At 38.6% G+C, this 202240-nt stretch overlaps 5 protein-coding genes and 1 long non-coding RNA gene across 16 annotated transcripts; 4 read left to right on the top strand and 2 right to left on the bottom strand.

The window, feature by feature from the left end:
* The first annotated feature begins 14998 nt into the window (after nt 1-14998).
* Nucleotides 14999-32760, top strand: PLK4 (polo like kinase 4). Its single transcript, XM_065837867.2, has 16 exons — nt 14999-15179; nt 16114-16209; nt 16983-17078; nt 17176-17290; nt 19965-20988; nt 21977-22077; nt 23413-23789; nt 24682-24786; nt 25172-25274; nt 26059-26208; nt 27173-27303; nt 28185-28276; nt 28648-28789; nt 30389-30529; nt 31443-31549; nt 32148-32760. The coding sequence occupies exons 1-16, from the start codon at nt 15150-15152 to the stop codon at nt 32245-32247; spliced, it is 2910 nt and encodes a 969-aa protein (XP_065693939.1). The 5' UTR covers nt 14999-15149; the 3' UTR covers nt 32248-32760.
* Nucleotides 32761-34593: 1833 nt separating this feature from the next.
* On the bottom strand, nt 34594-46958 carry MFSD8 (major facilitator superfamily domain containing 8). Its single transcript, XM_065837771.2, has 12 exons — nt 46766-46958; nt 45151-45236; nt 44093-44136; nt 42727-42967; nt 42280-42393; nt 40684-40828; nt 40014-40072; nt 38834-38942; nt 37755-37889; nt 37279-37382; nt 36925-37181; nt 34594-36180 (listed from the first exon to the last, which is right to left on the bottom strand). The coding sequence occupies exons 1-12, from the start codon at nt 46852-46854 to the stop codon at nt 35965-35967; spliced, it is 1599 nt and encodes a 532-aa protein (XP_065693843.2). The 5' UTR covers nt 46855-46958; the 3' UTR covers nt 34594-35964.
* A 27-nt stretch (nt 46959-46985) lies between these two features.
* Nucleotides 46986-71475, top strand: ABHD18 (abhydrolase domain containing 18). Of its 5 annotated transcripts, none has more exons than XM_065836446.2 (14): nt 46986-47108; nt 50763-50878; nt 51686-51794; nt 54985-55069; nt 56175-56275; nt 58069-58147; nt 58441-58527; nt 59332-59357; nt 61622-61760; nt 63778-63867; nt 64467-64568; nt 65833-66211; nt 67560-67722; nt 68704-71475. In XM_065836446.2, exons 3-14 carry the CDS (start codon nt 51703-51705, stop codon nt 68753-68755), a joined length of 1395 nt encoding a protein of 464 aa, XP_065692518.1. In that variant the 5' UTR covers nt 46986-47108; nt 50763-50878; nt 51686-51702; the 3' UTR covers nt 68756-71475. The 5 variants fall into 5 exon arrangements, with proteins under 5 accessions (XP_065692518.1, XP_071664168.1, XP_065692520.1 ...); XM_065836448.2 differs by lacking the exon at nt 46986-47108 and adding an exon at nt 47151-47169; XM_065836447.2 differs by lacking the exon at nt 46986-47108 and adding an exon at nt 47269-47506.
* A 4544-nt stretch (nt 71476-76019) lies between these two features.
* On the top strand, nt 76020-109343 carry LARP1B (La ribonucleoprotein 1B). Of its 7 annotated transcripts, none has more exons than XM_065836728.2 (19): nt 76020-76631; nt 84705-84766; nt 85853-85912; nt 88971-89139; nt 90508-90651; nt 93111-93266; nt 93495-93663; nt 97395-97539; nt 97806-97980; nt 99371-99519; nt 100032-100397; nt 102131-102245; nt 103120-103331; nt 103727-103833; nt 104332-104492; nt 104800-104944; nt 106160-106269; nt 106507-106634; nt 107334-109343. In XM_065836728.2, exons 1-19 carry the CDS (start codon nt 76349-76351, stop codon nt 107565-107567), a joined length of 3090 nt encoding a protein of 1029 aa, XP_065692800.2. In that variant the 5' UTR covers nt 76020-76348; the 3' UTR covers nt 107568-109343. The 7 variants fall into 7 exon arrangements, with proteins under 7 accessions (XP_065692800.2, XP_071664166.1, XP_065692799.2 ...); XM_065836727.2 differs by having other exon boundaries at nt 76021-76631; nt 102131-102254; nt 104335-104492; XM_065836725.2 differs by having other exon boundaries at nt 76021-76631; nt 102131-102254.
* A 4823-nt stretch (nt 109344-114166) lies between these two features.
* Nucleotides 114167-126549, bottom strand: PGRMC2 (progesterone receptor membrane component 2). The gene is made up of 3 exons (XM_065837352.2): nt 126172-126549; nt 116137-116292; nt 114167-115385 (listed from the first exon to the last, which is right to left on the bottom strand). The coding sequence occupies exons 1-3, from the start codon at nt 126536-126538 to the stop codon at nt 115288-115290; spliced, it is 621 nt and encodes a 206-aa protein (XP_065693424.2). The 5' UTR covers nt 126539-126549; the 3' UTR covers nt 114167-115287.
* Nucleotides 126550-126785: 236 nt separating this feature from the next.
* On the top strand, nt 126786-165249 carry LOC139827836 (uncharacterized). The gene is made up of 6 exons (XR_011738889.1): nt 126786-127948; nt 133871-134086; nt 138338-138438; nt 142105-142280; nt 151997-152154; nt 165121-165249. It is a non-coding gene; the product is annotated as an uncharacterized lncRNA (long non-coding RNA).
* Nucleotides 165250-202240: the final 36991 nt, after the last annotated feature.

The following is a 202240-nucleotide window of genomic DNA, read 5'->3' as shown; positions in this document are numbered from 1 at the left end:
CCTTTCTCACAGAATTTAACTTGCAAGTTTCCTCTATTAGGAACTATCACTGAACGATCACAAGTGCTGTACAATCAAATGAATGACAGAAAGTGTGTCTGGAAGTAAATTTTAGAGGTTATTTAGTGCACCTAAGTGCATCAAGACAAAAATAAAAATGGTATACTTGTCCTAAAAAATGTCTGTTCTGCTTTTCTTGAAAATGACAGACTTCATCATCTCAAGGTACACTTTGTTACAGTGAGAATATATTTGCTGGTTCACAGAGAATACACCGGAAAAAAAATAAAACAACCAAAAGCTTTTAAAGATGTTTTCTTGCTAAATGGATTTTACAGCTATTGTAAGGGATGGAGCATTAGCTATTGCTGTCAACAGTCAGAAGGAGCTATACAGCCCCCAGCTCTGCTATGATTTCCAGTCTATGAACAAGTGTTCTTTTTGGCAAGCCTATGTAGTCCAAGTTCTACAGGGAAAAATACTTGGTATGTATATGCAAAACACTGAGTACTGTTGGATCTTGCTCTGTTCTTTACTGTTGTACAGTTAAAGAACAGAAATGTTTCATTTTCAAAAGATAGGCATAGAAGGCACGTGATTGCCATTGAGAAGTTCAGTGTTAGGAAAGAACAGGGTAGCACAACTATACTGTAAATCACAACTAATAATTGCTTTTGCAATTGTCTTTGCTCTCTAGCAATGACACAAAGATCCTTCCATAGTCATTCCATCTATCACCTACTGGTATCCACTGATGTACAGAGTTATAAAGAAGTTATAAACAAATGTAGTCAAGAGTAGGGAAGTCCCACATGCAACTCCCAAATGCAGAAGACTAACACATAGAGAGGCTGACTGAGAACACACACTGAACTTGCAGAGAAGACAATAAAAAAACCTCTTTTCACAGTGATTCATGTCCTGCTCAAGAACACAGCACAATCTGGTACCATGTTCCAAACAGCAACAAATACAGCAGACACAACCAAGGCAGTGGTTAAATTAGCAAAACATCCCAATGACCTAATTGTTTCCATAACAATATAGGCATGATGTCAGCCTGGCTCTAGTGGCAAATCCGTGATTAATCACATGCTTGGTATCTACAGAGACGGGACTCAACTGTATCACACAGTCACAAATACAGAAACACCATTAAGATGTACAAAAGGTATGAGAGGAAAAAAGTTTATGCTGGCATAAACAGTGAAATTCCAGAGAGTAATCTCACTGGACTACCAGAGGCTGGCATTGTAGTCCAACACAATTAGAAAAACCAGAATATCCACCTGGCTTTGACAGTATTTATATAAGCAATATACTATTCCTGTAACACAGACTTAAGGACATTGCTACAGGGCCACCCTCAATAGGAGGGTTCAAAGTTGGAATATCCATAAAAAATGTATTAGTCATTGACACAAAGCCTTACGACATACCAAGGATTTTACTCAAATCAGAGTATATTTAATTGCTAGTATTTCAGAAACAATTGTTCTTTGTGCAAACTATTTTTTTCTTTCACTTACATTACAAATAACTCCACCCACATTCCTCAGTTAAGGATGAAACATGCTGTCAGTTTTACGGATGAGCAAATTGAATCACATGGCTGACAAGTTGGACTTGTTTCTTAATGATATGGATTTAAATTTTAAAAATCCTTCTCTGAAATGAATGGATTTTCATCAGCAGAAAAGTACGGTAGGTGAGAGAATGAATAACCTTTTAATTGTATTTTTTTTGTTGATCAACATGGCAGTGGCAGGGTAGTTACAGGATGAAGTTTCAAGTTTTTCTTCTGTCTGAAACAGCCATTCCCTCTGCAGAACTCATCATCAGACAGACAAACGAGAATCACAGCCTTTTCCTGTGAGACGTAAAGTGTCACAAATTACACGGGTCGCAAGATCTTTGTTCAACTCCCAGTCTCTCACAACGCATACATTCTGACCTCTAAATTCACATATTTCCTTTGAGCATGAACACTTTAGAGAGAAATGTCATTCTCCTGAGCAGCTGCACGCAGGATCTGAAGTGGAAAAAGGTTTTTTGTTGTGTTGTTGGTTTTGGGGGTTTGTTTTTTTGTTGTGTTGGTTTGGTTTTTTTGTGTTTTTTGGGGTGGGTTTTGTTTGTTTTTTTAAAAAAAAGCTTGGGCCATTGACAGGAAAACCAGATTGTACTGCGCTGCAGCAACACTATTGTTTTGTCAGCCTTAAGCAATAAAGTATCATGGGTATAAACATGCCATGGAAAGTTCTCAAGGAAAACCAGTCTGGTATCTTAATGGTAGCAAAGAATATCAGGGAGGAGAACTAAGAGCTCAATAATTAAAGCCGAGCATAGGCTTTTGTTTAAGAAAGGAGTTTCAAAGGTAAGTCTACATACTGCTTCTTGTACCTTCCAACTTCAGTCACATTGTAAGGATATCCCTGTCAGTTTTAAACTGCCTTGTTCAAGTACTAGTTCAGCCACATGAGCACAAAGCTCAACACAGGCTTATTAGTCCTGAAACACAGGCCCAACCTCAGGCTTTACTAAAAACTAGGCACCTGTTGTTGTCAGAGAAGTGGCACACAGGCAAAGCCATTCGGTCAAAGTATTCTTGAGACAGAACACACAGGAAATAAACCAACCTGACAGTATGTGACTTTTACTGAGGAAAAAATATTTTTCTTATTTTCCCTTCTATTCATTATAAGTAAGGCTGTTTACTGTTGAGCTGGAAATGTCACAGAAGAAATGCAACTTCACAGTTTTTGAAAATTTTAAACCGCAACCTGGGAATCAAATGGAACCTTTGTACAAAGCTATTCAACTTCTCTAACTGCAGTAGAACTATAGCTGTTTATGTTCAGAGTTGAATATAGTTGACTACAGTTTCTGCCCTCAGAAAGCACTGTCCTGTGTTTGCTTCAGAGGAGTTGCATAGTCTACGTAGGCACTTCCAATATATTTTCAGTCAAGATGGTGGAAAATAACCACATGCATTTAGTTAGTGATCAGTTGTATTGCTAGAACTGACAGTAATCTTACTCTCTTTTTTTGCTAAGCCACTCTTATTTTAGAGAAAGCTGAGGATGTTACAGCTGGGCAAGCCTCTGCAGTTACATGAATGTCAGAGGTTCTTTAAAATACAGTGATGGTCACTTCAGATCATTTGTTCACTCAGAGAACTTCTATGCTTCATGTCCAAGAAGGTAATACTTGATGGTTCAGTGGATGATCATGGAAGTTCATAGTACAAATAAATACACCTAATAATGCTATGCTGCATCTGACAGGCACATATGTTTCCTCCTACAATTTAATTAACTTTACTGCCAGCATGAAGGATAAAGACCGGTAAATCCATTTGTTCTCTTTTGACAAATGAGCAAAATAAATAGTACATCCTACAAAGGCATATTCACTTTTTTTACCCATTATATCTACACTCATAAGATAAGGGTTTTTAAATTTTAAAAGACTGCTCAGCTATAAACACTCCATTTTTTATCAAAAGCATTGCTTACTCTGATCCTGTCTTCTTGTCTGAAGGCATTAAAGTGCAGTTTGAAATCCATTGTTTTCTATTCGGTGATCTTTTTGCATTCTATGGAACAGGTGCAAACTTCATCTGCTTACAGTAAGCTCAGTGTACAGGTAAGTGCAAAGATCTGAGTTCTGAAAACATATAAGGAAAAACGCTAATTAGAAAAAGTATTAAAATACGATATAAGACAGTAGTTGCTCTCTTGACTGCTCCATAATTCCATATGGCTTGGAAACATCATTATCAAAGGAATTGTACGTAAGGGAACAGTCTACCTTTGCAAATAAAACTAGCTGTCAACTCTGGCAGTTACACCCCCTGCTGGCAATGGAATATTCAACAGGGAAGACCAAAGAAACCTCTAGAGAACATCTAAATAAATGAATGTGTTAGGCAGTGTATCTGGAGGGGGGGAGAAATGGTATTGCATTGGGCAAAGATAAAAACAGACCAGTGAATCCTCAGATACCACACCACAGCGAGCGTATGCTTCAGCTAACATGTATCTGTGGAGTTGAATCTCCAGTGTACGGAATCACTCAGCTGCCAGAGAACATGGAAAGAAACACAAGATTAAAAGGTTTACAGAGCTGAAGACAAACAGCTAAAATTCCACCTGTGTATGAACTGGACACTAGTGTCACCTTTGGATACTGTGAGGCTCAAGATAGAAAGAAATAGTAGACTGAGCCCCTTATATGAATAAAATGCATTTGCAATAAATTGATACTACAGGATTACTCTCAACGCATTTTGGCAGGCTGAATTAAGCATAGATAAAGTCTGAGGTGGAATGCCCCTTTTGTAAGCCAAAATTTAAGAGATTTTTGGTTTGATTAGGTTTTTTTTTTTCAAAATGATCTTCTGAGTAATAGGAGAACACTAAATTTTTCGGAGAGTTTGTAACTTACAAAACAAAATAAATTTACAAACACTGAAGGCGTGGATAACAACCATAAGGAATAGGTCATATGCTCCTAATCCAGCACAGTCAGAGCCAAAGTTTCTAATGAGATTTGCTCCAAATGTCAGCATAATCAAGATACAGAGGTTTTGTTCTCACAAGTTTTGGCATGGTGTCTTTTAAGATAAAGCATGTAAGTAGCAAGAGATTTTTATGCTCATGTGTAAGATTCATTTATTGCAATTAAGAAGCACAATGTGAAGACTGCAGACCACTGTAAACAGCAAACATCCAGCAAGCATGTTTCAAAATTAATGATCAAACTGTTGAAATGCCAGAGTGAAACAAGCAACCAGTAATGAATTGTTACTGACAGAAACATTGCCTTTCCCCACTCAAATTTTCATCAGACAGATGATTCTAAATACCAAGAGCAAGGTTTCTCATCTCTGAAAGCAAAGCTCTTATTGAAAGGTTAACTCTGAAAGCATTTGTGTGGGTGGGCAGCAAAACAGAAGAAAATTTTCATTTGATAAAGTTCTATATTCCTTGTGGAAAGAAAGAGAGATATCGAAGCCTCCAGGATCACGTACTTTCCCTTGAAAAAAATAAATGAATAAAATGTACACTACAAAAAACATTGCAAACATAATGAGTCCTCCCCTGCGCAATTTTTCTAGCAGTACCATCCAGAATAAAGAATATAAGAAAAAACTGCCTGTGTGGTGTGATTTAGAAAGTAACTGGAAGTGGCTCTTCCACCACAGAACAGTCATGATAAATATGAAAATACGCATTTCAGCAGTACTAGGCCAGGAAACACCCTGTTAAGGTTTTGTGACTGTGTAATTACAAACATCTTTTTTTAAAAAGAAGTTCTCCTTCTTAACAGCTATTGGACTTGGTTTCCAGTGAAGAAGTCTAGCAGAATTGCATTCACTTTCTCGTGTTGCTGATGCACACCGGCAGACTTGCAGGACAAGCCCTGGTGCGTGGATTGCTTTGCTGGCCCTTCTTTGCTTCAACAGCTTGCAGTGCTGCTGAAATACGCTCCCTGCACAAGCTCGTTGCTGATGAGCTCACTCCCTGGCAGGTCACAGCAATCTCTTGCGCATATGCCTGTGATGCTAAGGCATAATTTATTTTAACATTTAGAATATAAAGCTAACACATCAAAACAGAACTGGATGGGGATCCTTTCAACACTTTCCTGTGCCACACCTTAATTGTCTTAAGAAAGTGAATGATGCATTATGTGCTTTATTTCCATTGCTTTCTCCCTTCACCTGAGCTGAACATGTTCCTTCTAGCATTCTTGCATATTCAAGCAGTCATAAGTGAGATAAGTTATGCAAATGTAAAAAAAATAAAACTGAAGTAATGAAGAACTCCTCAAACTTTGCCATGTCATCTCAATGAGCTTTCTTCAAAAGCACAGCCATCCTCCCAGGTCTGCAGGGGAGGATGGAGGATGTCAAGTGAGTCATTCTCCAAATCATTTGTGCCTTCTTGGGCAACAGAATAATACTTGGTAGAATACTGTTAAAAGCCAGCAAACATTCAGTAAATGCAAGGCATCAGTTTGACTGCCTCTGTATTACACCAGAAAAACTACAGACTTCTAAAGTAATCATTCTACAACATTTGGCACTAAATAAATAAATACATACAGCAACAGGAAGAGTTTCAACAGAGTACCACTCACTATTGTAGAGTGCATTCTCTGAAAAAAAGAGATCTATAGTTTCTATCATTCTACTGATATGCTCTTCTTGATCTGGGAAGTTAAGACATCATGAAACAAAATCAACCTGCATATATCCATGTAAAACTGGACAGTTTTTACGTTAACTCAAATCATAATCCAGATTTTAAAAAATGTGCTAACTACAAATTGTGAGCAGTGTATTTGTCTTGCTGGGAAGTATCTGTCCAGAGGACTTCATGGTTTATTATTAAAATGAAACTCAGCATCTGGTTTGATTCTAGACTTAAAGTGGAGCAAAATAAAGAACAAAGACTGGCACTTTTCTGAAACAATAAAATTGGGAGGGAGGTATGTGGAATCAGAGGTTATTATCTAAATAACTCCACCTCTCCATTCTTTCAAATACAGATATTATTGAAGGAGTTATCCAAGCTGCTTAAACTTGGGGAAGCTTCAGATAACTACTAAAAAATTCATATTGTAATAATATTTTTAAAGGCTAGTGGAATGACCTGACATATGGATGGATTAATCTGACATCAGTGCAGACCAAAGCAGGAGATGTAAGAGACATAAAAAGTATTAGCACAACAAATACCAGTCACACAATGTCACAGAAATGGCACCAAACACAGCAGGTGTACTTGGTTCAGTCAGAAGTCCTATTACAAATGAAATACATCATATCCTTAGACTTTTGAAAGGCATTGGACTTGACATTTTTGTTAAAACAGGATGCCAGTTGTGATTTTTATTTTAGCGGATAAGAAACACAAAACTAAATGGCTTGAAGTGAAGTTTAGGTATAGTAAGTCTAAAATAAATGAATACATTTGAAGTGGGGGTAATTAACCACTGAGACAACCTAGCTAAAGGCAAGACAGAGTCATTGTCATGTAACATGTTCCACCCTGGAGGTGGAACTGCAGAACTGTGGGCCTCTCAGGCTAACACACTAGTAGTGGTCTTCCTTCTCTTCTGTGTAGGAACAACGTAGTTTGTCTACTCATGGCAGCTGCAGCGGAGTAATACGGAGAGATTTCTTTCTTTCTCTCTTGGTTTGAGCACTTTACAGCAACGTATGTCTGGCAAAAGGCTGGTTATAAACTTTGGATTCCAAAAGACAAATATCATTTAATAATTAATGCAGAAATCCTAACCTAATTAATTTTGTTGTTGAGTCTGTACAACATGTTGGTGGTGTGAGAGACCAAATAAATAAGAAATACTAGAGATAAAATAGGGTCAAATCTATTAGGAGATTCCAAACTGAGATTCAGATACTCCACTGGGGTATGGTAAACGTTCACAAGACAGAGAATCAGATTTAGATAAGGCTAAAGTGTTCTTGTACAATTAGGAGAAATATTACAGAGCATACTGTCAGCATGAGAAAATGATTCAACAGATCAAAGCAAAATGAAGGTCAATCAGAGTCCTTGCCATTTATACACTGAGACAGAGAGGGATGACACTGCTTAAAATTTGGACTGGTAACCAGCAAAACTACCAAAAAAAACTGTTTATTGGAAATAATCACAGAACCATTGCTCACGTCTCATTTCAGCAAAAATACAATTCTTTGATATGAAGATTTTGGAACCTATGTATGGAGAAAGGTTAGAATTGTTTTTCATCAAAGGTATAAAATACTGAAAATTGAAAAGACCATCTATGTTCCTGTTATAAAAACAAAAAGAATGCAAGAACAAGCTTTATTCATAACATAGAATTAGAAGCCATCATAAAAACAGAGGGCTGGGTATCATAGATGATGAACCAGGTGACACTCAGAATGATGAAATCCAGTAATACACAGGGAATGGTCATGCATTTGTGGATTAATAAAAAAATGCTATTAGAAGATGTTTTAAATCTGAAGAGTGACAATGAAGAAAGGATATGAATCCACTAGCTTATCTTGTAAAGACTATAAACTGTCATTATAACAGGACTGAAAAAGTAAAATGTTATCTTCTCAAGTATCAGGAAAAGTATTTCTAGTAAAAGAAAAATATTAGTTTTACTAAGTGTTAATTTAATACCAGCAACAATTTGAACAACTCATGTTGAGAAAAAGGTGCATTCACTATATAGTAAGTGCAGAGAAAAGCTATAGATGGACCCCGGCAACAGAGAACATATCACATGATAGGAGAGTAGAAAAGCTTGGCTTGTTTATAGTAACAAAATAGTGAGGACATAAATGTTGTTTCTATGTATGCAGTTGGAGAAATAGACGTTAGTGCCACGTCCACTAGCAAACTACAGTTTCAAAGCATCAGCTTGACCATTGCCCTGCTGCTCAACTACCTGAGCAGTGAAAGCAGTTAATAAAAATCAGTGAATGGGAAGCCCCGTTTGCATTTAAGAGCTTGCATGATACTCAGATTACAAAGGCATATGTGAAGCAGCCAAATACTAGTCTTGGCAACAGTATTGCCAGGGTGGTGACAAGAATGTTTGGGGGGAGCAATATATCTATGAAGCCATTGGTTGCCTTATTCAAACTTCTCCTTCTCCCCCTAGTGCAAAACGACACCTTGGAAATATCACTATTTACTTAACTTTTTAGAAACTTTCCAACTACTCCTTGCTTTTGGTTTCTTTGACAAAAACAACCCATTGTGATTAGGGTTTAGTGGGATACGATTTGCTGAAGCAATTTGCTGTACAAAACAATGAGCCAAATTCAACTTGGAAATAACACTGGGGATGAATGTCCATCACAAAAGAAAAAATTTCAGTAATAATTGATGTTTCATGATACTTGAGTGTAATTGGAGGAGAAAAGCATAAAAGGTGGGTTTTTTATTTAGTCTTAATTGCCAAATAAAAGCCACAGCTGACAGATCATTACATGCTCACAACTCATCATTTACCTAAGATACATCAACAATGTTTTTGAAGACTCAGCTTGTGTTGTCTAGATAAGCACTACACTACCAGATACATCTGAGAACGCTTCCCCCTGCATCTGTCAAAGGTAGCAATAAGAAATAAATGTGTTATGTACATGAAACTACTAGTGTCATGAACCTTGTTGCCAAGATGCAAGCAAAGCTGCAAAACAACCAACGAGATTATAATTTGTGCACTGTAACTTTATGCCCTGTGGTCAAGAAGTCTCTCGAGTGTTCACAGTATCAGTGTGTAAGCATCTTTATTTTGCAAAGATACATTCTTGCCTATATGAACCCCAAAGGTGTATCTCTATATATCCTTTAGTACAGCTTTACAAACACACTGGCTGCTTCCAAGCTTTGCAAGTACTTCTTTCTTACTTAAATGATTTGTTAAAATTCAGAGTTACAACCAGAAATCCAAGGGGATTTTGGTGTTATGGTTTTTGTTGTTGTCGTTGTATTTTTAATTGAGATAATTAAAGTGTAAAAGGCCTGCTAAAATAAAAAGGTTTTTCTTGGTCTGACCCAGCAAAACCTTCTACATTTTTAATGTCAGAAATAAAAATAAAAACAGGGTCAATTTTTTAATCTTCATATTTTGACTGTGAAATACTTAACCAGAAGTTGTCTAATTACTGGCTGCTTACAATCTCAACTAACACATGGAAAGATGACTGTATCACATACATAGGATTAGTTATACATGAGGACTGGAGCCAGTGGTCAGAGAAACATAATTAGCCCAGAACAAAGCAACCTTAGATCATACTGTTTGGATGACGAGATGTTTTTTGCAGATACCCAATCCCATATCAGTGTAAACCAGATCAGTTCAAAGCCACATCTCTTCTTTTCATGACAATGACATAGCACAGAATAATCCACCTAGAGACCACATGCAGAGAACTTTTACCTGCAAGTTACAAGACTGCACTATGAATAACTGCTGCTCAGCCTACAGAAAAACTGACAGCAACCACACACAGCCCAAATGCATTGCAGCCTCTCCTAACAATACATGCATGGAATTAATAAGGAATATTAATTAAGGCAAGGCGTGCCAAGTGGCTTCTGTTACCCAAGTTCTCTTCTAACTTTCCTGACTCAGTGAGAATGTAAATTGAGGTAAATTCTGCGTTTTTTAATGAGAATAAATGAGATATCAGGAGATGTTCTGAACAAGCAAGCTAATGAAAGACCTGAGTTCTACCTGCACAGACCTTTCTGCAGCCTACTGACACTGCACCTCTGCCATTTTATTCACAGACAAAGTTGATTTGCATAATTTGTGACACATATAGATTAATTTCAATTGCAAAGACAATTATCCATTAAAATAGCTAGTGCAGGCAGGAGACCTTGGATTTACAATAATAATTTTTACCACCTAATACTTTATCTAAGATACAATGCACCCCCTTTTTTTGCAGTGCTCTGAACATGGGCTAAACCATCACCACTGCTGCAAAGCTTCACCACTCTTGGCACTTATGATTCACTTTCTACTCAAGAATTTGCTGTCACTCCCTCACTCTCCAGGGGAAGGCTGGAAGAGCTCCACCAGCTTTAGTAGGTTACAGTGACAGCTGAATGAAGCTGAATGGCAGGGAAGGAGGATGACTCCTCCTCTTTCTCCCAATTTTTGTGTTCTGAGTACTCTAGCTTTGCTTTTCATCATCCTTCTTACTCAGTTCCTTTTTACTCTTGTTACTAATCAGAATTCTCCACTGAAAGACCCTCTAAATCTTCACATTTTGTTTGTGCAATAAAGTTGAAAGAAGGCCTGCATGCTCTGTTTAAAGGGAGTTCTCTTACTGTGTTAAAACTATCTTAAGAAGACTTTAAGGTAGTATTTCTTTCAACACTTAAGCATGGAGAACAAGATTAGGTAAGTATTCACTCTCTAATAAAAAGAGTTAGGAAGGGGCTTATTACATTGCTAGTTAGTCTTGCAAGCTCTGCTTACAGCAGATGCTGACCCTTGTAGTCATAAATTCAACCCAGCAACAGAATAGTGACTCAAGTTCTGTTTTGTTGTTCAATTAGACAGGGAAAGGATAAGTTCACTGGCATGTTGCTGGCTTCACAATTAATGGCAGAGCAGTTACACAGTTGCTGAAAGTCTCAAGACTCTTTGCCTCCCCTTTTAATGGAGTCTATGTGACACAGAAGAGAAAGAAGCCAAACTAAATAATGACACCTACCTCCCAATCTTAGGAAAGAAACATGATCATCTTCAGAAGACTTCCTATTTATAACCTCCTAACTACCGCGCAGCCCAAATATGCTATACAGGATTTCAGAAAAACCAGTGCTTGTGCCCTAAAGCATGTACACTTTTCAACTGCAGTGGCTAATATATAAAGGTATTACCTTTACCTACAAATTTTGTCTTTTATATAGTCATGCAGCATATATTGTATGCTGTTAGCTGTGTAGTTTGCTCCCAACATCAGTATGTATCAGTCACACTTCCGACACGTTAATTTACTCACACAACTTTTCTAATCACTTGTTCAGGTTAAAAATCTAGCCTTGAAAATGAAAGTGTTATTTTTGCTAATCTTCTGTGCTAACTATTCACTTCCACCCTAACTATTCCAACCAGTCATGGCTATTAATGTTGGACAACTCCACAAACCACATCTGTTTAGTCAGTCACACAGCTTCTGTTTCACATGTAAAGATTCTCAACAGTTGACACATACACATGCATAATTAATGGGGATCCATTTTACAACCATTAAGGAAGGGATGACTGCATGCAACTTTCACACTTCTCTGATGTAGAAAACGCAGTTTGATTACAAGCCACCTCCATATTTTATTCCAACAATGAAAAGTGTCAGGCAGTGGCAGAACTATTTAAGTTTATATTTATATTCTCTCTGGTAGAGAAGTAGCCTGCAAGTTGTTAATGAGGTGGAGTGTTTCAGAGGGCAGACTAATCTACAAAAACAATCCCCTGATCTGGTTCTTGTGTAGCCACATGAACAGTCCTGCCACACAACAGAAGAGACAGAGGCTGGAAACAAATATTCATACCTGCTTCAGCCAGTTCAAACAATACTGCATCTGACCATCAAGCAATAAATAAACAACTGAACTACCAGCTGAGAAATAATACATGGGAAAGCAAGTATCTTCTCCAAAATTGTGGAAAACCTATTCTGTGGAAGGGACCTGCACTGGTTCACCTATACTGGTTGAGTCTAAATATTGTTTGAGGGCATACTTGCCCAAAGACGAATTTTGGTTTTCATAGAGTAGCTAGGAATAGAAAAGCACATGAGAATGTAAACCAGCTGCTCAGGTAACAGCACCTGAAGATGTTCCCTCACACTTTAAATTCACCTTAACTATAGAAAGAACGTTCACCAATGATACCTGGCATCACATGAAGGCAGCTAGCCCATAAAAACAACTGTTGTGTTTCACATTAGACATGAAGTGCTGCTGACCAGGTCTAATTGCTACTTTGACATAACAAACAAAAGCTACATGAAGGAGCTGAAGGACACAGTCAAGGTGGGAATATGTCTCTCTACATAGCTAGAGGATTTTATTTGATCATATATTCTACACAAAACTCAATACAAAAAGGTCCCTCTGTAGTTTTGAGGCCACATGCAGAAACAGCAGACTTACCAGTCAACTCTACAAGGAAAAAAGGAAGTAACATAGAATGCTCTTCCCCCACTTAGCTTTGCCTCACTGTTTTCTACCTAAGGGTGGAATTCCACACCACCATCAGCCCATCCAAGAGAGAGCTGCTGCTGTCCCAACCCTCCTCTTGCTCCCATTTTTGTCATAAAAGCAAAGGCCAGAAAAACAATAAGGTCTTTGGAGGGATGGTACTACAGATAATTAAAGGAAAGGGATATGGCTCTTAAAGGACATCACAAAAAGCTTACAAAGCCTGCTACTTTAAGGGAAGCTGTCACTTATTAATGACAATGAAGATCAATACAAGTAGGATATAGTTGACCTGGTCCCTTAATAGAGAAGATTGTCTCAGAAAGTTCTAACTGCTAAATGTTTCACTATGCAAGATCATTACAGCACCAAGTACCGTTTTTCCACTCCTAGATTGTGAGAAAAGAACACTCCATTAACTCTTGTTAAGAGCAAAAAGGAGTTCTCTTCTCCTTGAAAAATGTACACGGCTGTCCCAGAGCCCCTTATTTGCCTGGTGTGTTGACAGCACCCCCTTCTGTTCCAGGAACCATCGTTTCCATTAGTAAGAAATTAGTATGTCTGCTAAGAAAGAACAATCTATACTATATCCCATGCCCCTTAATACATGCAAGTCAAAATACCATGCCCACATTTTATAAGATAAGTACAACCTGATGATGAACATGACAAACCATAATCCATTCCCAGAAGCACTATTCCTTTCCTTAAAAGCACTTTCAGTTACAGAACTTTAGTAGTGTTTCAATTCAAAAAATACTTCACAAAATCACAGAATGTCAGGGATTGGAAGGGACCTCGAAAGATCATCTAGTCCAATCCCCCTGCCGGAGCAGGAACACCTAGATGAGGTTGCACAGGAATGTCTCCAGAGAAGGAGACTCCACAACCTTCCTGGGCAGCCTGTTCCAGTGTTCTGTCACCCCCACCATGAAGAAGTTTCTTCTCCTGTGTTCCAGTTTATAACCATTGCCCCTTGTCTTATAATCAGTTGTCACAGGGAAGAGCCTGGCTCCATCCTCATGACACTCACTTCCTCTTTGTTCTAATTAATGTTCACATTTAAGTTTGCATTCAAAATCTTCTATATTTCACCTGAAACAGCATAGAAAGAATCCAAGGAGGAGACACACAGAATCACCACTTTGAGCTCAGCACTCCACAGTGCATGTCTTGATAAAATTGGTTACCAGCTCACAGTCTTTATGTGGAAGCTATACTGCTATCCCAGTACTGTACATTATTCAACACTACAGCCCCCCAAACAGAGGACCCTCCAACAGGTTCCTCAGGCAGAAAAATGAAATAAATCCAGGCTGTGCAGTTGCTCAGCTAATGCTCCAATAGTCTACTACACATAATGCCATTGTGACACGTGACAGCTGACAAAACCTCCCTGCTCTCAGCTTTTTCAGCTATTTGGAGAGAAAATACAGCAATGTACCCTGGGTACACGTCCTGCACAACCACGGGTTCTTCAGGGGACAGGTGGAGGCAGCTGCCGCTGCCCATGGGTTGCTTATCAAAGAAGGCTGGGCACGCAGCCCAAAGCCACACTGGCAGTCTTGCACCTAAGCCCTTTGCTATTTATAGCCCACACACCCAAGACAAACACCCTGTCTCTCCAGAGAAAGTAAGCTGGAAGAACTGTACTTTGTGCGTAATATGTAAGGCAGTAGGCTGAAGGGAAGCCCTTAAACTTTGTGCATGTTCACCCCAAAATTTATCCCATCTGTTTAAAATTAATAACCAATAGCAAAACGCCTCCGTTGAGTATGAGGGAGGTACCCACGTGAGGTCAAGCACTGTTCCTTTTATTAGGGGAGTTCACGTTCACTCAAGAATCAACCAGGAGCTGCCAGCCCGGCTGGGCCGATGTTCCAGGCATGGGGGCTTCCACCAAGTCGCACAGCTACATCAGGGAGCCCGGGGCCGCAGGCCACAGCCAGTGAGGAGGCTGTCCCTCCTCTGCGGAGAGATCCTTGGAGCTGCACACGGCTGCCAGTCGCGGTTATCTGTCACTGCCGCGCCGAGGTGACACACGGGCCACTGAGAGGCCCCCGCCCGCCAGTGCCACAACCCCCACAGCGCACGCGCCATAACGGCTGCCAGTAGGCACGCGACGCCCCGCGCATGCGCGCTACCTGCCGCCCGACCGCGGCCCCGCGGGCGCCGCTGCGTGACGCGATTGCGTCAGACGCAGCCTCGACCTGGGGGCGGGGCGGGGAGTGTAACGGCGCGATTTTTCAAAATGGAGGCGGCGGGGGAGGGGAGCGGCCGCCGGGCCCAGGAACGAACAGGCCTGGGCCGGGGCGGGCGGCGGAGGGCGCCGTGATGGGGACCCGCGGCCGAGATCCTGAGGAGAGCCCATAGTGAGATCCGGGGAGAGCGGCCGGCGCCATGGCGACCTGCATCGGCGAGAAAATAGAGGTGCGGAGCCCAGCCCCTTACTGCTACCCGCGGACCCGGCCGGGGCCGCCCCACTAGTTTGTTGGGGACCGGGGCCGGCAGCGAGGAGAGGCCGGGAAAGGATTCGTTCCTCTCCCTGGTGGCTTGTTTGTGGGAGTTGACCGGCGTGGCGCCGAGCGCGGCTCCTCCCAGGCCCGCCCGCACCTCCACCTCTTCCCCGTGCCGGGGCTGCCCCCGGTCACCGCCCGGCGGGCTGTGGCGGGGTGGGCCCGCCGCGCCCCGTGCTCCTGCCTGATGGGGTCGCTGGCGGAGCGAGCGTAGGGGCTCGGTTGTAAATGTCGGCCCGGCAGCCTCGCCCGCCACCTGCCCCCAGGCCGAGCGGTGAAGCCGCGTTTCCCCACCCGGGCGGAGCGCCCCGGGCGATGAACCCGGGCGGCAGACCGGCAGCTCCGCCGGTGCGCACCTTGCGCGGAGCGCTCCGCCCCGCGGCCCCCTGTGTCCCTGCGCTCCCGTGCGAGCGGCAGCTGGTCCGTCTGAGGCCGCGGGAGCTGCCGCGCAGCCGGGCTGTGTAAAGCCCCAGGCGCTGTGTGTTTGTGGGGCGGGCGGCGGTCGCTCTCCAGCCGCTGCCATAGCAGCGGGAGCCAGGGGCGGGTGTCCTCGTCCCGCGGGAGCGGCGGCGGGAAGGCGGCCGCGCTTGGCGACCCGGGCAGCACCAATGCCAGTAGGAGCTGGCCGCCGTGCGGGGAGGACGATGCCGCAGGGGTTGCTGCGCGGCTCTGCCGCGGACCGGCGCGGTGTCCCGGAGACCGCTGTCCAGGTACCACCCGGGCACCTCTGACGGTTTGCTCTGGCATCGAGGTTGTGGGGCATCCATCTCTTGAGGGGTGCTCTGCATAGGAAGGGAGGCTCTAAAGCTTGGGCTGGGGCTGACAGTGGTTATTTGTTTGTATTGCAGGATTTCAAGGTGGGGAACCTCCTGGGGAAGGGCTCCTTCGCAGGGGTCTACAGAGCAGTATCCCTGAAAACCGGTCTGGAAGTGGCCATCAAAATGGTAAGGCAGCCAGCCAAGGAAGTCTGTGTCTCCCAAGAGACTGAACAAGGGCAAGTTGCAACAGGTTGTGGTTATGACATTGGGCATTTATGCCTGGATTTATTGATCGTATATAACCGATATTTAGGTTAGGAATTGATCCTGAATCATCCAGTACAACCAAAAAGACTGTGTTGATAATTAATAGAAACGCTTACATTGCTATTTAAAAAACTTAAGCTCAAATAATCACTATAGGGTGGACAATCAGCCCTATAATTCTAATTCAGAAATTTGTGGCCAGAAACACTACAGATTCCATGTGGCTGGAGAGGTCCTGGAAAATGTGCCTTCAAAAATTTCCCTCACTGCCAGGACAAACTCTGTGAAGGGAACTCACACCTCACAGGTGTGTTGCCAGATGTACTTGCAATCTAGAGTACTTTTACTTAGCCAGCTTTTTAATATTAACCATATTTAACGTATCTGCCTAGTAAAATCAGAATTAGGTTTCTCTGTGTATTTCAGAAAACTTTGTTATTAGTGTTAGTATGGAAAATGTTAACAGTTGTCTACTTTCAGACAGTTGTGTTTTCCTCTGTTTATTTGTGGAGGTATCTAAAATACTTGTTCATTCAAAGCATATAGTAGGCTAAACTACATGAAAGGTTGTTCATGTTTAGAAGTTTTCAGGCAAACATGCATTGAAAAATCTAACACTTCTAGTTCACTTGAAACTAACGTGTGTAATCAGTGTTGCAGTGCTCGAAAAATATTCTGTGATCTGTTTTCAGATAGACAAAAAAGCCATGCACAAAGTTGGGATGGTACAGAGGGTTCAAAATGAGGTGAAAATACATTGTCAGCTAAAGCATCCATCTATAATTGAGGTAAGAATCGTGTTTTAGTAGAGAGGACTGTATATATGACTTACTGTGTAGTCTACAAAATGTATTTTAATTTTTTTTCACTTGTTTTATGTTCTAGCTCTATAACTATTTTGAGGATAGCAACTATGTCTACTTGATACTTGAGATGTGTCACAATGGTGAAATGAGCAGATACATAAAGAACAGAAAGAAACCCTTTTCAGAAGAAGAAGGTGAGATTTATTTTTATCCCCCTGTGGAGCTCTCTTTGCATTAATGTTTTGGATTATTCAATACCTATTTAATTCTAGTGAAAGGATATTTAAAACTGCCATTACTTTGAACCTGTGTAGCTTAAATTCTTCTTATAAGGGATACACTAGAGATAAATTGCTATCAGAATGGTTGGGGTTGGAAGGGACCTCTGGAGATCATCCAGTCCAACCCACCCACTAAACCAGGTCCACCAGAGCAGATCACTCAGGAATGTGTCCAGGTGGGTCTTGAATGTCTCCACAGAAGGAGACTCCACAACCTCTCTGGGCAGCCTGTTCCAGGGCTCTGGCACCCTCAAAAGAAAGAAGTTTCTCCTCATATTCAGATGGAACCTCCTGTGCTTCAGTCTGTGCCCATTGCCCCTCATCCTATCATTGGGCACCACTGAAGGGTCTGGTCCCATCCTCCTGACATCTACCCTTGAGATATTTATAAACATTGATGAGATCCCCTCTCAGCTTTCTCTTCTCCAGGCTGAGCAGACCCAGCTCTCTGTCTTTCTTCATAAAAAAGATGCTCCAGACCCCTAATCCTCTTTGTAGCCTCTGCTGGACCTCCCTCCACTAATTCCCTGTCCTTAAACTGGGGAGCCCAGAACTGGACACAGTACTCCAGATGCAACCTCACCAGGGCAGGGTAGAGGGGGAGGAGAACCTCCCTCTATTACACACATTCACTTGAATTTCTGTATACTTTTGTTTCTGTTCATGCCATTTTACAGCAATTTGTGCTGTTTGGGGTTTAAAAAAAACCAGACAGTGTTCTTAGAAGGCAGAGGTATATAGAAGGTAAAGCTTACCTTTGTACATAAAATTATGTTGAAGGATAGGTCAAGACTGAGAAGTTTCACAGAGGAAAACTGGCAACTTCACATTCACAGATTTGCCTTCTTTGTGTTGTACCTCTTCACCTCAGTGCTCCTGTATTACATGTCACCAGTTAGAAAGTCTTCCAGGTTACAGTTGGCCTTATGTGGTACCATTGGACGTATTTACTCTGTATCAAGCTGTGTGTAGAAATGAAAATGATGCAGGTAACTGTGTTACTTAGGGGCTGAGTTAGCAAGGAAATGTCCAGTTTGACAATCCAGCAAGCATTTTTGAAGGACTGGCAACTAAGGAGAAATTCTGCTATGGTTTTTGCTCCATTTCTTATGGAAAACACTGGAAAACCTGTCTTTCCTTGAAAGCTCATTGTAAGAGTAACTCTAAACCATAAAATTTGCTATATTACTCTTTTGAATAGTAGTTTGAGAAAATAACTTTGAAAAAAAAAAAAAATCACTTCTGAATCTACTAATGTTTCTTACAGTTGAGAGTGAGGGGATTTCAGTTAGAACATTGAAAGCCTATCCAGAACAGTGCAATTAAAAAGAAGACAGCGGAGCAAGCTGCTGTGTATGATGTTTGAGGGCACAGCCAAACAAGCTGTTCTGGTTTCAGCTGATCTGGATTCAGTGGTTATTGCCCCTACTGCTTCCAGAATTACCATGCTGGTCATCTCTCGCACAGTTCTTCCAGTTGAATTGCTTCTCTGTCCGTTTCCAATCTGTGAAACTACTATATACGTGGATTTTTTTTTTTTGGAGCCCAGATCACAGGACTAGACTGAAGGGGTACCGCTTTACAGGCATTGTCTGTTTAATTCAGCTCTGCTCCAGCAAAAATAGTTTGTCTGATGGTACCTTGGTTCTAAAAGCTGATAAATCACTGACCTGGATAAAGAAGTCTCTTCCTTTGAGGAGTGGTTTCTACTGATGTTTGTTACTCATCAGTCTTTGCCATCTGCTAAAAGAAAAAGTAACATTGTAAATTGTTTGCTCTGAAAATAATAATTCTTAAAATTTCTGTAATTGCAACATCGTAATAAATGGTACTTTTTTCAGTCTGGATGAGGCTTTGTCAATCCTGCTATAAGCTAGAACTCTTGAATATTCCCTGAATATCAAATGTAATAGACTATCCCAGTATCATGATTTTAGAAGTTTGAGAAATTGAAATACTGTTAGCCTTCCCAGTTTGCTAATGATAAAACAAATATAATCCAAATTGTTTCCTGTATTCTATAATCTGCATATAGTGGTAAAGCTGGTTGATTTTGTGTATTTGCTGTTTCTTAAAGTGTGGAGCAGCTTAACTTTTAAAATTCTTAAGAACTTTATTTAAAATATTTTAGGCCAACTGAAAATATCTCTAGTCCTGTTTACATTGTTTTGGTAGTAAATAAACAAATCTGATTACTGTATTACACTTTTTTATCAACTATCTTAGAAAAGTCACAACATATTGCCTAAAGCAGGGGTGTCAAACTCATTTCTGCTGGGTGCCACATTAGCCTCGTGGTTGCCTTCAAAGGGCCAAATGTAATTTTAGGACTGTCTAAATGTAGGAGTAGTTATTACTCCTGATGTGGCCCCGGTGAAAATGAGTTTGACACCCCTGGCTTAAAGCAAAAAGCAGAAAGTTGGTTTCAGTGTCAGTAGCATGATACTTAAACATCCTTATCCTCATTATTTTAAAAAAAAAAAAAAAATTAAAACGCAAAGACCCATTAAAGACTTCAAAAACCTGTTATTTTGACACCTATGATTTCAATTATATGACTAAAACATCTGGTTTTGTGTTTTGACAGCCCGACACTTCTTGCATCAAATTATCACGGGTATGCTGTATCTTCATTCTCATGGAATACTGCACCGGGACCTCACCCTTTCTAATATCTTACTCACCAGCGATATGAATGTCAAGATTGCAGATTTTGGACTAGCAACTCAGCTGAAAATGCCTCATGAAAAACATTACACCATGTGTGGAACTCCAAATTACATTTCTCCAGAGATAGCCACAAGGAGTCCACATGGACTTGAATCTGATGTGTGGTCTTTGGGCTGTATGTTTTACACTCTTCTTATTGGAAAGCCACCTTTTGACACAGACACGGTCAAGAACACATTGAATAAAGTCGTGTTAGCAGATTATGAAATGCCAACCTTTTTATCAAGAGAGGCGCAAGACCTTATACATAGGTTACTTCGCAAAAATCCAGCAGATCGTTTGAGTCTTTCATCAGTGTTGGATCATCCTTTTATGTCCAGATGTAGCTCTGCACGGAGCAAAGATTTGGGAACTTCAGAAGATTCCATGGACAGTGGAAATGCTACCATCTCGACAACCTTCACGGGATCTTCCAGCATCAGTACCAGTGGCTGTTTGAAGGAAAAGAAGAAGCTATTAGTTGGACAACCACTTCCAAATAAAATAACTTTTTTTCCTAAAAACAAAAGTTCCAGTAATACTTCATCTGTAGATGAAAGTGGTTCTTTTCATCAGTGGGGAATTCAAGGAAAAGAAATCGGCAGGGGAAGAACCGTGCAACTTGCTGAAGAGAGACCACATTCACGCTACCTCCGAAGAGCCCACTCTTCAGATAGGTCTGGCACATCTCATAGTCAGGCTCAAGGCATAGCGAATATTGTTGAGAGATGTCACTCTATGGAACTGCTTTCTAAGCCTAGAGTAGGAACAAGGGAAAATACAGAATGCTTTTCACCTGCAAACAGCTATACTGATATAGGAGAAATATTTAAGGAGAAGACTTCAAGTAGCTCTGGTTCGTTTGAAGGGCAAATATCTCCACCTGTAAAAGATCAACCACAGTAAGAATCAGTTTTTGTTAAGATAAAATTTAGAGCTGCCTTTTATGTTGAATGCATGCCTTTTCCTGTAACTAAGCTGTGGTAAGTCACTCTCTTATCTCTTAAAGTACTTTTTTAAAATGCTCAATTATAGGAGAGCCTCTTACAACTATAGTTAGCCTGCACAGCAATCTTAAATGCAAGGTTCTAAGACCTAAATTAGGTGCTTATATTCTGTGGTGTGGTTTTGTTTGTTTTTGTTTTTTGTTTTGTTATAACTGAATCCTTGCCAATGCCAAAGTAGTAGTGATCCTCATAAAAAGCAAGTACAGACAGGTGCAGGCTCCAGCGATGGATAACCTCGCAGTAGCTCAGTGTGAATTTACAACAGAGCAGTGATTCTGCAGTAACTGTTGGGTGTATTCTTTAGTCCTGAATATGGGGATTATAGAACAGCTTGAGTTCACCTGTGACTACATGTATGTCGTTGTCTAAAAAGCTGGTGAAACCTAGTTTTGGGGATTTACCATATTTTATGTAAGCTCAAATTATTTTAGGTGATAAGATTGCCTAAATATTTCAGCTGCATATTTGTTATGCCGAGTGAGATCCACTGAGGTCACAGTTGTTGTCTCTGTGTCTTCTCTGTGAATTAAGAACTAGATGTAAGAACAGCCACTGCCAGCAGCATTATCAGTGGCTTTTTGTTCCTCTACGTTACTTTCAAGAGTCTACTAGTGAGTGTGAACAGGCTTAAATTTGTACTAAAAATTGCTAATAACTTTTAATTCCATTTGGAAACAGTGGTTTGGATTTTTTTATGCTTCACCCAGTGAACATTCCCCACGAAAGAAGCAGCATGTTCTATGCTTTCTCAAGCTGCAAATGCCACCTGAGTTTCTTAAATGTTCTAAAAGTATTATGGTGTCTGCAGCTGCAACACTATAACTTTTGTTGTGCAAGTGTCTTTGATGTCATCTTGATTAAATGTGTAACTTCTATTTTGCAGCTCAAATTATCTTTGCCCAGTGAAGCCTCAGGTTGGTTTGTTTGAGCAGAAGTCCCAGGCTGAAACAATGCAGCAGTGGCTTGGAAGCATGCAAACAAATGGTGTGTTACTAATCAGCTGTGGATATTTTTGCACTCAAGTTGGAGTAGTGGCTTTTAACTGTTTCTGTGTTTGTTCTATCTTTTATTTATTTAAACTTGTGACAGAAGAGATATCTGGATGGCCAAGTAACTGTGATACCAGAGTATAGTGCTGGCATCCTAAATAGCACCAATTGGATGTTAACAGAGGCTACTGCAGACAGACTCTTTTTCTGAATGAAAAGCATGGTAGACCCTAAACTGACTTGTTGCTGCAAAAAATGGACACGGATATTGAAAGAGGCAGAATGATTTCCAGCATCAATAACCTGTAGAATCATTCTTATGCAAGAAATAGCCCATCGAAAACATTTTGTTCTCTCTCTAAGCTGTAACATTTTTTGTTTCCTGAGGCAGGAATTAATTTCAGAAGATTTTGCAGTTAGTGTTACTCTTGAGTTGTTGGGTTGGTATAACGAGCTGTATGTAACTGCCTTCATAAGAGTGAAGAAACTAAATACTTAAAATGAGGTCATTCTCTTCTTTTAGTATATAAAAAAAGGGGGGGGGAGGGGAGGAGAGGAAAACAATTCTAGAACCTGGCATTAGTTATGCAGTTGAGACCTGAAATGTGTAAGTATAAATATATGACAGAAGATTGGCAGCTGACTCAAAAACTCATTAACTAACTGTTAATTTAGTTGTGCAAGTACACCTGAAGAGAAAATGAGACCTCAGTGAATGAGAAAGATAATAAGGCTGCAGAAGGAGGGGTGGAGGAAAGGACAAAAGACACAGAATGTAAGGAGGTGTTCTTTGTCGTGCATCATATTACATCATTTATGAATAATGTAATTCAATCACAAAACTAAATCACAAATCCATTCTGGCCTTTTTCATTTTGATATTACTGGACTCCTTCCTGTCTACAGGGAATTGGAATCATATGACATATGGTCTGAATAATCCTATTTAATTTTTGGTCCCTTCTCAACTGTTCTACAACATGGCAGGAGGAGTGTATTACTTGTCTGGGTGAGGTGAAAGTTGATCAAGGGCTTAAATATCAAAACTAGGGAAGCAGTTATAGGAAGTTTTAATATAAAAATAGGGGTTTTTTCATCTTTTAACAAGTGACTGGAAATCAAACAAGGGTTTTGGAGTGCGCATTTGACACTTAGAGTACTAAGACCTCTGATGTTAAAAAAATAGTTAGCTAACCTGAAACTTAAGTGAACCTATAATAGGTACTGGTGGCTATCTGAATGTCAAGTAAACTGTTTTTCAACTAATTCTTGTTTAAGTATTTGTTTGAACAATCTTTGAATCTACAATGTACCTTTATGATGCTTTCAGTTCAGCTGAGACCACCTGCAGACCTAACTGGCAACAGTAATGCACATGGAGGTTTTCGGTATCATCTGGATGTGCAGCAAGATGCATCAAGAAATGCGTGGAACACCTTAAAAGATATAAGGAATCATGATACATCTGTTGACTGTCCACATTCTTTAAACCAGAGAAACCCGAAGAAATATGTCCCTGGAGTTCTCTGCAAATCTGAGAAAATTCAACCATCTTCTTCAACATGTGGCTTTTGGTCACCTTCAGAACAAAACCAAACATGGGGCAAAGAACCACCAGTACAACAGAAGCCTACACTGCGAAGTACAGTATCGCCTCTCAACGCTCAAAGGCTAAAACCGCTTAGGCAAAAAACAAAAAATGCGGTGGTATGTAGCGGTTCTTAAAACAGAAACAATTTAAGTATTAAATGTAGTGTGAATATCTCTTAAAACTCACTTGGTAAACCAGAACCATTTGTTTTTATAAAACTTAATCTATAATAATTTGATTTAAAGTTTTATTAGTAAGATGCACCTTAGTTTCTGTATATGGAATACTGCAACCTCGTGGTCACTTCCTGCACATAGTGACATAGTATTGCTTTTTAGTTTACAAGCAAAGAAACTGTAGAGAGACCTAACAAATGGTAAATGTATATATGCTTCCTGCAGTTAAAAACATCTCTACTGCTTAGCTGTACAAGTTACATTTATGCTTTCAACATTAGGATTTTAACTGTGTCAAACATGTGAAACACTTTTACAGATTAGATAAATAACTGGATTTGAAATGAAAATAGTCTTACTCTCACGTAAAAACTTGAATGTTGTTCCTGTGTTGCTGCTTTTTCCCTGTCTTGTGGTGGGAAAGCGAAACAAATTCCATTAATCCTTGCTGATAATACAAATTTTTTGGTTGTTTTGTTCCTGGTATCACCCTTTTGCCTTTTGTTCCATTTCTCGCTCATCCTGTCATGTTTCCTCCCACCCCCTAATCTGGTTTTTGGAAAAGAAAATTTAAAATAGAGCTGACCTGTCTTCATTTGATTTGTCAGTTAGGAAGCCACACCCTCGCTGACCAGGCTTATAGCCTTCAGTTATGTTGAAGTGTTTTATTTTCATAGCGCTAATAACAAAACTTACTGCAAGAAGCACTCATAAGTTTGCAGCACATTTGAGAAAGAAGGAAACTTTTTTTTAAGCATTTATGAAAAGCCGCTATCTTATTTTGCCAGAAAGCAAAGGTCTTTTTGTCTAACCTGTATTTAATATATTTTAGGTGAGCATTCTAGATACTGGAGAAGTGTGTATGGAGTTTCTAAAAGAACACCATTCACAAGAGCTTGTGAAAGAAGTTCTCAGAATATCTTCTGATGGAAATGTGGTATGTTTTCAGTTTCTTTGTTGTTGTGTAGAGGGCTTAAGTGTATTTTGTTCTTTCAGAGTGGGGTTTTTAAAATTTTCATTGAAGTGATTATTTGTTTGTTTGCAATATTTACATACGCACAAGCGTAGACTCCTTCTCCCTCCCTGTAGTACAGCTACACAAATAGAAAGCAGTTACTTCAGAGCAAAATTGGACTTGGCTATTGGAATAGGTGAGGAATTGTTGAAAAACTACTGCTGTTAAATAATTACTTAAGAATAGAGCATTCATGGTAAATTATGGTAAACAATTAAGCTGTGACTTATTTCCATACCTGTTAAATGTAGGGAGTGCTGTAGTGAATTACAACCGTAAATGCTTTCCCCTACCCCCCTTTTTGTAGATTGCAGTTTATCATCCAAATGAAGGAAGAGGTTTCCTTCTTGATGACAGACCTCCTGCTCCTCCTGAAGACATCTGTGTGTATAACTTTGACAACTTGCCAGGTAATCTGGAGTTCAATTTAAAATTATGACTATTAATGTGATTTTTAAGTGAATCTTGTTTGAGACTTTTTAGCTTTTAGCCACTACTTTTTGGGTAACTGTGAAGACAAAACTCATTTGGGAATAAGATTCAAGCTACAGTTTAACTGGAAACTGGACTTTGAAACTTCACATGAAAGTGTAAATCCACAGGTTTTAATTATTATAAGGAGTCATCCCTTTTCAGTGTAGTGTGCTAAAATTAAAGCTTTCATCTTCTTCTCATCCCTATGTTTAAATATGAATGGAAGAAACATTATCAAGTCATTTTTAAAACAGCAACTTTACTTTGTGCTTCTTAATACTCATAACTTGAGGGAGAAGGCAAAAACTACGTATTTGAAAGCATTGACACAGTATTTAATGTAGACAACTGAAGAAGAGATATAAGCTAACTACAAGTTCTTAGGAGACAAGCCGACTGATCTACTAGAGATTAAAGACAGGTTTGCATAAAGACGGCAAGCCAGAGAGACTGTCATATCTAGTTAAATGATATATGCAGCACTATGTTGTTGAGGTTCTTAATTATGTTAATTGAACCTCTTGAAGATGTGCACTTTTATAAAAGTTGGTGGAAAGACAAGTCACCTTCTTTGAATATATTTCTTTAAAGCACTTAAATATATTACTCGCAACCTTCAGTTATCAAGCACATATTTTAAATTACTTCTCTCCAAGGTGGTGTGCAGTGTTTAATCTGATGATCAAAGTTGTTGAACTTTTTATTTCTTTATTTATTTAGAGAAGTACTGGAAAAAATACCAGTATGCAGCCAAGTTTGTGCAGTTGGTAAGAACAAAAACCCCCAAAGTTACATTCTACACAAGATATGCCAAGTGCATGTTGATGGAAAATTCACCCACTGCAGATGTTGAAATTTGTTTTTATGATGGTATGTATTCATTTATCTATTTGTTTATGTATGTATTATGTATGGTATGTATTTATTTGATTATGCAAGTAATTGTATCATGTTATTAAAGCCGCACTAAAATATTGCTGCACACTAAACAATGAACACTTCAGGTTGAAGAAAATATTAGCATTCTGTCTTTATTCTACCCCACTCTGTCTTTATTCTAGCACTTGCAGATGAGTTTTATTCATTAGTTATTTACTGATATCTTCTGTGCGGAGTACATGTTACAAAAGTGTTCTTAAACTACACCTTGTTTTAATTTGTGAGCTTTTCTTTGTGTTTGATAGTTAATCTGCTTAGTGAGAGGAGTGTCCGTATTGCAAGCTTTCTATTGTTAAGTGAAGTAATAGTATTACCAAGACTGCTCACTGGAGAAGGGAATTGGCTGGCTTCTTGCCCTTCAAAAACTAAACTGCACTGATGATTGTTCTCTTACTGTAGACTACTGTCAAATAGTTTTATCTGCCACATGCATAGATACACCCCAATAGAATTTATGACAGAAAAAAGACTTAACTAACAGTTCTGTGATTCAGCATGGAACTGCTATTGAAAGAATGGGCATCTTTTTAGAAACCATATTCAAACTCTTATAGAGGCTACTTAACCAACTTTTTTGCAGTACTGTTAGAGATGTTTATTTTGTCTCAGATTAAGGTTTAGAATGGTAGTTCTTAAAATATGTAAGAAATGCATTATTCAACCCATTTAAGTAGTGATCTTTGCCCACAGAGGGCATTCAGTTAACATCGCAGTCCCAATTTAAGTGGCTTTCTATTTCTGCCAGACATAGAGCTGATATAGGAGCTGTTTTGTTCTTACAGTAATCCTTAAGTCTGTGAGATACACTTGAGAGTAGATGTAGTGGCAGAAATCTGTATTTCATAGATGTTGGTGTTTTATATAGATCAGACTAGACATTTTTACATTTTTACAGGAGCAAAGATACACAAGACAGCTGGTATAACTCGGGTGATTGAAAAATCAGGGAAATCGTTCACGTTGAAAGAAGAAAGCGAAGCAGGTTTGAAGAAGGAAATACAAGTATATATGGATCATGCAAATGAAGTAAGCTGTATTATATATACCTTTTCCAGTGCAAAGCAACCTGCTGAAATTTCAGTTTCTCTTTCACAGATGTGATTCTGATGTTCCTTTTCATATTTTTCATTACACTAATAAAAAGGCATGATAAAGGCTTTTTTGAAAGAGCAAATATTGATGTTGAGGTAACATTAATTCCTCATAATGAAGACTGTCAGAAGAAATTCTTAATAGTGTGTAAAGCAGGTTTGCCTGTCTGGTGAAGGGATTAAACAGAACAGATGAAGCTGCTTTATACAAGTTAAGAAAACCAAAAATAAAAAATAAAAGTAACAATAATAAAATACCCCACAAAACACACAACAAAACGTGCCTCCCCAACAAACAAACCAAACCATGCATACACCACAACCCCAAACGAGGAAACAAAAACAACAAAAACCACCTGACAGGTGTTTAATTTGCCTGCCTGCTGTGCTTTCCTTCTCTTGCTTCATGTCAAACAGTTAGCAGTCACAAGTAATTTTTTTGTCTGTGAACTTAGGAAACAGTAAAAAATATCGTACAAATTTCCTATTCAGTCTTCCTTCTGTTCTGTTGTTTTCTGTTAATAGAATTCAGGGGTCTTTTAGTCCCTATCTAGTACTAAGAAAGGGTGGGAGATGTGATTATTAAGAGCATAATTCCAGGTGTGCTGAAGTTATGATGCAATATGTAGCTGTAATATGTAGCTTTTTGAATCGCCTCCATGGCACGTGAGTGCAATTATTGATATTCAGTGCTACTGAAAAAGCATTTCCTTGTGTAGGCTCACCTGCCACACTAAACTTGTATGAAATAGTTATACTGTTCTCTATTAAAAACTTCTATACTTTTCTTCTATTAAAAACTCCTTCTCATTTCAGGGACATCGTATATGCCTTGCACTGGAATCTGCTGTTTTGGAAGAAGAAAAAAGGAATGAAAACATTCCATTTTTTCCAATAATTGTTGGAAGGTAATATTTCACTTGAGAATACTTAAGCATTTGAATACTCTCACTAAGCAGACTTATGCAGAAATGTTTGCGGAAGCCAGGGTTGCTTAACAGAAGCTCATTGTCATTAGCAAGACAAACTTGATAGCATGTATGAACACCTTACTTTGGACCTGCAAAGCCTCCTTTGATACAAAGACAAAATACACATGTGGATTTAGACTAAACCAGGTAAACAATTAGCCTGTGTAAAAACAAATCTGTAGAGGACTAGTGCCATTAAGTGCTTTGTACAGTCCATGGTAAACTGAAGAAAAAGCAACTTTTTCTCTATTCTTTCTTTAGTCCCTTTTGGAAAGATCTTTTCCCATTTTTTCTCCTTATTTTTCCAGAAAACCTGGCAATACTGAATCGCCACAAGCTCTAGCACCTCCACCGCTGGACAACACAAACTCTTCAAAAGTTATGGCACTGGATAGTAATATGGTAGCTGCCAGTTCTACTCCAGTCCAATCTCCAAACTGTACTCCTCCTGTAAGTACACAAGAACACAGAGTGGAAACTGCGCTCCAGTAGGAATTAAAATATTGCTGGTTTATTTCAACTGATTGAACTATATTTGTATGGATGTATGCTTTTATTAACTGTTTATGAGCATACTGACTAGAAATGTGAACTTTCATTTCAACTAACTTTTGTACCTGGATTTAAGATCATCTGAAAAGTTAAAATCCTCCAAAACTTTCCCAGGAATGGCTCCTGGGAATATAGTTTGAAAATTGTTTACTCATGTTACACAGCACAGTCTTCAGTTTGTTTTGGAGAGCTCTGATGTGCCCTCAGGCCTGTGTATTGAATGATAGTCACAAAGAGCATTAGCGCTTGAGACTGCTGTTCTGAAATAACCGAATGTTAGAGACCCACCAAGATTCAACCCTGGTACAACTTCCCCAGCTGACTGAATTATGTTGAGGTCTTGCATACTGAGTTTGTATCATCTTAACTTTGTTGAATTTATGTGGGTCTGCACCTCTAGTCTTTCATTGTGTAGCGTGTGTCCTTAGTGCAGAATGTGCCAGTTTTTTGCTAGACTGAAGTGAACAACAAGAATTCCTTCGGGCTTCAGTACTGGCATTGATTTCTATGCTGACTTAAGATTATGGGTCACCAAGTTCTAACTTGAGGGTTCAGGGTTCAATCTCGTTCTTTTGTTTACCATATAGCAAACACTTTGGTCTTTGTAAGACTTTCACTGTTTGCTTTCTCTTCTGAAGTACTTATTTCTAAGCAAAATAACACAATTGCTGGTTGCCTTTCCATGTTACTCTTGTCTGGTTTTGTCAATTTCTTTATACTTGAACTAGATCTGTGTATCCTGAGGTGCAGCTTGTTTCTTCTTTCAGTTTCCTGTAATTATCTGGATCCTGATCTCTTTCCTGACCAAGCTCTCCCATGTCAGAGACACCCCCCGACTTGCATCTTTTCAGTGAACCCTGAATCTTAAACACTGCTAAGCACACCACCTCATCTCTGTCATCTCTGTGACTATGGGAGGAGGTATCTGAGTAGAAGCAGACATTTCCTCCTAGACAGTAGTGGTAGCATTGTCCTAAAGGCCTTCAGTGTTTGATCCTCTGTTATTCTTTGTTCTTCACTTTTCACTTTTTGTCTCCTTATAGCTATACAGAATCTGTATGTGCTATAGAACTATTACAGTTTAATATTCTAGTTTCCAATTAATAGCAGTGTTCATATTTCTGTAAAATATTGGCCAGGTGGTCATCTAAAAGGGGGCTGTTTTATAATCTAACATATGCTGAATGTTTTTCCTGAAAATGGACAGGGCTTTCTGATGGTCAAATAAGGAAAAATGGGGTTTAAAATATTAAAAGTCTGCTTAGGGAAGGGAATTCCTTTGTGAGTACTGGGAAGCAGTAGAAAAACCGTCATGATACTGAGAGTCAAAATCCTGTGGGGTTTTTATAACACGATGCTGTTAAATGAAGCATACTGGCTAAATCTGTCTGTGTATATGAAAGGATTTTAAAAAGGTGGTAACTGACCACTATAGCTGGTACGTAATCAGTTGGATTAATAGTAAGGCTGCTAATACTGTGCATTTCTGTGTTTTAGGTGGTATCATACGAAAAGTCTACATTTGTGACTAACGCTGCGGAAACTACGTGCTCCTCTGTTCATCAAACAGAATGCAGCCCAAATTCAGCACAACTTCTAAAGTCTGTCTTTGTGAAAAATGTTGGTTGGGCTTCTCAGGTGAGAAATGAATACTAATAACAGAGGAAGGTCTGTTCTTTTTCATATTAAATTCAACATCTATATTTTTAAGTCATTACCTTTAACTTCATTTGTGAGGAATACATTCAGTTGTGCTTTGCTAATTTGAATCTGAAAATCAGTATGTGGAAGGATCCTTCCAAATAAGCATCTTTGATAAATACCATGGTGAATTATATGAATAGAAGAAACCAAAATAACAGTTCAGTATTTTGGTTCCACTTATCACAATTTTCCTGTGGTTCTTATTGCCTCTGGATGTTTTCTGTCATTTAAATTTGACTCTAGTAAAAAATGAAGCTGTTAAGCTTGTGTATTTTCACTGATGTAAAAGCATCATGACAAAGTGTTTTTACCATAAATGTATCAGATCTGTATGAGACAAATTAATCTGCCTATACAGTAGGAAAAGCTGGTTTCTTACAGTGAAATTTTCCTCTGCTTTTGGTGGGATCAGCTTTAGATTTAGAAAGTGCTTCTCTGCAACCCGGATAAAGTAAGCTTCCTGTCCCAACAGAAAAAGTGTGCTTTGTACATAAAAGCTTTAAAATGTATATAGCTATGAACTCTCACAAATGGGCCTTCTATTTCATGTTTGGTCCTATTTAAAACTTCTCTAGGAGTGGTTAAGTCAAAGGTACTTTAAGTCTCGTGGAAAAAACTAAAGGTGAGTATCTGAAACCTTAGGAAGTCTGATTGTTGAGACTGCATGACACTACTTACTCCAAAGTACTATACTTGCAACCTTTATCTTTGAACAACTGACCTAGATCCCCAAATCACTTCAGCAATTCTGGAACACTATCAGCTTGAATTATTAGAAAAAGTTCTAGGTATGTAACCTTGTATTTTTGTCCTCAAACCATAACCATAACACAACTTCTCTCATTAGCTGACCAGTGGAGCAGTATGGGTTCAGTTTAATGATGGATCCCAACTGGTAGCCCAAGCAGGTGTTTCTTCTATCACTTACACGTCTCCAGATGGCCAGACAACTAGGTGAGCTATTACTGCTATAAAAATAAGTTTTCTGTCAAGTGCAAGACTGTTATATATAAGGTAAACTTCATAGCTGCTATTCATTTTGTTTTGTAAATAATAAAACTTAGCTTTCCATTAACTTCTCAGTTGATTAGCCTAATAAATAAACACAGAGAAACACCTGTAGCTTTGATTGAACTCTGGATAACTAATTAAAAAAAAAAAATAGCTGGGAATGCATATATACTTCTTGGTCTCCAGAGTACCGCCACTATTCATGTATAGTATTTAAAAGAGGGAGGGGGAGAAAAGTAAGGCTTTAATACTTGTTTTTTTTAATAATGCTGGACTAGAGAGATAGCATATCAACATTGATGCATAGACCTCAAGTGCTCTGATATTTTCCTAATCTGGAACACATTTTTTTGGTTAAATATGTATAGGAAAGAGGGGCCTGGCTTTAAGCCATCAAGCTCCAATTAATGTGTCTAGTTATACTTAACATCTATTAGATTTAGTGGTTTGCCTATTTATGGACAAGTTCTAAAATTATTATACCATTTAGAAATAAATCATTTTAAGCATCTGAATTTTGTGTGCTTGTTTACCTTTCTAGGTATGGAGAAAATGATAAGTTGCCAGAATACATCAAGGAGAAGCTGCACTGTCTGTCGTCTATTCTTGTGATGTTTACCAATCCACCGGGTCCCCACTGATTAAAGCAAAGCAGGTGTCAGGACACGAGAGCTAAATAAACTCACTCAATGACTTTCAAGTAAAGCGACTCATGTTACTCAGCTTATGCCGAAACTCTTTCAAAAGCTGGTAAAAAATGAGGAAGGGAAGGGCTGCTCTGTTTACGTGTAGCAATATGCTTAAGTGTCTCACAAAACATGTTTTTCCTTAAAGTGATGGACAAACTTGCTCAAGCAAAACTTTGAGCAACTTAGTGCTAGATAACATGAAGTTTTTGAAATAATCTGAGTTTGTTGTATTTTTGTCTTCCCCCACTGCTTACTCAGTGCCAACAATCAAGGAAAATGCATCTGTGCTGTCAAAGTGTTTGTATTGTAAATAACTTATATTTTTACATCTTATGAGTAATATATGTAAATATGTATATGTTTTATAACTTTTTTATTTTTTTGTAGCAGCAGCTTTTAACTTCCCTGCACAAGCATTTTATAAAAAAAAAAAAAAATAAATGCAGTGGTAATTGTCCAGATCTATTTATTTGTTTCATGTTCAAGTGATGGTTTGCTAAGGGCCATTACCTCTAAGTCTCAAGCTCAGTTTATAAAAGGAAGAGTTCGGGAGAAACAGTATAAAATCATTGCACAAAGTTACTTCTAACTTGATGAACTGAAAAATTGCACTGTTTTCAGTATTTAATATTTTGCCTCTGGGCTACAGCTGACTAAAACAAGGAGTGTAGTAGAGAGGAAAGCAGACTACATGTGACTGCAGTAACTGACTCAGTTTGTTACCTTGTAGGAATTTTATTAACTTTAGATATTTTGATCTTGTCTTACACATTATCAATCACACTTAATGCTACTTCAGTTTAACAGTAGGTTTTTTTGGAGCATTTTGCTTCAAGTGTGCTAACACTCCCAATGGTGCTTACACTTGTACTCAACTTAGGCCTTCTTCATACCTTATAAGGAGGTCTGAGTAAGTGAACAGTGGGAGCCAAAATGGTATCAGGGAATGGGGCTGGAGAGTGTCAGAGAAGCTTACACACTGGCTTGCACAGGCAGTATAGGCACTGTAAAAGGAGGTGTAAAACCTTGAGGAAAGAGGTGTTTCAATACAACTTTTTCAAATCTGCAGGTTCAACTTAGAGCTGAATTAGCTTTGACTTAGTCAATCCTCCTTATTTGTCTACTCTCCAATAGAGACAATTTTGATTATTTTTGTCATGTCCAAATCAAGGACAGAGTTTGCAAATAAAGATTTTTTTGCACTAGGAACATCAAGAAAGATGTGCAAGTAGCATCTTTATATTAAAAAAAAAAAGCCTTAAATAATTCCCCCTGTTTTTAACTGTTCTTTCAATTAAGTAAACCTCCTTGTGTGTGATCTTACTACTCACAGGTGAAATGACATGGTTAAATGACTTGGCCATTACAAGTCTTTGATAAACCAAGTAGTATGTACAACTCTTATACAGACTCTAAGGCTTTTTTTGAATACAACTGTAGATATAAACACTTGCACATACACACAAATATAGTTGTTTTACTACTTTTAAATCAACTGACTTTTCAAGTAGCACATCAAGCTTGGTAAGGTGTTAAAAACTTGCATTATGAGCCATTTTGGACATAATCTAGTTTGATGTGAAAGCTCAAGGGACAGACAGTTGAAGAAAACCTAAGAGGTCAATATCAGAGGCTGGAAAGGCATAAATGCTTAGAAAAAAGAATTGGCTAGTTTGTAAGGAACAGTGTGACTTAAGTGCTGTTTCACTACATTGTTAACCAGAAGAAAAAAACAAAAAAAACCCAGAAGCCCTACCTTAGAATAACAGAACATGTTTTGTAAGAATGAGAGGATGATTATCCATAACAAGCAAGCCATAGCTTAAAACACAGCAGACCTTGGAAAATAAAAACAACCCTCATGACCAAAGAATTTCAAACCTTGCTTTCTTATTTTAATCATTATGTATACTATTAATGTGTATAGGCTACCCCTTCTTTCCATGGGTATTCTGTATTCCATAGGTATTACCTGAAGAAGAGCCTTGAATCTAGTTTTATCCTTAACCCTTTAAATAAGTTACCACTACAATAATCCCTCCAAGTACCCAAACATTTTCTCACTCCTAAGTTAGAAGCTAGCTAGCCTAACGAATAGCAGTGATAAACCCCCTAAAACATACATACTTTGTCCAGACATTGAACACAAACTGGGTTGTAACCATGTTGTAACCATTTTGAAGACTTCCATTTCTCATTTTCTAAGTAACACCAGTTTCTCATAACCGAAGTAACTTTCCCTTGCTGTAGCTCTGGGCACTTCATTTTGCAGTCTGTTTTCACCACCAAAACACAGTATTTCTGGTACTATTTATTACAAATTAGCATATAAAATAAATGCTTATAAAAGCAAAGTTCTTTCTCATAACATCTTGCGATTCTGCAGCAGAAAACACAAGGGAGAATACAACTTCTATATTCCCCTCAGCCAGTATAGAAAAAAATAATCTTTTAACTCAATAGTCTTTTAGTGTTTGAACAATCACATAGGAATATTTAACTACATTTAATAAATTCAGTAAGCATCAAACATTAGACACATTAAAGAGCAGCTACAACTCTCAGACTGGAGTTATTCCAGATATTTTTTTCCTCAGTAGTATTGATACAGATCAACCCATACAGATGATCTTAGGCCCCATTATGAAGGAAAATTATTATTTCACGTTTTAAAATAAACACTGAATTATTCAAACATTGTAAATTCCTGTTTCTTGTACCATATTATCAGAAAAAAATAAGTCTACACATAACAGTCAACACCAGGAGCCAGTTTCCTCCTTTTTAACTTCATCAACCCTGGCCACTCAGCACAGTCGGTTCCTTCTCACAAATGACAAACAAAAGTGTAAACTATCTTGCTTAGTGTTTCCTTCTGGGAACTGTATGTAATTCAGCTCTGCGCAGGTTCTCTTTCTTGTTACAAAAAGGCACTCGGCAAAACAGTAGAAGAAAAATTGCACATATTATTTCCTGTAGTTCAAGTAACAACCATTGAGGCTGTGATTTTCAATGTCTCTTAAACAACTTAAAAACCCAAATTCCAAATAAATTGCTTGTGAAGTAGGCACACACCTTCTTCTAACATTCTGTCACATTTCATTTTAAATCCTGGAGGAGATTTGTTATTGATATGTAAGTTTCCAAAATGAGACATTTTGTACTAACCAGTGCTTACAAGCTAGCAAACAACATCAGGAGGTTCACTTAAGAAATGATGTTTTCATACAAAGTGCATGCAGCTCAACTAATCTTGTAGTTACAGAAGAGTTACTAACCCTGATTCACAGAATCAAGATAATATTTGTTTTCATTCTTTCTGAAAAGGACGCACTTAACCTGTGACCTTCACAGCTGCATTCAGTACACAGGCACATCATTTGAACTATACACACTTCAAATGTGCCATTGTATTGACCTAACTTGTTCACATCCCTTCTGCTGCTGCTAGGAAAGCAGAACAGAAAAGCTCTACTGCAGCAGCAGGTGTAAACATAGGTTAAGATATGACCAAGTTACATGTTCTGTCAGTGTGTAAGTACAGGTCTACAGTTCTTAGCATACAGCCAACAAGGTCATTGGTTAGGTACTCCTTGTTAAAAAGTAGTAATAAACTAAGTATTATTTCTGTTTGCGTTTACTTTTGTTGTTGCTTTTTTAAATACTTATTTAACAATTCTCTTCTTGCATCCTTCCATATCTGACAGAAAATGCAATAAGTCTCTTGTATACTATCTCCAAGAGTAAGAGGGAGACTACAACTACTCCACAGATTAAGCTAAATGCCCAGCGTGGTCCCAGGTGAGTGTATATTTGGCTAACAAAGACAGGCCCGAGTATTCGTGCTCCACTTCCAGAGGCAGTTAACCATCCCATGTAGACACCCTACAGAAGATCAAAAGCTTGTGTTAGTGACACAGGAATTATTTGGCTAGCCAATAATTCCCACCAATTATCCTCATTAGAAAATTTAGAAGTGTTTAAGTGATCTTTTGTAAAGCATTCAGATACTTAGTTGCCAAGAGCACTGCTCAGCTTCTCCAAGCATTAATTCAAAGGCTTCACTGAGCTATATACTTCACAGCTTTCTAATGAGAAGGCATTATGGCTCAAAGCTTTTAGGCTCTTACAGCAAAGTATAATGTGGAAAAAATAAGGTAAGTGGTGAAAAAAGACGACTTTTTTTTTAAGCAGTAACATGAGCTTGCTATGTGTTTCACCACTGTAAAATGTCAATAACTTAGAGGTATCACAGCATTTATAGTCTTTAATATACTTAGTAAGTGGAACTTCTTCCATACTGATATTCTAAATATATAATTGGTTGTTACAAAAATTACTCCTCCAGCACACTTGCGAAAGCCACAAGCTTTGGGCTTAGTTGTTCTGAAACCTTCACACGGTTAAGTTTTGCCATAAATTGTAGTACAATCTTTGCTTTCTCATCCCTCTAGGGAACTTGCCTTGGATTTTAAATAATATTAGAGTTCCTGGAAACTTCTGCCCCAATTGAAATGTACTATTATTTCGGTAATGACTAAAGGAATTATAGCCAGATCCCTTATTCTAATAAAGAGGGTGCAAGTCTTGGAGAGCAAATGAAATAAACTGTTCAGATATCACGCTTACCTGAGGCTTTGGTCCTAGAATTTTTGAGTATAAAGTGTAGGACATGACATTACAAACTGGATAGCCCAATCCTATTAGGATGTCAGAGCTGATATACTGGGCCAGATAGATCATAGGAGTGTTCAGGCACCAGGACTGTGTGACGGGGCAGCCTACGGGTTCCACTGTGTGGTTGGATGGAGGCTCCATCACTTCCAAACTCCAGAAAGGCATTAACATGTCAATGGATGTTCTGGGAATTGAGTTATTCTTTATTTCTGTAAAGATAAGTTACGCGTAGCATTAAGAAAAAAATACAGTAGAAAACTTTCAATAAAACATTATGACAATAGTTTAGCATGACTTGAATTATACCTTGCCACTGGATATTTGGCAGCTTTTTCCCCCAAGGCAGTAAGATAAAGAATCCAACCAAGACAATCAGTAAGCCTCCATGGAGTATGGCACGCTCACCAGTCCTATCAAACAATGAAATCACAATTAACTATATAATTTAAGTAAAATCTATGAAGGTGCTAATGACACAGCCCATTGGTTTGCTGAAAAGGTACATGACCAAAATACCTGCAACAAAAATCGCAAAATCACAGTAACTTAAAACCTGCTTTTCTTGTGATTCAAGGACAGACAAGCAAGGTGGTTACATTAACAGAATAAAGAACAGCAAGCATCATGGCTGTGTCAAAATTGGATCTACTTCTTTGTCATAGTAAGCCCAAATTCATTAGCAAGTAAAGGATTTAAGTAATGCGGATTTGGCCTTGCCATATAGCTTTTCAGATTTAGCTAATAACATAAGGAAAAAAATACCAATAAACTCCAAAACTTACTTTTTAGATAGTGCTTTAACTGCCATGAAAACAATAACTGACTCAATGCCAACCGCACTAAGGATTATTCCATTATAAAAAACGGCTTGTTTCCTGGTCCACGAATACATATCCATTGTCAACGGAGTTGCTATACTAAATTCATGGAAAAAAATGACATTAATTAACAAAAAGGCTTCTTCTATACAGCCATTTCCATACATATATTGTCCCAACCAGCAAGCACAGGGCTACAGAAGCCTTTTCTTTTGATGGACATATCAGAAAGCACAAGATAGTTATAAACTAATTCTGTCATGCGTCATTTATTAAAAATAAATCCACTAGACAAAATCTGCAACTGCATTACACCAGCCATACACTGAAGCATGCTTAATCTACTTCCGATAGTTCACAAAAAGATGATGAAGTTAAAGCAAAGCAAGAGTAATAGAAAGAAAAAGGAAAATCAGATCCAGTTAGTATAAAATTAATAAATATTTAGACTGTTTCAGTTTTAGCAACAGTCTCTAGAAACTCAGTTTTCTAAAAATAATGCAATTAAGACAGACACATACTGTTAAAAGAAATTTTAGCTACATTACATTTAAGAAAACTTACAAAATAAATCTTATATCCTCAAAGTATTTTATAAATCAAAAAATACTTCAGTCCAAGGTAATGTTGTTATATTTTACTTATTTTCTTTACAGAAAATTTGGAAGTGAATAACACATCTCTTTAGGTAAAAAAATAAGTCATGTAGAATAGTGTATTTAAAGATACAATTACATTAACTATATCAAATTATTGTTTTAATAATTGCTGAAATAAGAGCTTCACTGTAGCTTTTGGAGCTATTTAGAATCATATTTAGAAATCACCCAAAATTAGAATAAAAAGCATAGAACGAGGTACTCAATTGAAGACAGTTTCTCCGACGATTTTAGGTAGCCCAAGTTAAGCTACTTCTGGTTTGCACTTCTATTAATGAAGAGTACAGTTAAGAAAATGAGTGCAACAGAAAAGCTTTTACATGCATGTCCAGTCTAACTACATTATATGTCTAAGTATTCTGAGAGAAAAATCGACAAACTTACGTTTCAAAGACAGCAAACACAAACAAGATGACAAAGAAAAGAAAATTGATTGCTACCACAGCAACATGGTCAACATTTCCTTCTACGTCCTGATCCACACCACCACTTCCTGCAATAAAACAAAATAATCATCTACACTGTAAACTGAGCTTTTTTTACACCACCACCAATTACAACTCTGTTAAATATTAAACATGCAGTTTGGCGGGCAGCTAAGCAGCTATGTTTTGACAATCTACGTATAACATTCTTACATCAAAATGGAATTGTTGAAACTTCAATTTCTCTGACAACAAGGGAAAATTATTTCCAAGTTGGTTATACCATCCTTTGTCCTGCTGTAATGCTGGGACTGACAAATCCTGAGTCACAGCAAAATAGGCAAACCTCTTTAAATGTCTTTAAAATGGAAACAGAAACGCTTTCTGTTCCTCTCTCAAGGTCAAAAGTGTACAACTTTGTTCCTCTAACTAGGGCATAGCATTTCCATACACAGAACACCCATGCGTGGCGTGCACATATAGCTCCCTTTTTAAACAGAAAACAAATACAATACTGAAACTGGAGACTTCCATAGATTTTAAAAGAGGTTTAAGATAATCTTTCATATACTTTTTATTCTTCAAGTAAAAGGAGTACTCACAACATTTAAAAAATTTGAACTGTGTATAAAAAGGGTACATATTGGTATATAAAAGGGCACAAAAAGGGTATATATTGAAGATAAGCTGTTTCACTGTATGTGGCCATTACTATACTTTACTGTCAGCAAACAAATTTACTTATACAACATACGCCTTTTAATAAGATGCTGTAGGGGAAAGCTGATACGCAGTAACAAAATTACTCAGCATGATACAGAGCGGAAGTATGGCTAGAGAGCAGAAGTTAAGGGATATTTTTTGATGTCCATATTCACTTAATCCTGTCTCTTGGAAGAGACAGTGCCAGGGTGAAAATCGAGAAGGATCCATACAGGTTTTACTTCTTTGCTGCCAGAAAGGACTAGGGACACATATGGACACAAAGCAATTTCTGGACCAGTTAGAAAGAGACACAGTCTATTTTCCGATTGGAGTTCCCGATCCATCAGACTTTAGAATACTTCTAACTGCTTGCATGTAATAAGAGAGCACTTCAAAACTATCATCACAGGATAAGTTTTCAAGAAAACAGATACCTTCTCCTTCAGAATTGATACTTTTGCATTGACGTCCCATGTCATCCACACGATGCTCTCTAGAAATGTAGAACTGTTTGATTAATACACATATTTATTTGATCTACTATTGACTGAAGTTTCTACTAAAATATTTCTAAATGGCATAATCTTAGATTCTACTTATTCCCAGCTCCTTTAAACATCATCCGTGTAGTCTACATCTGACTGCAGTGAACACCATCATATTCAAGAAAGGAAATATTTTAGCAGGCAAATATCACATATCTGTGTGAATCTCTCCCCTCTCCTCACTGCCACCAATGACATAATGCATAAAAATTCCTCCTCGGGATTCTTAAGAGAAAGACACAGATAGAGAGAACCCTACAAACAAGCTAACCTTATTTCTCTTCAGATAAAAACACGGGCAGATACCATCAACATTAAAAATAAACAAAGGCTAAGCTAATAATCTAAAAGCTCAAACTTTTTTCATCAGTTTACATTCTAGCTGTTACATCACTTAATTTATCAGCATAATGAAAAAGACTTGTATTAGAGCAGGTAGAAACCCTAAAAAGGAAATAGCAGCTTATAGTTTAAGTGCTCCTCCTTCTGAGCAGCATATTATTCATTACAAGTCAGCCACTAAAACAGGTAGAGTATTTCTCTTTTTTGACTTAATTACCTGAATATGGCAAAGATGAGAATAATATTAATTACTCCTAAGAGAGCTCCAAATAAAACTGGTGCTGTATACATGTTCAGCTGAAGACGAACTAATTTCCATGTTATTCCTTCCTCTCCAATAAGTGTAAAACATGTCTGAAAAACTTAAAAACATAATTGTATTAAGAACATCTTGAGAATCATTAATATAAGAACACATCAAATAAACACATAAAACTGGATAAGCAAAGTTGTTCTAATTGCTAAGTAAAATTTAAACGTTATACTTGTCATTTTACATTTTGAGAATCCTACTCTAAATAACCTGAGAGATACCAGTGGGATCTCAACTACGCAGAACACTACTTGGCTAGACAGAAATATGCTGCATAAGCAACAGCACAACACTGAAAGAACAGGAACTGAATTCTGAGTGTACCAACGGTTAAATTTCTGGACCATGTGCAGATGGCTGATTCACTCTTTTTATTCTTCCCCCTACATGGAAAACCTTGGTCCTGGGATTGGACTATCCCTCCTGCTAAGGGCAAGCTAGAGAGAAAAGAAGTTTGGGTTGTTTTTGTTTCATTGGTTGGTTTTGTGGGTTTTGTTGTTGTTGTTTTTTGATGTTTGCTTTTTTTTTTTTTAATCAATGTTTAAATCAGTGCAGAGCAAAAGACGACAAGATCAGGTCATCTGCTTACTATTAGTTAGGAAACAGACTGATATCCTGTATCAAATTAGGAAAGTGAATTAGTTGAATTTATACTCTATGTCAATCACACAAAAAGTGCAGACTGTTGCTGTAGACACTTCAATGCTCTATTAACAGCACTAGTAATAATCAGCTGGAGAAAAATCTTTCAGCCCTAAACATTCACCTCATCATATATACAGAGCATTTCTGCTCTACTAATCGGATAATCTTAATCTCCAGCTATAGGAGACAAGTAATCAGTAGAGGCTGTTTAGGACAACACTGCTGGTTCCTTTCTATAACACAAGGCAAATCTAACACATTTATCCCTTGAAGCAGATAGAGCATCTCAGAAGACACAGGTACCCCTGATCTAACCAAGACCCCGTGAGCTCTTTGTTCCCTTAGCTTTCTGTAACATCTGTGCTATGTCTTAACATTTTTGCCAATATGAAGATTATGTGATTGATACTACAAGATCAGAAAGACCTGTTGGATGTTATTTTCTACAAAATGTGAGACACAGTGAAATTTTCAGTCACTTCGGAAAGGTGGAAATGTTTGTGCGAGTACACTAATGTTAAATTCCTTTCTCTGTGAATAAAAAGCAATTGTTCGTAGACTCTTTAGTGCTTACCAGTTACAAGAAAGTATCTAGGAACTTGTTCCTACAGCCAGCAGTCCAAACCAGCTAGTTTTTAACTACAAACAGTTAGAATTTCTTTAGACTGAATATTCCATTTATGTGGGCATACACAAGTATATATGAGCGGCTCCCATTTATTTGGTTTTGATACTACTAACAAGCCTTAAAATGCCTTAAAATCCTCAACATACAGCTGCTGAGGTTTCCTACTTCCAATGCCTAATTTCATCCTAAAAAGTATTAGAGAAGTGAGGAAAGAAGATATGCTTTACCTGGTCCTAATATGAAGCCAACTGCTTGGCAGGCACTGGTATTGGCCATGGCACTTGTTCTTTCTGTAAGAGAAGTGGCACCCGCAATATACGATCGAACTACAGCCACATTCCCTTAAAAAAAAAAAAAAAACAAGGAAGTGTACACATAAATACTAAGTTATGTCCTTAAATTATCCAGGTACATATATTTTAGGGGTTTTTTTTCATACTTTACAAGAAAATAAAAGCCAGCACTCCCTCTAGTATTCATACACAACTGCACAATTACAAAAATTTATTAATATCAATTTTATTATAATCTAGAATTGGCCAAGTCTATGCTTCGTTAAGTAATACATTTTCAGTCACATAATGGTAAATCTTATACTAAACTATCACGTTAACTATCTCACAGAAGATGCAGAAATAATTAATTTTCAGAAACATACGTTCTGCTGGGGTTACCTGCTCCAAATCCCACAAGAGCACGGGCAGTCAGCATGTAGTATTTGTTATGCGAATGAGGTACATGGACGTAGGCATAAAGACAATTAGCAGCTACAGAAATGGCAGTTGAAACAACAAGAGGTTCTCTCCTTGGCCTGTAATTGGACCAGAAGCCAAAGAGGGGAGAGGCAACCATTTGGCCAATGCTATATGAAGCTATAATCCAGCCCAAGAAACTCGCATCTGCTGTTGGATCAATCTGCAGAAACAAATTAATCAACTATATGGGTAAAAAATTTTAATATCTTATAATATCATCAAAACCATTTTAGAATCAGTACCTGAAATACCTAAGTCTCTACAATGTGATTAATTCTGAGGGTTAATGGCACTATGCATCGCAGTGTCAAACCTAAGCTATCGCTACACGTTAGTGTGTCTGCATGGCATTGCATGGTGTTACAGAAACACACCACTTATGCTCTCTGAAGCAGTTGTTTTCATATAGCACTTTGTCTGGGACAACACAACTTGGCTAATTGTCTCCAGCAATGTACCAAACCAACAAAAATGCTTTGCTTGTGAGACTGGAAATGCGTCACAGCAAATTCAAACAGTTCTCATACCCTACTGCTGATGTTATAGACTATAGACATAATTTAAGCAGTACGGTAGGCAGTTTACAGGCCAGGAACAAGGAATCACTTAAATCATCTCTGCGCACGTCTGAGTCTGTCCAGATTTACAAGGCTGATGATGCATTTTCTCTTCTCCAAGAATTCAGCACCAGCCTCAATTTTAACAGTATCTCTAGGACCCTGCCCAGGATAAGTTCTTTCGCATTTGCATCTGGAACTGCCTCTACAATTCCAGGAGTAGTAAAATCCTAGAGCAGATTAAAGTTTTAGAGACCACTTATGTCACTTTGAACAATAAAAGTACTATCCAGGAACACAGGCAATTTCTTATTAAGAATATCAAGAAGGTCTACATGCAACAATCTGACATTTTCAGAGCAACTTCTACCATCAGCTCCTTTTTTTTTGTTCCAAAATGCAGACAAGTCTTGTATATTATGTTTGAACACTACAAATGCATAGTTTTTTATCGATTCATTGCCCAAGAAAACAGTGAAACAATATTGGAAAACCAAACATGTTTGGATTATGATGTGCCTTTATCAATTCAGTAGATCAACTGACTGATTTTAGATCAAATAATGAAAGATAAGCGGATGGCAAAAATAAAACTCTCATATAACCACACACTTTCCCTTACTGTTTCTCTTTCCTAAATGAAATGCCAAGTTTTGTACTACATACTTTCTGAGCAGGAGTTTTGTGTTCTTATTAATTTTTAAATAAAACAACACATATTTACAAACCTTTTGGAGATATGGCCACACAGACATAATTACAATTGAGAAACCTGTAATGCAGTAAAAACACAACTGAAGTTACTTTATTTGCCATGTTTATGAGTAATTTGCTTTACTGAAACAGTTGCTACAGGTTCATTCTTCTGCTCTTAAGCGTATTATAGTCTAAAACTGCACATCAGTCTATCACCTCAAAAAACTAGGTATTATGTGCTTGTTTAAGCAGTGGTAATTCCTCCTAACAGGAAGAACTATTTTTAAAAGGACATTTTATAGGTCTGTACACACTAAACAAAAAAACTCTTATGAAAAGCATACTGATGTGCCAAGCAAACTACATGGGATTTTTCTTCTCAATGGAAAGACAACAAGGTTCCCAGAGCAAAAAGAACTTCTTGATATACTGACATACTTGTATTAATTTAGCAAAGATATTTTAATTCAGCAAGTTAAAAAAAAAAAATCACTGAAGTATCCTATGATTTTCAAGGTCATTTCTAGGCCCACAGAAAATCATCAGAAGTCAAAAATCAACAGAATTCTCATTTCCAGGGGCAATTATTTAGGAAAGAAACACTAGCTTGTTTTGCATTGGAGATGTAAAATCTCACAGGAGAAAACAAGCTCTCACACCCATTTGAAATAGATAACATACATTTCTACAAAGATCATACCTTTTAAGAACTCAACATTATTTCTATTTTCATTCTCTAGTAGTTTCACTCTGGGTGATAAAAGTGTGACGTTTGTTTTGCTTGGTTCTGAGCAATAACCTTATTCTGCCATTATCTTTTACCCCAAACTATTACAAAGCCATACAACAAAGATTTAGGTAATAGTCATTTAATCTCAAACCAGAGTATTATTTATCTTATTAAACATAACTTTCTGTTTGATTTACTCGTGATATCTTTTAAAGAATCAGAAAATGCAGCTTTTTAAGGTTATAAAAGAAAAGTAGCATTACAGGAGCTATATGGTTTTCTGGATTGCAACTACATAATTTTCATACCAAAATGTATTCATTAAGCAAATAACATTGAAATCCACCTGTGTTTACTCACCTACACTACTGAGGAACATAGTAAGATACATAATCCAGATGGACCGCCACCTGCTCTTATAGTGCTCTTGTGTTTCCACAACATCCCTGGTTTCAACCAAAAGCCAAGAGAGAAACAAATCATTATCAGACTCTCTTCTAGTTGTTCCCACAGAACATTGAAAACATTTTTCACAAACTTCTCAGCACAACTGTGTAAATTGTTTTGCAGGAATGGACTTCTACACAATAATGAATACAAAGAAATTATTTTAGAAGCAAACTTATTTTTCACTGAAAAATACTAGATTGACAAATAAAAAAACTAATACAGATGCTATCACATACCATTGCATTCAAGTGTTACACAAACAGCTCTTTATCTAGAGATCTTCAATTCTGCAAACTCTTCACAGACACTTTGAAGCATCACAGATCTCAGGTAAAGGCTTTAAGAAGTGTGTATTAAACCATAAACCCCTACATATCTTCTCTGAACTGTGACTGTAGAGCAAAAAAATCAAACTCTGAACAACTACTGATGAGACTAAAAAGGTATGGCCAGTCTGTTCTTACCATGAGGAAATAACTAAAAAGTGTAAAAATGTCTGTAAAAAATATTGCTAAAGATTGTAAAAGCTGCAAAAAATTTTACAATAGAAGTTAAAAACTTGATGAGCATTAATACATTTTTCTAAAATTCATAAGCACCTTCTGAAACCCACGTACTTTTTCAGACGCAAGAACATTTCAGGGTTTCTCACTTGTTTTGATTTTTGAAGTATTCTAAACAAAATCATCTCTGTCCAAAAGATGCAGACCTAGGTTATACATGCCTGAACACAGTTTATAAACATTGTTTACCTAGGCTTTAGGCATATACACAATTCTAAAGCTAATATATAGCTATTGCACAGCATGATTTGTACATTTGTTTCTTCAGAAATGTTTAGACCCTTGAAGTGTCCTGGTTCAATGAAACTCTAACCATATAAACAATGCTTCTAAATGTAATCTTAATGCCTGTCATGCATAGGAAGAAGTCTGTCAAGCTCTTGTATATGCTATGCGCATGCTATGTTAGGTTATTTTCAATATTTTAGTTAAATCAAGCAGCACACTTCAAGTATGAGAACACTTCAGCAAAGACCACAGCAGCTGCTATCCCAGCACATTCAAGATGCTGTTTTCTTGACAGAAGGGAAGAAAAAAAAAAACACAAGCTATCGACTGCTGCCCCCACAAGATGAGTGCTATTAAATAATAGATTACAACAACACAATAATCGATTTTTATGTTTTTTTTTCAGAAACTTCCCAAGCGAGCGCGTTTTTTTGTTTGTTTGTTTGTTTGTTTTTTACAGACAGAACCAGCCCGGCCGGCAGCTTCCCCCAGGCTTGGCCTTTCCCTGCGGGGTAAAGCGCCCACGCAGGGGCCAGAGGGACTCGTCACCCACGGATGGTTCCTCTCAAGACCCGTTGGGGTGTTGCTCCAAGCCCCCACACGGAGAGGGAGGCACGGTCGCCGTCATTCGCGGAGTCGCAGGCGCCGTCATCCCGGAACGGGACGGACAGCAGGCGCCTGGTGGCGCAGCGAGTCGCCTCAGCGCGGAGAGACGTGGGAAGGAAGGAACCCACCTGCTCGCCTCCTCCTCCGCCCCTCCGGGACCCAGCAAAGGCTCCTGCCCTTCAGCAGCCACCTCCGGACTGGAAACGACAGCCGCCATACCGACCTGCGGCTTCTCCCGAGCCCCGTAGTGCCGGGATCCTCCCGCCCGCCGCCGCCGCTGGCACCGCCAGAGGGCGGGTGAGGGCCGTCAGCGCGAGGGGAGCGGCCGTCCGCGTGACTGCCGGGCGCATGCGCACATATGCCCACCCACCGTGAGCCCGGCCCGCTCTTCTGCCTCCGCCTCCTCCTCCTCCCCTCCGCGCCAGCTCATGTGGTGCCCGAGCACGGGCGGGCGCAGCGCTGGATCGCTGGGTGAGTGACCTTCGTGGGGCGGCCGGGAGGAGAAGGGGCAAGACTGTTTCTGCCTGCCCAGGTAGAGGCAGTTGGTCTCCGCGCGGCTCTTAGCTGAGGAGCAGCTGCACCCTACTGGGGCTTTACCCCCACGGCTGTGCCCGGTCTGGGGGCGGTGCGGACGCGTCCGTGCTGCCAGCCCCAGGGTGGTCTGCTGAGCGCTGTCCTGGCTCGAGGGACGGACTCGGTGCCTGGTGAGCTCTCGGAGGCTGAGAGGGCGCGGGCGGCCGTGTCCCCGCCGGGCTTGGGGCGTTAACGGGCCGCTGGGTGGCTCGCCCCTCGCCCCCCACTTCCCGCCGCGGCTGCGGGAGCGCCGGGGACCCGCTCGGGGCGACCTGAGTGGCTGTCCCCGAGTCCCGGTGAGTTTGCGGGGGCTGCCTGTAGGTCACCGCCTGTGGAGCCCGGCACTTTGGACCCGTAGGTGTTGGGGTTGGGCTCCCCAGCCGCTGGTAGCCGGATAAAGAGAGTGCAGGGAACGGCTCGGCGTAGTGCTGCCGGCTTAGGCCCCTTTGTTTATCCGCGGGCTCCACTGTATCCCAGCGAGTGAAATTGTTGTGGGGCTTGTTTTTCACTCGTTGTCATGACTGCTCAGTGACTCTTGTTTCCTTTTTTTTCCAAGCCTTCTCTCTTCTGCTAGAGGGAAAGATAAAAAGCGTGACCTGATATTAATTGGAAGAGAGTTTTCGTTCTTGTTGTTTTAGTGTTTTTTAGTAATGGAACAGGGAAAAGTTAAGACTCTCAGTAAGCCTTTTAAAATAAATATGTATTCCTGGCTCTATCAGGTTCATTTCTTGGTTGGAGCTGTTTCATATTAGTGTGTAGAAGCAGTAGTCTGTGTATATAATAAAGTCTTTATGTACTTTCTGGGGGGTGCACTGGATAAAAGGAATAACTGACTTTTATGTATTGGATTTTGGATGATTTCTTGTGTTTGTTTCTATGAAATAAGTGTACACACAAAAAATATATAGTTAGTATTAAGTATGAGGGTTCTGGAAGCAAAGAACACTCTTCCTAGAGCAAGAGCCTGGTTTGTAATTTATCTCTAGGTTTCCTTGTGTTCTGTGGAAAATACTGTTTTCAAATATAGAGGGTTTTTTAGTGGATCACTTCTCAATGTGCCTTTGTATCTGTCACAATTTTTTTTCACAACTTAGAACATGTAAAGCTTACCATGTTAGCAATGTACTCATTGAATATTTGTTACACAGCTAGTGTTTCTTGGCCCACACAACTATGCAGCATCTTTGTCAGGTCATTGCTTCCAACTGACCTGTCTTACAAAGGGATCATGATGTGACATGTGCTACCAGGTGGTAGAAGTCCAGTCTAGTTCTGAAACAAGCTCTCAAGTTGAAACTGTCACTGCTAAAATAACCTTTTACTTCTACTGTGAAGTTATACATCTTCAGCCTCCAGCAGCTGGATTTTTTTCTGACAATAAAAGTACTTGTAATTGCCTTTCCTTGTAGACACTGATGGGCAGTGACTGAAACATTTCCAACCTTTTTGTTACTAAGATGATAAACAAAATGGGAGAATGACCCTTAATTTGTCTCGGTTATATTTCTGAGAAGTTCTATACAACAGACATCACATACTGTCACCGTTTACTGCAGGGCTACAGTAAACCGAGACAGATGCTCTCCATTAACCCCCTGCTCTCCCCGCTAAGGAAAGGGAATAGGAGGAAAATGGAAAGAGACTTGCAGGTTGAAAAAGTTTTAAATGCTTTACTAGTGCTAGTAATAAATAGAGAAAATAATACAAAATATACAAAGCCAATCTTGACTTTCCCATGGCAGTGTTGCCCTCAGGGCCAGCACTGCTTCAGCAGCTGCAGGGCAGGCACCCACAAGTCCTGGGCTGGACTCCACAGCAAATTGGAACTGGACTGAGGGATGCAGGATCTGGAACCAGGCCTGGCATTGCAGGGCTGACAGGCAGGATCCTCTTCAGATGCCGGCCATTGTGAAAGAGAGCAAGACCCTTATGATTTCCCACTTTTATAGGGTGTATGATGTGGATGGGATACTCCGTTGGTCAATTTTAGTTATCTGTTCTGTTTGCCCCTCCTTGCAAATACACCCCTCCCACTTATAGGACGTGCAAATATTTCCAGTAACTTTGACTACTATAGCAAGAAATCTAAACCTGGGGCTCTTCTGTATACCGTTGCTCACCTTATCAGCTCCGGAGTGAACAATGTCTCTAAAAACATGCAGCTAAATAGAAGTTACATGGAAGAACTTAGCTGAAAGGAAAATTTACTGAAAGAGAACTGGTCTTGTTTTTAACAAAACCAGGACACATACTTGGAATATTGTTTTTCAGTGTTTTCTGTACTCTTTCCAGTAGTGCTTTAATCTTGAACTTGATTAATTGAAATATCCTGAATTGCTTTGAAGTCTTTATTCAATCAATGCAATAAAATACAGCATAAGCCAGCCCTTTCACCTCAATCAATATTGCCTTTAAATATAATTTACTTTTCTAGGAACTTGTTTTGGCATTCCCTTGGTGCAACAGCTCATCACGCCAGCCTTAGAACTCATAGCAAAGTCAATATCTTGTTTTTTCTCTTATTTGGCTTTTATTTTGGAGAGGATTTAAAAACCAAACAAATACCAAAGAACCCCACAAACCAACAAAACCAACCAGACAAAAAACCCCAAACAAACCAAAACATGCAAGGCTGCTTCTCTAGACATCAAAATATTTGTTAAAATTTCTTTTCATGATGACTGGTATTCAGTATACCAATAGAACTGCAAATCTAATTTTAGTATATTTTTTGACTGTATAGGCTGTCCTGTGCGCATTCACTCTGAACTGTCTTTCCAGCCCATAGAGTGCACTCTCTATTGCTGTCCCTCTCTCTACCACCCAGTTCCCTTTTAGCACCAGGAAAAGATCAAGCTGTTTCCCTGCTCCAAAAAGCAGAGGAGGGACCTTGCAGAGGCTGACAAACATTTCCCATCTGACACCCCAACAGCATGTGAGGTCAATGAGTATCTCCAGAGTGGACGAGGAAAGAAATTGTATTGAGGTTGTGATTCTATTTGACCAAGAAGATATGCATCGGAATAGTAAGATTATGCAATCAGCTGTTTGGGACTGGTGGAGTAAAAACTACAGTGTTAAAATAGAAGGTTCCCACTTTGACTCTCTGGTGATTTCAGGTATTTATTTCTGTCCTGTAATGACTGAACACAGAGCTGTTGCGGTTTTCTAGGATGCTTGTTCTAGTATTCAAGTACCTTAAGTTGTCTATAATTTCTGCTTTGATTGTAATTTACTCTAGGGTTTGGGTTTTTTTCTGTGTATCGATTCTTAAGTATTGCATTTTTAGAGGTGCAAAGGAGTGTGTTTATTAATCTGACACAATTCTGTCGTGTTGTATTCAGACAAGTTTATTTTAAGAATGACCATATTAAAGTGAGGCAAAAAAAATGAACTTCGGATTAAAATGGGGGGAAAAAAAGAAAACTTCATAACACTCCAAAATAGTATAATTTATTTAAACCACTTAGTACGGAGTGACCTGGAAATACGAGAAAAAAGTTGAAGTAACTTACTAACCAAGTCTGATTATTAAATCTGTTTTTTTCCTAGGTGTACAGAGATCCTGGACTTTGGTTTTCTTTACTTTTTTTTAACAAGAAACGAGATTACAGTTTTCTTTCCCTTCCTCATTGGAAGAGCACAGTAGTGGCTCCCTGTTCACTTCAGTAAGTACTACTTTGAAAATAATACTGAGCTTGTCTAAAATCTTGTTGGCTTTAGCTGTATTTGAGCTAGTGTATTTGCTGAAAGATAAATGGTACTGTTAAGGATTTTTCTTCTGTGAAGGGAGTGGGAGCTGTGTTTTCAAAACTGTAAGAGGTGGGTCAGTAAAAATTGGAAAGAAAGGGATAAAATAGGGATTAGGATGTGTGCTTAAGACATCAATGAAGACAAGCTTACAAAAATCAGCTTTCTTTTTATCAATGACTAGAAAGACTTTTTTTAATATAAATGAATAATTACATAGCTAGAGATGTAGTCTTCTAGTAGTTTAAAACCAAATATTGTCTCAAGCTTCCATTCAGAGATGTATTTACAAAAGCCCATTTTGACTGAAAAGTTTTTGCCATCATAGCTGTGTTGACAGGACAGAAGTCAATGCCAGTCTTTTTTTTGTCCGTTCAAGCAAAATAGAATTAGGACTGTTTGGAGATGTAGTTCTTTGACCTTGTGTGCCTCTTTAGTAGGCTTGTCATCGATTTATGTAATAAATTTCTGGTTATGTTAGGCATGTTAAATTTCTACTTTTAAATTCCATTTTCCTAAATAAGCTTGAGTTTGTATTAGATGCATTTGCATTTTGTTTAAAATGAATTTACCTGGATGTCAAGGTTAACTTCTTGGACTAAAATGATATGGCTTTTCATTAATACAGATACCAGAATAAGAAGCTACTTTGTGTTACAATCAATGAACTTGCTACTCAGGTTAACCCCTTTAACTGTCCTGTTCTTATCTGTTCTTTTTTCTAGATGTCAGTTTGCTGCTAATGGGTGTAAGTAAATTAGATGTCTTGTACAGAAGGCTTCTCCTTACTAAGCTTTTCATCAGAGGATGGGGAAAGCCAGAGGATCTGAAAAGGTGACTTGTTAAAAAATAACAGTATGAACAGTACTTGATATTAAAAAAAATACCTTAAAGTACCAACAATTGTTACTATCCTGTATTTAAAAAAAAACTAAAGATTGTTCTGTTCAGGAAATCATTTGCTACCATACCAAGAGATGAACTGGATTTAAAACAAGTCTTAAGGGGATTTGCCAAATCTTCTGTGTCTAAAGAGGCTCTTCTTGAGAGAATGTCTATGTGTCCAATTGCATTTTTCGCTTAGGCATATCTGATAACATATTTCAAGCAGTATGTCTGAAGAGTGGTGTCAAAGAACAAAACTTGCTGAATTTTTGCAGAGGAATTGCTCTATGTAGCACTGAAGAGGATCTTACTACCTATCTGTAACTTATTTATGATAATGAGCTTTAAAAATGTAAGATATAATCAGAAATTTCTCTCATAGCTCCAAGTAGTAAACCTATTTTCTTTCTTGTTTTCAGACTATCTCTTGCATTTTTAATTTGCTGATTTTTTTTTATTAGTAGTTATTAAGAGTAAGACCTGGAAGCTGAGCACTTGCATTTCTTAAGTTTGAAAATGAAGTGACTTAATATGTTCTGCATTTAATAACCTAATTCTTATGTATTTGAAAATCAATAAAGAAAATTTCAAACAAAAGAATACTGAAAGAAAATGTTGTTCACTGTGAATAGCAATGGAGTAATGTGATATTTTTTTAAGTCCAAGTGAAGCATTTGTTAGGTTCACAGCATGTCATCTTGAAATAGCATTTAGATTACTTTATATGTCTGTCTTCAGTTGATCTTTCTTTTAAGTAGCAAGCTTCCCTGCAAAATGAGTGTTAGATTTTGAAAATGTTTAGTTTACTTTTGTTGGATTAAGCAAAAGATGTGGTTTTTGTTTTGATTGCAGCATTTCTGTATTCTATTATGTATCTGAAATTAGACATTTTAATATTATCAAAACCCTGTTGTAACTTGTAAGTTCTTGGTGAGATATCATGAAGTTTCACTCGCCCATCCTCAGCACAAATGCTTTATAGTTCTACTATTAGCTGTTGCAATACTAGGCAAGGCTTTTCTCACACTAATGTCAAACAGCAATAAAGAAGCATTGCTGGTAGTAAGAATGATATTGGCTCCAGCTCTTTCTTTTTGAAAGGGGGTGGGGGAAAGTTTCATATGAGATCAAAAGCTTTTGAGGGAACAAGGCAGATTTGCTGGCCTACTGATCTCAAAAGCAGAAGAACAACTTGGTCTATATATTTCCCATGAATGGGAAGAAGACGAGCTGTTCCCCAGTAGCCTGGGTTCACCAGGATGAAGAGGGAAGAGTTCCACCTCCTCCTGACTCCTCACACTGGCTGTTGCAAGGAGGGAGTACCACTCCCTAGTATGCATATGCCCTGTCATACCAGAAGCAGTGACAGTGCTGTCTTTTTTTCTTTTTTTTTTCTTTAAACTGGTCTCTGTCAAGATCCAATAGAAGGAATGACTAAATCTCTTCAAGCATGGAGTTTGACTCATTGCAGACTACGCTGTGTAGATGTAATCTGAAGTGTGATGTGCACGCCCTTGATGTGATGGCTTGATATCCTATTGCTTTATCCTCAACTCATTAGCAAGTGTTGAAATTCCTCAACACATAGAAGATATAGCCTTCAGTATCCTAACTACAGAGGACATACATAAATATACTGCTTTTAGAGGATTTAGTGTCAAGTAAAACATCTCTTCATTTAGCCTACCTCCATACTCACATCTTGTACATTTATCCTTGTTTTCTCAGAAATACTTAATGTGCTTGCTGTTCTTTGTAAGAAAAGCAAAGGCTATAGAGTAGGGTGGTGGTGTTTTAATGTGGTAATAAACTGAATTTTCTTTCCTTCTCTTTGTTTTGGTTTTCTTTGTTGTTGCGAAGGTGGACAGATCACTCCTGTTATACTATTGTTTTGTACTTTACACTCAAATCTGCTGGTTTAGTTCGTCAGGTAGCATCTTTGGATGTATTTACAACCATAAGAATGTGCGAGTTAGTCTTAGCATAGAGTATTTAAGATTGAGAGGACCAACTTGAGGACATCTAGTCCAAACCCCTGCTTGAAACAAAGCTAACTTTGTAGCTGATTCAAGTCACTTGACACCTAATCCATTTGGGTTTTGAAAGTACCTTGAGCATGGAGATCATTCATAGTTTCCCTGGGCAGACTTTTCCAGTGCTTAACCACTACCATTGTGCAAAAAAGAAAAATCTTTCACTGTGTTCCAGTAGGAACTTACGTTGCAACACGGAGCTGTTGCCTCTTGTCCTCTCAATGTATACCTCTGAGAAGAGTCATGTCACATCCTCTCTATACAGCTCTGCAGCCTATTTAAGCAGCAGAAGAAAGCAACTACGTTTTCCCCCTTAGCCTTCTGTTCCCCAGCCAATGCAAATCCTTGACCTACTGACTGCCCTCTTGCTAAATGCAGAGGATGTGCCATTGATTTTTCTTAGCTACAAGGATGTGCTGCTAATTTGTTGAGTTTCCTGTCAACCAGAAACCTGTGGCTTTTCCCACAGAGGTGCTACCTGCGTGGGAAGTTTCGAGCCTATGTTGTTGCATGGAGTTATTCTGTCCTAGGTGCAAGACTTTACAGTTCTATTGTTGAGCTTTAGGATGTTTGTTGACCTGTTCCTCCAGCTTATCCAGCTTGCGCTGAACTGTAGCCCTACTTTCTGGCTATTAACCTCACCCTCCAGTTTGTGTCATTCAGGAGCTTCACTAAATGCTACTAGTAAACTTGTTCCCGGCTAGACTTCAGATCATTGCTAACTACACTTAGATGCTGGCAGTCCAGGCCTGCTTTTCACCTGTTCCTTCTCTATCGCCTCAATGTGCCTACAAGAATGTGTAAGTGTAGGAGAATTCTATGTCTTAATTTGGCCCTGAAAAATGTTTTCAAAATATCAGGTGTAAATACTATTTAAAAGCTGGGCAATGTACCTAAGCCTTTTTTTTTCTTTTTTTTTTTTTTTTTTTTTAAACTTAAAAATGTTCGTATGTACCTGGTTTATGGTAGGCTAATTAATCTGTAAATGCAAAGCTGACTTCATAACTTTTATTTTCTTTGTGGCTTACTTTAGCTCCTGAAATTATGTATATGTATATTATATATGTATTAAAAGTTTAACTTCTCTACTTGTTTCCTTTCAACAGAATATTTGAATTCAGAAAGATTATTGGAAACAGGGAAAAATGCCAGACACTGGTTTCAAAAGATTACCCAGTGTTCATTGACAAGGTACTTAAAAGCAAGAGATGATGTAGTTTCACTAAATTTATTTTCCTGATGGTATATAAAGGTACAATCGAAGTAGTACTTACTAGGCTTCTTTTATAGGATAGAGTTTAATCTTGATGCTATGTGAATCTATGTTTTTGTGGCATTTGATGTTATCACAGCATGACTTGCTGCTGGGATTGACAACTGGGCACTTGGGTTAGGGAGTACACAGAGGTGGTGTGGTGAATGTACCTCTAACAATATTCAGTTAGCTTTTGCCGATCACTGGTTTTCTAACAGGTGACATTAACTGACTTCACAGGTGTTACTAGCCCTATATCAAGAAAAGGATATTAGAATTTTTCTGAGAGGCAAGAAGTGGTGAGGCTGTAGAGGCAAAAAAAAAAACAACAAACAATATAGTGTGAGTTTTTAAATACTCTTGGTTGGGGAGACGAGACCTTGTGCTCCCAGGTGAGATATTGCCCTGAAGACTTTTCAATCTAGGAGTATGAATAGAGAGTCAGAAATGGTCAAATAAATGCACTGGTGGGCAGTGCAGTGGCAAACTAAAGGCTTTAACGGTTTTCTGGGGTTGTTTTTGGTTTTGTTTTTGTTTTTTTTAATTAAGCTAATGTGGATAGAATTAGGAGACAATGGCAAAAATGTGAAATGGGGTGGAAAGGGATGGGAAAACAGTCATGTTGGTTGCTAGCAGAGGATGGAAGGAAACGGAAGGAATAAGGCAGTGACTGTACAGATACTGTTTGGTTTGTGGTTTGTTTGTTTGTTTTTCCCATCAATATAGTAGATGGGAGTGGTATGTCAGATCTTAAAGCTCAAAATTTACTATGTGTTGTTGAAGTTATTTTAAATGGGACAGCATTACATTTCTTTAAGGTCATTTAATGAAAGAAAAGTTTGAAACAGATGTTTTGATTGTGTTGATATGTGTATAGGAACATCCTGTATTTGAAGTAGACCTTAGCTTTGTTTTTTTAAGTACATTTTCATCTTGTAACAAATTCTTCTACTTTAAGAGATGTTTGGTGTTTGGTATTTGGCTTTCAAAGCAAGTTAAACACTGATATGAAATGTACTGCTGTCATCCTGTTCTCTATAGGTTGAGGAGCAATCTGACTGTAAAATCCTTGAGGGGCATTTCATTTCCCCGTTAGCTCATTATGTCCCAGGTATCCTGCCAGTTGAATCTCTTGTAGCAAGGTAAGAAAAAACAAGTGATATTTCCTTTCTGAAACTACTGCAGTGAAACAAGAATGGTCTATAAGTAGTTTCATTGTGAAACTGATTTATTGTAAAACAAATGTCTGTGAGATATTTCAAACTGGTTTCTTTACTAACATGTTGAAATATATTTTGATCTCGAAAGTGAAAATCTTATTCATGTGATAGTTTAACCTGTGTGTAAATTTTAAAAAAAGTTCTCTGGCAAAGTATATACTTGGTGAGGGGATTTTTTTTTTTTTGAGTGTAGAAATCATATTGCACAAAGCTATGGAATACCCTGGGGTGTTTTTGTAATTTCTTTGGGAGGTGTGCGTGGTTGGTTTGTTTTTCCCAAATGAGCAAGGTGCCAGAAATGAAGGATACTATGTATAGCCAGGACAGTAGTTTGTGTTATACGTAGCAGGAAAGCTGTGTAAGCATACAAAGCTGTTTATATGACTGAAGCATGTTATATTGTATTTGAAGGAACTATTTCAGCCTTTCATTTGCATTGAATACAAAAATAGTGCATATATACTGAAGTAGTAAGTTCATTTAATTGTGGGAAGATGATCTGGTGTTCTTCTGACTTGGCAAGCCAAAAAAAAAAAAAAAGCATTCTCACAGAAAGCAGGATGATCCCTGATAGTCAGAAGTTACCTAGGGGCTTTTTTGTTGGTTTCACACTAACACTGCTTTGCAGTTGAGAAATGGATTTGGAAAGGCAGCGTAATTTCTGTTTGCTTTTAGTTTTGAGCTAAACTTCCATGATGGACTTTTTTTTTTTTTTTGTCAAGCTGTGTTTAATAACTTAAAATGACACACTTTTCTGTTTATTTTTTAAGTTGATACTAGCATTGTCAATTTTATCAATATTACTGATTGGTGTTTTTATGTGTACTTAAACATGTAACACTAAGAAATGTCAGAACAAGTCTGATAGTCAAAATATCAGTTCTCTTCCACCTCTCTGTTGGTTAGAGAAAGAAACTGTCTCTTAACATTGGACTAAGTAGTACCATACTGGAAAATACAGTATACTGATTATTTCCTTATCAGTGTTTTCTTACAGTGTGTAATCAAGTTATACTAGTTGTTAGATTGGACAGCATTGTTACAGTTTTCAAATGCTTTACAGATTTCCCCTAAGAACTTTGTGCCGTGTGTGAATATTTTTTTCTGAAGTGTATCACTGTTGTAGGTAACAGTGCTCCATCTTGTGGGGAAAATACTAGTGGCCTAGTGGCTCAGAAGTGTTTTGTTTTTTTTAGTCAGTAGTCAGACTATAAATAACTTCAGTAGCAGCAGAAGGCACTAAGTGGTTGATGTTGGTGTATGAAATAGTTTTGTAATTTGTTTGTTGGGTTTTTGATTTTTTAAAATTTAAGTATATTTCTCATCTTAATATTCAATTTCAGCTGTTGTACCCTCAGGAGAAAAATAGCAATGCTGCCTAGGAGAGCTAGTCATACGTGTTTAGGCTGTTCTTCATCTGAAGTTCCATTTCTCCACTCTGCAAAATTTACATTGTGATGATGAGGTAGTGGTCTTTTTTAGGAACATGATCTTTCAGCTTGGCTTCTTTTTTTGTTTGACATTTGTTCTGTCCTGCTTTCAGATTCCTTTCTTTGCTAGACGTGTTTATGGAAAATGATATTGCTGAATTGCTGGCAGTGTGCCTGTATGGGTTAAGAGAATACTTTATTCTGGCTTTTTAAAAATTAATTTCCCTGACACAGCTTGTAAATATGTGTACTCACTTTGCTAAAATAGGTGTTTGTTTCTCATAGATTTCAGTTCATCATACCCAGAAGATGGAATAGCAAGCACAGACCTGTGTGCATTCATTTAGCAGGCACTGGAGATCATGTGAGTATGTAAGATGTAAAATAGATTGTTATCAAGAAATTAATAATCAAATTTCTTCACCATGAGGGTGACAAGGCACTGGGACAGGCTGCCCAGAGAAGCTGTGGATGCCCCATTCCTGGGAGTGTTCAAGGCCAGGTTGGGTGGGCTCTGAGCAACCTGATCCAGTGGAAGGTATCCCTGCCCGTGGCAGTGGGGTTAGAACTAAATCATCTTAGAGGTCCCTTCCAACACAAACCATTCTATGATTCTTTGATTTTATCTTAATATATGTTTGTACGTCTTTTCTTTAGCACTTCTGGAGGAGACGCACGTTAATGGCACGCCCGATGATTAAAGAAGCCTGTATGGCTTCCCTACTGCTAGAAAACCCTTATTATATCCTTTTGTGGAAAGCAAGACACTTATTCTCAATGTTCTCTCCAGAAGGCAGAAGACTTATCGCACTGGCATTATATCTATAATGCTTTGTGGATCAATTTCCAGTGGACTTTTCAGTGGACAGAAACAAAGTATGACCATTGCATGAAACACAATGTAGAACACAGTTAATGTAAAGCGCTATTTTTACACCAAGTATTTATTTTCTGAATTTTTTTAATGTCTTCTACAGCTTCTTATTGTAGTCATTAGAGTAAAAGTTCTGATATGAGTCAAAGTACTGATCAAAATACTGATATGATTCCTTTAGCCATGACAGAGTGAAAACTAATGCATTCATTCTGCATCATACTGTGTGACTTCTGAGTGTATTGAAGACAGAAGAGAAAGTTGCCTTTCCTGCCTTCTCAAATGCAACCTTTTGGTACCTCAGATACTTTTGAGAAACTTACGGCTACCATTTAAGATTTTTTTTTTTTTTAAAGTTAAATTTGGTCCTGTGATCAACTCAGCAGTAACTTCTGTAATACTGTTACCTTGTTTTATTAAATAGGATCTCTGGTTACACTTTTTTTCTTACCCATATACCTAACAAAATTTAAATCTTCTGTTGCAAATTGTATCATCAAATTACATTTAACTGGATTTTGTTCCAGTTAAACATTTGAAATTTAAATTCCACATTTTAATTATTTGGTGTACTATTTATGTGTATTATTTATTTTATTTTACTTTATTTTTTATTTTGATTGCCAGTTACTATATTGGCATGTTTTACTTTCTTTAACTTGAGTCTTCTACATGGCTGTAGAAAACCTAAGGATCAATTGTAAGTATTCCCGTTACATTCATGGATACTGTCTTTTCAAAATACCACTTTTTTTTTTTCCTCAAGAAACTCAAAGTAGTGTAAACTTTGCTAGCTTAATAAGAAAATAAATATCCCAAGCATGGACCAATGGACCATGTGTAACTTGCTAATGTGAAATTGTGTACCCTTTGCTAAGCCGCTTTGTCATTTTTTTGTGTTAAGAGATCACAATGACCGGGGAAGTCTGCACAAGATGAATTGCAGTATGACGTGAGATGCAAACAAGTTATGTGAATGCAAGCAGGTGTCAGTTTATTTTCCTGATTTACAACCGTGCATGTACAAATGCTGCAATTATATTTCAGTCAAGTGTGGATAATCTTTGTTCAGATAGTATATTTTCCTGTTATAATTCCTAAGATTTTGTTTTTCCAAGGTATTTTAGAAATTTACAATCAGAAATGTAAATAAATCTGGTATTTCTTGCATATTAGTCAGTGGAAATTCAGTATTTTTCAGGACTTGGCTCCCTCAGTCAGTTTTTAAACATGAATTTAGGAACCTGATTAGGAAGTCCTGTTTTATGCTTTTCACTTTTTCTGAACTGCTGGAGTATAAACAGAATTCAACAGGATATGTGTCTGAGGCAAAGCTGGTTTTTAATGTACCAATATTTATTAAAGTCTGAGTATGAGTTGGTGTTTTAATCCTTTTTAATCTGAACTTGGACATTTAACGTGAGTAGAAGACTCATAGAAGGTGATTTATTTTGAGACTGAAATTCTTAAACCTGTCCATTTTATTAGGACTTCTCTAGGAGCACAATCTCACACAGCAGCATTTTAGATTTCCTAGGTTTTATTTGGATGTCTTAAATCCAAAAGCTTAAAAAAATTGCCTTTAAGGAGGAAATTTTAATTTTAAAATATTTCCTAGGTTTTATTTTTTTTTCAAACCAGATGCTGAATTTTATTTATTTTGACATAAGAATCACTTTTTAAAATATTTAATTAGATTTGCCAACCAAGATGAGTGTAAAATTGGGTTTTTTAATAGGAAAGCTGCTTAAAAATATATTTATTACTGCATTTAGAAGTGGGAGATTATAGGGAAGTGACAGGAGGGAGTGTGTGCTGGAATACATGCATTGTTTTTTTTCTAGTTAGTAAGGAACTGATGCAGAAGAATAATTTGGTGAGGATATTTCTGACTCTCTTCTCAGTTGTCTAGCTTGACAGCTTAGTATATGTATGATGTAAAGAGGGCTTCTAGTTCTCCAGCTAGTAATTGTCCGTCTTCGATACAAAGTTGCAAAGCAGCAGCAGTGGTTTCGGTTAATATGCTAGTAACAGTGTTTAAAGCAGCTGGAGAGGGCTGAGGAATCTCATAACAAAGCTGTAGGAAAGAATGACAGCAGCCTGTAAATACTGGTCTGCAGCAGGGATGTTCATTTCTCCTGTGACTTGCACAGTGAGCTTTGTCCTTGGGCTTCAGAGTGTCTCAAATGTCATCAAATGCTGGCAGAAGTGGCCAGTAGCCTTTTGTAACCTCACTGTGTGATACTGAAAATACACAGCCCTCCTCCCAAAATTAGAGGTGTATTAATTGCTCTGTAAAATACTTTTTTTTTTTCCCCACACTTTTTGAGAGTCACGCTAGTGGTTCAGCTGAAGAGATTTCTACTTTTTTATTTCTTGTGTTTTAATGCTTTGCAGTTCACTACATGAATTTCTCAGTACAGTTACACACTTTGGACTTTACAATTTCGGTCTTACAGTGACACTGAGTGCTTCCAAAGCTGACATACTGATTGCTCTTCAAATGTTGTGTGCAATTTTTCAATAATGTAAAACGAGTAAACACTAAAACAAAACAAAACAAAAATAGATCGTTTCTGCAAATGGGATAGTGTATGTCTAGGACTGTATCACTTTGATTCTATTTCTAAGAGATCCGTTATAACTTTACAAGACAGCAGATTACTACTAATGAGATTCCAGTGTTGGTAATATCTGTTTCTATAAGTCTAGGCTGTCAGTGATATTCAGGAAGATATTAGAAGCTTAGCAGGTGTCTATTTCTAGTCCTCATTTAGATGAAAAGGTGCAAGTGGTAAAGAATCTAGACTAGTTTTTTCACCTGTTGAATCAACAGGAGTTCAGCTTCTAAATACTGTGGAAGTGTGATCAGGCTTTGTATGAAAGTATGCATAGAATGATGAGCACTGTCAAAATCTAATCTTAGAAAATAAATCCTATATTTTCCTTTTCTGGGGAGAAAAGACGGTCATGTTTAAAAAATGTCTCGGACCTGTTTGTGATGGGAGGAGCTCTTGTTCTAGAATCGGCAGCTCTTTTGCACTGGCTAGAGAGAGAAGGCTATGGACCGCTAGGGATGACTGGAATATCCATGGGAGGACATGTAAGCTTTTTATATTTCCTGTTCAGTAATTTTTGTTGTAACTTCTCATTTGATCATTTAGCATATGGAAATAATTTGTTTTATAGTGATCCTCTCAGAAGTACTTTAAAATAAACATTTAGAGTCATGAGAAACAAATTGTTGGCAATTTTCGTGTTCTGTGGTGCTGAGTTAGTATAATCCTCAATAAGCACTGACAAATCACAGACCTTTGTCAGCCATCTCCTGACAGGCTTATTACTAATATAAGCAGCTCACACAATTATGTTTTTTTTCCACAAGAAAGGGGGAGAGCATTGTTTTCTGAAAGAAGGTCTCTACTATCAGTTGCTCGTTTGCCTTCTTTTACTCCTTTGTTCTTGCTTAAACTTTTGTGCTTGAATGCATTGTATTAAATGCTTCCTCTTTGTAGGTGCATTGTAATTGACATGCTTTTTGGTCTCAGTTCTGTTCTCAACTTATCTTGTTTCCTTGATCATTGGTATTGATTAGAGAAAATTTCTGTGATGAGGTGGATAACATTTTGTGTATGACACTGTGCATAGTCAGACTAAAACAGGAGTGTATTATTAAGATGCTTGAAAGATTAATAGACATTTAAAGTATTACTGCCTGTGTCTCTACAGATAATCATTGCTCTGTGAGGCATATTAACAGACATTACTACAAAGCTTATTAAAACAAGATAGCTTCATTTTACTTATCCTTGTTTGTTTGTTGTTAGGATCTAAGTAAATAGTGTTGGAAAGGAAATTTGTTTTACCCCAAAGCACAGTTTTATAACTCTAAACATTGTAAATGTGCAAAGCACCTTTGATTTACATGAATATTGAAACAACAACTTTTGTGTTAAAAGTGTCTTCCTTGTCTTATTTGTGAGTTGGATTGGAATTATCAAACTGGTATATGCACCACTAACCGTGCAGGACAACTCAAATGCTGTGCAAATGCTATAGGAGTAACAGAGTACTGTACCCATACCAATTGTCACATATAGCATGGGTATAGAAGGAGGCAAGATCTGAGAGAGTGAGTTTAGAAAATCTTTTGAATTTTTGGGGATTTTTTTTTTTTTTAGTCCAGGAAAATACATTTTTGGCTAGTCCTGCCTTGTAGGAGTTCCCATACAATTTAAAACAAGGGAAACAAATAACATTTGATGTTGATCATCTTTAGATTGTGTTTTACAACAGGATGTAGGTAGCATTAATTCAATTCTACTGATGGGGAGAGCTGGAACTAAGAAGAAAAAAAACCCAGATTTTCTGGCTATCAGAACATAGATATCTGGTGCTCATATCACTTTTTATTTAAAAAAAAATAGAATTATAGTTCAGTTGTATAAATCCATTTATTAGAACAATTGGCACAGACATGGGATATTTTGTATTGGGGGTTTACACTTGTTCAGTTTAGAAGAACATACCATGTAGGGAAGTTCTGTATGTTGAATTTCTTTGCTCTTTTTTTTTTCTGAGGTAAACAAAATATTCATAGAAATGTGTTCTGATAGCTGATATAAAAATAATAATGTAAACTTTAAAGGACAGAAAATTAGTCCGCCTAACATACTGAATTATTTCTCCATACTTTGTTTCTAGTGTACAAATTTAAAAAAGTATAGAATTTGAAATACTCCTTCTCATAGATTGCCTTCACTTTGCTTTGAAATAAGTTTGCAAGAGTTTAATTAAAAGGCTTAATGTATGTTTTTCATGGTTTTAAACAACTAAAAGGTCAGAATAAATATTCCATTAGGAATTTTCATAGTTCTAACAAAAACCCATTCAGTCTTGAAATTAGTCCAGAGCAATATATATTGATAGACAAATCACTGAAGAATAGGCTCTGTCTTCTTAATAGGTGAAAGTATATCCAGTTGCCACCGTCCTTAACTGCTTTGGCACTGTGTATTTGATTGATACTGTATAAACAAATAAATTGAAGGTGAGAAAGTTTTTTATTACCATATTGTGAATTCAATATTAAAATATGTAATAAGTGCATTTGATTCCAGATGGCTTCACTGGCAGTGACAAACTGGCCTAAACCATTGCCATTGATTCCGTGTCTTTCCTGGTCAACAGCTTCTGCGGTCTTTACTACGGTAATTAACGTATATTTTTATTAATATGCTTGAGTGTGATTAGATATGTAAGTTAAAAGGTTTGGCGTGGCCACGTTCACCTGTTCAGTTAGGGCATTTCATCACCCTTTGGCCTCTGTTAGTGACTAGTGGCAAACCCCGCCCTTCCTGCCTCAGGATGTCCGATACACGATAAGGTAGGTAGCGTTGAGCTACTGCAGTGGGTTATGTACTAAATGAGAGACTCACACTGGTTTGTAGTTCAGCAATCGGGGTCCTGGTCTGAATGTGGGAAGGTGAGGAAGCAGGCTGTGTAAACATGGGTTTTTTTCTGCTCAAAGCCTGGCTTTAATAGTTGCGTGATAATGCTGCTACTACCGTGAGGGGGACTTGTTTTCAGTGCTGCTGCTGGGGTGGGTGAATGAGTAGACTGGCTTGGACACCATGAATGCTTATGCTTTGACTCCAATAATTCTAAGGGTTATCTGGAAACTTGGACAGAAGTCTGCTGGAAAAATCAAGTCACAGAGAGAAACACATTGATTTTCTCTGTATATTGTTATTTTAGAATGATGTCTGGGTTTTACTTGTGTACGGGACACTTGTGTTTATAATCTTAGGGTGTGTTGAGCAAGGCAGTGAACTGGAGAGAGTTGGAAAAACAGTATTATACACAAACTGTTTACGAAGAAGAAATCATTCAAATGCTTGAATACTGTGGAGTAAGTATAGTTTATTTTCCCTACTTGCTAATATTTACATGTGCAAATCTAACAAATAATGTAAATTCTTTTTACTTCTAGTGAAACTAACCAATTTTTAGCCAGAATATGTTAGCTGGGTTTTTTTCCCCTTACGCTTTTGATAAATTTAAACTTCGAAGGAAAACCTGAAAACCAGAAGCTAGTACCTTGGTTATGTAATGTGTGTTAAGTATAGCCCTTGTTACAAGTTTTTGTCATCACCATGCTTAATGTAATCTGCAACATAAAATAAATTCAATCAAAACATTGAGACTCTAGATAATATATCCCTGTAACCAGCTTTGTAGTCTGGAAAGCCAGTAGCCTGACATGTAAATATAAAACTGTGATTTATTGCTCTTCAAAGCATTTTTTTCAAATATTCAATACTGTAGAATATTTTTCATATGTAGCAAAATTAAATTACTTTTCTAGGTTGTTTAGAGTACTAAGTCTCTCTGTTTCTTTTTCTATGTGTGATGGTAGTCCTCCCTCAGCTTTAGACTTGCATTGCACAGGCAGATGAGATAAACAGTCCTTTTTCAAATATCGTATGACAGGAGAAGACAGGCTGGGACAGAGACAGTGACTTAGACACTTGCCATTCTTAGGTAAAATACACACCATGAAGACTGATGGAACAGACAAAATGAAAAGAAGAAACATTTCAAAATATTCAGCTTGTGTCTTCCTAGTATAACATTTAGAGGCGGTAGATTTTTCAGTTCTAAACCTAACGTTAGACTTAGTCACGTATGTTTATTGCTATTGCCTGTCTTTCTTCGTGTCTATTAAAAATTGCTGTAAGTGTTAATTTTTTAATACTTTGCCAAAAAGACATTACTCCTCTTCTGAGAGTGGAAAAGAATATCTGAGAAGTGCACAGCTTTTATGAGTTGTTTGCCCAGAAATGTAAGCTTAAGTGATTGAAATTAGAAATTCAGAGTTTAATATAGAGTTTAAACCAGAAAAACTCGTCTCATAAGCTACCGTGTATAATTACTTGCTGTATATTTTAAGCTGACAGAAATGTAGAATTAAATTATCAAGAGGTTATGATGATCAGGATTTAATTAATTGAGTGATATGCAAGCTGAAAATAACAAGTACTATGAGCAGTGCTGTTGGTTTGGGGATTTTTTTGGTTTATTTTGGTAATAACATTGAGTTGAACTTAAAAATAAGTTTAGCCAACTGGTTTAAAGGAGAAACGCTTAATTAATGACCTGTTGTCGTTGTTTAGACAGATTCTTTCAAGATGGGACAAGACTTTGTTAAAAACTTCCCTGACGGTGTGGACAATCTGGAGGATGTGGATGTGACTTCCAGAATGTTTGACCTTGATTCCTCAAACAGGATTGTATCTAAAGAAGTTGTTCACAGCTTTGCCACAAATAAAAGTACTCTAAGTGCCTCATCAGAAAGACTCTTAGTACAAGATGGTCCTAAAATGCAGTTCATAAATCAAACATTTTCAACCAGTAGTAATAGCAATAAAAACTTATCAAGCAAACAAGGACACAAGATAAATAAAATAAGAAAGAGTGACACTTTACAGAGAGAATCCTTAAGGTTCATGAAAGGAGTAATGGATGAATGTACCCATGTAGCTAACTTCTCAGGTATGTATTTCTTTGTTTTAATGTGTAGTTTGGAAAACTGAATAAATACTAGGGGAGGAAAGTCTTTGTTCTCCATTTTGTAAACCTACTGGCATCCTAGCTGAAATATTAAAATATCTTGAGGTTTATTCAGTAGTATATATTTACCAGCCCATTGCCTAATTGTTTTTCTGTTTTTTCTTAGTGACCAACTTGTGATAAAGTGAATTACAAATTTTCCCTTCAGTATCCTTGCTTATTTTTTCTCTGCCTTGCTCTGGCTACTTTCAGATACAAGCTAGTGCAAATTTGTGTTATTTAAAAGAACAAAACTTCTGTGTGATTTAATATCTAGATCAAATTAAGCTGCTAATAAGGTTTTTCAAGCAGCTTCAAGTAAATTCCCTAAAGCAGAGATCTGATACTGACTTCAGATAGAAAATAGCCCATGTAGCTGAGAATCGAGCTTGAATGATACTTTTAGAAAAGTGTGACCAGTAAAATGCACAGAGGTCATTCTGGAATGATGCAGTCTGGTGAACAGAATGTTTCCCAAGACTGACATAGCATATAGAGGGAGCTGTAGCTCACTGAGCCTAAGATCTGATGAACCTGGGTTTCTTGGTGTCCTGGAAAAATCCCTTTCAATGGCCCACTTACAGACAGAGCAAATATGTGGTTTATCCCTAGAGCTGATTGAAGGTGTTTTGCTGGAGTGAGAGCTTGGAATTGCTTTTGTGGCAGTCCGTTCAGACGAAATGGTTCGACTGTGCACTCTCAACATGTTTTAGAAAAATGCTTTGACTTCAGACAGGTTTCTGACAGAGTTGTCTATGAATGTCAAAACATTCTGGATACTGAGATCCTGTGCCACCTCATTTTTGAAAATTCTGGCATTCAGTACTCACTGATAAATTTTAAAAAACCCGAAGATTTCTACACTAGCATAGGTTTATTGACTTGGAAAATGACCCTGATCACTGCTAGCCAGGGATGTTTTGTGACAAATACCAGTTAAGTGCTATACCAGTTAAAGCTATACAAGTTTTTTTTCTGTAGACAGAAAAAACCCTGTAAACTTCTGTTGATAAGAGGAAGGACAATTCTCCTGCCATTTCCCAAAACTTACGAAATGTTCTGTTTTAAGGGAGGGAAGGGGATCGATTAGTTTGTTTTTCTACTGCTGGCATCACTACTGTAATATTAAAAATCTGATACGTTCTGCTGGACTCTTCAGACAGTATAATTTTGTTAAAGCTTAGGGTTGGTTTTTTTTTTTTAGCAATAGAGGGCATCTTTACAGCAGAAATTTCAGCTGAATTGTTTCTATTTCTTACCTTAAATTACATTTTGATTTGTTTTTCTTTAGTTCCAGTTGACCCAAGTTTAATCATAGTTGTACAAGCGAAGGAGGATGCGTATATTCCTCGAACTGGGGTGCGCAGTCTTCAGGAAATCTGGCCGGGATGTGAAATCAGATATCTGGATGGAGGTCATGTCAGTGCCTACCTCTTCAAACAGGGACTCTTTAGGTAAGTTTAAAAATAATAGAGAGCTTAAAACCATAATTTTGAGACATATATTTCTTCTTCTAAAATCAAGTCTATAATTACTTCAAAACAATAAATACCAAATACTGCTTTGAAGAACAAGTTATTGGATCTCAAATAATTTTAAAAGAATGTCAGTGTTTCCATTTTATGGGCAAAGATGAGGTGAAATGTGGCTCAAATTGTTCAGTGACCTGATAGCAAGAGAATAACCCTTCTCATTCTTGTTTTTCTATAAGAGCTTTTCATTAGTTTGTTCACTGGACACTAGAAAATATTTTTTAGGCAGTGATCACTTGTGTTGTACTGTGCAGCTGCTCTCCTTTTGCAATTGGTGTCTTTAAAAAAACCCACACAACTGAATATAAGAATTAAAAGCTTCACTGTGTATCGGTAGTACTTGCATGAATCTTCGTCTTAGCAACACTAGGTATTGACTTTCTGAAGACAGTTATATAAATGCAGCTCCTTAGTTTTAAAAAGTTAAATAATTGCACTGTTATTTTAAAATAAAAGGAATTATTAAGAGTGTGCATCCCATTTAGGAAGTCTAAGCAACAATGAAAAAGAATAGCAAGTTACCGGGTTAAGGTATGCTAGCCACTAACATATTGCTATTTAAAACTACAGCCTTATGTTATGTCACTTACTCATAATTATAACTTATGCATGTCTTTGACTCATCTCCTGACATGTTTGAGTAGAAAGCTCCTAATCCATTAACATCGGCACTCATAATAAAGTTGGTAAACGGTCCCACTCATTCCTGAAACATAAAGAAATTACTGGATTGAAGTGAGAGATCCCAGAAGTAAGTGAAAGAGAAAAGAATACCTAATATCCCATTTTTAATGAATACTGTTTTGAGATAGTGATGATAGCTTTGTAAATTTGGACATACACGACTTATATCTGCCTTTCCTAAATTATACAAATAATCTTCTTTTTTTTTTTTTGTTTTAGACAAGCAATTTATGATGCATTTGACCGCTTTCTTCAGAAATACGCAGTTTAAAAACCTTCATAATGTATTCACACTGATCTCATTTGTACTTCTGCTTACTGGAACTCCTATTTGGAAAACAAGCCTCTTGCAATGTTGAGTAGATGGTCACTGATTTGACTATTGTAGGTAACAATTATCAAAAATGGTAAAGTACCAGTGTTACTTTTATTTCAATCAAATGCTATTCTGACACGCTTCAGCTTTACTTGTGGAAAAAAAGCAATGGCAGCATTTGTTAATGTATGAATGGTTCATGTACTTCATGTTTAATCACATTGTGTATTCCTTTAATTCTGAATAAATTCTGAATTGTGTATAAGTTGAAAACAGAGCAATCTAAGTATTGAAAGAATGTAAAATTTGCTGTAGGGCTAAGATGCTGTCCTGCATTCAGTGTATTTCCAGTTTGTTCCGGGTACCTTGGTTTTCCTCTTGCTTCCTTGTCCCCTTGCTATTCTTATTGTATTGTACTGTGGTTTTGCCAGCACTCAACCTCTTGTGTTTGTCACCAATTTTCTCTATTATTAATTGAAAATGAGCTCTAATAGAAGGGGCAGCATCCAATCTTGCAAAAAGAGACTTTCAAAATTCAATGAAGGGTGAGAGACATCTTCATTCAATATTTTTCTGCCACTGAACTAAACCGTGCCATTCCAGAATCATGTAGCCATTCATGGATCAGTTTCAGAGACTAGAATAAGTGAAAATGGGAGTATCTAGTAATTAATTTTTACATGCATGCAACTGGATAACATATACATCTAGATTTTTTTTTTTTAGAATGCTAGAGGAAATAAAAATGTAGTAATTTTTATTTAGAAACAGTCACACAAAGAGTCTGATTCTGAAAAGTTCAATCAACAACAGATTATATGGTGCTATGAAGACCTGTTGGAAATATTTCAACAGGGTTCCTTTTTAAAGTGCACTCAGTGCTGATATGCAAAATACAGTTTCTTTGTCTAATATTAAAAATGTGTATGAGACTGAGAATTATCAAAACAGTTAAATTAGCTCCTTGTTTTTCAACACTATTTTTTTAATTGGATGGAAAATTAAAAAAAAAAAAAAGTATTATGAGTGTCTTCTAAGAAAATTCAAAGTCTGTTTCATCTTTTGGGGTCAAAAATGCCAACATATTACAGTAGAATGAAAAGGTCATCATGTGTCAGCTGTGTATGTTGTCTGTCCACATCTTATTTTGTGGTAATCTCCTGTAACATTATTTTAAAGCTAGTTTGCAGATAAATTGAATCTGAAACATTTCTATATTAATTTTAGTACAGTAATGACCAGGGTTACACAGAAACAAACAGAAAAATCCAGCCATTTCTTGAGATATGTGACTTCTGTACCTTTCAAATCAAACACTTCATTGATCTCTGAGGCCAGCACCATGGCTTTTAATAGGCAGAGTACGAAGCAAACAAAGCTCAGTTCATATATTCTCTTGAATTTTAGTCTGTTGGACAGGACTAGGAACTAGGAAGAAATCATGGTTCACTTGAAAATCAGAGAAGTTCAGGTGAAACTGAAGTGCAACAGTTTGTAATAACCAAAATTATTTAACACACGGATTTACTGAAAATGTGAAAGGAGTTCTATTCTGTTGGAAGTTAAACCGCTTGTTTCAAGCAGGTTTTAGTAATTTCTTCAGACAGTGTTGGTTTTATATATATAGGGAGCACGTGTGAGGTGACTAGCACATTTAAATTTAAGAAAAGCATTGCATGTTGGGAGATTGGAAATCAAATATAAGTAAACTTATAATTTTAAAATTAAAGGCTTGAATACTATACTAAAAGATTTATGGTGCTTACCTTTTACAAGCTCATTCATCAACTAAGGGTGTTTTACAAGAACATTGTCTGCTGTTCACTAATTTTTTTGATCTCGCATTTTAAATGTATTTCTGTGCGTTACGTCCCTATTTCTGTTGCAGCCATGAGAAAGGGAGATAACTGATGGCAAGGGAAAGGGCTTGAATACATGGAAGAGGAAAAAGATAGATTTTTATAAGGAGGGAAATAAGCACAAAAAAAATCAACTTCTCTACTCTGCAAAGTATAACATGCCAAAGCAAATATTTTCAAAGCGCACAATATTAGGAATTACACAACCGATGGGAACTTGGCATCCTGAGGTTAGTGTTCTGGTGATATTACTAACAAGGTTTAACTTGCCAAACGGGCATACTGTTCAAAGAAGCAGATTTATGCTACTGAAACTCCTGTTCGTGAGAGTGTCTTCAGTATAAACAGTGGAAGACAAGAATGAGAAATCATACTTTGCTATGTAACTGAAGTAGTGTTGCCAAATATGAAAGCCCAGTAAGAAGCATTTAAGAAATTTCTCAGGTTAGAATAACAAAAAGGAAAAGTGAGCTATGTAGTCTATTTCTACCAGCTATCAGACCCAGGAAGCTATTAGGTGGTCTGTGAAGGGAGAAAATCTTGCTGTGTAAATGTTTTTAACCTTTGAAAATTGACTTTTTAACCCAGATTTTAAGGTTAAAACCTTGGAAAGTATTATTAATAATCCATTTTAATGTTAAATGAGAATGTGATTTTTTAAAATCCAGAAATTGCATGAGAAAAATATTGGAATAAGGTTCCTGCACTAAATCGAAATAGCAGGTAGGCCATGCTGTATGTCTTAAATTTATTGTAAAACTGGCCTTGATCATTTTTTGTTTTAATGTTTTTCAATAAAAGTAAAAAAAACCACAACCAGTTAGGTGTGAGGTTTTTTCTTTCTTGTTAACAGCAGTTCAGAATGCATCTCGCTGTTATCCTGGAATCCTTTGTATTCATACTAGTACTGTAGCACAAGATGAGTAGGTAATCTATGGTACAAGATAAAAGCGTCACCTAACAAAAAATGATACTACTTTCATGTTTTTCTACATGTGGTACGTACTAAAGACAATAAGCTTGTATCATCTAATTAAGATGCTGTTGTGATTCCCATTTTAAACTATTCTTTTCAGTGGCTTCATCATGCTAGAATTTCCCAGACTTACTTAAAATCCCTTCTACTTTTAAAAGGGTCCAAAATGTGTACAACTTCTTCCTGCTTGCTGCTGTGTTCCTAACAAGAATGTGTTGTACCGTAATAAACTCAGAACACATTGTGGGACTGTCCATCAGTAACTGAAAAAATCACTCTTGCTGTTGATGGTTGCTCTTGCAAGGTGAGAAGGAGATGTAGAGGTTTGGGTGTTGCTCCTGGGAGAAGAGGAGGGTATTTAATTGTCTGAAGCAGTCTGTCCTGTGAATGGGAATATCACACGCTAGCTGAAAGGCTGCTTTGAACAGGTAGCTGTAAATGTTTCTGACGCGTCCGTCTTTGAGTCATGGTGGTGTTTGTATTCAAAACAAGAAAAAAAGCCTTGGAAAATTGTTGTGGCTTACTAGGTGGAACTGGAGCAGTCACTCTGACTGAAGCCTGCCAGTTGTACCCAGCAACCAAGAGGCAATCAATTTTATTTTGGTGCTCAATGATGCTGTCTGAAAAGTGAAGACTGGTGTAGCACCTCTGCACAGTAGTAGTAAAACTGACAAAATATGGGTAGCACTACTGGGGTGGGTGGCTACTCTTGTCTCCATTTGAAAGGAAAGGCCCAGGACAGACTGGTTGTGGTGTGTTATCTGTGAGTAACTCAAGTAATTTTTTTTTTTTTTTTTTTAGTGTTTTGTTTGCAAGTTTTGCTCCTGGTACCTCTGTGCTGGTCACTGTCTGGAAAAAAAATACATCTAATTATTGTCACATGGAGCTTTTTCCAATTATTTTCTCCAAGTCTGAAAAACACCCCTCTCAAAAGTGGCCGCTCGTTTTTTTGGGGTTTTTTTTTTGGTTTTTTTTGGTTTTTTTTTAGCGAGGGTAGATCATTTCTGTTTCATTAATCTAGAAAATGAATTGCACTTTTAAACTGAAAAAAGGTACCATTGTATTAAAGGAGTCTTACTGTTTTTTCTTACAAGAATATCATATGCGTATGTGTAGATACTCTTCAAATAGTAAATTAGAAAGTCCTCACATTCTCAAATGCTGGTTTTGCTTGGTAGGCACTAACATTTTGAGGCAGTTAATATTTTTTAATTTATCTTTTAAATTGTTTCTGTCTTGTGTCACTATTTTTTTTTTTTTAATGTTGATCTTAATTACGGTTGTTTGGGCAGGGAAATTTCTTTATCTCAAAGTGTCAGGTTCTCTGTCAGCTTGGCTCCAATGATAAGTTATAGAGTATTGAAGGGAGGTTCATATAGTCTGTAGGCATGTAATTCCTCATGCAAAACTATTACATGAGTAAAATGCTGCTATATTATGCAATCCTGTAATTTGCAGTGTTCCCTGGCGTGCTTGGATGCTTCTAACACAAGATAGTACAAAAGCTTTAAAATGTAAATTAGCTTGTAAGGATTGTTCTTCTCTTGGTTTCCTGTAGTGTAAAGCAGCCTCTTTCAAATGTATTTTAAATACTGTGCTCTTAAAGGGAAAAGTATTGTGAGTTTTGGCAAGGAAGTCTGACTTGCCCTGCTAGAAAGTAACAAGAGGGATGATACAAAGTGGAAAAAGAATTAAAAATGAGTCTTAATGCAACTGTAAAAGTTTTTTATATGGTACTCAAGCCCAATAAAGTATACACTAAACCATCTGTTACCACAAAGTTAGCTAAACAAGTGTCTATAAAAGCTTCTCAAGCTGCCGTGTTACTGGTCACCTTTACTGGTTTTGTTTTGGTTTGTTTTTTCCCCTGCATAGTTAACTCTTAATAGGTTTCCGGTGTTTTTCCTGGTCTGTTCGGATTCCAGCACTGCAGTATTGTGGTGTTCCTGAAGTCCCAGCTGGCATACACATCTGCTTCCTTATCTTCTAGCACTTGTACAAGAAAAAGAGGAAACAGGAGGTTAATCCCCTTCTTACCAGTGACTTAGGTAGGGCCTCTGTACTTTCGTATCACTCTGACCTCTGCTTGACTTCTGAGTTTAAGGAACCAAATAAAAGATGTGAAAATGGTTTTGATCAGGAAGCATGACTGATACTTCTTCAAGAATGTAGATGTAAATTTACACAGATATTGTGGTTTTTCCCCATTCAAAATTATTCACTAAGAATGCTTTCCTCCGTTTCAAATGAATTTGTCACTGCAGTATGCAACAGGCATGTCCTTTACTTGTAAATTTATTGCATCTGAAAAAAATGAGTTCTTAGTTGCAAAGAAGATACATCTAAGAGTTTGAAGATTTGCTTTAATTGTAATAATGTTACCTTCTTTTCTCTTTCTTGGTATAAATTTAAGATGAAATAATATATGTGTAACTTCTTGTACAAAAAGTGCTTAGAAGAAATAGCTGTCAGGGTTTTTTTCTATTTATGAGAAGAGAAGCTCCTTTATTACCAACGTTTGGAGCTTAACTCTGCAGTTACACAAATGTACATTAAAGTATCTATGTGGTTTGCTTATAATAGCCTAACAATTGTGGTAGATGCTTTAATTTCAAGCCTTTCCCACAAAAGGTCATTACTTTCCAAATCTTGAACAAAGCAGCAAGTGCCAAAGGGGTTTCTTCTTTGAGGTGGACCTGAGCCTCTCCCGGGTGATCTCATCTCATCTCATTCCATCCCATCACACCTGATGCAGTGGCAGTCTGCTGGGGAGGGACGCTGCTTCTGCTGGTTGGGAGAGCCCAAGTCCTTGGTGTTATAGATGGCCTGCGCATTTACAGTTCTAGAATAATCCTAGAAATGCTGTGGTGCCTGAAGAAGTGTGGGCTATGGTGGAGGTTTTTCGGGGGGTTGTGGGTTTTTTCCTGGTGAAAGGGTAAAAACTCCACACAAATCACGTTAAAGCAGAGAATAATGTTACCCCAAACAAAATATATTTTGCTGCTGCAAAACACTGGAAATTCAGTTAATTGTAGCGCTACTTTAAAAATATTTGACTAGCTTTACAAAAGTCCATTAAAGAATTTGTTTGGTCTGTCAAGAAGATGTTGGCATTTTTTGTGGAAAACCTCTTAGAGGGAGTGAAACAGGGCCAAGAAACTGGACATAAGAAATGGGAGAGGAAAGGGTGCCTTAAGGTGTACTTAAGGAGAATTATAGGAGCACTAGGAGTCTGCAAAGAGGGAAAGGCCTGATTAATTTTGTGCTATAGTGGCTTTCCTGGTTCTGTGACCATGGCGTTTGTGGGATAATGCAGTGGCAGAAATGTGGGTATAACCTCCTAATGAATCCAGCAGGTGTGGTACAAGTGCTCATGTGCTATTGCAACATTATTTCTGGGAGATTTCTGACAGAAAGTAGAAAGGTAGATGAGATGTAGCATGAAAGCAAAAGACAGCTGTTGATGTGCTTAAATTGTACGTGATTCCCTTGATAGTTGGGCCCAAGTGTGTTCTTAGGTGCTGGCTGAACAGGTTCTGGAGGCTGTGCTGTTGGAAGCAATGAACCAGAGATGTCTACTCTGCTTCAACAACACCTGGTCATCCGTCTGCTGTATTTTGAGACCTTCATCATATTGTGCAAATATGGGAAAGACCTATAAAAATGAAATGTCCACTGAGCATTACTTGAGAGCTTAAACCATCTTTAATTGGGTGTGTCAGTAAGGCAAAGTAGGAAGACATCAGCTGCTGCATTTTGTGCTTTCGTGTTCTACACTGCCTGCTGTCTTCACCTGTTTTGTTTCGGCCAGTTTCAAAGTAGGGTTGATATTAAAAAAAAGAAAATCACAGATTTTACTGTAGTTTTTGAAACTGAGCCATGCCCTCGGTTTAAATTAAAGCAACTGTTGGCTGATTTATTGTTACTTCTCGCAGAAGAGGCGAGCGCTGAGTTGCAGAGTCGGTGTGTTTGTGTTTGCGGTGGTGGGTGTGCCGTGAGCTCGGTGCGGGGCGCCTGGAGCTGAATGGCCGCTTGGCACCGGCTCCCGCTTGGGTACCTAAGTGGACTTTTGTCTTTTAATTAGTGCAAGCTCATTAATGCAAAGTCAGAACGGGGTATGTTACTAACAAAGGTGCCTAAACAACAAACAAATTACAAGGTTTTTTCGCAGGGTCCCCCTGCTGCCCGGGGGCGCACTCGGTACGTTATTTAAACAGGTGCTTTCCGCGGGGGGACGCGGAGCCGCCGCGGGCGCGGGGGGGGCTGGCGGCGCCGCTGTGAGGTCATAACGCACAGGAGTGTCCCGAGGCCCCGCCCCTCCCCTTCGCCTCGCTGCTACGGCGGCCGCCACCCGCGCACCCCCCTCCAGGCGGGCAGGGCCGCGCCGGGGCGGGCGAGGCGCAGCGGGGCCGGCAGCGCCTCCGTCCTCCCGGCCCTCCGGAGGCGGCGGGTGGCGCCGCGCGGCTCGTTCTCCTCCCGCGCCGCAGCTTGGGGAAGGGGTTGCGCTGCGGGAGGCGCTCGCTGAATGAGCGGTTGAGGTGAAGGAGGAAGCGAGCGGCGCTGCGGCCCGGCCGGGGCAGCTGACAGGGGATCCCCCGGAGCCCCGGCCGGCGGGGCGGGGCGGCAGCGAGGGGAGGAGGCGCCCCCTCCCCCCCGCCTTGGCTTCCCCGCGGCCGTCCCGCCTGGCGGCCCCTCGCGGCGGGCGGCAGGGGCATGTCCGCGGCGCAGGTGTCGGCGGCACCCGCCGAGCGGCGGGGCTGGGGCGCTGAGAGCGGCGGCGGCGGCCCGGCGGTCAGCCGGCCCCGGGAGCCGGAGGAGCCCCGGCGGCCGGAGCTTGGCTCACCCTGCGGGGAGGAGGCCGCGGAGGAGGGCGGCCGGCGGTGGAAGGCGGTGGAAGCCCCGCCGCCCAAGGAGAACCCGTGGACGAGGCGCAGACCCGCGTGGGACAGCCCCTCTCCGCCCGCGGCGGACGGGCAGCTCGTCCCGCAGGACCCAGGTGCGGCGGCCGGGCCGGGACCCTGCGGGGAACGGCGGGCCGGGTGCTGGCTGCCGTGTGGTGGGGGGTTGGTTTGGTTTGTTCGGGGTTGATTGGTTTTGTGTTTGGGTGGGTCGGTTGGTTGGTTTGTTTCGGTTTTTTTAGAAACGAAACGCGCGTGTGTCTCGTCGCTCCCCGGGCAGGCAGCGTGCTGCGGAGCAGGGCCCGTGCGGGGCGGCCGGCGGTGCCGCTCCGCGGGAGCCCGACCGGGTGCTCTCGCTTTTGACATACATGGGCAGAGGAGGGAAGCGAGCGAGGGGAGGTGGGGTCCGGCCGCCGCCTTCGCCCGGCTGGGGGGCGGGAGGGAACGGACGGGGCGACTCGGCGAGGGGAGCGCCCGGGGACACGGTGGAGGGTGAGAGAGCTGCTGGCTGCAGGCTCCCGGGGCTTGCAAATGGTCACCCCGGCCCGGAGCGACCTCCAGCGAGCCTCGCATTGCTCTGGGCTCTGGTACGGGCAGAACAGGACTGGTAAGCTGCTTGTTTCACTTTGCTTTTCTTGAGAAATATTGCTAAATCCCGTGTGTTTTACCACAGATCTTTTTTTTCCCACCTAATTATATAGTAAGGCCCTCCATATGATCCGTTACTCGGTTTTGCTTTCCAGAAGATATGGATTGCGGAGGCTTTAAACGTTAACAGAAGTAGCTGGTTTGCTTGCTCTCAGGATTCAAACTGTTTATGTGGAAAAAGATGAAGCGAGAGTAGCCACAGTACAATTTTCTGGTCTTTAATCCCTACACATAAGATAAAGCTACTTTATAGGATCCTTACTGACTAAATAGGCAGATGGCTTTACAGAATTGGTCACCAAAGACCTGAGTTGAAATTGTCAGGCTTTGTGCTTAGGCTAGCAGAGTTCCTAGAAGTTAGCAGCTTCTTGGAGTACTTTTCTTGGCTGGAAGCAAACTGCTGACCTCAAAATACATATTTCAACCCACATTTCCTGAGAATGTCAATCTCAGCACTTGCTCCTGAAGGCACTTGACAAACCTTTTTGTGATCCGACAGTGACTTTCATCCTTGAATTAAACATGTACTTCCTTCACAAAGAGAAGTGTCTAATTTATAGTTTCACGTATACAGGTCATGCAAACAAAGAGTTTTCCAGACCACAACATTGCTGCTTACCTGAAGATGAAACCTTTTGGCAACATATATACTAATCTTTATCATCTCCACTGTTTTGTTTGTGTGTACTGACGCACTCGTAAATACCTACTTAAGCATGGCTTCTACAGTCTGGCTTGCTGGGCAGCAGCTTGTGGTCTTGCCCATACATGAAAGAGAACTTGTCACTCGTTGCTTGATGTGGCAGTAATAATAATGGTACATCAGAAGCACTGGGAGAACTTCTTTTGTTGCATTAGCACCTCATGGTCCCAGTCAAGCCTCATCTGAAAATGCCTAACCTCCTGTAAAGTTTACTTTTCCACTTAGATAAAACACACAAATAGCTGTTGAAGGAAGAAGAGAGAAAGGAAGCAGTAAGTTCATATACTATGCACATTTTGTGCTTAATTTGATTATTTCAGAGAACTTTATTTTTTTCTATATAAAAGTTATGCTCACCATTTATCAAATTATTATGAAATTGAGCAGTTGCACTAGAATATCTATTTTAGTGGTGAGTGTATAATGTAGCAAATATAGGAGTCACTGTTGCTGGTAATGGCGTTGGTGAAGAACATACGCCAAGGTGCTTGTTTTGGTTTGGCCATCACTGAAAGCACCTTGAAGGAGCCACCACTCTTTCCCTTGTAAAAGATGAAGCAGCTGATCTTTCCTGGCTGGTTGGAGGAAGGAATTGCCATGTGTCTCCATCTGCAATGAGAGTTGAATTTTGGAGTAACTAATTGCATGTTGGCCAAGCAACATCAGTCACACTAGGCCCCTATGAAGGTAGTAGTATGGAAATTAGTCATGCAAAATAATAAGTAGATGAGCAGAAATACTACTGAGTTGGAATGTAAAATTATCTGTAAAGAGGACAGTAAAATGTAAAAGAATCTCACATCAAAGTAGTGACTGAATCCTGTTTGACTTGTTGATCCTGGCTTAATTTGTTGAAAGTTTCCTGAGACGTGTATGTATGGTATGTTCAGCGATAGTTAACACACTGGAGAAGATTGACCCCAGTCATCTTTTGACTTTCAATCTAGTGCCGTATTCCTTTGTGACAGAGGCAAGCTTGACTGTTGCTACTGAAACTGCTAATGTGACCTGACAGTAGAAAGGAAAAAGTAATCTAAAAGAAAATTCTTGGCAAAAGAATTTGGTCAAAGCGTTGTTAATGTGACCTATTTTTTTTTTTTTTTTGGTCTCAGATATGTTAGTAGGTTTTAATCATGTTCTAGTAAACCAAACACCTAATGTAATCATATTTGAATTTTTCATGCTATGTTACCGCAATTCAGTGTTCCTGACTAAGCCTGTTATTAAGCTTCTCTTTTAAGCATAATAATTTCAGAATTATACAGCTACTTTTGCTTCCTAATCTGCATTTAATTCAAGGAGAAAGACTTGTAGCAGTACGGAATTGCGAGTGAAATTAGGCTTCTGCGTACTCACGGCGATCCTGAATGCAGGGAGTCAGCTTTAGCGTAGTCTGTCAGATGGCAACAGGTACTTCTGGGCTGTGTCTTCCTCCCCTTGTAGCACTCAGGTGATATATCACATTAAGTCTTCAGTTCTTCAAGTTGAAGCTCTATGAGTAAGAGGAGAGGAGCAGCTGTGAGGAAGAAGTCCTCTATAATCTTGTAGATAATTTTTTACAAGGTTACAAGATAAGTTTTTTTTAAATTGAGCCAACAAGATGTGTCCATATGGAAGCTGTGGAACAGCCTCGCATTACTCGTGCGTTCCCCGTCTTTCCTTTGAGTCAGCTATACCTCAGAGCTGAGCTCTCATGGAAGGGGCTAGTTACCCTTCCTTCGTATAAATCATTTGTGCAGTATAGAGTTGTTGAAATTGTTTTATTATGAAAGTTCTCCCACCTCTTTGATGAACCCTGAAGTGCTCCCCTTTATGTAAGCTTGCAAAGGGAATCTGAAGGACAAGTTCTCTAGTCTTTGTGTGATTTGTTATAGCTGATGTGGGTCTCTGATGATTCTTTAGATAATTATCTAAATTTTTTTTCATTAAATTTATTAAAGTACTCAAGCAAAATACCTGTGCTGTGTAAGTGGTTGAAGTGGGTTTGCTTCCTAGTGTGCTTGAATGATGTAGTTAATTAAAATAACTGCACATTTCAGCCTTTTGTGTTGTGCTTATTTTGTCTTTCTTCATTGCATTTATTTCTGGGCATCAAAGAACACCTTTTATCTGATTTATATTTTGGAAGCAGAACTAGTGCATTGTAGTGCTCTTGTATAAATTAATTTGCTTTAGTTTGTTAGCAAGCAGGTTGTAAAAGTACAGTTTAGTGAAGATACACCGTATCACTAGGAATAGCAAGCTTTTGATTAGTATATTGGTAAACTGTTTATCAATTTTTTTGGTGTGTCTAAGACAGGTATCATCATTAGTTCTCATGAATTCACTGAGTATTTGAATAGCAGCTTTTGAAAATTATTTTAAGAATTATCAGAAGGTACAACAGTGACAATTATCCCAACCCTGAAAGGATTAAAAACATTATGAGCTGCTGTCTGTATTTTAGTTGTATGTAATAGCATATGTAAGGGGGGGGGGAAGGGAGGTGTCTTTCCAAGCCAGAGACCTGCTATGAGAGAGAAAGCCCTCCTGCTGCCCAGTCCCTAAGATAGAGCACTGGCTTACTGTGTTCTAGCATATGTTCCCTTTAGACCACAAAAGCTTTTGTAGAAATAGAGTCACAGGTTGCAGCAGCTTTCTGTGAAGAACCAAATAAAAAAAAAAATTGAGATGAGAAATGAAATGCAAGGAAAATAAATAGTACGATGATTATTCAATCGTGTATCAAGAATTTCTTTTTCCCTATTGCTTGTTGTATTGAGAAACCGACTGTTTCTGAATGTAACTAAGTAGAAGGATGCAAGTGTCATGATTCACTGCCTTGGTTAGTTGTTCAGTGTGAAGAAGGTCAGTCTAATGTAGTTTTGCTACAAAGTGCTGGAAGTATTGCAGGAAAGGATGTTAGTATAATTACTGCGATTTTTCTTTTATTTCTCAGAATCTTGGATCTAAATCCATGCTCTAGATTTAAGTTGTTATATACTCCCATGGATTGTTTTGTCACATTTGCAACACTTTCACATTTACCTGTTAAAACAATAGATAAAAGTATAGCTTATCTTGTTTAAAAGTGGGTTAAATTGTGAAGCTTCGAACTGAACGTTGAAAGCAAAATGTTGTACAAGTTCAACAACCATGTTCCTCTGAAGTTTTGAAGAATTGTTCTGCTAAGTGATTTCAGCTGCCTCCTGAAGCACTTCTGGTGTTTATATGATGTTATTCCTTTACTGAAGGATATATATGTGCAGTCCAAGTAAAAATAAAACTTGAACATTGCCTAGAAATCCTTACAGCACAAGCTACACTTGTATTCAAGATAGATTGTGTTCCACCTTTTATTAATAGCCTTTGCTTTCAGAAGAAACTGGCAATATCATCCTTCCCCTTCTATCAGAAAAATAATTACTTACTGACTGGTTGTTTGCAGAGCTTCAAACCATCCAAAGTACTACTACTGAGAATGTAATTTGTCTTGTAGTTGGTTGTACTTTGGTACAAACTTCTCTTATTTCTGCACAGTATCCAGTCTGCTTTTCCTTTTCTGTTGGCATTGTCCCAGAGGATTGCTGCTGTTTTCGTGGTTCCAAAATTCATCTTAAATTTTTCAGAACTCTCATTTCATGTGTCTTGACATACTGCACTTGGAGTATCTGCACATCCATGTCTTTCTGCGGAAAATATCTTGTGTTAAGATGTGGTCTATTAAGAGACTTGGAAGAACCGTAATACAAGTGGCTTTGGAGGCTGATTTCTGTTTTCAAGTGGATGGCATGTTCACTGGATAGAGTTTGGTGATTGAAATATGATCATTGGCAATTAAACTTCCTCATGCTTGATTATTTTTTTTTTATGTCATACCTTCTGAAAATTCAGCTGAAACTCAGCAAGTAAAGTAATTGAAGATAACTGAATTATTTTATCTACATAGCATGCCATTACTAAACAGGTTAGCTTTTAGCATATGACTGAATAAACCATTTTAGTACAGTTAGGTTGTAATTAACAATAAATAAAATGGTTTATTTGCAAGGGCTTGTTGGGTTCTGCTGCAGCAATATACTGAAGGTACCATTTCTGGGTGTTCAGTGCTGTTACGTGATGTTAAACCCAAATGCTGGGGTAATATTAAGCGTAGAACGTTTATGTAAATGCAGTCTGAGGTGAGTTTTGCCTGAACAATGTCTTTAAGCCTGTTGATGACAGCACAACAGACATGATCTGGCTAAAACCTTTAAGTTGTCCTTTTTCTCTTTCATCCTTTTTTTTTCCTTCTCCTTTATCTCCCCTTTCATCCTTCACAGTAAAATCCGACTCCCACTCAATAAGCACCAGAAAGCTGGTCAGGAAAGATTGGTTACCTTTGGTTTGGAGCATGGCTCTTCTGGGAGGACCAGGAACTCTGTGGAGTTGCTGTGGGTAGGGAAGTACAGAGTGCGGTGAGATCTCCGGCCTTTGAGTTTGGAAAGGGCATCATCAGCTAGGTGGCATGTTGCCTAATATTAATTTTCTTTTCATTTAGTGTGCAAGTACATCTTCCAAATCCTGGATTGCTACACACAGATAAGACAGATTCCTTAAAACGAGTTGGATCTCATTCTACTTGATTCTGATGGCCTCTCCTGCCATCTGGAGTAATATCCCATGACTAAGATAGTGCAGCGACGCTGAGTCTTTTCTTTTTTTGATCCCTTGTTACGCCCTGGTGACACACGGAGTAGAAGTTCTGGCAAAGCAGTCCTACAGCAGCAATTTAAGTAAAAGTGCTGTGAGATGGGAAAACGGTTTCAGCAAGCTAATTGAACAGCTAAAGAGAGATGTGTATTTACAGACTATGGAGGACAAATGCTATGGCCAGTCAGTTTACCTTGACAGATAATTAGCAGTTTTGGTGTTGGAGAAAATTACAAATTTGTTTGCTATTCCTCCTCTGTAGCTGTTTGTCTTGTTTTGTAAAGGGCCATTAGTTTGCTATTGAATGATAAGTAAAAATGAGAACTACACAGTCACTGTGTATTTCTAAAACTGAAAGCTCTCAGTCTACAGCTAATTGAGGCTGAATGACAAGAAAGAGGCAGTTTGTGGGGAGGAGGTGCTTTGTTTTAAAAAGCAGATCTTTAGGAGAGGAAAAATACCTGCTGGTAAATGGTGCGGCAAAGGTCCCAGGTTGATCAGGATTCACATCTCATGTGATGTGCAGATTGCATATAGCAATATTAATATAAATTACAGTGGAATATCGAGTGTACATAAGTTTATGCTTCTAATGCTCACAGTATATTCCAGGAAGCAGACAGAGGGTTTTCAGAGTCACTGGGCACAAGGGTGGGGTTCCCAGTGTGAAGCTGCGATAAGGAAGATTGGCAAAGTCAGTGGATGTCAAAGAGATAAGGGCTGAGGAGGTGATGTTATCCCTGTGTGAAATAATAATCCACTAGTGATTTCAGTCGTGTTCAATGTTTCAAGCTTGTCTTGCAGTAAAATACTGAATAAGAAGTTTCAAAGAAAGGTTGTGGCCACTTTTCTCTGGGAAAATACACATTGGGAGAACAGAACTAGGGTTTACCAGGCAAAATTAAGAGGTGATTTCCTCTGCCTCAATTCTAATCTCCAAGAAAAATTGCCTCATACTAGTGGTTTCTTTCCCCTGAATGCCCAACACAAAAAGTAAAACACAACCGTACAGAACAAGAAAATTGAATTAATATACGGAAGTGTAATTGCCCACGTATTAAAAAACTTAGTAAATTCAAATAGACTGGTTTTTAATGTAAGTTTTTGATCCCAGATCATTGGACCAAATAATATTGCTGTATAACCTGTTTCCCCCCAAATAAGACAGGATCTTATATTTTTTGCTCCAAGAGTTGCTTACTTTTTTACATGTATAGCTGCCTGGGTGCTATTTCTGTTGACGTTTTTAATGAACTGTAACTAGGGCTTATTTTTGGTGTAGGGCTTATATTTCGAGCACCCCCAAAAATCCTGACAAACCATGCTAGGGTTTATTTTCTGGGTAGGTCTTACTTTTGGGGAAACAGGGTATATCTGGGAGCTAGTTATATTGATTTCTGAAAGATATTACTGGTAGACATATAATGGACTCTTGCTCAAGAGGTCAGACAAGATCATTACTATAAAGTTTAGGTCTTGACACAGGATGGTTTTGAAAATGTATGAGTGTCAGCTTCATTTCACATGCTCATATTTATCATGTATCCATTTTGGAATTTGGACATTAAAACTTATTAGTCTTAGTGTAGTTTTTTACAGTAATTTTCTCTTTTCACCTTTGCTTTTAATTTTTGGCTTGATTATGAGCAATATGGCTACATTTTATTTGGCATTTGAGTAAATGCTTATAAAAGGAAATTTATAGGAATTTGTGAATATGTAATTTCTTCTATGCTTTTTCATGCTTGCATGATGATCAATTTTGTAAATTAATTCTGTTTTCTAAATATAGCTTCTAATAGGAAAACTTTAAAAATATGTTTATTTTCTTTGCTAATTCTTAGGTTAAAATACCAACAGTTTGAGATAGTCTTGATCTTCTAGCTGAGCAAATTATTAAATAGTGTGTTATACAGTATCCTGCACACCCAGTTTACAAATTATTTGCACTCATTATGGATGTGAGTTTTTCAATGTTATGTACTATTAGTTACTTTTGGGAAATGTTCCTTTACTTTGATACCAAGGCATCAAAAAACCTTTGGTGTAATGTGACAGGTAGTTCAACAGAGCTGTTACAGTATACCTTCCATACTCTTCTAAAATGCAGTTTAATTCTTCACCTGAAAATATTTTTTGTCTTTTTCAGAACTACAAAATTCCACAAAAGTTATAAAAGCAGCAAAACCCAGGACAAGGAAATGCAGCAAGGTTTGTATTTGCCAGAAAGATGTTTAATTATGTTGAACTGAGTATGTTAGAAATCCGAGTTAATCTAACCTGTTAATCTAAACTGGCATGTAGCTCTGCTGATAATGTGGCAGGAAAATAAAATAATTTCAAAGGAATATTTCTGGCTGTAAATATTCACTATGGTAAATAGCTAATATTACTAAAATAAAAAGATAGCAAGGTATTTTGAAGTTACAACTGACGTATTATGTTCTGTCTTGGTGACGGTAAATTTTGAAGACAAAAAAGTAAAAAAGGAAAAGAAATTTAAAATTAGAAGGGAAGCTAAAGTGCTATGGGTATAAGACATAAAGAAAGGCACTGTTATTTAACAGAGCAATGGAAGTATATAAAATGTGAAGAGTCTACAAAGAAACAACTTCATTTGAGCATGAGTGATGATAGATTGGGTTTGGAGATCCTTTTTGCGTATTGTGTTAGTGATATGCTTTATGTGCTGTTATAAAATTAATATTATGACAGCAGGAGACACTGGATCCTTTTAGTGAAAAATTAAGTTTCTAAAGTTTTGTATGACCATCCCTTTTCAGGTTGAATTAATACCTCTCCTCAAAGGTCTTCCAAAAGCTAAAAGACTTTAAAAGCGTAGATACCTTTAAATCACATAGGAAGCTACATGTAAAACAATATTTAGTCTGACAGTTGTTTTGTGTGTGCTCAGAAGCCATAAGCCCTCTTAGTTTGTTTTAATAACAGAATGTAGAAAAATTTGCTTGCTTGCTATCTTATTTTTGGCTGTGCTTACTTAATATATTCCTCGTGAAGGTGTTCTTCAGACAGTTATACTAATCACAGGCTAGGTAAGGTGTGTTGGACCATGATTTGGATGTAACTGCAATTACTAGCTCTTTCTACAGCTGATCATATTCTGGTTTTTAAGAGTTTCGTGCTTATTTTCTGTTGTGTTTCTCAGTTTCTAAAATTTGCTACTTCTAACAATTCTGCAAAGGGATAGTTAGGCCATCTGAGTCATGACTGACATCTTTCATGTGTTAAAAAGGACTACATTTAGGAAGTAGTACAAACTGTTTGTCGTCTTTGCAGGCCGGTGATTTTGGTGATATCACAAACTGGCCAACACCAAGTGAGATAGCAAACAATGAAGTAAGTATCCTTGGTTATCTTCAGTATTATTTTTTTAAAACTATATTGACTAAATATGATCCCCGCCCCCCCCCCCTTCCCCCCGCCAGATGTGCTTTGGGTGTTGTAGGGTTTCAGCAGAAATGTCAGTAATTTGGAATACTGATCCATGCTTAACTGTCTGCAGTGGTACAAGAGTTCTGAACCCTTCACAAGCCCACACATCTGCATTCCATTTATCTTTAGTGGTGTGTCATGGACACATAGGCAAAATTGTGCCATATTTACTCCCCCATTTTAAAACTTCTGTTTTCCACTGTTTGGGAAGTTTATGTGCAGACAAGAGGACCCATGACCTTTGGGTTTGTGAATGTGCTGCCCTCCCTTGTCACTCAGATTGCTTTGTGCAGGTTGTCTTAGGACAGCTTATTTGTCCTTGCTCCATCCCTGTTCCTTTGATCTATTTTCGCCTTGCTGGATGTTTAGTTATCACTGTTCCATTATCTTCCTTTTGCTGCATCTTAAGTGATAAGTACATATATAACTTACACCTCTTTTATGCCATGTTATTTAAAACGAGGACAGAGCAGATCACTTCAAGCTGTTAGGTGCCTGTCACTGTTTACTGCAGGGTGACAGTGAACTACGGCAGATGCTCTTCATTAACCCCTCGCCCTCCGCACTAAGGAAAGAAGATAGGAGGAAAAGGGAGAGAGGCTTGCAAGTTGAAAGAAGTAAAAATGCTTTACTAATGCTACTAATAAGTAGAGAAAACAATACAAAATGTACAAAACCAATCTTGAATTTCCTGGGACAGCGCAGTGTTGCTCTGGCAGCTGCAGGGCAGGCACCTGAAAGTCCTGGGCTGGACTCCACAGCAAACTGGAACTGGATTGAGGGATGCAGCGTCTGGAACCAGGCCTGGGATCACAGGCACGACAGACAGGGTCCTCTTCAGATACTGGCCATGGTCAAAGAGAGTGAGACCCTTATGATCTCCCACTTTTATAGGTTGTATGATGTGTATGGGATAGAATACTTAATTGGTCAATTTTAGTCACCTGTTCTGTGCAGCGCTCCTTACAAATATGGCCCTCTCACTTACGGAATGTGCGAAATGTATCAGTAACCTTGGCTGCTATATCAATAAGTCTAAACCTGGGACTCTTCTGCGTACCATATCTATGGCTAACACCTCCAGAGCGAAGAGCGTCTGAAAAACATGCAGCCAAATTCAGAAAAGTGCAGTTACTTAGAAGAACTTAACTGAAAGAGAAACTGGTCTGGTTTTTAACAAAACCAGGACAGTGCCATTTCACTCTTTGCTTTAGTTCTGCAGCATCCCTGTGATGCTTTTACTGTTTTCTTGGTGAGGGAAACCAGTAGATTTGGGTTCAGCCATGTGCACTGTATAATCAAAAGTGTCCAAACAAAAACTGAAAAAGAATACTAAGGTAGTTTGGCATGAATCATTTGTCCTGCGGGCTCAGTTTCTAACACCCTATTTTCTCCCCCAACTGATTTGTCATAACTTTGTTGTTTATATCAGCAACAAAACATTTTCAGGTTTCTAACCAGACTTTTAGCATTAAAGGTCAAAATTATAGGTGTCTGTAGATGTGACACAACATTATGTTTACTACTAGGTAGAATTTGCCTCCACTGATAGCTTGTTCTACAGGATCTCAAAGAAAATCCTTGAGATTGCTAGAAGAATCTTAAAACCTGAATAGATTATGTGCCGAAAATTTAAGCTAATGCTCAATCGTTTGCTCAGATACCAGTTAGAATACTTTGGAGTGTGCATACATCCCATCAAGGTTGAGGATTTATACAAGATCCTTGATTTGACTTTTTTTGAAAAAAGTATTTATAAGCTTCGTCAGAAATACTCCTTTACTGTACTGTAGAATCTACTTGATACTAAAAGATATATATGTAGTGTTTCTTTTGAGGTCCCTTCCAATCCCTAACATTCTGTGATTCATAAGAATATACTTATTTGATGTTTCTGTCTGAAATAGTCTGCCTTAAGAGTATTTTCTTTCTTTGTTTTACCAGATCATCTAGATTGTGTTGCATAGATGTTAATTAACTTTTTGCAGACTTAAGTACATGAGAATTTCAGTACACAAATTCATGTTGTGTCGGTTAAACCAAATAACATTTAGTTGGTCTTTAATTGCAATTGATTTGTCTGGGGGAAGTCTCTGCATTCAAATTCATTACAGCATAGTACTGCAGTATCTACCATATGTACTCCAGCAGGTTCGAAGCCATCTCTACAATATAGGAGAATTCTTTCTGTTTGGCAGAAACGTCTGCAAAGCTTAATTTTGCAGGTAGATATTATATGCAATCCAAAGGAAGCTTTCCACTGATTGCTAAAATGCTGTTCTTTTTGCCTCCTTTGAAACTTGTTATTTTGTGGGTTTTCCAAGAAGTGATGATCTGCAGGATGCTGGCACTATTCAAAGGCACACAGTTCTCAGTAAATGCCATATCCTAATGTGGGGAAAAATAAATCTGTAATCATACACCTCCACATCCTCTGGTCTTTGGTTCATGTTCTGATTTAGTGGAACAGAACTGTCAGAGTTAAAACCTTGGGCTCCCTATAGTTTGTGTGAACTTTTGGCATGCTCTTGAGATTGTACAGCATCATGGGCATTTCTCATTTACCATTCAGCATTCTGTAAGCACAGCTTTTTAGAGAGAATCAATCTGAATAGTAGGTACTATTAATAGTACGTACTCGTAAGTAATCTTTCTTTCCTTCTTACAAAATAAATTTCAATTTTGAGGTATTGAAACACGATTGTTATGCTCTCTGCCATTTAAAAAAAAAAAGCAAACAAAAATTTCTTAATCTAAAAATAATTTTTATAGTCTTGCCACACTAGCCAAAAATAGAACTATTTAAAATGAGACTTTACAGAACAACTCAGTTCTTAAAACTCACCCTGCTGAAGATGCTGAGAACAGGTAATAATAAAGGAATTTTAATAGGTAAAGGAGATTTATACCTTTTACTGCCAGAAGCTGTACTGTCAGAAATAATTACTGGTATCTCTTGCAGTGTAAGACTGTAAGTCACAGTAAGAAGCCAACAAATAAAAAAGAAAAGGAGGAGAAATCTGATCAAAAAAGCAATAATGGAATCAAGGACAAACTGGAGGCAAAGCCAGATGGTCCAGGAGATAATATTAGTGAAGATGAAGCTCCAACTAATAACCAAAGGAAAAAAGGTCAGTTTGGGCACTATGTATAATGCAGTAAGTCACCATTGTTACAGTTACATTAATTCCAGTTGAAAGACTCAATGAAACATTTTATGTTATGCATTTTCTAGGTGATAACAGGATATATTGCTTTCTGCTATGAAGCTTAAAGCAGGTTTTGGAGTGTTCTCTTTAGTCAAATAGGAATTCTGAGGAAAAAGCAGCTTGTGTCCTACTGATGTTCTGACAATTTCTGGAAAATTTTAGCATGGCTGTTTAAAACATTACTGTGTCTCATATCTTTATTTCAGTAAATAGCATTATGTTAATTCAACTACATATGTATATGTGTCTGTTACTATATATACACTAACACTTTAATTTTCATGTTTTACTATTAGCTTACACCTTGAAGTGATCACTTGAAAACTAAACCAGGTTATTCATTTCCTTTTGATCCAATCTGTTACATTAAAAATAAGAAGCAAACCTGTATCTCATCTGGTCATTAGACTGGATGAGGGTGGAGAAACAGCTGAGATTAAGATATTGCTGCCATCAGCTGCTTTATTTCCTTGCTTCTCTGCTGATATTTCTTCAGATCCTAAAGACCTTTGTTGTTTATATTTGTTGATCTTTTTGTGGATGTATTTAAAAACAAATCCTGTTTTGCCTTGATTTTTTTCAGTCTAAGTGGAAATTTAAAGCAAAGCTTTCCACATTCATAAACTATTATTTTTTTCCCCGGTGTGAATAACACATTTTATGTATTTGCTTATATTTCTTGGCTGCAATGGTGTGAAGCCCACTGTCTCAATCAAGTATAGAACAGAAAATACAGTAATTAAATAAATGGTTAATGGCTATTTTAGGCCAGCCTACAACAAAATACAGCTTTGCTAATCATTTTTGATGCACATGAATGAACTTTATCGGAATATCTCGAGGTAAAAATAGAGTACTACAGCTAAATTCACAGGACATTTTTTATGGTTTGTGATTGAAGTCTTTATTTTAGTGGTTAACCTGATGTGTTATTATTTACCTTTAAATTTCATGTGTAATTTTATGGTAATGAGTTTATATATTTAGCACTATAAATTCTCAGTGATGGAGCTTACATCTAAAAATTCATTAAATAAAGAAGCTCACCTTCATTTCATATATTTAAAGCTTAGGTAAGGTTACCTTTCAGTTTGAGAGATTCCTGTTTACTGCATTTATGATTTTTTAGTCATTCATCACGTCTTAAAATGTCAATGTTAAACTTCTCCCAGTTTTTAGATTTTGGAATAAACTGTTACTAGTTCTACAAAAGGAATTGTATAGAAACTTCTCAGGAGCTGAAAAATAAAGTAAGTACCATAATTAAGAGTAATATATTAACTTTTCAAGGTAACAAACAGAAATGGGTGCCACTTCACTTGGATGATGTAAGGTCAGACAGTCAAGAAAGACCAGGCTCTCGAACTAGCTCAAGATCTCTGCTGGAAACAAACAAGTTAATATCTCACAACAACAGACGGAATGAGACAAGAAGTAAGTAGTTTTCACTCTGAGTCTTTCTATTTGTGGCAAATAAAGTATAATACTGCATGAGTAGGTATTAGAATAGCAGGTTTTGTTGAAACTTGATTTTACCTGTACTGTGTGAAAGTTAATGTTTGCCAATAAATAAATTATACTGTATTTTAACAAATTTTTAATTGGGAAGTGTTGTTTAAAAGCTGTCAGATTTTTTTTTTTTTTTAACATCTTCACAAGCTCATCAGAGTTGTGATGTCTCAGTCACTGCCTGTGTTTGGAAATAGTTTGTCTTTACAGCATGTGCTGGTGCTCTGAATTAGCAGTGTGTATTTTTCTCTTTATAACCACCTACAGAGTCTTGGGCCATAGCTTTACAACGCAGAAAGCTTGGAAATAGTCTTATAAGGTGGCTGCTCTGTCCTGTTCTTATTCCTGCAGCTTTTTGCTACCAGAGCAATTGCTCATGGACCTACACTTTGAGCTCTGCTTTGGCAATTCTACTGATGTTTTTCCCTTTAAGCTGGACCAGTTCCCTCAACTCCCAGACCTGTTTCTCAGCAGGGCTGTGCAAAAGGTTGTACTAGCACAACAGAGGGAAAAATGCACCATGGCTGGTTCTGCTTCTGGTCCTCAGGTGTTCTGAATACAGCTTGTCAGGTGGCAGAAGTCTTAGGCTGAGGGTAATTCTTTGGTTTATGTATTTGCATTGAAGTTTTAAGATTGCAGTGTACATTAACAATTTAAATATTTGCTCATTATAGTAAGTGCTGGATGCTACTGAGATGGGATTAGTTTATGAGGTCATTTTAGGAACACTGATATAAGGGTTTGATATGGATGTCTGAGGGATGGATGAGGTGGGGGAAGGATTTTTGCTAGTGTATCACTTCAGCAATTATTCCTCCGCAATCTGGTGGTCAAATGACCAGAAACTTATAGCATGAACTCTACCTCAAGGCTCTAGTGATTCAAGACCAGTTTCAGTATGAGAGAACATAAACCGTCCGCTTTTCAGGAACACTGGCTGTTTAAGTAAAAAAACTTGTTTCAGGCTTAAATACAACACTAGCTCATGATGATATGTACGACTTTCGCATGTGTCAAAGAGCCACATGTACTCTCAGAGTGCAAAAATGAAACTGATTTGGGGAACAATTCAGATGATGCCCGTGTATTTGAGGTCTTGAAGGCTGCACGTGCAAGGGCTAAGGTCCAAACTCCCAGTGAGATGTGCACATACAGATTATGATATTCATAAATTTGGAGTCTTATTTGACAGAATATGAAGTACAACAACCTGAATGTATGAGTGTACATATTTTGTTGTAGGGTTCATTAAAATAGTTTCTAGTGAAACAAGATTTTTAATATGAACAGAGAACCATATCTTTCTTCAGTCTTGCATTAAATCTAGCAAGTCTCAATTTGCTCAGATAGGGGCTGCATTCCCAGGCACTCCACTGACAAAGAGGCCCCCGGAATCTGGAAGACAATCCAATTACAACTTGGAGAAACTTTAAACAAGGGTGACTGACTGAAGATGGAAGTCTCAGAATGTTAGGAAAAGTGAGGGGGAGTGTGTGTGAGAGAGGGCTTTGTTTTCTCTCATGGGTAAAGTGAGAATTACACCTGTCTTGAAGTTGTGTGATGAGTGGAGCTGAAGTCCCTGGGGTCTGTTTCAGGTCTTTTGTCATGTGCAGGCTACATACTTATGTGGAAATCTTCCAGAGATTGTCACAGAATCATCTTAAATTTGTGTGTGTTACCAAGAACTGGTTCTTAATTTAAAAGCTCAGTTTAGGGCATGACCAGTGGAGAATAAATGATTGCTGTTAAATGGGCAGGGTCGGGGAGGGGGAACAGAAGGGACTCTCCAGAGAGCCATTGCTGTGGAAATCCCACGCGGAGCAGGATCAAGAGCTGACAGCTCTTCCCAGCTCTCTCTAGGTGCTGCGAGCTGTTCAGTGGAGGAGACTGTATTACCTTGCCTAGAAGGAGAACTGTGTGATCGTTCTTTCCTGTCCCATGCCCATCGTAGGTACTGCAATCCCTGAGCTGGCGCCGGAGTGTCCAGTTGCTTCAGAAGCATTTGAGACTGACTGCTAGTCAAGCCTGTTTACTCTTCTTTATTGCTAAGAGCTTCTGCCTGACTCGCCCTTAGGCATGGCTGGTGGAACCTCACCCTTTCACCCCTGCAACTTCATATCTGCCCTTCTGCTCTAGCCAGCATGGCTGAGTCAGTGGATTGCCTGGGCCCAAGCTGAGAACTCCGTGTTACAAAGGCCTTTTTGTCACTGATGAGGTATTCTGCAGTGCCATTTCCTTCGGACTTTCTGAGCATCCGGAAAGCGGAGACACACGTTTTTCACTGCAATGTTTTCTTGTTAATACCTAGGAATAAATCGGAGACTGCTTAATTATCCTGTGATATTTAATTACTATTGCAAGTATTGTGCTTTTTTCTCTTAAAGATTGGCGTCGTGATAGAGAAAAGAGAGATGATCATGACGAAGTGTGCAGTGTGAGAAGTGAGGGTGGCAGTGTTCGAGGATTCTCCAGAGGCAGAGGAAGAGGTAGAGGCAGAGGAAGAGGACGAGGCAGGGGAAACCCCAGAAGTATGCAGAGAAGTATATGCTTTAAAACTGTTTTTATAATGTTATTGTTTGCACATGAAGTAAGAGTTGTCTCGAAAAACATATCCTGTAACGTAATATAACTAAGTAACTTGAGTCTTTTTAAAATCAGATACTGAAAACCAACAGTAAAATAGCAGTGTGTATCTTGCCTTAAAGTATTTGTGTGCTCGACTTAATATTTTTCATCATCTTTCTTTTATGTTCTCCTTTATTTTGAAGTGAACTTTGAATATTCAGTTGGTTATCAGGAACTGTATGGTGAAGGAACTGACCCAGTGTTTCAACCTGAGCTTAGTGCTAGTATGATGTATTACTATGGTGACGGAACAGGAGTGCAGATGTATTCTGTGGATGAAGCACTTCTCAAAGAATATATAAAACATCAAATGTAAGTAGATTGTTTAATGGACAAATATTTTTAGAGAACTAGTTAAGTTAAAATAACTCATTTCAGTGTTGAATCCCTACTATCTATATAAAGAAGGATATTAATGCATTTCAGTTTAACTTTTTGATTTGACCATCACCAGTGTCAGTTTGAATTTATTGACAGTGGGGTGGAAAAACTTGAGCGATGGGGAGGAATTATAAGGAAGCTGTTCTGCATCGTGTGCTGTAGTCTGGCTCTAACTCGTATACCTGCTTTATTTATGGTACATAGCCCTCTTTTTATGTTGTCATGTAATTGAGATATGGATGTCTCTGAGCTTGTGCTTTTGAGTACTGTTGGTGTTTGCCTGTAAAGCTTTTCTTGGGTGATGTAGCTAGAGGTCTCCCCTGCTTGCTCTCAATTTCACTTTGAGAAGTCTTGTTAGTCTTATATTTTCAGAGTGTTTCACCTGAAACATTTAATTGAAAGAGAGTGGTTTTGCAATGGTACTTGATTTTTCAATAATCTGAAATGTTTACTTTCTCATGTGCACCATTAGGCAAGGAGAAACCATCTGGAAGACTGATTGTCACCAGGAGGCATGTCAAAAAGGGCCTGGAAACCACTAGTTCATTTTAAAGAGACAGTTTCCACCACTGGCAGATATTTCATCTTCTGTACTTGCAATGGCATTTCTCTGCGCTGCCTTCGTGGTGGTTTTTGATTGCCCTCGTATTCCATAAAGCAACTTGCTTATTGTATTCTTGCTTCTTTTGTTACAGTTGACGCAAAAAGGAAGAAAAAAGCCTCTTTAAGGGCAGAAAGTATCTGGCATGTGGCTATCAACTTCAAAACTTCTATTGCAGTCTTTTTTGTTACTCTTGCTGCCAGGCCCCTATGACACCTGACAGTGGACATGTACCCCCATGTCAGGATAATCGGCCTGCACTGTCCTCAGACAAGTGAGGGAGGAGCACAGACACTCCACTGTTGGCCAGATTTCTGGGCATGCAGTGTAGAATCCAGACCTTCTAAGGTAGGACATGATGATGTCCCCCTCTGCTGAGAAAAATGTCAGTTACAGCATTGGTCACATCTGACTCCTGGTTATATTTGTATTTTCTTTTAGCAACGAGAGGTTGGCAGGTGTCAATAGAAGACTTGGCATGGCTGGCTAAGGAAAGCCTTTGGTTGCTTGTCTCGTGTAAACTCCTAAGGCAGTTTGATTATGGAGTTTGCTTTCCATGAGAAAAAGGGAGATTCTTGAGCAGGTTTAGAGCATAACTTCACTATTTTTGTACTCCTTAAAAAAAAAAAAAAACCCGAAAAAGTGGTTTTGTTGTCACTTCTTTTATCACATTAAAAGATTATGGGAAACAGACTTTATTCATCAGTTACCTGTTATTAGCTTCTAAATGGGGATGGTTTTGTCTGCCTTTCATAATTTAGTTATAAAATATTAAAGTGACTATGCCAAAGAAGGAAGTTTATACAGAATAAAGCTACACAGAAATGTGATGTCTCAGAGTTCCTTATGGAGTCCCAGATAAATCAGCATATATTAGAGAAGTGAGATTGGTTTGAATTTTAAAACAGTTTACCTGCTTAATAGGGAAAAGTCTTAGAGGCTGTGTGCAACTGAGTCCATGTGCAGTTACAGTAAGAAATATATTGCTATCAAGCCGTTTATACTTGTTCCACAAACCAGCTTGATGTACAGGAGAGAGCAGTATTTGTATTACATACAAAAATATCTTTAATGTTTTTAATTACAGGCTGAAGTTGTCAGTCTTAAAAGTTTCAGTGCTTAGCAACTCCTCAGTCTGCAACATACAGCAGATCTTTATTCAAGTCCTCTTTAAAAAATAAAGAAATAAACTGAAGTTCAGACATACATCCAATTCTGCATCAATTCAAGAATAAGCGAAGGGACTTGGAGGAAAATGAAAAAGAAAAGCTGGAGGGTGTGTGTGTGTGTGTTTAGGTTTGCCCTTCTACTTGGAGCAAGCTTGTGCATTGTCTTCATTTATCATTAATGGTCTTTCACATTCCTTTTTCTAGAGTGATGGACATCAAGTGAGGCAGTTCAGTCATTGTCCCTTTCTGCTTGTGGAGTTTTTAACTATGTGAATCCTTACAAGATTTTACCTTTACTGTATGACTGTAAAGGTAACATTAGTAGAATGTTGGTACATGGCTTTTGTGCTTGCTTATCTTCAAGATGGGGAGGGGAAAAGAAGAAGTATAGCAGTTCAGAACACTGAATAGAATACTCTTGAAGGAAACCTCTTTGTGTGCAGGTGCTTTGCTGATCAGTTTACGTAGCTCTGAGCAAGAGCTTAATTTTCTGAAAGCCTTATTCTCTTCTCTGTTCACTCTGATTTAATGGCAGTGTTTTCATTTGTCCTATGTCTTGTCTAACTTTGAGACTTTGTATTCGTTCTGTCTTGGAGCTCAGTGTTTCATATAGAGAGCTTTTGCTTCCAATTTCTTTACCAAAATTTATAGAAAGAAATTATATCAAGCTTATCCTTCTCAATGATGGCATCACAGTCCTCTCCTTTTGATAACTCCGGCCTTGAGCTCAACTTCAGTGGAGACACTTAGCATTTTATATTTTGTTGAAATTAGAATCAACTATTTATGTTTGCATGTGGGGTTCTTTTTCCTCAGCGTTTTAATGCTCTCTTGTTTTATTTTGCACTACCTCTGGTTTTGTGTTGTAGAATTTTGAACTGTTCTCCGTTAAATATTTCCCTACCGACATTGTCATGAACCTAACGAGGGAGTAGTATTCCTTGGACGTAATAAACAAAATCATGGTATGATGTGTAAACTCTGTGAAAGGCCTAGATTTTAGTCACCATGATAATCTTCTTTCCATTCTTTTCCATAGGATTTCTTCTCCTTCCATTGCATTGTATGACAGATCATGATTTGAATTCCTTACTTTGTCTCTGTACTAAGTGTAAAGCATCTCGACACCCTGATCTTTTCATAGAGCAACTCCATTGTTTAAGAAGATTAGTGTTTCTGCTGTGTCCTTGTCCCTTGTCTCTCTTGTTCTGTGGTATTGTCACATTCCTGAAATGGTCCTTCTTTATCCACTAAAAATCATCTCTTCTTTTAGACTTTACCTTTCTCCATGGATTGTTGTGCCTTTTGGTACAGTTTCATGACAAATACAGAATTACTATTTTTGTTTTCTCATCTTCCCACAAGCATGCTTGAAGTAGTGATTCAGAGCACATAGACGTGCCTCAACACTCAGATAGGATATTTAAACCTTGTAATGTACTGGAACTGGGAAAAAACTAACAGTTGAGGATGAAGGTGCGCTGATACTGCTTGGAAATAACTTATGCCCTGACTATAAGCAGTAGGTGTCCTTCATCTATATGGAGGCTAAGAGAATGTTGTTTTCTTCTGTTCATGTAAGTAATAAGGAAGAGGATGGGTGAATGAAAAAATCGAGCGTAGTTTTTCCTTATGCAGCTCATATATGCAAATGTTGTAACGAGTTTTTGATTTATACCCGTATGTACTGGACTGTAAGTCTCTTAATGTGTTGAGCATGCATGCTGTTCTGTAAGTCATACTTGTAATGATACACCTGTTGAAAGAAGGATTTTGTTGATGACAAATATGCTCTGATTTAATGGAAGACTTTAACAGTGAATCTCTAAGTTGCTTTTTTAGGGTTTTCTTTAACCTATAATATGCTCATCTTCACATGTTTCTTTCTGCAGCGAGTATTATTTCAGCACAGAAAATTTGGAAAGAGACTTCTTTCTGAGGAGAAAGATGGACCAACAAGGATTTCTGCCTGTTTCATTGATTGCTAGCTTCCGTCGGATGCAGGCTCTGACTACAAATGCTGCACTCATTTTGGAGGTAAAAGAATTCTGAAGTATGTATGTAGAAAGCTGCTTCGTTAATCTTGTACTGCCATTTAAAGTCAGTGCTATGAAGTTAAGAAAAATTTCTGTTTGCTGTGATAAGGATTTTATAAACTCTTTTATAAACGATTTTTGCTATTAAATTGCAAAGTTTTGTGGGTTGGTTTGTTTGTTTTGTTATTGTTTTGTTTGTTTGTGGTTTTTTGGGCGGTGGTACTGGATATGTGAGGTTTTAAAACCTATAATATGCTTCGCACACAGGCCCTAAAGGACAGTACAGAAGTTGAAACTGTGGATCAGAGGATAAGAAAAAGGGTCAATCCAGAAAAGTGGCCAATTCCAGGTCCCCCTCCATGCAGCCTGCCACCGACTGACTTTTCTCAGCTCATCAATTGTCCAGAATTCATACCAGGCCAAATTTTTGACTCACATACTGGTAAAGAATTTATTTTATAGAAACATAAGTTTAGGACTCTCTAGGTTAGGGTATTTGCTTCTTGCTACTGATTTCATAATAGAAGTTGTACATTTGGTAACCATTTATTCGGCTCATACGCCTGTCAGCATTGCAGTTGCCAAGTCACATGGCTGATGTGAAATCCATTAAAAATGTGTCTTACGCGTTACGGCTGCGAACATTCTCCAGAATATAGTATCCAGAATATAGTATAATGGACTACGGTTCCTTATTAGCAGTGGTAGTAGAAGTAGTAATAGTAATCTTAAATTAGTCATAAAATCTGCTTCATTTTGGTAACAGCTGGAAGTTAACTTGCTGTTTGGTGCACCCTGGCTTTGGATGGGGATCTCATTGACATTATTAGTAGGAGATGGCTTTGTTTGCTGACAGCCCTTGGCAAGGAAATCTTTTTACTAAAATGTTGGCTGGAGGTAAAAGGGAAAACTGAAGACTGAGTTAGGCAATCATCCATAGAGCTAGAGAATGATGAAGAGAAAACAGTCCCTATGTGCTCTTCTTCTTTTCTGAATAACACATAATTTTTCTCAAACTGTTAGCTACTTTCTTATGTAAATAAGTTGCTGTCAAGGTTTGATTGCAGGGTGACAAACTGTGGCAGATGTATTGTTAACCCACTCTCCCCTCCATTTCCCCTTTAGCCTCCCCCTCCTCTCCTCCCACTAAGGACAGGTGATTGGGAGGGAAAGAAGGACTGAGAGGAGAGAGTTGGAAAAATTAAAAAATGTTTTACTAATGCTACGAATAAAATAGAGAAAACAATACAAAATACACAAAACTAATCTTGAAAGTCCCAGCAACTGCTCTGGCAGATGTAGGGCCGGCACCTGAAGTCCTGGACTAGACTCTGCAGCCAACCGGAGCTGGATTCAGCCTGTCACTAGGCCTCAGTTCGCAGGGACGACCAGCAAGGTCCTCTCCTAATGTCGGCCATAGGGAAAAGGGACAAGATCCTCATGATCTCCCACTTTTATGCGAAGTATCATGGGATGGAATACTTAGTCGGTCAGTTTTTGGTCATGTGTTTCAGTTCACTGCTCTCGTGGGACGTGCATCCATACTTATCAATGATCTTGCATTCCATTGCTATGTCTACCAAAACGTATCTAACTTTCAGAAAAGTGCAGTTAGTAGGAAGGCTTTAGCTGACAGGAAAATTCACTGAAAGAGAAACTTGTTTTTAACAAAACCAGGATCTAAAAATGAAAAGAAATTCTGCTGATAAGTGTTATATTTAACCATAGAGCTAGAAAAATGGTACTGTGGTTAGAAGAAAGGCTACTGAAACCATTAAAAATCAAACAGAACAGGCCCTGATGGGAACTGAACTGCTGTTTTCCAATGCTAGAGTCTGCACCAAGTTCTCCAAAGGAAAACACTGAAACGAGTAATTTTCAGACAATGTCTAAAGGATTGTCTACAAGTTTGCCTGACTTGGACTCTGAGCCTTGGATAGAAGTGAAGAAGAGGCATCATGCACCCACAGTCAAACTAAAGGTAAAATCAAAACCCTTTAACTTATGGTTAAATAAACAAATGCAAAACCTGCCAACTTTCAGATTATACGGTAAAACAAGATTTTTCATGTCTTAACATATGTAATACTTGATAGTTCAATACTGTTAGTGTGTGTACTTCTCACTCTGCCATACCCGGAATAACTAAATGTGCTTAAAATCCTGATCCAAACCTCACCAAAATGAAAAGGAAATACTGTGTGCGTGGGTTTTTTTGTTTGTTTTTTGTTTTTTCTTTCTCCACTGAGGGGACAGTTGTTCCTGTTGGTTATTGAAAAATGTGTTGTAATGCACATTGAGGATTGTTCTAAAAGCTTATGGCAGAATTATTTAGAACAGTAATTTATGTAATAAACATCTGAAAGTGGCTGTATTGTTTCTAATTCCCATACATTCATTTATTGCAAATGTTCTATCGTGTTCTATTTGTCTCCCATTTTGGATACTCACTATTCAATTCAAATATAAAATACATCACCTTTTCTAACTTAGGAAAGTGTTCCTATACCTGATCAAACATCAGATCACCAACAGCCACCTCCAGAGGAACAAGAACAGGAAGAACTTGATTTTATGTTTGATGAGGAGATGGAACAAGTTCAAGGTCGGAAGAATAAATTTGCTGATTGGTCAGACAGCGATTCAGAATATGAAATTGATGATCAGGACGTAAACAAGATTTTGATTGTAACACAGACACCACCATATATGAGAAAACACCTTGGTGGAGACCATACTGGCAACCATGTATGCCATGCAAAAATTACATCAGAACTTGCTAAAGTTATTAATGATGGCTTGTACTATTATGAACAGGATTTGTGGACGGAGCAAACTGAAAATGACACTATCATGAAGGTAAATATCTTCATTTTTGACCTGAAAACTACCATAGCTGTCTAGACAGTTCCAAAATTAATTTCAGCCCTCTGCTATGTAATTACAAAATGCTACTCTTTCAAAAAAGAAAAGTGTCAATAGTAGTTGAATTTACAGCTTCATTGAATTATCTTTATTTTGATAATGTAAACAGTTGAAAGCAAAACCAGCAAGTTTTTCTTGTTACAGATTTGACCAGAAACATTGAATGTTTTTTAGAACTACTTTTAACATTTTGGAGATGGTTCAACTTTTCCAGTGTTTTCTTGTTCTATGAATAGTTTGTTTCGTAACATTTGCAAACCCCTGCCATAGGGGAAGGGGGCACATGTCTGAGATGAGATGAAAGAGGGAGGAAGGTAAAGCAGTCATTCTAAAGTAGTTTTTTTACTAACGTTCTGTTTCCCTTGTAACTTGTTAGAATGATTGCTCTGGAAGCAACTGAAAGTTTGGATTGTGCACCTTATTTTTTATGGAAGCTCTTTTAGTTTCTAGCCTGTGTGTAGGCCCAGGTCTTTGAGGTTTTCAAAACTTTGCAAGATTGTCAGCTTTGTGATTTTTTTTTTCCTTTTTTTTTAATTTTAATTTTTTTTTTTTTTTTTGTATACTAAGCAACTGTAAAATTACAGATGAGTTGAACTCCAGCCCTTCATAGGCAGAGGTCAACATGGCACAGTGCAGTGCTGTTGCTCACTGCTCTTGGATTATTAAGAAACCCCTTATTTTGTGCGAGTGAAGCAAAGCCAGTGGTGCATCTGTAGGCAATTCTATGGTACCACTAGCAGATATTATGTGTACAGAAATACAGAAGTACCTAAACAATAATCAGTGAGGGGAGCAGCTGTATCTGTGCATCAGTGCAAAGCCTGGATGGGTGGGGGGAAAGTAGTTTAAGGGAGAAATGGAGCAGGCGGGTACGAAAAAAAGCTGGCAGAGGTAGAGGTGAATGTTGAGAATAAGAGCCAGAAATGAAGGTAGAATTCAGAATACGGAGTTTTTATTACAAAGGAAATGGACCAAGAAAGCCAGTAGACTGGAGGAGGAGAGCGAGAACTAGCACACAGCGAGAGAAATTTTAATTGTTGTTGTTGTTATGCACTTGGCAATGATTTAAACAAGATTTTTCACGCACACACATGTGGCACCTCATCTTCAGTTGAGTAGGGGCATGAGTGATTGGAGATGCTGCCATGCATCTTGGAAAATCCTGTCCTTTTGCGTTTTAAGCTACCAGTCCTAAAAAAAACCAAAAAGGCTGAACACTTTATTTACAAACACTGGCTTTTCTATAGATGTAGCCTGAGAAAGGGAAATGGCTAAAATTGCTGAATTGCTAGGACCTTCCTTGGCACACTTACTGCAGAAGGGATGGTTTGGGGCTTGGCAAGGGACAGGATCTCAGTTATATCTTGTTCCTATTTGTCTGTGAACAATCATATGTAGTTGGCCTTACCTGGCTCCATTCACCCATTTGTTGGCACAACTGTTTCTTGTAGCTAGAGGAAGGTTACATACAGTGTTCATGGCAATGTTTTGACAGTGTGTGCTGGAGACTGCTTCCATCTTCTTACACGAAATCTGTGCTGGCTGTGTACAGGTAGCTGCCTGTCAATTCTGGCTTGTTTGTTTTCTCTTTTATGAAATTCACCCATTCCTCAGGATGATATCTGTTACCGTGATTTGTATTTACAATTTGCTTTCTCTAAATTCAGCAAGAGATTGAGAACTTTAAGAAGCTAAATCTCATTAGCAAAGAAGAATGTTACAACCTTGCACCAGAACCGATTGCTGATCCAACGCAAGAAGTTCCTCCAGGGTTACAGAAAGGTAAGAAAGGTAAGTAATACAAAGTTTGTTTCTTAGAATCCGTGTACTGGAGAACCATTTTGTAGGTGTGTTAATGCTTTCTGCCTGGGTAATATTTTAATTTTGGTTCAGTCAGTAGTCCGAGGGGCTTTTTTTTTTTTTCTGATTTTTTAAATAATCAGCTGTTTATCGGTACCATGGCTTCCGTTGCATTAGAAGAAGCTGCTACTAGGACTTTTCAGGATATATGTGAGCATCAACAGGCAATGTTCTGTCTTCTTGTCACCATATACCAACACCAGGTCCTTGCTGGGTAACTTGGCATTTACAATGTGTAAAGTAATAGGTAGCAATGTTGTGAAACATCTTCTAGAAACCTGGATTTTTATGGGAAATGGAGTAGAAGGAAGAGAGGTTAGAAGAATCTTCTAGTTTTATCATAACATTACTGAGCAGTCACAATGTTCAAACCTTATCTTTCAAGGTGTTTCTGATACGGTATTATTATTAACGTTTACTAGGACACGTGCTAATAGCATCTTTAAAGTTATTGAAAAAAACCACCTCACCAAAAGGCAAGAAGGTGGTTACACTTTCACAAATGTTTACTTTCCATTACTTTGCTAATGTGAATAGAAAATAACAAACAGGTAAGAAAGAAATAGATTTGAATTTTCTAGCAAATGCCTGCCTGAAATATTGATTCCATAGTTTTGAGCAGTCAGTTTGTACTGCTTCTACATCAAGTGCTTTTTGTAACTTCAACTGTCCTTTTGTGAACGGTGTAGTTCCCTTGAAATTCAACAGGCCTTTAAGGTACTAGATAGTAGGGGAGTTTAGGCTTTGAAATCCTAACTTTGTCTTGAAAATGGAGGTTTTTCCTTCCTGCCTACAGATTTAGCAGAGGAGGTGGCTTCTGATTTGTCAAGTATCGAAGTACTGCCAGCAGCAGCAATGGCTCGATCATTGCCAACAGCAGTTCCAGATTCTCCCTGCGTTCACCCTGGCGTCACCCCACGAACACCTCGCACCCCAAGGCTGCAGGATCCCAACAAAACACCCAGGTTCTATCCTGTTGTTAAAGCAGCACAATCTGTTGATGTAAAGGTAAATGGGGAGACGTGATATTTCTTTAAAACCAGAAAAAGCTTGGAAAATTCATGTCTGTGCAGAGAATTTAACAATCATGAAAAGGCAAAAAGTGAAACACTTGTACTTTTTTATTGTTTATCCTAAAAAATATTTACCATGTTAATTCTTTTTTTATTTCTACAAAGTGGTTTCTGAGTTTTCTTTGTAACATTTCTTAAAAGTCCTTGATGAAAAACTGTAATGTCTAAAGATTTTCAGTTTGTTACAGAAAATGAATCTTTAGATTATGAGACTGGAATGTTGTGACTTTATAATGTGTTAGATAGAATATAGCATTTTTAGGACTCTGTTTTAAGAGGGAGAAAATCAGTGAAAAATTAGGGAAATAAATACTTCTTTTACTTTCTTAGGCTCCAAGAAAAAGAAAAACACGACACAGTACAAATCCTCCTTTAGAGTGTCACGTTGGTTGGGTGATGGATTCCAGAGACCACAGGCCCAGGACTTCCTCTGTGAGGTAAATTTTCTTTGTCATAGAAAATTTGTTGCAATGTCATTAGTTCTCACTGCTAATGAAGAAACAGGCTGTGGCCAATATAATGGAAGCAAGAAAAGAGCCATCAAGAAAGAAAAAACAATACGAGGCTGTTTGGAAGTAAGCTAACTAGACTGTTCTCACAGTGTTCTTGGATCTATGCTATAGTAGCATAATATTGCTTGAAGTACTGATGTTCACTTCAGTCATTTTGTTTGCTTTTAAATGATCATTTAAAAACCAAGCCTTACAGTAGTGCTTCACTGTTGTTGTCCAAAACGGCCTGGTTTTTGACATGTTGGCACAGAATGTGATTTTCTTGAGGTGCACGTGGGACCCATTGTAGTGGTCATCAGGTGACCGCACTATTCTGACAGCTCGTGTGTAGATGAGAATGGTTGAAAACTGACTGTGTAGAAAAGCACTGCTTGGACAAAAATGTGTCATGGTGGTTTTGTTCTATTTTTTTTTTTCCTTCAGCAGTTCCAATGCTTCGCCTTCAGAAGGAGCTCCACTAGCAGGAAGTTACGGGTGTACCCCAAATTCTCTCCCAAAGTTCCAGCATCCTTCTCATGAACTGTTAAAGGAAAATGGCTTCACTCAACATGTGTACCACAAATATCGTCGAAGGTGTCTAGCGGGTAAGCTGCTAAAAGGCACATCCTAACATTTTAGGTAGAAGTTACCAGGTGTCATCTGATACCAGCTTTTTCCACATTGTTCGTTATTCTTAATTTTTTCTTGGGAAGGAAAAGAAAATTTATTTAACGTTTATATTTTATGAACTCTGCTTTGCATTTAACTTTAAATTCCCTGACAAAAAAAAAATACCCTCAAATTTTAACTAAAGCTACTTGAAGATCTTGTGTATGTATTACTAATGGGAAAGCACCTGAAAATACTCTGCTGAAAAATTAAAAATAGCTCTTTTTTTTCCCTCCGCACTAGAGAGGAAACGGTTGGGAATTGGCCAGTCCCAAGAAATGAACACACTTTTTCGTTTCTGGTCCTTTTTCCTGAGAGATCACTTTAACAGGAAAATGTATGAAGAATTTAGACAGCTTGCTCTAGACGATGCAAAAGAACACTACAGGTATTCAGCTCTTTCTGGAAGTTAAAAACTGTTGAGGTCTTACCGTTCATCTTAATGACTCTGAAGTTAATGTATGGCTGAGGTGAACGTTTTTAGTATTAGCTTTGACTCTTTGTAAAACTTTAAAATCTGCATGCTATTTTAATGCCAAAAAACTGTTTGCATATATTTGTGCTTTGCAGATAAATAGCTAAACATACAGCATTTCCTGACTTGTCACTGGTCCTGAATTCTAAAAAATCCTGTAACTTGACTGTGACAAGTCAGCTCTGTACTTACTAAATGCTCATGAGATTCATCGTTCTGTAGGTGAAGACATTCTTAACCTCATTCAGCTTGTTCAGACTGCTTCTTGCCTTCTAAAAATACCAGAAAAAATGACCCCAAAGGATATTACTACTGCCTCCGGAGCTTTTTGATGTTATTCCCTTCCTTTCACTCCCTGCCCGTTTCCCTCACCAAAGAGAGAAGGTCACCCAATGTTCTGAGTGCCAAGTGAGGCCGGACTGGCCGTGGAGATCCCGAAGTGCAGATACCTTGTCTGAGACGGCAGCGACAGACCCTGGGCTGCAGGGGTGGCTTTACTAATACCTTGTCTCTGCTCTGAGCTGTCTTGATCCTCTGCGATTATCCAGGGATACACTTACCAGGAGAAACTTCCGAAGGCTCTAAAAGGGTCTAAGGTGACAGCCAGTGAATGCAGAACAGGAGGTCCCAGCTGTCTGAGGCAGCTCTGGTGACCGTGCGGCAGCCAAAGCCGCAGCGTTGCTGCCTACCAAGCCAGAAACCCTGCTGCTGAGAGAACACAGTCCTGCCCTACGCAGATGGGGTTTTTGTGCGTGTTTGGTTGTTGGGGTTTTTTGCGTGTTGTGTTTGGTTTTTGGTTTTGTGGTGTTTGGGTGTTTTTTTGTCTTTCGTACATGTGTATAGTGTCTGTAGTTCTTAAGTTAAAACCGTGGGACAAACCTGCCTTTCCTGAGTCAGTTTGGATTATTTGTGGAGTTGTTACAGAGGAATAAGTCAAGTAAAAATAGCTGTGAAAAGCAAGTTTTTTGGTTTGTGGGGTTTTTTTGTTTATTTGTTTGTTTTGTTTTGTTTTTTGGAGAAGGGTAAAATAGACTATGCCATTTACTTAAATGTAAGGAGACACTGAAAACTTGTATCCTTCTGGGGAGTGTATGTGTAAGATTTTCATACCTCTTTGTTCTCTTACAGGTACGGATTGGAATGTTTGTTTAGATTTTACAGCTATGGCCTAGAAAAGAAGTTCAGGCAAGAAATATTCAAGGATTTCCAAGAAGAAACCAAGAGAGACTATGAAGCTGGTAATTATCATAAGCCAGTCACTGCTCACACTGGGGTAACTTCAGCTGGGAGATAATCCCAGTTCCTTGGCACTGACTTGTTAAATAACCCAAGAGCAGCTTTTGTTCGTGTTCCTTTTATTTTACAGTTCTCTTAAGCATATAGTTACCAGTGAATAATTAAGTTTTTAATTTTTTTAATTTTTTAATTAAGTCTGACCTTTATAAATTGGTAAAATTATCTTTTTCTGTTATTAGGTCAGCTATATGGACTGGAAAAATTCTGGGCTTATCTAAAATATTCTCAACACAAGACTCCAGCTATTGACCCCAAACTGCAAGAATACCTTAGTAAATTTAAGAGACTGGAGGACTTCAGAGTGGATGTAAGTTTCAATACCTATTTTAGATAAATATTGGGTGTACAAATATTTTTCCTTCAAGGTAAACTGAGATTCTTTTTTGACCCAAAATATGGTTCCATTGATGCCTTTTTATTGTGTAATGAAATAAATAGCAAAAAATAGTTTGTCGTTTGGAAAGACTGACGACTTCAACACTGTTGAGGAATTTGGCAAATTCATTAATGCCCAACTGGCTTTTCTTAATGAACTGTGACAGACATTGTCCTTGCTGAGACTTCATATGCCAAATTCAACATGTCCTTTCTGTAGAATGCTGAATTCTTAAACTGTGTCATGGCAGAGTACAGTGCTGCCCTGCTTTTCATAGCTGGGTTGTGGAGTACTACCTCACCATCGGCCTCTGGGATCCTAATTTTCCAAGAGCTCTGGCAAATATTTGGGCAGCGATGATTAAATAATGCTGCAAGACTGTTCAAAGTCCTTAGTTATGGCATGCGTGTGCACTTCCAGCTAAACAGCCGGGAAGGCTTTGGAATATCATCCGTGAGTTGTCAATAACTGAGATTACTAGGCCTGACTGAATAACTAAGATTAGTAGGTCTAACTGAGGTCCTAATTATGGAATGCTCTGTCTTTTGGGATTCTTTAAGTATATGCAAAGGCAAATGCCACCAGTCCTTACAGAAGAATCTTTAATAGGTTGACAACGTTTATTTTCAGCCTCCTATTAGTGAAGAATCTGGCAGAAAGAGACCAGTTGCTGCAACAGCTGAGGATTCAGCTCATCGCAGACATCAGTCTAATTCTTCTAAAATGCTTCTTGCGGGTAAACCCACGGCTGCCTGTCAGTCCCGGGCACTGGGAAGCGTCACCGCTGGCCACACTGCACAAGCGTCCATAGGCCATAGCAATGCTGCCGCCAAATCTATAGAAAGTGATGTACCAGAAAAATAGACTTAAAGACAAACCTGCGTCCCTGAGAATCAACTTTTACATCATCACTGTTTTAATTTGGAGATCTTGAAGGTGAGCCAATCTAATACATGATTAAAAATGTATGGGAAGACAAAGGATTGGATTCTCTTTTTCACAGGATTTAGTTCCAAAACACCTACCCTAGGAGAATAGCTCTTGGTTTTGGCATCATCAGAAGGATCCTAGGGAAGATTCTTTGGCTCCAGTATTGCTTTCCTCAAGCTTTTGTTTACAAAGAACTGCATTCCTTACATATGCAAAAGATGCTTTGGGGGATGCCTTACATTTCAGCTCATATTTCTTAAAAAAGGTATGACATATCTGTGGTATTTACTGTGCTTTCTTTACCCAGATTTTCTCATTATTTGTATTTTACCAAAGCAAAAAAAGATTGTTATATGTATAATTTTAAATGTCAAAGAAAGGATCTATGTGATTGGTTTGCTCCTGAATCTGTAACTATGAAAAAGTATGTTTTTGTGCAAAAGCACACTTGAGAATGTGCAGCTATATAGGAAACTGCATTTCTGGATTCTATTTAAAGACATAGTTTCTATTTTTTTTTCAGGGTCTCCATAGTTAGTATTTTATTAAGTATGGAGTTTGAGTGGACATAACTGGGATAGTTTTGCAGATATTTCCTTCAGTCCTGGTTCTTAGTAACTTGAGCAACAGGAGAAAAAGGGGGGAAATGGATCTGTTGATTTCATAGCGTCTTAAATTAACAGACAGTATCTACAGTTTGTGCAGGCTGTTAAAACAGCAGACTTAGTGAAGCTATTCTCGGCCTGAGAGGTGTCTTCATTTGAATTCTCTGATGATGAAGTACTCTTAACAGGAGAAACAGAATGTTTTAAAATATTTTTCCTCCATATTTCAAGTAATGAAAATTAGTTTGGAGGGAAACAAAGTATTCCTTGTAAAATTAATTTTTTGCTTTTTTTCTGCAATATCTGAGTGAATTTCTGCTTAAATTGTGCTAGTTAAGCCTAAATAATTTCAAACAGGTCTAGATACAATTTCACTGAATGTAAGTTAGTCAAATACAAATTAATTCGTGTAGCTGAAAGATGGGGATGTTTATATCCTGTAATTTCTTACTAAATTCATTACTTTGTTTTTTGAGACTCAAGAAGAACTGATTGGCTAATTTACCTCTTCCAAGAGTAGGTGAGCAGAATTTCAGCTCTTTGTTAACAGCAGAAAGGACTTCAGCTACCTTTAAAAAGATCTGTCTAGCACAAATGCCTTAGCCCCTGAGGGTGTCCTAACTGACCGCACATCCACAGAGGGGGTTTTAAACCTGTATCGGATCTCAGAAGCTCTAACAAGTCCATTAATTCTTTAGTTGTTGTCTGGTGAATCTCAATGAAATGAACTATGAATGTTTGCATTGTAAATGAGAATCCGTTAGCAGTGGCCTTCCCGACAGTTAATGCAATTTCAATACAAAATTGAGCCTTTTGTAAGTGGCCTGTTCTAAATGAATTTAAATGAACACACACCGGTATTTTAAATGACATCCTATAAATATGCTGAAGTGACACATCTCAATCCTGTGTTTGATCCATGCCTCTTGCTATTCAAGAAAATGATGCAAATGTAAATTTGGATTGAAATTGTATATACAAGTAATAGATTTAAGATATTTCCTTCCATTTTTTCATTGGAAAATGTGCAGATTAAGCTTTTCGTGTGTGTAATTTTGTGATATCTTGACAAATTTTATAAAAACAACCAAAAAAACCCTAATAATGTTGTATATTAACTTCTTTTTCCCCCCAAAGTGTGAAGAAAACTGAAAGAGTGTAAGGCTGTAAAACTGCACGTGAATTTCTGTTGCCTCTGGGGCACTAAGGTACCGGGGGAACCCAACCTGTTAAGGGCTAAAGTGGTTCTTAGAATGTGAGCCAGCTTTCTTCACATTCAGTATTGATTTATTTTCATGAGACTCGGTTTTTGTCAAAGAAAAATACGTCAGGTCAATGATAAATATGGCTGAACGCAAAGAGTGAATACTTTACGTGCTGCCTGTCCTGTTGGCCTCTACAGGGCCAGTTGCTTAGACAGTGTCCCTTTATTTCTGCAGATAAAAAGCCACACAGGTCCCTTGACAGCTCTGGCTGCCTCTCAGCAATGTCCCCTCTCACCTCTCAGGGGCTTGAATCTCCCTCCTCTCCCCTTGCACACAGGTGCAAAGAAGGATACTTACATTGCACACAGAGTTGGCAACAAAACTGTTGAATTTTAGAATGAACCCCAAGGACTTTGCTGGTTAAGCTTGGTTTAGTTTTCTGTATGTGGCTTCAGGTGGTTAATCGCCTTCCAGTAACCGTAAATTTGCCTTGAAACACACGTTTAACATGCTTTCTGATGCCTTTTAGATTCATTTAAACCAGCCTTCAGTTTGTCTCTCTGACGAATGGCTGTCTCCTAACAGCAGCGTGGTACTGAACACTTACCAAGTCTTCGACTTTTCCTTGTCTAAAAATTCTCCCCTGTGCTTATTAAAGGTTTATTAGGTTTGTCTTCATTTCTTCTGGTGAGGAATGACCGTACAAATGTTTCAAAATGCCACCCTGCCTAAACTCATTAAGATTTTTCCTTAGTCATGGTCAAAAGTACTGGATTGCAAAGGCTTTTTAAAAGGGAATGAGGGGAAGACTCGAGCTTGCTCTTGTTCATGATGGAGACCAGGTGATGTTTTCCTATCTTTAGCAGTAGTAGACTGTGACTGGTGCTCCTGGAGTTTACCAGGGATCAGGGTCTCTGTGGGAGACAAAACCTGACCCCATAACGGACTCAACAGCTGTTAACTTTTCTAAGGTACTATCATTCTATGAGCTAAGCAGTGTGAAACTTCACAGCACAGCTTGAACGGCAACAAGATTTTGAAGGAATACATTTTAAGGTAGTGCCTTGGTTAGTAACCTCACCTAATCAGCTTTGAATGTTCTTTCTAGTAAAAGAAATAGATAAATAATTTTTAAAATCATGCCTTCAGATACCTAAAAACAAAGGACAGTGATTTCAGTGCTGTGAAGTGGGTGCCAAATTCAGTGAAGAGAAAGGGAGCTTTTGTTCAAACAGTAATTGAATGATTGTGGTTAAGTGACAAACCCAAAACTTTACACCTTCACAAGGCTTTATTCTTAGATGCTTACATAGTGTATTCACTTGTAGGCTTTGCCCAGCTATCTAAAACACTTGACAGGTCAGTAAAATATTATAATCTCTTAAAAAAGGAATAAACTTTGTAACCAGAATAAGAGGGCAATTTGATTAAGGAAGGTTGCAGTGCCAGACTAGATCTCTATGAAACACATTATAAATTGCTGCCTTCTGGTACAAGAAAAAAATACACAAAACCACAAGAATCCCCAAACAGAAAGGGTGAGGAACATGTTTAGGGGGTTTGTTTTTAATTTACAGGTGAACAACCCTTAAGCTGCATTTGAACTAACTTTGGCACCCATGTTCTATCAAAAGAACCCAATCTGTAAATACCTGCTAGTAAACATTTACCTTTAACCATAAATCAGAAGCTGGTGGAAGGATTTGTCAGTAACATTCATACTTAGTTACTTGGTTTCTGTATTCAAGTAAGCCTTTGAGGCCAAAGTTAACATTATTACTAAAGTTAAGTAGGAAAAGGAGTAAAGAGTCAAATCTCCAGCTGCAACTGGATCATTCCATTCATGCCTGAGCATCAGTCAGACAGCGAGGGCAGGTTCTTCCCCACAGCCCACACTGGAGTCTGCAACGTGAAACGACAGAACTAGGACAGCAAGAAGGGTTCTGAGGCCACAGCACCTCATCACAAACCTGCTCTCAGCTTAATACAGGAATTTCAGCCATACTTCAGTACGTAGTTGCTGTATTTAGTGAGTTATGCTTCATGAAAAACTACACAGCTTGGTCCAAAAATAACCCAAACCAACCTCAAAGCACAGTCAGGGAGACCATTATATTCAAAGTACTAGATCTGATCAATATTTTGTACCATTCTGCACAAAAATGCCTGTATTTCCTGGAGGAAATGAGATCCCACAAGCTTTAAGTGTAGAAAAAAACAATTGTAAAGGAGACTCAAACAAAACATAAGTGAGGTTTAAGTAACTATGCCTTGACCTTTAGAAGGAAGATAATGAAATCAAACTGATTTTGTGGGAATGAAAAAAAAAGTTAGAAAACAGCTTAGAACTAAGATAATTAAAGTGAAACAAGATCAGAAGGAGAGTGCCAAACTGCTTTTTAATGTTGTATGCTGGGGCTGACTCTGAAGGATGGAAAATTGAAACATCAGCCAAGGAAAAGTAGATTTAACTCGATAAAAAGATACAAGCAAGTACGAGCACGTGAAAGGGTAATTCTGTACTCCTTAGTGGAAATTCATGCTCAAAATGAGTACCAACATGGTACTCTTTTTTTTATTTAATGAAGAAGGTTTAAAAATAGATTTCCTGCCATAATAAAGGATTTTTTGGGAAGCAATGTACAAATAAGGCAGAAATGTCACAACAAATGACTAGTCAAACTAGTTTAACACTAGGTCTAGCCTAGGAAAACAAGTCCTTTATTAAACTGGGAATGTATTTTGTTTCTAAAAAATGATGACAAATACTCCCTTCAAGTCCCTTATGTTGCTTAAACAAAATTTAACACATTGTCAGTACCAAGCTGCCTGTCATTTTAGTTAACAGCGAATTTTGACCTAGTGATTGACACAAATGTTACACAGATGAATGCCTCCATAAAATTATTATATTAATTGCACTGAAATTTTGACGGATCTGACATTATTTTAAATTATTCTTTGTAGGTGTCAACTTTTTATAAAAATGAAAACTACAGTGTGTGCTTTAAAGCACTTTTAGTTGGGTTGTCAGCTTTAAATCACCAGTGACTTTGTACACAGGATGAATGAGGCTAATTTAGATCCACTAGACATCAAAATACAGGATTAAGTCTGTGCAACATACTTGCTGCCGGAAATGAGAGTTTCTTATTCTTTGCAGTTACCGGTAACGTGCTTCGAAGCAAAAGTCATCCTTTTCCTGGCCTGCTCTTCAATCCTGTCATAAAAATTTGAGCATTGTTCTTTTAAAACAATAAAAAAACACCAAAGAAAAACCAACTTCACATAATTTCAGTGTGACTAAGCCTCACTGCCATTTCTTGCAGCAAGGGAACTGAAAAGGCTGCACTTGGGTTAGAAGTCACAGCCTATGCAAAACTACTGTTCTTTCAATACAAACAGCTGTAACAAGGGAGGAGTGGAGTAATTCATGGCAAGTGTTACAAACCTCCAGTCATGACTTTGTACAGGAGAAGCTGTAACACATAGTACATGTATTTTTATGTGGAAGCCTGGGAAAAAAAAAAAAACAAACAAAAAAGTTTATCTGGTGTCCTTTCCTGCTCCATACATTGTTGTGCTGTGACCAGGTGCAAGAGCTGGAGCGAAACATAAAAGTGAAAGGCAGTACATGAAGTGTAGCATAAAACCTTTCATTGCGAGATTTAGTGTAAAAAAAAAAAAAAAAAAAACAACAAAGAAAAAAGCAAACAACAAACCACCACCTAGGGAAGCACCCAGGTAAAGAACTCCTAGCTCCTGTCCAATGCAAGCAAGCTTTTCTTTATCCCTTGGTAGCTTCCATCATTCCACCTAGAACGCATATTTTTGCGGTTAGTTACACCAGCATACCCAGCATTTCAGCAGTGTTAGGATGAGCAGACACTTATAGTTCTGGTGTACAAACTGAAGGCTGGACGCTGCACCAATGCTCAGCTTATAAGGATGCAGCTGATGCGGGAACCAGCGCTTCCCTCAGTTACAGGCAGTAGCTGAACAGCCACAGGCCTAACGGGTTGTTCAGCCTGTGCAAGAACCAGTGAGTGTAACCTGGCCCCAGCTGTTGCTGCTGCTGTGATCAAACTATTCTATGCTAAGCCTGGATATGCGAAGGAGAGACTTATCTTGCCTTTTAGGACACATGAACTACGTGTGATTTGATGGCAGATTTTTGTTTGTTTCATTTATAGTTCCTGGAGTGACACAGTTTACAGTTCAATAGAATGTACATACAGAAATCTGTTAGTATAGACTTACCACAGGTGAAATGTGCAAACAGAGCTACAGGTGTAAGCCATAAAGCTTAACAGTGTCACAGTTCTGAATTGAGCACAGAGTACAGTGAAATTTCTACAATATGTTGAGTGATAGCTGTGTACAGATCTCCAGTGTTCTTGTTGTATCAGTGCCACGAGATGATATATTTACTGTACATTACATGATTTTCTAGAATGCTTCTCCTTTATTTACACTCACTCATTTTCTTTCCCCCCACCATAAATGCATCCGCATAGGTTTATTCTCTAAAGTACAGCTTACCTGAGTAAGTCTTTAAGGCTCTTCGAAAACTGGGTCTTCAAAGGAAAAACAACCCACAAGAGTGAGAAACAGTATTAACAGCAGTGGATGTTTCATATCGAAGACTTCTTTGCCTTACTTTGTGTTCCATCAAACTCCTCCAGTTCTGCGTAGCAGCTTCTACATAAAGGCTGACAGCGTGTTTGGTATTGTACATGCTTTATTAAAATGGTACTCGTATTTACAATATCTGCAGAAACAATCCCTCCCAAGTCTTGCATTCAGACACGCACACAGACACACGCGCGCAGGCCCCTTCCCTCCCCGGGGTGTGAAGGCTGTGCTCCCAAAAGTTAGGCAGCTTCTGGAAGAGGAGGAAGGGTGATTTTTTGTGTGTGTTTGTAATTACTTAAAAAGAAGCATGGGAGTATGCATTTGGCCATCACAATGCTAATTTAAGTATATGTAGTATTAACATATGGCAGTAACACTGAGTATTCCTCTTTTACATTCTATACACAGAATGACATCAAGGTTTTCCAGTCAACAGAACATTCTAACTTCAGTCTCAATGCTGCTTGTAGTGACTATGAAACCACAATTTTGGGGCTGTCTCTTAAAACGATTCAAGTCTATGTAAGCGAAATAAGGCACAATTAAGATTTGATTTGATTTGATTTAGAGTATGGGAAGAGGGGGGAGAGGCAAGCTTCAGATAATAGTTGTTGCAGAGGAAAAGTTTTACCCAATCCTTTTGAGAAAAGGATGAATTTTACCCCCATCCTAATCTACATGGACTTCTCTTAGAGAACTGAAGTATTCTGCCGGGGCTACTAACGCCCACATACAAAACAAAATTGGAATTTCACATTTTAACACCAGTTTCAGTAGTCTAACCTACTGATACTGATGTACATGAGTACGTCTGTCTGTAATGCTGAAGGAGAAGACACACACGAAACAAGATTCAAACCTTCCACTGAGCTTGAAGACTCACGTCTTTTAGAGAGCTTGTAACACATACTATTTGAAGGCTTCAGCTTACTGATAAAAAGGAATAGCGTTTTTTACCTTTAAATCCCTGGCCCCTCTTCACTAATGAAGCCTAACCAGACATTTCAAATAAACTTCAACAAAAAGTTTGGCAGCACAAATAATGTCTAGTATTCAAATCTTCATTTGTGAGTATATTATTTTCCTTGTACAAAACCTGTTGAATGTTTTTCGCAGCAGATGAACTGTACCCAAAGATGCAGGACATTCTGTGTTGGGGAATAAGAGGTTGCAGTTCCGAAGGCCCCTGACTTTGGTTGTTTACAAAGTTCATTCCTGTTTAGTGTGATCCTTGGTATCTTCCTCATCTGTGTATTCTGATGGTTCTTCCCCTGGTTTTAGGAGTCTACCTACGTAGTCGTATTTTTCTGAAAAAGATTTATGATTCCATTACAATCCAATACAACTGCATTTGCTAGTAAGCCTGCACTGCTGCAAATTCACTTTTTCTTCTACAACTATGGTTCTGAACCTGAATCACCAAAATAGATGGCAATTCATCACTAAGCTCAGCCTCCTAAAGCATTCTTGATGCCATTGCTGCTCACTACCTTTTCTACTCCAAGAACTTTCTTAAAATTGTTCCACCACTAACCAGGCGAGCTTTATCAAACAATGGCTGGAAACGCTGCTATTAAAACTGGCACAAATGCCCTCAGCCTGTTTTGACTTCAATTAATGTGAAGAATTGCTCCCCCTCCCTCCAGAGGCATGCTGCTTTATTTTTTAGAAAATATTTCACGACAAACCTGTTCAGTCCTTCATGCCAAAACAACTCTTAGTCCTAATCATATTTCCATGGCATCCAAAGCCAACAGCCTGTGAGCAGGAACTCCACTGGCTGAGCTACACTGAGGTTCAAGAGTGAAATTCTGTGCTGAAGAGCCGAGAACAGCTTTCTTGTATAAAACTAGAAGGTTGAAAAAGCTCTAGTGGGATACAGTGGAATCCTCTTTATGAAAGGCTGGCCTGAAATCCCTGGTCTTTTCCTAAGAAAGTTACACTGCATTATTAATGTTGCTGTCAATATCTCTTCAAAAGCTGCCCCAAGCCCAAATCAGTCATTTTTATTACGAGCATTTCCTTAACTTAAAGATGTGCTGCTAATTGATAATTTACCTTTAAATTGCATTTCCCACTCTCTGACACTTTCCATCTGTACAGCATTTAAGTCCGATAGGTCATCATATTCATCTCTGAGTGCATCTTTATCTAGACAGAAAGTTGCTAGTCCCCTGGAGGCATCTCTGCCAGCAAATATTCCATACGGACCCTCTGAAAACAGAAAGACAAAATCGATACCTTCAAGTCTTTGTATAAGGTAACTGATCTCAGTTTTTTATACAGTGTGCCAAAGCCATACATTAAACTTCTGCAGTGATGGGAGCAGGGACAGATGGAACACAATGGCTGTTGGACGTTCAACAGCACTGCAATTCAATCTTTAGAGTCACTAGGAGATAAAGTCTGCCGAGGGAAGCGGTACCAGGAAAATGGCTTTGAAGGGATATCTGGGAAAATCCCTGCCATTTGATGCAAGTCAGTTGATATAAATTCCAAAGAGACTGGAGGCTGAAATTCAAAAGAAACGTACTTCCATTAAGAAAAACATAGAATACTTAGAAGTCAGGCATTAATAGAACCAAGTTGTATAGACATCTTTCAGAAATCCATTGAATTTTATCAATAAATAGAACTTAAGAGTGCTAATTAATAATTTCACTTCACTTCTAGAACCATCACAACTTTCTACACACTTGACAGACAGCACATCTTTTGACACATTTTATCCTTCTGTGGACACAACCTCATTTATTCTGGGCAGCAGAATCACCCATATTCATGTCCTGTGTTGTTCCTGAAAACTGCACAAATCTTCATGTTATGAATAGAAAGTGATGCAAAGCAGCACAAACATGCTCATAAGATTTTGAGCTATGACTATCAAATAAATACTGTGACAAAGACAACTGGATGATTTGCAAACCAACAACTTTCAGGACAAGGTCGGCAACTGGCTTTCGTAAATTTTAATTAAAGCACTTGGAGCATATTGTTATCTTAGATTTTCTTGACCTAAAACCAAATATCTTAATTCAGCTCAATTGAAAAAAAAATACACCAAAAACAAAACAAAACACTTGAAAATTTTCTGTACTAGCTGCAGCAGCTCAGCACCAGGGCAATGCCCAAGCCATTATGAAGAGTGGTCCCTACTTGAAGATCAATAGGCCAGAAGCCTCCTCTGGCTTACCTCTCAGAAGACGACAGTGGCCATCAGCCTGAAGGCAGCACCCATGGGCAAGAATGAACACAAGGTAGCAGCAACACACTGTCCTTCGCCCCCTCTATTGCCTGCTGTAGCACCTCAGACTTCTTCTATGGTGGGGCAAGCCATAGGACATCATGCATTCAGAGAGGCCGGGTTCCTCCAGGCCACTCGCTCCAGCCACCACACCTATCTGCTCTTGCCGGGCATTGACTTCAGGGTTGAGAGAGGCTGAAGGCAGCAGGAAGAGCTCCCCAGGCAGGGAACCCGTGCACCATATGGATTAGAACAAACTATGTCCTCCCTAGAACTGGTGGTGGTTCTCCAGCCCAGAGTGCTTGGCATTGTAAGCTGCTTACAGTCACACCTGAGAACAGAAAAGTGTCTTGTACACCGAGGACAGTTCCCCCATTTCTCTGGAAATAAATCAACTGATTTAAAAGCAAAATTTCACAAGACAAACAACTATCAACTGGAAGCTTGCATTGTAGAAATGAATCTGGGCATAAGGGGGACCATAATGATTAACAGCATCTCTGTGCTTGTCTCTTCAGATATTTAGCTCCAGGAACAGCATTCCCAATAACTAGCCCTGGAATCAAGGACTACACTTAAAATACTCGAGAGAAACATAGTGAAGAGTGTTTGTGAACTCTGTTTTTCCTATTTGTAGCCTGAAATAGATGTTTATTTGAAAAACAAGGCTCAGGAACTGAAATCAATCCTATACTAAGATACTTAATCTACACATTTTGCATGCTCAGTCACTGTCTATAAAACAAGGCAAGAGGTAGTGATCACCATCATTTGCAATATAACAGAGAGTTTCTTCAAACAAAAAGTGCTGCTTCACTTCAAAATGGCCATCACTGAAGTGATCTAGATTTTGATGTCTGTAATGAACACAGGAGCTATAAACAGATTTTAGAAAGACCACGCCCAATCAGTACAACCTTCAGAGCAATTGTAAATTGCTACTTAATGTCCCCACCGACAGTATTTTGTCCCCAGTTTTTCCTTTCCCTGTAGAGTTTAAAACACATCTGTCCATAAACCCTACTAGTTATTTGTGTAACACATTTTCAAAATTCTGCCTAACCAGAGTTAGAGGAGCACGCTGTTCCCCTTCCCTGACAGCACCTACTGAGACACCACCTCTTGGTCCACCACCTTGCTTCCAATTATTTCTATTAAAAAGACAATTACATTACATTTGTTAGTATCAAGCCCTGAACACCCTTACATCTCAATGGTATACTTACAAGCATCAATGCTTTTAGAATGTATCAGTTTGCAACAAGATTAATGAATGCAAAATTTCTGCAAATATACTGTAATGTCAGATGCTATTACACCATTTTTTTTCCCTTTTAAAAAATGCATTTTAAATGTTAACATTCTAGCATGTTTAGTATGAAAGTGTTCAGGACTCACAGAGAAACCATCATGCCAGGTCCAAGCATTCGACAGAATGCTTCTCGTAAAAACGGCCTTTGGACTTGGTGGACAGCATCTCAAATTCCAGCTCTGCAAATGTAACTTAGAAACATGTGCCATTCTTTAATCCTTTACTAAAATGCAAATATTGAATTTTGATTATTAAAAAAAACCAAAGTGCAAGCCTGGATTCACCTTAGTTGCAGGGCTGCTAAAGCAGAAGTTCAGAGATCTCAGTATGAGCAATCTATTTCTAGATTTAAAGTTTCCCTTCAGATACTTTTACACAGAGATTAAGTACAATATTTTATATTAATATAGAATATACACATCTGGGGTTTTGCTATAAGCCCTAGTCTGTTATTCACTTTTATATAAATACTGGTTCAACAATCTTGAAAAGGTATTTCGCGTATCAGATTTTGTTGTGCTTGGAGAAGCATCCAGGAAGGTGCCAGCACAGAGAACCCCAGCAGAAAACATGCTTCAAGTACGTGATTCCGAGGTAGAGACAGCAGTGCAACCCTAGAAGTGCTCCCACAGAGTTCTTTCATGACCAGATGCAATTTACTCTGTAAACCCTACCCATAGTCCTTCTTTTATTTCCTTTTGTCTGACTACCTATTTAGACCGGCTCCTGTTCTAAATAATTGATCGCACCACGACATGCTATACATACTGAAGAGATTGTAAAAAGAGATGCTATTAACATCAGCATGTAGACCAAACTGATTTTTTAAGAGCCTTTCACAAAATTTCAGTGGTGTTCTTTTGCTATGCCCCCAAATTAGCTATTTCATAGTAAAATATTTCTTTAAAAAATTATCCTCCCACTCGTATTTGGCATCTTGCAACAACAAAAGTCAGGGAAGTACCAAAACCCTTTTAAAACATGTCTGCTACATGTTACTTGGCTACACATAGTTATGAGCCTTACATGAAGGCAATTTTTTCCTTGAAGAATGCTTTTCTTCCCATCATTGCTTTCACATACCAAAACACTTTGTTCCAGAGCCCTTATTTATATTAGCACTGAAACCAAACAGTTAGCAAGACTACATATTTGCCTGTGTATCTATCTCCACATCTATCCCCCGCCTCTTCTCCCTGTATAAAGACCTAATTTACCTTACACCTCTACTCTGTATAAAACCCCTCTCCAAGGTACAACACATGCAAAATGCTGCTACCACTCACAGGAAGCACAGATCCTCACTTTCTTTCAGAATCCAGTTAAAAATCTGGCCACCTTGATGAATTCCACATCTTGTTCCAGGCTGACATTCATCTTTATTCAGAAATGAACTGGGCAGCTTGAGAACTGGCACAATCAAGCTCATCAGACAGTAAAAATACCTTTCCAATTCCTGCACTCAGGATTTGTTTATCTCCTAGCCCTGTTACAATTCTCAAACAAAGATTTAATTTCTCTTTGCAGCCACCCTAAAACAGCAGCAGGTGAAGGAAAACATTAAAGCACTGTATTGAAAAATGTGAGGTATAAAGCTGTCCAAGCTGAAGTTTTTATCTGGAAGCACCGCTTCTAGTCACTTGGTCCAAAACAGGCTAAACTAGACCTTGGAACACCATGTGCATCAATTTTCAATTGATTTGGCCACCAATTTCTCCAAAACCTATGCAGGTGTTCAGAATTTTAGTAGATATTCTTGGTGTACCAAAGAAACTACCTGACCATTTCAGTTCTATACCAGTTTTACAGAACACCCTGGACTATTGCTCCAAGACCAGTAATGAAGGTGGACATTGTACACTGACCTTTGGAGTGCACTGACTGTGAACACAGGGACTGCACCACACATCACTGCATGTGGACTTTTTATCTAATTAAGTGATATTGTAATCTAAGAATTGTACTCATTCTCACAAGACCCATGCAAGTTCTTTGAAGAAGCCACACAGGTTAACAGTTCAACTTTACAACAGCTTTAGTTTCTTCAGTTAAAGGGCAGTTCCAAGTCACCACCAAATACGCAAAGCATACCAGATGTTCTTTGCATCTGTGGGTTCCACACAGCCACTGGAAATGGCTGTTTGTCCAAAGCTTAGAAATTCATGGACAACATTTCTTAAACTGCAGAGAAGTAGACTAATCTCTCCTTTAATATAAGCTAAAGCAACAAAGGGAAACAGACCAAGTTACTGACAGCTACTCCATTCTACCACTTTGTTTAGCTTTTCCACTCCAAATCAAAGCAAAATCTCCACTGTTTAAAATTTTCCATCTGAATCCTGACAAGTTGGTTTTGTGTTTCATATCTTAGGAGGGAATGACAAAGCTACAAATTAGACAAAAAGCCATTTTCAGATGCAGCTTTAAAGCAGCAGCTTTCTAATAGCATTTATCACTGGGAATTCAGGGTGACATAATTTTAACTTTACTGCTCCAGATTTACATGAAAGGAAAGATCTGGGTCAATTTTAAGTTATGGCTTGCATCAAAAGTAAGTGTTCTTAAGAGAACGATCCACAAAGACTACATGCTGAGTACTGGTTAGAAAGAGGGGTCTAAACCTGACTTCTTAGGCACAAGACCAGAGAGCTTCACTCTCTTTTCCTTCCTTTTTAACCTGGAGAATAAAGTGCAAGAATCAGTCACCTAATTTCAACTAAAAGGGCAGACAACGAGCAGAGCAGTCAGGAGATTCCTGGAAGACAGCTCCATACTTGACAAGGATCTAGATCCTGTATCTGGCTTCAGTGCAAAGTACTAGTTTATTCCATAATAAGGCAAACAATGCCAGCCAGGTTCTTCTAACTGAAAGAGAGCTACACTGCTACATACTGGATTTAACATCTATGTGTTATTAACAATGATGACACTACCACATCATACTGTATCTTGCTTTGAGCTACCTGCTCCATCAGGCCCCTCAAACCACAAGCTACTGGAACCTGAATGACTTAAATAGGAACTAGGGATTTACCCAGGCAGACCTTTTATCAAATGCACAGTTGTCCAGGTTTAAAGGAATATGTTCAGGTTATTAAAAAAAAAAAAAAGAGGGAGGGAATGAGCTGACAGACACAGAAAGCAGAAGCAGAGGAGGAGACACGAGTGATGCACAACACCACTTTACTGGCTCCTGCTCTCCGCGAACGTTCACTGGGGGCTTAGAACAACCCACTCATCCTGGTTGCAAGGGCATGGAGCACGGAAGCCACCTCTTGCCAGTAGGCATGAGTATACTTCCTTAGTTTTACTACTTCTGGTAGGAACTTAGCTTCTTTATCTAGACACAGTTTCTTTGAAAAGCTGACTCCCAGGGCAAGAGACACCTCCGAGACACCAGAGAGCTGACAAACATCAGGATCTCTGAGAAGGTACACACCTTCCAGGAAGCACTTCTTTGCCCCCAGTCTTACTCTCTGTACTTACCTGCAAATCCTCAACCTGCTGTGTTCTTAACAGAATTCTCCAGACAGGACATATATGATATCCCTCTGCAACACTTTGCTCTGACCATGTAAAGGATGTATTCAGTTCTTAACTGAATTGCCAACATAATTTTCCCCTAATGAAAAATGAACTATGTCGTCAGTTTTTGTGGAAGGAACTACTACTACCTGATCTATTCCCCTTGACAATCTGGAAGCAGAAATCTTCATGACACTTTGAAAGACAAGAGTGGGATGAGAAATGAGTTGACCGTGACAACATATTGCAGCACAGTCAGGAAACTGATTTTTTTTTAAATCACAAAACATTAAGAAGCAAGAAGTGATGTGGAACTGCTGTATACACTAGACTGCATATAATCTTGTCATGCTCAAAGCTGTATATTTTTCATAACTGCACAAAGGATTTGATAAATTAATCAAAACCTGTTTACAGCATTATCTTGGCATGCCAATTTAAATGATATTAAGATGTGTAAACATTAAGTCATACTATGCCCTTCTATAGACCAACATGCTACCAGGAATCTTGATGCAAACAAACATGAAATTAAATGTTGCAATAAATGAAATGGTAACAACTATCTCTCATTATAAGGATATAAACTCAACACAGCACACACTGTGCATTAATCATTAGACTCCAAGTCATGAGATGTGATCAGAGATGGGGAAATCACCCCCAAACAGCTTCTTTGAAATTCTGGTTCCATGATTTTTTTAAATAGTGAGCCACTAATTGTTTACTTTATCTCTTTTAGAGTTTGAGGGTGATAAATGGAAAAGTAATTAATTAAAATTAATAACCAAGCAAAGCATTCTAGGACACTGACTCACTTGGGCACAAATGGAGGTAGTATTTAATACAACTACAAATAAAGTGCTGAAACAAATGGCATCCTTGCAGGACAGACTACTATCCCAGGAAGCAGCATTTTGGAACAGAACACAGCAAGTAAAGTTTTAAATTAAGAGGTCAATGTAAGCAAAGTGATTTTTGGTGGCACAGACAGTTAAATGTGTGATATAAGCTTTTCTTGCTCTTAGCTAGAACATACCAAAGACTAATAGGATACTAATGAGATAAATTGTGGAGGGCTTAAAGACAACAACATGAGGAAGACCAAAACATTAGGAAAACATTTTGATTAAGTGTTCAAGAAACTGAGGTTCTCAATCATGGCTGTTTGAAAGGATAACTTGAATGATTCATCCATTTAAAAAAATCGTAACTCTATGTATGTAAATGGCTCTCCATTGGAACATACCAAAGTATAACAGGATTCAGTATGTGGAAACTTAAAAACAGAGCAGCTTATAATAAAATCAGAAGCTTAGTGGATGTTTCAATGCAATATCAACTGCTGGACAAAAATCCAGACTAGATGACATTTCCATGCATTTTTAGGCTTCTGCTATAAGCAGAAAAATAAGGAATGCCTTTGCATCCAAACTACAGTGAAGAAAAAAACCCAGACCTTAATTTCAAGACATCAGAAGCCTTCTGAGACAGCCACATCATTCAACATTAACCCAAAAAGATACACTTAAGATTTGATAGTGAGCCCTCAGCCAATGCTTTTTACTGCCCTCAATGCTGAAGCACTATTTCACATCAGTACCTCAACAAAGTACAAAAGGCTCACAGTCTGAGCCTGCAATGTCAGCAAAGCCAGTGCCCTTAACTGTTTCTTCTGTTAAACAAAATGTGGCCATGGTTTTGTTGGCGTGCTTTGCATCCCTCATGCTATGCTCCAGCTATGAGCCATAAAATTACCTAGAGAACTGCTGTGGATATCTGTCTGCTCTGACTGAAGTCCTTCTGAAAAGACTTTCTCAACCACCTGTAGAAGACTTTTCCACTTAACTCTTCTCAGATCTTTCAAGGCCTGCAAACCACCTACTAGCTTTTCTTCTTTTCAGCCACAAAACAGTTCGAAGAAAACATTCCCCAACATGCATCCATACAGTGGAACCATGTCAGCACTATTCAAAAACAAAGACATTTGGTAGAACACACAGCCAATAACACACAGGTTGAGCATCACTATCCTAATGTGCATGGTCCCAAGTAACAGAGATCTGACAGGCAAAAATTATGCCAGTTCTGTTATAAAAAGGCAATATTTCACTATGAGGGGGTGGGGAATATAAAACAAAGCCAAAAAAAAGCCTTTGTCCCTCTCCATGATAAACTGGAAGCATTGCTTTAGGAAAACCAGTGGCTGCCAGTTATCAAAAAAGCAGACATGTCCTATAACAAAGCTTTAGCTTCCTCACAGTAACAGACCTCCAGAGAGAGGTTGAAGACATGAACTAGTGATTATATCTACAGTGAAGAGTCTAAAACTTAAAATTCATGTTTGATACACATTAAAGTGAATGTTTATGGTTCAGTATTATTTACTGGAATAATTTATGAAGCAATCTGTAAACTTACTTATGTTTTAAGTTTCATGTAGCATATGTATTACATACATTTTATACCAGCAGATAGGTCTCGGTTTAACCACCCTCAAAGTGAGAAACCCAAAAGAACAAGCCAAATTCAATGTCATGAAAGCTGCAGCACACCAGACTGCACTTCCTCAGCTGTACTGGTCAATAAGCAAAATAAGGCACGGCAAGGCAGTTCAGATTTCATGTTAACTTTTACAGTATCCAGTCAGAAAATTTCAATCACAATTTCTGTGACTGGTAGCAGAGTTGGTACCACAAACTTTGAGGATAACAAGAATTACAAAATGTTAGCCCAACTGAACTATACAACTGCTTGTCACTTCCCTGGTAAGAACCAAAGACTTCTAACATTTCCATTTCATATTTTTATTTTTGTAACCCAGGATTATATAATAATAATTACTTAACTTACACTGTTTTGGGGGTAGAAGGAAGTATCCTCTCTGTCCTCCACCCCTCATATGAGGACATTTGCAATACCTACTACAAAAACTCCTGCATAATTTGATTAGATCAAGTTTTCCAAACCACCATTGTTTAAGGAAGAAAACTATCAGCAGTCATAACCTTCATTTCCTTTGGCATCAGATTTGAACACAGTGCTCACTAGTAAGTTTATCCAGCTCATTATTAAGAACACTGCTTATTATAAGAAAATATGTTGCAGTTTCACAACCCACAATAAGAAAACAGAAACATAACACTGCCTTTGAAGCATACTTTTCAGAACCTCTGAAGTATACATTTCTGCTCCAAATAACTCTATTTTCTGTATTTGTGCTGATTTCTGCACTGTTCTCAATGGTAGCAACTCGGGCTCTCCCTGCTTGCCTCTATCCTGACTAAAATTCATACCCAATATGTCATTTGCACCTTTAAATAGGTAATCAGTTGGTTTTTTGTTTTCTTTTTGTTTGGGTTTCGTTTTTTGTTTTCTTTCCTGAACCATAAGAGCTAAAATGAAGGAATCATTGCTCAGTTGCACTTGGGAAATGTACTACAAAAGATAGGGAAAAAAAACAATTAAACGATGCACATCTAAATCTAGGCAACGAGAAAACTGGATCTGTGATGGAAGCCTGAACAGACCCGAGACCCGTTTTGCATGACCTGTACAAAACTGCAGTACGGCCCCAGGCAGGCGTTCCGCGGGGCTGCGGGCCGCAGCGACAGGTCGCGGTTCGCACGGCGGGTTCCCCTGACACCCCGCGGGCAGCTGGCGGCCTCATCACGCGTGCGGCCAGAAAGCGCGCGGTTGCCCGCCCGCGACAAACCCAGGGCCCAACTGGGGCCACCAGCGGCGGGACGCCGCCAGGCCTCTCTGAAACCCACCGCTCCCGAGGCGGGGGTGCGGCCCGGGCGCCGCCAGCACACAGCCCGAGGCGGCGGGGCAGGGCGCGCCCGACGCGGCACATCCCCGCTGTCCTTCCCAGCGCCGCCTCCGCCTCTCGCCAGAAACGCGGCGGGCAGCTCGGAGAAAGCGCAGAGCCCTCGCCCGGCACGGCGGGAGAGTGGGTGGGAGGGAGGCGGCCGCGAGGGACCCCCCAGGCCCCGGCGCGCTGGTGTCTCACCAGGCCCGTAGAACTTGCTGCCTTTGGTCACGTCGAAGACTTTGCCATTGACAGCCAGCAGGATGCGGGGGTTGCGGGTACCGTCGAACTCGCGCAGCTGCTCCAGGGAGAAATCCCGCCGCTTCATGCGCGGCAGAGCCGCGGCCTGGTTCTGCCGGGCCGCGCCCCCCGGCCCGCTCCGCGTCCCCCAGCGCAGGTACAGCCGGTAGGCCGCCAGCAGCGCCAGCGCCAGCAGCCCCACGTTCAGCAGCATCTCGCCGCCCATCGCCGCCGCACCGGCCGGCGGGTCCCCCGCGCCCCCCCCCGCTGGGCCGCTGCCGTCGCTGCTCCCCTCAGTCCTCAACCTCCCATCCCGATCGTCCGCCATCACTGCCAGGCCAGCGCCCGCCCGCCCCACGGCCCCGCCCCGCTCCCGCCCAGGGGAGACGAGCGGCAGCCGCCACCCCGCCCCCGCCCGCCGCTCCCCGCTTCCCATTGGTGCTCGGGACAGACGGCACCGCCCCCGGCAGGCTCGCGCCCCGCGGGCGAATTGGGAGCGGACACGCCCCGCCAGCCCAACGGCCGCTGCTCGCGAGAGGCGGTGCCGTCGCCAGCGCGCCTGCGCGTGCTCCCAGCGCCCCGCGCGCGGCCAGGTGGCGTTGGCGGGAGCGCGAGGGGTGGGGAGGGTAGCGAGGCGCGTCTCGTCTCGCGCGGTGTAACTGCCGTGTCGGGCGCTCAGCGGCTGCTCGCCCGTGCCTCCCCTCAGCCGCTGTCCCGCCGCAGCGACGGCAGGACGCGGGGAGGAGGCGGTGCCGCGCTCGCTGTGGGGGAGACTGAGGGCGGCGACCTGTGAGCAACGCGGGGCCGCGCGTTGTGTCCCTGGGGAGGGTTGCAGGACGCTTCCCCGGCGGGGGAAGGGGTCGAAGGCCGGCGGTGTTTGCCACCGTGGAGCAACGACCTTTCGGCGCTTGCTGAGTAAGCGGCGCGTTTGCCCGGAGCTCTGGTGCAGAGGGGTTTTTGCTGCCTGCTGGAGCGAGTGCAGGCGTGTCCCTGAGGTGACGCAGCTGCCAGTCTTGGCGGGAAACCTTGGGAGGTGGCTCCGGGGGCTGCTTGGTGCACTTCACGGTTTCGGGTAAACATACCTTGCTGCTTTTTCTTGTCAGAAAACGGGATGATTGCTAACAGTAGGCTAGTTCACCAGAATTACTCCTTGTACTGTGAAATAAAGCAGTGGCAGCACATAGGTGGCTTTACTGTATCTTGAAATACGACTTGTGCTAGGAGTGAGTTTGCTCAGTTATATGAGAAGAAAGACTGAAAGATTTGATTCTTTTCGAAGAGAGTGTATGTAGGTCATCTCACGAGGACCACACATCTGCAGATGAGACAAAGACCTGGACAGAATTTAGTGCTTTTGTTCCTCTCCTGTGAATTTGCTCCCAAGCAGAACTGTCTGATCAGATGATACTGAAGAGCTGCTCTACAGATGTGTAACTGGGCCTGGGGAGCATAAGCGAGGCTCAGCTGGTCTCCCTGCCCTCAGAATGTGATACAAGGAGAACTTTGGACTTGGAAACATTGTTATCCCATGCAACTGTGTGGGCTGAAGCATCCCTGCTTAGTGCTGTCACCATTAAGAATAGGTCACAATTAAGTAACTCGGCCACAAAAGTTGGAAAACTCAAATGTTTTCATGGAGACGGGTCGTGCAACAGACTCAGGCCAGCAGAGAATAACATCAATGATGCTTATCATTTACATAAAGCTCTGAGTTCTCAACACCCTGTGTGATGATTTGGTATGTAATCTTCTGCCCTCTGAGCTAGTTCAGTAATGACTGCCTCGATGAGGAAACAGGATAAAATTTTTGCCAGTTAAACACCTGCAATTAAAATGCTACTACTATTCCCCTTAACCAAGTAGGGTCTGTTTAATATATGTGTGAATAAACTCTATTAAGAAAGTCCTTTTATTTCAACAAGTCACAGCATGGTTGTAGTTAGCAACAGGTTTTATCACAGAATCGTAATATGTCTGGATTGTCTGGGTACAGCTACAGTGCAGGTAAGAAAAAGGCGGAGTTGCACTCTTGCCTCTGGATTTCCTTCTCTCATGGGTTTAATTTAGATTTTCCACAACATCTTACTATGTTCTCTTCCTTTGTATTTTAAAGATGGGTTCAGAAAACAAAAGTAGTAAGAGATGTAAAGTATGTTTGCCTATCTTCCTACCGCAGTCTTGCCTCCCAATTCATACAGACTGGCTGGATTATTCTAGAAATTCCTTTGAAAGCATGTGGTTTCCCACTGCATGAATGTGGTGTTCTACTATATTCTCAAAGGAATTATTTCAGAAATTATCATGGCTACTGTAAGTGTTCTAGCCTTTATTTGTCTGTTCTGGCTGCCCTCTTCAGAGATTATATTGCCACCTGGGCTCGGCTAGAATACCTCAATTTACTTGTATGAGCCTTGGATCTAGCACAGCAAAATGGTGGCTATTTTTTGAACCCAGATAAGAGCTAGAAACCAAGAGGAGTTCCTGGAATGTGCCCTCAGGAAATGAAATAGTTTGAAAGACTGAGTTGAGAAGAATTTGACTTGAAACAATTTAAACATTAGAAAATACACAAATGTATTAGAAATAATATAATTTGACTACTAAATACACTAAGTATGCTTGGATTAGAACATTTCCAAATGTAGCAGAAAGAAGCCACTGAATGTGCATAGGTTCTGAACCGGAGAAAGAGCAGCTGTTTGCCCCCTTGTTAGAGGTGCACCTCGGGTAAGTCCATGTACCGAGTGCCAAGGAGGTGAAGGTCCCAGTGCAGCTGCAGGCACCTTCAATGCCAGAACACTTCATTAGACAACAGAGGCACTCCTGATCTGCTAAGGCAAATATGGCAAGCAAATGTCTTCCTGTCGTGGGGCAGACTGCAATCAAATTTTCCTAATGTGCTGTTAGCTTTACCTGCCAGAGAAATACCACAAAAAAAAACCAGTTTCTCCACTATGATTGTTTCCAGTGTTTATTCCTCACCCATTTTTGGTTTGCCAAGACTAAAGGTCTGTCCCCCTAGAGTATAAAAGTTTTGTTCTATAAACCTACAACTGGTACAGGGTGCCCAGAAAGTCCTTTTGCATTACTGTGTTGCCTCTGCTGTTTTCTATGTGCACATGTTTGTGGTTCTTTTGGTGTGACCAGATCTTATCTTGATCTCAGTGACAGCGAGCTGTCATAGATCCTGAGCCATGATTGGGAGTTCAGGTATTGCTGATGTGTATAATTGAGAGTGTCAGTGGGGTAATCACAGCAGTATGATTAGAGGAGTGAAAAGAAAATAGGGTGTTCTGGGTTACCTGTGAGAAAAAACTCCATTACTTTTCAAAATACTGAAATTAATGCACAGCTGATTCATTCATACAGATTTGATCTGAAAAGCAAACTAAATAGTACTTATATATCACAGTTTTCCAGAAAGAACCTGGTGAGCCCTGAAAAAACATGCATGAAAGAATATTACCAAGTTCCTAATTACATATGTTATAGCTTTAGTTGTTTTTTTATTTTATAGTGTTTTTTTTTTTTTTGCCTAACAATTTGAAGAGTACATAGAAAAGGAATAATTTGTAGCTATATTCATATGCAATCTCATCTGTTGTTACTTGTTTATCCTCTAGTTCTTGGAGGTTAATAGCCATTGGCTTTCATAGGAGTACCTCTGCCATATCTGGCATAGTTTATTCTAGCAACAGGGAAAAAACAGTAGTATCTTTTACTGTTATTTGATCACTGGTGTTAGATGTTTGGTGTTTTCCTACATCAGTATGCATTTTCTTCTTCAGAATAGAGCCTGCTGTGTTATAATGTGCCAGATATACTATGACTGGCTATTGCACCTTTGTCCTAAGAATTTCACAAATAGACCAGTTGCTGCTTTGCTCCATGTCTGAAATAATTCCGTAACATTTTTTTTAGAGAGAAGCAGGTAGGATGCTTCTGGATGACTTTTCCATTAGGAGGTGAATGCCTCAGCTCAGTTATATTCTTCACTTTTTCTTTTCAAATACTGCGTATTACAGTCTCTGGAAAGAAGACTGAACTCGGTGAAAAGCACAATGAGAGCACAAATTTACCAAAAGAAATTGCACTGTGATACAAGACACTATCATGGCTGAAGTTTATTTTCCACTGATTTTGAAGCTGATCAAACATAAAATGCAAAGCCAGGCTATGTTCAGGACAGATTAGGAGGTGAACTGTGTGTGAAGGAACGTAGAGATGTCTCAGTAAGCTTGGAATAATAGAACAATCAATCAGTTCAATCGATTTTGGGTATTTTTAAACCCAGCTTAATGTATGGAATGCACTAATAATTCTGGTTTTAGCTGATACAGCTTGTAAATGCTTACCATTGAGATCAATGCAATGCTTGATGACTTATTTCAAAATAGTATCTGCTTACGTTTTTGTTTCATATTTATTTTAAGTGCTACATGTAGACCTATTTTTAATATCATGCCACAGGGCCTTTTAATAAAGGGATGCTGAATGCATTCAAGTTATTCAGGAATTTCTTTCAAAATTTTGAAAATATGGTATGAATAGCCTTATAGGGAGATTCATATCAACACATTATGCTGGTTTTGGCAGGGACAGAGTTAACATTCTTCACAGTTGCTGGAATGGGGCTCAATTTTTTACTGGTAAAAAGTTACTATTATTTCCTAGTCTTTGTAAATGGTGTGATATTTGAAGTGCCTGGTCATAATATTACAGAAATAGGTAACATTTATCTCTAACAAAATGGTTTAATTTTGTTCATCTATTATAAAGTTCCTCTGTCTAATGGTGTGCTTCACAGAGAAGTCTCTATAGTCCAGACTGGGACTAGCAGAAACCTGTGAGCACCAGTCAGGCACTGGCCAGCTGAGTAAGGCCAGCTCTGTGCCTTGCTACAGAGCCAGAGGTGGGTTTGCTGAAACTGGAGCTCAGCTTGGTGTACGAGTTGAGAACAGCTTTCCTTCAAAAATGGAAAGCTCAGGTTACTCTGGCTCTCAGCTCTTGGCCTCACAGTGGCTCTTGACATATATTACTCCAAATCTGGTCAGGTAAATTGCTGACTTGTGTACTAGAGATACATTTAAAAATATATATATGCGCCAATGCATTTGCAAATGCAGGATTTTAACAATACAGGTAGTTTGGGATATTTGCAACTGTATATATGCGGCTGTGTTTTCAAATGTTAATTTCAGAACTGCAATAATTAGACTGTAGTGAAATAACAGAGAAAGCACCCAGGCAGGCCTTTGGGCATAGCAACCTGTAAGCAAGAAGACAGGTTTTCGATATAAAGAGGGCATGCTTCTACACTAACTGTGCTTTCATATTTGACTGTAGATGTTTATAGGACAAATACTAAATGCCCAGGACTCATTGTATTGTGCAATATATCTGCACAAAGTGTGGACACTACATAAAAGCTACAGGACAATGTCCTTTAGCAGGTCTCCATAAAGGAACACAATACAAAAATAACAAGTTACGCAGACATAAGAGTGTAGCAAGGAGACTGGGGATAAGATCTATCTGGAGGATTGGGAAGCAGAGTCTTTGCTGATACATTGCAGTTCATGAGCTCAGATATGAGTATTCTTGCCGTAGCACTGGTAGTGTGTGGCACTATAGATAATGAAGTACTCTCTGTAAAATGTAGAATTAAAGTCAGAAAATCATTGAAACTCCTTAATGAAACTGCAAATAGTTTTAGTATTTCCCTTTTTCCAACTCGGTTCTTGACCATGCAGATATGACCTTTTGCATACTGGACAGATTTCTGCTGTGTGTATTTTACCAGAACACTGGCAAGTCAAGTATTTAAGCAAACAGATTATGCTTATCCATGCAATAATATAGTTAAATCCTATGAAGCGAATGAGAGCTTTTCCAGTGGTTTTAATTTTGCAAATTTGATAATATTAGTAATGTTGTCTTGCTTTTAAAAAGAGCTGAGTTTGTTAGTTTGTTTCCCCTATAGAAAACACAATGAACACTTTTCATCTAGTTTTAATTTAGCCCAATTTAAGTTGATGGTTTTTTGCATTTTAATTCTGTCTTGGGATTGTTTTTATAAGATACTCCTGTGTTTACATATATATTTTGTTCTGTAGCATGGTGTCACATTAAAAAAATCCCATGGTAATTTCCTTGGTTCACCCCAGTCACCATTTGCTAGGTTGTCCACAGGTGTCTACTTCAGCTGCTGTCAGCGTTAGTGTTGATATACAAAGCTGCTAGCTGGGAGTTAAAGATTGCAAACAGAAGTAGGCCACTGCTGTCATGCCTCCTGTTCTGCATTCTTTTATCTCGTCCTGCTTACCTGCATTTCCATCTCAGTTCCATTAATTCTTTGTGGCATTTTATATTCTGTTCAGTCTTCAAACACAATTTTTTTAATGGACTATTCCAGGCTTCTGTTCAGAGAGACAGCTAACAATCTCCTGTTTTGTCAAGCTAATGATTCATTGTAGATATATAGTAGCTGACCAGAGGAGCATGCCTGTGTTTGATAAGGAATCGTGGGAAATAGACTACACACCTGGTTTTAGGTTCATTTCAGGAATGGTTTTAGGTTCATTTCAGGAATGGTCGCTAGCTATCGTGGGAGATTTCAGCAATTAATTCACAGGTCCCCCTGCTGGATCGAAGCCATATCTGTAACATTGTTGGTTTCCCTGTATAGATTGGTTTCTGTTAAGGGCAAAAGCCATTTAAGCAGCTTATGAAGGAGTTTATTGCCTCTCTTCCATCCCAAAGTCCATTATTGATGGGGGAAAATTGTAAATACACAACCAAGTGCAAATGTGTAATGGTAGTGACTTAATGATGTTAAGTAGGCATATAGAACCATTCGTACCATTAGATGCATTTTCTTTAATGTGTTGTCATAATCTGTAGAACTATATCATTCACACATAATAGGAAACTGAGATAGGTTTAAATCATAACTTAAGCTACTGATAATAGACCTCATCATTGCGCAAAATGTCTCAGGGTTAAAAGTCGCTAAATGTCTGTCTGTCCTTGGTTTTTGTTGTTTGGTTTGTTGGTGGGTTTTTTTGTTGTTTTTTTTTTTTGGGGTGGGGTAGAGGGAGAGCAGGGAGGGTGTGTGTATGAAAACTGTGCACACATGCAGCTCCTGTTCTTTGGCAAGCATTCATAATGAGTAAATTGCTGTGGCAAAGTCCATGTTTTCTAGCTTTTTGCGCTTCATTTTTCCAATTTTCCAGTTTTTCATGTCACAAGGGGAGGAAGTTGCAGAACACAGCCAGATTATACTTGGGTAGCAGCAATTACATCAGCGGCCCATCAGTAGCCTTTGCCACTTTCTAAAAACCAATACTTAAAAATTTATTATGCAACCAGAATTTTGGTCGATTTGTTTAGTTAATAAGGCCACTTCTGTTATTAACAGGCACACTCACTGATATTAATACATGGTATTGTCACTAGGATCTACAAAATCTCCTTTTCATTGGCTGAAGAAATCCCTCTGCTGGAACAGAATGCCCTCTCCTTGCTCAGAAAGACAACATAGCCATCGTGTTAAAATTTGTAAACTGGGGCCTTTATCACAAAGCGGCTAGGCAACATTTTTGTTTTGAATTTCTGAAAGTTTGCACAATGAATGAATTCACTTTCTCTGGTTTTGCAGATACTCCGAGTATGGAAGGGCCAGTTAGGAGACTGAGCAAAGTTGCTATGTGTAACAAACAAGTGCATCACATTCCCAGTGACATCACTGTGGAGATGCAAAAAAGGATCACCAGATTCTGAGACTAGCTGCACATACAACAGGAACAAGGGGTGAGAAACGCAGACAACTTGCTGGCATGAGAAAAAATTGGGAAAGAAGGCTCTTGTTAGAAAGGTAATGGAATAGTTTCCAACATCTAAAGTTTATATGCAGATGCAGATTCTAGGCAGAATAATGTCAAGGTCCCTGAGCAATAAACTGTACAGTGTAATACAGAACACACAAAAATCATGACTGTGCCTCTATAGGCTTTATATTCACAGATTTCACTTTAGCTTTAGTTTGCGCTTGGTATGCCAAACTGTACTGGGTACTTGAAAAAACATTTAGTTGTTAACCTTCAGAAGGTTTGATAGCATTGTTCCTAAACTTTTTGTTTTATGTGTTTCTAGTATTAATGAAGTTGTTTATTTAGACAGTGGTTGTCCACTTCATCATAAAGAAATGCCAGTTATTACAGAATGTTTTAAAGAGGAGTACAGCAACCAATCTGTAAGATCAAATACAACAGCATCCTCTGGTCACGGAAAAGTACACACCAAGATTTAAGTTTAATTTGGCATGTAATTTTTAAAAAAAGCAATCAACCCTTATCCCATGCAATCTGTATAATTAATCTGACATTATGCAACTGTATAAACCTATGGTCACCTAACATAAAGCTTGCTGAAGAATAAGCACCACCGGTGTCTGTAAAACCTCATAATACATATAAATGGCATGTTCCATAGCATTTATTTAGCCCGCAAAACACCCTATATATTAGCAATAAATTGCTCTCTAATACGGGCTCATCTGAACATGTATAGTCTTTCTAAATGTAGTCTTCTTGATTTGGATGGTATGGATGCTTCCCAGAAGTGTGAGTCAGCTCAAAACAACCAGTAGCAAAAGTTTACAGGATCCAAACCTTGCCAGAATCCTCACTTTCAGTTTCTCAAGTAATGGTGCAAAATGAGTATGTCACAAACTTGCTTAAATTGTTTGTAATATAAAAGGAACTATTACCTTGCCTTCCAAATGCATGTTCTACTTCAGCAGTTCCTGAGAACATAGCTGATTTTTCTGTGCAGGCCACACATCGTCTGGGACTTGCTTCTAAAATAGTGTCAGGAAAAGGTAAATGAGGTTTACCCAAGTATGTCAACAACTTCTAACCCATCACAAGCCACAGTTTCTGAAGAAGGTTCTGGTTTGTCTAGTGTCTTGTCAGTACCTGCCACTGTTAAGTAGTGTTTTTGACATTGGTGTGACCAAATTCCTCAAGACATTCAAAATTAGAGTTATATTTCTTCTAGTTAAAGCAGACGTTAAATCTTCTGGGAAGACAAATTAGGTGGCCAAGTTTTTTGGGGGGAAAGTACTCCTTATGCTAGGTTATGAAGGCAAGCGTTACCCGAGAACAGGTAGTCATATCCTTTGGAGAGTAATCAACATCCTGTGAAGAGAGCAATATAATTGTTTTGCATATAATAAATATGTTAAATACTTAATTATTTGAAGGACAACTGGAAAGAAGAAGAATGTCATTTTTGTGTTATGGTTATGTTTTCTTGACCACAGACATCAGTCTGAAAGTATCTGAAGCTAGAGTCAGAGTTTCTACTTCATGTAAAAAAAGCAGCTTTAAACCTGTTAAGCGGGCAGGTTTAATTGTTACTAAAGTACTTTAGAGCAGGTGATCCCAATCCTTTATATTTTACAGGGAACATTTTTGTGAAGGGTAATATTAACTAGTTCTCTTATTCAAGTTCATCTTTTATTTCTGTATTATAAGGATGCAAACCTTTATTCTCTGCTGCTAGAAAAAGAGAAAGCACCAAGCAAAACAAATTGCTGTGTAAGCAAAACACTCCAGTGCATGTGTTTTACATCTCTCCCCTTGGAACAGACAGATTGTAAGACCACCAGCCATATGGTAGATGGTGGTGACATTACTCAGTCAGGAGTCAGGTGCAGCTACATGGACACGACAGAGCTGTTCAGTCCCATGGTTGCTACTGTATGACATGAGCAGGATCATGCCTGCCAAGCCAGCCTGTGCTACCAAGGAGAGGGAGGTTGAGTGGGAAGGGACTGGAGTCTTTTAAAGCTCACCCTCCTGTTAAATATGTACTTTCCTCAATAACATTCATGGAAATTTTTTAGATCCTATAGCAACGAGTGAATATCTTGCAAATCTTTCAGTATTAAAACCTTTTGAAAATAAGTGTATAATACTAACGAATCAAAATAAGAGCCCTTGACCTGTGTTTTGCACTCATCTAGCAGGGGTGTGTATGACTTAATAAAACACAAGACTCTGGAAAAAAAAAAAGCAGGCTTAGTGTTTATGTGTCTGTATTTTATCTCTTTGCACCTGTATCTCCTCCCTTCATTTTGAATAATGACCAGGGCTAGGCTGAAACTGACAGGGAAACCCATGTTCCAAAGAAGCAATACAATATTATAATTTAAAAATCCGTTTGTTAGAATTGGAAGCTGGAGGGGCATTAGGCAGGAACAGCCTGAAGAAAGTCAGAAAAAAGAGCGAGGTTATCTTTCACACAAGTGAGGATTTGGGAACTTTCCTATTAACATCTATGTTCAATGCCGTCTTGCAGAAGCAGTCTTTAGAGACTAAACTTTTCCTACAATGGTAGCACCACCTGTATGTTCCAGTAATTTGCGCTGAACAGGGATTCAGCTATGCAGACAGTGCAAGGTGTGCATGAGAGTTCAGCCATGGCATAAAGCTTTTGCAAGACTACCTCCTGTTGAAAACAGTGTAGCCTGTTTTCTTTGTTCCAGTGCTGCAAGTGGCTTCAAAGAGGTGAAAAATAACACAGAAGTATCTACTTTTCACATTAGTGCATCTCCAGTGGTGCAAATATGCTACTGGTCCAACTTTTTTTTTTTTTTTTGAAAAAAAGGGCTGTTACAGCCTCCTTTGCCTTGAGTAAACTGATTTTTGTTTAGATGGTGAAAGTACAAAATCAAGCATGCTGGTGTTATGAAAGAGACATTTGTTTGATCTGGAGATCATGTTTGGAGAACCACTGTATTACAGTAGGCTCACTCGCCACAAGTGTTTGTCAGGGAGATTTCAAACAAACCTGTGCTCTTTATTTGTGCCCATAATAAAGTAATTAAAAATCAATTAATATGCAGAAAAAATGGACCAATATAAGGTGGTGGTTCTGCATTGAGTACTATAAAATCTGTGCATGCTGGATTTCCTGGCAGTAAAAATTTGATCTGTATTGGTGTGAGCACACGGCTGCATTTTTATCAAATCAGCCAGAGCATATGTTACAGTGTTTATTCGGATTTTATGCCAGCTTTCTGTCAGTAGAGGAGGATAAATTATGCCTGATCCAGCATAAAGTTAGAGTGGTACAATCAGACAATATCTTGTCTGATAGGAACTCTCCTGGGACAAAATTATTTCTTGGAGCTATTTACTGTCTCGCAGAATGATAGCCTACCACCCTTATATGCTGTAAACCCTACATTGTCCTAAGACAAATCTTTTTCTCATCAGAGCATGTCTATATCTGATTAGCTGAAGTAGTCTGACAGTTTTTTCCTCAGAGGGAAAGAAGGGGAGAGTCACAAATTCAAATTGTATTTTACACCTTAGGCAAATACACAAATGTTTCAGAATATCATTTGTATAGAAATCTCAAGTGCACTTGTGTATAAGTGTAAATAATGAGATGGGAAAAAATGAGTCGTAATGATAATTAGGAACAAAATTCTTGAAATTATGGGGTGAAGTTCAGGCCCATATTATGAAAGAGAAAAGATTTGATTTTGTGATTCCCACTATGTTTTTTCTTTTAAATATGCAGCTGCTGTGTCATATTATGGATCTTTGGCATTTCATTCTGAAGATGAATTGTCATGACACTAGTTACCAGAGGCGAAGATAGTAAACAAGAACATTACAGTGTGAACCAGATGATTTTTGAGATTTCCTGAGTCTGAGGGCCGAATCTGTCAGTGCATGTGTATGGAGTTTACTGACTTTGATATAAAATTGGCAGAGGTTATTTAAGATTTTGCTGGAATTTTGTCAGTTGTCATTTAAATTCCATTAGAATTTATGAATTTACTCTTGTCGCTGCAGTATTGTCTGTCTTTGGCTGGAGACTGTAACTGGCTGCAATTCGGCATTCAATGACAGCACTGCTTAACATTGTTTAGGCAACCTTGGCTACTCATTTCTGCACCTGCAACTGCAGTCTTTAACTAGGCCAGCACAGCAATTTTTTTTGGGTGCATAGCAGACTAGCTCATGGAACTGATTTAACTGAAGAATAGCAGGGATTATGAAAACTGGCACTGACACTGTTGTGGTTTTTTTCCCTCCAAACTACGTAGTGTATGAAAACAAATGGAGCTGGGAACTTGGAGCAGACTTGGCAAAAGAGTATGGTGGTGTGAGATAAACTGAAAGAAGGATTTTTCCTGACAAACTCAAGGTAAGAGCACACCTGTACTGCCATTCCAGGGAATAAGTTAAAGTAGAAAAACGTATCCTGAAGTAGATGCAGTCGTATGAGTACAGAAATACTTTTGAAAAGTATAGCATGTACTGGGGGCTGTAAGTCAGCTTTGTTCTGGTATAACCACATCTATGCCAGTTGTGCTGGTGTAGGAGTGTTAATAAAAATGTTCTGATAACTGACAGTTGTGCTAATAAAACTTTTACAGTACAAGAGCCCTAAAAATTGGAATCATTAGTAACTAACATAGCCGTCTAATGTAAACATCACACAGCTCAAATTCAGCAATAATTCCTATTATGTAGACCTTATTTAAGAGTTTGTAGAGCTGTAATTCTGCTAAGATGGCACTTTGTGTGAACTCAGAAGTTCCTTTTTAGAAGCTGAAGAGCTGTTCCATTCCTCTTGATACATTTTGGTGAACTTCCCAAAACTGTTCCTAGGACAGCTGAAGCATCTTTTAGTGTTCTACTACTATTTCTTTGACCACTACCACCTCTTAAAAGCTTATGTTTGTTCTCAGGATGGGACCAGATTGTACTGAAAGATTGGTATTTCAATAGAGTTTCCTGTGGAGGCATAACCTAGACTCTTGGCAGCGAACCACTAGTTAGTTCATACAAAGCACTTGCATTATTTGCTCTAGATGCAGATTTGGGCTCATGGCCATTCAGATGTGATCTGTACTAGCAGTGCTATTTTGACTGCAATCACATCACGTTCTGTGCAAGTATTAAATGTATACAAGAAGAGAAGGTAACTTAAAACAGGCATTGGAGTTGAATTTTGCAAAAAAGTGATGCTTCATAAAAGCTCATAAATAGAAAACACTTGCAAGAGAAAGTTGATGTACTAATTTCAATTCTGATGATACCTAGCAGTTTGCTGTGTATGTAAATATTTAATCCAAAATGTGATTTGTGTGTTTGACTTCCACCTGCGAGAGAAACAAGAGCCATCTTACGTGCAATGTGCCAGTGTGCTCTAGTTGAACCTGCTTTAGCAGGTGGGTTGGGATAGATGATCTCCAGAGGTCCCTTCCAACCCCAACCATTCTGTGATTCTGTGATTACAGTACACTTGGGACTGAATGAGTCCAGCTACTAAGCAGCAGACATTACAGAAGCATTCTCTTAGATAGGCTGGTTTCGATGTTCAGAGACTCAAGGAGCAACCACCAACTCTAAAGCAAAGAAACTACTGAAGACTACTGAGTGTGGTTGCCCCAGATACTACAAGGAAGGTCGGATCTCCTTGAATGACAGGGCCTGTTAATTTGTGATAAACCTGATGGGAATGGCAAATTTATATAATATCTTTAACTATTAAAATCATAATTAATTTCGTAATACGCTGACTGTTACTTCATTGTAATACTCTTGGAACTGTACCTACATAGAAAATTTTTATATTCCCACAACAGCTGTGCATATAGTTTCCACACTTGCCTAAACAACTTGCTTTTGTTTGCCACTCTGAAGTCACAGTGGCTGGATTAAATGTTAAAATGCCAGTTTGCAGCCAGGTTTACTGTCTCTATGTGTGCATACCCTAGGAGTCAGCATTTTGACTTAGCTCTCATTTGTGCTTCCCAGAAGTGCTCTGCTGAGGTCCTAAGTCTTCTTGCGCTAAGGAAGAGGCAAAAGTACAGGAAAAACTGGAATTCAGACTTTTTGAGGGAACTTGTGAATTGATCTGGGTCACAGGCAGGCTTCATGCAACATCACATTGGAGCAAAAGGCACAAAGATGTCCAAAAAGAACGAATAGGTTCTGGGCCTTGATCAGAATTCAAACTAAATAGGATAGTTTTAGAGTGTATTGACAACTTACTCTTCCATTTTGAACATGGACAATGTGGAGGAGCATAGCAAGTGTGGTGTGACTGAGGAATGCTTGTATAACTATGTCCCCATATCCCTCAGATATGGACATAGTCCTTTATTCCTTCTTGCTGTTTACCTTCCTCCCAATGTCCCTATGGCTGGCTGGTCTTCTCTCAAAGAAATACTCTGGCTGTAAGCTGTACTGTAGAAGAATCTCTTAAGAACCATGTCCATTGTAAGTCATGTGGATTAGGTTTTGTGATGTGGATTAGCTTTTTTGAATGCTGCTTACCTCTCTTTAAGTTACTGTCATGCTTACCAGCTCCAAATGACAGTGTCTTTCTGAGTAGTAAGACAGGAAGCCACAACTTTTTTTCTCTTTCATTCCAAGTTCCCTCTTCAGCCCTCTAGGAAACTACACATTCTTAACACATGCTTAAAATTTTGACAGTGGCTTCAAATGGTGACCTGTAAGAGCCAGATCATTTGCTGGTAGTTTCTGCAGTGGACTAGACACAGTTCTCTATGCTCCCATGCCAATCGTATCAGCCTCCAGAACATGCCCTGTCATCAAAACATATATGAGTAAGAACATTTTGATCACACAAGAAATAATTCATCGTTACACAGTAATGTCTATAGAACTTTACCAATGCATTTTTTATCAGTAAAAACCTAATTAACCTTTTTTTTAGAGATTAAAAAAAACCACAACAAACCCTTACATTTTACTAGTAATGTGCAAATGTGCAGAAACATTTTACACAATGCAATTTATAATTATATACAATTATTATAACTGTTATGCTGTTAATTCCCAGTGGTACCAGCAATGGTATTGGCACAACTAACTTAGGATTTGCTCACAAATGGATGAAAAAGAAATTCCCCAAAACAAAAAATGCTTGGAAAGGATCTAATGTAAGGCAAACCCCCTTTCTGATTTCCTGAGTAGGTCTCTAAGGCCTTCCACTGTTATAGAAAATTAGTATAATAGTGTTCTTGTAAATAAGGATGATTACTGAATTGCATTTAGTTATGGCCTTGTTTTCCCTACGTCAAGGCTTCACGTGGGCTTTGTACTGGTATAAGCAATATTTAGAGAACAGAGAATGAGAACATGCCCTGTTCTACAAATAAGCCCGCATTTCCTTCACTGCCCTGATGCAACTACTAACAGTATCAGAGCTACAGACATTTCCTAAATTTCCAAAGCATATGAAATGAAAGGTGGGAAAAGACATAAGATCTCCACAATCTGGAAAGACACTCAAAAACTAAAATCAATATCTTCTCCTTTGCTAGTATAAAATCTGAAAATTGAACAGTAACCCTTCACCTTTTTGGTTTTGCTTCTAGGCTCCGAGATCCTCAAAACCACCTGTATTATCTAGTGCTTTCATGGCAAACTTCAGTGGGGAACTAATTTTTTTTTTTTAAGTAAATTTTTTATGAACTTATTACATTCTTGAAGAAAGGAGAAAGTAGTTTTGTCTCTTCTAAATCTGCTGCTCTGGTCTCTTTTTTTTTTTTTCAGTCTTGTATTCTGATGTTAGCAGAGCACAAAAGGCAGGAAATTGTGAGTTGGGACACCATAGACTTAGTTTGGGAAACCTTCTGGTCTTCTGGTTCTTACAGCCAGAGAGGATTTTGTGCAGTGCAGTCCAAAGAGACTTTGGACATGATCTTAGCATAGCTCCCACTGAGGAACTGAGCTGAGGAGTATCTTTTGCTGTAGGCAGTCAGAAGGGTCAAGGTCTGCATGTATACTTCAGTGGAACCCAAATTCAGTGTGTTTTACTTCTGTTTTCCCTTAGGCTGGTGATGTACCATCAGGTGCTAAGAACACTGCTGTTTCTCCAATCCTTGCCCTGCTCCCCGAAGAGCAGGCAAATTCTTTCACGAACATTGTGAAAGGATTGCTGGTGCCTCAACTAACTGCAGTACATAAAGTCATGGATCAGAGCCCTGGAGCTGGCCAATGCACACACAGGTATGCAGTGCCAAAACAGCTACAGTAAAGGTATTGTTCCATGCACACTTTTCCCAGCAGCAGCCTGTTTTAAGGCGTTCCCAGTACCCACCTCAACTGCCAGCTGCTTGTTCCTGACACCTTTTCAGCTGTGCCAACACAGCTGTTTATGTGGATGTTAGTGAACTGAATCAGGAAATTAATTCAGGTTAAATGACCTAACAGTGTTTTTTTTGCAGAATTTTTCTTTAATACCTGTTTAATTCCCTGGGCCTGATTCACAGTATGGTCTTACAGATGGTTGTGTTGATAAAACTAATATGGCTGTCAAGAGAACATGACAGGCAGGAAAAGAGGGAAAAATTGTTTGAAGTACCTTAAGTCAATATTGCTACCAAAGGCAATGTAGCTTAAAAGTTACAGCTTTGTGGTGTTGCTACTGACAGCTGAGCTAAACTACTGCTGTTGCTCAGAGTCTAGTGTCCAGCTTATCATCAACCTTAGCAATGCTGACACATCCATAGGTATACTCCTAGCAGTTTGCTCATCAGCAGTGATAAGCTAAAGGTTAAATTAAAAGAAGGTAGTTGCCAACTCTGCACTATGGATACCTGCTAACTTCAGGACTGATAATCTTGCAACATCTTCTGTCAATTCTCATGGTCTTAGTTCAGTGGAAAATAGTTTCTGGAGTGGCACTGAATGATGTGCAGGTTTACCATATGCTTAATCCAGAGTAACAATGGGCAGCCAGTGGAAAGAGCCAATTCAGTCAATTCTACTCTTCCCTCAAACTTAAATACATCAAGTGATGGCATTTCTCTTGCACCAGTTCAAACAACCATGCAATGCAAGAAGAGTTATTTTCCTTTGAGAATCAGATGGAAAATAAATTGAAGGGATTAGGAAAAGCAGAGGTTAATGAGCTAATCCTTCAGTGAGGATATATCTATAGAAACACTTAAAAAGGGATCCCTCATAAGCTTCCAAATTTTTTAAAAAGGACTCCTTGCCCTTTGCAAACCCAATACTGCTGAATTTGCAACACTCTTCGGGGTTGTGAAACATAATCTGAATTAACAGTGTATTTGAAACTGAAGTTCTTACTTAAATTTTTGTGTTAATTTTAATCTGCCACTGATGTCACACAAATGTGGAGCAGGAATAATTTTACTGAAATCACCAGCACGGCTGTGTCCCTTGAAAAGTTAAATGCACCTATCTAAAATACATACAAAATGTTACTAAATCATGTCAGCATTTAATACCCACTGACACTCATATTGCAGCGGTTTAAATTACTGCAATATGAGGCATCAGTGAATAAAATTACACTAGAATAAAACTCTTGTGTCAGAATCTGATCCCATATAAGTGTTTTGTACTGTTGTTTTAATGGAACATTGCAAAACTGAAGAATCATTAGTAGTTGTGCCAATGCTTTAGCATTTAAAAGGTCCTATTTTCTGTTTCCCCATAGTCCCTTTATGCTACTCCATTAGTTTAAAAAGGCCATAAAGAGAACACATTTAGTCATTTGGGAATATTTTCATTTTTGTGTTGCTCTTGCCTTTGGCATAGTAGATATGTTAGGTTGTGGCTGAGGAGAAAGGGTCACGGCTGGCTCGCCTCTCTGTTCCAGCTATTCTTGGTTGCTGGAACAGCTCCTAGGGGCCCCAGGCTGCCAATTGTACTAAAATTGCTGGTAGCCTTAGGACTATTCAAGGAGTAATTAGCTACCAAATGTGGGTAATTGTGACAGAGTCTAGCTAATACTACCTGTGTCTGAACAGACTAATTAAAGGCTGCATACATGAGAAGGAAAAAAAACCTCTTCTTTTAAAGAAACGAATTATTAGAAGAGAATATTTGATCTAGTGTATATATATACATATATAAAAGTTCTATTCCTTCTAGTAGAATCCTAGTAGTTTTTGCTAATTAAACTTGGAAAATGGAGCACAACTAGAGTTTTAAAATTAAATACTTTCACAGTGGGAGCCTTCATATTCTGCTTTTTGATTTCAAAAAGCCATTTTATATTTTTTACAAAAAAGTTGTTCAGTGCAAGAACATTTAAAAATTATTCTTGCCTATATAAAATCAGGAGTTTTGTTTCTGCTATCAGAGATATTTTTAATTTTAAGACCAGTTGGAGACATATTATCATGGGTGCCTAAGCTCTGTTTCTCCCTCTTTACAAAATGAGATGGGCAGGGAGAATAATCATCTACTGGTTTGACAAGACTGCAGTTCTCCATGCATCAGTATAGCTGTAATTGTTTCCTACATGTGTCTGTCATAATTTGTACCTGTGCTCCTGCCTTCTGCTGCTCTTACAATCAATTGTGAGCAGTACCATTCCATCCCATGTATGTAATGCATGTCTTAGGTGGTATTTAGATATTTGCTAATACAATCATAAAATCTCACAGCTCAGCTGAATTTTCCGTGCCTCTAGCTGTGCTTCAGGAAATAGCAGATTTCTTAGCTGCAGGAGTCCCATAGACAGCTGATTATATCTACCTCTTTCATCTGAAGTAGATTACAATTAGAACAACCAGAATGAGGCCCTCACAAGAGCAGCAGATTCAGAAGAAAACAGTTCCCTTTACTTCTTCCTGCTCAGCTAAAATAGATTATTTTAGAACATGAGAAAACGCTTCCTTGTGTTCTAAGATACTGCAGTATCACTAATGCCCTCTCAGCTGTTCTTCGGGTGCCATAGCCACCAGTGGTCTCTGTGTCTTTCTCAGACTTAGACTCCTTAAGTGTCTCTCAGATACAGCAAGCAACTTCTGGTCTTCTGCCTTGTCCTTTATCCATAGCTGCTAATTTTGGTGAAGTCTCTCTTTCTCCTCTATCCAGATGGACTGACTGAAAGTCTACATTTAAGATGTAGTGCTCTGGAATACACAAATTATCTCATTACATACAGCAGAACTGCATCAGGCTTGGTAGCTGTTTATGGCAGTAATCAGTGACCAAATGTAGAATCCCAAGCTGTCCATTAATGCTATTTTTGCTAAGAAGACAGATAGAAAAGCTGTAATTATTTAGAAAGAAAGCCAGTTCCTTTTCTACCTGCAGAAAGGGACAAACCATGCTATCTTAGTCTGTCCAGAGAGCAGAGAACTGAGAACTGCGAACTGACATGTGTGCAAACACTGCAAAGTTCAAATCTGATTGAATTCCAGACATTTTACAGCCAGGAATACAGATGTTACCTCACCATGGCAGCTGCAATTCCTTTTTTATAGACTGCTTCAAAGAGCAGCTGATAAAGCCTAATCTCCCTGTTTAAATATATTCTTACCCCATGTTGTGAAAGTGGATTAGAAATAACATATTGCAACTGTTCCTCATTCTCCAGAACAAAAGGAAACAAAGCACTGTTATTTAATGCAGCCTTTGTCTAGAACAGGCAGTTTATGATTGTCTTTTGGATACAAATCTGGTGATCAGCAGAGTTTGTGGCTAATACTTGCTCTTCTCTATCCTCTCTGTTGATTTCCACTTGAGAATTCATGTAGGTGAGATGTTCTGTGTTGATGTGTGAGCCCCCATGGAAATGTGAGGACATGGTAGCGGATTCTCCTGCTCCTTGAAGTGAGAATTTGAGTGACCTGACTGGCAACTCATGAAGAGATTCTGAGGTAAAGAGCAGCAGTGATACTGATTTAGCAGGACAGTCCAATCTGAAATAGTCTTCAGGTGGTTTTAACTGGTTTTAAGGCTGAGGGTGAAAGTTTTGTGCATGATGTATGTGGAAAGATGGCAGAAGGCCCAAGACACAGGATTTCAAGAAGTCTCTTTGTTTTCAGTCTTTATAACAGCAATACATATTTTGTAGTCCTTGCTATTAACAATTGGAAACATCTTAAAAATGAAAGGCAATCATTGCAGCTCAAAGGAGAGGAAAGAAGTGGAAATTGTTCTGTAGCCTCATCACTCTTTTGTATAATTCAGGAAAGAAGAACCCAAAAATAGGAATGACGGTATGTTTACATTTTCTAAAAGTCTGTCAGATGGTGCTATGGTGCCTCTGCTACTTGACCTAGAGGCATTCTAGCTGAGGCAGTGAAAATACAGTCATATAATCTACATTTTAGAAATACCTGTCATTGTTCATCATTATTCACATAACTTTGCATAGATGGAAGTAGGGGCTTCTGTGTGAGTACTACCTTGCAGTAGAAAATGAAGGCCTGATAAAGTAAATTTATGTGTGACACATGCATCTTCCATCTGGAGGCATGAAAAAAGACCACACAAAGTTTTATAAGATAAATCTGTGGTTTGGGTTGGTTTTGTTTTTGTTCTGTTTTCAGTTGACAGTAATTAGCAGCTCACATGTAAGGAAACGAAATATTTTTTTCCCTCCCTGCATTCAGATGCAGAGCTGGATTTCCTATACCTACAATTGGTCATAATGTCATTAAGATGTGTTCATCATTTGTTTCTTTTTACATGGGAGGATTGTGTCCTGTTTCCTATCCTGCCCAATGAGCCTGACATTCTCTTCTCTTTAAGTGGCACAAGTGCCTGACCATTTACTTTATTCTAGCTCTCATCCAACAGTGAAATGTTAGCCTGATGACCAGCACACACCTCAGAGAGATCTGTGTTTAACCACATTTGGCCAAAGCAGGAATTAAACTGGATTTCCGACCTCTGATAAAGGACTAATACCATTTTGTAAGTTGAGATGTTATCACCATGGTGTTCTCACCTGCTAGATCATGTTAGCAGAGGACACTTATCCATCCTGACTTCTTTCTGGAAATTCTGCATGGTGACACCCAAGTAGATGGAACAGACCACCTACAGCCCTGCACTGAGGTTTCCCACTGTAGGCAAGTACTTCCTAGGACAGTGGCTTCAAGAAGCATCCCGATCAGCTCACTAGTCGCTTTGGATTTAATTTTGAGGCATGCAAGTGTTCAATGTGTCAGGAGCTTAAGCGTGAAAATGGATCTCTGGATTCCAGACTCACTCACACCTCATTATACTTAACCTAACTGCTACCTAAGACCTCTGCACAAATTGTCATGGAGTTGCTGCTGTGTTCTCTGAGGTGACTGGTTGTAACGTGGTCTTGTTCAGGAAACTGAATGGCTATGTCATGACATGGTGGTGTTTTACAGTATGGTGCCTTGGCAAAGAAGAGCAGAACTTTCAGAAAAAAGCTGGAGGAGAGGACAGGACAGCTGCTTTCTACGACTGTGCAAACTTAAACTGCCTTAAGCTGCTTGTAAAACCGCAGTTAGAGTCTTTAGGTATTTCTAGGGAGAAGCATTTTTCTATTTTTAGATTAAATGACATTGCCACTCCAGTTTATCTGAGTAGTGCTGCTACACAATACTGTTATATTTAGAAATCACTGAACTCCTTAATGCAAGAATGTATTTTGAAAAAGATCGCAGTACCCTTCTCTGTTTTATTAGTACTATGAGTCTTGTAATTTATGCTAGACCACTATATTCCTTTTTAATTACCACACACACGAATGTGCGTCTTCCCTATGTAACTGTGGCATTCGTTTCCATCAATCTTTGTCTCAAGTACGCGTATAAAGACTATTCCCTTGCTTCTCAGTCGCTATTAGCTCTGAGGCTCTGGATCGTGGCTAAGGAAAATGCATATTGGTACATGAAATTCATGTGCATATTGGTCCATGAAATGAATACTTACTCTGCATTGTTTTCCCAAGTCCTTTTTAAGGAATCCATTCCCTCATCAGGGTTGGATTGGATGTCTAATGAGGGTGGATTTGTGGCATGCAGTCTGCACATTAGCAAACAGTGCAAGACTCACATTTCTGAGTGAAAAGTACACTGCATAACACATTTTCACATGTCACATTTCAAAGACATACCTCATTATAAAGCAGTGAGGATCAAGGTCAGACACAGGTAGCTGGGACATAGTACAAGGAGTCTTTAAGCACTGAAGACTAGCAGAATAGGGGGAGGGTTATCTCTGGGTCAGGACTTGCTTCATTGAGTGTGGTTATGAAGCTAACTGGTCAGCTCTGGATACTCATTTGCTAGTGGGAAGAAAAATCTGGTGTTAACCAACTTCTGGCTTTGGACTTTGAGTATACATAAATAGTAGCAGGTGTTCTTCAGGACAGATGGTTTATAAATTGCTTCATCTGTTGTTCAGGAATTGCAAATTATTATTTTTCGTTTGAAATTCCTTTTCCCTTTATTTTTGCATGGATATTTGTTTTCAATGACCTAAGGCTGTGTGTGTGTGGTCTCAGAAATTAAACACTGGATTGAGTAGACATAGGTTACAGAACACATGGAAACATATGCTGGTAGCCTTTATGCCTTTAAAAACCTAATCTGAAATCAATACCGAAATGCCAGAGATGAGAAATACCTATCAGCATGAGTATGTGCAAGCACTTTGGATATGCAGAAAGTAATTTGGCATGACGTTTAGACATTTCAAATGTCGGGGTTGAGCAATATGAGTAGTGTAATCTTGTTACTTCTTCCGAATGGCACACATGAATCCACAAAAAGAAATCAAAGCTGATTTTCTAAATTTTAAGAATATGCTACTAAAATTTCTGTGTCAGAGAAAGTACATGATGTTAGTGAAGTGAGGGAATTCGTATTGAATGTCATATGTCACCCGCACTTGCAGTGTTCCAAGCTGTGCTTAGCCTGTGCTGTGACATAATATACGCAGTGGTATTGCACAGAACAGGTGGGAATCTACAGGCCTCAACACAGACAAACCAGGCAGCCTTGGCAACGTTTTTTCTGGTATTTGTCATTTGGCTGTAATAGGACAGATTTGCTCTTACACTTTCAGGTGTACAGTAACAGGAACAGATTGGTTACTAATTTGAATTATTTTAGTAGTGCATCCAATGCAAATAAAGCAATTTAGCAAACAATATGTGAGTGAAAAGATTCAGAGCTTTGCATCAGATTTGCCATTTGTGGATATAGCAACTAAGTGCCTGACAGAGCTTTAATTAAAAGGAATATTATATGTATAGATATTGATTTTGTATTTCCGAACTAGAGTTGATTGAAAAGTTTGACATAGTGACAGAATAATGAGATTATCCTGCAACTCTTTCATTTCAGAATTTTAAACAAATATGTTTATAGGAATAAACAATTTCATATTCAGTAGTTAATCTAGAAAAATAAATTACTTAGATTTTCTGTCTGAAAGAGAACCACTCCAAAACTGAGCATGTATCTTTAAGTAACTTGCATCGTAACATGTAATTTAGAAGCACTTTAAAAATCTAATTCATGGTAGTCAGTCCACCATTATATATCCAGTATCACATGTGTGTCTGAGGCTTGGTAGACCAGTAAGGTAGATGATTCACTTGATTTGCTTATGTAGGTGGTTAGATCAGTGGTACTAGTAATTCCATAGGTCTGTCTACATTGCCTTCTGTACTATGAGGGTGCTGCCCCACCCAGTTTATTGTTTCAACTTGGAGCAGGCAGCTCTTGGTGCCACCTACCCTGGAAGGAAGTCTGTGACCTAATCTCTGAATGGTGGAAGATTCCCAATGCAGCAGCTTAGCAAAGGCTTCCTAAATCAGCCCTGGTATGAGAAGATTGCTGTTTGGTTGGTCTGGCATGATTAAAAGCAGACCAGCACCTAATTCCACAACAAGGTCAAGAAACTAAAGGAGGTCAGAACAAGCTAAGAATAGCAGGTTGTGCACAGGGGCTTCGCAGGGGAAAGCATTCTTGGCTGAGTTGTGATCTTTTCCAGGGGGTTTTTAGCAGGGAGGCACACACCTGTGACATGACACTGTATGTAGTGGGGAGAACAGGGAGGGGATCTCATTGCCTGGTGAGAGATTCAGGAGAACCTGATTTGTCACAATTTTTCTTTTAGGCAATTACATATATTAGGCAGTCTCTAGAGTTGCCAGCCCCATTCCTAGTCTCTGACTCAGTCGTTCAATATTCTTGTAGCCTGACTTCATTCCTGCAAGATCACTGTATTTGTAGCTGTCAGAGAGGTGGGGGGAAGTGGAGAGGGAGAGAGAGGAGCCTACAGTGCCAGCTGCAGGGGTTGTGTGCCAGATGGTATTCCCCCATCTGAGGCCAGGACAGCACATGGCATTCAGGAGCCTTGGCATGCCAGACACGTTCCATGCAGTTCCAGCCAGGGTCCAGTGATGGGCACCACGATTGTTGTAATCCTAAGAGTTGTCATTCCATCCTATTCCATGGCCTGTGTGGTCATCATAGGCACTTAATTAATGTATATCAGCTCGTGATTTAGAATGGTGTTAAAATACATGCATAGCTTTAAATGTGGCTGCTAAGTTAGTTTGTTTTGAGCCCTGTATCAGGCTTGGTTGCTGTCGTAGAAAATAACAGGAATTTGCAGAATAGGATAGAAAGTAGCAAAATATTGGTGAAATCCAGAGTGATTTTTCTGCAAGTGTTGTTTTATCCACTGAGTTGCTGTTGTAGGTGGTTAAGAAGTGAATTAGGATGGGGATGTTAGCTGAGATGTGCCTATAGTGTCCTTTCATGTTTTGTTCCAGAAAGTGACTGAAAGCAATAGCGAGTAGCACTGAACCTGAACCCAGCCTCCCTTCCCCGCTCACATGCTTTTTTGAACCGCATCTCATTCATCCTGACTATAATAGGTACCCGGTAAGACTATCCCATGCAATCAAATAGAGTCAGAGGATGCTTACTCAACACACAGACTCTCTATATGACCTTCACAGTACGACAAAAGAAATTCAGGCATGCAGAGTAACCTCAGCTATAGTTAGGTTTAGTGCTATTCTAAATTCTTTGGGACAGAATAGGGTGATGGCAGTCAGATAAAATGATAAAACCATGCAATCCACATTTAGATCCTGTAACTGAGTCTATCTACAGAGAGGGCATGGAGGGGCCATGTTAGTCACTGTCGCTGCCCACGGATTTAGAACAAGAGGTACAGGGAGATTATGCAACAACTCTTCTTTTTCCTAGGCTCATACATGTATACTTTTAGTTCTCCCACAGCAACCCTGTTTACTTGGACATTTTTGATGTAGATTTACTGAGTATTCCTGCTGCAACTGATAACTACTACTTAGCTGCACAACAACAGAACAAAGGATATGGAATCACATATATGTTTTGTCACTGCTGTATACGCTGAAAAGGTAACTGGTCTGAAAAAGTGCATTGAATAGATTTTATTATAGTTAAGTATAATGCTTTCAAAATACTCAGAAGTAATTGCAACAGCCAGTTGTATTAAGAAAGGAAATAAAATTTCTATATTAATGGATGATCATACTCAATACAGAGCTTGTTTTACACTTATGCAGAGTGATTCAAGCTTTCGTAGGTTTCTATTCCAGAAAAAGGTGAGATAGGTAAAGCAAATACTTTCCTAATTTATTCTTAAAGAATATGAGCATTTTAAAGTAGCATATGTTTAAAAAATCAATTAGTACTTTAAATATGTATGATCTACTTCTGTTTGCAAACAAGGCTATCAAAAAAACCACCTTATTTTCAGTACAATTTTTAGTGCTTTTACTCTAAAACTTTAATGTTGAATAATCACGTTTGGAACTGACCTATATGTTCTCCTACAAACTAATTTTCTTATCACTCTGTTTGTTTCATTTCTACAGCCTAGTTCTTCTTAAACTAATTGTGTTGAAAAATAAGGACTGATTGAAGTGGAGTGACTAAAATCGCTTATTGTACCTTGCTTTTTAGGCTCAAGCCTTTTCTACAGAAAATGTCTCATACTGCCCAGAAGGGAAAGTTCTTCCCAGTTGCTCACCTAATTATACATCTGGTCTACAATCAAAAAATATTCACTGGCTCTGTAAGTCCATCCAGTGGCTGCATATGGGAACTGCATATTTTAGAAGGTAAATTCCAATCTCCTGCAATTTAGTTTATTGAGTAGTATAATTAGTATTATTACTGGAAATAAACATGAACCAAAATATACAATTGGAATACTCCCAGCCTGGGGTGATAGTAGGTCAGTATCTGTAAAGTACCCTTTGAATAATACTTAAAATCAATTTGTTATGGCAACAGCAGGACTAAGATAAAGGTTGATTATAATTTATTAGTATTTAAATTAATCACCTACTAGAACGAGGAACAGAAACCTGCTGAGTGAAAAGCTTTAGCTTATTTTCATTCTGAAACTTAGACAACTGAGGTAATTGTCAAGACAAGCTCTTATTAGAGTTGTCCTCTTCGATCTCAGTATGCTTGTGTTTCTACTAAAATGAACCTATATGAAATTACATCTTCTGATTGTTCAATATGTTCTTTGTTAAATTTCATAAGACACTACAAAAATTAATTAAAAAACTGAATGTAAAGAGGACAAGATCTGAACAGTGTGTTCCAGAAGTCACATTAAGGATTTATATGCAGACTATTTCCAGAAAATCCTGCCTAAGTTCAGTATTGAATCTTGATGGGTCATCAGACTAAATCAGCCTAGCTGGTTGTTTGAGAACCTACAATTAGACATAGCATTTCCCCTTGGTGATGACAGCAATTTGAGCCTCAGTGCCTTGAACTCTACTTCTAACGTCACTTCCATTATTGATACCAGTGCTGGAGTTGTGACTGTGGAGAATTATCAATGCAGCACTTTTACCAGTTAGAAAAAGTCCATTTGCTAAAAGCCTTGTAATTCTCTGTTCTTGACAAATACCAGTTTCTAAAATCCACCATCATTACTTGCTTTTTTCTTCCCATGAAAGTAAATGTATCTTTAATTTTGCCTTCTAGAGTGAATACATTATGATACAGTGTACAATTACATGATAGCCTATTATTTGCCATGGGGTGCCCTGCTTCTGTTAGTGCATAAGCTGGGAAGACATAGAGTAACATTTATAACACCAGCCTAAATCTAGCTTTTCTTAAATGTTAAGTGCTTTATTTTTCAATATACATAAATAAATTTTACCCTAGAAAGTTTCAGAAGCGTATCTAAGATACTGTCATGGTGGGTACTTTGTGTGTGTAGAAATAACCATATAGTAGCAAGTGCATGCTGTGGTGTAACAGTTGCCTTTATATTCCTTTTGAGGTTTTTATACATTTCAGATCTTTATTTGTTTTCAGCCTAGAATTGCCACTACTGAGGTTGCTGTGGATGTAACTTGTGCAGTTTCTCTCCAACAAGATATCTTCTGTTAGAAACAACATCTAAAGTTAGAATGTTGTTACACTTCTTTCTTGCTGCAGTGATGACTGTAAAATGAGAATGTCAGCGTCTTGTGGATATGATGCAGCTCAGATTTTCTGTTCTGCTACATAGACTCTGCTTTCAGGTTTTTGTTATTGTTGTTTTTTCTTTTTAACTAGGGGAACAATTAATTTATATCTGGTTCCAGTTACCTTATTTGGTAACCTAAGTACTCTCCAGTCCTGAAAACAGAGCCCTTCATTTGGGCTCCATGGGACTTTAAATTAAAATACGATGGCTGCAGAGGAGCACAATGAAAATATACTTTTAAGAACATTATGAATTAAAACCCAACCAACCAACCAACCAAAAAAGCAGAAAGCATTCAACTCATCCTTGGACCCCACTCTACCAGCTTTTTGCATGGTTCCTGCTTCACAGAGTTGGCTGATATCTTACAGAATCACTTTCCTCTGTAAGGATAAGGAGCTGAGTGATATAGAACCACTGAATCAGTTCCTAATTCTTCTATCCCTGTGAGCTCTGACTCTCAGTATATTTTGAGTTGAAGCATAACGTACGTTTCCTTAGAGCAAGGTGTTTATTTTAATATTACGTGCTTGATCAGCCCTCAAAAGGTTCTGGATTAAAACATTGCCTTTGTCTTATCCTTCCTTTTGAGCACAACCAGAAGATCACTTAGTTATTTTCTTTTATCTGTTTTGGCCAATGTTAGGATTTTATTATTCATTTATCAGTTGTGACTGCATCATTTAGCAGAACCAGAAAGATTCAGCTTCTTGGTGCATTACAATAACTATGAATCTTTCTAGAGGTGTCCAGTATATTGTTCCATTTGTTCTGTTAAATATATAGGAAATATAAATAAATATATAGGAAATATAAATATATAGGAAATATAAATATATAGGAAAATTTGCCCTGATGATTTATTATTCTCCATAAGGTAGAAGACAAGGAATAAATAGGATGTGTTTCTGGTTTGTTCTGAGCTCCTTACTGGAGATGGGAAAAGAACTAAAATGTGGTAGGTCTCTTCACTAGGCTGTAGCAGAGCCCGCTTTTTGACCCTGCCAAGCACTCCTGATCTTTTAAATCTTCTCCTTTGCACAATAAAGCACAATTTAGTAAGGTTTGTCAAATATTGTTGCAAAACAGGGTTAATTTAGTGCCATGATGTCATTTAATAGTGTCTTTCAAATTCTAACGTAATTCTAAAAATGTCTAATCAGGGTTTATGATGTCATGTTCAATATTTCTTACACTTGCATCCAGCAATCTGTTTCAGTTATATTTTCGCAGAGGTCTATCCAGTTAGTGTTTGGTTATGAGGTTACAAGTTGGTTTTGAAAAATTTGTTTCATGAATATTTAGAGCCCATCTGTTTGTGAATGAAGCACAGACTGAGGAGACAGGATATCATAGGTGACTCATCAACTGGTTCTGAAATATTTAAGCTTGGAGCAGTACCAAGTGGTGTGCTTGCTTCTGTTGACCTGCACACAGTCCTGCAGCTGGTCGTGGAGGCCCTTGGTCTTCCCTTGAGTTAATCTCTTCACAAAGCTGGAGGGCTTTTGGGTGCCCAGTCTTAAGAGATGTTCACTCTCTCATAAACCTGTCTCCAGAAATTGGTATTTGACAAATGTTTAGTGAAAAATGAAACAATAAATAATATTAATATTCTAGTAATTTCTCTGACAGCTTTAAATTTTACTGTAGTAAATAAAATCAGTATACAAAAAAAGACTGCCAGTCGTGTCACTCTTCTAATTTAGAAGTGTATAGTTAAGGGTCACAAAAAATTTTACATGTTTACTGGTTATGTTTCCATCCCTGCACTGAGGAAGGTGCTGCAATATGCTCATTTGGCAGTTGAAGGAAGTGTGGCAGAGAGAGCAGTGACTCCCTTCAGGGCACACATCAAGAGTGGTGGAGGCTCAGTCATTCCAGCTGCTGCTGCCAGTGAACAGCATAAAAAACATAACTTACAAAAAAGAAAAAAAATAGCCCTGGCAGCTCAGTTGTTGGGACAGGATTTTCAAAACCCAAATTTTGGCACCCAGGTGCCATCTGCACTATACCGTAATGGTTTAGTCTTCTTTTTGTTGTGAGGAACTTTGTGCTTTTCAAAGGGACACCTAGATACAACTGGAAAATCCATCTGACTAAACCAGTTTTTAAGAGGAGGTCTCATTGCAATTAGAAGGGAGTGGGATTATTTTAACTAAGCAGTGTGTTGATATGATGAATAAACTAGAAAAATCTTGTTCCGAACAAAGTACAAAATGGTCCAGTGGCATTTGATTTATTCCTGCTGTAAGCCCTGACTTATCTTTGAGGAGGTGTTAACAGAACCTCTTCTGTCAAGCCCATTTAAGAACAAGCTTTTATTCAGCATGAATAATGTTGCACTATTTTATGAATAAGATGAGAAAATCACTTGTATGTAAGTGAGGGAAGATTTTTACCGTTTGAGAAACAGTGCTGATGGAGCATGCTCCTACAAACATATATGCCAGAAGCATCCCTGGCAAATCAGATCACTTTTCTTACCCAAAGAACTCAATATATGGCTTTCACTGTAGTCACACGATGCTGGGTATTGCCTTATATTCTGTCTGCTACTAAAAAGCTGTTAGGACCAATGCATTGACCTTTACTAGTCCCATTACTTAAGCTTGTTCTTGCTCACAATGGCTTTCAAAAAAGAGTAGAAAGGACATGCATGGAGTTGCTGGGAGGAGAAGGTGGCTACTGTTATCACTGTCATAACATTGCTTAAGATCACCTGAGCAGGTAGCACCTGTGCAGCATCTCTGATTAAATATGCCTTCACCTGGCTTTAAGGAAAGGCTGAGTACATGGCCAAAAAAGTTCTACCTTGGAACTCAGCAGAAATCTATTAATAAATGAAACCAGCACTTTTTGTGCAAAAACCAAACGTTCCTCTCATCTCTGAAGTGGCTCTAAGTTACTTTTATCTTGTTAGTCTTACTCTCCAGTAGTTTTGGTTTTATGGATAGTATTAAACAGGCTGCTTCTATAGTTTTTTCTATACGATAAACGTTTTTGTCAAGGACATTTTCAAACCTGATTGGAGTGTAGGTCCTCACATCAGACAGCTCACTGTCAGCAAATAAGAGGTCCAGAGTATCTGTCCTGCATTCATTTGGTAGGTTGGCCATGTATAGAGTAGATGGAAGGAAACTGTAAACTAAAGGGTTATAAATACATGAAGAGTTTATTGAGCAAAGCTTTAGTGGTTTCTAATGTGAGCAGAATCCTGAGATTATTTCAGTGTCCTGCTTAGTTTTTCCTGGTTTTCTGTTCTCTGTGAAGCAGAGCTCCTTTATAAATGACAAGAGAAAGCCAGTGGTATTTAATAGAGAAATTAAACTTAGTCACTAAAATGGTAACTGTAAACATTTACAAGATGACTTATTCTGTCATTGCCAGAGACAGATGCATACACTTGTATTTCACAGATGAAGTTCAAACAGGAGTTCTGAACTTATTCAATGTAATTTACTTCATTTCCTGGCCATAATGCTTTTGTAATTGGATATTATGTAGCACAATCTTGGGCTTTCAAATACTGTAGGAATATGAATTAAAGTATAAAACCAGAAAACATGTTACTACACTACAGATTTAAGCAGGCAAATTAGGAAGATAATGAAATATTTATTATCTGCTAAGGAATAACAGGATCATTATTTTCACGGCAATGCAAAAGGGAATAAATTTTTAAGACTAAGAATCTAAGATTTCCATACAATGGCAATCAGTAACAAAGGAAGAATAATCTCAGTCAATGACGTTCAGAAAGAAACTGAACTAAATTGTTCCTGAAAAATAATCCATAGGCTTCAGTAATAAAAAATGTTATATTTTGCAAAACGCACTTCAGATTACTCTGAAACCTGTAGGCAGAATCACAGTAATAATGCTCAACTGTATTTGGTTCTGGCCCAGGAGAGGAAGAGTTCTGGTCTGAATGAAAAAGATAAAATAACAACATGTCCTGTGTATTAGCCAAGGCTATCAGGCTTAAACTCAGTCACAGCAAATAATAACCTTGTTTCTATAGAAATGTCTATTTTTCACACTGTGCAGCAGAGTAATCATAAGAAATTATTTCTGATCACGTTGAAGGATATTTACTGTAGTTAGTTTGAAGGAGCTTTTAGCATGTAAACAGCGTAATTTGTTTCAGAGGTGAAAGGTCTAGACCAAAAAGGCAGTATTTGCCTGAACTGAGAGCTGTTCAGAAGAACATCTGACATCTAAGTGTGGGTGGAATCTATGAAACAGTGAAGATCTCCAGGCAGAATTACTTTGATACATTACTTTGATAACATTGCTAAAATATCTGTGAATGTTTATTTTAAATAACCCCAAAATCTTTGAAAAGCCTATAACAAATTCTCATCTCGAATGTAGAGAAATTAGATAAAGACGAGTACCATTAGGACAGCAGGACTATTTTGCGCCATCCTTCCCTATCCTTTGTAAAGCTCTTTAAAACCACGGAATATTTTGTCATATTGTTACTAAAACATGTTGCCCTGGCAAAAATTAGGTGCACTGTGCCTCAGCTGTGATTTCCAGGTGTGCATGGAAGTGTAGGGCTAGAAACATGGCTCTGTTGTGTTGGAACCCAAATGACTCCAGCCAGGCTCTGGGACCTCAAGCACATTTGCCTGACAAAAGCCCTGTCATGAGAGCAGGGCGGGGCCATTACATTGAACACTGCTGCATAGTGCTAAATTTGGCATGAGAAAACATGCTAGACAGTTTTGGTTGATAGTGTATGAGATATAATTGATCTTCCAGCAGTTCTTTTTATAGTGTAATCATAATAATAGCTAGAGTTAAGTTAAAAGTAAGTTAGAGGTTTTGGGATTCCAATTAGAGGTGTTTTCTTCATGTCAGATTCTCTGTGGCAGCAATGAAAATGTTCACTAGGTTTCAGGCTAAAATGTGGAATAAGGCTAAAAGTGATTACTCCTGTGTGAATACACAGTTCCTTCTTCTGACACTAAATTTATCTCAGTTATGCTTTAAAGAAGTCTACGGCCATTGAGAATTATATTAAACATATACCATGTGTGTAAGAGTGAAAAATAAATTTAAAATACATTAATTTCAGCCTCAGATGGCATATAACTCTTAATATTTCCATTTTGTACTCTGGACAATATCTCATCGCTCTATAAAATTTCTTATCCTAAATGCAGGTGTTTTCTTAGAGCAATCTTGAAGGCAAAAATACCAGTCTTTTCCCCTTGGAAATGTAGAATATTAACTCACCATGTAGAACACTAAGTCGGTTATATCCTAGAAATGTTACTGTTTGAAAAAGGAAAAAAAGCATACAAAATACAGATTTGAAATCACTTTGCAGAGTAACGCAAAAAGTTGTTTGAATACATGGCTGCGTTGTCATACTGTGCTTAAAATTGCCAGTCATACATGGCGTTGAATACAGTCCCATCACTGGGCCCAGCCGGAATAGAAGAGAACTGCTTGCCAGAGTCCCTCAAGCACTTTGACTCATCTCTGGTAATTTTTTCCTGGTTTACTCCATTTGGGTTTGTGTTCGTTTCGGTGTTTTGGTTTTTGTTTGTTTGCTTATTGGTTGGGGTTTTTGGTTGTTTTTGTGTGTGTGTTTTGTGTTTGTTTGTTTGTTTTTTGTTTTCCCCACTAGATTGCTTTTAAAAAACATTGTGTTAATTATGTGAATATTTCTGGAATTACATGCATTTCAGAGAAAGGCACTGTACGTTGTGCTGAACAGCATAATAATGCTCAGAAATTTGTTTAAAGTATTTCATCATATATATTAGAATGATATTTTAAAATATAGGTCTTAATGAAATAATTATGTCATTTGGCTGCAGTAGTGCAGGAATAAGCATACAAAAAGAAACTTCTAGAAACTTCAGGGTAGACCACATTCTTACATGTGTGTTGTCCAGAAATGAAGGATGCTAATTATAACACCAGATGATACTCACATGTGTAGATGAACACACCTATTATTTTTCCTGTTTCACTTCAACGCATTTGGGAAGGTCTGTGATGGAGCAGACCTGCCACTTTCATGGGTCATGAGAATCTATGAAGTATCTGGCGGGATCACTTACTTTAAGGTGTGATTTCTGGCTGGAATAAGATCTGGAGGCCAGAGGGGTGGTGAGGACTATATTAATCTTAACTGGAAGTAGGATAGAGAGATCACATCATAAAACATTCTGTCAATGCCAGCTATATATTCTAAGATTGGAGTAGCGTTTTAAAATCTTACTATGTCTGACAACCAAGTCTTTCCCTTGAAAAACAGAGAGAAAAAACGTCTCAACTCTGTATTTTTGTGAGAAACTAAAGAACCTAGTGTAAGGAATGTCCACAAAACCAGCTTCCAATGAAGCTATATTGGCAGGTTAAGAAATTTTGGAAATGCTACATGAAGGCTGTGGGTTTGTGTGTTTGTTTTAATGGCATGGGGTTTAGATCTATCTGGGCAAAAGAAAGGTAGGAAGAAGACATCTAAAGTTTTTCTGTGTCCACCCCTCAAAACACAATAGTCACAGCTCTTTCCTGGAGCACAGGGCTTGAATTTCTTGTTCTCTAGTTTGGAGCCAGAGAAAGAGGAGAAAATGGTATTGTTCATGGATCCTGAAGAACAGGCATCTCACGTCAGTCATGGAAGAACAAAAATCAAGTCTTCAGTTTATTCAGAGGAGGAATTCAAACATGCACCTTCTCCTACAAAAGCAAACACTTTAACCTTTAAGTTACCAAGTATTGCAAATTGGGAAATGCTGTGAATTCTCTCTGTTGTTTTTAATGAGAGGGGCTGATATGACATAGACACCAGCTCTAGAAGAGAACCAGTAGCTGAGTATCCTGAATAAGGATAGACCCCTAACTCCTTAGAGGTGACATAGGTTAGATCCTCTTGTTTTCTTGGCATCTTTTAGTGGGAACATAGGTGGCAGTTCATTAAATTTGCTGGTTTGAATGCTTGAATTTCCTGCATTTTATGGGGAGTGTGTGTACTTTCTCTCAAGAAGGTGAATTTTATTGCAACATATAAATCCTTGATGGAACTAAGCGATTTTTTGTGATTTTTTTCTACTCTAAGAACAGCTGAGTTTTTCTAACAAAATAAAATGCCAGAGTTCTTTGTACTCATTCAGCGTCAGACACAAAGCAAAAATGAGGATTTTTAGAATTCAGATGTGAGAATTTGTGCAGAACCCGACTAGAATGTGTAACTAAAGGAATGTGAAAAGTTTTAAGCTTTAAGGTGTTTTAAGTTTTAAGGTGTCATCTGATACGATAGACTGTAATCTTTCCGAGTTTGCTGCCAAATCCTAATCTAATAAAGGCAGATACATTTTCTTTAGCAAAAGAGTTTCCAGTCATGTCAAAAAAAAAATAACCAAAGCAGTGAAGGAGATTGTGATTTGCCTAGGAAAACAAAGTAGTTATTAATCTGGATAATATTTGTAAAAAAATTACTTTATTGCAAAAGGTTAGATTCAGACTGGATGCTGTTTTAGTAATTGCCAATTAGTGATGCATTTATTTTGGGAAGTATAGTAACTAAAAGCTTGCTGGACTGACAAAATAGTGCCTGTGCACAGCCGAAGTGGGAGTTCAGAAGCATGACAGGTTAGCATTCCAATGCAAGTCTGTGATTTTAAACCATTATAAATCAAAGTTGTTTCACTTCCCTTTGGAGTGGAATAGGGTCATTTGGAAATAATATGAAATCACTTCATCAGAAAAAACACAATGGCATATTTTCTTTCTCAGACCACACAATTTGTGAAGCAAAACAAATAATTTTTTTGTAGGTTTTTCTGGTACCTAGCTCACAGGCATATTTTGTGGATAAATTAATTATTTTAAACTGCATTAAATTGTATTAATTAAATGGAATGAAGCTGGGTCAGGGGAAGTTCAGACTGGACACTGGGAGAAGGATCTTCACAGGGAGGGTGGTCGATCCCTGGAACCGGCTCCCCAGGGAAGTGGTCACAGCACCAAGCCTGTCAGAGTTCCAGGGGCGTCTGGATGATGCTCTTAGGCATATGGTTTAGTTGTAGCTAGTCCAGCGAGAGGCAGGGAGTTGAATTCAGTGATGCTTATGGGTCCCTTCCAGCTGGAGATACTATATGATTCTGTGATTCTATGAAAAATGATGAGGAAATATTAATACACAGTAGTAATTATATGGAAGGACTATATTAACCTCTTAGATATCTTTTATTTTAGTGTTTATTTTTTTACTGCCTTTGTTATTTAGAGTTACTCATGGCTGAACTTCAGATTTTGGGCCAAATCTTCACATTTTATATTTCAGTTTTCTGGAGTAGTGACACCCAGATTTCACATATGTTGCCTTAAAAGACCATGAAGGCACTCAAGAATAAACATATGCAATGGTCATTAAGTCATCAGTTGTCTCCAAGTTGCTTTGAATGCTCTGCTGCATCAGGAACATAGCAGATGAAATGGGGTTTAGTTTCTTTGCTGAAACGACCTGTTCTCTCTGCATCTTCATTTCCACCTTCCTTCCTCCTCTGCTTTCTGCTGGAAACTGCTGGGGCCCACGAGATGGCACTGCACCATAGCAGGGGCTGAGGAGACCAGCTCCACAGCTCCCCTTTCCTAGCATGGATGGATCCCTTTTTAAACTCCAGAGATTTGTTCAAACTGTACTTTCCTTATGCCACAGATATCCTGCCTTTCCAACTGTCATCAGCTGGGAATTGCAGGAGATTCTGGTTAGGAATGACAAGGGAATTCAAGTGTGGAAACGTATCACGTTACTAAGAAGTTTCGGAAACATTATTTAACCTAAGCTCTCTCCATTAAAGGAAACTGTGAGATGAAGGATCCTCTTAGACAAGAGCTAGCAAGCATCTCCAAGGAACACGGTTAAAATATTTAATTCATATATTCCTGGCCTATCTTCAAACTGTTATATATAAGGCAAAAGTTATTTTTTAATTAAATAATAATAATAATAAAGATTAAATAATTTAGGAGGTGTGTTCTTCAAATAATTTTTATCGAGACTAGTACGGAGAGAGGAAATGCTGTATCAAACCCAGCCACCTGAGACCCACTGGGCTATTCAAGCCAAGTGAATTGGTTCTGGGCAGGGCAATGTAAGCAATGAAGAGTGTACAAGGCCAGCACCTCTCCTGAAATGAGATACAAACAGAAAAAATCCTTCCTGTCGTGGCACTGCTGTGCAGCTTTGCAGGGGGGAGAGCTCTTGCTTTCTGGAAGAGGAAGCAACCTTTGCAGCTGTGAAACCTGAGAGAACAATGGAGATTCTGTGGACCAGCAGTTACAGGGGCTGCTTGCTGCTCTTCAGGGCCTGATGCCAGAGAGGTCCCACAGCAGCAATCTTTTCTCTGTAATAAATTCTAAACTTCTCTTGACCTTATTGCTGCACTCTGGGCAGAAATGCATCTGAATATTTGGCAGGAGGCACCCCATATCTTAAAAATTGTGGATGCCTCCTGAATGCCAACAGAACTGTTCTAGATAGCATAAAGGAGACATATGGATCTTACGATGCAAAAAAATGCTTCAGTTCTTTCTTTCTGATCACTGAAATATCTGTAGAGAGAAAGAATACTCCCCAGCTTGGAAATTACTTGTTCGATTTGCTAAACAACTGAACAATTGGTATATATTGTTGAAATTTTACAAACAAAAAACCTGATGTTTATTCCTAGTCAGCATAGCTTTTTTGCTTGACGCTTTGCTTTTGCACTCTTGGGGGTGTAAAAACAAGGAACAAACAGTGGCAATGTGTGCTCAGTCTCACCTGGATGGGTGCTGGTGATCAATAGCACAGTTAAGAATTTTGAGTGCATATTACATCATGCCTGATTCCCCCCCATCCTGACCTAATTCTAACTGAATTAGTCTCGAAATACTCTCTTCACTTTTAAATGGATGATCTATTCTTCTTCACAGTCTGTTGCACTCTCTCAAACCACTGCTATACCTGTTGTGTGAGAGGGATGCATTTTAACAGTGAATAAAGCAATATTTGAGCATTGATATCTCCACCAGGATAGGGGGTTTCTCATGGAAGTCTTATTGCATTAACAGACCCCTAATGGGTTATGTGATGTGATTGTTTAAGCCTAATACCGGGGTTGGTCTCAGATTTAATGTACTAAACAATATGATTTCAATGATAAATATTAGATTGAATCTGACTATCATTTAACCTGGCAACGTCTTTAAGAGAAATAAATAGGTTTCTATTTTAGTCAACAGGAAATATATCTGATACTTCTTCATTTAACTTTTCAACCAATAGGACTATTTGCGTAGTAAAGTATTAATTGGTATGAGTTCTTGGTATTAGAAACAGTTCTGGTACCTTTTTTAAAGCTCCATAATGAAGCTACAGGTTCCCTTTGCTGTCATTGCTGAACATTGATGCTTTTTGCATCATTTCCAATAACAGTGAGAAGCTTGGGCCTGGTGGTGCTAAACAAAGGTTTTTATTTGTCTTGGTTACAACTTCATCTAAGCTTATCCCAAATTCACATTGATAATGGATGGTAAAGATAGAGATGATAAAGCTTCAAGCCTAACAATGATCAAAAAAAGAGACAAAGGACATTTAACCATTCATATAAATTTTAATCATCCTTGTGAAGGATATTTCATGGTCAATGCCTGTGTGAAGTCAGTGTACCACTAATCTCCATGTGTACAAGATCAAAAAGTAACTGAAAGCATTTTCCTCTTATTTCCAGACTGAGTTAGAGCTAAGCTTTTCTTTCCTGCCTTAGCCATGGGGACTGGAAGAACATGTCACACCACTCATGTCACTTTGGTGTCATAGCAGTAGTTCTCATTTTCTCATTTTTCTGTGTTCACTCCTGTGGTTTTGCTATTTTGCTTTGTATTATTAAAGTCTGGTTTAACTTTTTTATTTGTTTGTTTCTTTTTAGAAATAAGAAAAGGGTTAGAAAATTGAAATGCAGAAAAGGAACCACTTTAAATCAAAGAAAACCAAACACCCTCAAGCTTTTACTTAAGAAAGTCTGAAGACTTCACTGTTTGCTCTACAGAGTTATATTGTCCTCTGCCCTTCTCCACTCCCTCCAGCTTGCTGTTATAAAATAAGTGACTCTCAAAGGCATGATCGATAATGTGCAACTAGGCCTTTGCGTATGCTGCACATGCTCTCCTTTATTTAGCACTGGTGTACTCCATAGTAACTGCCTGGAGAGGGTGATTCCACCTTGCTGAGGGCAAAGCTGTTCCAATATATCTGTCCCATTCCCTTCTAGAAACCTTATCTGTGATTGCTGTCGCACACTTGAAAGAGCCCTGGGTTAGGCCAGGCTGTATGGATGCATGACTTGGCAGCAAAACACACTAACATTCCATACCAACACAGCCATGTGTTATCATGGCATTTATACAGGTAGGCAGCCATAATGTGTTTATGTATATCCATAAGTTGTGCTGCAAATGTGTTCTGTTATGCACTAGAACTAAAAAAGAAGCAGTAATTTAAAAACACCTACTTCATCTCGAAAAGATTTTAGTTAAAAATATATACTGAGTTCACTCTTTTAGTTCTCCTTTTTTTTAGGTGAAAATCAACTGCAAAGATAGAGGAAGTGAAAGCTTAAACAAATACCAGACTGAAGCAATCCTGAGGGCTACTATTGTTTACATTTCAGTATCACTTTGGAGCATCTGTTCAATTTAAGGTCCTTGATTTTATTCCAGTTTCTATGATGAACATGTCTAGTTTTAACAGACCCTTCTTCTCCACTTTGTCATAAAACTATTTCTATCCCTAGTTCTTCCAGCTTAATGGATTTGCCTGAAGTCTAGTAATGTGAACATTCCCATTGACTTTATATTGTATGCAAGAACTTAAGCATGTGTACAACCTGCAAGAACTGGAACTTTATCATTACTTTGTCCTCAGAGGATTTAAGCCCTTAGAAATGTCTACTGCTTGCCAAAAGAGACATAAGAAGCAGATTTACAGCATGAGTTCTCTATACATCACAAGATTAAATGTGTTTAAACAATACAGTAAAGTAATACCGTTTCTTGTAACATGTAACAGTGGACTTTCATAGTAAGCAGCCCATAACTGTTGGATTAATATATGTAAGGATTTGTAATTTATGTTTTAAATTATATACCAGGATGGACTGTATATTTTTAATACATATATATGTGTGTGAGAGCGTATAGTCTTGGATTGTAGCCAAGACTATGTATGAAATATTGCTTGTGTAGAGGCTCTGAATGGCCTCCTGCACAGTCGTCATCATGCAGGCATTTTCCCTGTCTAATATCTACTTCCCCTCAATGTTATTTCCCTTAGGTAACTGTATTTCTGGTTCATGTCACACTAGAAAATATCCCCTCCACTGCCTGTCATCTACCAGGATTCATTTTAAATGAGGTAGTCACTATCCTCATCTAATGAATGATAGCACTTTGGCCAGTACAGTTTAAGGATTGGGAGGATTTATAGATCAGCTGTCTGAACATAATGCAAGATTTTCAGCAGTGAAATAAGCATTTGAAATTCAAATTTTATAAATGGGTTCTTTAAAATTATTTGATGTTTAATCACACCAAAAAATAACTTTATTACATCAGCAGCTGTAAGACTTTTGGATGCTGTCTGTATTCATACCACACCAACACAAGAGAAATTATCATTACTTACTGAAGAAATAATCTCTGCTCTTTCTAGTTGGATTATATTTAAATCCTAGAAAATTTTGACAAAAGAGGAAGATGAAAGCTAAGGTCAGTGATACATTTAGTCTTGAAATAGTTGCAGAGTAGCTTTGGGATAAGTGGTGTTTTATATCAACTGCATGTCAGCTCTCTGTAAGATGTGAGCATGACAGTATCAGAGAAGATGCTTTTATGAAAACGGGATGTTGCTGGGTTACCCATGCAAGGGAGGCATTATTTTGTGACTTCCGGTGCTTTTCACACTGCCTAATTCAAGGCACTCCAAGGCAAGTGCCTGTGTTAGGTGGTTAGCCTGCCGAGGATCTTCCATGATTGTTGGGAGGAAAAGGTTTCTACCACCCAGAGGGCAATCAAGATCAAGGATTCAGCACAGGTGACTGAATTACTCTCCAGCTAAGGCCCTCTCATCCTGCTGGTACGCAGGAAACCAGCAGTAGCTAGCTTCCGACTTTGTTGTTTAAATGGAAAAAAGGAGAATCACAATGTCAGGAATAAAAATCAAGGCAGCCTAGGTATGTAAGTCTGTAGTATGCAAAATGCAAAATTAGGCACTTAGGGCTAAAATTATAATCCTGAAAATGCCTGCTTAGGTGCTACCCAAATTCTAGGCTTTGTAGATTCTCAGACTGTGCCAGGTGTGCAGTGATGTGTCACTGGGCATGTCTGGAACTGCCAAAAGTTTGGTGGTGCTGGATAGGCGATGTATGTCATGCCTCAACACAATCAGGTACAGAAACTAGATGTTCTCTCCATTATGAGACACAATTTTTCTTTTCCTCTATTTCCTTGTTAAGACCATTATTAATGATTTTAGTAGTTAAAACAATTGTTAGGCTCATTCTCATTTAGAAGTTGATGTACAAGCAGAGGACAATTTTAAGCATTTATAATTGGAAATTAACACTCTGCAGTAGGTGCTGTACAGTAACAGAAGAAAACTAGTTCTCACCTGGGGCATTTGTACAATGTAATAAGATTCTAAACCTGTTGTAATTCAGAACAAGAGAAAATGTTTAATCGGGCTGGAGGAACTGGGGAATTGGCAATGCCAGCACCAGGTTGATTCCATCACTGCAGCGCAGGTTTGAAGTTTCTACTGAAACCAAGCAAAACAAAGATTATGTTATTAATTTTAAGGGGGTTTTTTTTATGCCTTAGAATCAATTGAAAAAAGGCAAGAAAAGTGTTAACAGAATCAAGACAAATCGTATTAATCTGTGACAAAGGAAGATGCAGGTTGAAACTGATGTCTTGTCATTCCTTTTTTTAAATGTCCGATTCTTAAAGAAATCCAGACAGATCTGAATGAGAGTCTATAGACAGTACATCAAAAACTGTGTATGTAACAGTGCTGTTGGAAAGCTGGCCAATAACCACAGCCTACATTAATTCCAGAAAGTACACACAAATAATATTTCTTGGCTCCGTTTTCAAAGCAGCATTTGGAAAGTTATGTGCACTAATCCTGTAACAATAACAGGGTTTTTGTTTCCAACACAAGCACAGCTTTGAAAACCTAACCATAAGGGTCTAATGCAGCAGTCAAAGTAATCCCTGACCTTTTACCCTCTGAGGAAACAGAACAATTTCACAAAAATGTTTGACACTAAACTAAAAAAAGTCCTGTACCCTGGGGAATCCTCACATGAACAGTGTCTTTCTGGCTGGAGGGATGTAAGATCATAACTAAATGTAGGAGAAAAAACAGATATTGAAAGAACCCAAATCTGCTTCTTATGTATCTCTATACCCTGAAGTGGTGTAACCCCTGAGATGAAGAGAAGTTGTCACTTTGAGTACTATATAATTTAAACTGATGGAAATAAATATACTAGTCTACTCTCCTGTTGCCTGACAGCTAAGGTGTTGTTCTCCTTCAGTTCCTATTTCATTCAGCTGAAGGAGCAGGATGTTCAGAAATGTTCAGAAGTGGCATTTTTCTCTTCTCCTTAGAAAAAGAATTGTATTTAAATCTTACATGTAGATATGAAGTCAAGTGAAATTCAGTAATTCACTCAGGGAAGCAGCAAGTACCATTTGAAAAGTTCAGATCTGAGTCTTTCTATTCAGAATTCCTGTTGACTTCGGAGGAATGCAAGATGTGGCTCTTTATCACAACAGAAAAACAATCCCCTGCATTAAATATCTGCTGAACTGAATGGATGTTGGCAGCTTTTTGTATCATACTGGAAGTTGTCAGTTTCTTAGGATATTGGTTTCCAGTCCTGTGATTTAGAGCAGGGTTATTGGTTGTTATTATTTGTGGCACCTGTTTTAAGAAGGACATATTTAATAGCTCTGTGCAGGATAGCAGTATCTAAAGATCACAGTCATGTACAACAGCATTGTTGTGTGTCTGAATAAAACTGTAATAATATGGTTTTATTTCATGTTAATCAAACACTAAGCCTCAGCACTGTAAAAAAAGACTACTTGCAAACCAAGAAAATGATGTAATAATAAAGTACAACAAAGGATATTGAATATCCTTCCAAATATCTCTCCATACCTCTAAGTTAAAAGAAGGGAAAGAGAATTTCCAAGACAGGAGTTTGTGGAAAAAGAAACAACATTGCCCTAGTGAGGTTTTAAAAATACGTAAACTGTTTTTTTTTCGCAGAAAGTGACCGAAAGGTGGCAGCACCCCCTGCACTGCCGGCTGCCTGCAGCCCTCCGAGCCATCCGGTGCTCGTTCCCGGGTGCTTAACATCCACTTTTCTTCAAATATACTCAAGGAAAGGATGTCCTTAAAAGAAAATAAAGCGCTGTGGCTACATTTGTTTTTCCTAGAAGTGCATAGGACTGATAAATAAAATATTTTAATAGGTCTGAAAAATACTGATTTGACCAATTTGCCTTTTTCTTACAGACACTCCTGCATTCTGGGCTGCTGGTCGGATCTCTTGCTGCAGTCACACACGACATGCTGCTGTACCACAAAAGTCAGGTGGTTATGCTTGTGGCATAATTGGTACTAACCTGGATCCACATCAAAATTTCACAAGATTAAGACTTGCTTGATCCTTCTACTTAAAAAAAAAAAATCCAGTTAGAGCTCAGGTAAAATTATGTTGTATTTAGAGAAATATCTGCAGGGTACAATTCAAACAGGTTGATTCTTTATGCCTAGAGGAGTCATACTGTGATGAAAGTAAAACTGCAGCTGTTAAGATGGCAATAGCTGTGTTTTATTTTGTGTGGCCATTATCCTCCCACATCCTTCAGACAGAATCCAGCCAACAATGAATGCATTTGTCATGCTTGAAAAAAAACACCTGAAGGATCCTTGCAGTGGGTGGTTATAGCATATACTGATATATGGTGATACTGCAATTTCTAATGTACACAATATAAGTAACTGTTCGTGCCATGTCAGGATTGTATCTGTGGCACTGGATTTGCCTGTGCTCTGTCACAGTCTGTGCGGTCTGGCCCCAAGCGTAACCATGCCCCTGCCTGTGCTCCGTTGCCTTTTCTCTGTTCCCTCTTCCATTGGCCTCCTCTCAGGGCTGGGTCTGTATTAGCACTGTGATTGTCTTGCTTTTAGGGAAATGTTTGCCCTCCCTTCCTCATGGCCAGGGGTGTTGTTCCTTTTTCCTAGTAGAGGACCAGAGCCACCACACATTTGGTGTGAGCGGAGGTTTGTGTGTCCTAGAAGGCAGTTAGAGATCATGAGGAGTTCAAGTAAGGAGACAGGGAGAGAAATCTCCATCTGATAAAGCCTTCTGTATCGATTTTAGTCAAAAGCACATTCTTAGCTACATCACTGTGCTTGTTACCAACAGTGTTATGAAAGACACAAATTATATTCTGCAATACCACTGCCTGTCACAGCGCAGGTGTATTGCTTTCATTACAAAAAAGGTGGGCTTCTCTTACTGCAGTTCTTTTTTATTACACCCTTTATACCTAGAAAACAAGGAAGTCGAAAAACTGCTAAATTCAGCTGTTGGGCCAAATATTACAGCAAACAATAACTCAGCCATTGGTTATTATCCTCAGTCAGGGTTAAGCACTGTTTTTCTTGTTCTGAGGTTGAGCTGGTTTAGTGGCTTGCCACTGCTGAAAGTTCCATTCCAGTTCCTTCTCCTGGCCACACATTTCTGTTGCTTCTCTGGTGATGGCTATTGTGCACTCACTAAACCAGAGAAAACTAATCCAGTGAAAAGGTGAATGGTTCTCCGATTTGGTGGGAGCTGAAGCACCTCTGACAGGGCTCACATGAGTGCTGTCACTGGTACAAGGAAGAAGTGAACGGAGGAAGCAAGACTGTCACTTCCAGTAGCAAAATGATGTTACATTGGCTCAGCCATTCCGTGAAAACTCCCAATGTAAGCAATGTCGGAAAAAGAAGGGTCGCTAGCGAAGTTTAGTTTGCAGAAGTGAGTAATGAATGGACACTGAGGTAAGCAGCCAGTGAAGTAACTGAACTCTGTACTGTCTGAAAGTACGTGGATGTTAAATGTGCAGGTTTGCCCAATGCCAGATTTGCCGATAAAGCCAGTTTAAAAGTCTGTCTCCTTCCCCTGATGGCTTGTTTCCAGTCATATGTTCAAATTGACTGCCTCCTCAGTTCTGCCAATATAATATTTTTTTAGGAAAAATTGTAGACTGGATCGCTGAAATGATCTGGCTTAAAAATTCACTTTGGGGAGGGTTATTTTTATCCCAGATCATTTCAGTAAAGCCACTATCTCACGTAAGTACACCTTTGGGATGAAAATGAATGATATGGCTCAAAACAAATTAGTAATTTAGTTGTATATCATTACTGAAAGACAGAAATTTCTCCCTACTGATCCAGAAAAAATATGCAGACAGTCTTCTGCCAGACCCATGAGTTGAAGGAGCTCTTTGTGTTTGTGTGTGTGTGTGTGTACACACATGGGGATCTGAAGTGTTAGTGGTGAAGGACCTGTGGCTGGGAATGAAAGGGAGGGAAGAAAAGCAGGATCTTTCCCTTTTGGTGTTGTTAAGCTCTCATATTGGCTCAAGCCAAAGCAACGATTTTCACCTTCTTGTCCATCCCAAAATGCTTCGTTGATGAAATGGAACTAGCTACATTAATAGCTGTACTAATTCTGGAGGCCTATAATGATATTTTTCTGTATTTTTTCCTGTTTTCCACATGCTGTGCATAAACACCGTGTTTCAGTGTTATAACTGTATATTGATTTAGTTATTTGTAATGCCATGGATCATTCTGCACTCAGTTACTGATTTGCTCAGGAAGCATCCATGCCCTTTATTTGTAAAGTTCCTATTTCAGTGTCAGGCTGCAGCCCCAAGGGAGGCTGCTCTGGCTGTATCTGTGTGGAAATACAGAGAAGAAGCAGTTGCCGTCAGCCATTATTTTTGACCTGACAATATCACTTTCATTTCTGGCTATCTCATATGGAAAATTGCACAAAATTAAAATCTCTACACCATACTTATTTAGTTTACCAGGTGTCAAGGAAAACTTATTTTCTGGTCAGCGGCAGACCCAAAGTAGTTAACCACCAGAGTGACTCTCTGCAGCACATTGAATTCATGTAAATGAGGCAATTGTTTGCTAATCAGCCACAGCCGATTTTCTTATTCTTGGCTGAGACCAACTACTTCTAATGCCTGAGACAGTTATTCACTCGAGGATAACTTTCTCCTCTTCCCTTTTGTATGAGGGAACATTTTGATCTCTCCCTATCATCTTCTGCTTACACACTTTTCCTGCCAGCTTTGGTCCTGTCTGCACACCCTTTCTTCCTTTTGTATAGTTACCTTGTTGTTCAAGAGAAAATCTTGAATGAATACTTGTTGTTTTATTGTAAAAGGGGATGCTGAAGTCCTGCACTGGTACAAACGGGTTTTTTTTGGTGCTATTACAGCATATGCATGTTCAGATTTTGTGCCTGCGAAGTTACACGAAGTGCCAAACACATCCAAATGGATGAGAAATATTTTTAGTCTTTACTATGTCATTTAAACATAAATTTCCTGCTTGAATTCCCTCTGGGACAATGGGAGGTTGATCACTTACTGTAAGTCCTAAAGAGGCTAAAGTGTGTATTCTTAAACTTGTTACTGAACTCTAGTAGGCAGGAATCCTTCTGATCATCAAACAAAAAGGTAAACAAATTAAAAATAGTGAGAAATACTTATTCTACTCAGTTTTCATAACTGTGGATGTTAATTGACAAGAGTATGTTAAAAGATTCTGCAAGAGTTTGAAGCTGATGTGTCTTTAAAAATAGTTATTTCTATAAGGCATTTTGAAATGATAACTTAAGATTAGACTTATCAACAATATATTAAGAACACTTACATTTGAATATATTCTATCTTAATGCACTATTTAGAAGTGTAACAGCTAAGCCATTTTCTTAAAAGTCTGCCATCCTCTGCCTATCAGCAGTCAGGAATATTATCAACTATTTAACAAAACATGGAGAATAAGAAGTGGTTATGGACAGCAGTGATTATGGACAACATATGATTATATGGACAGCAGTTATTAATACTGAAGATGGTCCCAGTTTGATCTTATATATGAAAGTGTAAAATTTGCTATATTTTTCTGAACAAACAGACAGAAAAGCTTCTCTGCTTTTCTGAATTCGTTTAGGGGAGCATCCCAAAAGATGTACTGTGATATTAAAGGCCATTTTTTATGCTTGGTAGTTTTCCCTTGCGTGTGCTTGGAGGCACATAGATAGTTGGGAAATCACTCTGTGATGATTCTTCTGAATTATGTGTAGCCAAAATCTGATGCAGAGCTGATGAAAGAGTACCGGATGTGTTAGCAATCCTGCTCCAAGCCATGCTTATAAGTAAATAATATTAATCCCTTCAGAGCAATGTACAACCAAATTATTAAAGCTGGTTCCTGAAGAAACCGGGACCATGGTGCTTAATAAAAATGTCATGCTCCCTGAGTTATTAGTTCCTCCCTCACTATTGAGAATAGTTTTGAGCTTTTCCTGCTTTACACAAGAATTTGTATCTTGTGAGGAAAATGCAGCCACAGTACAATCCAGACATTAACTGTGACTTCAGCTGGAGAGGAACGGAAACTGAGCTGTGGCAACAAACACTGTACGAAACAGGTATATGAAAGAGATTTCTGAATGGCTGAAGTGAAGGGGGAATTCATGTTGAAGGGATATCTGTTACAATGTCTAAAACTAGTGAGTTCACTCTAAGTATGAAGTCTAATTACGTTAATACCAGATTTTACAGTTTAGGTTAAACTCACAAATATGTTATAATGCCAATGTTAATAATTTCTCATAGTCTCATATCATACCTGTATTTTTAAATTGCCTCCATCTGCTTACTGAAACAAAACAAACCAAAAAGAACAAGGCTAGCTGCTCAGCTGGCAAAACCCGTACTTTTGTGGAAATTAGTGGAACTACACCAATTTGTGTCAGTGGAGAAACCAGCCTACAGGTGTTAATGGCAAGTACAATGAAAGTCATCCATCCATATGTATTTTCTGTGGTGATTTTCTGGTTTCATACATAGGTAATATGGGAAGTGCAAAGGTAGTAATTAAATTGCATTTGTAGATATATGGATATCATTTTTAGGTGCAAACGAAACATGCCATTCAAAGATCATTAAGAGACAGTAAATATGCAGATTCAGTGAAATGCTTCAGACACGCTGTTTTTACAAATTTCCATTTTAATGGCGCTCCCTGCAATAATTACCAGATGGTTTATGTAGGTCATTGTTATGTGTGATTGATCAGCAATTTACATTAGGTAGTTTCCCTTTCATTAATACATACTCTTTGAGTCACTAAATCTTGAGATTCTCCTCAAGAGAACAATATCTCATTATTTTTAATTCAAATAAGATCATTTCCTCATTTTTTTTCTATATGGAATTTTAACACATGTTGCTCTTGAAAGATCTTAAATGGATATTTTTATAGTAGTCAGGAGAAATTAATTTAAAATATACCTTGACAGGACAATATTTCGCATTCCTGTCATACTTAAGACAGGGGAAAACATTTATTTATCTAGATATATGTACAAGAATATCCCACATACAGAAAAATTTAAAGTACCTGTTCAGATGAAATTCTTACTAGTGATCTGCAGAAATAAAAAGCATCTTCAATAAGCTAAAATATCTAGGCCTATATTCAACAAAGCCCTAAAATACACACCTAGGTGTAAGCACATGCATAAATTCATTCCACTGTGCAAAACTCATATTTAATGTACTTCAGGGCATTGGAATTGTGTATTCGCATGGAAATCTCACTATTAAAGTTCATCCTGACTTTGAAAAAAGCTACAGATATATTCTCAGGTACAATCTCAGGATCTGTCTGCTCACCTGTATGTATGACTTGTAAATCATGAGAATAAAAGAGGGCTTATTCCAAACATTAAGACTTTCTGCTTTTACAGGTCTGACATGATTTTCCACTAGTATAAGTAACTGCAAATTTAGAGATTACACATCTCATTTCAATAAAAATGTCAGATGTCAATTTCTAAGGGATGCAGTTTCAAATACTCCTTCATCATAGCAAATTTTACCACACAGTGCTTGGTGTTGTCTCTGTTAACAGTGAAAACTTGACAACTGAGGAAGCTATGTGCTTTCACATTATGATTTCAGTTTTATGAGAATTTTTAGGGTCTGTCCTGGCCATTTGTTATAATAATATTTCAGAGGAGGCAGCAAAGAGCTGTACTTCTTTGGAAAGGAAATCTCTGCTCTGAAGAGATTGTGCCTAATATGTCTGTAGAAGTGTCTGCACTTCTCTGAGGCATACTCCATCATATACAAAGGATGTAGTAGATTTCTCCTGCTCATTCTTCAGCCTCGCTTGGAAATCAGAGACTGATTGAATTATGGTCGTGCCTTCTGCTTCCTCTTTTTGGTGACTTGCAATTTGTGGCCAAGTCTCTGCACTGCCAGAGTGCAGAGATCATGAATGTCAACAAGCCCTTCTACATTGTGAAAAGGTAGATTTCTTGTGCCTCCCCAGTTTATTAGTTACTTGGGATCATCTCAATATAGTTCTACAAGCCAATACCACTTTTCAAGTCTTATTCCCTTTGTAAAAAACAGCCTTTTCTGCTGTTTCAACACTAGCACCTCCTGCCTGTGTCCATCAGGAATTTCTTTTGGCCCAAGGTCCTCTATGTCAACAAACCATGTTTCAACAGCCTTAGCATAATACAGCAGAAGTTTCTCAAAGGGATGGTAGGTGTTGGACAGATGAAGCAGATAGCCTGAAAGAAGGAAGCTGAGTATTCTGCAATGGCTGGAGATAGATGTGAACAGCAATTTGATGAAACAGCTTTAAACAGAAACATTTTTTCCTACTGTGCCCACAAAACCCCCATCTCAATAACTGAGTGGAGGTACAGAGCTCTTCTAGTTGCTCTTCCACAATCTGCAGAAGCACTCAGGAAGGAGCAATGGATTTACAGTTCCTTTGGTGAATGGAAAACTTGCTGCCTCTGACAGTTTGTGAGAGAGTCATGGATGGTTTTTGTGAATGTTTTCTCCCAGTTTTCCCCCTTCTACCCTGGAGCATTACTGTGTCCATGGCTGCCTCCAGTGTCAAAATTTTCTGGTCAGATACTGGGAACTCTGCATTGCTGGAGTTACATTGGCTCATAAAACAGTAGTCTTCCTCTCATGTATCTGCACAGACTTAAATAGAATTAGCATGTACAGTCTACTTTTTAGTGTGGGGCATCCAAAAGTAAAGATCTGTCCAGTGAGTGTTTGAGACACCTTACTGTTTGGTAAATTAGGTAGGATTTTTTGAAGGTTCAGGAGAAGCTTTCTCTATTAAAATGTCATCAGTTTTTCCTTAACAGTCTGAACTATGAGATACTTGGTTAATTGTAAGTCTGTTATTTTCACTGTCAGATAATAGCTGTCAACATCTTTAATGGACTGCATGAAACAAGTACCATTTTAGACATGTTGGTGATTTTCAGCATTAAATTAAATTTTGTATGAACCAAAATTGCTTGAATTATGGCAAGAAGGAGGAACTTGCTACTTATTTTGTAACCCATATAAAAACCACTTATGATTAAGAAGATAACCTGTGGACAAATGAGTAGGATCCCCATCTTTTTTGTACACTAAGTAGTCAGGAAAATACTAACAACTTAGAATAAAGTTGTGCCTTCCAAATGAAGTTTTAATAGCATTCTGCTCTGTGGAAAGGGTATTACAAGCTGAAACAGCAATGAGAGTGGGCACTGAGCTAGCAGTACCTTGTCCTGTACAGACTCATGGCTTCTATGGTTCTTGCCTATAGACATCACGAGGCCCTCCATGTGAAGAGGTTTTAATTCATAGCAGCAATGGCCTACAGAAAAATAGAAACTGAAGAAAAAAAAGTTCTCTGCTTCTGAAAGATCAACAATGTATCCTTCCCAGCGATCTATTCAGTAAAATACTGATTTTTAGTAGCAATAGATTTTCTTAAAAGGTGTAGCAACTAATTTTCTGTTTCTTTTGGTTGTGAGAGTCTTGTGTCAGTCATAACTTTTCGAATTGGATGTTCTACACTGGGATTCTTTTCTTGGTGAGTAACCTATTTTCTTACATTAGCCCGGCATAGTACAACTGAGCATATGGAACTTGGGAGATAGATGGAGCCATGCATTTGCAGTTGTAAAATATAGACAGATTCTGAAATGCACAAATATGCCAAAGGCAATATTTTTTTTTGGCTGAAGTGCTTAAGCACAATATAGGCTTAGATTCATAACTTAGATTTACAGGTAGCGTACAGTACTATTTTGTTTTGTGAAAGCGATTCACTATAAAATTGTTTTGCAACAAGTGGGTGTTTGCTTGCTTAACAGTGAAAAGATGATGAAAAAAACAATTTTTATTTCCTCTTTCAAATTTAATCAAAATGTTTAAGTATTAACTGGGACTATGCCGGTTCATAAAACTGCCTTACTAGACAAGATGCGTGGTTGAGGTAATCGTGCATCAGGTTTTGGAATGAAGTGCAATAACCTCCCAGCATACCTACTGTAGTTGTAAGTATGAATTCCAGCTGAAAAACAGTTTACCCAAGAACGGTATATTAATATATTTCACTGGACTGTTGATCGTTTCTTTGTAAGATGTAACAAAAACATTCCCTCTGATTTCATCTAGAAATCATCCTCTCCCTAGAAATATGGGCCTTGTTAGTCTTCACCTTCCACATGATATTCTCAGTCAAATAAATGTTTAACTCTCTAGAAAATTGCTAGTCACTTAACATGCAATAATGAGGACAGCGTTCTTTTGCATGTAAATTAAGTGGTGATGAGAGTTCACAGATTTTGATTTTGATTTTCAAAACATGTAAGTAAGCTCAGTTTTCATTTATTTACATCAAGAGAACCCTGATTCAACAAGACAAGTAGTGTGTGCCTGTCTTTTACTGTGAAGGTAAGCTCATCGATTTAAACAGGACTGCTCACGTGCTTAGTGACAGGTGTTTGTATTAGGGACATTGAATTGCCTTGACTAGACTCCAGTGAATATTTTCCTGGGGCTGCTAGCACAATGATGAAAAATTTACAACCCAGTGACTGACAGCTGCTGCGTGTCCTTGTGACTTGATGAGAATATGCAAGAAACTTTTGATGTTTCATATTTAGAGTACTGTGTCTTTGTAGCATCCATCTGCTAACCATCTGTGTCATTTGTTTTCTCAGAGACATTGTTGGAAGCCTGGTTGTGTTGACCTCGTGATGCTAGTTATGTTGACCTGTGTTGATCACTGTCAAATATTAATCAGCATCAGTGAGTGCTGTTAAAGACCATGCGTATCATCTTTCCAAAGGCCTCTCTCACCTTTTATAAGCAAATTACTAATCTACCTTAATTTGAATTATTCCTTAAAACAGAATTTCTACCAAGCTTGTCGTTGCTGGTACATTCAATTTACCACGACTTAAAAAAATCCCCAAACCATCCTGTGATCTAGAACATTTCTTTCTATTCTTTTTGTTTCGTACAGTGCAGAACCCCTGACAATCTTCAACAGAAAAACAAAATATTGTTTTCTGTCTATCCATCCAAATATCCTTTTATCCATCATCTATCCATCCTCTTGCTGTTGTTTATGTATCAAACTTTTACTCTAGTTGTCCTTTTGACTGGTAGTAAAAATCTAAGCTTTCACAGTTTTTCATTGCAATTCAATATTTTAGATTTGCATATAAAAACCTGATACAAAATACTATTCAGTGTAATACAGAGAAGTGTGTGCTCTATGAGTACATGAATTTCCGATTTAAAGTCATGATAATATTTCTTAATATCTCACGTAATGGGAATGAGTTTAAAATAACAAATAGATCAAATAGATCATTATAGTTCAAATGTTTAGCAAGTACCAAAAGGAGATAAACTCTTATAGGAGTAAGAATTTATTTTCTTACAACTAGAAAATTTAGCCAAAAGAAGAATGCTTGTTTCCCTAGGAAATATTTTTCCTTTTGTTTTTCCTTAAAATGTTAATTTTCCTCTATGCTAAAAAAAAAGGCCAGAAAAGATACTGTTATTTTGCCCTTTGCACTGTGTCATGGATGAAGAAGCTCTGTGGATTTTTCAAGGTCTTATCTTTAACTAAAGGGCCATAGCATCAGAGATTGGTTGTTGCTGTTGTGTGCCATGTAAGGCACATTGTACACTCAGAGGTCTGAAGTGTTACTGTTTGGTGAGGGGTTTTTTGTTTTGGTTTGGTTTAGTTTGCTTTGCTGTTTGTTTGTTTTGCTGTTGTAGTACCCCACAAGCTCTTGGATGAGGTTTGGCTTTGCTTTTTTTATTGTCATAGGAATCCTGGTATGATTTGTACAGCTTTCCTATCTAGACTAAGAGAAATTAGTTTTAGAAGCATGTGAAAATTATAACTGTAACAGTCTACATATCCATGAGGTTATGAATTTGTTCCAATTTATGATGACTTTCAATTATTGATAGAGATACTGTTTACTAACAATGACAAGCATAACATAAAATAATTCTGCTAACATCAACTGGTATTTGCAGAGCTACCAGGGATTTCTGGCTTTCACTTGAAAGGCAAGAACCTTAGCAATGGTCATGTGTGACCTGATCCATAGAAATGACATCTTGCCTTTATTTCTTCCAAAATTATAAGAACTTCAGTGAAAAAAATGCTTACAGATGATAAGGTAGCAATCCTCAAGGTAATTTATTTTTGTTTGTCACAGTGCAGTTACCTCATTATCAGCAGCTACAGAATTTTCCCATTGTCTACTGAAGTACCTCTCTAGGGAGCTAGTGGAAAACCATCTGAGAATTTTCCAGTCCCTAACCCACTTCTGTCCTTGCTGTATATGATGATATATGATATGATACAATTTGTCCTAGCAAGTACATACAGTGATATCTGTTGCTAAGAAATTCTGACGTGTATAACTGAGCATACAGTTAACTTTGTCCATAGCAGGTAAACTTTATAGCAGTTAACCTTAAAAAATTTTGGTCAAACTGGATTGAATTAAATTTAAATATTACTTTTTCTCAACTACTTTTTGTACATAGTTCACTCAAAAGGTTTTATTAAACTCACTGGGATGAGAAATGAGCTACAAGCCCTCACATAATTAACTAGGTGTATTAGCAACCTCATCTTTTCCTATTTCAGCTTCGTGTTGAACTGACTAGCCTTGGTTGCTGTTGCTCGTTTGTCTGCACTGCAAAATACTTCTCCAGAATGAAACCAACAGCAGTGCTAACTTGAGACAACTTTGTAGCAACAGTTTATGGAACTACTGTTTTTCATAAATTAAACTACAAACAGCTGCTGATATGCTGGCAATGACAATATTACAGCAATATACATTTTAATGCATTTTTACAGAAACAGACATTTAAGTATGCCTTGGTGGCAGAAAGCTCCTTACTTGATGATGAGCAGTTTTATGGTGCTACACTGGAAACAGTAGCTGGAGCAGGGAAGGGAAATGGGAAGGGGGAAAAAACAGGGTGTTTTCATGACCTAACTTTAAGTATCTAATTCAGGAACTTGTTTCTCCATATAGTAGGGAGTAGTCAGCTTCACTGTGACTGGGACTGTATTTTTTTGTACATGGTTACTGATCATCAACCATATGACCAGTTTTCCATTATTTAAGACAACAGGAGACCCTGATAACAGAAGAGCTTCCATAAAAACATAATACTGCAAGTAAAGATACAGAGGCACAGGATCAGGTTGTTTCCCCAAACTCCTTAATTTCAACTCAGAAAGAGCTTGACTACCACCAGACCGTGCTCCCCATGAAGACTGGAACAAAGGTTGCAATGAATGTTTTGATTTGCCTTATTAGATATCTCCCCTGCCACCCCGTCCCTTACCTCCAAAACAGCCTCTCCCACCTACCAGAGGAATGCACTGCTCCCTAGCAGAAACAGTTTTGTAGTCATCGCTCTTAAATCTAGCCCATGAGCCTTCAGATCTGATGAAGTGATGTGATATCCCACTTTGAAATACCCCTTACCATGTCCTTTCCCATAACCCAGCAAGACTGCCACTGAGCTTTGGGCCCACAGAGAGTAGGCTCCTGAAAGCTCATACTCCTCGAGCAAGCTCTCAACCCAGCCCAAACCTTCTGTCAGGGAGTGTGTTTGCCTGCTGAGACCCTATCCCGTACTTCAGAGAACTTGTCTTCTCCCAGTCTAATTAATCCAAGGAGCCTGTTCACTAAACAACAACCTGCTCTCAGCCAAACATAACAACTTTATTTTATGATACCTCGTCTAGAAGCTACCTCTAACCTACCCTAGACTTTTCCCCAAATGTACAGTCTTTCTCAGGGAGAACTCTAATGGCCCAGCTGCTGTGTCCTTGCCTTACTGACTGGCTTCAGGGGCTACTCAGTTAGCTCTCCTTCCCTTTCTGCATGAGCAGGGTACTGCCTGGCTTAGTTTAATATTTCCTAGAGGATAGGTTTGGTCTTTTGATTGCTTTTTCAGAATACTCAGTTTGCTCAGTGGGATCTCCAAAGGATGGATTACAGAAACAAGTCTCTCCTGAACAACTTAAAAATCAAGGTAGGTTAATTTGATACAAAACAGTGCCATGTGAGGTCTAATATTTTTCTTTAGAAGATGGTAAATTATTTTGTGTCTGAAAATAAAATTTTTCTTGGTAAGAAAGCAATGTGTTACATGATAGACTAGTGAAACATTTACCAAGGAGAAAAACTGAACTAGTATTACCTGGCTGTTACTATGCTTCATGTTAGATCTCAGTATTATTGCTCTGACGGTGAAATGTAGGCAAAATGAACAAAATTACTCTCCAAGAGATTTAGTTTATAAGTATATTACAAGACATCGTTCTATGATGGCTTGTATCCATAGATGATAGAAACTGGATTTTAATATTACTTACATGTGCTTTAGAAAGCTATTCAAAAGCCCCTTGTTGATGTTAATTTCATTTTGCATGTAAATATTCAACTACTGTCGAATGTACAGTGTACTCTAAAAGCAGCAAAATTGATACTGTAACAGCATGCTATTTGTCAGGAAGCACTAGCACAATCTGAAATCCAAAGCAGGGTTAATGTTATAGAATTTCAAAACATTTTATAAAAGAATGTATTCATTGGAACTTGGCTTGTCTGTTAGCTCTAACAAGAGTATTGTATGCAATCTGGCAGAGTGTAAATCTTCTGGACTCCAATTTTGGCATGATCTAATTCTAGTTGAGTCTTGTTTTGTAACATAACAGCTACTAAAAATGCTTGTGCTGTTTAGTTGAGTGACAAGAGACACAAGGATTGCTACCTACAAATAAATCTTAAGCATGTCTACTGTAGTCAGTGGAGAGTTTAAAGTATACACTGAATTTTCTAAATAATTTGATCACTTTTTTCTGATATGCAGTAGAAATTCTGGTCTGCTTATGAGATAATTTCAGAATTTTCACCTTTCAATTTCAGTACGTGAATGAATTCTGGAAAATGAAAGTACTCAGAGATGTTAGAGAAGGTTAATGTGCCAAACTCGCCTACCTCATACAGTGATGGATGAAAAAAATTGCATTAAACAAACTATGTTACAGGTGGGACGAGTAAAGGGACAGACTGTGATGTTCTGTAAAAACTCAGTGACAAAGCCCAATAATTGTGAAATTTCAGTTTATCTGTTTAACCACGGAAACCTGCAGTTAGTGCTGTTGAAAGTCTAATGAAATAGATGGAATGGCACCCTCTAAAAGTAGGTTCAGATGAAACAAAAATCCCTTTCATTTGCAACGAGTGGAATACATAAGGTTTGAAAACAGAAGCGGTACATAAATACATATTGTTGTTAATTTAAAATCAGTTTTTCCTTTTCTGAAAATGTCAAAATTTCAGTCTTAACGTTCTATGATGACTGCCCCCACTGTATGAACAGATTTAACCTAAGATTGCATCTGTACTTGCAGTGTCAGTCTCCTTTCCTGAGTCGTTATCTTGAATAGTGTCAACCTACTGCTGGTAGTTTGCTTTGGGATGATTCAGATTCTCCTCAGCTTCCAGGGAACATGCAGTCTTGGGAGTCAGATGTGGAAGGGCTGTGTATCTGCATAGACAGGGATACTGAGCCAGTGGAACAAAGGATGGCTTTGGCTATCGCATCTTCTGAGAAGATAAAGTTAATATATTGTCAGAAAAATTCATGTGAAAATCCTTACCAATTTGGTAGCCAAAGCAAAAACCCTAAGGTATCCAGGTGTGGAGCTATGGAAAATAAGAATCACTGCCTGAAAGATCATCCCTTCCATGAGAGCATTACAGCATTTCTAGTGTGTTTCCAGTTTTCCAGACTTTATTTGAAGTCTGACATTTGTGAGGCAATGCACGTTTGAATGCAGATGCACCTTCCCTAAAGTTCAGTGATGAACAGATCTTTTGTTTCCAAAATTGTGTAAAGGTGCAAAGTCCGGATGTGGAGACAACTGCCCCTAAAGTTTTGGAGGGATGAGCATTTTTTTTTTTTAAATGAAACTTAGAAATTGGCAGTGATGTTGGAAATTATTTGGCAATTCACGTATAGGGTTGTCTAAGCGATGATTGCCTTTTACACTGATGTTCTGTAAGAAAGATAGCTCTGAGTTTTTAGGTAAAAGGAGGTTTGGAGATAAGTAACTGAAAGTTAAAAGACAGTGAAGGATAGCTGATAATGCTAGATAGTATAATCATAGTGAAGGATAGGACTGGACTAATTTATTTATAGTGTTTATACTAATGAAATCCTGGTAAAACCCCTTAATATTGTAATCCAGTATTGCTTTCACTCTGCATAGTCCACTTTTAAAAAAGGCTGTGTATATTTCATATGTTACCGATAACATAATGAGAGCACATGGAAATCCTATAAAGATTGGGGAAAAAAAATAACAACACTCATGAGAAGAAAACCAGATGCAAAGCTATAACCTTGCACCTGGAAATCTTTCACACGGCAGTTCTCTGCATTCCCAACCACCCCATAAGGACAGAAACAACACAAGCAGCTGATAATGTGATTGTGAGGAATGTGTTGACCATGGTGATGACAGGGTGATACATTTACCCTGGAGAGCACAAGAGCACCTGTGAAATATTAGACTGTGCTTTTTTACTAGGAGATCATTTTAGAAATATTTAAGAGTAAGCTATAAGATGGAAGGGGAGGGCAGTTAAAAGAGGCTGGGAAGAGGTAAAGGATAGATATTTGGGGAAAAGCAGAGTGTGCTTTCAGAACAATTTATCACAGAGCTTTGGAAGCGTATTCCGTTCTCATTAAGAACAGATCTCAAGCCACATTTCCTATGCAGGCAAATGCCTCTATCAATGCACATAATTAAATATACTGGAATTAGTAAACAAGGAGAGAAAACTCCTAGTTCATACTAAAATTAAGTAATTTAACATGTAATTAGTGATGTATACTTGAGAAAGTAAAAGGAAGTGTTTCATAAAGCTGATTTGGTTGCACTGACTGTGTATTTCTAATGCATGTTTTATTTTAACACACCAAATGGTACAGAAAACATTACATGCATGAAGAGCGTTAAAATCGAAATTGCTGTTGGTTTCCTATCATCTGGGTTTCCCGAATTCTTGGAATGTTGTCTTTGGTACTCACAAATAAGTAATGTTTGTGGTTATGTTTAAAGAAAACTCTGCATGCTGGTATTACTGTTTCCAGATGATCCCTTTCCATTTTGGAGTTCCCCTGTGAGATGAAAGAAATAAGATGGGCTTGTGGGCTGGTTTGTTGGGTTTGGTGTTTGGGGTTTTTTTTGTGGTTTTTGTACTGTTTAATGTAGCCTTATGGAAAACTTAGCATACCTTAAACTGGCTTGTAAGGGACATGTGGGTGAAGAGGTTTTGTAGGGAAGGTTCTTCACAGTTATGCTGCTGTTGTGTCTGGGAGATGCTGAAATACATCGGTCAGTTTACCTACTTCAACATTTTGTTGAAACTTGAAGAAAACGTGTAATCTTACACAAAGGCTGATTAAAAGGGTACAATGCCATCTGTATAAATTAGGGAGTGTGTTTTGTGCAGACTTGTGAGCAGATGCTAGCTGACATGTTTGAGCCAGAAACTAGGAAATTAATGATAAGGTTTCCTGGGAAAAACACTTCCGTAAGTATTTGAGGAAAGCAGTTCTGAGCTTAAAATGTCCTCGTGGTCAACTGGATGAGGACGGATTTGGCCTGCCACCAAGGAGAAGTCAATTCTTCACTGGCAACACCTGAAAGGAAAGGCAAATGCTGAAGAGAGAGTTTAATGCTGAAGCAAATTGCTGTAAGGAGCTCAGAGCCAGGTTTTATAGTGTGAAGAAAGTAACAGAAGATACCAGGAGGCAGAAACAGTAGAACACCTGAATGCAGAATACATTTTTAGAGATGATAGATTGAATTTTTGTAATCTTTCAGTTGGAACCAACCTTAGGAAGAGAAAAATGCCTGGAAAACAAATTAATATTTTGGCAGTCTGTCCAACATTACTTTACTAGTGAAGTGGAGGAAATCAATATTAAAGACATTCAGGAGTATGTTATGCTGAGTTATGCTGACCTCTTTAAGTACATCAGTAACAAATGGCTACCGTACAATCAGTAGCAGGATGAAATTTGAATTCTGGCCTGCTGAGGCTTGCTTGCATGGCAAAGACATGAAGTAGCTTCTTCAGGACAGGGTTGGGTGAAGTTTACCTGAGATTCTGAAGCTGCTTAGCCAGAAGATCAGGTCCTGTCATTTGAAGAAAGGGAAATAAACTGATTGAAATCTCAGTGCACCAGTAACCTAGTAAATATCGGACTTCCCAAGCAGCCTTCAGAAATGTGCTAAAATGGGTCTGGTCACACACTTTAAAATAGTGGAGGGGAGACTTGGTGAAAAGTCTGAGACTCATCTGCCTTGTGTTTCAGGGTACAGGATGATCTGGTTCCAGCTGATGCTTGAGGACACTGGAGCCAGCTTTATAGCTTTCCACAGAACTGAAGGCCACCTTGCACTTTGTAGAGATGACAGCCTTCTGTGGCTCAGAGAAATACCACGGCTGTGTTTAAAAGGAGGAAAATGAGAAGAAAGGTATAAGGGACTGGTACAACTAAAGAGTCCTAAATGAAATGAAAAAGTTGTGTTTCAGATTCGGGACTCGATTCTCATGTTTATTAATTTAAAACAGCACTAAATGGATGTGAATAGACTTCAGAAATATGATAATAATACTACTGATACAGGAGTGTAGTGGTTCCCAATGCAATATGCCAGAAGAATCTGGGCTTAGGATAGAAGGAAATGCTTACTGATGCATTCAGATTCTGAAGAGAGGAGACTGAGAGCAGAAACTTCAGGAAAGGATATTTCCTCTCTTTAAGGAGAATTATGTTCAGCACCTGAGTAAGGTATGTTTAAGTCATGTGTCACCACTAGCTACCTTTTACCATTCTTTCTGCAGCAGCACCCAGCTGTAGTTGAGAGTCTTATTCATTTGACTGCAGTTAAGTGAGCATATGCTGCTTTCATTATAGCAGCACTTTCACACAACTCCTAATAGCTTTTGGACCCATTGATTAATTTCAACCAAAGCTGCCAAAGGAGGTCAGTCTTTAAGGTACTCAATTTCTATGAGCTTCATGAAAACACAATCCATCTCTCCTATGCACTTATCTGTCAGTGCTCTCATTAAGAAAAGGTGGTAGTTCAACCCTCATTAGTTTTCAGATAATCTGTAGGTGGCAGCAGTGGCATGAATGCCCTGATTATTTCTGACAGACTAGTGCTTCTGTAGGCGTGGGAGAATCCAGTTGTGAGTACTAAAGCTATAGGTAATCAGTCTTTTGTAATTCTGCAGTCCATATTTCAGATGAGTTTTACTTCAGGCACTGATATGAAGAAACCATAAAGGTGATTAATATTTTGTAATGAAGCTACTAGCACCTAATAAGCTGTGCATTTCTACAGGCTCCTTACTAAAAATATTTAAGAACTTAGAAGTAAATGTGAAATTCAGTTTTGAATACATACATTTGGATACTAGATTCTTTGTCTAAATGTATTTATTAGTATTGATTGATTGATCAATTGCCTTCCAAAGAGATAATCAAGGGGTAATCTTGTTAAAGACAAATTGACAGCATAGCATGACTCAAAATGTCAAAGGGTCAAAATTGTTTTTTATTAGAGAGTGGAGAATAACCTTGCGGTTACATTGGGACTGTTACAGTGAGAAAGGCAAGAGGGACTTATTTTGAAAGGAAGTGAGTTTTTGGCAGGTCTCTAAGCCAGAGGAGTCTGCAGCTGGCTGGTCCAGCAGCTTCGCTTGCATAGACAGTACAGAAGGGAAGAGGACAATCTGGTCTGGTTTGTTATCCTGCAACAACGAAAGATAAGGTCACCTGAGCTAAAGGTTATAATTTATTCCTGATTTTGTTAGTTTTTAAAATAAAAATGTTGTGACATTTTTTGTCAAATGTTGGAAAGAACTATATGGATAATTCCTAATAATAATGACCATTAATCAGCTTTCAAAGAGTATTGAAACTTTAATGTGTTCAAGTATTTCCTAATGGTCAGCTGAAAAATGATGATATTAGGATGTCAAGAGCATTTGGAAACTGTGCTACTTCACATTGTACTGGCACTTTACAAAAATTTGGTCTGAATACAAACTGTATGTTTACTCTTTTTCTCTCTTGGAGCATCTTAATTTCAATTTTAACTAGCAGATATAAAATATAGTAAGTTTGAAGAGGTATCTGTCAGTATTGGGCCCCACATCTTCAACTGTGTTTTTGTTTTTAAAATTTTGCAATTTTTACTATTATAATTGCTATTAAACAACATCTCATTTTATGAACTTATTTAGACTTCAGGTAGTCATTATGATATATTCAGGTATCCAGAAAACAATGGAAAGAATGCTTTGTGAAATGTTGGCATTCTCGGTACTCTTTGAAGTAGTCTTCCAGCCTCAGAAGTTACATCTTCCCATTTAGTAAGAAAAAAAAGAAAAAAAAATAAAAGTGTTTTGAACAATGATTTGAAACTCGCTGGACTAAGTATCTGACCAGCTCCTAAGGAGAGCAGGCTCTAGAATGGGGAGCTGCTGGATCCTGGGAACATTTGATTCTGGGAATAAGAGATGAGAGTGACCTGGGACCTCTCTCTAAATACAAAGGACTCAAAAATACCTGTTTAGCCCTCTTGGCAATAGAGAAGGTGCTTATCTGCATGTGACTTTTGCAGACAGATACTGTTTGCTTACAGCTCACTTGGTGTTTTCCGTTGCTCACTTTATGTCGGGGTAGCATATAGACAAGAACTCATACAGAAAACATATACAGCTAAATTCCTGACTGCCCGGGATTTTATTCTCTACAAACCTTAAAATATTACTTCAGAACTAGAAAAACAGAATAAATAGCTTTTCAACTTGCATACAGTATCAGCCCAAGCTGGCTAAGTTTCTCTCTTACTCCTAACCTTGTTCACCTTGAGCTGTGTAAAATCTGCTGACTGATTCATTTTATAGGGACAGACTGCAAATGTTTCTGCTAAAACAAAAATCTTACCCTAATTGATCAGAAGAAAACTTTTAAATTGTCTTTTGAGTTATAAAAACCTAAGATGCCTTATGGCAATTTTATTTCAAGCTGACCTGCAATTTTTTGGTATAATTTATGCAAAATTTAGAAGTTGTTCTAACTTACACATTTATCAAAGAATCATGTTTCTTGAACTCTTTGGACCGTGGCTTAATGGTACATAATTTTTTTTTTTTTTTTTTAATAAGTGTCTGTGATAAATGAGCTGAGGCTTACAGATTCAGTCTTTAGTAAGTCATCCTGATTGGTGAAATGTCTGCATATGTTCTGATGCTACAGTTAATCTCCTCCACACTCTGATATTCCAGGTTTTGTTTTTGACCCCATGCAACTCATTGTACACTGATCTGTGAGGATTTTCATGCAGTGAGGCAGACTAAAGCATCTTATATTTCAAATTATTTTGTAATATACCTGCACATAAAAAGATATGACATGATATAAAAATATTGGAAGACACTTCAAAAACTGCATGTGCCTTTTGCAATACACATATGGGCTTTTCTTGGTGAGCTGCTATTCATTAAGCTTTAATTTCTGTTGTCCAATTTCTGCATTTTAGTTTGTAACCTTTCAGCAAGCTGTACAAGATGTTTTCCTAGGAATGTGGAATGAAGCATTCGACTTGCTTTGTTTCTGAACCTCTGTTTTCATAGCAGCTTACTCAGGGAGCTCAGGATTGCTTGTCTGTCGTATGCCGTTACTTGGAGCATCAAAATTTTTGTGGCTGAGGAATTGGTGTGAGTAGCCACGATACACACAGACTGCAGCTTTGGTTATCCCTGCACAAGGGGTTGGCAGAAGATTAAGCTTTCTCCTTTGATGTGATCTGCAATGAGCAACAAGTCTGTACTGGAGCAAGAGGTTGTGTAGAAATACTGTAGAAATCTTGTGCTCTGGCTCAGGCCTCTCTTTAAAACACAAATTAAATGCATCTTAAGTGTCCCCTTTCTTGTGGTGTCCATGCTTGAGGGTTCCCTAATCGTGAATCTGTTGTTGTTCTTTGTGTCTTGATAAATATTTAGCACATGTGTGGCAACAACAAGGACAGAAGACCAGGGTCTGAAGGTTCAGATCTTGGGCAAAGAAAGGTTTTGAGAATGTATGAATGTCTAAATTACTGAACTGTTGAGCAAAACCCTATTCTCCTGTTACTGTTCTGTTAACTTAATTCTTTCTTGCAAGGAAAGCTAAAGTGCTGTGTTTTGCTCTATAGTACTATTCATTTTTCATCCCAAACTTAATAAAGACCAAAAACACTTCTCATGGTTGACTTAAATCACACTCTTTTTCTGTTGTTTTCAGAGGCTGGTAGGCTGTGCGGAAACCATTTCTTCCACTGAATGCGCCACGATTTAAAAGCAGAGCCCTGGTAACTATTTAGGCTTAGTAGTTGGTGATTTGCAGCAGCCACCACTGCATTAAATGGAAGTGGTTTCCTAGAATCATAGAATAGTTTGGGTTGGAAGGGACCTTCAAAGATCATCTAGTCCAAGCTCCTGCAATGATCAGGAACATCTTCAACTAGATCAGGTTGCTCAGAGCTCCGTCCAGCCTGACCATAAATGTCTCCAGGATGGGGCATCCATCACCTATCTGAGCAACCTCTGCCAGTGTTTCACCACTGTCATCTTAAAAAATTTCTTTATTATGTATAGCCTGAATCTCTCCTCTTTTAGTTTAAAATGATTACCCTTGTCATATCACAACAGGCCTTACTAAAGTATCTGCCTCCATCTTTCTTATAGGCCCCTTTTAAGTACTGGAGGGCCACAGTAAGCTCTTGCTGGAGCCTTCTCTTCTCCAGGCTAAACAACCCCAGCTTTCTCAGCTTGTCCTCATAGCAGAGGCTTGAGCTTGTTCAGGTCTCTTTGGATGGCATCCTGTCCCTCAGGTGTGTCAACCACATCACTCAGCGTGGTGTCACCTGCAAACTTGCTGAGGGTGCACTCGATCCCAGTCTATGTCGTTGATGAAGATATTGAACAGTACCGGTCTCAATAAGGACCCCTGAGGGACACAACTCATCACTGATCTCTGTTTGGACATTGAGCTGTTGACCACTACTCTCTTGGTTTGCACAAGCACTTCTGATAATTGAACCATTTAAAGCAGGGGTGTCAAACTCATTTTCACTGGGGACCACATCAGCCTTGCAGTTGCCTTCAAAGGGCCGAATGTCATTTTAGGATTGTATAAATGTAACTACTCATACATTTATTTGTTTTAGCAAAGTTTCTAGCTGGGAGTGCACATGTTAGGGAGTTCCTTGGTCAGCAACGACTTTAGGTCTCTTGTAAATCAAACTATTTAGTTAGACATTTATGTCCATATTTTGACATCTAGGTGCAGGCTTAGGCACTACAGGTTGAATTGCTACCTTTACTTTTGAAATCTGAATGACAGTCACTCCTAAAAATAGTTACAGTGCAACCGGCATTTCAAGTTGATGCTTATGTCAACAATATATGCAACACTGCCTGGGATACTTTCTACATTAAAAACCAGACCAAACCCAACCCACCCGAACTCAGAATCTTGTTTATGTGTGTGAGTAAGGAAATGGATGATGATCTTTGTAAAATAAAGTAAAAAAAGTAGGTACTTCTTCACCACAACTCTGTCACAGACCGAATGATGTCTTGACAGAAGTCATGAAGCAGAGAAAGAACTACAGGGCCCGCTATAGTACTAATGCCTCATCCCCTGATAAGTCAAATGTTATCAAGGGCTTACCAAAGAATGGCTAATCACTACTTCTGCTAGCGTTTTGTTCTTAAGGTAAAAGCATGGCCCCGGCGCTCTGTTGATGTAGATTTATGCCCAAGAATCCCAAGATTTAAGGATAACTTCACTATTCACCATCAAAAGCTTATTTGCAAAATCTTTGTGTACAGACTCTTGTTTGTGAGGTGTGTGTGGGGGGGTTCTTGTTTTTTCATTGTTTTTGTTTTCCCTCTGAATGGCTGGGTGAATGTTACATTGTTCAGCCTGTGACTCTGTCATGATCTGCTTACCATGATTTGTTCCAGGTGTTCAGGCTTTGGGATATCTGTGCAGTTGATGTTGGCTGCCAGCTGAAGGTACAAGGATCGATTCTGAACCAATAAGGGTTTGGCTCCAGGTGGTGACTTTGAGGGAAAGGTCTAGGCCATGTGAGCTATATCCTTCAGGCTCCGATTTCTCTGCTCTGAAACAGAACTTTTGAATGTGTTCTTGTGAGCTGAATGATTGACTTGCACAGAACAAGCCAAAGACGTAGCTTTCAGGTTTCTAACATGGCCCGTTTCTAATCATGTAGTTTTGTTGCTTTTGCTGCTAGGACAACATATAGTTTCTGGTTCTTAGGCAAGTGGCTATAACATGGGGTGTGTCAAAGCATACTGAAGAATTGTTCAGTGATTCTTGTCATTGTTTGATTCGGTGGAAGGTTTGATGTGAATGGCTTTGTAGCATCAGATAAATCTGCCACTAAATAATGCCTGGGGGTGGACCCTTGTTTTTCTTTTATTACTGGATGTGAGTGATCATACTTGGCTTCCATCTTAGTGGTGTGATGGCAATGGTATAGAGCAGAATAGAATGAAGTGGCTTTAATTTATTTCTAGATACAATTTAAAATACTGGCTTGTTTACAGGCGTGGTCTAACAAATCAAAGAATTGACAGGAATTCAAGCAATGGGAGTTTTATTACTGGCTTTAACAGCAGCAAGTCCAGTGGCCTCGGCAGGTGAATTAACCTTCTTTTGTAGGTTAAAAAGTTGAGACCTGAAGAAGCAAGTATCAATGACATCCTTTGTGCAAGTTATAAAAATACTATGATCTACATAAATATTTATAAAATACATTTATTGGTCATATTACTGTAGCATTTCTATCTTAAATTATTCCAAAGAATAATTTTTCGGAAGTGACCTCTGCAGTGCACGAGATTTCTGGCAACGTGTGCTTTCATTATGTATCAGTGTTACTATGCAAGCTCACTACATCTCTGTCAGAGGAAGAACAACTCCTCAGAACAAGCCTACAGTATTATCCTTTAACATATGTTCTCCATTAAGTCAGATGAGGAAAGACACTTAGTTTTCCTTCCATTTGGAGGTTAAAATGGAGGGCTTGTCTGAAAACAGATTGTAATAAACTGGAGGTTTATTTGAACAGTATGTCAACGTTATTAACTTGAAAATATATGCTAAATTGATGGGTTTCCTTCAATTACCTCATCCTGAAAGCTGTTCTCAACAAAGAGTCAAACAGTTCAAAAGTGCTCTAATTTGCCTGAAAATGAGAAAATCAGAGGAAAGCACATAGCACTACTTTTCTAAATATGACTTTTGTTATAAATAGTGCTAGATAAACTGTGTATTTGGCCCATTCTACTTCTTCCTGTTCGGAAGTAATAACAAACTTAAAAAATTGTTTATGTCCAGATTCTAGGATTGTTCTGCAAATGTGCAAACTTTGGCCTCTACTTTGCGCATAGATCATATATTGTGTTACGGGGGCGGTGGGATGGAGCTTTTTACTACGACCAGTTTGAAACAAGTTATGCGACTGGGATCTTAGAGCACAAAGTGTCACTTGACTGTACTGACAGATGTTTAAGATGGCAATATGAATGTTTCATGTGTGAAATGCATTATACAAGTATCTGTGAGACTTCCTTGCTTTTAGACATTATTGTAAAGATTTAATTATGTTGTATATGCCAAGAAAGCCAATTTGCTTTAGCGTTTCAAATAATCATAGATATTTCAGCAACATTCACTCAGCACTACTTATGTCTGTGCTACCCTTTCAGACTGAAGAGCTGAAATTAGGGGCCTTCTAGATTACCCTGTTGCAAAGGATAAATTGGGGATTTCTAGGCAAACTGAGCTGCTTTAGTACAGTTAATGAGAAACATGTGCCAAGTCTGACTTTCTTCCATACAGCACATAAACAGAGACAGTTTCACAATTTGGAGCTTTAAAATTCTTTCAATAAATAACCCATTTTAACAATCCACTTGTTCTTGACCAAAATGGGTCAGTAATTCAGGCACGGTTTTCTTCTCAATGTGGCTTCCGAGCTCTTTCCTTCCAGGTGAAACTCTTAGGGCAGAGACTCACGTCCACCCCAAAACTCAATAGCAAAGCTCATCTGCCTTTGCTTTAGGAAGAAGTGCTGCTGTAGTAGGAATTGGTGATCTACTCGACATAGTGAAGAGGTTTTTAAGACCACCGTTTCAGCTCCTGATAGAGTGTGAAAGAAATATGACATCTTTAGATCTTCCAGCCTACTCATTGTCACCCTTTCCAATAACTATATCCAGAAAGATCAGCATCTAGAAGTGGTGCTTTCTAAGAAAATGTACAGAGGTTGTTACAGTTCTTCTAGGGAACCACTAGCTGTCTGGTAAAGGAACCATGGAAAATTACCATTCTTTGCCCTTTTACTTAAAAAAAAAAAAAGTAAGAAATAGCAAATATTGACCTACCTGAATATTTTGTTCTCAGTAGCTTTGGCAGTGGTTGATAAATCAGTTTTCTGTTATTTTAAATAGTATATTGAGTTTATTCTTGAATCTGCACCCAATTGCCAAAAAGACAGCTTTATTGTTGTGCAAATTAATTTGTATATGTTTGTGGTTTTAGCTGAAATTCTTAACCATTTATGCAAAGAAACTGAGTGTTGGTGCAGCATGTAATCCTGGTTTGTCACCTGAGGTACAGACACTTGCTTCAGTAGAAGAGATGGTATGGTGTTCGCTTCTTAATTTGTGACTGTGCAGAGTGTGTGATATGAGCAACCTGCATTCCAACAGATGAAGGTGTGCTGGTTCTGGGGTGTAATTTGGCTTTCTATATTGTTTAAATATCAGATGGTCTGTTCTCTTGTCCTTGTGTCTCTGCATTCCCACACTAAAGTAACTCCAGGTCTTTCTGCCAAACTGACAAGTACTCACTCTCAGCAATCATCCCAGGTCCCTCTTCTCTGCCTTATGTTTCTCTTGACCCTATCCTGAGTACTAAAGCAAAGCAGAATACCAGACTGCCACAGTAGCTGCATCCTTGCTCACTTCTCCATGACATTTAATTTTCTACTTCCCATTGTTTCTACTGTGTTTGTTTGGGTTTCCTCCTCTCCTCCTCTGTACATCCTTTATTCAAACGAGTACATCCAAGTTTGTGTTTTGCTACTTTGTTATGCATAATTTCTAAAATTAACCTCAGGAACATAATACTCTTAAATACAATGGAAAAAGGTTTTGCAATAGCAAGTTTTGCAATTTCTTCCTGTCCTTATAAAACTATGATTGACATTGGGGGATAGTAGTTTGTCACAGGGGGATTTGGGACACCATTATAAAACATAGCAGTTCTTTTTTTTTAGGAAAAATAGCTTGATCAGTGCAAGGCTTGTCCTGTTCTCGTTTAGTAGAATCACCAGCTCTGTGAATTTGGTCTGGTAGCGTGCAGAATACATTAGGGTGCCTAGACTGCTGAATAGGGTCTTGTTTAGGGGTTATGGTTGTGTGAACATTTACAGAAGAAAATTCTTCAAAATGCATCTGGATTTTTGTGGTACCATATTCAAGAAAACAAGTATGCTTGGGAATCCTGAGAGTCTGTGATCCAAACATCAGTGGAAAAGAATTCTCAGAAGTTGGTGCATTTTCCTTATGTTTAAAGGTGATGGCTTAAAAGTGTTTCAGGATCTAGAAGGTGCAAAATTTGGACTAGGCTTAGCATTAAACAACATGTGACACATGATACACAGTGATACAATACTGCTTATCAGGATGTTGTATTTCCAAGAGGAAGCCATAAACCCAGGCAGTTGTACTCACTTCTCCTTCCCATATGCTTACAGTAGGTATGAATTTCTTGCCAATTATTTTTCTCACTAGTGGGTTGGCTACTCATTTTCAGTACTTCCTTGTTAGGGTAGGTGATACTTTAGTTTGTGTTGTCCGGTGTTTTATGTGGCAGCTTGTCATTAAAGGTCTCAGCAATTATCGCTCTGTAAAAGTCTCCGCTCTATGGCCAAACTGCAGTTGAGCAGTTGCAGTCTCCTTAACTGTGAAGTGTGAAGGAGCTGGGTGGCATCAAGTTTTTGCTTTTGTTTGTTCTATCAATATTTTGTAGTACTGTTTTATCTCCCTTAAATGTTGCCATTTGGTATCCAAGTATTCCTTCTTCCTTTGCTAAAAGTATAGCAAGTAAAACTGCGATTGAATCAACTGCTATGTTTTTCCTGTTTTCCTCTCTTAAGATATATTGTTGACAGCTTCATGCTATGTATCACATAAAAGCTCAAAGAGCTGCTTATGCTCATTTTGTAGACAGAATTCATTGGGAAATCCTTCTAGTCTCACTGAAGTTTTGCTGTCTATCTCTCTCTGTGTTCTGGAAGTTGGTAGGTAAATTTAGAAATTACCAGCACAAGCACAACAAACTATTGAAGCCTTTGTAACTTCACATGCATATAACAGTGATGAATGCAATGGTATTGAGATGCAAAAAGAACACTCTTTTTATGATACAGACTGTATCATGCCTTTATCAAAGACGTTTACGAATGTGTTTACTTCCCAGGCAACAAGGCTGTTGCTAGAGGCCATCTGATGAAAAGCCTTCATCCTGCAATTGCCACTATTAGGATAAATCCTAGAGCATTGTTTACATGACTCCTTGTGTTTCGTGTCTTGTATCCTCTATACAGATGTTTTTCATCATTTACTGCTAATAGTGAGTATGTGTTAAGGTTTTCTATGCATTTTTGTGGCATTTTATGTGTTTAAGCTCTACAGTTGTAAAATGGGAATGATTATGTATTTTGTCTGACAGAAATGAAACTCATCCTTGGGATACTTTTTGGTTGTTTTCTCTGCTTATACAACGGCCTTTTGCTGCTCTTGAAAAAGGCAGAAACCTTTCCCCAGCTAAACTTTTTGCCTTGTGTTCCTGGATTAATAATGCAAGCAGATGATCTATGTCAAGTCACATGAAGGATGACAAGATGACAAAATACTGACACAGTGCAGGGTAGAACTGGTTTGCTGAAGCACCAACACAAAAGGGAAGTGATTTAGCAATAATTCCATGCCTCAAGTTCTCTGTGGATTAAAAGGATTCCCTTATCAAGAATTTCAGAGGTAACAGGCATGGGGAGTCAGATTTTTCAGCTGTTTCAAGTGACTGTAGCTCCATTAGTGGTCGGATACATGAAAAAATTAATGCATGTGGTTAACTAGTCTGAGTTATTTGAAGCTCTGGTTGAGAAGCATTTTCTAAATGTGTAGTAGGAGAAGCATAGGGAAGATATTTTTGAAAGAGTATACAAAACTCTGATTTTTTTTCTTCCTCCTCCCCTTATTTGGGAAAGAATTTAAGGTGACTGGTAAGAAGTGCGAGCTTGGTTTAAGCTTGACTTAAGAGGGGATTTTAAGAGTTGATTCCCTTCAGAGTAGGAAGCAAAACATAAAACTGCTAACTGCTCTTAAAGCAGGGGAAAGACTGACGACGGATTAATTTTTTTTTTTTTCAACCTTCACTTACATTACTATATTAGTCAAAGCAAAAATCGCTCTTCTTCAGGGTAACAGAAGGTTGAAGTGAATGCTCAATCCTTCTATAAGTGCCCCGTATCCCAAATATGCTTTCACTCTTCTTTCTTAAGTAGTCTTCTAGAAAAACTGACTCAATTTTATGTAATAGTTTTATTTTTCTTTATCTTTTGACAGAAAATGGCTTTGTTGGGATGTGTGTATGTGGGGTAATGGTGCTCCATTTTTTTTCTTTCTTACCACAATCCAAGTCGAGTAGGAGCTGTTTCTGATTTTGGCCAAGAACTTCACAGCTGCTGCTCTTCTTCCTAGTGTGTTCAGTGCAATTTGTGAAGGGTTTTAGCTTCACACAATGAAGGAAGAGCCTCTGAACTTAGGGAGTGGAGCATCTCCCTTATGAGGAAAGGCTGAGGGAGCTGGGTCTCTTTAGCTTGGAGAAGAGGAGACTGAGGGGTGACCTCATTAATGTTTACAGGTATATAAAGGGTGAGTGTCATGAGGATGGAGCCAGGCTCTTCTTGGTGACAACCAATGATAGGACAAGAGGCAATGGGATCAAACTGGAACACAAAAGGTTCCACTTAAATTTGAGAAGAGACTTCTTCTCAGTGAGGGTGACAGACACTGGAACAGGCTGCCCAGGGAGGTTGTGGAGTCTCCGACTCTGGAGACATTCAAACCTGCCTGGACACCTTCCTGTGTAACCTCATCTGGGTGTTCCTGCTCCAGTAGGGGGATTGGACTGGATGAGCTTTTGAGGTCCCTTCCAATCCCTGACATTCTGTGATTCTGTGAACGCTAGAGAAAAGTGAAAGAGAAGGTTCTGATACTGTCAGTCTGAATGAACATGTGCTTGTGCATCTCACTGAAATAAATCTGAGCCCCAAAACAAAATTTGTTGAAATTCCTGATTTCCAAAGAGAAACTCTTACATGTTTTAGAAACAAGGCTTTGTTACAGAACAGCCAAACTGTCCTTCTGAGCTGTTTCTAGCATTCTTGAGAATTTTATTCCAAATTGTGAGCTTTCTTTTCTCTAGGGTTTGAAAAATAAAACAAATCGTATGTAACCAAACCAGCAGCAGATCTACGATAAATGCATAGAGAGTAGTAGGTCTAGAGTTAATGGCCCGCAATTCTTCCAAATATGTAGTACTCCCAATATGAACTACATTTTGAAAGCACAGTCTGATTTTTAGTAAATGCTGCATCACCGTGTGTACCTGGAAAGCCTGTGTTATTCTGTGGGATTAGAATTTAGGATTCTCTTGGATTTTGATGTTTTCAAAGCTACTCAGTTGCCTTCATTAGAATTTCTTACTGTAGCCAATACATTATCTAAGATTCTGACTCTTCTTGTTAGCCCTTCCTGGGCACAGAGTGGAGGTTGAGGAAGATGGGTTTAAGTGCACCTGCAGTCATGCAGCAGGATGTAAAATGCTGCCAGCTGCAACAGATGTGTCTTACACCTGCTAAACCCCAGCTAGCAAGCTGGCCTGGCACCCTCTGCTTGCAAAGTAGGCAGGAGTACAGTTTGATCACATTCTAACTTTGTTTTTAGACAATCTTATGTTTTCTGGGAGATGTTTAGTAAGTGAATGTCCTGATCAAACCGAATGTCCTGTCTTCTTTGCAGAACAAAAGTCTCTGGTATCCAGGCTTGTGACGTGGAAGACAAAAACCTTACCAGTGTAAATGCTTCACATACTCTACATTTGGAAGCTATGTGGATTCTATATGTACAACTTCATATATATTGTATGTGCCCAATCCTTTCTACCCTCAAGAGTAAAGGGGGTGTTCTGCTCTATAACTTTTTTTTTCTTGTTGGGTTTCAAAGTGTTTAATTGAGAAAGGGTGGTAAAAGTTGAGTAGAAAACACCGTGATTTTGAGTAGAACTGTAGGAGTTATCATCACTAGATCCCTCACTTGCTGGAAAGAGAGAGGAAAATGGATGAGACTGAAGTATGGATACGTCTGAGAGAATAAATTGGAAAGGTAGAGGGGAGCACTCACATGTGAAGTGATCCAACTGGGTATCTTTGGATCATCTCACTTTGAAGAAAACATTTTTCATAGTTTCATACTTCTGGCATTTTCCTCTGTCTTTCAAACTGTTCTTAATTCCTCATGCAAAAGTGAAGTTTCTTATTAGATGGAGTGACTTTTAATTAATGCTTGTCTTTGTGAAAGCAGCCTGAGGTGTATTGCAAGAACATACCAGGCTCATTTGATTCAGCGGACCTACAGTGTGATCATCTGCAAAAAGTTTGGAGTCCAAGTGAAAGGCTTACGATCCATTTAGAAAAGTAAATATCTGGGCAGAGAGAACAGTGTTTCAATTTTAAGTTTTAGATAGTTATTTGAAGGACATAGAGAAGACTTATGTGAAGGGAATAGATTTTACTTCCCTCTTCTAAACCTAAAGGAGCTGAGTTTAGCACTGTTGAAGGATTTTCTGTGAGATGTTCACGCAGCTCTGGTGGTGACAGTATCTTGGCTTCAATTCTAAATTTTGTTCTAAATTTAGGATTCCTCTTTGCCTGTCTCTTGGAAATGTAGTTGTTCCCTTCTCTGCTTGGTATCAAATACAGTCTACCTCCCTTTTAGCAGTATTTCTGTACTCAATACTTGTACGGTGTGTGAATCTCTTGATATCTTCTGTGACTATCACCATGTTGTGGACATACATGATTTTTATTTTGCTTTCACAGAAGCAGTTTGCAGTAGATGAATAGATGTTGACAGTTCTGGGCAGATAAAAGTTGTATCACAACAGACTTGGTTCCGAGTCAAAGAAACGTTGTCCTTACTGCCTCCCACCAGATTTCCAAAACTGTTTTGAGTCGTCCATGTTTCCTATCTTTTCTTGGCAAAAAGTAAACAAAAATCAAACAGAAGCCTGTCAGGAGGTCATGCCTGAAGGACAGATTATTATTATTTTTTAATTTGTCTCTTCATTAGGTCTCTTGTTAACGTGTTGCTACAGATTTATATGTAGTTGTATCAGCACTGATAGCAATCCTGTTGTGTGAAACTACTTGCCTCCCTTCAAAAATTATGAAGAGAGAGCAGGCAGCAAGACAATAGATCAGCCAAAGTGTCTACAGATGTTTTTAATCTGATCCTCTGTATTTATACAGTGTCATAGGTATGCATGTTGTTTTATAGATGTATAAAACATGAGAGTTTCCTCTCCTGGGGGACTTACAACATGCAAGATCGTAAATTAAATCCTGCAAGATTTCTGGTCATGATATTCAGTGCCCAGTGTGTATAGCTTCCAGCAAGTGCAAAATGGAATATACCCACTTCTTGTAACTGCATATCTGAGGAGGAGAAACATGTTTAAATGACGTGCAGTTCAATAGTGAGAGAGAGAACTGACAGTGGATCTTCAGGGCCTTTAACACCGATGTAAACCTACCTCAGGTCAGCAAGGCCAGTGCTCTTATTTAGACCTAAACTGTGTTTTGCTAAACAAGACTTTCATTGGTCACAAGCCTGTGTAGTGCGCAGTGAAGGTGTGTGTCTGTGTTAGTAAACTGCGTGCTGTAGAGTGGTACAAAGGCAGCAGTCTCTGCTCACTTCGCTGTGCTGTACAAGAAATCATTCCTTAGAATCTTGGTTGGGCTGCAGGAACACAGGTTCAGGTAACACTCACTGAGAGGAGCTGGATGCATTTTCCCTACAACCAGAACATCAACATTTAAGAAAAACTGAGGACTTTTTAGGCTGACTCATTCAGCTCAAAATCATACGGATAATGTCTCCATAAAAGTAAAAAATTTGGTATGACATTTTATAGATTAAATTCCTCTATGTCTGAAAGCACTTGAATGTTTCTTACTTAGCAAGCTCCTCTTTAGCTTTGTAGCATGCTGTTTCCTTCTGCATATGACCAAATCATGTGTACCTTATTGTGTGTTTTTACAGACTTTTACAGATTGAGTTTGGGTATTTTTTTCAGAGAATTCCCATATATGAACAGAGTTAGGTTTTGGTTTTGTCAAGTTAGTTGCTGTAGCAGAGCTTGGAAACATGGTTAACTCTTCTATTTCAACTGTGTATGCAAACCTCTTCATGTTGGGCAGTGCAAGGTAAATATAAAAACTGTAGAAGGTAAATATAAAATGAAATAGTTTCCTTACTAATGAAATAAGATGACCGTTTTGTAAGTCTGTTTTAAGGTTGCAAAGTTATAAAACAAGTACTTCCTTTTGCCAGCATTTTACAGCTACTGTTCCGGTAGAGTCATTACCTTCAGCATATGTCTGATGAAAATTTGTGAACTTTGCACTGTTGTCTTCCCACTTTGTGCCATTAAATATTGACTGGAAAATTTGACTATGAAATTTATTCTTCTTTTAATGTAAAGCAAGTTACATGTTAAGAGTGCAATGTGAGAAGCAATTCTATAGGCTCTAGTACTTGGTTTAGAAGTTCTTGACTCCCAGCAGATAAGTTTTCTAGTCCTGAATTCTGAACCTAGGAAATGATAGTATTGACCCTCATTAACTTACTTCAAGCACAATTCCCGTTTTTCCATGCTACTTGGGAGTGATTTGTGTTCTTCAAAATGTCTCCATATGATATAGATTTTGATTTTTTTTTTCAATTAGTTTCGATAAGTGGGGTAATAAAAATGGTTGTTTTCAGTTTTATTTTTCTTCTCCCATGTTACTCCTAATTTTGGAGAGTCAAAGACAACTTTAGGACAGGGGAAAAAGCATTCCAAGAGGAAAAAATCTGGACGCTGGAAGCTCAAAAAATATTCAAGTGGGGGTTTTCTTTGCTATAAAATTATTGGGCAGAAGCCAGGTGCATGAGAGCTAGAGAAGAGGAGCTGCAGAAGTTGTTTCTCTGTGTGTTGCAGTCTGGGGGAGGAAAGACGAGTGGAGCTAAAACAGGGCACAGCTCCAGGGAGGGAGCCTTTCATGACAGCCTTCTGGGAGAGGGGAAACTAGGAGAAAAGATGGCCAGAAGAATGTGCGTGAAACATGTTTGTTTTACTTAGCTCAGACTGCTGCTTAAAAATTTTAAACTAGGTTAATTAGCACTTGCAAAATGCTGCCCTAATATGCCGAATTGCTTCCTGTCTTTGGGCTAGTTCATTTAGAATTGCCAAGTTTCTAGCCTTGACTGAGAACCAGAGTTAATAGGCTCAAATCCATTTAAAACCCTCTGTGCTATCCCATCCAAAACTCTGCACTTCCAGTTTTCACTTCCTCATTTCACATGACGACAGGTACAGTGAAAAGTGGCAAGGATGCTCAGAGATGTGGAATGACTTCCCCGCAACATCTGTCTGATTCACCT

This window comes from Patagioenas fasciata, chromosome 4 (genome assembly GCF_037038585.1).
Source record: "Patagioenas fasciata isolate bPatFas1 chromosome 4, bPatFas1.hap1, whole genome shotgun sequence".
In the NCBI taxonomy this organism is placed as follows: domain Eukaryota; kingdom Metazoa; phylum Chordata; class Aves; order Columbiformes; family Columbidae; genus Patagioenas; species Patagioenas fasciata.
The sequence above is the reverse complement of the archived record's forward strand: the minus strand, read 5'-3'. Positions and strand labels throughout refer to the sequence as shown.

Coding starts and splice junctions, on each gene's coding strand:
- PLK4 (XM_065837867.2), top strand. CDS start 15,150: ATGGCGACCTGCATCGGCGAGAAAATAGAG. Junction 23,790..24,681: donor AAAAAACAAAAAATGCGGTG/GTATGTAGCGGT, acceptor AATATATTTTAG/GTGAGCATTCTAGATACTGG. Junction 31,550..32,147: donor CCAGATGGCCAGACAACTAG/GTGAGCTATTAC, acceptor TTACCTTTCTAG/GTATGGAGAAAATGATAAGT.
- MFSD8 (XM_065837771.2), bottom strand. CDS start 46,854: ATGGCGGCTGTCGTTTCCAGTCCGGAGGTGGCTGCTGAAGGGCAGGAG. Junction 42,968..44,092: donor TGTGGCCATATCTCCAAAAG/GTTTGTAAATAT, acceptor TTGTTTCTGCAG/ATTGATCCAACAGCAGATGC. Junction 38,943..40,013: donor TATCAATTCTGAAGGAGAAG/GTATCTGTTTTC, acceptor GTTTTATTGCAG/GAAGTGGTGGTGTGGATCAG.
- ABHD18 (XM_065836446.2), top strand. CDS start 51,703: ATGGGTGTAAGTAAATTAGATGTCTTGTACAGAAGGCTTCTCCTTACT. Junction 63,868..64,466: donor CTTCTGCGGTCTTTACTACG/GTAATTAACGTA, acceptor TTATAATCTTAG/GGTGTGTTGAGCAAGGCAGT. Junction 66,212..67,559: donor CCATGTAGCTAACTTCTCAG/GTATGTATTTCT, acceptor GTTTTTCTTTAG/TTCCAGTTGACCCAAGTTTA.
- LARP1B (XM_065836725.2), top strand. CDS start 76,349: ATGTCCGCGGCGCAGGTGTCGGCGGCACCCGCCGAGCGGCGGGGCTGG. Junction 103,332..103,726: donor CACAATCTGTTGATGTAAAG/GTAAATGGGGAG, acceptor TTACTTTCTTAG/GCTCCAAGAAAAAGAAAAAC. Junction 106,270..106,506: donor CAAGAGAGACTATGAAGCTG/GTAATTATCATA, acceptor TTCTGTTATTAG/GTCAGCTATATGGACTGGAA.
- PGRMC2 (XM_065837352.2), bottom strand. CDS start 126,538: ATGGCGGACGATCGGGATGGGAGGTTGAGGACTGAGGGGAGCAGCGAC. Junction 116,293..126,171: donor CAGCAAGTTCTACGGGCCTG/GTGAGACACCAG, acceptor TTCTGTTTTCAG/AGGGTCCGTATGGAATATTT. Junction 115,386..116,136: donor GTGGGAAATGCAATTTAAAG/GTAAATTATCAA, acceptor AATCTTTTTCAG/AAAAATACGACTACGTAGGT.